Genomic DNA, 288,358 nt, shown 5'->3' on the forward strand with positions numbered 1-288,358 from the left:
TAGGAAAAAATCAGGTCTGAGGGTAGAAAGGATGGGGGAGTGAGTAACAAGCCGAAATCCCAGTTCCTCTGAGTAGAAACGTATCAGTTCACGAACAAGAATCATACTGCCTATTAGCATGAGGCACTGGCTTTTTTCTGAATACCTCAAGAGAAAGGGCAACGGGCTTCCCAAGTGAGCTCCTCTAGTCCACTAATATTTGCACATCTCACCTGGGCCTTTCCGTTACAAATCCACCTCCCTAAGGAACAGTGCGAAAAACAGGATCAATAATAATAAAAAATCCTTCCAGCTATGTATCAGCCACGTGGAGCTACTGCGGCGGCGGCGGCGGCGGCGGCAGCCCTGACTTCCTGGTTTGCTTCCTGCAAGCCTGTCGGCGGGGTCTCGGGCAGCGGGTGTCAGGAGGGGACTTGCAGACGGGAGCCGCGGCATCCTGGAGGGCACAGGCCTTAAAGACAGAGCGGCGGTCCATAATTACCATAAAAGTTTGGGAATCGAGAAGCTTTAAGGAGCTGAGCTGCAGGGCAAATGCTTAAGTGTTAAGTTAGTTACAAGCTAACAGGGACCTCGAAGGGGGATCGTGGGGTCGGCGGCGGAGAGAGGGGAATGCAGATCACGAAGGGGCAGGGGGAGCGCGGAAGCTCGCGCGGCGAGGCGTCCGGTGGGCCGGGGCTCTGAGGAGGCCGCCGGACTGGAAGGGGGCAGCGGGCCGGGGAGGGGCGCAGGAAGAGCCCGGGGAGGTAGAGCGAGGGGAGTTCCGGGGCTGGAGCGGGAGAAGCAGGCAGCGGAGAGGGCGGCAGCTGGAGCGGCAGGGGTGGGGGAGAGGGAGAGGAGGTGGAGGAGGTGGAGGAGGAGGAGGAGGAGAGCCGGAGGGGGAAGGAGGGAGGGGAGAGCCGTGGCGGCGGCTGCGCCGGGCTGTGTGTCTCTCGCCGCCGGAGGAAGATGAGGCTGAAGATTGGGTTCATCTTACGCAGTTTGCTGGTGGTGGGAAGCTTCCTGGGGCTCGTGGTCCTCTGGTCTTCCCTCTCCGCACGGCAGGACGACCCGAGCCCGCTGAGCAGGATGAGGGTGAGTGACCCGCCCGGCCCCCTCCGGTGGCGGCGCCCGGCAACTTGTTTTGTTTGCGCGCGCGTGTGGCGGGAGCGGGGGGCGGCGGGGTCGTGGCGCGGCGTGGGCGCCGCAGCTCCGCAGGTGGTGCTGGCGCGGCGCTGGCCGACCGGGGGCGCCGAGCCCCGCAAACCCAGTCCGCCCTGCCCGCCGCCGGCCCGCCCCCCCGGCCGCCCCTTCCTTCCGCGCTTCCCCGCCCCAGGCTCCGCGGCGGCGGCGGCGGCGGCGGCTCTGGCGGACGCTCGCACGCACGGAAAGCGAGGGGCGCGGGCTCGGGGGCCGTGGCTGTTCCTCAGCGTCAGGCTCTGCGGGGCTGCGAGCACAGCGGGCGCGGCTGGGGGCCGCGGGGTGGGTCCAGGCTGCGGCCTGTGGCGCGCGCAGGCCTGAAGGAAGCTAGATGCCGCCCTTACCGCCGCTGTTCGGTGGGCCTGGCTCGGGGTCCAGCCTCCCCTCCTGCCCGCCCGGGGTGCTCGCAGCCCGGGCTCCCCCGTCCGCCCGCCCGCCGGCCGGCCGGGGTGTGAGAGGTAGACGGCGCCCCGCCCCCGGCTCCTTCGGCCCAAGCGCGCGCACCGCCTCCCCCTCCGCTTTGGTGGAGCTCGGTGCGAGGTGCGGCGAGGCCTCGCCCCGACCGGCTGTTCGCTCGCTTCCGCCGGCCAGGGAGGGGCGCCCGCCTCCACCCCTGCGCCCGGAAAGCCCCTCTCCGCCGGCGGCTCGCGGTGCTGCCTCGGGGACCCGGCCGGTTCATCTCCCGGGCCGCGGCGGTCGGAGAACTAACTTGTGCCTGCCCGCTCAGCCCGACTCCGAGAGCGCCCGGGCGCGGAGCTCCGCTGGGACGCATTTGTCTGCTGCCGAGGCGCGAGTGTTAGCTGTGACACTGCCTGGCTTTGGAGGGTTTAGTCGGGCGCCTCGCAACATTAGTTACCGCTAGCCGCGACTGCTACGGCTGCACCGGCTGCACGGACCCCGCAGTTGGCGGGGCGAACCAGCCTCGTCCCCTGGCCAGAGCCGCTGACCCTGGGATGGATCCCTCCTTATTCCTGAGCCTGGACCCCCACCCCTCAAGGGTGGCTGCGAGTGGAGGAGGTGTGAGGAGCTCAGTGTCCTGGAGAGGTTGAGAAGCCCCCGGAGGAGTCTGTAGTAAAGTGCCTTTTGCATATATGATCAGCATTGCATACATGTGATCTTCTTTATTAACTTTTCTCCCGGAAAGTTAACATCAGGAAGTTGGATGAAGAGGGTTGTGGCATCTTTTCAACTGTAACAATCCTAGGAGGAGGTCCTCTGAAGAGTTCTTGGCGGTGTCACAAGTTGACCTGTACATTTGAGTATTTAAAAATCTACTGTAATGGAGTCCATTTGTAATATCTACAATGGATTTCCATTTAAGTCAACTAAATTGATGCCAAAAAAAGGTCAAATTTTCCTTTTCAGTGTGTTTGCAGTTTTAAACATCTCAGTCCTCAATGGAATGATGATGACCTTTAATAACTTTATTCTCGAAATAATTTATTGACAGGGAAATGGAATATCGCAGTTGTCTGAAGATGCTTGGTTTTAGACATCAGATGGTCTTTTACATAGTGGTAAAGATGTTAGCCCCCATTTTCTGGGAGAGGAATTGAAAATCATAAAACTAGCCCCGTTCAGGATATCCAGTGGTGCTGTTGTTGTTTTTTTGTTTTGTTTTGTTTTGTTTTTGAGACAGTGTCTCACTATGTAGTTTAGGCTGGCCATGAACTTGCTATGTAGCTCAGGCGGGCCTTGAAATCACAACAATCCTCCTGCCTCAGCCTCCTGAGTGCTGGGATTACAGGTGTACACTACCATGCCTGGCTCTGATAGGTTTTAAAGAGGTGGTGGAATATCGTGTCACTTCAAGACACTTGAAATATTTTGTTAGTGCTGATTTGTAATAAGCTTTATAGCCTTAACTGTGAGGTAGTGATGTCTTATTTTGGTTAAACTTACTTGATAAAGTTTGTCAGCAGTATAATTTCTGTCATTTGCCAAAGACAAACCTTTAAGATTTACCAACATGGCTAACTTTGAAAGAATGCGTAGGTATCAGGAGAGCAAAGGCCTTTTTGTAAGGTTTCTAGGCAAATAGTAATCCAAGCAATTTAAAGTGGAGCGTGTAAATCCTAAGTGTAAATAAGGGACTGTTTCCTTCCTTTAATAAACGCTAACCTAAGAGATTCTGAGATCCAGCTCTAGAATTTCATCTCCTTTAGGAAAGATTCTGACCAAATACTCAGATGACTAACTCCTGAGTTTCCCCTCTATCATGTGGTTCATTTACTTTGGTTTTGATTGCACACACTTTCATCCATTGTGAAAATCCTGCTTCTCTCTGTTTTTTTTGGTACCGGGGATTGAACTCAGGAACCACTGAGCTAAATCCCTGGGACCCTGCTTTTCTTTAATGCTGATCCACACATAAACTTCCTAGGATCCCTTTAAATGGCCTGAGATAGACTCGAACAATCCAAATGCAGGTTCTGCCTCTAGTTTGAAGAATTTTCAGGAGGCTTGAAATTAGGGCTCTATCTGTGCCACTTTTTGTTTTGTACCCAGTATTCTAGATACTAAAGTCTTACACCATGGTCCTTTTTTTTTTTTCCCATCCTGGGGATTGAACTCGGGACCTTGCACTTGCAAGGCAGGCGGTGGAACCACTGAGCTAAATCCCCAGGCCCCCTGGTCCTTCTATACTGGACTATTTGTTTTAGATCTGCCCATGTGTGAAATCAAGACAATAGAAACTTGTTTCTTGTCACACATCTGTGTCTGAATCTCTTTGCCTTTTCTTGAGGTGAATGATGGGGAAAATAACCTTACTGTTCCAATGGTGTTCTGTTGTGTGACTTTATTCAGTAACTTATCCGAACACTTTTGAATGCCTGTTGTGTGTCAGGTATGGTGCTAATTGTTAAGGAAACACTCTTTGTCCTGAACCTACTGGATCTTGCAGCCTAGTGAGAGAAATACACCTTATCAAAGTTACACAAATACATAAATAAAAATTGTGCTGTGTGCTGTGAAGGGAAACCATGGGAGGGGGGCAAGAAAACGGAGGTATGTACTTGATCAGAAAGAATCTCACCTGAAGACGTGACTTTTGAGTTGAAATCTGAAAATCAGAAGAGTAGTTGTTGTTCTGGAAGTGGGAGGAGTAGTGTGTGCACAGATCCTGAGGCTGGAGGACTGAGGGAAAGGAGAAGTGAGGGGCTGGAAGAAGACCAATGCAGTTGGAACATAGAGAAGAAGGGAAGTGGAATGAGTCTTGTAGATAGCTAAGGATTTAGATCTTAAGCACAATGGGGAGCCATTGAAGGATTTTTAGTAGAGGCATGATCATGTTTGTGTTTTGAAAAGGTCACTCGAGCTGCCTGCAAAAAGTATGTATTAACTGTGTGAGGTGGTAATATCTTGAAGCTTTTTGGAATCTAGATAGTAGGAGTCTTTCGGAGATTATACTAGTTCTAATATGGTACGATAGTTTTAATCGTTTGGGTGACACTTGCCATTGCTTGGTTCCGCCTGGTGGAAAATAAACTGATTCGAATTAACTAAAGATTCAAAGGTGATTGAATGTGGGATGTCTAGAAGATTATTTGTTACATTATGAAAAGTTATGAAAACAACATTTATACATCCTTTTGTAATTATGGTTAATGAAAAGGCTTTTTAGAGGCTTTAGCCTCTGAATGTCTTAAGGTCACTATTTTTAAAGACCATCTGTTTAGACTTACAAAGTGCAGACAATCCTTAAATTATGTGTGTTTCAGACTGAACACCATTTTCCCCAGGTTTTATTCCTGTGAGAGGGTTTAAAGTTCAGTTCTAAGCTCTGAAAATAAAGGTTTGTAATGGAAATGTAGATGAATCTTTGCTGCAGTGGTCCTATTAAAACATCCTGTACTGGTGAGATCTATAGGCCAGTGATCCTCTGTATGCACACATGTTACTTTGGCCAAAGCATGAATGCCATGTAAATTCAGGGCATACCTGGTAGGACTAATTCAGCACCTACTCCTAGGCCAAGAAATTTTATGTGATAAGCAAGCTGCCAGGTTTGGAAGGAATATAGCTTTAATGAGGTATACTGGCCGGTTGACAGCACTCTCACAGGCAAGTTCCAGCTTCTCAGAATCATTTTATCTCAGTGATAAATTGGTTGTAACTTGACGCATTCTGTTCTTGACCATGAGAGTTTGTTTCAAATGGCAACTCTATTTGTAGGATTAGGGACAGAGCTGTCACTTAACAAAAGAGTGAAGTCTCAAGTGGTCCTCGTTCTCTAGTTCCCTAGGCTCTCTGCCTCTGTAGGATTTTGGTTTTCTTTGCCAGTTCCCAGCCTCCCACCGCAGCCGTATCATTAATCATCATCATCATCAAAAATCCCACATCACTAACTCTTAAGAAATTTGGTTTTATAGACCTCCTAAAATTAATGCAAACTGTTGAAGGCATGTACATTTTCTTCTGGGTTGAGAATCTGAAGCTTTCCTGTTTCCTAAATCAAACAAGGCTTTGACCATCATCTGGGCCCTTTGGAGGCAGAGTTCACATGTCCTCCTCATAGAGTATCTCTTCTCTCTTTGGTGCTGTGTTTGCAGAAGGTACATACTAAATTTTTTGTCAAACATAAGGAACATCTGTTTATGTCCACCCCCCATCAATCTAGACACGGATAATGTTTGGTAGATTACTAAGAATTGCTGTATTTGTTCATTCTGTGGGTAGGTATCCTATCCAGTGGCCTAAGTAAGGTTGGTTATGGGCTGTTCCCTCATATCTCCCCTCAGTAAGACCCCTTAGAGAATACTGAGAATATCTGATATAAAAGTCCCTGCTCTCAGGCCGGGGATTTAGCTCAGTGGTTCCGCCGCCTGCCTGGCAAGCACAAGGTCCCTAGTTTCATCACCGGTGCCCCCCCCCCGAAAATGTCGCTGCTTTCAAGGGCTCACTTTCTACTTGGGGGGAGGTGCTATTCTTTTAACCAGTAGCAATATAAAGAAATAATATGAGAGGGCTGGAGGTTTAGCTCAGTGGCGCCAGCACCTGCCTTTCAAGCACAAGGTCCTGAGTTCCATCCCCACTTCTGCAAAAAAAAAAAAAAAAAAAGAATATGAGAACCATCACAAGGATATGTTTCATACCGAAACCAATAGGTGAAGAAAGTTCAAAATAGCCATTCTGGGAGAGCACAGTTGTTAGTAAAGAGGATGTGAAAAATTATTGAACAGGAGTTGAATTTGGATCATTATTTTGTGACTTATTTGGCTGTGTGGAATTGGAAAAAAGATGAGGCATACAGTTTGGCTCTCGGTGTAAGTTGCATTAGGTCCATCAGTAGTAAATTGGAGAAAGAGAAAGGAATGCTTCATGAATGAAAAGTAAAATTCTGACTATGAACCATTTGTAAACAAAATATTTGTAAATTCTAACATCATAGTTATAAAGAAGTTGATCAAGATTTGAGTACCTATTGAGTGCAGGAAAATGATCATGGTTATTCAGATTCAAACTGTGTAACTGCCTTTGTTCATATTTTGAATTCAGATTCTCATTTCTGAAGATTGAATTTATGAGCTCATAGGAGAAAAAATAGCTAAGAATTTAGAGTTCCTAGAGTACAGCTGACAAAGGCTATGAAAGGAAAAAGATTTTGTAATTGTTTTATATAATGTGAGAGAAGGGGAAGAATGAGAAGATGGAATTCATTTTAATGTGGATGGAGTTTTTTTGGTAAGAATTGGAAGTTATATTTACATTATAAGCATGGCACTTGTTCACTCAACAGGTATTTCAAAATGTTTTGAGTGTTTACTAAGTGCCATCCATTGCTGTAGGTATTAGAGACACCTAGAGTATCTCTAACGGCTACTCTGTAGAGTGGAGGAGGTAGGAAGTTTTGTTGTATTAAAGGTGTCACTCAAGTCTTGAGCTTAGAGCCACACAGCAGGTGTCCATAATAATAACAATCTTACATTGCTCAGCCTTTTCACACCTCCCAACCCCCAAACTTACATTTGCTCAAAATAATGTGTTGAAGGCTTTCTTCTGTGAGGCCCTGGGCTACAAAAATATCTCAGGCAGACTCTGGTCCCTTCTCTTAAGGGAGAAGTTAAGGGAATAAATTATAGTCATAAGGAGTTTCTTCTAGAGCTGTAGGAGATGGATGCTCAGAGGAAAAAGAGGAAAAGAGGGTAGCATTTGGCTTGACCTGGAATGTCAATAGGACTTGGCTGGGTACAGATACAAGGAAGAACATTCTAAACTAGAGGAATGTGGTAAAACCAGAAGTCCAGTTTTACAGATGAAAAGTGACGGAATAAGATTGGAAAAGTAAGTTTGGGTTGCCTTTTGAATGGAGTTAAATGGTAGGCTAAGGAACTGGGTTGTGGTTTTAATTCAGTAGTGAGAGTAGTTTTTTGGAGGCTTTTGAAGTGGGGTTGAGGGAATAGTGATATTCATTTACTTAAATCTTTTTCAGTCATCCACTCAAATCTTTCAAATATTTATTATCTCCTAAGTGCTCTCCATTGCACTAGCTGTTAGAGATTCTATAGTGTAGTAAATAATAAGAACAATAATAACATATGTATTAAATCCTTACTTTGGGCCAGGTAAATGTTTTACATGTATCTTGTTGTTTGATTGTAACCCCAACCCTCTAATGCAAGTCTTGAGGCTCCTGAGGTTTGCCAAGGTAAAATCTGTCCAGGGTCATTCATTCAGTAAGGAGTAGAGCAAGGATTCAGTCTCAGGTGATCTAACTTTAGAACTATGCTCTTTGACCTTGCACTCCAGATTTTAATATAGACAAATTCATAGTACATTAAAGGAGGCATGTATTCAGTAGCAGGATAATTTCAGATAAATGCTATGGAGACAACAGAGGATAATGCAAAAGAAAGGAGCAGAGAAGATTACTCAGGAAAAGTCAGAGAGTGATGACTGAGCCTCAGGAATGAGTATAATAAGTCTGTTCTGTAAATCTGAGGGAAGAGGATTCCAGGCAGAGGGAACAGGAAATGCAAAATCCTTAAGGTTAGAATGAGGCTGGAATGTTTCAGAAGTAAGGAGGCCAGTGTGGCTGGAGTGTGGTCAGTATGTAGGGAGGGTAGTACTTAATGAGCTGAAAGATGTAGTTAGGAATCAGATGATGGAAAGTGTAGGTCCCGTGGTCTTTTATGAGGGTGATTATTTGTTTTGGTATATATTCATTAGCCCATAGATACAATTATCCTTTCACGCTCAAAAGTGTCCTGAGTTGTACGATAATTTGTATGGCCACCTCACGTGCTATACATGGCCCTAGATAAATGAGTAAGAATCTTTTATTTCTTTCTCTTCCTTTTTTGGTTTTTTTGAGACAAGGTCTCTCTATGTAGTTCAGGCTGGGCTTGAACTCAACTACGTAGTCCAGGTTGGCTTCGAACTCATGGTGATCCTCCTGCCTCAGCCTCCCCAGTGCTGGGAATATAGGTGTGTGCCACCACACCCAGCTAGTAAGAATCTTTTTTGGCCATAGGTGTGTGGGTCAGATGTGTAGGTAAGCAATTGCAGTAGGTAAGACAGAATTGTATTAGCTAAATCCACAGGGAACGGTGGGATCATAGAGAAAGCAGCATCTGGTTTAATGGGACTGGGTGCCTCGGAGAGCTTAGCTTAGAAAAAGACATGTTGGAGATACGAGGACAGAGGATCAGTATATACAAAAAATGTGAAAGACCATGGCCAATCCTGGAAATTCTGTGACTGAATAGAATCGGGGAAGGGAGAAGTGAAAGACAGGACCCTAGAAAGACAAGTAGAATTGAACCATGAAAATCTTTATATTCAATGAATGGTCAGAGGTTCATTTTAAAGAAAAATCTAGAAGGAGAGTGCAGGGCAGATTTCAGTGAAGAGAGAGTTCTAATTGTAGAGGGACCAGAAACTGAATACAGTACAAGGAGAGAGATTATGGAAACAGAATTGCCCAATGTAGTTGGTGAGGGCAGGACTAATGCTTGATGATATAAGAAAGGAAGGATGTTGATGGCTTTACGAAGATTACAACTGAATCTTACCCTAGAGAAATATGAGGAAAAAAAACAAATTAAGGGCAGGGACATGGACAAACTGAAATGCCATAACAATCAAGGTGTAGTTTAACCCATTTTTGGTTATATCTGTGCTACCATAATCACGTGCCTTTCCATGTCTTCCTACACACCACTGTGAATGTGTATAGACAACACATGTATACCATGTAGTTGTGATAACATACTACTACATACGTTGGATACTATTAGAATGCATATTAGACATTTTTGGTACTCTCAGTCTGAAACCCAGTGACTTGTAAAGTTGAAACTAAAAAAATCAGTCATATTTGAAATTTCAAAATAATTTATCCTGTGAATATTAGGCAGTTTTTAAGTTTTTAACAATTAATTTGGTTGATATATGTTTAAAGAAGAAGCATGATAGCAAAACTGTATGCTCAACATTTCAGTTCACTTAGTTTTTAACCATGAAGTACATTTTAAAATTCTAGTTCAGTGCTGTGATCCTAAGGGCAATATTGAGATAATTTGAACCACAACTGCCCAGAACTTACATCTTTTTGGAGAAGGAAGAACTTTCAGTTACTTCATTTGCTAAGAATCTTTAATATTTAAAAAATGGGAAATGTTCTCATATCTGCTCCATTGTGAATCCCTTCTGGGCTCCCCAGACTTCGTAGCATTTTCAGGTGTTGCTCCTGAGAAGCACTTAAACATGCCAACAGGGAGACCTGATTCAGTTCACTGAGTACAAGAACTGGTACACTGAAACTTGAGAAAAAATTAACTTTGCATTGTCTAATTATGTTTATAGGATTGCTGTAGAGCAGCTTGGTTTCCCAAATCTTGAAGGTATAATTAACTGCAGTATTATATCGATACCAACTAGTCTGCTAATAGGCTTCTAAGCAAAGCAATTGGAATTTGTTTTTACCAAGAATATTTTAAACTGGATAAATTAAAATTAAATCACATAGTATTGGGAACCATTCTGTATGAAATAGATGACCTAATCATTTTTTTCATCTGTAATTTTTATTGATTCTCTGGGTTTAGGAATACAGTTGAGCTTCAAGAGGTACAGTACTCTCTTCAAAAGCAAACTCACATCCTTAATGATTATTTAGTTTATTTGTAATTTTGGCATTTGTAGATCTTTTATGAATTATGTTATAATATGCTGTAGTGCTTGAAAACTACATATTCACTGATAATGGTATTAATTAAATCGATATTAACTGAAGAACTGCCTAAACTGTGTGTGTGTGTGTGTGTGTGTGTGTGTGTGTGTGTGTGTGTTTCCTTTGGTTATTCATACAAGAAGGTAGGTATGCAGTCTATCTACATATTTAACTGTTTCTATTCTTCTTTGACTTCTGATTTTCCTTTTAATAAAAACACCAAAACAAAACACTATGGTATTCTCTTTATGTGAGCAAAGTTTGCCAGTAGGTTTTACAACTCAAATGCCTACCTTTTTCCTCACTTGGACCTCTTGATTTAACTTGAACCCACTCTTATTATTATTATTTTGGTACTGAGGATCGAACTCGGGTCCTTGCGCTTGAGTAGCAGCCGTTGAAACCACTGAGCTAAATCCCCGGCCCCCCACTCTTATTATTGATGTGAAACAGTAGTCTCAGCTTCTTAATGTACTTTAGAGACACTTGTGAGCAATTATTTTCAGAATTTTAAGAATTAACATTGTAGAGAAGTGATATGACAACCTCAGTGCAATATCTGTATACTTCTGTGAGGATTTCTAGTGTTTCTAATATTCCTTAAGAAGGCTTAATAAAGAACAGTAAGGTACAGTTGTACATTGAATAATTGGGTCCTAAGTGATGATGTTTAAAGTGCTATAAAATTTCTTTACTTGTTAGCATTCACTACTGTACTTTAAACTTTTTATTCTGCTGAATTTGAAGTAGATACTTCACATGCATTTTTATTAATATCTTTGCAAAAATAATGCAGCCTTACATCTCTGGCATAAAATAAAGCTATCGGCACTCTTAAGTAAATCATGCAGGTGTCATCTTGTCAGAATATACCAAAGATATCTTGGTAGAGATTTCCACGTATAATAAAGCAAGGAATATGATAAGAAGATCCTAATTCTATTAAGATCTATAGTTTACTGTTGCGTAAATGTTTTAAATGACTGGGGAACAACCTAGTGATGTTAAGTCAGGTAGAAATTTTATTTGCTTGGTTGTATAATGCTGCTATGAAAAATATGCATTCATGAGGGAAACTTGACTAGAAAAACTCACTCTACAATATATTGTGGTATACTGGAGTTCTTTATCAAGAGCAGTCCCTGTATCTATGAGGTCAAAAGTATACTTAGTATAGCCATTTTAAAACTTGCCTTAGGCATTTTCTAAAGTATTTGTCTTATTAGGTATAAGGTTTAATTGTGCTTATTCGGGACCCCTCACTTGGCAAATTTTTCTTCCGACAATTTAGTATTTTGCTATGCAACTCTTTTTTTTTGGTACCGGGGATTGAACTCGGGACCTTGCACTAAGCAGGTGGCAGAACCACTGAGCTAAATCCCCGGTCCTTGCTATGCAATTCTTATTAGACAATTTGATTATTGTACTTCTTAGAATTTAACTAATCCTGCAGAATTAATCTTTTTATCTCGAATACAGCAAGGTGTGTCATGTAAGTCTTAATGTTCATTTCCTTTATAATCTGTTTGTAAGGTTTTATATCTTTTCTTTTGAAAGAAAGCCCCTTGTTCAAGGGCCTGCTAATTCTTGCCAGGATGATTTAAAATGAATAAAAATCCATTAGATTTTTGGCAAATATGTTCCCAATTATGGTGCAGAATAAATGACTACAAAGTGCTTCTTAAAGTAATGGAATAGAAATGACTGAAATCTTTTTACATTATACATGCAGGTATTTCTACCAGGGTAGATGTTTAGTTTTTTAAACTAAAAGATCATAGTCCAGATTGGAAATTCCGATCACTTGAAATATATAATTGCATTTTAACATTTAAGCAAAAGCTGCTAGAATAAGGAAATACAGGCATGCAGTTTCATTAACTGTTACTCCCTGTATGATGGCCTCAGAGGAAATTCTAAGTCGAATATCTGTCAAAAAAGGCTGGAGGAGAATATTTCTGTTGTGGTAGACAATTAAAATAAGTATGCTGATAGTCCAGGGAGATCATAGTGTAAAGAAAAATACTTTTAGCAAATAATTTTCTAAAATTTTCTATTCCAAAAATGTGCTGAGGATGATTTCCAGATGTCCTAGTATTCTTATTTTAAGGAAAAACATTTTCTGTATTGTGTTACTTTTCTCATTGCTGAGACAAAATACCCCATACCCAAAGTTAAAGGGGAAAGGGTTTATTTAGCTCACAGTTTGTAGAGGTTTCAGTCCATAATCAGCTGGCTCCAAGGCAGAGTGGCACAGGGCAGAGGGGCATCGAAAAGGAGAAACAGTTTATCACCCCCAGATGGTACCAAAAGCAAAAAGGAACCTAAACAGTCTTTTTAGCCCTTTTATCTTATTCAGACTATGGGGATTAGGGTGGTGCCAAACCAATCAGTGTACTGGTTTAGTAATCACTCACCCTTAATCCCAGCATCACACACTCTAGATTCAGCCACCTCTGAAAAAGCCACCTTTGGCCACATGAGGCTTTGGAGGGACATCTAGACCCAAACTATAACATGTATGATTTAAGATAACTCATATTCTTCTTGTAGCTAACATTTAGACTGTAAACCATGGCACATATAGCACATATCTTAAAATAAATGTAGGGTATGCTAAAGCACAGTAAAAATTTGAAGAGTAATATCAACCTGAAAACAGAGCCAAAAATACTATGCCTTTTCCCAAGTCCTGCTGTGTTTTTTAGCTTAAGAGAACAATTGCTGGTATCATGTGAAGTATTGGTCAAACTACATGTATACTACATGAATCTTCTCAGATATTTTTCCCAGTGTCATATTTGGAAATCGAAGAGGTTTTAATGAACATGGCTTCATTTTATTTTCTGTTTATTACTGTCATAGGAGTGATGCCACCCACCCTTGTTTGATATGCCTATACCTATAACCAAATTGAGGAAATTCTCAGTTTAATGAACAGTTTCACTGTGGTATCATCATAGCTTATGAGACAGTTATCATCCTTGACCTCTGCCCAACTAACTGGTAACACTAAACAAATAGTGAATGTTTTCAGACAGGGTTTTGCTAAATTGCCAAATTGCCCAGGCTGGGCTTTGGCAATTTAGCAAAACCCTGTCTCAAAGTAATCAATCAATCAGTCAGTCAGTCAATCAGGGCTAGGGCTATAGCTAAATGTAAAGGCCCCAGGCTAAATCCCTAGCTATCCCCCCCCTCAAATGAAACCCCCTCACCAAAGTAAATAGTATATTCTGTTGACCTCAAGGCAAATATCAAATCCAAACATGCCATTTAGGTACAGAGCATGCTACCTCTGAGTGAGGATTCCAGCAGTTACTTATAATTCTTAAAACACACACATAGAAAAGTTGCATTTTTCTCAATATACTGATTCATTTTAAAAAAGTTCTGTTTAATTAAAGATAACCGAACCTTGTAACTCTTGTGATGAGCCAGTGCTAATGAGAAAATGAAATTTCATTTCTGAAATTAGAGATAATGAACCTTTTAAAAAAGTTTTTGCAGTGTGTAGCCTCTGCATCCCCTCCCCCCAACTCCCCTCACATGCCTCACAACAAAAGCAAAACAAAGCAAAACCAGTTTTCAGAGGCTGTATCATCCTGTAAAATACCACGGATTTTGAGAGGGATGAATAATGAAAGTTAAAGGCTCTGATTGACCAGAAAGGAAGAGATTAGAGATGTGACTTTTTTGCACAAGGCTCCTCTGTCAAAGGACTGCAAATTTTCTTGGGTTTTCAGGGATTTAATTTAAAACTTCCTTATATATGCAGTGATGAAAATCAAATTTAAATTACTAAGTAGAACATCTTCCTTATAGTGTTTTAAAAAGTAATTTATGATAGTGTTGCCGATACTTTGAAATATTAGTTTTCTGAAAGTTGAGTGCTGAAGTTTTAATATACTTCTGTCTAACACACTACCTCTTGTCAACTGACTGACGGTAAGCTTTGGTCCATGATAACTTTTTAAGTGATGGTGAAGAACAGAAAATCTACAGTGCCTATTAAAACAGGTTCCTGATTTATTTCTAGTGCTTCATATAGGGATCTACTTATTTTATTTCCAGTAATGATATTCATACCTGTCATTATTTAGAATATCACACATGTATATTTAAGAATATATTGGTAATAGATAACTGATACCCGAAAAACTACTGTGCTTTAATCTGTGGTGAAGCGAAACACTGGAGAAGTTTGCTGTTTCATTCAGTTTGCTTATTAGCAGTGGAAGTCACAATTGCCTTGCCCACAGCAAACTTCAGTTGGGTTAATTCTCTTCTTTGCTCGGTGAAAGTGTAACAACAAGCAGAACACTCTTTAAATATGTGTACAGAGTAAATGACGAACCAAGTGGCACCTTGCCACTGAGTTAAACACTCAGATGTTTAACTTAGAGTGAAGATCAGTGCCTGGGGGAAAAAGTGGAAAAATTCAGTTTGGTAACTAGAAGCCAGGATAATTTAAGGTTTTGGTTATTGTAGTTCCTCCATTATGAGAAACCCTTGGTCTTATTAAGAATACAGGTACTCTATTTTTATGATTTTGTACTACTCCTTAAATACTTCTGTCCCAGGCAGAACAGTGAATTAAAATGTATTGAATATTCACCAAAGGGACTTAGGGCTCAAGAATACTAAATTTAGAATTTAGTATTTTAAACTAGTTAGGTACTCAGAAGTAGTAGAGGTTAAATCTGTGGTGTGGGCAAAGTTTATCTTCGTGTAGGAGCCTTAAAGACCACCCATCTTTTGTTGGGATGTGAACTGTGGCCGTTTCTCTTGCTGAGTGAGCTGTGTGCTAGTCAGATGAGAGGTACAGGCTTTGTTGAAGTTCAAAGGATCCAGCCGTCTCATGGTTTGGAGATAACATGATATCCTCCTGGTGTTTTCTTGTCACTGCCTGACTGGGATTTTGAAAAACTGAACATGCCCATAATTAATTCAGAAGATTCCTAGGAAGTTATGTTCAACTTGATTGCAGCATTCCTCAATAACACTTGGAGTAGGCAGGGAGGATGGGCTTTCAGGTGCTGGAAGAAGTGTATGCTTCCTGAAAAAGCTTTGCTGTATAGTGCAGAATCATGGTTAAGGCTAATCATTTTTATTGAAATTAGGAAGTAGGAAAGGTGAGGGCTATAAACTACATTTTTAAAGAACAGCTGGGTCGATAACCACAAATATTAATCCCTGTGAATATTAAATATTCCAGAAAAGTTATATTTATGTTTAATTTTCCTTAGTGTGTAATATATAGCTCCCCAAGGACAACCTGGCAGCTGGCGGATTAAAAATACAGATTAACATCATTCTGTAGTTACACATGGACTCTGATATGGGTTAAATCCTAGTGCAATCACTGTTAAGAGCTTTGTGAGCTTGGCCTAGTGCCTCACCTCCTCCCAACTTCCTGTTCTTCATCTGTAAAGACATAAAATCTACTTAATAGCAATATTCTTGTGCCTCCATTAGGCAAGTTTATTGAGCATCTAGGATGGGATTTAACATGCAGCTTTATATAGGCTGTTTTCCCTTTCTTCTTTTCCTTGTTTTTTGAATAAGGTTAGTAATTTGTACATAGCTTCAAGAATGTTTAAAAGACAGAAAATATTTCAGTTGTGCAAATGTATTATAAAGTCATTATCTTAAATTATAAGTGAAAAGGAGCTGAGTATGATCTTTTCTCCTAGACTTGAAGACTTCTGCCCAGAACGTTGTGCCCTAAATTATTTATTATTTACTTTTAAAATACACTTTATGTGATTTTAAAATGAACTTTATTTTCAAAATATTTTATTTGCTTTTAAAATATATTTTTCTTTAAGTTATATTATGGGAAGTATAAAAAAGGGAAAGAACACAAGAAACTAAAATCACTTATGATCCATCCTACTCAAAGATAATTATCATTAATGACTTTGTGTATTCCTTGCCCAAATTTAAATTTAATACATAATGGGCATACTATTTTGTGTATTGCCTTTTTTATTTCATTGTAGAAATGTTTTTAGGTTATACATTCTTTTGTAAACTATTCTTTTTTTAGTATACGATTATTTTAGCACTGAGAAGTTTTAAGGGAAGAAGACATTATGAGTGAGAGAGAGAGAGAGAGAGAGAGAGAGACACCTGGGCACTGGGAATCACTTATCCTAAATTATCGCAAACACTTCAGTTGCAAAGTTATTTTTACTTGTCCCTTTAAAAAACTTAGGCATGATTCTAAGGTTTATCAGATAGGTTATAAGACTAGCTGTTTGAACTTAGGATGCCTCCTAAGCCAACAACCAAATTAAAGAAAAAAAAACCCCAAACCAGAAGTGACCCGAGGGAGACTTGAACTGGAACAGCAACTATATTACAGAAGTGACTTATTTTACTATCTCTTCCTTATTCTTTACCTCATCATAGTCTACAACTTAATTTTGAGTTGTGGTTCCTTGACATTACAGCTTTGAAAGGTGTGCTTAATGAATTAATATTAAGGAATCTAGGGCATTGTCATGGATGGGGTGAATTATGAGGTTGAGTAAATGCTTGCTTTCTTAATTTTATTAGTCTTATTTCAGTTATCTCTGTTGTGAAGAATGAGTTTTCTTTTCTTTCTACTGACTCACCTCACCCATTTTAGGATTTTCTCAAATATGCTGTATTATAAATATTTAAAGTGAAAATGATTTCTTTTAGTTATTGAGTGGCTTGGCTGAGCCTATTCCACTGTGCAGTGATAGGGCTCTTCTAAGTCTTTGAGTCTTATTTTAAATAATACATCCACACACTTTTATATTTATTTATTTAAAATATTTTTATTTCAGTGTAATACAAGTAGATATTAATAAAGAAAAAATATTTTAAAAACACACCTCTATGAAAAAATAAGGCAAAAATTTTATAACAAATTAATTAAGAATAACAATAGTTAATACACTGGGTACTATAATCTTAAAAGAATGGCAAAATGTTAGAGTACAAGTCATAGACAAAAAAGACTCTTACAAAAAAGAAATAAATAGATAATAACACAAAACTTTCTTTTCAATAAACTAAAAGGACCTAGCAGTATAAGTGGAACAAATTAGTATATATGTATATGGAAATATTTTTGAAACCAGGGAATATATAATTTGGGGAATTATTAGCACTTCTCCCTACTTCCTATTTCTCTATCTTCTTTTTTTTTATGTTTTCTTTAACATTTAATGGAAACTATGTGCAATAAATTTTTACTGTATTATTACATAAGATAGCCACTGCAGAAATTTATATAGATTAGAAGGAGGATAGATGGTTAAGGAGGACCCAGTCCTGTGGGATATTTTCTCAGAGCATAAAAGTCAGAGTTCAGTTGGGGAAAAGGGTTCAGACTGCCAGACTAAGTGGATGCTAAAAAAAGCTAAAATGCAAGCCTTTATAACCAGACGTTGCGACCACCAATATTTCAAAAGCACCTTTCTTAAACCTAGCCCCAATCTAGTCATCTTTGTGGATTCTTGCCCATGACTTAGGAGATGCCATTCCAAAGGTGTCTTTCCCATTAGGCAAAGTCTCAATCCTGGACATAGAGATGACCTCTCCTACTTGTCCAGAATAGGAAGAAACCACATACTTTTATATTTATGCATAATAAAATGACAGGTGTGCACAGTTACTCCCCACTCAGCATGGGGAGCCAAATTCTAGGCTAAAAATTGATTGATGAGCATCAAATACTAAAAATTTAATTTTGAATTTTTTTTAAATATAGAATAGGAAATTTGTGGTTTTAACAAGTTAAGTGCTGTGCTCAAGGTCACTTGATCTCCTAGGTATATCCTGAAGTTCAAACAGGCAGGATTCAGTCCCCTGACCACTTCCAGAGCTGTAGTCTGCAAACCAACATGTATTAGAGGCATTGCTTTAAAAGAGGGTTGTTGAGCCAATAAAGTTGAGAAATGTTGCATATTGCATCATCCCACCAGAGCTTCACTGTGTGCACTGCCATGGTATAGGCTCTGGAAAGTCCTACAGAAAAGAAACTTTAGTATTTTAGCTCACAAACTCATCTGATCACTGATCCACTTTCTAAAGAATATCTAGTTTTTTAGTGTTCTGAGAGAACAGTTTGCTAATGCCTGAGTTATCCGGATGATATTATTGTTCAGTGTACCATCTCCAGAGGAAGAGCCTAGCGGTCTTAGCTTGCTGAATTTAGCTTTTAGAACTTTCTTACATGTTTATATGTGCTGTATCATCCAGCTGTCTAAATCTTGGTACCCTTCAAAATCATTTCAGGTTCCACCTCTCCTCTGAAACTCCCTGATCACTGAAGTCCACACTGATTGATATATATTCTCAGAAAGATACCTTATTGTACTCCCTATAATACTCTCTAGTGCATGACTATTTCCTTACTTGGTCTCTAAACTCCTTGAGGGTAGGGAGACCCTATCTATCCTGTTGGTCCTCTGTCTACTAGTCTCTGGTCTTACTGCTCTAGAGAGAAATCTGAGCGTTCTAGTGGCTTTTTTTCATTTAACAAATGTTCATTGTCTCCCTGGACGTGACCTTCCAGTGAGACCTGCAGTTCATTCTTAAACTCCAGGAACTCATATAATCCTCTTACACTGATATCAGCAGTTATACTTCTGATATTATTTTCCATGTGGATATAACTCCCTGATTTTGTCCTATTATTTTTGAAAAATGATTTCAGTTATGAATTCCCTTATATAGAATATATTTTGCTATTAGAGAAATATCCAACTGGTCAGTTGAGTGATATATATATATATTTTTTTTCTGTTTTTCTTTTTTTTGGTACCAGGGATCGAACTCTGGTCCTTGTGCCTGCGAAGCAGGCGGCGAAACCACTGAGCTAAATCCCCAGCCCCTCCAACTGATCAGTTAAATGAAGTTTCTTAGAACAATCCTTGATGTCACTTCCCGTATTGATCAGCTTTCTTGTTGCTGGGGCACAATTTAAAGAAAGAGAGGTTTAATTTGCTTCATGGTTTCAGAGGTTTCAGTCCATGGGAAGTTGGCTTCAAGGCAGAAACATGCCAGAAGGGCGTGGTGAAGCAAAGCTACTTAGTTCATGATGGCAAGGAAGCAGAGCAGAAGTATGCCAGACAGAAAATGAACCCCCACGTAACACCACAACCTACCTAGATATAACCCAGAGGTGTGCTCCACCAGTCCCCTGGGTGGATCCCACAATCAGTCAATTTGATGTTGCACCCTAGTCACCACAGTATCTTTAGAAATTTCTTTTATACAAGGAACCCTAACCTAAGTAGTTCTTGGCCTTTGGTGGAGGTCAGATGGTTTTAAGTGTAACTCAGATTCCCGTTAATGTGGAGATAAATAAATGTCCATTATGATGTTTTAGTTACTGAACTTCATTGCATATCATGAGAATATTAAAATAAAACCCAATAAAAGCATTTTACAAACATGTAAAACCAAAGCTACATTATATGTATATGTGTACCACGTGGATATGGTTTTATGCATAGGTAAGATTGAATGAAGAATCTTAAAATATGAGCCTAATAAAGTTTGCTCTGAAAGCACAACTTTTTCATTTGGAAACTCCTTGAAGTAATCATGGATATTCTTTCCTTGTTCTAAGGAGCTTTTGTCTACAAAATTAACATCATCTGTCTAGTATGTTTTATTCCCTATTCCATGTACATGTATACTAATGCAAATCTTTAAAAATACTTCTTGATGGAAAACATTATTGTTACCACCTTCCTAACTTTTCCTGTGGAAGTATTTAAAGGGCAAACCAGAGATTGAGTTATCAGTTGGCTCTGTTAACTCTTGTCAATATTAAGGACCAGTAACTAGACATTTGAGGTTTATAGTCATTGACTAGAATATAGGTGTGCCTACCATAACAATTCAAAAAATTAGAGTTTTTTTCTTAATACTCAAATCAGCAACTCTTCATAATACTATATGATGTCATTAAGGATCCATGTTCCTTTTCTCATTACTCTCTCTTTCCTAGAGTTGCATCTAAAATACACAGTCTGGGATTTCCCTACCTTGTTCACATTCCAGCAGTTTGAAAGAAGGAAGCAGGAAAGGAGAGTTTGCTTCTTTGTTTGTACATACCATCTTCACCCATAGCTCAGGGCCCAATTGCAGTCACTCAGATAAGCTGGAAATGTATCTTTATTCTGGGAAGCCATGAGCATAACTAAAAACTAGAGATTAGAGGGTAGATAATTAGTGATATAGAAGGAAGTAAGTGATATTGGGAGGAATAGTAGTTGTTGCCACAAGAAAACAGCATAAAATTTTTTAATGATTAGATTATAGTAAAAACAAGTGTCAAAATTCACCTGTTCCTCAACTTTTAATTCTGCTCAACTTCTTTCTTCTTGCCTAGAAAGGTTAACTTGGTCTTGCTATCTCATGTAGATTTAGTCTTCTGACCCACACATAAATAATATGTCACTTTTTATATAGCTTGATTAATTATTGATTCCAAGTCTCTTTCAGATACACCAACAGGATCAGATTTTAAGTTTTTCTTGTGCACTCCTGATCACCAAGCAGTACTTTTATTTTTGTTTGTTTGTTTGTTTTTGAGACAGGGTTATACTATGTAGTACAGACTAGGGACAAACTTAAAATATCCAGCCTCAGCTTCCCAGTTGCTAGGATTATAGCTATGTGCCACCTAGCCAGGCAAACAATACTTTTTAACATATAACAATACTTTGTATTACATAGATTTATGGTTTATTAAAATTCTATGCTTTTATTTATTTGATTGTTAATAAATGAAAAGATTTCTTGTCTTTTTTCTGCCAACTGGGACAATCCCTATTGCCTGCATCTACTTTACCATCAGATATATAGAGGAAGTGGGCTGGGGATCTAGCTCAGTGGTTCCTCCACCTGCCTTGCAAGTGCAAGGACCAGAGTTCGATCCCTGGTACCAAAAAGAAAAAAGAAATACAGAGAAAGTACAGAATCGGCAAATGTGTTACCACAAAGCCACTATCAGGCCTCTTTGGTGTGGGCAGGCAGGGGACCATGGAAAGGGTTACAGGTTATTGGAGGTATACACAAGTCTGTAGGTTTGCACAGCAATATTAGGAGTAGGGTTTACAGTGGGCAAGGTGTGCTGGAGGACTGAAAAAACAAAATGGAAATATTGTAGAAACAGTGATGCCAAAAAGACTACCATCGTAGAGCTGGGAGAATAGGGAAAGTAAGTTGGGATTATAAAAGTTTCGGTGCTCACTGGAGGGCTAAGTTGGGCTTCAGGTCTCTGGGGATAGGATAGGACGCTAGCTGGCTGCCTGTTGTGTATCTAGCTAACAGTGAGGCTGGTTTAGTGGGGGTGAGAGTGTGGTTTAATAAATGCTGGAGATTGGGACCATGCCAAATGCTATAGTGAGTTGCCCTTAGCACAAGGAAAGGAATGAATCTCTTCTGCCAGTTTTCCTGCCTTTCCTTCTCTAGAGTCCCCTGTGGGAAAATCTAATAAGGAGACAGCTGACAGGAAATGGTTGCAAAGTTCCAGAAACAGTTTCACAAATTGGAGTATAAAGGGGTAGGTCTGAAGCTGAAATATAATAATTTAATAACTGGCACAGTTCTGGGTATTTGAGCCAGGTGTGGAGGCACAAGCCTATAATGCCGGCACTCAGGGAGGCCAAGGCAGGAATATCAAAAGTTTAATCTTAGCCTGGACAACTTGACTACTTAGCAACTTAGCAAGATTCTAGCTAAAAAAGATAAAAGGCTTATTGTGAAGCCCTAGATTCAATCCTTAGAATGGCCAAAAAAAGAAGTCTTACTCAGGCAAGTTCATGCTAGAAGATTTGGGTCCAAACGGTACTGTGAGGGAAATCAGAGAGGTGGACCAGAACTGGACATGACATGAATGTGGGAGACTTTTTGGTATAGACAAAAATGACTCCTTTTCCAAGTGTCACTTATTTGCATGCTGATAAAATATCGTTTGGCTCTGCTGTCCTATACCCCTTCCAAAGCCATGCAGGAAAGAATACCTTTCATTTTTTTTATCCTCAAAGCCTGGAGTAACCTGTCTTTCCTTTAGAAATTCATTATGAAACTATTATAAATTTACATGAGCCTTTATTGAATTTGTTTATTTTTAGTGTTGGTGACTCATTAGAAAACTATTTTGTAAATTTTTTTTAGCTCTCGTGTTGTGTTTGGGGATTGAGGATACAAAGATGACTAAGATGACCTCAGGGAAGTCACAACCTCATTTGTGACTAGGAACATGAAGACAGTAATAATACATGTTAAATATTAAAATAGACTGAATTAAACCTGGGAAATGGAAAAAGAAAGTTCTGTGGAGAATTAACTTTTGAGCTCATTGTCTTAGTTAACTTTCTCATGGCTGGGACAAAATACCCAGTACTCAAAAGTAAGGAGACAAGGTTTATTTCAGCTCACAGTTTGTAGAGGTTTCAGTCCATAGACAGCAGGTTTCAAGGCAGGGTAGTATGGCAGAGAGGCATCATAGGGGAGAAACAGTTTATGATATAGCGGGCAGAAGGTGATAGCAGAAGCAGAGAAGCAACCCTGCCCCTTTTTTGTCCCTTTATATTCTGTCCAGGCCACCCACTCCTAGGGTGGTGCTTCTGTCTTCAGTAAATCCATTCAGCCATGCCCAGAACTATGCTAATTCCAATCAGTGGACTAATTTAGTGCCACACATACCTTAGATCCAGCCAGCTCCCAAAAGCCTCACCTATGAGCACATGAGGCTGTGAGGAGGACATCCTCATCTTTCACAGTAGAGCTTTGGTGTTAAGGACAGCAAGTAGAAACTCTAAATTAGGGGGACAGGAGAAATAATTATAAGATGGCACATGCCAAATACAATGATATCTCAATTTTCAAATGGCTCTAAGCTGGAACATTCCATTACTGAAATGGCAAAATTAAAAAAAAAATTGGCTTGATGTTTGTAGCTTTGGTCGATAGTCAGTCTGAAAATCTAACTTGAAAAAAGCCTGTATGGGTGGAGAGTGAGTCATGCATCACATCTCTCCACGGACGCAGAGGGGTGTTGCTTCAGTCTAAGCAGTGGTCTCACTCAGACAACATACAGTGCTTGTGTTAGTGCATTAAAACATTCATCATTGTGTGCTTTTTTTGCACTTTGTGTAAAACATTGTAACCATGGCTTCAAAGAGAGTTAGTGGTATTGGCAGGAAAGCTAAGAGGAAAACTATGAGAACCATGATAGAGTTAAAGAAATCATTGTGAAATTTGTTAAAGTCCTGGAAAAATGAATTTATAAGTGTACTTTTTGGGCCTTGGAACCAGTTATTTTGTTTTCCATTATTTCTTATGAGAAAAACATGTTCAGTTCTTGAACTTTTTGATATTTGAACACAAATTTGGGTTGAATTGAGTTCAACAACAACTGAGGTATCACTGTATTTGCCAGTTGCTGTATGACAGCATTATTCTGTTGTCTTGAAAAACTAACTTGTTTTGGCTTCAGGGGGTTTTCCTTGTTTTGGAATTTTGAATTTGATGCACACTTTTCCCCTCTCCATTGATTTTCTGTCCTTTGGCCAAACTCTTGCTGAAATATTTACTTCTATAAGCAAAAGTCCTCGTCTTAGTCACTTTCTCAGGACTGAGATGTAATACTTTGACACCCACAACTTAGAGGAGGAGAGACTTATTTTGGCTAATTATTTGGCTCATTATACTTGATAGCTAGCTCCAAGGCAAAAAAGGCATGGCAGAGGGCCATAATGGAGGAAAGCTGCTCACATCATGGTGGCCAGGAAGCAGAGAGAGAAAGAAGGACCTAGGGAGGGAGATACGCCCTTCAAGGTCATGTACCCAGTGACCTGCCTCCTCTGACCAGGCCCCACCTCCTAACAGCAAGTCAGCTATAGCACCCCCATGGTCCAGACCTGTCCCAAAGCTCTGCCTATGAGCACATGAGGCCTTTGGGGGGACATTCTCAATAAAAACCATAACAGTCCTGTTGTATTTTACTTTCTCTTCAAATTGAACCTGACTTATTTTTTGTTTGTATGTTAATGGCCCCTCATAGAACAATGTCTGTTTCCTGTATGTGGGGCCTTCCTACTGCTGAAAGGTTGTGTTGAGAGGAATCTGGATCACAACCAATGAAAGACTTCTTAGCTGCCATTCCACTAGAAGGGACATATAATGTTACTTTTACATAATCTTTTTTTTTTTTTTGCAGTACCAGGCATCAAACTCAGGACCTTGTGCTTGCGAGGCAGGCAGCAGTGCCACTGAGCTAAATCCCCGGCCCTTACATAATCTTTTATAATCTTGTAATTGTCATTATAGTTTGAAAGGCTGCAAAATTAAATTGTAGGAAAGAATCAAAATGTACCTGTCTGAACCTTTACTTCTTCCTCACTCTTTGTGTTTATCCAGTGATAAATTTTGTCTTCTACATAACATTTGAATGCAACAGGTTCTTGTAACACAGATGGTTCTTTCATCTTAATCTGTATCCTGTTCTCAGTTCTCTGTCCCTCCCTATCTGTGACTGAGAAGGGGCAGCTTTGTTGATTGGAATGGGAGTACCCAAAGTAGATGAGTTATATTCTTTATCCTGGAATTTTTGAGTCATATGGCCTTGCCCACCTGAGATGGTATACAGTTGATGTGTGTACGTGGCACCAACCTCAAAATCACACGCAGAGCATTTATGGGAGAGGAAAACCTTAAAGTCTTGCCGAGGAATCCGCCTTCAGAGAAAGGAATGCAATAAGCCTTTTGTGGTTTTTTTTTTTTTTTTTTAAAAGAAACAGATGAAATATGATTGGGAAAGGGATTGACAGACAAAAAAGACCACCTCCACCTGAGGATCTGCTGCTTCACGGAAGGCTAAGTGCTATGAAATTTGCCTAAGTCCTTAGAATAAATAAATTTACTGAAGCTAGCCTCAATGAGGTTTTGTAACATGTTCACAAATCATTCTAGAGGAACATACCCCTTACTGAAATAATCTCCTATTTTGACCTAAAAGATTTTATTATTATGGAAATTTCATATAAGCTAGAAAGACTTTTGAACAGAATCCTCAAAAAATAGACATAAAGATGGTTTCTCTTATCTCTTCCCTCAGTTCCAGCTTTATTTTGGGAGTGTAGCAGACAAGGAAGATTCAGTTTTACTGTTTTTCTGTCATTTTTTTTTAATCATCTGACTTTTTGGCAATAAAGAATCTTTAGTCATGATATATATAGTAAAAAATTTATAGAGATTTCTGTGGAAATGAATGCTAAAACAATATAGAAGAAAGGAATTACTAATCTCCCAAATTGTAGTGAATGAAATCTGCCCTTGCTTTAATCAAAAATCCCAAAATGTGAAAGTTTTTTTCAATTTAAAGGCAAGTATCATTTTTACTACCTTTGTAAAGAATATGAATTTAATGAGGGCCAGGGATTTATCTCAATGGTGCTGCCGCCTGCCTCGCAAGCGAAAGGTCCTGAGTTCGATCCCCGGTACCAAAAAAAAAAAAAGAATATGAATTTAATGAATAGGAAACAAATCTTTTAATTACTACCAAGGATCTGAATGTCTTATAAAAGAAATGATTTTACCCAAACTGTAGACTATTACAGAAAGGAGATTATGTTATTCTGTAAGTGTACCCATTGACAGCACTGATAATTTATTGCTTTATTTGCTGTTTTAGTTAATGCAAATTTTGTTCATATACTGTAAGTATAAATTTACTGCAGAGAAGCCAGAGAACTAACCCAAGCATTTGAGTATTGCTATAGTGAAAGTAATTAGACTTTAGTTTTCAACTATCCTATTTGTAAATGTATTTAAAGTTCTTTTATTAGGAACTAATTAAATATTTCTTTAATGGTTCAACTAATTGCTTCATGAGCATTATTTTACTATGTTTGTTTAGGATATAGAGAGTTAAAAGCATTAACAGATAATAGAACCTTAAGGGGACTAATGATGTAAACTAATTGGGGTTCTTATTTTCAGATTTAATACATGTTAATATGCAGCATTTAGGCACAGGGCATGTTTTGTTTTAAACATGCCTTGGGATGTTTAAAAGGTCAATTTAAATTTGCACATACTCATCAACTTGGAAAGTCTTACCACTTAAGGGACAATATATACCATATTTAAAACTTTTAAAAAAGTGTTTAGAAAGCTGTTCGGAACTTTTAGGTCAACATTTCCACATTTGCAGAAATAGTCTATGGGTTTGAATGTAAATTGAGGAACTTACTGTGTTTATAAATAAGGGTGAGATTATGTTTACTGATGATAAAAGAAAACTAATACCAGTTTTGACTAAGCATTTGTTTTGGGAGATGTTTTCATGTGTGAATCTCTGATTAGAATTTCTTTTTCTTTTTTTTTTTTTTTGATACTGGGGATTGAACTTGGAACCTTGTGCTTGCGAGGCAGGCTCTGGAACCACTGAGCTAAATCCCCAGCCTAGGATTTCATTTTATAGAGGGCTACAGATGCATTCAGACTGAATCTTGAAAATGTCTTCTCTACTTTGTTGCTAAGAAGAGATCAGTGAAGGGTTTGGTAAACCTGAAAATTTAAAGCTTATTTTTCCATAGCTAAATGTTCACCTGGAATCAATGAGTAAGAGACAGATGTTGATTTTCAGTACTAGATTAATAACTGTATCTGCTCATAAGATTTGATTTTGCATGCACAAATACTTATAATGCCATTTATGTCTTTAATTTCAAGACCAAAATCAAAGTCTGCCTTTGGGATTTGGAATTTGTATTGAGTTTGGGGCTTGAAGTGTTCTTTATTATTTGTCATAACTTTTTTTTTTTTGGTACTGGGGATCGAATTCGGGACCTTGTGCTTTCGAGGCAGGTGGCGGCACCACTGAGCTAAATCCCCGGCCCCTTGTCATAACTCTTACACTTTGTTTTTTACCCCTTCATCCTCTAAGTATTTATGACTACTTCCCTTGTCACTAAATTTACTTATGTTTTAAAAGATATTAAAATGATCTATAAGACTGTGCAGTACACTCTTCCAAAGATTGAAGGAGGCCCGAGTGACTGCTCTAGTTGAAGGTTACCTTCGAAGTACATTTCACATTTGTAACAGGTTCTCTGAATACAACACCTGTCTATCTAAGGATACCTTTAAATGCTCGATTTGGTTTTGTAGTCTCTGGAGTAAATTTTAATTTCTTCACAATCTTTAATATTGTGTTTTAAAATTTTTTTAATTTATCTTTTAAAAATAATTAATTAATTAATTTGAGACAGGGTCTCGGTATGTAGTTCAGGCTGGCTTTGAACTTACTATGTATCCTAGTCTGGTCTTGAGCTCATAGCAGTCTTCCTGCCTCAGCTTCTCAAGTGCTGGGATTACAGGCCTGCACTACCACACTCTGCTGTTAGAGTCATTCTGCACAGGAACAAAGGTGACATGAAAACCACCTCTACTTCCTCATTCCTTCAATACCTGTAACCCAGCTATGTATTTTCTTGCCTTGGAACACTAAATCCTGAAGGTAAATAATCTGTCAATGTAGGGACAGAGTTGTCCTCACCCTTGCTGATCCATCTGGACAATCTGTAATTGCAGTTAAGATTTTCTGTTGCATTCCATGCTCATAATGAATGTTGTTCCTCTTATACAGCTATGGACAGGAGGATGAGACAGGCACAGTCTACTCAAATAAGATGTGCTGATCTCTTTATGAAGACACACGTGATAGGCATAAAATTCAGAGACACTTTCAAAATATCATGTGAGATTTAATAATGAAGAAAAACAGTGCACACATCGTGGTATGGCTTCCACTGACATTTTGATTTAAACATTAAAGCAAAAATACATCTCTTATTAATGTTATACAGTGAAAAGACTAGGTGCCTTTAAGTTAAGGTGGACACAGTAATGACCCCAACTGCTGACTTTACTTCCTTTCAGATGAGGATGAGATACTTACAATGTTTTGATAGTTCTCTAGTAAATAGGGAAAAAAATCTAACCATTGAACTATGTAAAATTATAGTTGTTTCCTGGTTCATTTTTTAATAGCGAGAGGAGTCTTATGTTGGAGTGTATTTAAATTGTTCAAAATGGAACCATTATGTGTTCCACAGGACCTTCTAAAAAGAAATTGGAATTTGGAGCAGGGATAAAGGCACTATTACTTGGTATAGTGATATGAAGGCTGTTGTTGTTTGGTTGTCATGAACACAAATTAGTTTGGTGATAATGATGCAATAATGTAATAAGGGCCTAACCTCAGAGCCGCTTTCATTTTGCTTTGTTTCATTCTGCTTTGTTTCCTGAATGTTATCGTTATTAACTCCTGTTGTTTAAAATAGCATGTTTATACATATCTTTGCACACATATCCAGAATTACATCTGAAAGTTACATGTGTATCAGTGAAGGTAAATTCTTAGTTTTTTTTTCTTCAAGGAAATGGAAGGAACCGTATCACTTAGGGCTGTTAGAATGTAGACAGTAGAAACCTGATTCATGAATGGCTTCTCTATGAAAGTAACTCCAGAGTTTCAGACTTATCACTAAATTATATTCCTTTCTTAAGCAAAATATTACTGCTCTGCAGGATTCTGTAAACTAAGTTTCTTAAAATAAATTTATATTACATTAAGATAGTATCTAGGGTGCATTAATTATAGTGTAACAAAATTTCATGTATATGAAGGGAGAAAAGGGATAGGAGTAAGTTTGATAAACCTTGGACCAGACTTTTCTGATGGAAATACATTGTAACTCAGCAATGGAGAAAAAGACCTTTCTCTTTTTCAAATCTTACATAATGAAATGATAAAAAAATGGTTGTACTGTATTACTAGTAATTAAAAGTGGTCCTACTTTGTTTTGATGCTTAGATTCCATAGCCCCTTATGTTATTAAATATTAAGAAAAGCTTGCTGTACCTATAGTCTGAGGATTGTGCAAACTGTAATTTAGGCACATGTAGGGGAGAGGGAGATGTGCTGTCCTTGACTTCTGCCCCAGCTTGACCAGCCACCCCCTCCTCAGGCTTTTCCTGATGCCCAGAACTGTGATGTCCATGCTGTGGTTGAGAAAAATGAGAGATGAAGATGCAGAGTGGGCAGTAGTGGGAGAAGGATGAGCTTTGGAGCCAGCCATTCCCGGACTTGAACCCTGATCTATCCTTTAAGAGCCGGGGTGAATTGGGGCATTTTACTTCATTGTTCAGAGCCTCACCCCTCTCCTCCGTAGAATGGACACTGTGCACCCTCACAGGCTTTCCAAGGAAAGGCCAGGAGCACCGTGAAGCCATGTTTGTGCCACCTTGATCCTCATGGCAATTGGTGTGGTGCTACAACTTGACTTTGCCTTGTTGGAACCCATTACTTTAGCAAAGACTGGGGAGAAGTGACCGGGCTCTCATATTGCTCATACATCTGTCTGTGGCCCTTGCCAGAATCAGAGGCCTTCCTATAAGGAGAGACATTAAAATGCAGAAAAATTCCCCTGACCAGGTAAAGTTTGGCAGAGCTGTTTGTTATACTCTTAAAGATTCATGAGCCTAAGAAGTCTTGATGAAATTTATTTAACTTTCTCCAACCCAATCACAAACTTACACAAAAACAGAATCTTTATTTGGCGTGATAACCTACAAACTATTTATTTATTGAAATAAAAAACGATGTTTCAAAACTTGTTACATGCCTTAAACACTGCCATAGGCTACCACAGGGAAATCTGAGGGAGGAAGAGAGATGAGTAAAGAGATTGCAATGAAGATTTCATATAATCATATAACAAAGAACATTTTGAACTTAGTAAATCAGTGTATGCCCTTTGGGTGAGAGTGAAAGCTATTTCAGGTCAGGTAGTCAGAAAAAGCCTTTCAAAAAGGTGATATTTGGCTGAATTCTGGATTAGGGAAGTGAACTGGCCTTTCAAAAATTTTGGAGGGTAAAACCTGGTAGGCAGAAAGAAAAACAACAAAGGAATTAGTGTTCTGTGGAATGCCCTTTGAGAAAAGACGTTATAATAAGGGCAAAGAGTATATGTGCAGGCGGGAATATTTCCTAGTCAAATTCTAGTATACATAATATAAAATAAGTCTCTACTGAGCATTGTGTGCTGGAATGCAAGCAGCATGTTGTCATGCTTGAGGCTAAGTCAGATTGCCTAAATTCAAATCCCAGATCTGCCACTTACTTGTTCTTAACCTTGGGCAAGTCATTTAACTTTCATGTCTGAACACTAGGCACATTAATAGTGCCTCTTTCACTGGATTGTTCATACATATATGCAACCTTCTTAGAACAGTACCAGGAACTCAGGGCATTGTTAAAATAGATGATGATGGTAAAGATGGTGATAGTGGGAGTGGTGATGATCCTGTCATAGTTGTTGTCAATATTATGGTTGTCTTCACTGCAATCTTATAGTTAGTGCCATGGTCCAGACTGGTTGCCTGAATATCCTTCTGCCCTCTCCTAATATGGTCCAGGCTTGCCAAGAAGAGTCCTTTGTGTAGGCCCTATCTTTACTCAAAAAAAAGAAATTAAAATTTACTTCAACTATTTTCGGCCCATTAACTTTATTCAATCCCCCCTTCTCCTCCAAAAAAAGTTTCTTGAGGATTTCTGTTTGTCTTCTAGTTTGGGTGCGTGGGTAGCAGAAATAATAGAGTCGAGAATAGGGTGGAACAAAACAGAATCTGCAATGCATCACTTGCTGGAAAGATTAGATTAGATGGAAGCCATGGATATGTAATAATGTTAGTGTATGGAACCAGTGACCCTAAGGCACTTAAAAATTACTGTGTTCTGGGCCAGGGATTTAGCTCAGTGGTTTCACTGCCTGCTGAGCAAGCGCAAGGACCCAAGTTCAATCCCTGGTACCAAAAAAAAAAAAAAATTACTGTGTTCTTTCTGAACTAACGAAAGTTAAAATTTACCTGGAACAGTTTTAACAGTTTTGACTTCTAGTTCTTAGAAAATTGTTAATCCATATAGAGAATAGGAAAAGTCTCAGTTGCTGCAAATGTTCATAACCTGAAGAACCCATTCCCTAACCATTTTAAATAAATGACAGATTTTATAAAATTAAAGAAATTACTAAAATTGTTTGTGCATAGAAGAAACCATTTAGTGAACCAATTATACAGCTAGCTTCTGTGGCAGCCCTTTGGAATTAATCTAATTGTATTCTGTTGAAAATCATTCACCTTTTGCACTTGACAGTTTTATGCCAAGAGAAGGAAAATGTCAGGTCTTTTTATTATAGAGAACTCTTTTATCCTCATGACTGTTTAAAGCAGAAAGAAAACTACTTGGATTAATTTGTTTAGAACTATTTTCAGTTATCTGGATATGTCATGTTCTGCCATGTTCTAAGACCCCTTTTAGCTTAGATGTTGTATATTCTGCTTTTCAAAAGTAGAAAAAATAGGGGCCGGGGATTTAGCTCAGTGGTTCCCCTGCCTGCCTTGTAAGCTCAAGGTCCCGAGTTCTATCCCCAGTACCAAAAAAACCCCCCAAAAAGTAGAAAAAAATGAATATCTCATTTGACATGCTATTTTATTCTAAGGAAGCCTAATTAGCACACTGACACCTAACATGTAGAAAGGCTGGCAACCTTCTATATATTATTTTAAGATACCATGTGCAAAACCATGTTATTTTGGTTATTTGAATAGCACATATTTTACACAGCTTGCCTAATAGCAGTTTTATTTGTCTTTTTAAAAAAAATGCCCTTTTTTTTCTTTAGGATATGCTAAAGAGTGGGCATGAATGAGTTCTTGTAATGAATGTTCCGGCAAATGTATTTTGTGGGATGCAGTTTTTTTTTCCATTTTTTAGTACAAAGATTCTATAATCCTGAAATTCTATATTATAGATTGTTATGTATTGCTTTTTGAGTGAGACAAAATAAATATTCTGCATTAAAAAAGGATTAAAGTAGCATTTCTCAAATACCATTTTTGGACCTCAGCTTAAAATAGATTTATCACAGAAAAGCTCAAGAGAAAGGAAAGAACATTTATGGAACAGATACTATGTTCTAGGGATTATATATTAGGTGTTTTCATAAAGGTATTTAATTCTCTCAAGTCTTCAGGATTTGTCATATTATCCATCACATGTAAATTTGTTCATACTAAATTATAATGTTGCCTAATGATTTTGTAAATGATTGTTTTCTGATTTAAACATTGTGAAGTTCAGAGCCAGTGTTCTTACCTACATTTTGCAATTATATGGGACCTTTTACAGTGGATTTTGTGATTTTTTTTCCTAATTTTTCTTCCTTCATTTTCTTTTCAGGCTGGAATTTAAAAATTTGTATTTTGACCATATTTTTTTAGGTATGCTCCCACATAGCTTTTTAAATATAATGTGGAGTTATTAAATTAATTAAATAAAGCTTGACCAAAGACTCACAGGTAGGAAACAGAAGAACCAGATATAAACCTAAACGCAGATAAAATGAATTTCCGAGTACTGGTTGTGCATGGCCATTGTACCTTGCTGACTTATGAAATAAAGATGAAAATAAAGAAATTTAATTGTTTTGAAAGGGTTCACATATAGTCTATTTTGAGCAAAGAGAACTAGGTTATATGCTATTTCTAGATTGAGCCAAACCAGTAAGTCATTTTTGGTCTATAGAATTCAATTCAAAATTGTATTAGCATTAGTTGAAGATACCAACTCATTTAGAGCAGATGTCCAACAGGTGACATCACAGAGGACTTCTTAGAAAAAGCATCATTTTTCTGGTAATTGTTGATAGTGTTCTCTAATCTTAAGTGCCTTGATTGTGCTTTATAACCAGGTTACCTAGAACCCACAAACATCTTTTTATTAACCCTCATCAGGATGCCATTTTGTGGCCTTTCTTTCATGGAAAGGTAGAGAATGTTTGTATCTCTTAGTACTTTTTGAAGTTGGAGAAAAGTGACAGTCATTGTAAATGGATGCCTGGCTCTTATATTTCTGATTAAAGAAATCTTTCCAAAAGAAAACACAGAAGATCTTATCTTTATGAATTATTAGGAAGTATGAATTCTCTTTAAGAAACTTTTTATTAGTACGTTTGTGATACATAATGATTACATTCATCATAGGGAGTTGGTACATGCACATTTCAAATCTTAAACCTTTTTACTTCTCCTTCCCCTTCCTTCCCTCCCTTCCCTCCCTTCTCCCTCCATTTCTAGATCCCGTCCCATCTGTAAAAGGCCTATCTCCTGTTTGGTCTGTCTTTCATTTTGCTCTTTAAATTATTTATACTTTGGGTTTCTCATAAAAGGAGGGTGGAGGGAAGGGGGGAAAGAATTGAGATGTTTTATGTCATGTACCAATTCTCTACAATGAATGTAATCATTATGTACTGTAAACATGTACAAATAAAAGTTCAAAATTTAAAAAAATAATACACCACAAAAGAAGAAACATATATTGTTTAACCCCTGTGTCTCAATTATTTCACTTAGCAATATGTTCTCAAGGTGCATCCATTTTCCTACAAATGACTCAAATTTATCCTTCTTTATGACTAGGTAGTACTTGATGGTGTATATATGCCACATTTTCTTTATTAATTCTTCTGTGGATGGGTATATATAGGTCATTTTGAAGATTTAGCTGTTGTGAATTCTGATGCTATAAATATGGTCATGCATGTATTGCTGCATATGATGTCTTTCAGTTCTTGTGGGAAAATATCCAAAAAGGGTATAGATGGATCAAATGGTTTTTTTGTTTTTGGTACCAGGGATTGAACTCGGGTCCTTGTGCTTGTGCAGCAGGCGGCAAAACCACTGAGCTAAATCCCCAGCCCTCAAATGGAATTTTTAATTTTAGTATTTTGAGGAATCTTCATACTGATTTCCATATTGGTTATACTAGTTTACATTCCCACCAACAATGTACAAGGGTTCTCTTTTTCCATGGCCTTACCAGCATTTTTTGTTTTTTGAGTTCTTGATTATAGCTATTCTTTCTGGAGTAAGATGGAATCTCAGTATTGGTTTGATTTGCATTTCTTTAATGGCTGCAGGTGCTGAACATTTTGTCATGTACTCACTGGCCATTTGTATTATTTCTTAGAAATGTCTGTTCATTCCTGTTGCCCATTTTTTGATTGTGTCTTTTATGTTTGAGAGTTTAATTATTTTTTATTTCTTCATATATTCTAGATATTCTGTCTGAGGAGTAGCTAGCAATTTTTTTCTCATTCTTTAGGTTATCTCTTCTGTTGCTTCCTTTGCAGTGAAGAAATTTTAAAATTTAATGTAATCCATTTATTGAATCTGCATGTTATATTTCTTATGCAGTCAGGGTTCGATTCAAAGTGTTGTTCCCTTCTGTAACATCAAGAGTTTTACCCGTTTTATCTTGTAGCACGTTAAGTGTTTCTGTTTTAATATCTAGATCTTTGATCCATTTTGAGTTTATTTCAGTACAAGATGAGAAGTATGGGTCTAGATTCAATCTTATGCATATGGATAACCAATTTTCTTAGCACTGTTTGCTAAAAGAGTCATGCTTTTCTCCAGTGCATGTATTTGGCCCCTTTGTCAAAAATCAGGTGGCCAAATGTGCCTGAGGTTGTTTCTGCATCCTGTATTTTGTTCCATCAAGTCTCATGTCTTGTTTTTTGAGCCAGTATGATTTTTTAAAATCACTGTAGCTTTGTAATATAATTTGAAATCCAGAAATTGTTATGCCTCTTACTTTGCGCTTGTTGCCCAGGGTTGCTTTTGTTATTCTGGGTCTTTTCAGGTCCTGTATGAATTTAGAATTGTTTTCTTTCTGTTGTTGGTATTTTTATTGGAATTGCATTGATTCTATTTAGCAGCTTTGATAATATGGCCATTTGGACAATATTGGTTCTGCCTATCAAGGAACAGGGGATGTCCTCTTTGATTTCTTTTTCAAAATACTATAGTTTTTGTTGCAGAGGTCTTTCACATGGTTTGTTAAATTAATTTTTAAGTGTTTACTTTTTTGAGGCTATTTTGTTTTTTTTAAAGAATTTTATTGGTACATTTTAGGTATACAATATAGTGTCATTCATCATTGCAAATTTGCACGTTTACATAATCTCTCTTGGTTCTTATTTTTCCCCCGTTCCCCTGCCCTCCCTTCAACCCCTGCATTCCTCCCTATTTACAAAGACTTTGTTTCCATTTTTTGGTTTTTTCATATTAATTCCATTCCCTTCTTTCCTTTCCTCTCCCCCTCCTTTTCCCCTTCCCCTTTGGCCCTTTTCTTCCTATTTCACATTATCTATTATACCTTTTGGTCCTTATTTACACTTTCAGTTTCTCACACTAGAGAAACTATTTGGTATTTACACATGTGTGTCCTATTTATTTGACTTAAGAGTATCTCCTCAATGTGCATCTATTTAGCTATAAATGCCTCTAATTTCTCATTTTTTACAGCAGAGTAGTACTCCATTTTATTAAAAAATCATTATAGAAAAAAATCATTATAGAAAAAAATTTTTTTCTTTCTCCAGTCTCCAGGTGATGGGCAATTGGGTTGGTTCCAAGTTTTTTTTTTTCCAAGTTTTAATTATTACGAATTGTGCTGCTGTGAACATGAGTGCACATCTATCACTGTGGTATGATTCTTTTAATTCTTTGGAGAAGATACCCAGCTGGGGAATACCTGGGTCAAATGGGACCTCTAGTCCTAGTGCTTTGAGGTATCTCCATACTGATTTCCATAGTGGTTGCACCAGTCTACACTCCCACCAGCAGTGGAGCAGGGTTCCTCTTTCCCCACAGCCCTGCCAGCATTTGTTATTGGTTGATTTCTTGATAGCAGCCATTCTTTCTGGGGTGAGGTGGAATCTCAGCATTGTTTTCATTTGCATCTCTTGAATGACCAGTGATGTTGAACATATTTTCATGTTTATTTGCTATTTCTACTACTTTGTGTAAGAAATGTCTGTTCATTTCAGATGCCCATTTTTGGATAGGGTCTTTAAATTTGGGAGGTCTGATTTTTTTAAGTTCTTTATAGATTCAAGATAGTAGACCTTTGTTTGAGGAAGAGCAGGTGAAGATTTTTTCCCACATTGTGGGTTGTCTCTTCACACTGCTGGTGGTTTCTCTTGCTGTGCAGAAGCTTTTTTAGTAATGAGGATCAAACTCGTAAACTTGCACTTGCGAAGCAGGTGCCAGAACCACTGAGCTAAATCCCTGGCCCAGAAGCTTTTTAATAAGAAGAGATCCCACTTGTTGATTGTTTGTGCTCCTTCATGGGCAACTGAGGTTTTGTTAATAAAATCTTTTCCTGCACCAGTGTCTTCAAGAGTTCTACCTAACCTCTGTTCCAGCCAGTTCAGCATTTCTGTTTTAATATTTAGATCTTTAATCCACTTTGATTTTAGTTGAGTGCATGGTGACAGATATAGGTGTAGGTTTAATCTTTGGCAAGTTGAAACCCAATTTTTCCAGCACCATTTATTAAAGAGGCTTTCCTCCAGTGAGGGTGTTTGGCTCCTTTGTCGAAGATGAGGTGACTGAGTGTGACTAGAGTTGTTTCTGCATCTTCTAATCTGTTCCACTGGTCCACAGGTCTGTTTCTTTGCCAGTACCATGCTGTTTTTATCACAGTAGCTTTGTAGTATAGTCTCAAGTTGGGGATTGTGATACACCCTGCCATGTCTCTGTTGCCTAGGACTGCTTTTGCTATTCTAGGTCTCTTTTTGTTCCAAATGAATTTTTGGATTGTTTTCTCAAGGTCCGTGAAGTACGCTACTGGAATTTCAATTGGGATTGCATTGAATCTATATAGCAGTTTTGGAAGTATGGCCATTTTCACTATGTTAATCCTTCCTACCCAGAAGCAAGGGATGTCTTTTTATTTTCTGATATCATCTTCAATCTCTCTTTTCAGAGTGCTATAGTTTTTAAAGAAGAGGTCTTTGATTTCTTTTGTTCAGTTGATTCCTAGGTATTTCAGGTTTTTGGATGCTATTGTGAAAGGAATTGTTTGCCCTATTTCTCTCTCAGTGAGTTTGTTGTTCGTGTACAGAAAAGCTATTGATTTTTGTGTGTTGACCTTGTATCCAGCTACTTGACTGAGTTTGGTTATTAAGTCTAGAAGACTTTTGGTGGAGTTCTTGGGGTCTTCTATATAGGTCATCCTGCCATTTGCAAATAATGACAATTTGACTTCTTCATTTCTTATCTTTAATCCTTTTATTTCTTTCTCTTGTCTAATTGCCGTGGCTAATGTTTCCAAAACTGTATTGAACAAGAATGGTGATAGTGGACATCCTTGTCTTGTTCTTGATTTTGGTGTGAAGGATTCCAGTTTTTGACCATTTAGTATGATATTGGCTGTTGGTTTTTCATAGATGACTTTTATCAGATTGAGATAGAGACCATCTATTCCAATTTTTTGTTGGGTTTTTATCATAAACGCGTGTTGGATTTTGTCAAATGCTTTTTCTGCATCTCTGGAGATAATCATATGGATTTTGTCCTTAGGCCTATTGATATAGTGTATTACTTTGATTGATTGGTGTATGTTGAACCATCTCTGGATCCCTGGGATGAATCCCAGTTGGTCAGGGTGTATGATATTCTTGATGATCTTCTGCATTCTATTTGCCAGTATCTTATTAAGGAGTTTTGCATCTATGTTCATTAGTGAGATTGGCCTATAGTTCTCTTTTTCAGTAGGCTCTTTCTTTGCTTTAGGGTCAAGGTGATACTTGCTTCCAGGAATGAATTCAGAAGTATTGCTTCCCTTTCAATTTCTTTGAAGAGTTTAAACAGTAGTGGCAGTAGTTCCTCTCTAAATGTCTTGTAGAATTCAGCAGTGAAGCCATCAGGACCTGGGCTTGTCTTAGTTGGGAAGTTTTTAATTAAGTGTTCAATTTCATTGATTGATATTGGGTTGTTTAGAATTTTTAGATCTTCTTCATTCAACTTTGGCAATTCATATGTATCTAGGAATCTGTCTATTTCTTCTGTGTTTTCCATCTTATTGGCATATAGGTTCTCAAAGTAGGTATTGATGATCCTCTGAATTTCTGCTGGACCTCTTGTAATTTCATCCTTTTCCTTCCTAATTGTATGGATTTGGGCCCTTTCTTTCCTTTTTCTGATAAGGTTGGCTAAAGGTTTGTCAATTTTGTTTATTCTTTCAACAAACCATCTCTTGGCTTCATTGATTTTTTGTATCTTTCTCTTAGTTTCCATTGCATTGATTTCTCCTCTGATCTTTATAATTTCCTCCCTCATATGAGCTTTGAGTTTGTCCTGCTCTTCTTTTTCTAGAAGCTTGAGGTTCAGCATCACGTTTAATTGGGCTCACTCTGTTTACCTAATATGAATATTTACTGCTATGAATTTCCCTTGTAAGACTGCTTTCATTGTGTCCCATAGATTCCGATGTGTTGTATTGTCATTGTCATTTAATTGTAGGAACTGTCTGATTTCTTCTTTTATTTCCTCTGTGACCCATTGGTTCTTCAGAAGTTTGTTGTTCAATTTCCATGTGTTTATGAAATTCTTGTGGTTTCTTTTGCTATTGATCTCTAGTTTCATCGCACTATTGTCTGATAATATACAGGGGATAACTTGAACTCCTTTGCACTTACTTATACATGTTCTATGAGTGACTATGTGGTCTGTTTTGGAGAACGACCCATGTGTGGCTCCAAAAAATGTGTATTCTGATTTTGTGGGGTTTAACACTCTGTAAACACCTGTTAATGTTCAAGAGTTTGATTGAGTTCTATTATTTCATTACTTATTTTTTGTCTAGTTGATCTATCTGTGACAGTGGAGTATTGAAGTGCCCCGCTACTAATGTCTTAGTGCTTCTTTGATTTTTCATGTCCGTTAGTATTTGTTTTATATAGTTGGGCGCACAAGTGTTTGGTGCATATATATTTATGATTGTCATCTCTTCCTGTTGGATTGTTCCCTTTACAAGGATGTAATGTCCTTTTTTGTCTTTCTTAGTCAGTGTTGGTTTGAAATCCACTTGATCTGCAAAAAGGACAGCTACTCCTGCTTTTTTTCAGGTTCCTTTCTCATGGAGTATTATTTTCCACCCTTTAACTTTCAGTCTATGAGTTTCTTTTTGAATTAAGTGTGTTTCTTGTATGCAGCATATTGTTGGATCTTGCTTCTTGACCCATTCTGCCAGTCTTTTTCTTTTGATTGGTGAATTGAGACCATTAACATTGATGGTTATAACTGATACGTATTGACTTATCCTTGTCATGACTTTTTCTTTTTATTGGATTCTCCCTCTTTACATTTAACTTCTTGTTGTGCTCGATGGATTCATTCTGATGGGCTTCTTGGGGTTGTGATCCTCATCTTTTCTTAGGATATTGTCTAAAGTTTGGTATTTGGCAGGTTTGGTATTCATGAAGTTCCTAAGGTGCTCTTTGTCATGAAAGTATCTTATTTCTTCATCAATTTTGAAAGATAGTTTTGCAGGGTACATCAATCTGGGTTGGAGGCTTTCTTCCTTTAGGGCTTGAAATATGTCACTCCAAGCTCTTCTTGCCTTGAGGGTTTGTGTTGAGAAGTCTGCTGTGATTCTGATGGGCTTTCCTTTGTATGTGATTTGTTTCTTTTCTCTGGCTGCTTGTAGAATTTGTTCTTCTGTTGGGTTTCTGGAATCTTAACTATTATATGCCTAGGTGTAGATTTTTTTTTGATCAAGGCTAGCTGGAGTCCTATATGTCTCCCTTATCTGTATGTCAAGTTCTTTTCCCCTCCTTGGGAAGTTTTCTGCCATCACTTCTGTGAAGAGTTTTTTTATGTCATCTGCACGCTCTCCTATTTCTGCATTGACTCCGATCAGTCTTACGTTATTCTTCTTTGCACTGTCTAGCAGCTGTTGGATTGACTTATCATGGTCCCTTAGTATTTTAAAGAATTTTTTTTTTTCCTGGTCACTCTTTCTACTCTTCTATATCTGAAATTCTGTCCTCACATTGGCTCATTCTGCTGTTTAAACTTTCAGTGGAGTTTTTAATCTCCTGGAAAACTGTTTGCATCTGTTTTATGGATTCCATTTGTTTCCTATGTTGGGATTCCATCATGTTCCTCAGATCCTCTATTTTTTTATCTGTGTCCTCTCTAGTTTTCTTATTCATGTATTGCATTATGAGCACAGTCTCTGCTGTTATCTGAGAAATTATTTCTGATTTCCTTTTTTCCATATCCTCTTTTGTTGCCAGTTCAGGGAATCCAGGTGGTTGAGTATCAGAGTGTTCCATCTCATTTCCCTTTGGGGTTGCTTTAGGTGATCTGGAAATCTGGTTTTGAGATTTGTTTATATGTCTTCTCATTTCAACAGGGGTGGGCGGGGGTGCTGCTGGCTCCCATGTGGCTTACCTCCTGGGCATTGGGGGTGGTGGTATGGCGCCCCAGAAGCTTTTTGAAGGTATTTTGAATGAGATTTCGTGTTATTTCTTGTTGGGTTCATTGTTGGTGTATAGGAATGCTATGATTTTGTGCATTAATTTTATATCTTGCTACATGCTGAATTTCTATATTAGTTCTAGGAGTCTTTTGGTATAGTTTTTTTTTTTTCTTTTTGGTCTGCTATGTAAAGGATCATGTCATCTGTGAATAAGGATACTAAGACTTCTTCCTTTCCTTTTTTATTTCTTTCTTTTGCATGATTGGTCTGGCTAAAGTTTTTAGCACTGTATTAAATGGGAGAGGTCAGAGTAAGATACTGTTGTTGTTTTTTCCTGATTTTAGAGGAAAAGCTTGTAGTTTTCCCCCAGTGTGGTGCTGGCAGTGGATTTCTCATAAATGGCTTTTATCAGTTTAAGATAAGTTCCTTCTATAAGTGGTTTATTTATTTATGTATGTATTTATTTAGGTTTTTTTGAGGCAGGGTCTCCCTCTGTAGTTCAGGCTGGGCCTGAACTCACTATGTAGCCCATGCTGGCCTCGAACTCTGGGTGATTCTCCTGCTTCAGCCTCCCAAGTGCTGGGATCACAGTCATGCAACATCAAGCCTGGCTCCTTCTATAACTGCTTTTATCAGGGTTTGAAAATCATGAATTGATATTAGATTTTTATCAAAGGCATTTTCTGCATCCATTGAGATGAACATGTGGTTTTTGTTCTTGGGTTCTGTTTATGTGATGAATTATTTATTGATTTACATACATTGAACCATGCTTGCATCCCAGGATGAAGCAAACTTGGTCATGATGTATGATCTTTTTAATGATTTGTTGCCTTCTATTTGCTGGTGCTGATATCTTGTTGAGGAAGTTTTGCATCTTTACTCATTAAAGAGGTTGACCTGTAGTTTTCTTTTTTGTTAAGTCTTTGTACAGTGTTGGTATAAGGGTAATGCTACCTTTCAGGAATTAGTTTGGCAGTACGCCTTCCTTTTTAATTTCATTGAAGTTTGAGAAGTATTTGCATTAGATCTTCCCTGAAGTTCTGGTAAAATTTTGTGGAGAATTCATTGCGTCCTGGGCTTTTCTTTGTTGGTAAAGGTTTTTATTACTACCTCTATTTCATTGCCTGTTTTTGGTCCATTTGGAGTATTTTATCTTGGTTCAATTTTGGTAATTCATATGTGTCTAAGGATTTGTCCATGTCTTCTGGGTTCTCCAATTTATTGGAATATTAAGTTTTCAAAGTAGTTCCCTATAATCCTCTGGATTTGGGGAGTGTTGGTTGTGATTTCACCCTTTTTATTTGTAATGGCATTTATATGTGTTTTTTCTTTCCTTTTTTTGGTAAGATTGACTAATGGTTTATCAGTCTTGTTTATCCTTTCAAAATTCAACACTTGGATGCATTGATCCTTTTAATTTTTTTTTCGGTCTCAAGTTCAATAATTTCTGTTTTCATCTTTAGAAATTCTTTCATTCAGAGTGAAATTCCACATTGTATTTAGAGTTTACAATAGCTGTGAGCTTTTCTTGTGGCTAGTGCTGCTGGCCCAATTTGTTGTTTCTCCCCTGGGGCTGCACACCGTCTCTGGGTTTACCTGGTGTTTGCAGAGACACATCACACTCTCTAAGAGCCAGTGTTAGCATTCCATTTTGCTTTACCTTCAGTTTTTTCCATTACTTTCAGTTTTTTCCATTGCTATGCGATTTCTAGTTTTCCTGTTGGCTCTTCTTTTGATTCCTGAAGCTCTTCTTCTTCTTTTTTTCTCTTTGCAAAGTTGCTATATTCCGAGTGTCTCAATTCGAGATTCTGGGGATGCTCTGGTGTGCTGCTAGCCATTACTCTACCATCTTGAAATTCTGAATTTTCTTAGGGAAGTGACAGTAACTTAGAAAGTTCATAATACTTAGTGATATTATTATTATTTCGTAGGAATTTTGATATTGTATAAGTTGCTTTATTTTGCCAAAGAGTGATACTTCTGTGTTTTTGGAAACTGGGGATCAAACAGTATTTAACATGCTTTTTTTGTTTTTGTTCATCTCCAGTGTCTGGCTTATGTAATGATCCTAAACAAGCCTTCTCAGATATCCAAAGTGAATAAAAATTCTCCCAAAGAGGAGTGTATGTGGGTCCTGCTCTGTTCTCAACATTATCAAAGGCAGAAACCAATACTGAGAACTTCTTCCTAAGCTTGGAAAACACTGGAGGAAGGAGAGGCTATGAAGTTGTCATACAGCTGAGAAATCACTCAAAGGATGGGCGGTAGACTCACCTTCCTAATTTTGGTCATGCTGTTACTTTTTCTTGGATTTTTTTCTTTTTTCTTTTTTTTCTTTTCTATTACCTTTTCCTTATGTAGTCATCAATTTCAGCTGAAAATTTATTTTTTCTTTTCCTGATTATTTCCAGTATTTGTTTCACCATATAATCTGGTTCCTAAATTGGACCTTTCTTTAGCCATTTATAACATTTTTGTGATTATATGATCTGACCCTTAATATTTCCTGGTGTTTCCAAATAAAAGCTAGAAATTTGTTTAGTAAGATTATATGCTTATTTTCATTTCACAGAAGTCCCACAAGGTATATATATATGATCACTGACCCAAATTTATATTTTAGTCTCTCTCTCTTCAAATGTTAATGTTTGCTTTATTTATTTAGGTGTTCTGATGTTGGATACATATATATTTATTATCATATCCTCTTGATTAACTGACAACTGTATTAATGACCTTTGTCTCTTTTACAGTTTTTTACTTATAGTCTGTTTTGTCTGATATAAGTATACATACATTACTTTATTTTTTTATTTTTATTTATTTATTTAGTTTTTTGGTACCAGGGATCGAACTCCAGTCCTTGCGCTTGTACAGCATACATTACTTTATTTTGTTTTCCATTTCTATGGTCTGTCATTCCCCATCCTTTCACTTTTCAGTCTGTATATGTCCTTAAAGTTCAAATGAGTCTCTTATAGGTAGCATATTGATGGGCTTTATTTTATTATCCATTCAACCACTGAATGTCTTTTGATAGGAAGGTTTATTCCATTTATATTTATGGTAATTGATAGATAAGGACTTGGGTACTGGCCTTTTGTTAATTATTTTTATGGTTTTATAAATCCTGTGTTCCTTTCTTCCTCTTTTATGGTTTTCCTTTGTGACTAGGTGATTTTCTCTAGTGGTATGATTTTATGGTTTAGATCTAAAATGTCCCCTGAAAGCCTAATGTGTTTAGAAGTGGAACTTTTGGAACGTGGTTGCATTGTGGGGCAGTACACTCATCACTGGATTAATCCACTGATTGCTGAATGTGCTGTTAAGAAGTAGGGCCTGGTTGGAAGAAATGAGCCCCTGGGAGCATGCCTTTGGCAGGTATATCTCTCTTTCTGGCTCTTCTCTTCTCTTTCTTTCCCAGCTGCTGTGGACTAAGCAACTTTCCTCTAGCAGGCAGGCCCTTCCACCATGCTGTTTTTGCCTTAGAGCCAGCCTACTGTGGAATGATCCTTTGAAACTATGAGCCAGATAAACTGTTCTTTTAAATTGCTTGTGTCAGGTATTTAGGCCCAGGATTGGGAAAGCTGACTAATACATATGCTTTGAATCTTTTCAAATTTTATGTATCTTGGCTACTGTAAGTTTTTTATTTATAGTTATCATTAGCTTACATAATGTATTTTATAGCTGATATATTTTAAGCTGATAACTTAATTTTGCATTAATGAACTCAACACTCTTTCTTCACCTAACTTTCCTTTCCCATTTTATATTTTTGATGTCAAAAACTGAATTTTTAGTTTTTTCTATTTTGTTTTCCTTAAAAAATTATTATAGCCATTATTATTTTTAACATTTTTGTCTTGTTATTAAAGATATAATATATACTGCTAGTCTGAATTTGACTGTGTGCTTACTTTTACTAGTGAGTTTTGTACCATACTTTCATGTTGTTGTATTACTCTTTAGTATCTTTTTCTTTCAGCTTGAAGAACTAACTCTCTTTAGAATTTCTTGTAAGTCAGATATGGTGTAAATGAACTCACTCAGCTTTTGTCTGTCTGGAAAAGTCTATCTTTCATTTCTGAAAAACAACTTTATGGGGTACAACATTCTTGCTTGACAGCTTTTGCCTTTAGCACTTCGAAAATATGTTTCTCCTGGTCTTTAAGATTTCTGCTGAGAAATCCACTACTAGACTTATTGGAATTCCTATATGTTGCTTACTTCTTTTTTCTTGCTGCTTTCAGGATCCTGTGTTCGGTTTTTGACAATTTGATTATAATATGTCTTATTGAGTCTCCTTTGGATTGAATTTAGTCTTCTTGTACCTGGGTAGGTGTGTCTTTTCCTAGATTTAGAAACTTTTCTGCTGTTATTTACTTAAATAACTTTCTGGTTGTTTGATTCTGTCTTTTCCTTCTTAAACTCCTGTAACTTGAATATTTTATGCTGTTCCATAAGCTTTGTTCCCACCCTTTTGTGTTTCATATATTTCAAGTAATCTGTTTTAGATTTTATAGATTCTGTCTTCTGCTTGAACAAGTCTACTGTTGTTTGTTTGTATTGCATTTTTCATTTAATTTTTCTGCTCTAGAATTCCTGTTTGCATTTTTAAAGTATAATTTTTACTTTTTTGTAAATTTTTAAAATTTTGGACATTTATTGTTTACCTGATTTTGCTAAGTTGTTTCTTTGTATTTTCTTGAAGTTTGCAAAGCTTCTTTAAAACAATCAAATGTGTCACTTAATGATGGATATGGTCTGAGAAATGTGTCATTATGTGAATATCTTCTTTAATGAATAACAAATAACAAATAACATCTTTCTTCGTTATGTGAACATCAAAGAGTACTTACACAAACCTAGATGATGTAGCCTACTGCATACTTTAGGGCTGTGTGGTGTAGCCCTTTGCTCCTAGGCTACAAACCTATATAGCAAGTTACTGTAATGAATAGGTAAGCAATTGTAACACAATGGTAATGATTTATGGATCTAAATCAGACCAATATCTAAACATAGAAAAGATACAGTAAAAATGTTATATGAGATTTAAAAAATGGTATACCTATATATAATATTTACCATGAATATAGCTTGCAGGACAGGAAGTTGCTATGGGCAAATCAGTGAATGAATGTGAATAAATGTAAATGCCTGTACACTACTGTAGACTTTAAAAACACTGTACACTTAACTACTCTAAATTTATAAATGAAGTTTTCTTCAGTAATAAATTAATCTTGGATTACTGTAATTTTTTCTTTATGAACTTTTAAAATCTTTTCTACTCTTTTATAATAATGCTTAGCGTATTGTAGAGCTATATAAAATGTCTATTGTTTATATATCATTATTCTATTATCCTTTTCTATATTTAAATTTTAAGTATTTTTTATTTTAAAACTAAGACACAAGCACACATACTAGCCTAGATCAATACTATCTTCCTATCTTGTCCTACCTGAAGGTCTTCAGGGACATTAGCCCACACAGAGCTTTCTTCTCCTGAGGTAACAGTACTATCTGGAATTCCTCCTGACAAACCTAACTGAGGCTCTTTTTGAAGAAGTGTCATTCATTTCAGAAAATGTCTATGTTTCATCACAAATGTCCTTGGAAACAGATGATGAACACCATGAACATTCTTCTTTATTAATGAAAATCAGTGTTGGGTTCCTTTATTTTCAAACTTTTAAAAGAGTTTATTGAGTTCTGCTAAACTCCTCCCTGTAAATTTTCTTGGAGATTTTTTTTCTTCTCGTATAGTTTCCTTTTCTCTTGTCTCATCTTCAGCTATGCATTTACTAGGCGATAGGAATTTTTCATCTCCATTTTTGTATTAGGGATCTCTAGAAGAACAAAATCAATAGGAAATATGTGTATAATTGTGCAAGGGAATTTACTACTTGGGCTTATGGGATCAGAGGCAGAATCAGGGGCAGAAGAATCCACAGTGACCATCTGTGTATTGCAGAGCTGGATCAGTGAGTAACTGCTCAGCCCAAGAAGATGGAATCCACAAAACAGGAGGGATCAAGTATGCAGGAGAGTCCTGGATGCTCACTGGGGACTCACCAGTGTGAGTCTGCATTGGTAGGCGGAGGAAGCGAGACCAGTGAATAAAGGCAATGGTGAAGACTGGAGCTCTTTAAAAATGGGCACACTTCTTCCTTACTCCTCTATATATTTCATCCCAGCTACAAACCTATTGTAACCCACAAGCAGAGAGGTCCTGCCCTCTCAGTTTGCTGTTCTATACATCAGTGATGCAAAAACACACCTAAAACTGGGCTTAACTAATCTCCTGGGTGTTTCTTAATTAATACAAGTTGACACATCATGATTAATGGTCAATATTTTAATCCCGTGGTACCACTTTTGTATATGCATTTCATTGCTGACTAAAATGTTGTCTTGTGGTGCATGTTTGCATTTTGAATTCTTTGTTATGCTATTCGTGAACAGTGTCTTTATATCTTTGGGATCAACTCAAGAGATTATTGTGTTCTTTTAGTAGTATTATAATTTCTTATTTTTTCAATGTTTCTTTTTGCCTTATGTTGATGTTTGTGCATTTGAAGAAATAGGGGGTTTCATTTAAGTGAATTTCCCAAAGATGAAAGGTCAGTGTGCCTAGCCTGCTATCTCAAACTGAATATTGCAGCAACTTTGGAGGTACAGGGTTTTATTATTTTATGTAATTAAACCTACAGATGATTCTTTTTTATTTTTGTTGCCATTTTTTTTGGTACCGGGGCTCGAACTCAGGACCTTGTGCTTTTGAGGCAGGCACCGTGCCACTGAACTAAGTCGCCGGCCCTTTTGTTGCCATATTTAGAAAGTTCTCCAACTTAAGGTTTTATTTTCTTTAGTTCTTCTATGAATTCTTCATTACATTTAAATCTTCATTAATTTCCAGAATTTATTTTGGTACATAGAATAGTTTGGAGATCTAACTTTTATTCAAATAGCCAACTTCCCTGTATAATTTATTAAATAATAAAATGTTTTGAAAATCACTTTTGATTAAATACTAAATTTTTACATACATTTGTGTCTGTTTCATTAATCCATCTCTTTCCTGAACTGATGCCAGACTTAAATTATTGCAACTTCAGAATTCATTTTAATATCTAGAGGTCAGGTCTCCATCTTCCCACATCAGTTTTTCTTTTAAAAAATATTCTTAGCTGATGTTGTGTTCTCTTTTCCATGCTACAAGCATAGTTTGCTGTAGTGTACAGTACAAGTTTGAATGAGGCTGCTTGGGTTAATCCATCTCTTAGGACTTCGTTAGTACTTTTTTCCCAACTAGGTGAAACTTCTGTTATACTAATTCCCTGTTCCACCCAGCTTTTATTCTGACTTGCTTTGAGGTCTAGTATTGAAAAATACACTATGTGTCAACAACATTAGTCCTCTCATATCTGTGAACATATACCTTCATAGATATTTGTGTGTAGTTACTTGGAGTCAAAAGGAAGCTAGTTACTTAGCCAGATTTCGCTCTCAGTAATATTGGTGTGTTTCTCCTGCCTAGGCTCTTAGTCACCCAATCCGATCTCCCCATATCTGGCAGTCTGACTCAGCCCCCATCACGGCCTTTCTCTGGAATGTTTAGATGATCTTCAGTCCAGTTCATCTCCCTCTTTCCAACCTCATTTCCAAACCCATCTATGGTCTTCTCTGCCAAGGAAGAGAAATTCTGTGTAAACATAGAAAGTTCCTGACCTCAAGTGCTGCTGGCTCAGGCAGAGTTACGCACCTAGTAATTCAAGAAATACTTACTTAATTATGCTTTTGTAAAAACATTGCTGCATAAATATGAGTGGCTTGAGCCCGAAGAGTGAGTACTTGTTTTCTGGCTGGAAGGATGCCAAGAAACCAATGCTTTGGAGTCTTTATGGGCATGGAGCCGGTATTTGAGGTAGATAGAATTTCAGCTGTTGGAAACTCACACCTTCATTGACTATTTTATAAATATACTTACAGCTAAATGAAAAATGGTCACCTTTGCACAAATCTCTGTCAGAAGCCAAGGAGAGCAGAATATCAATATCACTTTTACTTCTTTTTCTTACCACATTTGCTGTATTAGACCCATCCTTCTTTTTGATTCTTAAACAGAAATTTAAAATGTTAAATATTAAATAGCTTCTGTAGAAAGTACTTTATTGAAATTCTTTTCTGGTGCTATCCAATAGAAAAGTAAATACAAATAACGTAATTTTAAGTTTTCTGTTAGCCACATTAAAAACAGTTTTAAAGACCTAGGTGAAATAAATTTTAACATTTTATTTAACTCGTTATAATCAAACTAATCAAGCTAATATTTCAAAATGGAAATGTATTATATTTTTTTCTTTTTAAAATTTGAAACCTGGTATGTATTTTATATTTACATCACATATTAGTTTGGACCAGCCCCATTTCAAGTTCTGAATAGCTACATGTGAGGTCACTGTATTTCTACATTCTGATTATTCTTTAGGTTGTTAGAAAATTAAATGTAAAATACCATGCCAGCATGTGCACACAAGCCCACCCACACATTGCCTAAATAATCTTACTGAGTTTTCATTATAATGAGCATGGCTGTGTAGATTTTATATCTCTGTCCGTGCTTTTCATACCTCTGAGACCCACCTGATAGATCAGTGCTTTTAAAGATCTGTATCAAAATAACAATTAAGGGTTATTATTATTTTAATATATCAATGAACATCATGACCTGTATCAAAGTTCCTCACTCTGTAACTCTGGACTTTCCAGTTAAAATTTCACATCCTCAAAGCAATGACTAAAACTGCTAGGTTTCAGCAGCCAGTATGGTTCACTACTGTGCCTTTCTTTTTCTTTCATATAGAGCTGACAAGGGCAGCATGCTTTCAGTTACACTGAAAGATAATAAATCTCAGAAAGGTCTTGCAAAGGTAATTGAAGGGTTATGTTAGAAGAATTGAAGATAGAGAGAAAAATGTTTGCTTTTTAACACTAATTTTGTGTGAAGTGACTAACCATAAATGATTATCCAGTTTTATTCAAGGCAAATGCATTTAACCATTAAATATTTTCATAGTTAATTAATCCATATCGGTTTATTCAAAAATCACTTAACTTTACAGAAATCTCAAGTAATTAACAAAGTGTTAAATATGACATCCACAGTACCCTACAGATAGCTACTAGACTAGCCTTTTTAAAAGTCTAAAATTGTAGATATCCAAATTGTTCAGATTTTTACCTATAATCAAGATTCTTGTATGGTTCCTACTCCAAAGAAGTCTTTGGTTTAGAATTTAAATAATCTAGATTAGCTCTGTTTTTGTAATTGAAATATTCACATTGAGATCCACTCCAAAGAGACCAAAGATAAGTCTTGATCATACAGATTTCTTCCAGTGCTGATCTGCCACTGTCTTCTGATTCCTTTCACTAACTTTTCTATTTCATCAGCTATGGTGACTTGGTTTTGAAATAGGACGTTAAGGTGTAGTGATGTGTTATAACAAAATGATTAACACATTTCAACAGATAGCTATTGGATTTATCAGTACAGTACAACAGACAATAACATGGCTTCGGTGTTTCAAAGTTGTTTTTGTTTCTCTCTGTTTACAACACATGATTAAATATAGAATGATCATTTCTTCAAAAATACATTTCTTAGGGCTGAGAATAAGAGCCAACTTTTAAAAATACCTCTTAGAGAAAATACTCAAACTTGGGACCATGACCCTCTTTCTCACTTTTGTTTTGTTTTGTTTTTTTGATACCGGGCATGGAACTCGGCACGTTCCGCTTGAGAGGTAGGCGCCAGAACCACTGAGCTAAATCCCCCGCCCCTCTTTCTCACTTTTAATACACTTGCTCACTAAAGGAAAAAAAATTCACTTAGGGTAAGTAGATATAATAGTATATATAATATACACTGGGAAGAACAGGTTGACTGACTTCTAACATATTAGATCCCTATGAAAAAATGCCTATTTTTAGTAATTTTAAGTTGATCAGATGATAAATATAAGACCTCTTACTTGGAGTACTCTAATGTATTCTTAGTTTTCAAGATCCTTAATCTAAACAAGAAAAAAAATCTCATATTACATACTCCTTTTATTTGTTTTTCTTCTCATATGAGATAATCTTTCTATTGTAGAATTAAAACTGATAAATCTGATCCTCAACTCAGCTTGCTGTTCAGGTTATTCCAGAGAGAAATGGCTGCCCCTAAACCTGGGAGTTTATTAGAAGCTACCTTGTTCAGGCTATTATTAGGCTTAAGCAATTGTCATTCAGCAGAGTTGAGGAGAATTAGGCTGGGAGCTGACAAGAAAAAAAGAGTTATTTCTTTGCCAGTATTTGTGGAATTGGTCAGGTAATGAGATAGTAATCTTTAATACATTTGAGCTGTGATGGAAAAATATGAATCATGTATTATTTTATAAGAGTTCTGGATTGATATTTTTATTAGGCATTGTACTTTGCAATCAAAGGAGCCTGTTTGTGTATATCCTGAAAACTATAATTTGACAACTATATAGTGACTATTTCCCAGTAATTTTGGTCTACCAGCCAAAAAACCTGCAATAAAATTCAGTCTTATGAAATCAAAGATTAAATTACAAAAATACAACTCTTTAGGTAAGTATTGAAGCACTGACACATACAATACATCAGGTCTATTTGCTAACCATTATGTTTCTACCAATTTTAGTTTTTTATTATATATATTAATTGGTACATTTTAGGTATACAATACAATAAATGTAAATTTATCATTGGGTGTTTGTACCTGAACATGATGTATCTTAGTTATCATTTTCTTCCCCATTACCTGTGCCCCCTTCACCCCCACCTCCCTTCTACCAATTTTAGTTTAAATAGTCTTGTTGTTTTCTTCTTGAGTGAATTGCAAAAACATCCTTTCCTATTACTACCAAAAAGTTTCCTTGTATTTTTTATAGCATCTTTGATTTTAGATTGAAGCATTTTAGATAAACTTAAATGGATTCTTCCACTCTGTGTGTCTGAAATGTTGATCCGTATACTTTATAGTATATTTCACTTTATAAAGTTAATATTCTTTTTCAGGACCAGGGATTTAGCTCAGGGGTTTTGCCGCCTTGCTGCGCAAGCACAAGGACCCAAGTTTGATCCCCGGTACCAAAACATTAAAAAATAAAAATAATATACTTTTCTATTGCTCCAGACAAATTTGCTAAACCTCAAGAAAACTGTATTTGGCAGAAAAAGGTCAAGATGCTTCTCAATATAACACAAGACCCAGTGTTGTTTGTATGTTTGTTTATTTATGCAAGTCATAACTAGAGATATGATCATTAGACTGTGTGTCCTTTAATCTCAGTTTTTAATAGAAGTTCAAATGTTACTCCTTTTAAACAATTAACTTCAGTTCAAAAGACAGAATAAATACAAAGCTCTTAAAAAGCTCACAAGAGTCTGTATTGTGGTATTTCAGCCTTATCAGATTTCCATATCTTCAGAAGCTTTATTTTGAGAAGTCATTAACTTGAAATTTGGCCCAGATCATTACATAAGGCCATAGTAGCTTCAGCCTCTTATCTCTAACTAGCCTGTGCCCTGGGACACAAAGTGTGTTTCAAAAGAAGGAGCAGGCTTACAGTATAATTGAACCAAGTCTCTAGGGACCTAAGAAAATACTAGACTTGGGCTGGAGATTTAGCTCAGTGGTTGTGCCGCCTGCCTTGCAAGTGAAAGGACTGGAGGTTCGATCCTTGGTACCAAAAAAAAAATACTAGACTTGAAGAAGTCTTCTTACAGGAAAGGGACTGACAAACTCAAATGAGTCCTGAGATAAAGTGAAGTGTCTGGTGCATGCATACACTATGGGTACTCCCCATGGAACTGTTCCAATCACTGCTTCAAATGCAGGTTCACAAATCTAGTGGAGAGTCATATTACTGGCACTTTGCAGGGGGAATTTGTAGAATGCTTTGATGCAGTCAAGCTGTGACCCATTACCCTTGTCTTCCTTTTGCTTCTAAACTTAAGAACTTTATGGATTTCTTTTTATTTTTCTTTCCTTTAAAAAAAATTAACTTTTTTCAGCTCTAGTGGGTGGATACCATTTTCCAAAATGTTATTCAACACTGCTCAGATACCTGAGTCTGTTCGATCACTTTATGGCAGCTAACCCATGGTTATATTTCAGGTATACACTGATTGCCTCAGGGATGACCAAATGCTAGTTCTTGTAGCCAAGTTGTGGTTCAGGCACATGGACGCAGCCCCTTTGATAACCGTATCATAATTGCCTGCCTCTTTCTTTCTCTTCCTCCAGAATCTAAGCTTCCAGAACTAGGTAAGTGGTATAGCTTTTATCTCTTGTCACTCCAGAGCCAGGTCTGCTAGAAACATGGTAGGTACATATTTATTTGAAGGAGCAAATCCAGTCATCCAAAAGGTTCTGAATGAACTCATCCACCCCCTGCTTCTCTACTTTAAAATTTTCAAGTCCTAGGGAAACTGGACTCTAAGGATCGGAGCTGCCTGATGCTGACCCCAAAACTGAGAAAGTCAGGATATAGAACCTTCTCAGACTCAAGAAATCCTTTCAAGAAGTACTTGACAACAGAAACATAGAAGCTGTAATTCTTCTTTTTTTTTGGTACCAGGGATCAAACTTGGGACCTTGCGCTTGTGAGGCAAGCAGAGGAACCACTGAGATAAATCCCCAGCCCTGTAATTCTTCTATTTTATAAATATGTGAGGGGTGTGTTCCCTAGAGGGGTTTGGTTGAGAGGGATCCTGAATTGAGGTTACAGTGTCTCATGCTTTGGTTTTGGTAATGGAGCTTTTTTCATACTGTTTTAGTATATATTTATATATAATTTACAAAGTTTGACCTGTAGAAAATCTGGTTCTCACTTTTGGCCACATTTTTAGTTCTATTAATATGATGGAGGACCTTAAAAGGAATACAAGCCCAATTAGCCCAGTTAACCAATAAATTTTGCCACTGGGGGGAAAATGCATAAATGTGTGGTTGGCACCCTCAAATGGATTAGTTTGTTAGCTCCATGGTCATAGATCAAACCCAGAGTTGTTGCCTTTTTTATATATGACCCTTGCTCATAGTGGGGACAAATTTGTCAGGGAGGATAGCTTGCCTATAGATTATTACTACCGTGGTAAATAATAGATTATTTAGGGAATAATAGATTATTACCATGAGAAAAAATTGCGGAGTATGGAATTATGCCTCCTAATTTAGTCATGAAATACAATTTTCTTTTCAAATTGCGAGACTCAATAATTTATCCTATTAATATCTAGTAGACTTTTTACATCTCCTGGAACATAAGGTTAATGTCAAAAGCATGTTTTAATTTGTACATTTTAAAATAATTTTCTACAAAAAATCCTCCAACCAAATTACCTTGAATAATCTTATTTAAATTGGACTTAGTGTCAGTTGCCCAGCAATCTAAGAGTAAGAGCCTTCTCCTTTCTTTGTGTAAGTGATAAGGAGTGATTTTGCTATTTATCTTTTTTCTTAAACTTTCATACCCATGTTCATCCAGGGGCACCTCAAGACACACAGTGAGGATGAAATTTATTTTTTAAATTTCTCCCCCCTGTATATGTTTGTGATACATAATATACATTCATCATGAGGAATCGGTACATATACTTACTGCATCTTGATCCTTTTTACTTCCCCCTCCCTTCCCCCATTTCTAGATCCCATGCCCATCTCTACGGTCTTCTCTCCCAGTTTCCTATCGTCTATCTTTTACTTTTAAATTAGAGTTTGGGTTTTTTTTTTTTTTTAATACCAGGGATCAAACTCAGGACCTTGCGCTTGGGAGGCAGGCACAGCGCCACTGAGCTAAATCCCCAGCCCATAAAGTTTGGGTTTCTTATATAAGAGAAACCATGTGATACTTGACTTCTGTGTGTGATTTATTTCACTTAGCATTATGGTCTCAAAGTGTACCCATTTACCTACAAGTGACCAAAGTTTATTCACCTTTATGGCTGAGGGTACTCAATTGTTATATATGACACATTTTTTTATCTGTTCATCTATTGATGAACATATAGGCTGCTTCCAAGATTTAGTTATTATGAGTTGTGCTACTATAAATATGGGTGTACATGTATCACTATAATATGATAGTTTTAACTCTTTTGAGAAAGATTCACAGGAGAGATACAGTTGGGTCAAACAGAATCTCTATTTTTAGTTTTCTGAGGATTTTTTGGTGCAGATTTGATGAGACAAAGATATTTTTGTAGTCTGCCTTCACTTTGCCAGTTATTAAGGAATGTACAGCTTGATAAACTTATATTTGATTGTGCCTATAATAAAGTATTACTCAGCCACAAGGAAGAATGAAATTCTGTTATTTGCAAAGAAAATGGATGGGTCTGAAGACCGAGAGAAGTAATCCAGTGCCAGAAAGATTTACTTTGCACATTCTCTGTAATATGTGGAATAAAAAAGAAAGACTATTAGACAAGAGGAAGGGAATAAGAGGGAGGGAGAAGAGTGTAAGGGCAGGTAGTGGGGGCAGGGTTGGATATGAGCAAAATATATTGTACAGAAATATATTGTACATATCACCCCCCAAATGTGAAATGGGGCAGGGCAATAATGATGACAGGGTCCGGTGAAAACGATCGAAGTATATTACGATTGAAGCATGTATGAATTTGGCAAAATGAGACCCACTAATCTATATAACAAATTTAAAAAATTAAGCCTAGAAAATACCAAAAATCTCAAGCGACCATGTACATCGTAGATGACAAACCAAGCCCCACATACTCTACAGACGAATGTTACTGTCTTCAAGAAATAACTGTAATGCTAAAAAAAAAAAGAAAATTATATCCATTATAAGATACTCCCTGTTTTAAAAACTATGCTAAGGGTGCTGGTAATTGTTTTTAAAATATAGTCATAAATTCATTGGCTCCAGGGAGTTCTCTGGTTAAATTTCATAATAACTCTTAATTTTTCTGACCAAATCATTGCATTAAATTTCCTCTTGACTTCTGGAGACAGGGTAGAAAGATTAAATTCCAATATCTTATCTTATCCATTCATTGGATGGATTTAGCAGAGTTTCTTAAAAAGTTTAAATGATAGTAAAGATTGATTAAAAACTGGCTTATCCTCAAATCTTAGCATAGATGTTTTCTGTAGATTAGAAGTCATTTCATTTGTGAATAAAATACTGCTTCGGATATTTAAAAAAGTGAATCTTATTCATGCTCCTCTATGCTTAGAAGACATTATTGGAATTTGAGGGTTGGATGAGAGGTTTTATCCTAACTATTACTTTGATTGAGTAAAAATGAGGTTTTCTGAAAAGCTAAAAAGCTCTTAAAGTAAATTTGAGAGGTTTTTTTTTTTTCTATTATGGAAAACAAGATAGTATCACACTTACCTGAAAATTTCTCTCATTTTGTTTCTTTTGCTATAGAAACAACATCTTAACATTGGCTACTGAAAAGGGTGTGTGTTTTAATGAAGGGTTGTTTGAAGGGAAATCTATCCATGTACTCTTAAAAGAACAACTTGGGCAAGTTTCTCAAACACTCAGATTTTGGGTTTCTTTCTAATTTGAGCATTGACTATAGAAGAATTGGTAATGTCTAGTACAAATAGCAACAGTAAAATAAAATTTTGGTTTAAGTTAATTATAGAGTAAATATTTAAATATCTTAAAAAGAGAATAACAAACATATATTTTAAATTTTGGTAATTGCTCAATTCTTCTAATCATTCGTTCACTTACTTATTCAATGAGCGCTTATTGAACCCCTACTGTTTCTAGTACCCTCTGTCCTTCACTAGGTACTCTTATGATAATAAATGAGTCATGGTCCTTTCCTTCAAGCATCCACCAGCTACCATTTTAGTTATATATTTTATTTCTTTTCAGCAGTATTCTGTTTGTCAGGAGATTTGTTAGGTGTTGGGGATATAGCAGAAAAAACAAAAAACAGAAAGAGTCTCTGTCTGCATGCATTTATTCTCCGGCCCAGGATTAAAAGTCAATGTGGATAATGTAAAGAAGCAAACAGTACTGAGCTGAATTTTTTAAGTAGAGTACACATATTAATCATATCTATATAGAGATATAATTCTTCAGTGAGAAGCTAATTAATAAATAAAATTAAAGAGTTATATGTAAGAAACTAAAGTTGTAGAACCACCAATAGTTAGAATAAAAATTCATTCTAAATCATAGTTCTAGACTCAGGAATTTAGTATGTATCTGTGTGTGTGTGTGTGTGTGTGTGTGTGTGTGTACACACATGTGTGCTAGGGCTAGAACCGTAGGTATTGTCCATACTAAACATGTGCTGTGACACCGAGTTATGCTTTGACCCCAATTCTTAGAAGCTTCTTTAAGATAACTTAGCATTTGATTTGTTGAGAACTTTAATATTTCAATAAAATAAAATAGTCACTAAATTATTTTAACTTTCTTCGAAAAAGTTAAAAGGCAGATATTGCCACTTTGCAAGTCCAGCTGTGACTCAAATGTTGGTAAATTCTGTTGTCATATCCAGACTATATTATACAGGCAAAGATTTAAATTAATTACAGTTAGCTCAGTGGTACATAATTCAGATTTATTCACTCTGCCCACTTTTTAATTCCTACTGTTCGGAGAGACTGATCTAGTGAGAGATGTAGTTAAATTTTAGCATGACTCATAGAAGGAAGCAGAAACTTTTCTCATAATTCTGTGCTCTGCAGTAGGTGCTCCTTAAGCTGTCTGCAGTGAAGGACCATATTTGTTCTTTTGGGTTTTTTTCCCCTTTAGTCACAAACCAGTACTTCTGTGTAATGCAACAAAGGTGAATTCATAGAAAAATGAAAAATTTTAAAGCCTACAAAATTTACCTGGGTTATCTAGATAATTAGTGGAAGACTGATGAAACTAGGATTTGTGACTCCTTTCTTAGAGCTGAGGTCAATCCTTATTGTTGACCTTCTTTGTTTTCAATAAAATTGCTAGTAAGTTCGCAGATATCCTTTGTTACTGGTGAAAATCAGCTAGTTTCTGCCTTTGAAACTTTTTGGGCAGTAGTAGTACACTTTTTCTTTCCACTGTGAGTACCATTCTTTAAAAAGTCCCAACCTAGTCTGAGCATGTCTAAATGACTCCAAGAGCCATGTAGGTGGAGCTTCCTAAGGATATCTAGTTGTTTTATTTTAACAAAAGATGAGCTTTCCAAAAATTGTCTAATATATGAGTTTAGTTAAAAGTCGTCTAATACATGAGTTTGAGAATTAAAACCATTCAAAAAGTCAATTCATACCGTTAGTATATTCTGCATAAGGTTCCATTCAGTGGTTTTAAATGGAATAGACTTCCTCACCCCCATCCTTTCTAATACGATATCGTACCTTTCTCTGATACTTATTGAATGTTCAGTAAATTTGGTGAGTAAATTAAGTAGTAGAGTTACTTAAGTTAGTAAGTCAAGATCTGTTAAGCTTGAGTTATATCTGTTTCATTTTGATGTAAGTGACATATAGCAGCTTATAATACCTCTCGTAAAATAATTCTTAATCATAGAATAATTATTCATTAATAAAAATGTTATTCAATTTAAAAGAATTGGATAATGAACCTTGTTATGTTTTTTTGAAAGGAATTTCTTTACTTTACTTTTGGAATAAATGTAATTCTCTCCCATAAATGAAACCCTGCCCCATCCAAAATTTGACAAACACAAGGTGTTCGGGACGCGGGGCGCGCGGCCGCTGTCTTCGATCCCTTGCGGCTGTCACAGCTGGTGCCTTCCCGGGCTGGGGACGGGGCGCACGCCCGAGAGTGTGTGTGAAGGGCTCGGGACAGACGTGTGCCCTCACTGCCTTTTTTTTTCTTTGAACTTTTATCTGCTCTCCGTCCTCACTGGGGAGCGAGGTTGCTGGGGGAGTGCTTCGTGTTTTTCTTCTGAAGCGTTTTTTCTTTTGGCTTGGGGCCGCCAGGATTGGCTCCTGGAGGTCCCCAGTAACTGCCCTCGCCCTCGGCCTTCCCTGCCCTGATCCCTGCCGCCCCTGCTGTCCCGCACCTGCCTCGCTATTAACGGGCTCAGCCACCCTCCTGTTTTCATAAAAGACATTAAGCCAGGACAGAAAAACTAAAATGTCGTCTTTATTGTGCTGGAGATAGGATGGGTGACCAAAACCAAAGACGGCCATGAAGTGAGATCGTGTACAGTGGCAGATAAAACGGGCAGCATTTTCTGTGTGGATGAGATCGGAGGTCTTATACAGCCTGGGGATATTATTCGGTTGACCAGAGGGTATGCGTCCATGTGGAAAGGGTGCCTGACACTTTATACTGGAAGGGGTGGTGAACTTCAGAAAATTGGGGAATTCTGTATGGTTTATTCAGAAGTGCCAAATTTCAGTGAGCCCAACCCAGATTATTGAGGACAGCCGAACAAAGGGGCCCACAGTGAACAGAAGACAAATCCCATGAATAGTAATACTGGTACAGGTACCTTTGGACCAGTGGGCAATGGTGTTCAAACTGGCCCTGAATCAAGGAGATACCAGGTTTCCTATGCTGGTAGAAGCAGTGGCCAAGGACCTGTCAGTCCACAACTCCCAACAGCAGCTAATAATCAAACAGTCATGACCACAGTAAGTAGTGGCAGGGACCCTCAAAGAGCCTTTAAGAGATGACCTATGCCAAATAGTCACATGTAGTTTTTAAACTATGTGCCCTACTTGAACACTTATTGCACTTTAATTTATGTTAACTGTGAAAAAAAATATGTTCTTTATTGGTTTCCTTTTACATTTTTGTTCAAGAGTGGTTGGTTTTTATAGCAAAAATGTTAAGCTGCTCGGTCTCCTAGTGAAGAATGGGAACACTCTGAAAAGTAGGGGCATTTATTTTTTGAGCAAAATGTTATTGAATATCCTCTCTAAAAATCCTGCACCCATTTCAAGGTGAGTTACTTAAGACATCAGCTTTATAGCCTCTATGATGAGTCTGTCTTCTCTATAAATTTTGTAGTATTTGACATTAAACTTAGTGGAGATGTTATGTTTTAAATCTAGATGTTACCAACTAAAGCAATAACCAGCAAAAATAGAAACAACTAAAAACCAGTAAGATTTTCCAAGGACTGAATCATCCTAAATTCTCGCTTATGACCGGAAAACAGATTCTTTCTTTTTTTTTTGGTACTGGGGATCGAACTTGGGTCCTTGCACTTGTGCAGCAGGCGGCAAAACCACTGAGCTAAATCCCCGGTCCCTAGATTCTTGTTATTACCAGAAAACAGATTCTTTATCAGAATAATGGAATAGAATGTGATCTGTACTGTAATAATTTTTAGAAGAAAGCTACAGTTGTTTTAATATTCATTAACATAGATTACATTGAAGAGAAATTACAAACTAACACCTTGAATATTTTTGAGACTACCATATATAATTGTATAATTTGAGAACATCATAAAGTCAGAATAAACATTGACCTAATTCTAAAAAATAACTATGGTAGACAAACATAGTGAAGGTGATTCAAATTGAATTCATGTAATAATTAATATTCAGTCTCAAGTTACAAACCCTAAGTACTTAGAGATACTCAGCCTGAAGTGAAAAATCCTTGGCACCTCCTTTATTTAAGAGGGACACGTGTGTGCTGTCAATTTCTGAACACAATTCGATAGCCTTATTAGCAAAAGTTAAATGACTCTCAAGTCATTATAGCTTTATTCAGAAATGTTAAGTTGGAATTTATGTGTCATAAATGTTATCCACTTCTGCTCTTTAAGGTAGGGTGGATAACTTTTAAACTTTGTTAGAATTCACCTCTTTTTAAATATCTCTTGAATAAAACTTGCGTTCATGTTAACAGAAGAAAAAAAATTGACAAGCACAATGATCATCAGATTTTTTTTTCTGGTGCTGGAGATTGAATCCAGGGCCTATCACTGAGCTACATACCTAGCCCATATTTGATATGTTTTGTTGTGTTTTGTTTCGATATAGTTTTGCTAAGATGCACAGGTTTGCCTCCAACTTGAAGTTTTTCTACCTCAGCCTCCCAAATATCTGGGATTACAGGCATGTACCAATCACGCCTGGCTCAGAATCACTTAAAATTTTTTAATGTTATTTTTTCTCAAGCTTTTTATAATGAAAATTTTCTTCAGATACACAGAAAGCTGAAAGACCAGTACAGTGAACATTCAGGTACATACCTTTTAGATTGAACAGTTGTTAATATTTTGACAAATTTGTTTTCTCTGTATCCCTTTCTCTCCTTGTCTGTGTATGTATGTAGATCTGTCACCAGACTGGGTCTAAGGAGGTCCCCAAAGCTGAAATAAGGAACCTAAGCCACCCTTACAGAATAACTTTGCAGATTTGCTGACCCCTGTCGCAGAAAAAGAATTTTCAGGACTACTCAGCAAGAGGCACAGGAAGGGTTTTGTTAGGCAGAAATTAAAAGATACACACTCAAAAAATAGAGTACAGTCAACAGAGAAGGGCATAATTTCCTGGAATAGGGAACATTCATGTTTGTCTTGAAGGAGTGAGAACCCCAGGAAAAGGCAGCCCACTCCTCAAGAAATTCATTCTATGGGTATGGGCCCAGTTTTGTTTTAAACACTGTTGGAGTCTCTCAGCCTGTTCCTTTATCTTAGGATCAGGTTCCTGCTCTTTGTCAATTAAGTGAACTTACAGACTTTCAGTATTCTAGAGGAATTTTGAATATGATGGATCTGGAAGGAAAGGAGCCAAAATTTAACCAAGGAATGCTGATATGGATCACCTTCAGTAACTTTGGCTGGGTCCTGGAAGTTGCAGTCTTCTTAAAAGTACAATTTTTAGTTAGGATTTCCTTGTCTCCTTTCTGCCTTTTATTTTTTCTGTCCTGCCTTAAACCTATTTATATAAGTCTTGGCTTGATATGAGTACTTCATATTATATCAGTGTTACAGTTTATGTCTAGATGACCCCCCACCAAAGCCTTATGCACTCATAGGTGGGGCTTTGGGGAGGTGATTGGGTCATGGGTGTGTGATTAGTCCATTGATACATTTGTAGGTAAATGTGATGTTGGGAAGTGAAGCCTGGTTAGAGGAGGTGGGTCACTGGGAGTGTGGCCTGGAAGGATACATCTCCCCTCTTTCCTTGATTTCCCTCTCTGCTTCAGGCTGTTATGTCATGAGCTGTTTCTCCTCTGCCATGCCTTTCTGCCATGCTGCCCTGCCTTGCAGCCAGTCAACTATTGACTGAAACCTGTACAAACTGTGAGCCAAAGTAAACCTTGCTTCCCGTTACTTGTGGGTGTAAGGTATTGGGTCTCAGCTAAGAGAAAAGTAACTAAGACAATCACCAGGGAGGTCAGATTGTTCATTATTAAATTATTTGTTTATGGTGGTAACTTCCAGATCTCCATAAGTAACAAATGTGAGTGGCTGATACTTTGGCACCATGTAAATATCTTGTTCCTCAACGTTTTACCTAAAGATCACAACATCCTTTACTCTTTGCTGGATCTATTGTGCTGGCATTCTTGGGTAAAGGATTAACTATGGATGAATTACAGTCACTTCTAAAAACTCAAGGTAAATGCTTAATGCTGCTTCTTTATTACCACCTTATCACCAGCCAGGGTCCTTGGAGGTTCCTGAACCCACCCTACGTATAGAATTACCTTGGAGAAATAGAGTTATGAAAAAAAGAATTTTCAGGATGCATCAGTAAGAGACATAAGGGATTTATTAGTCAGAAATTAAATAAATCAGACACCAAACTTAAATATCTTAAGGTTTCTCTTATATGAGGAAACCCAAAATATAAATAAAGAACAAGATAAACGATAAATAATAGGAAATAGGGAAATAGATTTTCTTGCAAAAGGGAAAGGGACCAAGAGATGGGGAGAGGAGCAGAGGAAGGGAGGGGAAGGGGGTGAAGGAAGAATTGGGGTGTGTTACGTGCATGCACCAACTCCCATGAGGAATGCGATCATATGAACTACAAACATGCACTAATAAAAAATTGAAAAGAGAGAAACTATTGCTGCAATGTGAGCATTTCAAGAAGGGAAGTAACAACTGAGTTAGTTAACAGAAAGAAATAGAGTGCTGAGCCTCAAGAGAAACAGGCACGCTACTTTGGAGCTGGGGAATATTTATGTTTCTGGCAGTGGAAATCTGTTCAATTTGTCAATCTGAGTCTTGGTCTTGGTTTTTTGTGGGGAGATTTAGCTCACTCTCAGAAAGATAATGGTTCATTCACAAGGGAAAGCCTCTCTTTACAGGTGAAAAATACCATTTGCAACTAAAAGGGAATGGCCGAACCATTTGCAGGTAAAAAGAAATTGCTCACCCTTATTGGGTCTTGGGAGAAGAGTAAAAATATTTTAGAAATCCAAAGTATAAATAAATGAAAAATCAAAATAAAAGATGTAAAATGGGAAACAGGGAGATAGATCCTTTGCAAATGGGAAGGGAACAAAGAGGTGGAGGGAGGAGAGAGGGAAGAAAGAAGAAAAGGACATAAAAAGAATTAAGATGTATTACATACGTGTATCAACTCCCTATGATGAATGTAATCATTATGTACTGCAAACATGTACTAATACAAATAAAAGCTAAAAAAAAAAAAAGAAAAAACTCAGCTTGACCAACTTTTGTGTCCTGAAGCTGCAGTATTTTTAGAAGTACAATTTTAAAATCCCGATTTCCTTGTCTCTTTTGTTTCTATCTTTGTTTCTTCTATCCTACCTCAACCTTTGAGTAGATCTCATGAAATAAAGTTTTTCTCATGATTTTTTTAGTGCTACTTTTCTTTATGGCATAACCAAACTTGATCACCTCATAATTTTCTGCCTTGGACCTACACTTTCTCCAAGGAGTCCCAGTCCCATGTAGTGGGAGACAGTACTCAGAAATCATGACCAGGTGTTATCATGCCTATTCTGTTTGTATCATTGCTTCCAGGCTCTGTCATTGTACAAAACAAGGAAATATTTTTATTTCTCTAATCGTAAATTCATATGGATATTTATAATTTAAACATAATATTGTTTTATCATATTTGTATCTCTGAAAATCTTAATTCTTGATATATTTGCTTCATATCTACTTTTACATTATAATAGTGACATTACTAAAAATCAAACTGAAAATATTTAAGATTTCTTTGCTGTTCTTTTTTATATGTACATGGGTACTTTTAAAAAATACAAATATATGTACCCACTTCCCTCAGAACTTTTGAATAAGAATATTGGGGAAAGAGTAGTATTAGCTTATAGGTTTATATTTTTATAACAAGTCCATTGTACATGTTTCCAGCACTCTGGGGAGCTGGGGCATGAGGATCACAAGTTCAAGCCCAACTTAGCGACTTAGGGAGACCCTGTCTGAAAATAAAAAAATTAAAAAGGGCCCAGCTACAACTCAGTGTGAAGTACCTGGGTTCGATTCCCAGCAATGGGGGAAAAATTCATCATCTCGTGCTCTCCTTATTCTCAGGACTGCTGAAATATGAAAGATCTTCCTCATAAAACATTTTTATATTTTTCTTATAATTGTTGAATAACTGATCCAAGGAGAAAAGCGTAAGGAAATGAGAAAAGGGTTGACTGGGAAGCAAAAAGAAAAATAAAAAATTTGCAGGTAGGTAGTATAGGGACTGCCATGAACAATAACTTCATATGTTCAGAGTCCTGTCATCCACAGCATCTTCCTTACAGTTCTTCAGAGGATTTTAAACAGTAATCCTGTTTTGAATAACATTTAGGATTGATTTAATAATGGCCCAACTTTTATTGCATATTGAGCATTGCTAGGCACTCAAAACATTTTTGTATTTTGCCTTATATAGTCCTGGTGTATAACCTTACTGTGCATACATATTCAATTTTACAAAGGAAGAAACTGACTTAAATATATGTGCTCTGGTTACTAACCCTTGCCTTTCAAGAAGAATACAAGTTTTATCTTCTGCCACAAGTTGGACCCCCACCAATCAGACCTAGATGGAGATGTGGTTGCATGATTCCATCAGAGTGTATTTTGGGAATCCACACTCCCCAAAGGGAGAGGGGCTGGTGATTTAGCTCAGTGGCCCTGCACCTGTCTCCCAAGTGCAAGGTCCTGAGTTCAATCCCTGGTACCAAAAACATAAAATAAAAAATTTAAAAAAGGAGAGAGCACAATCGAAATTGCTGGGAGAGCTGAGGTGTGAAGTATTTCTCTTTTGTCAACTCCACAGAGCGCTCTGGCGCTAGGATAGTCCCTAAAGTTTCCTCCTATTTGGGGCAGGCCGGCTGGGCCTTTTTACCACTGCTGTGAGCATCTGTGTACAGACTGGGGGGTACTTTCTCAGAGGCAGTCCCCAGCAAGGGCTGGCAGCACGGACCTTTCTGCCAGTATTCTCAGTAAACAGGGAGAAATAATAGGATAGTGAGAGCATCACCACAGAGTGCACCATATCTCTAAAATTTGCTAAAATTTCCCCCAAACAAATTATTCTTGATGAAAGCTTTCACCACCACCCCCATTGGGTATCCTTTTCTTATTTTTCTTGTTGGAGAATATATATTTAAAGAACACACATATGGTATTCATTCACCTTAAACCTAAAGTCATCCTTTTAACCTAGTTTTATCAGCTTTTAGCTCCTTGTCTTATGTTGTTTTGGCTGTGGCAAAATGTTACATACAGACAACATTTTTAAACATCAGATATTTTAGTGACTCGACTCTAGTCCTCAAAATTGTACTCCTTTTTCTTTTATAACCATGCATGAAAGGTTCTCAAAGAGGTCAAAGTGAAAGTCCTTGTTTAGCCCCTTCCTAGGACCTCCCTGATTACATCTCCTTCTTTATTAAAGTACCTTTTTTGATACTCAGCATCCATTCTTCATCCCATGACTTTCTGGTGGAGAAAGTCAGTTGGTCTCACAGCCTGCTGCCCATTTGTCCAGTAGTCTCCCATCTCTAACTTGGAGGCAGAAGCACTACATGCTGTTGCCGCTTGATTCAGAAAGCACCAGTTTCACCTCCTCCTTTAGACCAGGGGCTGCAAAGGCTGAAACCTGGAGCCTCATGTTCTACATACCTCTTGCCTAGTGTAACTTATCCCATGTATATGGGATTATGTGCTGTCAGAAAAAGAAATGCTGGAATTTTTACATTTGAATTAGGGCAAGCTTGTGTTTTTATAAATGTGCTGTTTAATATATATTCTTGCTTTAGGTTATATCTGCTCTACATTTTTATTAGAGAATCCTGAAATACTTTCAGTGTCTGGTCTGAAGTTTTTAAAAATAAGTCATTTTTGAGTATATTGAAATTCAGCACTTAGTGTAATTTCTTTGCTGTACAATATTTTCTAAACTATAAATGAAATGCTTTAAAATCATGCATAAGTCAAGTATGCATTAATGTGTGGCAAAAAATTAATGCAAAAAATAGCCTGAAATTAATGCTGAAATCCAACCAATCCTTGTAATTCCTTTTTTCTAATTTACCATCTACTGCTTTAAAAAGAAATCAAGATAAAGACTCTTAATTCAACTCTTTTAATTTTTAAATTTAACTCTCTTAATGAATATCTTAAGAAAAACTGAACCATGAGCAGATGTAAGTAGGAGCAATCAGTAAAGAGCAGACAGTAATGTGAAGAATTTATTTTCTTCTTTTTAAAAAAGATATATCTGTCTTTGCATAAAACACTGCTGTGTAGGATGTAAGCTTCTATCTCATGAATATCTCATTTTAGAATATCATATAATTTAATTCTCTTGTAAGTGATAATTGATGTTTGCTTCATAGTTGACTTTACTGCATTTTCTGTTTTTAATAGGTTTTAAGCAATTGCTTAACATTTTATTGTGCTTTTTTGTGTGTGTGCTAAATTTGGTTGTGTTCTTGAAAAAAAAGTATTCCAGGGCTGGGGATTTAGCTCAGTGGTGCTGCTGTCTGCGTCGCAAGCGCAAGGTCCTGAGTTCGATCACTGGTACCAGAAAAAAGTATTCCTAGCTAAGGCCTGTGTGTGAACTTTTAGCCACATCTTTTTGTTGTCCTAAGTATCATTGCTCAACCGTTTGTGGTGGTATTTTTTGTTTAATCCTTAAATTAAGTAAAGTGACTTATTTGACAATCAACAAATGCTGTAGTTTACCATGTTGAAGAGATTACTTATTGGGGGGAGAAAGCCCTCAACTTATATAAACTTTCCTAACAGATCAACTTTTTCTAAATAAATAACTTTTAAAACAAACTTATCAGGAAGCTTAACAGTTTTTAAAAAACTTATACAAACATTGCTCAGAATTTGTAATGAAGAAAACTGGGCAGGGCATGGTGGCATACACTCATAGTCTTAGCATTGACTAGCCTGAGGCAGGAGGATCATTGTGAGTTCAAGGCTGGCCTGGAATACATAGCGAGACCTTGTCTCAAAAAACAAAACAAACCCCCTCCCAAAATATAAGAAAATAATCAAATAAAATCTCACCACTAGAGACTACTTTTAACTTTCTTTATTCTAATATTATTGTTATTATTATTATTTCTTGCATAGGTATTTGGGGACATATGGTATAAGCATATATAACCAATGTATATAGCCTCCTCTTCAAAAACTAACATAAGGATTTACAAAATACTTTATTTAAATTTTTTATAGTTATATACTATTCAGTTAAATGTACCATAAATGTCTTGACTCTTCTCTACTTATAGAAATTGTTAGTTTCTAGTACATTTGCTGGTATGTGCTGCAGTGAACATTTATGCATAAATGTCTTTTCTGTAATTAGAATTATTTCTTTAGAATATATTCTAAAGTCTGAAATGTAGTCAGGAAGAATGAATGCTTTTAGGGATTTTTTGGTACCTAAAGCCAGATGGCTCTTCGAAGAATTCTACCATTATACTGTGTTTGTATTTTTTTTTTCTATTATTCTCTAGAGATTGTCCAAGATCTTTGTACTTCTAAAAAAGGTTAGGAGTCACCAATATATGTTTATAAAGAGATTTTCTGCTTCATGTGGCCATAACCGTCTTTCACTATCTTTTTAGAAGCCTAGCATCAAGCTTCACTATCTGTCTGGAAGCTTAGCAGCAAGCATTGTAAGAAGTGGAAGTATAAGGAATTTGTTAAAAATATGATCTCAGTGGGACCTACATGAGACCAAAACTGAAGATGCCTTTCAGGAATACTAATATGATTTAGGGAGTGGAAATGGTAGAAACTTCCTGGGTGTCAGTTTGAATAACCTTTTTATTTACTTTCGTATTTGTCAGTGGCAAACAGTAGATCTTTGAAAATCATTTTGTTTCAGGGAGATGAGAATAACCAAGCATAACAGCTCAGTTTAATGGCCCTCTGTGTCAAAGCAACTAAAAATAATTTATTTCTTCTTTTCCTCTCTAAAAACATAATCACATGAAACAAGTGTATTATTCTCAGTATACATTTTTCTAAGTCTTGGTAATCACCTAAGCTAGTGGGCATCATAGTAAGTTATTCATACTTTTGAAATACTAATTGGATTTCCAAAAGTTTTCTTCTATTAAAATAGTCCTTTCTGAACTATTTTACTACTAATTCTAGTTAATAGTATTATATTGATTTGAAAATAAAAGAAATTGTTATTGAAATGAACAGAGTGAAGTCCATGATTTTAAAGAATATATTTAGATTTAGGCACTTTAAAAACATCTTAAAGATAGATGTTGATTTGTTTATAAGTTCTCAAAAAATTCTAGTTTGAAAAACTAAAGTAACTTGGGGATACCTTCCTCCAATGAAGAAAGAACATGAGCTGTGGACCCAAAGACCTTGAATTTGAATTCCACTTTTACTGCCTCCTGAGTATATGGTTTTCAACAAGTTATTTAAACTGTCTACTTCATATTTTTCATCTGCAAAATGGGAAAATAATTGTATCTACTTCAGTGGGCCATTGCAAAAATTAAAACAGACAGGTGCGATGCTCTTGAAATAGTGCTTGTGACATTAAGAGTTCTGCCTAGCTTCCCCCTGTTGTTACTGTCTTTGTACTAGTCATGATGGAAATCCGTATTCTATCAAACGCTTTCACTGAGAAGTTGATTTACCACTTTTTAAAAACCTCTTCCATTCTTCCTGTTAAGCCTTTGGAGGTTCTTTTGGCAGTGCGTTTGATTGACACATTGGCAGGCTGTCTTCAGTGTATGCTACAGCAACAGCAAATTTTCCCATTTATTCATAGATATCAAGATAAATGTGCTCGTTGCCTTTACTGTACATATGAAAGAAGTAAATCTTTTTAATAGAAAACAAACCTATATGACTTGGGAGCATTAGATTATGGAAAAAGAAAAGTGAAGTATTTGGTTAAACTTGGCTATTCCAATTATTATACCTATTTTTTGCTAGAATTTCACCTTTGGTTGCAAAAGGATATCAGATTTCACTTGTACCATTCTGGCTGTTGTGATTGGAGTGTGTTAGGTAGCTGAACTGAGGCATTTGTGATTGACTGGCTTCTCTCAGCTAACTGGTAAAATTACTTCCTATTGCTCAATAGCTACTGTGTTTCCTCCATTTAAAGTGTCAACGATTTTCTTGAAATTGTTTATAAATTATTCTAGAAGGAATGTAAATATTGTGAACATTGCTTTAAGATTGGAATATTGCTTTCTAAAAGGTGGTGGTTTGGAAGAGTAAGAAATGAAAATAGAAAGAAATGGAAAATTAAAATTAACTGTATCATATATTTAATGTTCTAATATAAGTAGAATCTCTTTCCTACATGATAAGACAGAGATTAAATTAGAAAAGCAAAAATTATTCTGTATAAAAGCAATGTCTTGATGGGTTACTCCTAATTCCTTCAGTTCCAATTTCTTTGGATTCTTGGTGACCTTCTTCATGTGTCCTAAGAGCAGACTATTAGTTACACCTGTGGGTAAGTTGTTTCTGTGGGTAAATGTGAAGTGCTTCTATTCCATTTTCTGATTAACACCTGTTATACTATGGGAGGAAAAATAAATGAAACTCTGGTCTGTGTGTAGTTAGCATGTCCTGGGAAACATAGTTCCCTTGTCATGATTTAATATTTGGCTGTTCACGGAACCAACTGTTTGGTATGTTTTTGTTTAGAGTAGAATAGCAATGAAGCCATAGTCATGGGCTTGATCTTGAATAATTTGGTTTTATTCCATAGGCACAGCAATCTTTTTGGTCATAAAAGATAAGAATATTCTTTAACAGTGGTTTGAACAGCACAAAATTCACAGCAGTATGTTAGAACAGTCAGCTTGACATAGGACAAAAAACAACTTTACTCTTTGCTTTTGAGAGAGACTGATTTAATTCCTTGTGTAAAATTGTTTAAAATGCTTTCCCCCTTATTTTACACACTGTCAAGAGAAATTATAACCCACCTAACACATTAGAAGAGGAGAAAAAAAAAAAAACCTTGACAAGGCAAATCCATTATGTAAAGTGTCAGAATTGGCTATTTCTTTGATGTTAAGTGGTTGCCAAAGACTGACTTTGTAACATGATTAAAAAACAGAATAGAGATATATTAAATTGTATATTAACTGAACATTTTAAAGGGCATTAAAATTAATTGCTTAATTAATTAATCACTAAAATCAAATTTTTTGATTCCTAGAAAGTAGAAATCATCATCAGTCTTTTGGAAATGGTTTAGCATTGTGACTATAAATGTTTAGGATTGGTAGCCACATAGACCAAATCCTAGTTCAGTCAGTCACTTACTGTTATTGGAATGATATTAAGTATTTTTAATCTTTAGCTTCTTCAGCTATAAAGTGTGAGAATAAAATTACAAGACCTATCTCACTGATTTCACTGGACAGTTGTGAGAAACGGAGTATATAACATACTTAATAGTGTCTGGTTATTTTATTTGTTTAAATAAAATTTTGTATTGCTGCCCCCCCCATTTCACCTAAAAAACTTGATCGATTAAGATATATGGAGGCCAGGAAACATCACATTTTCTACTGAATAGGTGTTATTATTTTGTATATCGGAGGGTGAATAAAGAAAATAGAAATGACAGAATTTAGAAGATACATAATAGAAACTTGCTGTACAAAAGGAACAGAAGACTGTTAAGACTTCTCAAATTGCTTTTAATCTGGTTGGGGAAGAAAAACTAACGTATAGGAGGAGTTAGAGAATTAGAAAAGCATTGAATAGAAACTCACAAAAGGAAAAACATCACTGGAACTAGAGCAGATGGTGGGGACTGAGCTATGTAAATGGAATTGGAACTGAACCTGGAAAGAAAGGAGTAAACAAGACAGGGTTGTAAGCTAAGGCTGGTAACATGAGCCAAGCCCTGGGGGGAGGCTGAAAATAATTTTTTAAAAAAATGCTGCCTTCACTGGGGCATGACTAATAAGTGAAGGGACGGCTTGAGTCAGTGTGTAGAATAAATGGGGGAGGCTGATAGAGTAATTCAGAAAACAGGGTTTGAGGGCTCCTGCCGGTATCTATTGCCTTTTCTATTAGAGCAGAGGGTTGGCCTCCTCATCAGCTTATTTCCATACTACTTTGGCTTCACGTTCTCGGGAACTTTGTACTCACAATTACTCCTTTTTCATGTGTGCTTTAATGTCTCTCCCTTGCTTTAACTTTCAAAAATGCTCAAGTCTTCACCATTAAAAACAAAATAGGGCCGGGGATTTAGCTCAGCCGTTCCGCCGCCTGCCCCATAAGCACAAGGACCGGAGTTTGATCCCCGGTACCCCCCCCCCCCCCAAAAGCCAAGATCCCTCACTCCACATTTTCTCCAACTACCTGTCCATCTCTCCTCTGCCCTTAACAGGTAGACTTTTCACACATACTGTTCACTCTTTTTTGAATTAACTTTATTGGTACATTTGAGGTATACATTAAGGGCACAGTCACCATTGGGAATTTGTACCTCTTTACTCTTGATTGAACCATTTCCTGGCCTACCTCCCAGCTCACTATCCCCTCCCCTCGGCCTCTTGACTCCATGGTAACCACCAAAAGAACTCTAACTAAATTTGTCATTCAAATTTATATTACCAAATGCAATCCTTGCCTTACTTGGTTTCTAAGCAGCATTTGACTATATTGACCATTCCCTGTGTCCTGAAAGTACCATTTTGGTTTTTGGTTTTCTTCAGTATTGCACCAATCAATCCTCTATCTCCATGGTAGATCTTTTAAAAGATTCCTCGAGGTGGGGCCCAAGATCTTCTCCTTTTCTCAATTTGTAATCTCTCCATCATATGTTACCAGTCCAGACCTCTTCCCTGTGCTATAAATCTGTTTCCATTCCCTCATGAATGTCTCGTAAGCCTTTCACTGTGCATATCTAAAAAGGAACTTTTCTTCATTGTCAGTCTTTTTTAGTGTCTCCCTTCACAGGAATAGGCATCTATTTGTGCAAGGTAGAAAATCTTAACGTCATCCTTGATATGCCCTTCTCCTACACTACCCATATCATCATGAAGCTTGGCATTTTGCTTCTGAGTGAACCTGTGAATCTGTCTATTTTACTTTCTCTATCGCTAAGATACTCATCCTGGTACTACAGCCTGTCTTCATCCACTCTGGCATCTTTACAGTTTGTTCTCTTCAGCCAGAGGGATCTTTTCAAAATGCTCTTACCCCTTCTGTGGTACATTAAAACTTGACACGCTTTGCACTGCTCTTGGAATAAGACCAAACTTGTTTCTGTAGACACCAGAACCATCCTGGTCTCTCTTCTACCTATCTTCAGCTTCATTTGGTGCTAAGGCCCCTGATTCTTTCTACTGTAGCCACTTAGTCCTTCTTACCTACCACAGGCCTCCCTGCTACAGGGACTCTGCTCAACATGTTCTCTACCAGGGGTACTCTTCCCTCCTGTCCCTAGTAACTTATCTTCATTTTTCAACTCTCCGCTCACTGATGCATTCCTTCTCAAGTAAGCCTTTCCTAAATTCCTAGATTAGTCCAGCCCTCCTTACAGGCTCTTAAAGCACCATGTCCATATAATTACTGAGTAACACTCATGATAAACTACAGCATACTGCGTAGACATTCCTACTTGAGATCAGGCCTGTTAAGGGTTGAAAAGTAAAATGTCAAAAAATTTGTTGTATTAATCCTTGATCTACATTCAGATATTTTTCTGTTTCATGTAATTATAATACTTTGTCACACCATCCTTAAAAGGATTTCTAGTGATGACATGGTAGTAAAATGTTTGTGTTAAAATGATTTATCTGCCCTGAAAACTGAGGCATTTTCTTACTTGGGGTGATTTTTTTTTTTCAGATTTGCAAGAGATTATCTTATAGCAATCAAAATATGTGTTGTAAAGTCCCACACTGCAATACTTTTTTATGAGCTGTTATGAAAGCCAGGCTTCAGGGCAAAAGCAGGAAACACTAGAGGAAAAGCTGTTTTATGCATTTCCAGCTGCAAAACGTAGTAACACTTTGTGTGGGAGTGTTGTATGCATTCTTGAATTTCTCCCCTGGAGGGATGATAGGACGTTGGTCTTTTGGCTTTCAGGAGGGTATTAAACATTCTCTTCCAACGCAAATGCCACATTTGACTTCATTCTGCTCTCACTCAGTAGTGTATTCGTTAATCTCAGAAGACTTATCGACGATTCTGTTGGTGACATAATTTCCTAAAAGGTTTTCAGGAAGATTGAAAATCATTATGTGGTTTCACTGGATTTGCCAGATGTGAAAGAGGATTAAGAATTGAACTGTCTGCTTAGTTTTGGTGGACACTAAATTATAAAATGCATTGTTATGTTGGAAACAAGATCACAGGACAGGACTAAATGAGCACCTCCCTGGATTAAAAAAAAAAAGTTAACAGTATGGCCCTCAGGGATTGAAGTTGGGAATACTCTTGAGATATTTTAAAGCTGATGTGGAAAAGAGAGTAAAGAAAGCTCTTTTAGGTAAGAAAACTTGATTCTGCTTAGTTTTGGTGGACACTAAATTATAAAATGCATTGTTATGTTGGAAACAAGATCACAGGACAGGACTAAATGAGCACCTCCCTGGATTAAAAAAAAAAAGTTAACAGTATGGCCCTCAGGGATTGATGTTGGGAATACTCTTGAGATATTTTAAAGCTGATGTGGAAAAGAGAGTAAAGAAAGCTCTTTTAGGTAAGAAAACTTGATTGGCATAAACTAAAATGGAGTTCCAAAATATTATGTAAGTGGAGCAGATGTGACCTCATTTTCAATCAATTCAGCTTTTAAATAGTTTCTCCTTTTTCTACCTGATGAAATGCTGTGATTGTTCTTTTGAAGGTTCTATTCAGCAGGGTTAATTTCTTACTTTGTAGCCTTTCAAGCCATTTGGTTTTCAAATGTATATTTCCTCTCTCCATGTGCATACATAATGTATAATCATACATAAATTATTCATGTGTTTTAAAATCTTCACAGATTTTATTTTACAATCTTTATCTCATTTCTTTGCTTTCTTTCCTTTTTTCTTAATTCTTTCCTACTACTTTTTTTAGACAGCATTTTGTAGGAATCATTTGGTAAGATTTAGTCTAAGGTGTTGACAGTTTTATTAAACTATGTTATGTATCTTATTGAATGTTATCTATAAAATGAAAATTCTGCTTAGCTTTCTTTTTAAAATTCAGGAATTGCTTAGTTGTCAAAATTGGAAAGTTAAAAATCTATCCATTTAGACTTTATGATTTCTAAGGAGTATAATAATCTGTCTTTTACTACTTGAGGGAATAAGGTTTTTAAATGCCAATGGTATGACCTATATTAATAACCCTGTCTTAACAATATGTATCTTGGCATTGAAATTATAGCATGAACTTTGACAAATATAACTTTATATCACCTTTGAAATGTACTACTAAATAATTTATCGATCACCTGTTTAGTACTTATGTTTGACTCTTAAAATTCAGTTCAAAATAGCTGAAGAGTTAATATTAAATATTCACAATAAGAAAGATTATTAGGACTGGTCATTTAGCTCAGTGGTTCTGCCGTCTGCCCTGCAAGTGCAAGGACCAGAGTTTGATCCCCAGTACCAAAAAAAAAAAAAGATTATTAAAATTTGTGTGTTCATAATTTAGCTCATGTGCTACAGCATGAATTTTCATAAAGCCTCTGAAAGATAAAAATTATTTGGATTTCAGAAATATTGTAAATTTTCACGTGTTTCATATACTTCTTGATTAGCAGTCTATGATAATAACTTTGATCTGGGTCAATTAAACAGTCTTATGAATAAGGTTTATTTGTAAAAGAAAAATCAATTATCATTTGTTATTTTCTTACTGTAAAGATTAACCTGTATTTTGGTCCTTTAATTGCCTGTTTCTTCTATTAATTTATTATTCTTTGAGTATCACCTGATATTTTTCTGATCTGGTTTAGAATCTCTATTGTATTACTTACTGTTTAAAAGCACCAAATTTAGCAGAAACCATTAGGAAGATAAATTGACCTAAGGAACTAAGACTAACATCAGCAGATTTACTTTGTCATGTTTAAATAAAGTACTCATTTCCCAGGAAGCACAAAATTTCACTTGGAGAAATGATTTATCCACATCCGAAGGAGAAACTTAAAAAAGGATTATTCAGATTTTAAATATGTAGGGAAGTAATGTTTTCCGTTACCTCATTTGCATTTCTGAAATATTAGCTTAAACCAAGCCAAGTATAAACTCTTAAGTCACTTTATATTCCAGCAAGGTAATAACAGATGATCCTCAGCTAGAGGTTCTCCACTTAGTGCATGAACAAACAAGCCCTGAGTACCTACTGTCTTACTAGGTGCTTGAACACAGATAAATAATACACTGTACACTGTCCTCAAGACAGCCTGCAGTCTGGCTAGGGAGAAACATGTAAACATACTAAGGCAAGGTAGGAAGAGGATGTCAGAAATATTCACAGGGCTGTGGGAAGAGGAGAGAGGTTTCTGGTAGCTAATTCCTGAGTTTAAATTGCTGGTTTGAACTGAATGGGAATTTCACATTTACAGAATAGAACATTGGAGATAGCCTGGCAAGTGTGAGGCCCTGAGTTCGATTTCCAGTACAAAAAAAAAAGAACATTAGAGATAATGGAGTTAATATAAAGATGAATTTTTTGTGAAATCTCCCTTTTTTGATATAATTTCATTTATATATTAAAAATGGAATGTTTTGTTACTAAGAAATCTGCAATTTACCTTGATACCTTTAAAATATACAGTGTATTGACTTGGTTTTGAAAGAGTAAATTTTAATCAATTTGATCACCTCCTTTAGTTTGGATGAACTAAATTTTATCCATAATTATACCGTATATTTCTAAATAACTATAAAGGATTTATTATTATCTGTGCTTAGTAATATCAGTTCCTAAAACCACTTTTAAACTATACGTAACAACCAGAATAATCTAATGTTTCAAAAGATCAAACCTAAAAAATTGTAATCTTTAAAATAATGTTTAAAATAATTTTTAAAAATTGGAATATTTAAAAGATTTCCCAAAATCTTTTGTTGTTGTTGTTGTTGTTGTTGTTGTTTGAGACAGGGTCTTGCTATGTATTTCGGGCTGGTCTTGAACTCTCTGTGTACCTTGGGCTGGCCTCGAACTCCTCGCAGCAATCCACCTGCCTCAGCCTTCCAAGTGCTACGATTTACAGGCATGCACCACCACGCCTGGCCCCAAATCTTATTTTTAATATAACCTCTTGCCTCTGAAACACTTTGAGCAAATGTATATACTCTAAGGAAATTCATACTTGTAAAATAAAGGAGATCATTCTTGCCAATTGAAGAATTATTTGCCTAAAGCATGCAAAAAATTTGTATTCACTAATAAGTTCCATGAGGGAGATTAAATGTCAAAAATGTACTAAGATATCTACTTCAAGTAGAGATGACCATGGGAATTGGATACTGGCTAGTTTAAAACTGGGAATACAACCAGTGCATAATTATTATCCAAAGACACAATATATGAATCTGAAATGTCAATAATTTTTACAGACTAAAGTGGTGGGAAGAAACTTGTTTGATTTCTTGGATATTTTTAAATGCTTAGACAAGATCAAAGTTTTCCAGTTCCTGTCATTTACCAGTGTTTGAAGCAGACTTGTGTGAATCAGAAATGCCTAATATAATTGTACATAACTTTGTTTTCTCCTTAAAAAGGGGAATTCATTTTCTAGGCAAAGGAGTCTGGAAAAGTTTTTTTACCAGACATCAGAAAATGTGTAGTTTTAGATAACCTTTATGAGTTTATCATTAATAACTAAAATAGTTGATTATTTTCTAATAAGTATATAGTATTTTAAAATATATTAGTTTTTCCATTTAGTCAAGTGAGTAACAAAATTAAATCATTCTAGTGATAAGAAGAAATTGTTTTAAAACTGGAGGAAAGATCCAAAGACTTAAAGTTTGTCATCTGTAGATACTGTGTAGTTGACCATGATTATTCACAACATCTTCAGAAAATTATTGTGTCAATGCAAATGGATACCTCTTTTAAGAATAGCAGTGGTATGCATGCAAATTCAAGGATGGTTTGACTGGTTATTCAACAATAAGATTTCTCTTATGGGAGGCTCTTATATAATAACAAATAAAATGAAAGCTTGCTTTTCTTGAGATGACTAAATGGTCAAAACTGTGATATAGCCAACTTTTTAGGAAGACATATTAATTTCTTTATTTATATAGCACAGCATAGTTTTTTTTTTTTAAGAGTAGAAAAAATTTATTGAGAGAAAGAAAGCTTCTGTCTGAGAGACACAAATGGAGGTCCAGAAAGTGGGTTGCCCGCCCACCCCACTTTTCAAAGATGTTTTATACACCAAAGCCATGTGGTAAGGTGGGTACAAAGTGGGACAAAACTAGAAGACCCAATGGAAATTTATAAGGTGGGCATGAGGTGGGACAAAACCATGACCAACCAATAAGATTACAAGTACAGCCACCCAGGTAATATTGATTAAATGAGGATCAAATGGGAAGGCAAGTCACATACAAGGAATTTCCCATTTAGAATATCAATCACTGCTGTCTGTCTCTAGGGGAAGTGATATTTCTTTTCCTTTTTATAATGCTAACCAGTGAATGTGTCTCAATTGTTCTCCATGTTGGTTCCTTGCTATGTTGGCTCCTGGAGGCCTGGTCCCCTCTAATTGTACCCAAGATATCTCATTAACTTACCTATGTGCAATATTCCCCCCTCTAAAGAAGTACCCCTAACTGCTGTGAGCGGGCAAAGGGCAAAGGGCAAAGACCATCCTGGCTGCTTCCAGCTGAAGAAGGTCGTAGTTGTGATGAGCAGTTAGAGTTACTCTACAGAGTCTATCTAAAAGGCCCTCAATAGGTGCCAGACATTGTCATCTTGGTAACCATATAGCTTTGAGTCTGGAGGAGACAAAGCCAAAGGAACAGTTAATACATGGGCCAAATTATAAGGTCAGCAGGATTGCTTTGTATATAGCCAACCAGGGTCTCCACCAGGAGGAACTAGTAATAGCCTCCCACACAGAGAGGATAAGGAGAAGGTCCAGGGGACTTCAGAATCCAACATAGAAGTCATATTGTATAGTTTAGCATTTATGAGTTGTTTACAAGGTCGATCTGGTGAATCCCAGTAAAAGAAATGTAACGTATTTGTCATTGGTTCCATTTGTATGACTGCTTGGAGTTTGCCAGCCTCTAGGCAAGAATAAACAAAACTTAAGAAATTAGAGCATAATCTAAGCATGAGCACATAGAATGAAAGGGCAGGTTGGGGAGAAAGTCACACTTAGAAAGTGAAATAGTGATTGTACCCTGCTGACTCTTAGATTCTTCTGTTGATAAGAGGTTATCTATAAGCCTGATACTTTGTCATAAGTCTCTCTAGTTTCAGCTGTAAGAAGATAAGAGACAATTTGAAGAATAAATTTCATGAAGAAATGTAAAACTCTAGCAAAGCTCATATAGATTTTACCATAGTTTTTTTCTAATGTTCCATAATCATGGTCACCTACTGGTAGAGCTGGAAACTGCCAGAAGGGGTCAGTGACTGGAGCCCCTTTTTATATCTAGCTTTATTACTATGGCATTATTTTATACCTCTCTTGGTTATTCTTTTCTGCTGGGTGTTTCAGACCAAGTTAAAGTGAGACCTGTCAATCAGTATGAACCTCTTGCTATCTATCTAGGTCAGTTAAGTCTCCTCAGGCATTACTTTGGAACCATGCATAGAGCCTCTCAGCTCCTGTGTCAGTGTCAGCCATGAGGATGGGTCACAGCCTTGCTTGACCATGTTGCTTTCAGTGAAAACATGGGAGATTTTTTTCCCTCTTGGTGACCCTTCTTTGGCACATGGTACATTTATCCTCTGGTGTCCAGCAATCTCCTTGCTCAGGAGATCGAGTGACTTGCCAAAGATATAGGATCCTGTAGAAAATGTTCCCTCATGTCCTGGATTCTTTGTTGACCTTGAGGGGCCAGCGCCAAAATATTGACTGTTATTACTCAGTTACCTTTCTCGTTTTGGTCTGCAAACTTTAGTGGTTGAGCACCCAAAAGAGAAGATCAGTGAGATAAGTATTTCAGTAGGAGCAGTGAGCTTAACTATTACAATAGTTAAGACATCAAGTACTTTTAAAAGATAAAGCACAGTTAGAGGGCTGTTATTTTTTACCAACCATGGTTGTTTTAGTAGTTGAGTCCCTGTAGAATGTTAACAGACAACAGTTATATATTATAGAGAAACTTAAGATCAAGAGCCACACATAGTATTTTGGCATGACAATCATGATGACACTCTCTTTGTAACACTTGCATGTCTACCTTAGTATGGAATAGTCTTTCAGTCAGACACCTTCATCTGATCACGAGACATTAAATGACATAAAGAAAACTCTTATTTGTTATCCTTTAGTAGAATGCCATCTAAAGAGAACATACATATTGGCCTATAAATGTACCTTAGGAGTTCATAATGTCTAGCCTCTGATTTTAGTGTGACATTGTTTCAAATGTTTGGTGACTGAGCATACCTAAGTGTGGTGACACATATAACATTCATCACATAAGTTTTTAAGATAACTATTATTTGACTGGTTTTCTCATGCTGGCTTGACATGTACCTCTTATCACAAGTAGCTGGAGTATAAGAGAAAGGCAGATACCTGAGTCAAAAAACATCGTCACCATAAACAATATCTTAGAAGACCTGTACACCCAGAAGGCATGAATGATATTTAGTATACCATGAAATAACAATGAATATCAGTTACATGAAATCCCTTGTCATTTAATTTTGTTTTGTACCAAGAACATTTTAAATAAAACCTTATTGTTTTTTCACAGAAAACTTAGCCCATGACTAATGTATACCTATCACAGTGATATGTTTAGTGATGTATTTCCCACAAGGCTATGGAAATTATTGGGGCCTCCTTTGTGAACAAAGGCTGGAATAAATTTTTTCCAAGCAGCTGCTCCTTTATTTACCAAGGGGAGTCCTGTTGCATAGCTTTCCTAAGCCCAAGAGTCTTTATTATTATCTTAACAAATTTTTAGATGACCTGTGAGAGCCAGATCATAGCAATTAACACATTATTTTGACCAATGAAAGATTCCCAAGTTATACATATACAACAATATGTACTGTATTTGCAAAAGCAGTTGACACTATTTGGATCATCTGGCAACCTGGGGGAACCATGTCTCTAATTGCATTTATCTATAAGCCAACTTGAGTTACAGGCAAACGTCTTAAAATATCCAAAATGCCAAAAGAAAAAAGCTCGAACATAACAGCTATACATGTTGCAACAAATTGAACAGACAGACAGACACACACATAAGATAACTTGTTTGTAAACCAGAGTGCACTCAGATGTATTTGGCCAAGTTGAATTATAATAACTTAGAGTTTTTAGGTTTACAACTATAAATAAGACTAGTCAGAACTCTGTAGATCAATTAACAGAGATCTCTTGTAATAAGAATGAAAAGAAATAAAAGTCTAATACACCTGTGAAAATAAAGGCCATTTTAAGATGGGCCCTAAGCTGACAGTTTATCTGACTGGAATACCCAGCTACACAGGCTTCACATGATAACCATAGTTGTTCCATAGCCACATGTAATTGTTCCCTCTAAAGGGACAGACTATTAAAGGTAATTTTAACTATCTCCACTGGGAGTCTACTCAGGCCAGGTTGGCATGTAGAAGAGACTAGGTGACACTCTTTGGAGCTAAGTGTGAATTTCAAACAGTGAGGGAAGAAGGCCTGCCAAGGCTCCAATCTGCTGTGCTGCAGATGTCTACCTATGACAGTTTTTCCCATTTTGAAAAGAAAGGAAAAGAAGGCATCCCTGTCTGTCTCTCTTGTTCTGTGCCCAATCTAAGGTGGCCCTTAGACTTTATCTCATCCAGTGCCAGTGGCGGCTGACTAGAGGTGCAAGGAAGTGGCCAGAGCCAGGTTAGCTGTTCTTACCATTTTCTAATTTGGTCTGAGGGCTGAAAGACAGATAAATCTGAACTAAACCTTTTACATTTATCTTTTGAGAGTTTCAGGATTAAACCTAGACCAGTTTTCTATATGGCTCAGTGATAAATGAAGGTCAGCTTTACTCTGGAAGGATTCCAGGGAGAGGAAACTCACCATTCTGGAAGCTTTGTCTTGAAACCCAGCAGCCACAGAAAAGGGAAGTACTTTGAATCAAACTGCATTATTTCTCAGGAGCAGGGCAGTGGAGAAGGGAGAGAAGAGCATCTTTAAGTATGGCAGAAGATTCCGGCACCTGCCTCACAAGTACAAGGTCCCGAGTTTGATCCCCTGTACCAAAAAAACAAAAAAGTATGGCAGAAGAACTAAATCTTAACGATCTCAGGCGTAGAAGGACAATTAAGATCAGCAGCTTTTCCAGAGTGGATCTGTGATCCTTAGCAAAACATGTCTCCAGAGTCAAAAGCTATGGTTGACTCCCACTGCATTGCCAAGCAGAAAAATCAAACCAATAAGCAAAGAACCCAAATGGCTGCCTTTTGCCTCTTGAAAGAGAATGAAAGTGATCTAACTATATTGTTTAGGGCTTAGCCTTTTAATGAATTACTCTGAATCTATAATATCTAATTTATGACTTAAATACCCTACAGGCTGTTGAGCAGCTCCCTGATGTAGAAATACTCCCAAAGCCATCTCTCACCTTTTATTAACATACAAACTGAAGCAGTGTCCTGTGGCAGGCACTTAGAAGTCCTTGTTTGATCTTCTGGAATGAGGTCTGGGAACCAGGTTCCTAGGTTAAAATATGGGTATCTGTCTTTTGGGTTTCTCTATAAGCTGATAGAGGGGTCACACAATCTCACTATATCCTGCTACCTTAAGGTGACAAAAGCCTATAATTTCTAGGAATCTCCTTAGCTCTTTTAGAGACTTGGGCTATGGAAAGGAAAGAATTGGTTTAATTCTTTCTTCCCCCAGTCTTTGGGTTCCCTTAGATATAATAAGGCTTAAATATTTCACCTCAAGGCTGCAAAGCTGTGCCTTAGATCTGGAAATATTATAACCCCTGTCTGTTAGAAAATTCAGCAGAGCAGATGTCTTGGCTAGAAAGCTCTTCTGAGGGGGCACATAGCAGCATACCACCTACATATTGCAAGACTGTGACTTGGGAAAAACTATAGTATTTCCTTTTATCAAATCAGGATGTAGGGATGTCCTATTTTTCCTGATAAATAGTTGACAATTTAAAATAATTGAGGGACTTAGTTTTCATGTTTCTTAGACCTTCAAGAATACATGCCTGAAAATGTCTTCTATTTAGTCTCCTATCTGATTGGCAGGTCAGTGAGGGTCTTATATAGGTACTACTTGTGTTCTAGTAGTTGTTCCCCTGGCTGCCTCTCTTTTTGAGCTTCCAAAATTAAAATATCTGTCTCTATATGTAGTAGCAGCTTGTAATACTACTTATCTCCCATTAGAAATCAATGTTTGATTTAAGAGCAACATTACATCTTTTTAATCTAGTCCATAGGTCTGAGTAAGTCCTCTAAAGACCTCAATGTACATATCAGGGTCATCTGAAAACTTTCTTAGGTCTCATTTAATCTGTCTTAGATCACTGAGAGAAAAAGACACCTGAACACAGGTAGTCCCATGTTTTCCATTTACTTCCTGCAAGAGATGTTGTCTTTGAGGGACATGAACAACTTAGCTAAGGATGGATATAGCCTCATAGAGATGAATTATGGCTGGCTTAGAGATTCCACCTTCAGCACCTGGTGGCCAGGTCTTAAAGTTGTCTTGAAAACTTTATTCTCAGGTTCTAAAGCGCAAGGAGTAGCCTTAGGCTTAGAGGTTCTGAATGTCTTAAGGGTTAGGTGTCTCTCATTTTTCTATGTCCCACATTTACATTTGAACACAAATGTAAAGAAAATCTCAACATAAGATGATTTCGACCATTTTCTCTCTTTTACAGTATAATTCTTATTGTGAGATAACATCATAGTACTTTCCCATGTGTACTTGGCTTCAGGAGATGGGCACACCCCGGGTGTAGAGAAATACTAAATTGCTCCTTAATATATTCCAAAGAAGTAAGAGGTTCAGATATGGAGTTCCTAATCTGAAACAAGAGAAACAAATATGGTGTCCCATAGGTCTCTGCTTGATTCCTGTGCCACCTAGGGCATCCCCAGGGCGTCCCCCAAGGTTTATACCACTCCAGGGTAGGTAGCTACTGTTTGGAGAGAGAACCAGAAAATAAAACTGGGCTGGACTATCTACTCTTTACCAGCATGTGATATTATTTTCCTCAGGCAACCCATATTCTTAACTCCAGTAGGTACTCTTAAAGCGCAAGTTACAATTGACTTCAGCCATAACATTCATGTTTAGAGAAGGAAGTATCGCTAGCAAACCAAGAGATTTAAACCACTGCTATTTAGTTCCTTGAAAGAGAGAGAGGAAAATAAGTCAACAGTCAAATTAGGGCACTTTTCCTGCAAAAGAGATCACCTCCAGAAATGGTAAGTCAGAGATTCTGCCCTAGGTCAGAGAAAGCTCTGAGAAATTTCTGTTGTCTGTCCAGTCATTTAGGCAACTTCTATTAGCAGCAATACAAGGCTACTCCTTTAAGATCCATTTTAAATTCAGTAAGTATTTGAAACTCCTAGGTCCTTCTAGCAGCCACAATCTACACAGTAAAGGCACTCTTATCGACTTCCTATGCATGTAGGAATGAAGAGAAAGGCTGGCTAAGATAGTCCCATATTATAGTTAATGAGTAAAAACACAAATGCAAGTTACAGATTGCCATTTTCCCTAGACAAAACAGTTGTTGTGAGTTGCCTTCCTCTGACTTTCTGGAAGGAGGAGTGGTCTGACTACCAGGGATTTTCAAATGAACTCCCAACAAGTTGGAGAAAAGTTTTAAGTGGAGTTTTTAACTCACTAGCAGAGAGGAAAAAGCCCAAATAAAGCTCAAGCTGGTTAAACATCTCCAAAAATTACCATACAGCATTTTATAAGTCCACAGTCAACGTCCCAAAGTCCATAACCTATTAGAAGAGGCATTTTTCTCCCCTACACAAATAAATGAAGACCATGCCTAGGTGGGAGAAAAGGTTCAGGTATTTTTACTCAATCAAAGATTTGTTTTGTACATTTGTCTAGAGGTCTTACTAGTGGTAGAGAAAGCAGTCCAAACCTGTAGCTCAAATCTTAATGGAGGCTTAAGAAAGGACTCTGATGGCATCATTTCAGATCACTCTGAGGCAGAGGATATCTGATGATCACTGACAGAGTTCCCCTTTCACTTCACTGAGGAGTCCACATAGGGACAAGATGTGGAGATTTTCTGCTGATTACCCAGACAGGCTGTCGGGAGCTAGTTTCTTCTGAGGGACCTTTGGGTATCTGCCAGAGGGTAGCCCTGGCCTTGACCCCTCAGTTGTCACCTCAGTTTCCACACAATCAGAGATCTGTCTCCAAAAGGAACCCAACTAGCTATCTGGTCAACATTCCACCCACCATTGGTGTCAATGGGCATGGGGATTCACCAGAGGGCAACTGGAGAAACCTGTCCTCTGCTTTGAGAGTGGCAGCTGCCCTAAAAGCAATTACTAGCTGGCAAAGTAACCACTGTTTGGCATTCTATAGAGGCCAGATAAAAGCCTGAACTGTCTTTATCTGAGCCAATTTTATAAGAGACCCATTTTACAACATTTTTAAGCAACTAAGTCCAAATGCAACACATACAAAACAAGAATAAAATGTAATTTTAACAAAAGACAATGCATAAGAAAAACAAGAAATTTGCAAACATTTAAAACACACAACTTAAAATTAAGACACTTTTGAAACAAAAGCCAAAAGAAAGGCCAGAATTTATGAAACAGAAACCAGAATCTATGAAACAAATAGCTAGAGCCTATGAAACAGAAAGTTACCTTCTATGAAGCAGAAAGACCAAAGTTAGAACCTATGGAACAAAAGCAAACTCTTACCTCTGACCAGTAATTTCGGTGGAAGACCTCCAAAATGATACAGGGGTAGAGATGTAACTCCCAAACCTAGTAGATATCCGAAACGGGAGTTCGTGTTCTCTAAAATCGAAGAATGAATTCTAGGAACAATGGAGGTTAAGAGTAGGAAAATTTATTGAGAGAAAGAAAGCTTCTGCCTAAGAGACACAGAATGGGGACTGGAAAGTGGGTTGCCCCAGATCTCTTATTATATATCGTGTTTTATAGTTTGCTTATGTGGCTAAAGAGGAGTGGCATGTAATTAGTCCAAAATGCCCTGGTAGAAACCTGGTAAAATCTTTCCTGTGGGTTGTTAAACCAGCAGCATTAGCTCACTTGTAACTATGGTTACTATGGTGTATCAGAAATCTTGAGAGAAAAAGTAAAAAGAGTAATGATTAGTTATTATATAGTAGGCAGCTCCCTGTAGTAAAAGTCTTAATGTCTCAGTCCTGAGGATTTGGTCCCAAATGGCTTAACTGAGTAGTATTCAACCTGGTTATTCGGTCAGAGTCTAATGTATAGTGATAGAGTTGCTAACCTGGATTTCTTTGTGTGGACTAGTCACTCTGATGTCACCTGTTCTCTTTTGTCTACTTTGTTAACACTTGGTTTATATATCTTGACCTGGGAGTTAATCCTCCCGAGTCTGTTTCTTTCAGCAGATAATTTTTCTTATCAGAGGAATGTCATACTTATAAATCCACATCCAGAGTTTAATGGAATTTTTATATTTACATAAGTTTACCTGCCTAAGAACACACTTTTTACATTTTTCAATTCTGCTCTAGTTACTAACAGAGGCATTGCTGCTGGAAAGAAGCTAAAGATCTCCTCGTACTTTAAGAGTCTTAAAAATATATTTTTGGAAATTGTATCCTTACCTGTAAGGGATAATACTGTAGATATTCATGGACTGGTAAGGTCTCTGTTTAATCTCAGGTTTATCCATTGTAAGCCCTGATTAAGTACAAATTTCTTGGCCCCTGCGCTCCCAGCATGCCCAGCAGGGCCACTGGGGCTGTCAGCTTTCACTCAGTGCTCTAAAAGGAGCAAGACTTGAAGGTTTTCAGTCAGCACAAAATGTTACATGGAGTAGTTTAGAATCCAGAGATAGCTAAGTGGAGAGAAGAAAGGGTACTGAGGCCTGAGCACCCCACATTCCCACCCACATCCCACTACAGTTGGTGAGAGCCTGAGGAGTGCTTCCCTAGTGCACACCTTATTTCCCCTGGACTTCTGGTGTCTGCTTTATTTTAACAACTTCCCTTTCTGCTTTTCTTTCTTCATCTCCTAGGTACAGCCAGAAAAAGGATAGGCTATGAATTTTCTTACTAAAAGTGTCTTTGATCAGAAAGGTTTTAAATCATAGAATGAAATTTATCTTGTTGTACCTTTAAATTCTGTGACACATGAAGAATGATAACCAAGTAGTTGTAGCCATTCCCAAGTTGTAATTTCTCAAGAGATCATGTGACTAGGTAAGCTCATCATTATGAATGTAGTTTTCTAGGGTCCCCGGACTCCAAATCCCAATATGCCTGTATCACTACCATTTGCACTAAAGATAGTTTTTCCTTTTCTTTTTTTCTTTTTTGGTACCGGGGATCGAACTCATGACCTTGCACTTGTGAGGCAGGCACAGTGCCACTGAGCTAAATCCCCGCCCCTAAAGATAATTTTTCTAAATTCTTCTGGATTCATATAATTTCTGCCAAAGCATGAACATCTTGGAAAAATAGTGCACATAAGTAGGATTTGGAAGTATGGGGTAGAGAGTACTCTGTAAGTGGTAAGGCGGATAGTTACTAGCCTGACCTTATTTCTGATATTTTCTATTACCATCTGATGATATGTGATTATGTTTTCAGTGTATTTCTTCTTTTATGAACATAATGATCTTGGAAAGTTCCCTACTGATTCTCTTTTCCATTTCTAGTCAACAGTGATTCACTGATTTCGGCTGTACAGTAAATCAGCTGCTGCTTATGAAAGTATCATAGTGCCAGTGAGTCACAAAGGCATTTACTAATTCTCATGTACTCTCAGGAAGAAGGAGTTTGAAGTTTTCCTTCTCAGGGAAATTAAGTATTATACTTTTTAGCCATTCTTTGAATCATATAATACTAAGATTTGACATGATTATTCTTAACTGACTTGGAGTTAGGCAGACAGTTCTAGTATTTGATTCTGCTTTCCGATTTAATGGCATACAGGCTTAGAGAAGTAAGAAAATTCAGTTTTTCTGGCGCTGTTATATGTCATTGTTTCAAGTAAAATACCATGCAGAGAATACTTATGTTCCTGGTGAATTCTTAGGTATTCCCAATAAATATCTGATATAAGTCCCTCTCTCCCATTTCATATTCTCTGTTCTCTTTTCTTCTCATAGTCTTTTACCTCCAAGCAGAGATGTTAGACTCATTCATATATTTAGTAAATATTTACTGAGGAATTACCTGCCAGGATAAGCATTGGGATTGCAGTGGTGCCTATGGTCTAGTGCAGGGGATGAAGGCCAAATCCACCTGTCTTTGTATATAAAGTTTTATTGAAAGCAGCCATATTTGTTCATTTATATATTGTCTATGGCTGTTTTCCAACTACAGTGGCAAATAAATAATTTTAGCAGAGAACTTGAGGTCTGCAAAGCCAAAAATGTTTAATACTTACCCCTTTTCAAATTAGTTGACCCCTGCCCTCTTGATTCACATGGGGACATTACAGAAATTCCAGCTGGAGCCTGGAAAGCCTGATGCATCCTGTAAGGAACAAACTCTCCTGAAGACAGTGGGCCATTGTTGGAATGTTATAACCAGGGAAAGTTAACATGCTTATATTTTAATTTTGGACAATCCCTACAGATGTAGAAAAATGAAGAAAAAGTATATATATTAGGATAAGAAGCACTAAGGTATAGTGATTAAGGGGAGGGATGCTTGAGCCACCTATCTGGATTCAAATTTTGGCTCTATTATATAGACATTCTGACCTCAGGTAACTTCTCTGTCAGATTTTCTCAGGTAATTTCTCTGTCAGATTTTCTATCTGTATAATAATCACAGAACCTAACTTATGGGATGAAATAAGTTAATATATGTGAAGCATTTGGGACATAGGGTTTACAGTCATCACTATTATGACTATTGTAGTAATCCTGTTTAGAGGTAAGAGTAGCCCAAATTCAAGCAGTGGCAGTGACAGTAATGGAAGTGGTCAAATTCAGGCACTGGCCAGGAGACAGAACTGATAGAAATTCATGATGAATTGAATGTCAGTGGGGTAGGCAGAACAAGAAGTTGAAGATGAATATAGGATTTGGACTTGATCAGTTGGGTGGATGATGGTTCCTGTCTCTGAAGTAGGGAAGACAGTAAATAAAATAGATGATGTAGGGTGAATGAATGATAGGTTCAGTTTCAAGTATGCTACATTTAGGTGCCAGAGAGATGTAAATAGAAATGTTCAGGAAGCCGTTGACTTGACTGTGAGGTCCAGGGATCAGAAATGTGGTATGGATTGTTAAATGGATGTGAGCAACCAGTCACTGGGCTTTGAAGAAAATGCAGTAACCTAGAATGGGATGGAATAACAAATAGAATTCTCATAGAACCTGAGAACATCAACAGCTTAAGGTTGGACAAAGAATCATTAAGTCAGAAGAAAGACGCAATTTTAGTGGAGGATATGCATGTACTTTGTGTTCAATAAAACTTCTCTTATTGAAGTAAGTGAATTTGAGAAGTATTTAAATTTGCAATTTTTATATTAGCATAGGCCAACATAAAGGATAGCATGTATGGGTAGCTGATTTCATGTATTATTCTAGTATAGTTTTTCCCTGGTGGAACATTGGATAATTTAGTGGACGTTGATGTCTGATGCCCTGTTCAAACTACTGGTATGTATTCAGCGACAGTTCTTTGCCCCTCATTTTTTACCTCCCTGTTTACCAGTTCACTGGAGCCCGTAAAGTAAAAACCCATAGTTGGAGGAAATGTCTTTTCTTCTTTGTGTGCTATGCGTAGTTCAATATCAACAACTTGGGTCCAGTATCTTGATCTCTCTATTTTAATTCACTTACAACACTACCATAAGTAAGTCTGAGTTGGGGAAGAGCCAGGAGATAAATTGGAGAAACAGACACTTTCTGTCTTCAGACTCTCTGCAGTTTCGATGCTGAGCATATAGTTTTTTGAGGATTAGTTATTTCCTAAAAAAATCCTTAGTCCCTCGTGAATGTAAGATTTCTGGCAAGATAACTTTCTACTCTGACCTTAGCAGGGCTCACAGGTTAGGTTCATAATAAGCCCTTGCTTACTCAGGTGTGCAACAATAAGAAGCCTGATCCAGAAGCCTCACCTTCACGCATGTGGCTGAAGAAAGCCATCATGATTATACTGTTAGGCTGTGTTGTATCTTACAGTGTTATAGCATATGGGGGAAATTGCATAGAAATTTGAAATGTCCCCCAAAAAGACTGGGTATGTTATCTGACTCAACTTCCCAGGTTCTTGCACATTTTCATTATCTTTGGGCTATTTTATAATCCTGTAAATTATAGAAAACTGTTAGTAATGCAAAAGGAAATTGTATTTGATAAAATGATTTTATTATTACCCTACGAGTATTGACCAGTTCAACATCTGTTTGTAAATTAGTATTATGTTTGTTTGTCTGTAACTTGGATTTGTCTTTGAACCATTTGTACCATCTTATCAGTTTCCTTTTTAATAATTAATTTAAAAATCTAGTGCATGCATTTCATGGCCTTTGGATCTTTTGAATTTTGTGTTATATGCTTATATCTTTGGAATAAATATATAATTTTTCAGAATCCCTTTTTGAATTCTCTAAAATCAGTCCTTAGCCATTTCACACTCACTAAATTCTCTTCTGAAATAACTTTCAATAGAAACTTTTGTCTCTAAATAAACTGCCAGTATAACATTGTACTTAAAGCTTTAGTTCTGTGTTCTTGAAAAGTTTTTAAATTTTACTTTCCTAGGTAGTTACACCATGGTAGAAAAATGATGCTCAGATGGTGCTGACTCTATTAGTAACCTCTTAAGGAATCATATAATCTTAGTGTGGAGTGAGGAGCAGACTTGTTTTCCTATTTTTCAGTTCTTCTCCGCTTTCCTAACCTCTTCTCCAGCTGTAGATACTCCATAACTTCCATGTCTAATTATAGCTGGCAGCTCTCCCTTTAAGCTAGTAGTTCTCAGGCTTAGATGCCTACGATGACCTAGAGTACTTTTAAAAAATTCAAATGCCCAGACCAATTAAATCAGTGTCTGAGAAAAACACACAGAGACATCAATATGTTTAAAGATCCACTAAAGTGATACTAATATAGAAAAACATTGCTTTATGAAAAGAGTGGTACCGGTTTAGCAAAAAAATAAATGTCCTATATATCAAAAACAAAAGCGTTCAGGATTTTTGATGGAATATTCTCCAGAAGTAATGAAGAGGCTCCAGATTTAAAGAAGGCTGGGTACCCTTTACTGAATATCCATATATGAAGAATCTGGTTTTACCCATGCTGCCCTGGGATGGGGCAAACTAGGTATTAGATGTCATTTAAAAACCCAAGCTGACTGGTTACAGTTATTAGAGTTTGGCACAGTACTGAATTCAGCTAAATTCTCACCAAATGAAAACCCTGTGAATTGGGCCTGTTGAGTGCATATTCCCACCTTGTCCCTCTTCCACTTGGGGCACAAAACCCCTGAATGATGGTGATACCCATCCAATGTCACTGCCACTGTATGGCAGCATTGCTGACAAAAGGTTCTATTTGTCATACACCAGATGACTGTGTACAACATGAACTATTAAGTGTTTTGATCAAATATCCTAGAAGCTCATTGCTCTAACCCTTGATGATGTATATTATTGATCTTTGATAGAGAGTTACATTTATAAAGATAAGTTAAAAATGTATCCATTCAAGTATTTTGGAATAGTAAGATGAAGAACTCTAGAATACATCTTCTAATGAGAACTTCTGACTGATGACCTGCTTGTATTTCACGTTTTAAACTGTTTCATTTTTGCCTCAGCTTTTTAGAAAACATAAATATTTATATCATAAACTCTACTGTGGTGGTTTGCCTTTATGTACTTACTGTATATCCCCCTCCCTTTTGTATAGGAAGACAGAGATGTCAATAACCCCATACCTAACCGAGGAGGCAATGGACTAGCTCCTGGGGATGACAGATTCAAACCTGTGGTGCCATGGCCTCATGTGGAAGGAGTAGAAGTGGACTTAGAGTCTATTAGAAGAAAAAACAAGGCCAAAAATGAACAGGAGCACCATGCTGGAGGAGATTCCCAAAAAGACATAATGCAGAGGCAGTATCTCACATTTAAGCCACAGACATTCACCTACCGTGATCCTGTGCTACGCCCAGGGATCCTCGGTAACTTTGAACCTAAAGAACCTGAGCCTCAAGGAGTGGTTGGTGGCCCTGGAGAAGAAGCCAAGCCATTGATTTTGGGACCAGAATTCAAACATGCAGTTCAAGCCAGCATTAAAGAATTTGGATTTAACATGGTGGCAAGTGACATGATCTCACTGGACCGCAGCGTCAATGACTTACGTCAAGAAGAGTAAGCACACATCCTCTTCTTTCTAAAACTGGGGCAGCTAGTGTTTTAATAGATATTTAGATTTAATTGGATTGTTAAGAGTGGAGAAAATAATATGCCTTTATTTTGGTGAAATAGAAAGACCTTTGATCAGCAAATGGCCAGAAAAAGGAGGGCCCTCCATTTTTACCATCATATTGAAGGTACATTGTATAAAATTCTGGAGTTTTCTATATACATAGGTGCTACTCAAACAAAATGTGGTTCACAGACTGGCATTATAAGTCAATGAATTTTTTTTTTTTATGGTACCAGGGATGGAACTTGGGACCTTCTGCTTGCAAGGCAGGCGGCCCCAGTGAATTTTTTATTTCCAGGGCACAATGAGAAAATGAACTTCCACCAGGGTTAAAAAAAAACTACACTATTAAATACTTTATTAGTTTAAGTGACAGTTGTTTAAGAGAAAAACTTCTTGCTAGGTGTGGTGGTGGATGCCTGTAGTCCGAGCACTTGGGAGGCTGAGGTAGGAGGACCGTCAAGAGTTCAAGGCCAGCCTGGGCTACATGGTGAGTTCAGAGCCAGCCTGAACTACAAAGCAAGACCTTGCCTCAAAAAAACAAAACAAAAACAAGAGCAAAACTTCCTCAGTGTGTTGAATTTCATTCTGGAGCAAGCAAGTTCTTTATCTTGTTGTGGAACAATAGCAAGTACTGTAGTAAATAATGCTCTGGGTATTTCATACAATTAACTATACTTATATTTCCTTTAATTTTTTTTCCTTAGTAGTGAAACCAGAAATTGAAACACTTGAGTATGTTCAAAAAAACTGGTGGCTGGCACTTTCACATTCTTTTCATATGGTCTGATTTTAATGAAGGATTCACAAAATCTTAACCTTCCTAGACAGTGATTATTTTGTGAACTCAAAGCTTTTCTCTTTCAGTTTATTCAGTAACTGGTTCTACCTCTATAGGATCTAAATAGCTTTTTTTAATGTGGATGGGAATCTAATTCGCTACTATGAGAAAATTCTCAAAATGTATTCCCAGTAATGTATTGTTAGCATAATCTTTTTAAAAGCTTAGCACATTCCTCCTCCTGCCTCACAAGCACAAGGACCCGAGTTCAATTCCTGGTACCAAAAAAAAAAAAGCTTAATGCAGCAGGTGCACACACCCCCATACTCACCCATGCACACGCATGCATGCGCCAGCATTCTGTGTGACCACTAAGTAAAATTTCATGTCTGATACAGAACCACTCAATAGACTTTGGGCATTGTATGTTTATTGGTAGGAGTAAGAAGTGATGGCTGAAATATTCAGAGAGTAGGAGTGAAAGTGTAATATCATGATGGTGAGAGATGTAATGTCTTACACAGTGAAGAGTTAGCATCTCACAGGGCTATGAAGGAAGAATCCTGGAATAATTTATTCCTAGTAGAGACTTGCCTAGTCATAAAGTTGCCAGATTTAGCAAATAAAAACCCAGGTACCCAATTAAATTTGAACTTAAGATGGTAAAAAATTTAGTATAACTATGCCTCAAATATTGTGTGGGATACACTGCACTTACAAATTTTCTGTTTATGTGAAACCCAGACTTAATGAATGTTCTGTATTTTATCTGACAGCCCTTCTGGTCAGGAGGTGAGGTTATTACAGAATTAGAATTTATGTATTAAATATAACTTTCATGTGAGTACCCTTTAGGACTCAAACCAAAAGTGTATCCCCATTATGTTACATGTAACACAGCCATATACTCTGTCTGTACAGAGTACTCTGTATTCTGGTAGAGAGACACTTAAGAATTGATGGCTTGTCACTGTAATGAGAAGGAAAGAAAAGAGGAGGGAAAAAGGAGAGCGAGAATCTTACCATTTATTGACTACCTACTGTATTCTGGGACTTACTATAAGATACTGAATTCTCCCAGCAGAACTGTGAGAGAATCTTTACCTGTGTACACTAAGTTTGAATCTCAAAGTTGTGATTTCTTTCTATAGACCCGCAAAGTAGCAAAGCTGCAATTCACCCCTAGGTAGTTTGTGTGAAAAACCTTCTTTCTTTCCTCTACATCACATCTAAGGTGTGTCTCTTCCTAGACAGTGTACCTCAGAGCACGTGTTACAACAAGAGGAGCTTAGCAGTGTACACATGGAGATTTTAGCCTGTGAACTACTTATCAAAATATACATCATTTAAAATGATGTGATAAATACAGCTAACTTTGCATTATAAGAAATATACTATGAAAATCAAATGATGTACAACTCTTAGAGCTGCACAAAAGATTCCGAGACACCCCCGTCACTGTCATATCCAGTGTTATCAGCAAGGCATCTGGTTTCTGCCACCAAAATACAGCTCAGATCTTTTCTGAGGTCCATTCCCTTTGTCTCCCCTGCCATCCCCTCTTTCCATGTGACCACTGGAACCCTGCAAATGTCTCTTCTTTCCTGATCTTCCCATTTACTGCCCTTACCTCTTACTTCCTATTACATATTCATACAGAAAATAGAGTGGTCTTTCAGAAACCCTAATGGGGTCTATCTAAAACCATTCCATGCTTCCCAATGCACTTAAAGCCCAAGCCCCAAACCTGCAGCAGTCCCTGTAGATTTCCCTGTAGACCTCCCCGTACTACCGTACTCCTTGTCCATGGGATCCTAGCTATGGTGGTCTGTCTTGGGTCCTTTACAAGTCCTCTTCCCTCTTCTATGAATATTTTTTCCTATTTCTACTACTGATTCTTTCCCATCCTTTCAGTCTCAGTTGGATTTCTCTAACCATGTTCACTTAGTAATGCTCCACTTTATTCTGTTACTACTCTGGCCATTTTGTTCATAGCATAAAATTTTATAATGAAATACTGGTTTGTTTAGTTGTTTATTGACTGCTTTTTTCACTAGAGGATAAACTCTTAAAATTAAGGATTATGACTGTTTTCCTCACTAGGCACTCCCAGTAACTGACACATGGGAGCTCAGTAGTACTGTGTTGATGAATGAATGAATGAATGAATGAACGGAGGCTGCCAGTGTTCAACCTTTGGCTCCTTTACCTGATAGGAGATCTTTAATCTGGTATTTATGTTCTGTAGCCTTAGCTACCTGGTCCTTAAACTAGAAACTAACAATACCATACACTAAGATTAACATTAGAACTAAGTGACATGATAGACCAAGCCTTTTGCATAGGCCTGTTGGTTAGCAACTCAAATATTACTGGCTCCTTTCAGTTCTTTCTTGTCAGTATTTAAATGTCTTCAATTACTATTCAACTTTGATATGCTGTGTTGCTTTTTGAAAGACTTAAATGTAGCACTTTGCCTCATCTATTCATCTTGCTTCTACTTATAGCTTCTGTGATGGAAAAACCTTCATGTCCTTCTTCAAACTTTTAGATAACTGCCATCCGAACCTCCCATCTTTGAGACCTTCTAGCTGTCCTGCAGTTTCTCCCCTGCCTACTTCCTATCCTTCCTTGTGTTCCCTTCCCCACCTCGTTTCATTTCTTCCTTCTTTTTTCTTTTCTCTTTTGGCCCTCCCTCCCCTCTTTTATACCTTCCATAGGTCAACTGTTTCTCCTGTGCTTTTCTGTGGTGCAAATGGCACATTAGCTAGAAACAGAAGTTGTGTATTTGTGTGTAATTCTGTAAGTATCATATCTCCAAGTAAATAAAAGCACCCCAAACTAACAAATGTTCCTACACCTTTTTTTGAAATCCTATACTAGTGATAAAACTCTATCTTTTAAAAAGTGATTCAAGCAGGGGCCAGGGATTTAGCTCAATGGTTCTGCTGCCTGCCTCGCAAGTGCAAGGTCCCGAGTTCTATCCCCAGTACTCCCCAAAAAATGATTCAGGTGTTGAAGGTGTAGCTCAGTGGTAGAGTACATACAAGCTTGAGGCCCTGGGTTTGATCTCCAGCATAGAAAAAGAGAAAGAAAAATTTCGTAAAGTACTCAAAAATACTGGAAAAGCTGGAATGTTTTTCACACTTAAAAAAATGAAGTAGGCTTTATTCCCTTTGAATACTTAAGAAAGTCAATGTAAGCCAGTCATAGTGGTCTCAATCTATAATCTTAGCTACTCGAGAGCCTAAGGCAGGAGAATTATGGGTTCAGGACCAACCTGGGGAACTTCGTAAGACCTTGTCTCAAAAAAGTAAAATAAAATAACAAAAATTCAATGTAGAGCATAACAAATAATGTTTTGGTTTGTTTTTGTATGTGTGACATAGGGGAATGAACGCAGAGCCTTCTCACTAAACTACAAACCCAGCTTATTTTTTTTTAGACAGGGTCTCACTAAGTTGCGTAATTGCCCAGGGTGCACTTGAACTTGGTATGCTCCTGTCTCAGCATCCCAGAATGCTGGGATTGTAGTGTGCACCACTGCCCCCAGCGTAACAAATAATTTTTAAGTAGAGTTAGTCATTAATTAGAATGAGGGCAGTCTTACACATTTTCTCTAAAATTACAAAAATGAACAACCCTCCAGGTTTTCTGCTTTTACTGACCACATGTCAAAAGCATACCATACATTCGTATTTTGTACATACAGCTTCCTTCACACCTCATGCAGATTGTACTGCGGAGACTGGCTTGGTCTCAGCTTTAGAATATAGGTCTGAACAGCTTGGTTCTCTTGTCTCAGTCACATGAATGAGCCACCTGCAAGGCTTAGTAACCAAACTTTGGGCTGTTGGTCCAGCTGTGACATCTGGACAACTGTGGTTAGCGTGTCTGTTCTTGTAGCTATTCTGTTTTCTTTTGAGATGAATGTTCTCTACCCTAGAAGGAGGAAAGAACTACCCAGCTGCCAGAATGACTCATACTTATGTATGAAATAGCTTTGAGTTACATTCACTGGCTAAGTAATTTACTGGTTGTTGATTGCTTATTAAAAGAATGAATAACAGGACCGGGAATTTTAGCTCAGTGGTTCCGCCACTTACCTCGCAAGCGGAAGGTTCTGAGTTCGATCCCCAGTACCAAAAAAAGAAAAAGGAGGAGTAACAGTGTTTTGAGTGACCTGGAAGCCTACTTTATTAAAAACTTGATCTAAAAACGTTATCTGCTTTCACACATTTTTTTTTTTAAAGGTATGTGCTTTTCTTCATAGATTAACAGTTGAGTATTTCCAAATACTCAATCAACAACTGAGTATTTCCAATTTGCACAAGGCACTGTGCTAGCCTGGCAGGAGATGTAACAATAAGAAAATACAATCCCTGCCTTCAGGAGGCTTACCATCTACTCCCAGGGAGAATGGAAAGAATGTCATAATATGAGAGATAGGAAAGTTTGAGCAAAATGATATGGTTCAGAAGAATGAGAGTTCATTATCAGGGGTCAGAGAAGGATTCGGGAGGGAATACTGGGGAAGACCTTAGAAGAATGAGTAGAGTCTTTCTAGGAAGAGGATACACAGGCAGAAGACACAAACAGGTGGGATGATGTACTTGGATCAGGAAGTATGCATGGAAGGACAAAGGTGGTAATGCCATTCATAAACTCTACACTGAATGTAGTAGTCAGATCCACTGGAGACTGATAAAGAGACTTTATGACTATGAGACCAGTAGAGGTATCTGTCTCATGTGGGTTGGGATGGAGACCTGTTAGAGGGTTAGTGGTATTGGAGTGGAGGTTACAGAACCAGAATAAAAGGAAACTCAATATAAGAAAACAGAACAGTTAAAACCATCAGGCTTTGGCAGGTTATTGAGTAGAAAGAGGAATCAAAGATAAACCCAAAGCTTTGGAGCCCTGTACCACAAAGAAGAATGGTACCATTAACTCAACAAGCTATTCTGCCCAAAGCTCATTTACCAGTTTGCTTCCTGACTCCAGATAGATTCATACAGAGACAGTCAGGGTGAAAAGCCTGTCTGCATGGAGAGGTGGAAAGTTCTATTTGTGGATATGTTAAATTTTCTTCTCATAAAGTTTGAGATTTTATTTCCTTTACTATTAACTCCTGATGCAAACAAATGGAGATTATTTTTATCCTTTGTCTGGCCAAGAAGGGAGATGATCAGAAATATATAATTGAAGCTGTTTTGTTTCAAATGAATTAAATGTTTTGACTTGTTGAGCAAATTCATCTACTTCTAATATTTAACCTTTCCTCCCACTTACATACCTTTTACATTCTGGTTTTATAAAAGCTATCTTAGTTGCCTCTGCAAAGTGAAATAATAGATGCAAAAGTGCTTTGAAAATTCTAAGAGCTATGCAAATGTTAATATAATAAATTGTTAATAACTTTCTTAAACTTGTCTATGGGAAATAGAGGTTTTTAAAAAAATTTACCTTTATATTCATACCTTACGCACCAGATAATTCTCTTCTTATCTGATTCTGAAATACTGATTTTTATGCTCTAATTTTATTTAAAGTAAATTGTGATTTTTCTCATTTTCTATCCATGTCTCTAGCCATAGGTTTTCTTTGATACGTGCCAGGTTATTTAGAATATAGTATTATAATTTATGGAGTGCTTGCCATTTAAAAATGTTGATTAGTTGAAGTGCATTAGCTTTCCTTTTTTTTTTGGTTTTTTTTTTTTTGGTTTTTTGGTACTGGGGATTGAACTCGGGTCTTTGCGCTTGCGAGGCAGGCGGGGGAACCACTGAGCTAAGTCCCCGGCCCTGCATTAGCTTTCCTTTTAATTTCAGTTTGTACATATCATGACCTTTTAGTTTCAGTTAGAGGTAGCTAAAACTTTAGAAGCACTCATAAGAGAGTAAAACTAGTAATTAGGATACTATATAAATCATATAGACACATATAAAATTGTTTTATATAGATGGTATATACATATGACTCATATATATGCATATGTATTTCAGTACTTTGTACCAGTTTTTATTATCAGAATATATGGTGGGTCTGTATGAACATCAGAACCACATTGACAGTTTTTAAACATAATCCTTTTCTGTCACAGATTGCCTAAAATATGTCTCATTTTCAAACTACAGTTTGGCAACCTTAGATGGAATATGCAATGAGCACATTTGAAAATGTTTTCAGATGATCCCTGAGGGGCCTGTTGCTTCCTGAGGTCTAAAAGGTACCTTCTAACTGGTGTGAAAATTTTTACTCTGGGAAACTTTTTGTGAGTTTAGGGATTATCCAAATTAACTTTAAAAATAAATCATGTTTTGATGCCTAGTTTATTTTCCTCATTCTCTTATAGACACATACAAAGACAGACATACAAATACACATTACACATTGAATTTTCTCAATTAAGACAGCAGAGCTGCTTTTGGTTTAAGGTCCTGGCTAACTACAGGAGATGAATTTAGGGAAACTGAAATTATGATGGAGGTCCAGGGGTAACTTACGTCACCTCCATTTCCACAGTAGCTTAGAGGAGTACCACATTCATAGAAAGTGACTACAAAAACTGGAAACAGACAATCTGGTGCTCTGAGCCATCAGCAGAGTAGCAGCAATCATAACCCCCACCACCCTCAGCTCCTCCTTTCCCTCAACAGTATTCTGGGATAGCTCACTTCCCTTGTGCAGACCTTCTTCACCTGCCCAGACCTTCTTTGGTTGGTGAGATCCTTCTCTCTGCTGTTAGCCAAGTTGCTCACTAAGCTTCATTTACCCTCCCTCCCTCCCCCAGCTCCTGCCACCAGTGTTACAAATATCAAGTATGTCTGGTAAAAATTCACAAACTCTCATTGCTTTCATTGCCTTTTCACATCCCTCCCTCCCCAACTAGCAATTTAGAGTAAGTTCCCTGGTGGAGTTAGAAAAATATTTATGGTGGCATCACTAGATATCCCAGTTGAAGAAAAGGAAGATCCCCTACCTCTTTATCTATTTTAGAAACACAACAGCTATTCAAAAAAAAATAAACAACTCTCAGTGAGCAAGAACTAACATTGGCCACATGCCCAGGAAAAACATGGGCCAGTTTGAAGCCAGGACTGACTATTGCCATGGTAAGTTGGAAAAGCCCAAGGTGACAACCTCTCCTCTTACACATGCACATGTGGGTCTTTACTTCTGGAACATCTGGTAAAAAGACCAGTCTTGGAGAGAAGATAATTTTCAAAGGTAGTTAAATCAGATCAGTGCCAATTAGAGGAACCTTCCTTCCTCCCCGAGTTTTAAGCTGACATCCGTTCCTCAGTCCATGAGGGGTCATTGGTGGTAACTACCCAGTGGGAAAGGCAAGTTGTTGGAGAAAGTAGGAGCATAAGCACTTTGTTTCTTTACCTGGGATTGTGGAGATATACATGCAGTATTATATAAATTATATATATTGCACAGCTTCTTGAATGTAATTATAAATTTAATTATCTTTGCTTATTATAAGCTAAATATGTAAAAAGATGCACTCGGTATATCATCAGCAGAACTGCTGCTTCATCATTCTTGCAGTATATAAGATGAATGTGCTAAAAAGTAAAAAAGGCATAGCACCAAAGCCAAGCTAATTACATGATTTAAAGTTATATAAATAATACAGTTTAATTACATTCCATAGTAATTTTAATGTATCTTTTAATGTATCACTGGGAAGTGGCCCATAGTTTTGCTTTTCTCTTCACTGAATCCTAGGAGAGATTCCACTCTTCAAAGTGTAGCTAATGTGTGGGAGGAAAATCATATTTTTAATAACCTAGCAACTTATTTTAGAATGAGCACTGCCATTTTAATCAAATGAAAAATATCTGCACATTCTCCAGAATAGTAAGTGAGCAGATCAAAAACAGGATAAAGGGCTCTGGAGGAAGATTTGAGAATCTTAAGTACACATTCTTAAGACCCTGGAGATACACAACTGTCAGTTTAAAGGAAAGAGTTGTACTGTCTTCACTAAGAGAATGGGATGGCGCACTGTGCCGCATGTGTTTGTGAGGCAGGAGTTCCCCTCAGAGCCCATTCACACCAAGCTACAGGTCTTCTGGCCTGGGTCCACGTTCGAGGGAGACTTAATGCAGAGTTCTCTGAATTTGAGAAAGTAAGTTAAGGAGGGCATTGAAGGAAATACAAAAAAAAAGTTCTTAAAAGCTTCTGGCAAAAATCTGTGAACCACACCTATTTGTTGTGCATTGGGTGTTCTTATTTATTTTATCTTATTTATTGACTTTTAATTTTTTTGACACAGGGTCTTGCTGTGTGACCCAGGCTGGCCGGAACTTGTGATCCTCCTGTCTTAGCTTCCTGAGTAGCTAGGATTACAGGTGCACACTACCATGCCTGGCCTAAATGTGCATCTACACTTCTTTATTTTTTTTTAGAATGTATCTTAGTCACTTGAAATGAGGTCGAAGCTATGTCATCCACCTCTGTGTATATGCTGTTAACATGCTCCTTTCCCTTGTTTTTTTGCTACAGCAACTAATGAAGACAGTGAGTCCTTATTAAATGACAAGAAGATCAATAGCATCATTGTTCATTTATTGATCATCTACTATATGTCTATCAGTATGCTAAGTTTTAAATACACTATGTCTAATCTTTATTACCAGACTGAAATGGTATTATTTTTATTTTCACTATATTTTTAGGTGATAAAAATGAGGGTCAGAGAAGTAGATAGCTTGAAAGTTACATAAGTAGAAGATGGAGATAGCAGGTTTGAAATTCTGGTTTATACACCACATAGACTAATAGCTGAGGATATGGTATACTATGCTGTCAAACATTAACTCTTTAAGGAGAAAAACAGAGGAAGTTAGACAAAGATAAAAAGGAAAGGTTTTGTATTTCATTATTGCACATTTTTTTCCTGCCTCTTAAGACAGTGTTTTGCAATCTCAGCACTTGACATTTGGCCCTGATAATTCTTTGTTATAGATGCTGTTCTATTTACATAGTAGGATGTTTAGAATCATCTCTGACATCTGTCTGCTGGATGGTAGGAGCACACACACATACCCAACACCTTCCCTACATTCCTAATTAGGACTTTGCCACATAGTCTCTGGAGCACAGAATTGCCCGACTAAGAATCGCTGTTCTAATGGGTCATGCAAGGTAGTGTGGGAGAAGGAGAGCCACACGATGAAAAGATAGAGATGGAAATTATAACACTGAGGCCAAGCATAGGGACAGAAAGATGGAATGGAACAAATAAATATGAAGACTTTGTCCTGAGTAAAGTGAAGTTAGTTATTAGAAGTGGAAAGTTTTACGAAAGCTATATCATAGAGATGATCTAACTATTACCAGTGGCAATTCAATAACCATTTATGAATACGTGGATGTCTTTTTCTCTTTTGTTTTTAGATTAACAAATACTAGAGGTGAGGTGAAGGGAGCCACATTTATGTCCATGTATTAGTTAGCTTTCCTGTTGCTGGGATACAATATCTAACACAACTTAAAGGAGAGATTGATTTACTTTGGTTATGGTTTCAGGGGATTCAGTGCATGGTTGACTAGCTTCAAGGCAGAAACACCATGGCAGAAGGGCATAGCAGAGCAAAGCTGCTTAGTTCATAAAAGCTGCCAAGCAGAACTGTGGAACAGTGCCAGAGAGGACAGGGCCAGAGACTCAAGGTCATCCCTCCATGACACACCCAGGCACACCCAGAAATGTGCCTCACCAATCCCCTGGGCAACTCCCAAGCCAATCAGATTAATCCAGTCAAACTAACCATCACAACGCACTGTAAAAAAAAAAAGATTTAACCAAAATTTTCCTTTTTATTTAGTTCCATATTTTACTCAGTGTGGTAACTGATTAGCTTTTGGTGTGTATTTGTCAAAACTTTTTAAGAAAATCTTAATTCACACATGATAATAGTAAATACTTGTGGTATATAATGATATTTCAGTACATGTATTCAGTGCAAAGTGATCAGATCTGGGTAATTGGCATATCCATCACCTCAAACATTTGTTATTTGTGTTGTGAGCATTCACATTCTTCTCTATAAGCTATTTTGAAATACACATTTAATTGCTGTCAACCATAGCTCTTCTACTGTGCGATAGAACATTAGAAGTTATTGCTCCTATCCAGCTGCATTCCTGTACTCATTAACTGTTCTCCATTTCCCCCTCCTTCTTTTCTTCGCAGGCACTGGTAACCACTATCTTCTTTACTTCTATGAGATTGAACTTATTAAGTTTCATATATAAGTGAGAACATGAGATATTTGTCTTTTGTAAAATATTGGTTTATTGAATAATGCATATCTTCCAAATACTATTTTATTATATAATGATAACAACTCATTTGTTAGTATCACCATCAATCTCATCAGAAAAATTTTTAACACCCCTGAGAGATGTCATGTTTCTAAAATTCTAAGATTTTCTTGGGCAACAAATGACATCAGTTGTTTTCCTTGAAGTGACAGACCCCCTTCATTCATGCTCAGAAACATGCCAGAAAACCCAGTCTGAATGACCACAATTTGTCCATTGGTTCTTTGAGATACAAATGGCGTTCTATGAAAAGTCAGCTTGTCACTCAGTCTTATCAGGGCTTTTCCTTGAGAGGACCATCATTCTGTAATATGTAGAAGTCCTTTATGCGTACTTCCCATTTTATCTTAGAATAGCAAAAAGGCCTATACTCAAGGGCAAGATTTAATAAAATTAATGTTCTCATATAAGAAAACTTACTACTTAATTAAAGGCATGTAAGGCAGCGGTATTTGTTTTACTTTTTGTATGTGTCAGTGAGCACTACCAGAAACACAAGTGCCATCTGTTGCCATTGCCCTGATTTGTGCCAAAGCAGCAGCAGTTTTACCCACCTTTGCTTTTGTACCAGCAGAGTAAATGTTACTATAGTGAAAAAGGTAATAAGGTCTTTATATTTATCATGAAAATAATTCTGACATAACAAAGCTGCTGAAAGGGTCTTGGAGGGCCCAAAGATCATTTGATCACACCTTGAGAACCACTACTGTATATTTTAGAATGAACTAGATGAGCAATGGTGACAATAGTGAAACTTGAGGGAAAAAAATTGTAATCTTCAGCCGTCTACTTTGATCACTGACAAATACAGTGTATTTTTATAAAGTTAGATCTGATCACTGGTAATTGCACCCAATTCCATGGTTGGCATGATTTAGATAAGATAACTGAAATGCTTACTTAATCCAAAATTGCATTGATCTCTACTTTAATTAACTGATAAAGAAGAACTTGATTTTATATTATAAAAGTGCTAGAACATCTGTAAAAGAATAGATGACCTGATAGCACAAAATCCTATCTCTACAGTTGTTTCACAGGAGTAAAGGATAAAATACTGGTAATAATTGTCAGGCTTTAATATTGTTGGCACAGAAATTATTTTAAATGATATAATGCAAACAACCTCCAAACTGAAGAAAGAAGTTAGTTTGTTGTTGTCATAAAAATTAAAAGAATTAATTCATGGGAGCAAATAGAATCCAAACACTAGTATTCAAAGTTCAGCAGTCTGTTAGTTGGATACTTTAAGTGATGGCTTTTGGAATTTCAGCTATTCATAACAGGATACTCAAAAGATATCTGTATTTCCTGAAGTCTAGAGGTGGTGCTAGGATACACTTTATATAAACACATCATAAAGTAAAGTCAATAAATATTTATGTGACGAAAACCTTATGTTAGGCATTATTCTAATGACCTGAGTTCTAAACTGCTAGCAATGAGCACTGCCACACACTAAAAGTAAAACAAATGTCGCTGCTTCATATGTCTTTAATGAAGCAGGACAGTTGCAAAGCTAATCCATGTAGGGCCTTCCCTTTTAGCAAAGTACTAGACAGAAGGGCGTTTTACCTTAAGTAGTGCTTATATAAACACTATATTACTTTTGAAGTTAGTCTTAGTACCAAATTTTCAATAGCAGATATAGCAACTTGCCAGCATACTTTGATTTTTCTACCCCAACTTCCATATTTAAAAGAAAAATATCTGGTGTGTGATACTGAATAGTCAAAAGGGGCATATTATTTCTTTTTTAATGCTTGTAAAACTTTACATAATTGAATCAGAAGAATTCTTCCAAAGTCAGAGTAACTAAGATGTGAGCAGTTACGATGCCAGACAGTATCATGAGACAAAGTTAATCTTACAAGACAATGAAGTAAGTCTTATTTCCCCATCTCAGCGTCCATCATAAAGTAAAATGTGTGTATATACTACCTTCTGGTATTGATTCTTGATTATCTATTCTTAAGTGATGTGAGTTCTTTGTACACATGACAGTATCAAGTGAAGTGTTGTTCCCCCATATTCTTCTTTTTTTTTTTTTCTGGTACCAGGGATTGAACTCAGGAACTTGCATTTGTGAGGCAGGTATGGTGCCACTGAGCTAAATTCTTGGGCCACCCCCATATTCTTCTGTTAGTCTTGGTCCTCTTATTTGTAAAAAGAGGCGATTGTTGGGATTTTTAACTTGTGTTAGCCACAGAATCTTCTTTTAAAATGACTTCCTAGGCAGCTCTTTTTTTAGTACCAGGGATTCAACTGAGGACCTTGCGTTTGTGAGGCAGGTGGCGGAACCACTGAGCTAAATTGCCGGCCCCCCTAGACAACTCTATACTTTCATTCTTGGTACTTTCATAAAACTCCTGGTCTTCAGATCAAGCTGGAAAGCTTTTGGCCTGTGTGCCTTCCAAGATCTCTCCCACCTTAAAATTATTTTTTCCCTGTATTTACATTCTCCCTTAGATGTTCTACCATATTTCCCTAGATACAAAAGCTGAATAGAGCCAGCCAGCAAACAGCTGGTGTGCAGCTGTGATCACTCGAGCTTAGCAGAGTGCTTTTTGTCTTGGTATATTGCCTCTTCCTACATCCTTGAAGGTCTGAGGGTGCCTGGCAACTTCTGGGGCACTGCCAGGTGCGACAGCAACAGATACGGCATCTATTAACTTGACTACACATTAACCATGCACAAGCAAGCACTGCTTTGATTCCAGCACTTTAGCAATTTGCACTTGTTTGGCAAAACTTGCACTTGGTGTTCAGCCACTCAACACTATGCCCAGCCTGGCAGAGAGAACATCAGTCTGGCAGCCAACATACCAGGATTACCCTTCTTTGGTTTCCCTAGAAGCAGACTTGGAACCAGGATGGCTTAGCTAAGGAGACAGCCAGCCATTTTCCACTGGCAAGCTCAACCTTGTTAACATTTCCAGGATAGAACCATGTTATGAGAATGTCTCCTCTTAACCTTTGTATGTGCCAGCTCCTACCACAGAGGAAAACCCATTTTCCATGCAGACCAAGATATGAATGTCCCTCTTTCCCTTTCTCGGGCCAACTAATGTTTGGTGAATATTTGTCATGTTTTTTTCCCATGCATCTATGTATACTCATGAATTTAAATGCATAACACCTTATTCTGTATTCTAAAAACTCATCATATCCCATGCTTCCTTATGCTTCAGCCTCTATAGCCTTCTACATCATTTCAAGCTATGACGTGGTTAGCATTCTGCCTGCCTGCTACATCAAAAGCACCAAGTACATGCTAGCTATTTATAGCAGAGATGGAGATGTATTTGTTTTTCTCTGTCTCTGTCTCTAGCTCTGTCTCTCTCCCCTTTTCTCCTTCTCTCAAGCAATATAAGATTGTCTTGAATTCCTTCCATACTCTATGAATTCCTTTCACACACCATGGGTTTTTGCATTTTCCATCTTCCTCTGAATCCAAATCTTCCCGTTAATCCCACTCCTCAAATAGCCCAGATAAACCGCTGATCAGAATGAATGGGAGGCCTGTGGATAAAATTGTACTTTTCAGAGTCACATGGTAGTTTTTTAAAGGAAATAGCTTGTACACTTCAAGAAACTTGCGTATGATATATTAAATTTGTCATAGATTTATAGAATTTTAGAGCTGATGTTGGCCAGAGAGATCCGTTGGTACTCTTCCTTCATCTCTGGACAGTTTCCAGTCCATAGTAAGGGGCCATTAAAGTTTAAGTGGCTGCTAGGAAGTCTTCTAGGACCTTTCATCGTACCAAACAAAGTATTGGGGAAGTCTTTTATCAAAGATGTAGTTTTAATATATTCTTTGTGGCACATTCATGAAACATATTTATAGTAATAGAAATTTTTACTTCAGAGTAAAATAAATGTTAGAAATCATAAAGTGACTCTCTTTACTTGTAGGCACACAAAATCTCAACTGTATGTAAAAGGGCCTTTTAAATCTAAGTTGGAACAAGTCACCCTAAAAAAAGGACAGAAAGGTACTTCAGTAGGTACCTTGGGTCTAAGAGTAGAGGATTGGTCGATAGAATGGGCACATTTTACCACTGTAGCATGCCAGTCACCCATACCATCCTCCAGCCTGGTTCTGAAACTCATACCTGAAAATGAGAGAGATTCCATGAAAGGGATTTTAATTCAAATGTCTATAAAACTCTGGGATGACAAATTTTCACACTTGAGAGCATGTTGAAGCTTATGAGCAGATCATCAACCAGTGGGTTCTGCAGTGACAGGAAACCATAGCCTTGGCACGGAACTGCATCCTCCACAGTGGCCTTGCCTTAGCACAGGTGCAGCAGAGAGCAGGGCCCCTTTGCAGCAGAGTTCCATCTCAGCAAGCCTCAGCTGGAGGAAACGTGGGGTGCTATGTGACACCCATGCTGCTGAGCTCCCAAGCCCATGGGAGCACATCTTGAACCCCATACAGAGCTGGACAGAGTTATAAGCATGGCAGCTGCCATTTTAAGAGCTTTCATTTCCTCTTCTGGAAAATATGAGTGATACTACTTGACTCATAAAGTTATTGTGTGGAAGCAATGTGATAAAGAGGATAAAAGGCATCTCACATAGTGGTAACAGGAGCACCATTGGTTGGAGGTCATGATGTTTAGAGGCAGTCTTTGGCCTACATAGCTTAGGGAAACCCGAGGAAGCTCTTCTGAATAGGTTTCTCATCAAGCTTGGTGTGTGGTATTCAACCTTGTCTTCAGAGTGTACTCGTTGTCATCTTGCCTTCCTAATATATAAGAGCAGCAAGAGTCCTAAAGAAAGCGAGAAAATACAGAGCCCTTAATATCCACATAATATAAAAGAATGCTGTATCTATTGTATGTACTGGTCAATTGAATCTCTAATTTGCATCAAGAGAAATGAAAAAATACACCATGGGGTTAGGGTTTAGTATTTAAATAATACTACGTATATACTTCATAATAATGAATAGCATTGTCATTTCTGAGAATGTAAATATGTTCTCCAACTTAACCCTGTGATTGTTCTGTCTCTAAGCATCTTTGTTACCTAAACTGTCATCTAATCAAGAGACCACATTGTCCTATTAAGGATAGGTATATCATAAATGCTTGCTACTATTGCTAAGAGGTGAAGGCCAATCTCCCCCCCCCTTTTGATACCTCCCCACTTTTTGATACTTAAGTACTTATTTTTATAAATAACATCCTTGAATATTTTATATAATGTTCCTGACTTACTCTGACTTTTTTTTTAAATATTATTTTATTGGTACACTTTAGGTATACAATATAATGACATTCATCATTGGAAATATGCACCTTTACATAATCTGTCTTGGTTCTTATTTTCCCCTTCCCCTGCCCTCCCTTCAACCCCTCCATTCCTCCCTATTTACAAAGACTTTGTTTCCATTTTTTCATTTTCTCATATTAATTCTGTTCCCTTCTTTCCTTTCCCCTCCCCCTCCCATGTCCCCTTCCCCTTCCCCTTCTTACCTTTTCTTCCTATTTCACATTATCTGTTATACCTTTTAGTCCTTATTTACACTTTCAATTTACCACACTAGGAAACTATTCGGTATTTACTAGTCTGACTTTTTTTTTTTTTCTTTTGGTACCGGGGATTGAACTCGGGTCCTTGCTCTTGCGCAGCAGGCGGCAAAACCACTGAGCTAAATCCCCAGCCCTACTCTGACTTTTTAAATGTCCCTATTGATTAAAGTCTTTTCTCTGGCATAATAATTTTTTTCAAAGCATACATTTAATTTTAATTGAGAGAATGTGACTTAGTCCCTTTCTTTTACATCTTGTACATTATTCTGGAAGGCAGAAGTGTTTGCCTAATAAGGAATGGAAGTCTGAGCTGGGGGCAGTGGTGCATGCCTGTAGTCACAGCTACTTGGGAGACTGAGGCAGGGCCAGCCTGAGCAACTTAGTGAGACCCTGTCTCAAAATAAAAATTAAAAGAGCTGGTGTACTCAGTAGTAGAACATTTCCCTAGCATACATGAGGTCTTATGTTTAACACCCATCCCTAGGATCACAAAACAAACAAAAAACCCATGAAAATAAAACCAGAATAGAAAGCCACCTACCTAGCATAACTTCCTCTTTACCGTGGATAGTCTAAAAGAATGGCAAACATTATAGTTGACTTTTAGTTTAGTTTTTTTTTTTGAGACAGAGTCTTGCTATATAGTTCAGGGTGGCCTCAAACTTGTGATCCTCCTGGCTTAGCCTCCTGAATGCTAGAATTAAAGACATGCACCACCATGCCTGGCTGTTTTTGTCTTTTCTTAATCAGTACATGTTTATGATACTTAATGACTACTTTCATTGTGGGTATTTGTACATGTACATGTACATGGCATGACTTAATTTTTTTTAAGTTTCCTCCCCCTAACCCTTCATTCTCCCTTCCCTTCATCTCTCAGTCTTTTTAAAATGTTTTTTCCCCCAGTGCTGAGAATTGAACCCATATAGCTGGCTTTTTAGAACTATCTTTATTAATGAAATGTTAATTTCTATGCATCTTGATATATAGTCAGTTTTCATTGTTCTTGACAGTTAATGTTCTATAAATCTACTGTGAATGCTGTGTGAGGAATACTGAACTATTAATTGTTCATAGGGGAAATACAGGGTTAGGTTCCTGCAAGCCTTTCATCACAACATTTACATCAGTAGATCAGTACATGGTTATGTTGCACGTGCATTTGTGTTCTGAGACACCTTATCTTATGTGTACTGTTGATTAATGAACATGCAGTTCAGGGCCAACAGCACTATAGCTCCTGCCTGAACAAAGCTTATGTAATATGGACTTTCTCGTTTTGTTTTGTTTTTTGTTTTTGATACTGGGGATCAAACTCAGGACCTTGTGCTTGCGAGGCAGGTGGTGGAACCACTGAGCTAAATCCCCAGCCCCATAATATGGATTTTCTCCATGAGGATTTTTCCTGAGCTTCCTTGTGCTCAGGAATGCTGGATCACAATCCCTTTGGCATTGTGCTTTGGGCCATTTTAAACAGCAAAATCACCAACAAAAAGGAGAAAAATGTAGCATTAAATACAGAGTCCACACTTCACCAGTTTACCATACTAATAAATGTCTGGAAGCTAATGGCCACCACTGTGAGCACCTCTTGTAATTGCACAGGCCAAAGGTAATTTGTATTAATCTCATGATGTCACAGTAAATTTAGTATTAAAATATTTATACAGGTTTTTCTTTTTCTGATGTGTACATTTTTTGGTTGGACTCTGTAGCCTACGGAAAGGACATGGATATCCTGTATGAGAGCAAAACCAGAAGCAGAGCACCAGCTTGTACAGGCCCTTTAGGCAACGCATTTTGATCCATACAAAGGCTATGAATAGTAAAAATCCACTAACAGGACAAATACTTTTTTACCTATGAATTCATGCCAAAAATAAAGTCTAATAATGGCTTTCAGAAATGTTAAGAACAAAAGGAATAGAATGTTGTTTCTCCATTCAAGGAACAAAAATCGCCTAGTTATTATTAAATGTACCCCTATAATTCATCTTTTTTCTCCTTCCCACCCCTCTTTTCCTGCTTTGGCCTCCACCTCCTTTTACAGGTGTCTCCCTGCTAAAATGGGCTGGGAAGGAAGTTGGAGGCAGGCCAAGATGCGCTCCGCAGAGGCTACTGCAGTCAGTGGCATGAGCTATGGAACACAGGAGGTTTTCTGCACTGTTTGGAATATTTATTAGATATAGTGCTGAAATAGTCTCTGTTGATTAGAGACCTAATCTGAGTTTCACAGGTGCTGATGACCCATGTAAATGCGATAGTATCAGACTCTGAGGCCCCAAGGGTATCACCTTTCCTGAATGGGTGAATGTTGCATTGAATCTGTTTAATTTCCTGGTAACTGGCCTTGACTTATCTGGAATACTTATTTTAGATTTTTATCTCCTCTCCTCCTCAAGAGAAATAATTTAAATTCTTTCCAGCAGGCACATAAAAGAACATTCCAGCTATTTCCTACGTCAATCTTGATCTCAAAGAAACATACAACAAAGTCCCATGCCATGAAGTCTAATTGTAATAATGCAGGAAAAGAAATGTATGATTTCTGAGTACCAACGTTGCAGGCATGACACTTGGTACTGTCATACATACCAGGGATCCAGTAAAACTAGGGACACACTACCACTCCTACCCTCGATGATTATGGGGAGGTTGTTTATAAAAGTCCTGTGGGTTTGTGCTATCGATAATTTCATGGAGAAGTCTTTGAAATTAAGGAAGGAATAATTTGAAAGTCAATACAGGGCAGACTTTGCTTCTCTTTAAACTATGACAGACTATGACAGTAGCCCTTAAAAATTTCCTATGCACCTCAGAATAAAGATTTAACAGTTTGGCATCAACTTCAGTAAATGATACATTAGGTAGCCAAGGGATTCAATCAAATTCCTTCTGTGAGGTCTTCAGTTTAAAAGATTGAAAAAGATGCCTTTCTTTTGTGTGTGTGACAAGTGTTTGAGGGGAATATTTTAGGGAAAGAAGAATTGGTGCCTGCATTCTAATGTGTGGGGTAATAAGAAAGCCTCAGAAACAGCTTCCTTCTTTCCTGAAGGCACAAGTGTAAGAGGGCCACCACAGAGCAGTGGCGCTTTGTGGGTGGGCAGTGTGACCAGAGCAAGCTGTCCAGTGATGGCCTGATTTGTCAGTGGCATGCTCAGACAGCAGAGCGCTGAGAAGTCAGCTCAGTGCACTGAAGTACCACAAAGTAATATCTACTTAAAGCTTTTCAAAAGAATTTCAGACTTTTACTCTTGAGATACATAATTGAGCCCATCTCCACTGCTTCAGAATACTAAGGCTTTTTATAGACTCTCTTCCACCACATTAACTCTATTTCTAAAATGGTGATAATTAAATATATTTACTTAATAATATTTAAAACATTGTACTGGAACTCAGAAGAGCTGGCTTTCCTATTTAGATTTATAAACCATCAAAAGTTGGCACTGGCCTTTGGAAAAAATTTCTTCCAACAGAGCTCTCCTATCTTTGTTTGTGTTTCTCTTTCCCACTTAAGGACATTTATCTTTCTTCTAGCTGCTGCAGCCCTCCAAGAAACAGTAGTCTTCTTGGTGGCTCTAATTTGTGCAAGCTCCTGTTCCATCAGTACAGCTATCGGGAGAGGCCATCTAATTAGCTGGAATTAGGTGGAACAGCCAGCAGGTATGGGGGAAAGGGGTCACTGGCAGAACGGAAGTATAGAAGTACCTTAAGCAGCATTTGCAAACCTTTCAGATATCCTACTATTGACTCGAAATGAGAATGGGTATAAACAGTACTGTTTCTTAAAATGTGAGTAGATGTATTCCAGCAAAACCATCTATAGATTAATATGGATATTTGGTCCAATGTCAGTTGTAAGGTGGCACTCCTGTTCAGGGGAAAGCCTTAGTGTCATAGCTTTTATGAGAAAAGAGGTATCAAGGAAGGTCTTTTGCCCAGGATTTGGTGATGATAAAACTGCCAGAGTAATACTCTGTTCACTTGCAGTTTGTCCTAAGTAACAATTTCATTTTAAAACATTTTGAAAGAAGAAAAGAATTACCTATATTTAATAGACAATTAAAAAAAAATAAAAATCACCTATAATCTTACCACCCAGATTGTACTTTTTAAAGACGAAATCATATGGTACATAATGTGGTGATCAAGGGCCCAGGGATTTAGCTCAGTGGCACTGTGCCTGCCTCGCAAGCACAGGGTCCTGAATTTGATCCCTGGCACTGGAGGAAAAAAAACCCACAAAACATAAAGTGATGATCAAAATATAAAGTTAATGTTTAAAGTTTAAAAAAAAATATTACTACAGTAAAAAACATTGCCATTAATTCCCATCAGAATACCACCTCTCACTTTGAACACACTTATCCCATTGTTCTTGCCACCTTCTGAAGTCCTTTTTCCTGAGTGGCTTTTGAAGTGTGCTCAGAAATACGATGAATGCTGCTGCCAAGTGCCATCCAGTGGAAAGGCAGGCTGGTAAAACATGGTGTGTCTCCACCCTCCTTATTCACCAGATCTGGCACCGTGCAACTGTGGCTCTTTTTCACAGTCAAAATGAAATCTTTTAAATCAATTCAGGACATTGAGGCAGCACAATTAGAGACACTCATGAAAGAGGACTTCTAGATCTGCTTCATAAAGTGGCAAGAAGGAGATAAGTGTGTTCAAAGTGAGAGGAGTATTTTGAGGGGTGATTAATGACAATGCATCTTTTACTGTAATAATTTTTTTAAAAACTGGAACATTCACTGTATTTTTCTGTCATATCTCATATTATTTCACAAATAGCATTTTTTAAATTTTTTTAAAAATTTTTTGCACAGGGCCGGGGATTTAGCTCAGTGGTTCTACCACCTGCCTCGCAGGAGCAAGCACCCAAGTTCAATCCCCAGTACCAAAAAAAAAAAAAAAAATTTTGTACACATTTTTATGTGTTCTTAAATGTTTTTCTCACAGTACCAGTGTACTGGCCTTATGATAGATGTTCTACTGCATAAATGACCACAATTTATTTTGCCAGTTCTTTATTTTGAGATATTTGGAACTATTTCTAGTTTCTTACTATTAGAAATGTCTGTAATGAACAAACTTGTGGTTCAGTTATGTGCCAATCATTAATTATTTCAATTGGATAAATTCCTAGTGGAATTTCTAATGGATTTCTAGTAATCTTAATTCAGAAGATTACTAACCTTTCCTTTTACTTGGTAGTATTTTTTTAACGTGGAGTCTCCCTTCTACTCTCCATCACATCCCTGCTTTGTTTTGCTTTTGCCCTGTATATAGCAGGGTTCTTTTTTTGCCCTTTTCCTCCTCCCCGCTCTCTTTCCCTGTCCCTCTCTGTAATAGTCCCTCCTTGTATGTATACAGGTTTATCTATAGACCTGTTAGATAACCGGAGACTCCGAGGAGGCAATGTAACAAACGGATGATGCATTTTTTCGAGATGACAACTGGCAGTAGCTCACTTGTTCACATGTGGTAAAGTCCTTGAGTTCCCTGCCAGGTTTTAAGTGAACTCAGATGTTTTCCAAAATTTTGATTTGAAACTTTTTGGCATCTACCTTTTTCAGGTCAATCATTAACATACCCTATTACTTCTTATTTTATAATTTCTTGGATAGGATAAACCTTTTGGTACTAACTTCATTTTAATCATGATGACTCATTAGCCCCAGAAGGATGTTACTTTTCTGGAAAAATATAATGAAGCAAAGATGTAAGAGAGAAACAAAGATAATTCAATGCTGGTAAAGAAGTAGACTATTTCAGTGATTTCCTTTTTCTTCTTTTGGTACTAGGGATTGAACTTGGGACCTTGCGCTTGCGAGGCAGGCGGTGGCACCACTGAGCTAAATCCCCGGCCCCTTCAGTGATTTCTTAAAGTAATTCTCTATATTTATTAAACATCTCATATGTATCAATTATATTACATGCTAAACTGAACTCGACTGTGGCTCATACTTTTTTTTTTCCAGTACCAGATGCAGTGACACTGAGCTAAATCCCCAGCCCTCTGTAGCTAATACTTTTAACAAGATAAATTGCTAAATGTGGTAAATATATTCTTATGAGCCAAGAAGTTGCCTGTTCTGTGAATCAACAAATGCTAACTATTGTACATTATGTACTCTTTTCCCCATTTGTAATCAGAATTTTACAGTGGAGTCTTCAAGAAATGATCTAGTGCAGTTGTGATGAACCTATGGTGTGCGTGTTATTGTGTTTTTCTTTGAAGACAAAAGATGTTAATGTAGAGTTGTTTTTTCTAAACTAAAACTTCAGTATTCAGGTTTAATTGCAGTGTTGGCACTTTGCGATAAATGAGTGGGTTTGGGTTGCAGTTTGGCACTGGTCTCTAAAAGGTTTACCATCACTGATCTAGTGCATCTCCGCATTTTGCTGTAGAGACATTAGTATCGATTGCTGTTTAAGACTTTCATTAGTAAATATTATGCAGCCTAGCTTGATAACTCCTGCAGTATCTAGCCATCTCTTCTTGGGAAACCATTCACTAACTCTAACCTGAAGTTACCATGCCACTACTGTAAGCTTATACCTCTTCTTCAGTCATTAACAGTGTTGCAGTTTGCTTTTGGAAATGTAAGTCCTCCATATGGTTGATGATTTCCTTACTGTAATTAGGGTACATTGAGAAGGCATATAATCATGCACTGAGTGATGAAATGTGGACTAGAAAATGACTCCATAAACATTTTAAGGAATGTTTGGAAAGTGTGACTTTCAAATCTGTGTTGAATTTAAACCCCAACTTTTCTCCACACAACTATTTTTAATGACTTGCACTTTGCTTAAATGCCATGGGTCTTCATTGAAGCCTTCATGAAAAACAGCCCAGGGAAACGCATTACTGTATTTACCATAAGGGAGAGGCCTTGTTTAAGGAAAAAAAGGCCTACCTGGACTTTAACGCAGAGAATATTGCGCTTTTTTCTCAACAGCTGATTTGTGAAATGTAGACCTAACCAGGTTTTCCTGCTAGAAAAATCAAGCCCAACTATAGCTAACCCATAAGAAGTACGGCCACCTTGTTGCATAATTCATGGCGGTGCCATTCACAGTATAGTATATTCTTTGTGAACTGCGCCTCACAATTGTGCACATAGGAGTCAGCAGCCCTCTGCTATGTACTTTTAAGACCTTATTCTTGATTTGTTAATTCTCCCCCTACCCAATTTTTTATCCATTTTCCCTTTCTATTTTTAATTTTTTTTTTTTTTTGGTACCGGGGAATCGAACTCAGGTCCTTGCACTTGCGCAGCAGGCGGCGAAACCACTGAGCTAAATCCCCGGCCCTCTATTTTTAATTTTTGTAATAAGCTGCATGAAGGCTTTCATAGAACAAGATGCAATATAAATCAACTGAGTCAAAGATGTAAACCTTTATTTGCTCATGCTATTAATGTCTTTACATTCATGGCTGACACCCCATGTTCATCCTTACTCCTGTTGGTGGCTGTTGTTTTAGCTCAGATATATTGGTGTTTGATAAGCTGGCACTTCTATAAAATTAGAATATGGCATGGAAGCACATATTTGAAATGAGAGTCCAATATAGCTATAAACATATGGCTCACACTGTGAAATGTTCTTTTTTTTTTTTTTTCTTTCCCAGGGAATTTTGAAAAAATATACAAGAACATATGTTCTACCCTACAAGTCCTTGCCAGACTTTTTCCTAAATTATGGCTTCAGATTTCAGATCATTAACTGGACACATTTGCCTGAGAATGTTTTCTTTTCAAGAAAAGAAGATGTGAAGACAACTACTCAAAATCTATAGTGCAACAGTCTTAGTTTTCCTTAACATATTCAGTATCCTAAACCTTTAAAATCAGGCAAAAATCCTCCAAGGTGTGCATAGTCATTTTTGTTAGTGGTCATGTATTCCTGGGTATGAGTAAAAATAATTCATTTCTCTGTTTGTTTTTTAAGCATACATTTATAAGTAATCTTAGTAAATCTGTGGTTTAGGGGAAAGAACCTGACAGTTAAAAGATTCACTTTTAAATCTCACCTCTGTTACTAATTGTGACTTTGAACAAATTGTATAACCTAACAGAGCCTCAATTTTCTTAAGTATAAAATGAATAATGCTGCTTCCTTCCCTCACAGGGTTATTGTGTGAAACTTAAATAAGAAGCTTTGAATACTCTAAGAGGTATTAGAACTGCATTTCCCCAGTCTAGGATCCAATGAGATCACAACACCTAATAGCATAAATACCATTATTTGGCTCAACTATTATCCTCTCTGCATGAATTTCCCCACAGCTGACTGGCTGGGTGCCACTGGGGATGTGGACACATGCTTAGGAATGAGTGCTGTCTGATTCCTTACAGGTACTCATGTTCCTTCTGTGGGGCTCTGTGCAGTGGTCTGTCCACTACTGCTCATGGAGCCAGTGCTCACTTCCTTAGCCTGAGTCTCCAGTGCCGGTAATGTCCACACCAAAGGGACGTATAGTCAATCCCGTATAATCACTCTTGACACCATCGACTCTGAGTTCTTTCCTGTGTCTTCTCCTATAGTACCTAAAAACTGAGGACAAACCTTTTTCTCTCACTGGCCTCATTAGGACACCAATGCAAGAGGAGCATCAGCAGGATGGCTGGGATGAAAATGTTTTCCAAAGTCATATTTAAAGGTCTCTCTGCCCTAGGGTTTGTGCACAGTGTATAAGGTATAACCTTAGTGAACCAAAGATGATGTACCTTTTAGCTCATCTGGCTGTTTGGGAGCTGTGAAGTCTAACCACACTGTAACTGTATTTGAGGATCATTGGCAGCTAGGTAGGGAACTGAGAGGAAAGGAAGGTGACATCATGGCTAACAACTGGGCAGCTGTGTCTCACTATGGGGTGACAGGAATCTGGCTCCCTCAGAGATGGTTAGAGAAAAATGGAAATAAACACAACCATTTCAGTGAGCTCTGGGTCAGAGGAAGACAGAGTAGGGTGGACAGGTAGTAGTGCTGTTCTTTGTTATATAAGCTATATACAGCAGTAGCTTTTACTAGCTCTTCTTATACCTTTGAGCCTTAAGATTCAGCCATGGTAAGCTAGAGAGTTTCTGGTTCTAGTCATGCTGCTCTGCTGAAATCCACTGATTGTTTAGGATGGGGTAAACCTGTGCATCTCAATTCTCAGACATGAAACCTGACCTGGAAGTTTGGATACAGCAACCTAGTTGGATCAGGGGTATGTGTGATAAAGGCTTGCATACATGACTATTTTATTTAGATTGAGCAGACTGGGGAGTAGACCAGATAGAGATTATGGGTCCTGTGAGCTACAGCCACCTTTTGCTCCTACCTTCATACATGGTTTCCTGTCTTTTAGCTGTGGCTTCATATAGTACATTCCAAAGCAAGGATTGTACTTAACAGCCTTCCTTTCTCAACTGCTTTGTTTCATTCTAACAGGTGATAAGCTTGAAAACTTTTGCAGGCCCAACCATCAATTCTGTGTTCATTCATTTGACTTTCAATCCCAAATAGAGCAGAAATTAAAGATTTATTATTTTCCATTAATTCATTAATGAAGAAAATGAGTGGTGTTCTGTGACATAACAACATTGAAAAAGGAGCATTCCCAGGAAAACTTTTGAAATCAGATCAATAAATAATACATTGAGTATTGACATAGTGCATGATAATACAGTTTTGAATAAGAGCAGAACTTTGGATGATTAGCTTGCTGCCATTTTCATCTTGCAGATAAGGAAGAATGAGTCATGTGATTACAGACTTAATTTTTTTTTCCCATTAAGTTTATTGGTACATTTTCGGTATAAAATACAGTTACATTCATCATTGGGATCTTGTACCATTACTTGAGTATCTTGGTTCTTATTTTTTTCCCCTTCCCTTGCCTTCCCTTCACCCCCTCCACCCTTCCCTTTTTGCAAAGACCTTGTTTCCATTTTTTTCCTTTTCTCATATTTTTTCTTTTCCCTTTTTTCCCTTCCCCTACCCCTCCCAATTCCCCTGCTCTTTTAGACCTTTTCTTCCTGTTACACAATATCAGTTATACATTTTTTAAATTACAGTATTACGATCTAGGAGACATTACCACAGATTTTACAGAATTTAAAAGGATATAGAAAGCATATTACAAAAATCCTTTTTGAAATTTGACAACTTCTAAGAAGTAACCTGGAAGACCAATTAATGAAACTAACTCTGGAGGAAATATAAAATTTGAATACTTTCTTTAATAGATGCTATTCAAATTTTATATTTCCTACAGACTTAATTTTGACCTTCAAGGAAGGACTGACTGATAAGAAGAACAGTAGGGAAAAGTAATTTGGTCATCTTAGGTTTTCTAGTAGTCAAGGAAAAGAATACAAGCTCTTCAAGGAATGAAAAGTAGAGTTTGAGACAATGATTAGATAGAGAGCAAAGTGTAACCTTGATTTTATTGTGCCTAGTCAAAGAAAGCATATAGGAAATGATCTACAAGGGGGTAAGAATAAGGGAACCAAAGAAAAACTATGATTGTTGTACCTTAGTTGTTCATCAGAATTGGGAATCTCAGCCATTCTGAATTTAGTTTCTTTAGCAAATCCTATTGTGGAGGAGGCTGTGTGGAGCTTTCAAAACTGTAAGGCACCAACCATTAAAACAGATTCTGTGCTGGCCAAATAACCTGATTGTAACCAGTATTTGCAGGCAGAGTTTCTAGTGATGACTAGGTTACTTGAAAATTTCAGGGTTTTTTAAACCAAATTAATATTTTATACATCAGTTTCCTACATGAATAGCATAGGTAATTATTCATAAGAAATGTTCATCTATAAAATTATTTTTAGGACCTACCAACTAATAACATCTGGTGGGCCGGGGATTTATCTCAGTGGTTCCACCGCCTGCCTCACAAGCTAAGGACCCGAGTTCAATCCCCGGTACCAAAAAAACCCCCAAAAAACCTAATAACATCTGGAGAGGCCATCTGTAGCTCATTTGTCTGTAATTTCAACAATGATCATAGAGAAAAATAGATTATTGAAAAGCTAGTGAAAATCAGTAAATTTAATTCTGTAAACATATAGGGATAACGATCTGAAGTGTAGAAAAATGTCTAGAGTAGCATGTTGTGATTATTTGCCTAGAAACAAATCTGTTTAGGAGGGTGCTAATTGAAAGAGTATCAGAGTATCTCAGAACCCAAAGTCTGGAAGTGCTTGTGATGGCTGTGGAAGACTAGGAAACAGATGGAGAGTTGAGAAGTGAAGGTATTTGCTCTTCCTCTCTTTAAAGTTAATGGATTTTCATCCTCACTTCTCTTGCTCCTCTTCTCTCACTCGTCTTCTTCTCTCCATATCCAGGCTTTTGTTGACTCTGTATTAACCTAATAGAGAGCTAATCTGGAAGCTCAAAGTCCAGAAAGAGGAACTCTGGTCTAGCTAGGGCAAGTGTTCCCTGCTAGTCATTCCATTGGCCCAGGGTTGACGTGGTCCCTACTAACAAGGAACTGCTGTTTAAGGAGTCTTAGAGAAGGGGACTTCAATAGGCCTGTGTGATAGGGCAGTTTTCGGAAAAGTAGGCGACGTTTATACCAAGATTTACACACACACAATTACAATTGGAGTAAAATAACGAAAAAGCAAAGAATAGGCAGATTGTTAGGGTATATGATATTATTTTAACATATGAATAAAAAGACATACAATACTCTTTTGCTACCTTCCTAGCAGGAGTGATCTCCATATCAAAAGTTTTGTAACCTGACATCTTCAGAGTGCATTCAATCTGTTGAGGCTCAAAAGCCTCACACAACACCAGACATTGAGGGACTTGCCAGATGAGTTAAAAGGAAGTGCTACCAGTTATCCAAACGTATTAGGGAAAGAAGAGAGACCTGAGGAAATAGGAGATAGGAAAATATCATCTCATTTTCCAGAGGGAGGAAAGTTTGGTTTTGGAAACTTGACATTGATGCACAGTAAATCCTAAGGGAGATCACCTAGGCATGCTTAAAAAGTAACCATCATGAGATAGCAGCATGGATCTGTGAAAAGTAGTCAGACTGAACTCATACCTGTCTCTGAAAGAAGACACTGCTTACCCTAGTGTACCAGGAGACCATGTGATACCTAATGCATCTTGACTTTGCAGGATATTTTAATAGTCTTCAGATCCCCATGGACAAGATAAAGAAACTGAATAGTGGCACAGTTAGCTGATGGAGATGGAGTGATACCAACCTTTCAGGGATGACACAAAGCTCTAAAGCACAATAATTGATCTTCTCATCTTCATATAAACAGTAGGTGAAGAGATAGAAATTGTGCTCATCCAATTTTCAACAGAGAAAATGGGGAGGGATAATTATATTCAACAAATGACAGATCCTTAAAATTAAGACATCAGAGCCTGCTGCAGCAAGCTAAACCAACAATGCAAAGTGCAGTAAGTATAAGCATTGTATTTTATATTGTTTTATTGTAAAAATACAGAATGGGAAACACTGGGCATCAACAGTAATTTGAGGAGAACAGTTCTGGGGATTTATGAGAATATGAATGGTCACAAAAAAAAATTCAGTGGTAATGTAGTTCTAGAGTATGTTTACAAAGGAATTATATCCAAACTCAAGTTATAACTTTGGCCCTATGTTGGCTAGTCCACATCTGAGTTATTGTGGCAGCCTTTTCTGGAAAATACACTGATAAAATGGGGTATATCCAGAGAGTGATGAGGAGGACATTTAGTTTATAAATTTCTTTTGATGCATAGATTATTTTGCTATGCATAATGTGCTGTAAGGAATGATATCTACCATAGTATGTCAGATGCTGGGTGTCAACTACGCAGTGTCAAGGCACAAACGTTTTATCATTCCAACCAAGGTACAAACTGAACATTTGAGTAAAATCTGCCTACTCCAGTCTATTAAATTTGAGCAATTGGATGTAATAATTCTCCTTTTATTGAAAATGGGTAGTAATTTCTGAAGGCTAAGTTAAATTTTATATCTGCATTACTAATTTACTCAGCCATTGGGTATCAAGACTGTTTCATGTAAATTATAAACATTTTCCACTTCCTTTTATCTTATAAAAAAGCAAAAGAGATTTTGGAGGGAGACAGGAAGAGTTCTCTGTTTAAAAATAAAAGTAGATAATTTAAAGATTAGTGTTTTGGAAAGTAAAAATTTGTTTCCTATGCCTAAAGAATCTTCCCTATTAGATTTAGAATGGTTGCAGGAGTAGGGGAAGAAAATCCAAAATGACTCTTTATTGAGATTCTCGGGAATAATCTAGGAGTAAGATGCAGCATTTAAAAGCAGTAACTTTCACACATAAATACATGAGTGCAGGTACACACATGTTATTATATATGAATGATATTATATGTAGATTGCAAGGACTTGCATCCCAAAAATGTTGTTTTTCATAGTGTGTTGACTTTGATATCACTTATTAATAAAGTTTAAATAGAGCAAGACTATATCAAACTACAGATGTTAAAAACATAGCTGATACAGAAAGACTAGAAGTAAATTACAGTTATTTCATTTTTGGTTTTGAAATTGACTTTTTTTAAGTTATGAAAATTCGTTCTCCTCTTCTAATACCAAGCACCTGTTCTAGATAGCCACCATAAAAAATATTCTGTAAGATTATGCCAAGAATAATCCTATCGCTTTAATCATTGCAAGCCTAATAGTGAATGTGTTTGTGTTCAGAGCGGTTCTGCAGTGTAGCTAAATCACTACTGTCCTTGATGTTAGAAGATTTAAATGCTCTCTTGGGAAATGAGATGCTGGAAAGGAGAAATCAGTCAAAATGTGTAACATACCCATCCATTTGATTATGGCATTCTTGCTTCACTTAGTATTCTTTTCTATTAGAACTTAGTAGCATCCCGCCAACCATGTATATATAACAAGATCCCCAGTAGATGTCCAGTTCTATATGTACTATGTTTTTCCCTAATATATACTGTATTCTTGTGATTAACATATATTCTGAACTTTAATTTATAAATCAGGCATAGTGATAGACTAATAACCATAACTATTAACAGAGAATATAATAATATACTATAACAGTTATAAGAATGTGTTCTCTCAGTATTTTATACAGTACTGTATTTTTGGAACATGTTTGACCTCAAGTAACTACAACCTTGGAAAGTAAAACCACGGATAAAAGGAGTATAGGAGCCGGGGATTTAGCTCAGTGGTTCTGCTGCCTGCCTCGCAAGCGCAAGGACCCGAGTTCGATCCCAGGTACCAAAAAAAGGCAGGGGGTTATTGCAAAAGTTCTACCCATAAGACGAAAGATTATGCAAAATAGGGGCTTTACCTCAGTGCCATGGCTGCTTCTTTGATTACCAAATCTTCATATCAGGGCTTTATGTATGGCAAATGTTCCACCTCCCGAGGACAGTGAAGCTGCCCCTAATGGACTCCTCCTGCCTTCACCCTACCTCCTACAGCCCCTTCAGTCTCTTTGTGTTTAACTCCTTCCATCTCCAGTGTACAGTTCCTGTCTTGCCTTTTCCCCCAAGTTGTCATCTCCTGCCTTAGAAATCAACAAGCCCCAAATCTCCCTCCATGTTTTAAATATTTTCACCAATTCTGGTGTCTGTTGTAAATCAAAATTTCTGTCCTTCACAACCAGTTCTGCTGCTTTAAGACCAGTGATTAGAGTCAGAGGAAGAAAAATGTTGCTTGAGCCTCCATCTGTTTTACCGTTTGTTTTGGAAGATTATTATCCCTACCTGTCTAAAATTATGCATGCCTTGCTCTGCCTAGGTAGTTCCAGAAACACCACATCTCCTGGTAAGGTTTGCATTTCTCTACCACTATTATTTTTTTACCACCACTATATTTTTAACTCATTGTCCTGAAGGAGCATTTGGCTCCTCCTATCTTTGGATTATAATTGAAAGCACTCTTTCAGAATTGTGCTCACCGAGCCTTCCCATGAGTCTTCAAGTCTTTCCTTGAGTCTTCCTTAGGCCAGTCTTGTTTGGAGTCTCCTCCAGTTAGAAAAAGGCTTCCAACAACTTTATTCCTACTGTATTTATTGCAAATGGTTTTGTGGTGCATAGATAAAGAACCTTTTCAGCCAATCTAATAGCTCTAAATAATATTAGGACTTAATTTATTCATTCAACAATATATTTTTAATGCTTTCTAAATGTGTCCATCAGCGTGTTCATTTTTTTCTGAATATTTTAGCCATACTAGAACAGGACAGCTTTCAAGCATAGTGATTTCTTTACAGCAAGTGAAATAAATCTCTTACATCAAAGCTCAGGTTTCGGAGAGTAAAATAACCACCATAGAAAATGGCAACACCCACAGAATGTATGTAGATGAGAGTATTGCACATGCATTTGATGTGTTATTATATTATTAATAGAATAATATCCTCATATATTGAAAATATAGATGCAAATGACAAAACTGTTAAATTAATGGTATGTTACTCATTTATTTCAGTTACATAATATGCCTTTGAAATAAAGAGATAATGGAGTCATGATAGAAAAGAAAAAAGAAAAGAACAACTTAATAGCTATAAATAATATTTTAGGCATCCTCAGCATCAGTTTAAAAATTAATTCTTTATAATACATATGTATTGGCTATGAAGTAGCTTTATCTAGGAATAACTGTCTCATGGCGACTTCTCTCTTCTATCTCATATTTCTGCTAACATACAAAGACTGAATTTCATTCACTTTCCTTAATTAAGTCATAATATTCCAGTCAGAAAATGCAATCATAGTAAGTTTGCAGTCAAGAATTATTGATTGTCCCTAACTAAACATAATGAATTTTCTTCCTGCAGATGCAAGTATTGGCATTATGATGAAAATCTGCTCACTTCGAGTGTTGTCATTGTCTTCCACAATGAAGGATGGTCAACCCTCATGAGAACAGTCCACAGTGTAATCAAAAGAACTCCGAGGAAATATTTAGCAGAAATTGTGTTAATTGATGATTTCAGTAATAAAGGTAATTGCTGTGGAACTGACATTTTGTTGATAAAATAAGTTAAATGTATAAGTACTTACAAATATGTGATTTTAGAATATTTTTTAAAATCAAGAGTTAGTGTGTTTTGATAGTATCTACTACAAACAAGTTAACACTGTTCTAAGAGTTGTATATGAATTGTTTTGTTTAATCCCAGTAATAGTAATCTTTAGAATAGATATTGCTATTATCTCCATTTTATACAGGCGGTTCAGAGATGTGAAGTCACTTGCCAGCAGTCACAGAGAAAGTAATTAACAGCTAAATCAAAATCCATAGGCTCGTAAGTTTGTGTCATCAGCCATTGTCCTACACTGCACTAATTCTTCGAGGCTTGAATTTTGTAAAATTTAATCATAGAAGTGACTTATTGAAACCCTGAAAATAGGTAATTGTGTAGGTATTGCAATGCCAGTGTTTTTTATTCAGCATGTTAAATAAAAGGAAGTTGCTTTTTATTCTTTTCAAGGAGGCAGCTATTATAGTATTTAGGAAGGCATTGGTTAGTTTTGGTTCAACTTGGCAAAAGAGTAACTGAGCAGTGATTTTCCAGATAAGTGATTTTTAAACTTAATTTCATTTTCCTTAAATACATGACTGTAAGTTAAATAAGTATCTGTAATGACTTAAATATGAATAGATAATGATGTAGTTCAAATCCTAAGTTAGCATGTATCTTAATCACTTTCCTCATCCCTGAGACACCATATTCAACCCTCACAACTTAGGAGAGAAAGTTTATTTTGGCTCAGGTTTTCAGTCCATAGTCCAGTGGTTCCAAGGCAGGACAGCATGGCAGAGAGACATAGCAGAGGCAAAGCTTCTCACGTCATGGTGACCACGATGCAGAGGGACAAAAGAAAGGAGCCAGTGAGGGAGATGCACCGTTCTGGATCCTCCCCACAGTGACCACCTCTTCTGACCAGGCCCCACCTCCTAACAACAAGTCAGCTATAATGCCTCTCCGTAATCCAGTCATCTTCCAACACACGAGGCTTTGGGGGCCATTTTCAATCTCTAGCATAACAGCATGTAAATGAAAATGGAAATTTGCTGCAGTGACCCGATCTGGATATTTATTTATTCCTCTTTACTTGTCACAAAACAGAACTGAAAGAGAATTGACCACAAGAGCTCAGATTACTTAATAACAACAGGATGTTTGCACTTTGGAAAATAAGTTTTGTAGAAATACTTTTTGTGTAAGGAGTGATGCTATGAATGTAATGTTAGAAGTGGAGACAGAATATGGACAGCATGAAAATACATTTCCAAATGCTTTTATAAAAGGTTCCTTCTTCTGAAACAAGCTTTGCAGTTTGAATAGACTCTTGCTGTTTTTACAAGGACAGAATCTTGTCCTGCATTACCTACATTGGCATTAAAAGAAATAGAAATGTGACTTACTTTCTTTTTTCTTATCTTTGTGCTAGTCCCTGTTTCCAACTAATCATTTTTATTTACAGAAGAGAATGTATAGTTTTAAAGTTTTTAGTCATATTGAATGCATTTAGGTTAGACATCTTACCTTACAGTTTTGTATGACAGGAATGTTTGCATCAAAAATATTTTTCCTGTCCCAAGAAAAATATTGGAAAACATGTTCTAAGATAATATTGCTGGTACCAGCAATATTTTAGGTTTAGAAAAATCTAAGGCTACAAAACAACTTGGAGAAATCTATCTGTATGATTTTTAAAATCCTCTATATTACTTATATACGTAAAATTTTAACATATCCAGAAAAGGAGAACAGAATTTTGGGCTTAAATATTTGTGCGTTTTACTTTCAACTTTTTGTGATCATTGCTTCTGTTTGTTCAGATCTAATAGTCTCATACTCTGGTTTCTCTTCAGATCATATAAATCTTTTGCCTTTTACAGTCTTATATACCATATTTTAAAGTAGCCATTCAGGGCCTCCGTAACTTAAAATTTGCAGAGCCTTTTAGGATCTTTTATTAATTTACCCAATTTCAAAACAACTTTAATATCTTTTAGTCCTAACTTCAGCAAAGTTGTACAGTATTTGGGTAATCAAGCTTGGGTGAAAATTTGGTTTGTATTTTCCCAACATATTCAAAAAGGAAACTTGGAAGCTATAATTTTTCTTTTAGAGACAAAATACTAATATAAAAACCTCACAAAGAACTTACATGCTCACAGTGACACTTAGGTTTCTGGAAATTATAACATCCTCTCTAAACAAGATTTAGAGCCTTCCAGTGGAGCAAATTCCTCCACACACATACGCAGCAACCAACTGAGGAAAGTTGGATGAAGGTAAAACATGACTCCACGCTCTCAGTGATTTGCAACAGTGGAGGATTTTCTGCCATTCATTCATACGTTTCCTGCAGGTCAGCACTATCTCTGTGCTCCACCTTCTTTCCTGCTAGATGTACATTTGCCAAGCTACCTCAGCTGGAACACTGCCGATATGGGGGGAGGGGAAGAAGAGACCTAGAAAAACATAAGCGGCCTCATTTTCTTTTTTGTTACGGGGGGTCGGGTAAGGATCGGACTCAGGACCTTGAGCTTGCGAGACAGGTGCAGTGCCACTGAGCTAAAGCCCTGGCCCCTTAATACTTCTGCTCACAAGTCACCCAGGACATTTCCACCTACATCTCATTGAACATAGTAAATCACACCCCTAGCCTGACATCAGTGTGTTGGAGGAGGATTGAATTCCCCCAGCATTTGGCAATAAAGTTTTTGAGCCCAAATACGGTCTACCACAGGGTGAGATCCCAAAGAAGCAAGAAGCCATTGGATTCACTATTTCCCATTTTGGGCCATCTTAACCAAGAATCTAAATGGGAAGAATAGGTCACCAACTCATTTCTGTCCATAAAAATGTATCTAAGATGGGTTTAGGCTGCATATACATATCACCTAATAGAATTCAGAAAGGCTTAAAAAATTCAGGACTATAGAGTGGGGGAGATTTTTCTTTTAAAGTAAACTGAAGGAAACATTATTCATTTTTGGGGGGTAAAATATAATTAAGCATGAGAATTTTATATATATATATATATATATATATATAAATATTTTTTTTTCTTTCTTTCTTTTTTGGTACTAGGGATCAAACTCAGGACCTTGTACTGCGAGGCAGCTGCAGTACCACTGAGCTAAATTCCTGGCCCGAGAATTTTATTTATAATACTCATTAAAATTGGGTGTCAGGGGCTGGGGATTTACAGTGGCGTCGCCACCTGCCTCGCAAGCGCAAGGTCCTGAATTCGATCCCCAGTACTGCAAAAAAAAAAAAAAAAAAAAAAATTCGGTGTCAGAATGGAAGAAAAAAGTTTTTCTCAATTCTGAATCTGCATGTGTGGGGTTATCTTGCTAATAGTTTCCCTAAAATGAGTGAAATACTGTGTGTGGTCTAATATGCCCATTAACCCATGAGTTTTCATCTCTACTGCAATTTCTTGTGATTTTTATATTCATGGCCCAAGTTTTTAAAGTTTTGAAACAATATTTGTCATCAAGAAGCATTTTTAAAGCATCCAGGAGGTGTAGTGAGCCAATTTCATGGGCTGCGAGTGATACAAACAAAAGCTGTTCTCTTACAATGGGAAGCCAAGCTGGAATTTTTGTCTGCACTTGTTTTTGGTTTTCCTAGTACTGGGGATTGAACCCAGGGAGTGCTAAACTACATCCCTATCCCTTCTTATTATTTTTATTTTGAGACAGAATTTCATGAAGTTGCCTACGCTGCTCTGAACTTGCAATTCTCCTGCTATAGCCTCCTAAATAGGTAGGATTGCAGGTTTGGGCAAGTGTGCTTAGCTGTGTCTGGATTTATATCCCAGAATTTCCCCTACAAAATTAGAAATAAAAAAATATATATATATAATATTTATAATTAATTATACACACTTGTGATACTAAGATACAGAGAAAATGATATCTTTTCACAATTATTTGTCAACTTGGTGGGAACCATATTCATCGCAGCAAGACCACAGCCTTCATCCAATACCTATTTGGAGAAAGATAGCTCAGAAATAAAATGTTAAACAACATGTGCCACAGGCAGATTCCAGTGAAGCTGCATGTTGTTAGTAGATATTGCATTTCAGAAACCTTCGACTTGCTTCTGGGTAGAAAAATTGTGCCTGAAAGCTTTAAATCTGACATCATATGAACTAACTGAAAAACAAAATATATCTTAAGTCTCACCTGCCATTGGCGCAATCGGCATTTATTTAATGTTTAGATAAATCTCAAGCTAACCAGTTCTCTTCAGACATATCAAGCTTAAAATTTCATTTAAGTAATACATTTCACCTTCCATCTTTTTTTTTGGGGGGGGGGAGTCAAATCCAGGTCCTCATAAATGCTAAGCTACATCTCCAGCCTTCACCTTCCATCTTAATAAGTAAGACATTCAATGTGGCCTGTATAAAAGTATCAACTGCTTGGTACAATTGTAACCTATCTCTGTTTCTTGAGAAAAATAACAATTTTTAGATAAAAGGTCTAGTTCATACTGTTAATTGAACTTTTTATTCATAGAACACTTAAAAGAGAAACTGGATGAATATATTAAGCTGTGGAATGGCCTGGTAAAGGTATTTCGAAACGAGAGAAGAGAAGGTTTAATTCAAGCACGAAGTATTGGTGCTCAAAAGGCTAAACTTGGACAGGTAGGAAGCATTTGCTATTTACAATGTCAGTATTTTGGATTTGATAACTAAAAGATCATATATATTTTTAATCACCCTTCAGTTTTTTGTAATTGAAATGAGAATGCTGGCTTGAACATATAATTTGTATGTCAGAATCGACTATTATGCTAATTTTTATTAGCATCTAATTTTAGATTGTGTGTGATATATGGTGTACCGTATGTGAGGAGTATTCTTTCACCTTGCCTCTTTTTTTTAAGGTTTTGATATACCTTGATGCCCACTGTGAAGTGGCAGTTAACTGGTATGCACCACTTGTAGCTCCCATATCTAAGGACAGGTAACATTACCTTGCTTTTTTTTTTCTTTCCTAGTTGCAAAGTAAACCTTGTCCTAAAAGGACAAATAATATTCTCATTCTTTGATTACAGTTGCAGTTAGTATATCAAGTATTGTATTTTAAGTGTTATCCTTGAAACAGTTGTTTCCTTGAGTAGGGCTAGACTGATCCTTTGGGCTGATTCAAGTGTAGGCAGTCTAGCATTTGGAAGAATCCAAGGTGTACCCCTCAAGAGTCATCTTCAAATTCTGTCACTGAGATTTCCTATGACCTCAACAACTTTCTCTGAGTAATACTTACTGAGTGCTCCCTCTAAACTGGAGTAAGAGATATAAAAACTTGCTTTGAAATTATTATACCTATTAGATTTTTAAGCCCATTTTAATTAATACTTTAGACAGTAAGAGAGGACCAATGCTTTGGGTTCCTATAGAAACTTGCTATTTAGAAACAGACAGCTATTCCATGGAAATGTGGTGAAACACCAGAAGGTAGTATTAAGTGTCCTAGTTCCAAAAGCCTTCCTTGGTTCTGGTCCAGAATTCTGACTATTTCAGAAGCTGGGAGAATGAGACATCCTTGTGGCGAAAGGTGTGAGGTGGAGGAAGAACTCTGGAAGACTTTCTCGTCAGAGGATTTCATGTGAAGGCCTGTCGAGAACATTGTTCAGGGCTATCTGGCTTAACCCTCACAGCAGGCCTACAAGACACAGTTGATTAGTGCCATTTTACAGAAGAAGACATAAAGGGTTAAAGAGATTAAGTAATTTCCCCCAAATCAGATAGTTAATAAGCTTGTCAAACTGACGTTTCTGGGCCAGTTTACATTGCACCATTTATTTAGAAATGTGAAAAGCAAGAGGAGTAAAAAAAGATACCTAACCGCACAGCAGCTACTCTCTCCAGGGGAAGGCTCACAGCCCTCTGGGCAGTTAAGGAAGTGTTTTCCCAAAGGTTCCAGTGACAACCCCACATATCTGACCCACAGTGACCTTCCAGAGCAAGTTCAAGCTTTGGAGAAAGTAATGCCCTCTTTTAGAGTCTAATTCTCCCAAATCAAGGTTCAAAGCCTCATAGATTTTTTTTTTCTCTTTCTCTTGGTTTCTATGCCCATTTTTTTTTTGGTACTGGGGATTGAACTCGGGACTTGTGCTTGCAAGGCAGGCAGCAGAACCACTGAGCTAAATCTGCAGCCCACCTTTGGTTTCTAAAAAGCACTACGACTTGGTTATGAAAAGCTAACATCTCGTTTTAGGAAATGCATTTTAAAAGCCTTTCTGATGAGATGAGTATCAAAATAAGCAGGGTGCCAGATTATTTTTGTAACGTCAACCCTACATCCAATTGGGTTTATAGTTACTTGCATTTTTTTAGGAAGTCCAAATATAAGGGGTTTGTTTTTTCTTTTGTACTCCAAATTCTCAGATTGCTTCTATTGTTCTTCTGTACATTTTGAGGGGTTTTTTGGCTTTAAAAAAAAAAAAGCAACAGTACAATAGAGAAGTTTTTTGTTTTGGGGGGTTTTTTTGCAATGAAAGAAGTAGAGAAGGAGATTAAGTAAAAGCACAGAAGCACATTTTCATAATAACTACTTTCAAAGAAATATAAAGCAACGAAGAGTTAGGACTGCTAAGATGTGACAGGTGTTGGCAGTGCTTGTACTCCATGCACACACACATGTTTCAAGGGGGGCAGGGAGTAGAAACAACAAGCAGAAAAATCTTGTAAATAATACAAAATTACCAAGAGAAAATTACCAGTAGAGCTAGAATAAAAGAGAGAAAACACTATTAGGCTCAATGGCATGACTCTGACTTTTGTCTGTAAGCCTAGGGGAATGTCTCCTCTATCCTGCCCTTACACTAACAGACTCCTTGGTTTTATGGGACATTCATTTACTCTGTTTCTCCATTGGATATTCAAGCTCCCTGATGTAAAAAGCAAAACAACTACAGTAAGAGACAATGCAGTTAGGCATGCTAAACTAGTCAGTTTTGGGTTCTTAAATGTTTTTTCATTTTCTGTAAATGTTTCAGAACTACATGTACTGTGCCTCTAATAGATTACATAGATGGGAATGATTATTCCATTGAACCACAGCAAGGTGGGGATGAAGATGGTTTTGCCAGAGGGGCCTGGGATTGGAGTTTACTATGGAAACGTATTCCTCTAAGCCTCAAGGAAAAAGCCAAAAGAAAACATAAAACTGAACCTTATCGGTAAAGATTATTGCTTTATTTTTTTAATGTTGAATGTTTATCTAAGTACTTCTTTTTTTCCTTCCCCACAACCTCGTATAAACATGTGGGTCCATACACACGTTTCCATTTGATCTGTGCTACATCATCAACACAATACAGAACCATTTGCACTGTGCCGCTTATAGATGTCATAAATGGCAACACATACCAAATTGTACCCCAAGGGGGTGGTGATGAAGATGGGTATGCCCGAGGAGCATGGGACTGGAGTATGCTCTGGAAACGGGTGCCTCTGACCCCTCGAGAGAAGAGACTGAGAAAGACAAAAACTGAACCGTATCGGTAATCACTAAATCACTTACATATTCTTCTTTTCTCCAGTTGCTGCTAACCTATTAACCTGTTACCACGCTAAAATTTTGTTGTTAGAACTGTAGATGCTATCTCAGACTCTGAAAGAGCTTCTTCCTTTAAACTTTTTTAGAGCTACAAATTCACCCTTGCTTCTTTATAAACTGCTTCTACCCTAAATGCAAGCTCCTCTGTTGAGAATCACACTCTTTCATTGGGAGAAAACTTAATGTAAAAAGCATTATTAGTTCCAAGTATAAGTAAAAAAAAGAAAACTTTTACTATCCTATCCTTGTAGACTAGTTAACAAATTTTATTCTTTTGACGATCATATCATTCTACAAATTTAAAATGCATAATTTATTTATAATCCAAGACTTTGATGCTTTTGGTGTATGTTAATGATGAAAGATACTAGCAAGAGATTTGGGGGGTTTTCCCCCTTTTACTTAATATGCTAATTTTTAAATCCTAATTAATTTTGTACTAAATCTGATGAATAAAAATACACAACTTTAGAAAATGTGACATAGAATTCTTTTTTGCTTCTCAGAAGAGTACTTGATTAAAAGAAAACTCTATTCCAAAATCAGCTTTTGTCCCTTCTTGTGGTTCTTCAAGTAGAATAACTTATTTTACTCTCCCCTTTTGATCTTTTAATTGGAACATTTTATTCTCTTTGAAAAAAGTAACCCCAAATGAAATGTTTGCTCAAATGTTAGTGTAGCACTCTCCACAATGTGTCTGATTTTTTTATTATTATTATTATTATTATTAGTAGTAGTAGTAGTAGTAGTAGTAGTAGTATTTGATCCTCTGGGTTTGCTTCTGGTCTCCTCCTGCTGTTACACTGCTGATAATGTTCGAACTCTATTTTGGGAAGGTGCCTCAGTGTCATTTGGGCGTATCGTGATAGCAATATACTGATTGGCAAACATAAGGAAATTATAGAATTGTAAGCCTTGTTGGACATTTTCCAAATTTTCATTTGAAGATTTCTTATTCAAAGTGGTCTAGGAATCTGCTGCTTACCTGCTTTACCTAACAGTTCTGGGAGAAAAAAAATAAAGGGCACTGAGTGCATTTATATTACTGCTAATTCTGTGGGCTAAAGTGAGCTAAGAAAATTAAAGGAAGGTTTGCCTATAACCAACTAGTTTCCATATTAGGGTGCATTTTCAATTTTATACTGAGATAAATGGGAATATATGTAAAGATAAGAAAGAGACACATTTATAATGGAGGTTTTTTAAATGATGGTTAAATAAATGCAATATGAAATATAAGTGTAATAATGCTATTTAGTGAGTTAGGTAGCATTTTAAGGAGGAAAGGAGTCTGCTGTGCTGTATGCAGTCAGATTTGGATAAGGCAGAGTGGAATAAAGGACACAAGTTTGTTACAGAATTGAGGTAGTATTGGCTTGGTCTAGGGTGGTGGCAGTGAAGTTGCAGAAAGATTCAAAATGTATTTTCAAGGTAGAATCAGTACAATTCAGTGATACGTAGACTATCAGGTATGATGATGAGTGAGATACTCTAGCAGTATTAAGTTCCTAAAACTTAAGAATCATGATGTATTAATAATTAATTGTTGAGCTAGAATGGAGAGGCATACAGAGCCAGATGAAAATTATTCCACTGTCATTTCTCCCAAGTTGTGAGAGTGATGTGTTCTTAATCAAAATTTTTTTTCTTGCCCCTAAAAAGTACCCAATTTAAAATCCATTCAAGAAGGGCCACAGATCACCCTTTTGCAGTCCATCCCAGCATAGTAAATAGCAATGCCAAATTTTCCTGTGTCATTCTTAAGCTACATTTGCAAACTCTGAATGAACTGGGCCTCTTCGGCTGTGATTTACACCCTTATTTGACCCCAGCCCCTGAGCTATAAAATTAAAAAATGACAGACTTCTTCCATGGTGTATGGCTTCGTTCCTCCCAGAATGACTCATAAATCATTGCAAGAGCAGTTATCAGACCACGGCTGTATGGCTCAATGTTTAGGAGTGAAAGAGAAAATTTCTATTTTAACTAAAATGAAAGCTTAATTTTTAAATCAACAAAGGAACCAAGGCGCCCTCTACTGGTGAGATGACTCAATGCTCTTAATTTGTAATAAACTAGTTTCAGAATAAGGATTATGAATAAATTGTTTTTTGAAGAATCTGTAATTTTCTTAAAGTTTGGCCATCAGTTTTGTCTTTTCTATGCATATTTAGGCTGTATTTGAAAAGGCTTGTTATTCTTCTACTAAAGGTGTATTGGGGGGTTGTTTTAAATGGTTATTACAATGTTGTTTTTGTTTTTGTTTTTTTCCCTTAGGTCCCCAGCCATGGCTGGTGGATTATTTGCCATTGAGCGAGAGTTCTTCTTTGAACTGGGTCTATATGATCCAGGTCTCCAGATTTGGGGTGGGGAAAACTTTGAGATTTCCTACAAGGTAACATTTCATTTAAATTAAACAAATGCAGTTTTCTATGTCATTACTGACTTTTGTAGTTTTCAGATAAGGTAGTTTCTTTTGAAAAAAATCTATATAGTGGACTCTCCAAATCCTAAGAAGTGATTTAAAAGTGATTACCTTTTGGGAAAAATAAAGCAAATTCAAGCTCTGAATTTACATGTTTTTTAGGGCTCAGCTCAGTTATGGCCGGGAACCTTCAGAAATTGAAACATCCTCCCTCCCCCATTCCCAGACTTCCTGTATACTCCAGCCTTGTATTATATTATTCTGCTGGAGAAATCTGCATATATTGGGGCCACACTTGATCATCCACTGACACAGTCACCCTTTATCACTGTAAGACATGATGATTCAAGACAGAAGCAGATCCCCACAGTGCCTGCATCCTCAGACTGACCCTGCAGCTGTCCCTCTACAGCACCTCCCCTCTTGTTGAGGCTGTCCTTGAGCAATAATAACTTCTGTGCTCCAACCCCACCTAACCCCCTCTCCTACCCCCATTTTCCAAAAGAGAGAGAACTATATCAGAGTTTGAGCTAAATGGGCATTCATTACCTCTTGTCTTCAGTGTCCTGTGAGGAACCTAGGCCTGGATCTCAAGGAATTTATAGTTGCTAAGAGATTAGAATTATAAGTAATACAAGAAGAAGACATAAAATGGCATAAACAACACAGTTTGGGAAGTAGAATTTGAGGCAGAACTAGCATGATGTCAATAAGCAACAGATAAAGGGAGGGGAGTGGAACTTCTAAGAAAGTAGAATGGGAGAAGGTACAAAGGTGTGTAAACATAAAGAGTGCATTCGGGAAGGAAGGACGAGCAGTTTGGCAGAATCAGGCAGCATGAATAAGGAAGATATATCTAAGAAGATAAAGTGGACTGGTATAGTAGGACCATATGAAAGAGTATTTAATGCTGAGTTGATGAGACTTTTACCTAATTTGGTAAGCAATGAAGAAATATCAAAGATAGTAAGTAAGGGAATAACATGAACCAAAGCTTCCCTTCAGCTACAATAAACTCTCACCATAAATAAGGCTAGAGTTAAGTGGATGCAAGCTGAAGATGAAGCCAGTAGGAGGATAATTATCACCCAGGTAGGAAATACATTAGCATTGGAAATGTTGAATGTTGTCAGGAATGAAGAATCTGCATTTCTCTACAAGGTTATATTGAGAAAAGGTTGCTAGTGACTACAAGTAGCAACTTATTATTACATTCTCATTGCCTTCCTTGTATGAGTTTTTTAAATAATTATGATTTTACTTTATGAATTACATAAACATTTATCTAATTGGGATTTAAGATTTACATTTATGAAACAAATTTTACAGATATAATTTGTCTTGTATTTGAAACAACTTTCACAACATGTGTTTCTCCTTGATAGATATGGCAGTGTGGTGGGAAATTATTATTTGTTCCTTGTTCTCGTGTTGGACATATATACCGTCTTGAGGGCTGGCAAGGAAATCCTCCACCCCTGTACGTTGGGTCTTCTCCAACTCTAAAGGTGAGTTTGGGTTAAAGGGGAAAAAGGATAGGAAACTAGAATTTGTATATCACATGCTATAGTAGCAATTTAACAAATGATAGTAGTGTTCATATGTATAACATAGTGTTATTAATTATAGTAACCATGGTGACAATAGATCTTTTCAACCTATCCCTCCCATCTAATTGAAATTTGTGTCTTTTACTCAACATCTCACTGATTCCCCCTCCCTGCCCCCCTCCCCATCCTCTGCTAACCACCATTTCACTCTCAATTTCTGAGTTTAACTTTTTTACCCACCACATTGGAGTGAGATCACACAATATTTATCTTTCTGTGCCTGGCTTATTAGACATCACATAATGCATAACATACATCATGTCCCTCCATAGTGTTGGAAATTATAGAATTTCTTCATCTGTTCAGATCCTTTGGCCATTTTTAAATCAGATTTTTTTTCCCCTTACTGTGGAGTTGTTTGAATTCCTTGTATATTTTGGACATTAATGCCTTATGAGATGCATAAGTTGCAAATATATTCTCCCATTCTGTAGTGCATCTCTTCACCCTGTTGTTTGTTTCCTAGCTGTGCAGGAGCTTTTTGGTTTGTTCTAATCTTACTTGTCTATTTTTGCTTTTATAGCCTTTGTCATGGAAACCCCCACCCCCATGTTTTTGACAACTTCCCTTCATGCTTTCTTACTACCACAGCAGAGTTGACTAGTTGCTGCATAGATTGAATGGTCCATATAGCCAAAGATATTTACTATCTGACTTTTTATAGAGAAAATTTGCTGATGGTAATGATCTTTATAGATCAAGAGGCTTAATTGAATAAATGCTGTTTTAATCACATATATTCATGCAATCATTCATACATTCTGTAAAACCTTAGAAGTTAGCTTTTTTTCAGTTACCATAATGTCAACTTATTGCTGTATAGCTGCTTTTCCTTAATATGAACAAACTAAGGGAAGTATCCAGTTAATCTGAGGTTATAGTAAAATGGTTCTATCAAAGTTGTAAAAAAATTGACAGTTACCTGAAAAACTGACTTCTATCAAACAGAGCCATTGTCTTTCCTGATAGTTTCTGAAATGAAATTTTCCCCTACATACACCAGTAGTATGATTATAATAAAGAGATTTTTTTCTGGGAAAAGGAACCCATGTATTAGGTCTCAGAAACCTTCTCCAGGTTTGAATTTCTTCCTCTATTACCAGGATAAAATACATTATCTTAAAATATATCAGTGATGGTGAACCTTTTAGAGACTGAGTGCCCAACCTGCTCATGAAGTCATTGTCTGGCACCAACACTCCTTTCTGAGCGTGTGCATGGCCCTTGTGTGTGCTATTATCCTGTGCTCAGCTGCTGAGGAGCTGTTCAGGTGACTTGGCCGGCGTGCCAACCAAGAGGTCTTGGTGCCATATTTGCCACCCCTGGAATTTATGATCTGCCAGCTCAAGATCAAATTCTGTGTATGTCACTTTTTAGTTGAACACACATGACATTTTTATGCTTGGCAAATGACATATTAGAGTCATTAGCTTACTTGCATTTGTTGTTTAATTAAATACCAAGTTGTATAGAAATGAGTTTCTTGTATCATGGTCATATTTTATGTATCTAAGATAGGCTACTTATGTCATTGAAGTTATTTCTGTTTTTCAAAATGATATTAATTTTCTTTTTTCAGAATTATGTTAGAGTTGTAGAGGTTTGGTGGGATGAATATAAAGACTACTTCTATGCTAGTCGTCCTGAATCAAAGGCATTACTCTATGGTGATATATCTGAGCTGAAAAAATTCCGAGAAGATCATAACTGTAAAAGTTTCAAGTGGTTCATGGATGAAATAGCTTATGATATCACCTCACACTACCCTCTGCCCCCGAAGAATGTTGACTGGGGAGAAGTAAGTATCAGCTGATACCCACATTTCAATGTATTTGTGTTTGGGAGAAGGCAGAGATAGAAGGAAATGTGTAAGGGAAAGAATTTTTGAGACTTTTAGGTAAAACATCTACCACCCTTCCCCTAAACAACTACCACTGCCCTGAACACCCAGCCATTTTGCTGTCTACCCTGGTCCTCTTTGAATCTTCTCTTTCTCTCATACTTCATATTCCAGCTCCAAAGCCTGACCCTTTCTTACCTGGTCTAAGCCAAGACTAATTTTTTGGCCTTCCTCCACCCTGTACTAAACACAACAAGCAGTCGGAGTGATCTTTGTAAAATGCAATTCAAGCCACCCCGCTCACTCAGGTGAAGATAAAGTCCCTTCTAGGGCCTCCCAGGTCTGCATTATCTGGCCTGCTCTCTGGCCTCACTTTCCCCTGTTAGCAGCTTTCCTGCCCATTGTCTTTGCTGGTTCCTCCAGACGTGCTCCTACCTTGGCCGTTCCCTCTCCCCACAGTGCTTCCTTTCACACATCTGCACTCGGTTCTAATCCTTCCTCTTCCTTTGAGGTTGTTTACCTGTCCCCTTCGCGGTGAGATCTGCCCTGCAACACACTTAACTCCCCAGCCCCTCCTCGCATAACTTCCTGTCTTTTCCTCATGGCACTTACCACTTTCTAACACAGTAGATGATTTATTTGTGTTAAATACATAATTTGTATACTGTCTTTCCTAGAAATGTGAGATCACTGGCGTCTCAGAGCCAAAACATGCCTGACACATAGTAGGGACTTAGTATTTGATGGATGAGTAAATGATGCATGAATGAATGAATGGGTAAATAGAATTCTCTCCTCCTTGTACTCTACCATATATGAATACATCTTCAGTTTAATGCTTCCCCATTCTGACACCTTCATTTCTCAGCATTCCCTGACCCATGTCTGTTTGCTATCTTCTGGGTGGTCTTCAGAGCTCTTCCAGGCTGGTGGGAGGCTGCTTCCTCTGCATCCTCCCTCCTGAATGGCACTTACCCCTCCTCCCATAGGCTGTGACGGTTGTCAGGACCATGATGTGTTCATCTTTGTATCTTCAAAAGCTCTTACATAAGAGTGTGCTGTTGATATTTGCTGAATGAATGAATGAATGAAACATTTTATCCAAATACTATGGTGATTTATAATTGAGATAAATATATATTATTTTTAAAAAGTTATTTTGATAGAAAATTAACATTTCAAAGATAAAAACCTGCATTACCTTTTCACCTACATTATCCATCATCAAAGAAAAATCCCCCTGCCTGCCTTATGTACCAGGATCTTTGTCCCCAGACCTCTTAATGCAGCTACCAAAGTACTTTGTAGCTATCAGAGAGAAGTACCTACAGATCTGATTCTGTTCTAGATGTCTCAGGCTAGTAACTGTTACCACTGTGGTTAAGTAACTTTGATTCTCATTATTATGAATTGTTATGATTCTGAAATTATACTTAATGATATCTTTTTATTTTTTCTTCTGTAGTATTTTATGGCAAAACTTAGGCCAGTGCCCTTAGAATGAGCTCATTTCATTGTTGACTTCATGACCACAAAGAGATGAGTGGTATTCTCAAAAATATGAAAAGACAATATTAATCTGCCATTACACATGCCCAGATTTCCCTGTGAACTGTAATATTTGATATGAAACTTTTTTTTTTCTTATTTTGGTACCAGGGATCGAACTCAGGACCTTGCGCTTGCAAGGCAGGTGCACTGCCACTGAGCTAAATTCCTGGCCTTAATATCAACTTTTACTCTGATGCAAAAGTTTGATACAGATAAAACGTTCTTGCTTTTTGGTTGTTTGTTCATATTTTTAGATCAGAGGTTTTGAAACTGCTTACTGCATTGACAGCATGGGAAAAACAAATGGAGGCTTTGTTGAACTGGGACCTTGCCACAGGATGGGAGGGAATCAGGTATGTCACTTTCTTTTGTGTTCAAGCTGGTTGTATTGAGATGCTGACCATGGGGCTTAGTTTGGTTTTTAATTTGATATATATATATATCAAAATTTTAAATGATATATCAAAAATTATATATGTAAATATATATTAATTTTTTTCTCTCAGTATTAGGGATTGAATCCAGGGCCTAGGCACTGAGCTACGTTCTAAGCCCTTTTTAAAAAATTTTTTTATTCTTGCTAAGTTACCTAGGCTAGGCTTGAACTTGACCTCCTGCCTTAGCCTCCCAAAGTTCTGGAATTATAGGTGTGATCCACCATGCCCGACAGTCATTTTATTTTGATAAAGTAGAACACTGTATAAATCACTGACAGTACTAAAGCATTTACTTAATTAAGCAGGATAATAGCTATATTGGTTTTCACATAAGCAATCAGAATCTGGAGTTCATGTCTTTAAATAAGAAATTATGATATATTCTTTTTTTTTTTTTGGTACTGGGGATCGTACTCAGGACCTTGCACTTGTGAGGCAGGCGCTGGAACCACTGAGCTAAATCCCTGGCCCCATGAAATTATGATATATTCTTATGGGAGTATATATTTGTTACCACTGAGTAGGCCTAACTCTGTAGCAGTGTTTTTGCAAATATGCTTCAGTAATGTGTATTTTACTAATATATTTTCCTATTTATGTGGATATTTTTCTCATATATAATTTAGATTGTGAAATATATCAAGATTGTTTGCAATTTTCATTTTCTTACATTATTGGTACATAATAAATAACGTGTTAATGACCTATTCTGTATTTTAGAGGCTAAAGAACATAATCATTTAAGTGTTAATAGGAATCCTCACTGACTTCAGAATATTTGCATTTCTTACCTAGGGACTAAGTTTCAAACACAGAAAATTTGTAGAACTATAAGTTAGTTATTCAATTCAATTATATAAGAGTTAAGTTGCTTTTTTGTATTTGTAAAGTGTATATCAGCAGGGAAGTTGGCTCCATTATTTTTTTTCTTTTTTTTTTCTTAATAGCTTTTCCGAATCAATGAAGCAAATCAGCTCATGCAATATGATCAGTGTTTGACAAAAGGGCCTGACGGATCAAAAGTCATGATTACGCACTGTAATCTAAATGAATTTAAGGAATGGCAATACTTTAAGGTACTCTTGTGTTTCAACTCCTGAAATAATATATGTTGTTTCATTTTCAGTAACACCTAGCACATGGAATTTAGGTGAATAAATCTGAAACCTGCATGTAAATCGACTTGCATTTTCCTCTCATTTAGTCATTTGTATAGGTTTTCCTGGCACTGGTTGAATTTGAGGTATCACTTCTGTTCTCTGGTACAATATTGTCATGTGAATGAGGTCACAGTGAGGTCTGTAAAGACCCACTGTTAATTTCGGTAACTCAGGAAAAATCAGTATTCTATGAAACAATCACTACCATTGTTCTAGGATCAAAATCTGATTTTCAGAATCTCAATGGCATATTTATGGCATTAAAAATATGTGGTTAATATTTCATGTTATCCAGTAGGTGGAGGCAGAGACAAACAAATAAAACCTAGAGCTCTAGACCTTCACTACTTCCTTCTCATTGTTTGCTAAATACAACAGGATAAAGACAGCCAGTTGCTTTAAGGGTCAAGTTTATTCATGTGGCAATGTGCTGGGCCAATTTCTCTATTTCATCTCTGTGTATTTAAAGCTCTGTGTCAAGTTGAGAACTCAAGCATATTAATGGATTTATGTATAGTTTTCAAAGTCTAGATTTTGGCTAAAATCAATTTATTATGAAACAGAATATTGAGAAAGCTTTTCTAAACTGAAAGAAGCTGGTAACCCTCAAGTTTACTTATTTAATATTTTTATAATACCCCACCTATCAGGTAAACACTTGTTTGCTATGTAATAATGATATTATGACCCAGCTTAATATTCCCAGTTACATCTTTCCTGGATCATCACCAAGAAGTGGAAAATATGTATCAATTGCTGATTTCTTCATATAACAACTTAGAAAAAAGGTTAATAAACCCTAAAGAATAGCATTTATTTTCCCTAACAAAAATGAATAATAGCAGTAAGTGGTTGAGATCCATGAGAAAAAGAGTAAAATAGAAATAGAAAGCCAGGACACCAGAAACCGCCATCAAAAAGTAGTGGATAGTGGTACAGTGAGACCTGGAGTTCAACGCCCAGCACGCGCACGTCCGCGCACGCGCGCGCACACACACACACACACACACACACGCACACACACACACACACAAAGTAGTAATGGATAAAAAATGGATTATACATGTTTAAAAGTACACAGCACTGCATTTATATTTGTACATCAGACATTACTATTCACATGTCTAGTTATGTAATGGCAGAGAAGAAAAAATAAATAAAATGCCATTAAAAAGCAAAAGAGATTAACAGAAGTAGTTATTGCATAGATATGTCATATAGTGAGTATCATTGTACCAAGTCTGAATTATAAAAAGACTTTCTGTGAAAAATAAATGAGAGAACCAGATAAGCAAATGTATAGCATGAAAATGTGTAGAAAATTCTGAAAATTACATTTGATTTGGTATCCCTAAGATGTACTCTGTATGAAAGAATGTCGAATTTTATTTTGTAAGTTTTGGGGAGTGATTGACAGTATTTGAGGATGGTTGTGATAAGAAACTTTTAGGAAAATAGTTCTGAAAACATTTTGAAGTATGTGCTGATGAAGTAAGGACATCAGCTTGGGTAGTAGTTGTCACACTTTCTGGTCTCTGGATTCCCTTTATGTTCTTCAGAAATATGTTTTGCTTTGTTTTGGTTTTGAGACAGGGTCTCACTGTGTAGTTCATGCTGGTCTTCAAATCACTATGTAGCCCAGGCTAGCCTCAAACTTGCAGTTATCCTCCTGCCTCAGCCTCCGAGCACTGAGATTATAGGTGTGCACCACCATGCCTGGCTACATTCTTCAAAATTATTAAAACTCTCCCCAGACAGGTTTTGTTTATATAGGTTATTACTAACATTATTTCTGGAATTAGAAATTAAATCTGAGAAATTTATAAAACTTTGGTTTTAAGTCATATAAAAATAACAATAATAACTTCAAGATATGTTAATGTAATTAACATTTTAGTGAAAAATAACTATTTTTCTAAAATAGTTATTTTAAAAAAATAAAAATAGAAAAACAGCATCATTCTATAATTTTATAAATCCTTTTAATATCTGATTTATAGAAGGCAGCTGGAGTTATACTGATCCTGCATCGAATCTGATATACTTTGTTGTTTTGGTTGGTATATATAAAAAATCTAGCCCCAAACAAACTTCCAGTTAGAAGAGAAAGTAATTTAATAGCTTTTTCAGAAAATTGTGACTATCCTTTGAAATTACACCACAATTCAGTAAGTGGTACTTTCTTAAAAGTTATTTGTGGTGTAGAATCTGAAACTGTATCAGTGAACATTTTGTCCTGTTTAGACAATAAAACATATTGGTCTCTTATACTTTGATTGAAGCTTTAATTCATATGAGTTTTTACACCATACCTTGCTCATTCAGAAAATATTGTTCACTAAAGTATACAGATCTTCCAAATATTGACACATCTCATTGTACAATGAGAAAATATCACAAATATAACCACTCATTTTATCAGAAAAGTCTAAATGTGAAACTATCACAATGGTAGAAATGCATTTTCCAAAACTCTGATTTTTACTTGAAAACTCAAATTTTATCAATGGCAAAAACAATCAGGTTTTTTTGCTTTGTTTCTTAAAGTACCAGGATCACTTCATTTTCAAGAAAATTTCTACTCGTTACTGAAGTTTGAATAATCATATTTGTTGATTTTTCTTTGAAGTAAAAATGACATTTCATGAAAAAGCAGCTAGTTCATCCCTCAGTGCAATTATACTAGTGCTTTTTCTCAAGATAACATTGTACTGTATTGTATAGAACTACTTGATACACCCTTCCCATTTCATCTCAGAAATTTTTTTTTAGAACACATATTTAGGTCAAATTTTAATAAAATTAATAATCTTTAGCTGCTTCAAGAAGGACATCACTAAGTGGTAATGGAGATTGAATTAAGAGCCTGCGAACTGAGCTACATCTCTAGCCCTTTTTTATTTTTTTATTTTTTAAAAATTTTATTTATTTATTTATTTTGGTATGGGGATCGAACTCGGTTCCTTCCTTTTTTATTTTTTGAGACAAAGTTTCACTAAGTTGTTAAATTGCCTGGGCTGGGCTTGAATTTGCCATTCTCCTGCCTAAGCCTCTCAGAGTGCAGATATTATAGGCGAGCACCGCCACACCTTGCCAATATTTGCTTTTTGAACTATGAGCTATGTGGCAGTGAAGAATATGACTACAAGCACAGTTTGGTGTCACTGCTAGATTCATGGTAAGGCTTTGTCGGTTTTACCAACCATTGCTTTCATTCCATCAGCATAACTGTCAATCCAGTAAAAAAGTAAATGAATTCTTGGTATTCTGAAAACTGTATTGCCCTTATAGACCCAATCTTGCATAGTCTGAGGACCATGCTTTGAGGAATCCTGAGCCTATACTGAAGAAATATCATGAGAACTAGGGTATCTTAAGTGGAGATGGGAAGGAAGGAATATAAACTGGAGACATTGTAAATATCAGCCCTCAATACCTGGTGTAATATGAATGAGTAAGGAAAAGTACATTATTTCCTGAGGACTGGAAAGCTGGCCTTGTCATTAGCCACCATAGGAACCAGAGAAGTATGTTTGGAGGGGAAGAAGATGAACTTAGGTTTTTATACATCCAATTTGATGTAGCAGCAGTATATTAGGACTTAGCAGTAAAAGAACTGGGAAGACTGTCAATCTGAGGTATGAGCTGATATGAGCTTATTCAATTTCCTTGAACTATCTTTTGAAAGCCATGCAGTGACTTCTAATGTCAGTGATGTCAAAAGAGTCCAAACTATAACTTATTTTTCCTTACTGTTTTCTAGAACCTGCACAGATTTACTCACATTCCTTCAGGGAAGTGCTTAGATCGCTCAGAGGTCCTACATCAAGTGTTCATCTCCAATTGCGACTCCGGTAAAATGACTCAAAAGTGGGAAATGAATAACATCCACAGTGTTTAGAAAGAAACCAATAATCTACCTACTGACCAGTAAATTTATACAGGACTGAAAACCGCCTGAAACCTGCTGCAACAATTATTATTAACTCTGTACAGCTCCCAACCTGGAACCTCCTGATCAGTTTGAAGGACATTGATAAACTGTGATTTTACAATAACATTATCATATGCAGTTACTGTTTACAAAACTGCTTTTACCTTAAACTTTGTAGATGTTTACATCTTTTTTGTTTTGTTTAAAGATGATGTTGGTAATTTGTGCCTTTAACTCTGTTTTGTTAGAACAGAATTAAAAGCATGTTGTCTTCTTTGGGATTACACTCAGGGGTCTGAAAGGCAGTTTGATTTTTTTTTTAACACACTTGAAAAAAGGTTGGAGCAACCAGACTTTAATATATATCTTGGTGATGATCAACCTGTTGTGTCTTTATTTAACTTTACATCTTTTTGAAGCACTGCCACAGGTTATTAGCCAAGGTGGCCTTCCTTCACAGTCATGCTGCTTTTTTGAAAGGTGAATTTCAACAACACATTTAGTGCCTCTTTCATTTCTTGGTATATTTTTCAAGAGCTTTTGATGAAATTTTTAGGCTGATAATGATGAAATGAATTGTCACCTGTGTGGGAAGTACTTATAGCACTCAGAAATGAATTTATGTGCTGCCATTTGGTATGAAATTGAGTATTGTATAACTTGAACAAAAAATGACAATATGGAACATCTCAAGGCTATTGCATAGGGTTTGAAGATTGTGTGGCATTAACTCCCTTACCTACTGGTGTTCTCAATCCCATCTGCCATACTAGCTCTTAGAATAGCAAGAGTCTTCCAGCTAGAGAAAAAAATTGTCCACGTACATTTGGAATTTACTTTTCCCTCGTACCTGTCACTCTTAAAAAAAAAACAAAACCTATAAATAATTCTGTATTGAAACTTCAAAGGGAGGCTAATAAAAGCAACACAACACCACTGTAAACACATCAAAGATTTGTCCTAAGAATTTCCAAGCCCTTGTTAAATTAAGCCTTACAAAACTCTTGTGCATTGCAGCGTAAGATGTGCAACCTATGAAAGAGTGAACTGCTGTGTCATTTTATTATCTTCATCCAAATGCAATTCCATGCACATTACTTAAAGTTAAAAAGTTGACTATTTAATAATATAGCTCATTAACAAATGTGAACTATTTTGTTAGATTGAATATTAGTTCTCTAGTTTTTCTTAATTTCTTTTTAGCAAACATATTCTTAGTAGTATTTTTCCAATGAAAATATTTGTTTGCATTCAAACATTTAGATACAGTACCTACTATAGGAGAACCAAATATTGCAAATGGTCAATTTGATTTTAATTTCTTTTATTAGGCCAAATATTGAAATGCCTAAGTTGAGTGCTTAAAAAATGTAATGAGGTAGGGAATGGTAATTAAGCATCTTTATCTTGTAATCATGGTGTCATTACAATGAAAACTCACAAACTACTGCCAGAGGAAAATGTTTTTATTAATGCTTAAAAAAGAAAAGGCAAAACCTACATTTGTTTGAAAGAAAAGCCTTCAATTTCTTTCTTCCAAACTTAGTTCTTAAATTTGGAGAGTAAAAATTAAACATCCTCAGCAGTTTTATTTATAATTTTGAATTGTCAATTTGTATTTTGCTACTAATCTGTGATCATCCATTTTAACGTTCACTCATCTTTAGGGATATTTAAAAAGAAATACATTTATATGCTTATATAATTTCAAAATAAATCAGCTGTAAAAAAAAGAAACAATTGGTACTTTAATTACTTGTGTGTTTTGCAGATAGGTACCATTTTCCATGTTGAATGGATTATAACCTTGTTATCTATGCATAGGCCTAAGAAAGGTGGCACATGAACTGTGCATGTAGTTTTATGGGTAAATTAAGTGGGTTTTTTGTGTGTGCAGTTCGTTAAAAGAAGATATTCTGTGAACATGATTCTATATATTGAAATCAGAAACCTTACCAAACATGAAAAACATCAGAAGCTGCTGCCATAATGACTATTTTCTACTGTAGGCTGCTTTGGAAATAATTCCCATATCCTTGCTTTGTAAGTTGATAATATCACTATGCATTTCTACACATTTTATAAATTTGATTTATGCAGATTTTGATACACTGTATGTTTCTGTAGAAATTGTATAAATATTCAAAATTTTATTAGGGTAAATTTGAGAAGCTTATGTATATCTTAATTCTGGGTTGCTTGTTTTTTAGGTGAGAAAAAATAAAATATTGTATTTTAATTCATGGGGGTTTTTTAGTACTTGTACTCATTTGCAAATCTTAACTGTACATTTAAAAATTTTATTTTTTATTTACAAGATTCACTATGAGTAACTCAAAATATTACAAACCATAGATATTAGTTGAGTATGTGCTTGAGTGTTGGTTAGAATTCTGCTGTACTTAGAATACTCAGAACTTGTCTGTAGGAAGGAAACATAAAGGTTTCTTCTTACGGTACTTTTGGTTGCCTATGTATAACAATTTTTTAAAGCTACCTATACAGTTATAAACATAATCCCAGTAACATACATCTTTCTTGTCAGTATAGTCTATATAATTGCCTAACAAAAGCAAAAATATCTTTAAATCAGAATTCTTTACAACCCAACAGATCAAGTGAGTAGAGCCAAGCAAAGAAAAAGGAAGTCTCCCAAAATGGAAGTAGAAGCAGTCCATAGGACCTGGTTGTACAAAACATGCCATCCCAAGAAAAGATATGGCTGCTCACAGATTCAAGTAAATGGCTGTGTTGACTTGAAAACCTTGTAACTGTAGTGGCAGGCTAAGAAATTTGAAAAGTGACGTTAACACCAGACTGGAATTATCACTTATTACCTAAGATGGTTGCTCACAGAGATTTTTTTTTCTTTTTTTTTTTTTTGTGAGACAGGGTCTCACTATGTACTTCATCCTGGCCTTCAACTCACTATGCAGTCCAGACACCTCAAACTCATGGCAATCTTCCTGCCTTAGCCTCCCACGTGTGGGATTATAGACATGTGCCACCATGCCTGGTGACTCACAGAAATCTTAAAATATATTTCTAGACATAATGCAATTGAAAAAAAAAAATCCACATGTAATTCAGTGGAAAGTTTAACAGAGAACTGACAAGGGCCAGATACCTAGTAGGGTGATAGTTAAGACATGTGAAAATTATTCCATGTGAAACCACTTCAAACAAAATTGAGCACTATGAAAGCATTCATTAGAAACAATCTATTGTAAGAAAATGGACAAATGTTTGAATTGTTCTGGGGACAATAGTCCCCAGAGATGAAGGACTAAGATTTAATAATTGCTTTGCAATCCTCATTTTTAAGGTTTTTGAAATGCCCATAATTTAGGTGGATGTTTCAGTTTTTCTGACTGAATTAGACCTAGGGGTTCTATATCTGAGCAGAGGTGCAACACAAGTCTTAATTTTTATAATGGAATCTTAGTTTGCTCATCTGAAGCAGTAGAATAATGTGATGGACTCCAAAGTATTTGTATTCCAATTCCTGTTCCACTGCAAGTGCCAGGAGACCTTGGATGAGTTGTTTAACCTCTGTACCAGTTTGCTCAGTAGTAAAATGGGGGAAATAACAGTGCCTATTTTATAGGGTTATTATTAGGATTAAATGCGTTAACATAAAGTGCTTACATAAAGTTCCTGGCACACAGTCAAGGTAATATAAATGTTAACTATTATTATCTGGTTTCAAAGTCTTAAAATCTGACTTTAATCAGAAGAGTGAGTCGGCTACACTTCAAGGCTCTATAAAGGTTGTGTTTGCATGTGTTTCATATATCAGTTATCATTACCCCTACTTGACAAGAAATGAAGCTTAGAAGTTAAAGAAACTAGAGGTGAAATGATAACCCTAAGAGAAACTGTTATTTCTGCCTCATGCCATTCACAAAACATGTAGAATGTAGTTTACAGTGGTTTAATTCAACTCTTGTGAGGAACTATAGTGTAGAATGTAGTTTTCAGTGACCTAATGCAACCCTTGGATAGAACGAAGTGCCATCATGAAGGATGTCTAAGATAGTGTACCCTTTATCTTTAAGTAAAATTTCACTTGGCCTTGAATATAGGTAAAAAAGCTCTAAAAGTTTTGGCAGAAAGTGTCTGGCTGTTACAGTAACTGGTATTGGGGTTATGCTGCTGTCCTCAACAATTTAATGGACAGAATAGATGGGGCAAGTGTTTTCAGGAATTAGGTAACAGGCACAGCAGACTGTACTAACAAGAAAGGAAATACAGAAGGTAAACCTGACGTTCACCATGTCTGTTTACTCAGGAGAACTTTCTTAACCATGTTGCAACAATTGGTTGCAAACTGTTGATACTGCAAAGCTAAATAAACAAAGTGGGAGCTTGGGACTGCTGAGTTGCAGGTAAGGGTGAGCTCACTTGACTATCAGGAGACCTACACAGAATTTTTATAGCACTGTGATGTGCAATAGCAAAAAAACAAGAACAATCTAAATGCTCATCAACAGGGGAATGAACTGTGATATAATCACACAATGAAATGTTACTCAGTGATGAACACAAATGAATAACTTAAAGCAAGTCTTAATAATAGTTGAGTGAAAAAGGCAATTCCTAAAGAACTTTTTATAAATACAAAAAATGCACAGTATGTTTCATATTTTATTAACTTGTCCACGTTCACAGCTTTCATATTGGAAGACATAACTCTTATACTTGATATCCCAAGATCCCATGGGAGATAGGTTCTATTTGGTGCTAGGAAAAACTCCCTAAAGAACATGTGTTTTCCATGTATTTTTTCTATCCACTTTGTTCAAGAATCTCAACTGAAATCTGAGATGATTTCAGTGTCTGTGTACACACACACATACAGGGGCATATATAGTTTTATTTACTATTTACTGAGCATGTCCTATTTCTTGCTATTAGGATGTCTTAAATGTATTACCTGGTTTTTAAAAATCTAATTTTACTGATGAGGAAACAGAAGTTAACATGACTTGTCTGATATTACCAAACCGGTAAGAAACAGCAAGCTCACCTCACTCTTCTTTCATAATCTTTTCCATGTTTATATTTTAATGTTTTCCTTCCTAGAAGCTATCTAATCTTTCTTTTGGAAAATGTGGAAAATTGAAGAATGCATAAATATGGATAAAATTATAGTGGCTTACTATCTCTAACCTGACCTAGGGACACTGTCCAAAGTGATTTGTCTTATCTTAGTTTCTTTCTTTATCCCCCAGTACAGGAGGTCAAACTCAGGACCTTTCCCTTGCAAGGCAGGCCTGGTGCCACTCAGTTAAATCCCTGCCCCATGACTATCGTATCTTAGTGAAGAGACTAGGCCAGATAACTTAAGAGCCATTTCCAGTTTAAATTTTGATGCTAGATGTGCTTATTCTCCTGCCCTCTTAATGTGAAAGTCTGTGTTCCTGAGACAATATGCTATGGATGTGGTTAATACCAAGGCTGAGGCCTGCTAACAGGTAAGCCCCAGGAGCACTGAAGGTCTACTGAAGCCTCAGAAATGGTATTTTTATCTTCACTGCAGCATATAAAATTAAGAACACTATTTATAGAAGCGGTTAACTGGTGAATGTTACCTACACATAATTTGACCCCCAAATTTGAATTCATTGCCATTATTTAAAATTCAGGGGCCGGGGATTTAGCTCAGTGGTGCCACCACCTGACTCACAAGCACAAGGATCAGAGTTCGATTACCGGTACCAAAAAAATAAAATGAAAATAAAATTCAGACTTCACATTTTCTAAAATCTGGATTTCTGGTTCCACTTGAAAATTTGGGAGACATATTGCACATCTCTGTCCAACAGGACTGAACTAAATAATGGCCCTCCCTTTTGTCCCATTTAAATGCTTACAAACTATACATGTAAGTTTCTGATACCAGGCTACAGCACTATGCAAAAATAAATTTCACTGCAGTGAAATTTCTTGTATGCTCATTTCACCACATTCAACAGTTTTCTGTTTCGCTTCTATCGGTCTTTGCATTTCCTGTCAGTAAATCTTACCTTATCTGAACAAGTCTGCAGTGAGTGCTTTTGAAATATATGGAACCTTAGAATATTCTAACCTAGCAGTTTTTATAAATTAAAAAGACTAATAGTGACTGACATTGTGAAACCTGAGTTTTTGCCTCCCTCACTCCCTGCACCAAAATAAATCTCAGGAGGATCAAATATTCAATTAAAAACTAAAGGAAACAATTGTTGAGCTGGGGATTTAGCTCAGTGGCACACCTGCCTCACAAGCACAAGGTCAAGTTCGATCCCCAGTACCAAAAAAAAATTGTTTTTAAAACCTTTGAGTAGGAAAGACCTCTCAAAGCCTTGAAAAAACTGATACATTTGCCTACCTAAAAATGAGAAATCTGCACGAAGTGCCATAAAGAAAATCAAAAGACAAATGAGAGAAAAACACTTATGTGTCACCAAGCATCATTTTCCTTAATATATAAGGTCCCCAAACTATTAATAAAAAGACCAATGTCACAAGACCACAGAAAGAAAACTCAAATGGCTCTTCACTGTAAAATACTAATAGAAGCCATTTTTTAATGTATCAGAATAATAAAGACTAAGAAGCTTGAGAACAATTACTATCTTTTGATGAGGAAATAGGTACTGCAAAAAATTCATTGCTGTAGGGTATATATAGTACAGCTCCCACTGAACAATTTTAGCAGGCGTGTAAAGAGCAGTTTCTAGCATAAAGTAAAGGCTTTAGCTAACAGTAAATTTTAATATACACAGCCTTGGGCCGGGGATTTGGCTCAGTGGTTTCACTGCCTGCTGCGGAAGCGCAAGGACCCGAGTTCGATCCCCAGTACCCCCCCCCCAAAATATACATGCCCTTTGGCACAGCCACTTCTTGTAGGACTTCTTCCACATGTAAAATCTTACACAAGGTTTAGTCACAGAAATAACTGTTCTTAAAGCAAAAAAATAAAAACAGCTGGGGATTTAGCTCAGTGGTGCTCGCAACCGCAAGGTCCTGAGTTCAAGCTCTGATACCAAAAAAAAAATTAAAAATAAATAAACAATTATCTGAGCCAGGGATTTAGCTCAGTGCTTCTGCCTGTCTTGAAAGCACAAGGACCTAAGTTCAATCCCCAGTACCAAAAAAAAAACAAACAACTATCTTTAGGGAGCTGGTTAAACTATGATCTATTCATTGATACTATGCAAATAGCTATTTAAAATATGGCTTCTGTTGTACTAACAGAAATGAGATTAAAACGTTAACTTACAATTATGCTTACATCTTTCTACAAAGGATAAATCACTGTATTCCTGGGGCAATAAGTCTGGAAGAACAAGGTAGTTTGTGTACCTTAAGAAATGAACTATTTTTAAAAGAATTTTTCATAAACATCCCCAAGTAGTGGCTGATCTGGGATAGAACCATTTACAATTGTGTCACTGCTTTCCAATGTATCTATATGCATTGATGTCACCTAGTCCTGACTGTTGACAACTTGCTAATTTAGTTTTTTCAGAGGGACTTGGAAACCTTACATAAAACATGAACAAGGCAGGACCCATCTCAAATCCTAAAGAGCAGCACTTGATTTCAAAGTGGGTGTTCTTAGCTTAGCAACTTAAAATACATTACAGAATGAAACTCAAGACCAACTGCTAAAAAGACTGACAAGGAACCCAACAGGACTACCTCATGGGCCTAAATTATAAATTTTTAAGATCTCACTTTTAGCAACTTTTTTTAACATTTCATCTATCCATTAGGTACTATTTAAAGTACATTATCCCGCCACCTGCCTCGCAAGCACAAGGTCCTGAGTTCGATCCCTGGTACCAAAAATAAATAAAAGTACATTATCGCACTTTCATTTAAATCATTAAAACACTGTAAGGTAGGTAATTGACCTCATATTAGAAATTGAAATAAGCAGTTTATACAGCTAAAACACATTACCCCAAGTATGTTAAGTATCTAAAACACATTACCCCACATATTTCAGCCTCTTCAGTCACCTAACAGGAAACAATGGAAACTAGTTTTTATGCTCAGTGAAAACCCTAAATCTGATGTATAACCAGTAGGATAATAATTAGGAGGGCAATCATTGAAATGTTAAGACCTTGATGTATTTTGTTCTTGGTGCCTGTACTAACACCTAATTTATTTAAACAAAATAATCTTTTCCAATATGGCACAGGACAACCAAGGATCTTGTTAGGTAAGAATCTTGACTTCCACCTTAAAATTTGATAAGCCACCAAGATGGTGACATTTAACTATAAAATTGTCAAGATTTCTTCTGAAAGCATTTAGTTTATAGATCACCTTCACGAGTAACCTTTAATAATTCAACAGTTATAATTTACAAGTTAACTGCTTCATCAAGCATTCCTAAAATGCCATCCTAGTGAAATGTAGCTAAATTAGATCATGGGATATCACAATCATCTCAAATACTTTCTTAGACTAGTTACCCAGCATTCTAAAAAAAGAAATAATTCAAATCTATTTTGAACTAGTTCAACTTTCAAACACAAAATTTAACGTTATTACTGATTTTTACATTTTTCAACATACATATATGCTTTTATGACTTACCATCCTTAAAGTAAAAGGAAATTAGATGAGCAAGTTAATAAATAAACAGAAATGTCAAGGACAAAACTTAAAAATCATTGTGCAAAAATTTTTAAAGTTAAGTTCTGGATCTGGTTTTTAGAAAAGAATATGGATATGTTTGGTTTTCTTTTTTCCCTCAAAACACTACTAAACCAACTGAGCCTTAAGAGCTACTAGGCAAAAATGTTTAAAAAGCTGACAAAGCCCCTTCTCTTGTGTTTTAAGGGAAAGCTAGTTCAGCATATTAAAACAAAGACAATAGAAATAATATACATAATTTTATTACAAATTTTCTTTAAAAAAACACAAAATGCAACATCCTAAAAAAACCCAAAACTTACTATTGGTACTAGTTCCTGCAAATTTGCTGTGCTACCACACACATGAAAGAAACCATTAAATATTTAGGAACATTCAACATCAAAAAGCTTTAAAATCTAACTGTATGTAGTAGCTCCTCAAAAAGCTACAACCTGAATTTTTAAAAAAAGTATTTTTTCTACAAAGAATTTTATCAGCTATACAAAAATCTGTACAGTTTTTATACTGAAGCTAATGTTGAGCTGCACTTGAATTCACATTCTTAGCAAAACAATTGCCTGAGCACACATATACTCCACATGCCATTACAGGACAGCCATTTATTCTTCATCTTCATCCTCCTCCTCCTCCTCCTCTTCCTCTTCTTCCTCTTCCTCCTCCTCCTCATCTTCTGGTTCATTCTTCTTCTTTGAGCCTGTTGGCCTACCGGGACCCTTCTTTCCTGCTTCACTTTTGCCCTTGGCACGGTATGCAGCAATATCCTGAAATATTATCAAAAATAATAAAATCAGCATCCGGTGTCCTCACTCAACTGTGAAAACCACTTAGCTGTAAACAACCTACAACTATTGACCAATAACCCAGACAGCTGTCTAAAAAGGTATTCAGGATCTTCCTCAGTTTTGAGAGCATTTTAGGCTTTAGAAAGCTAGTGTGGGTAAAATGAGAGCTACATTAGATCAACACCAGTATTTTCACTGCCAGTAGTCATTTATTTACTTCACACACATCTCACATTTCTAATACGTGTAGTAAAATATATTTGCCCCCTTATTTTTTTTAAGTTTTAGATTTGCATCTTCTTGTAATATCTTTCAGGAAGTATCAATCTGATTTTAGCCCAATTTTAAGAAGGTAAACATATACCTTTTCGTATTTCTCCTTTAGCTTAGCTGCTTTTTGCTCATATGGTTGTTTATCTTTGGCTGACTGCTCAGACCACATTTCCCCCAATTTTTTTGCAGTATCTCCAATGGACAGCCCTGGGTGTTCACTTTTGATCTTTGGGCGATGTTCAGAGCAAAACAGGAAGAAGGCAGACCTGAAAGGAAGCAACGGAGTTAATAAACCAAAAGGGGGAAAATAAAAATCCAAGGGGGGCAGTTCAGTTAATCTTTAAAATAAACTTACGGTGGTCTTTTAGGTGCATTGGGATCTTTCTTCTTTCCTTTCTTATCCCCACCCTTGGGAGGAACGTAATTTTTCATCTCCCTGTCATAGCGAGCCTTATCACTCTTGGCCATATCTTCAAACTTCGACTTTTCCTTCGCTGACATGGTCTATGAGCACAGAATGGGTTAAAAGACACGGCAGAACGAGCCGCAGCCGCCCGGCAAAGGTGAGCTCGTCGGGAGGGCTCACACCGCCTCAGCGCAGGGCGGGCGTTCGCAGACCCGAGCAGCCCAGCTTCACCCTGCCCCCGCAGAGGGCCGGCTGGGGCCCTCACCTTCCATCTCTCCGAGCACTTCTTGGAGAACTCGGCGAAGTTGACCGAGGAGTCGGGGTGCTTCTTCTTGTGCTCCTCGCGGCAGGTCTGCACGAAGAAGGCGTAGGAGGACATCTTGCCCCGCGGCTTGTTGGGGTCTCCCTTGCCCATGGCGGCGCGGCCTGCGGAGAGGGGCGGTCTGCGCGAGAGCGGCCGCGGCCCCCAGCGCCCGCCAATGTCGCCCCCGCCGCCCCGCGCTCGCTCCGAGCCCCGCTGCCCCTGGCGCCCTCGACCCTTTCCTCAAGGTCCGAGAAGCACCGCGGCCCGGGCCGGCTCCTGGCCAACGCAGCGCCGGCCTCACCGCCCGCACCCCAAATCCCGCCCGTCAGGTCGAACCCCTGAAGCCGTGACGCCGAAACCCCACAAACGGCTGTGGGCTGCGGGGGAAGGGAGAGGAGCTCACAAACCCGAGGGAGTCTGCGGAGATTCTTGCCTCGTGCGAGCTTTTCCTCAGTCCCGCAGAGCAGCCGAGTCCTAGTGCGACGCTTCCTTCCTAGGGCTCCGGCGTGAACTGGTTTACCGCTAACGCAACCCTCAGCCTCTTGTTTTGCAGAGTTCTCCGCGCCACCGCAACTTGACAGACCCGGCCACAGGCCACACCCCTGCCTCTTTGATTGGCTCTTACGATTATTCAAACCCGGAGACACCCCGCCCCCTTTCCTTATCGGCTTTCGATTGGTCAGTGTCTGGCTAGATCCGCCCACCCAGCCTCAGCCTAGCAGGTTCGGTGGGTCTCCCAGGTCGTTAACTCCCAGACCCGTTAGAACCGGTCAGGAGAGGAATGTACTGCTCGATTCTGATTGGCGGCGGGAAGAGGTTTTGAAAAATGGCGGGCCTGATGCTGATTGGTTCGAGTCGTAAATGAGGGGCGTGGTCATCCCAAAAGGGAAAGCCCCGCCAGATTTAAAAATACGAAGCGGGACACCGGTGAGTTGTTCTGCAGGGGGTGGCGGCGGCCCAAATTGCTGGCGCTAAGGTAACGGAAGAAGCCTATCCTGTCCCTCCTCCAGTCACCGTTTAGGTCCTGTCTTAATGTTCCAGCCTGGCTCCAGGCGCTGTCTCCTGGGAACTGTAGTCCCACGCCTGTGCGGCCCTGCGGAAGCTTCCCTACGCCCTTCGAAGAAGAATAAGTGGGGAGAGACAGGCGTTTCTCTGCGGACCAGTGCCCCGTTCCTCCTGTGGTGGGCGCAGCGCCCCGAGTGAGACGAGGCGGGGACCCTAGGAAAGGGTGTGTGTGAAGAGGCTGCTCCTGCCTCTCCGGAGCCAGGCGCTTCCCGCCCAGGGAGCCCCCCGCCCCCTTTGTCCGGGGGTCAGACGTGGGAGGCGGAGGGGCCGCCAGCCGCCCCCTGGCCACACCCTCCCGCAGTCGGACCCGGGTGGAAGCCGCCGCGGCCCAGTCGGACACCTTGCGGTGCTGCGTCCGAGCCCTGTGCTGGGGTACGGAACCCTGGGCTGCCAGCTACCGGCGAACCCGGCCTATGTTCCGCGTATTCCCTGTCTCGGCGTCCGGAAGCGTGGAGATTAAGAGGAGCCGGGGAAAGCAATGAATGCACCGCACCCCACTCCCCAAGTGCCCCTAGTCCTCTAAGTGCCCAGAGCAACTTTTTGCAGCTCCTTCCAAGCCCGAGTTAAGAACCTCCGTGTTAGGGTCTGAGGAGAGCGCGCCAAAGCTACCTAACCTCACTGCTTCCCAGAGAGCGCCCCGAGCTGCTTTCCCAAGGTAGGCGACTTTGGTTGACATCTCAGCGTGCTCTTTCTGTGTTGTATGTAGTTTCCAAGGGTTTTCCTCCCGCCTATTGGCCTGAATGTTGTCCTGAGGTGTTCGAAACGGATTTTAAATATTTGTGCAGTAAGTGGGCTTGCTTATGTGAAATTCCTGTGTGGTTTATATATGACAGTCATACTCGATAGTACATCGGGATTACTAGGTACTAATAAAAACTAGATTTTTAAAATGGAAACGGATAGTGGTTGCCCAACATTGTAAATTAATGCCAGTGAATTGTACACTTAAAATCGTTAAAAATGACAATTATTATGTATGTTTTACAATAAAAAGTGGCAGTTTTTCAAAAAGAAAACTTGTATGTTTTTGTTTTAAGGGTTCTAAAATTTAATCATAATCCTTAATTTATGACATTCTGTGTCTGCCCGAAGCTTCTACTACAAAATCACGGTTGCAGATGCCATATAAAAGCACAGAAAATCCAAATTAACAAAAGTAAATCCTGCTACCTTCAAATAACAGTAAAAGTGAGGTCACTGATATATTACACTTTTAAAGTACATTTTAAAATTTTATATTTTTGAAACATTCTTTGGAAAACAACTATAGCTTAAAATAAAATGTGCTTATTTTTAAATTGGGCATATAGCCACGAACTGTTTATGGCATCTTTCATGTATTGGGCTTAGCAGGAGAAATATAAAGATAAAAATCATGGTCTTTGCTTTCAGAGAATTTACAGTGCAAAGGGAGACATATAGGAATGAACGGTATAACAATTATTAAAATTGTTCAATAATAAGAACATAAGGCAAAATCACCATCAGTGTATGAGGAAGTAGGGAAAACCCTCTATGAAGGTAGCATTTGAGTCAAGTTAGAGTGGGAGTATTAAGGGAGGGGGACCCAGAAAGGTCTTTGAGAGAGCCTGGTTTATTTGAGAAACAGAAGTTCAGTAGTATAAGTTTACAAACATACTGTCAAACTTGCTGTATACAAACTTACACTGTGAAAGTTTGGCAGTTTACAAAGAAAGTTAGTCTTCATCTTATAGGGATAGACAAAGGAACCACTGAAAAGTGTGAGGGACAGTGAAGTAATCAGATTTCCATGTTAAGTGACAATGTCTGAGGCATGGTGTAAATGAGGTCAAACTATTCATTGTGTTTGTTCTTTTCTATGGTTCCAAAGTTGTAGTCCATGGGGGATAGTAATAGATGTGATAGTCCCTTATGTACATACATATTCTCACTACAAACTTTTGATATTCATTAAGTTTTACTTCACTTGGGGAATTATGCTTTTATATAACTTAACAAACTGGTTTCACAAGCTACTTTTGGGGTCATTATAATGCAAATAGTGGATGTCTTCACATGCCAATGCCAAATCAAAGCTACTAACTGAAATCCATATCATAGCACTTCTAGGGTACAAGAATCATGATTTTAGACATCTTTCTATTCTGTCACTAGTACTAGCAATTGTTTGCATTTGCTATGTATGCTATTTTCAAAGGATTATTTATTTGTGGTACTGGGGATTAGACCTAGAACATTCACAATGAGCTACATCCCAACCCTATCTGTCTGTCTGTCTGTCTATCTATCTATCTATCTATCTGAGGGTCTCAGTTGTTAGGTTGCCTAGGCTGTTTGAATTTGCCATCCTCCTGCCTCAGCCTCCCAGAGTGTTGGGATTAAAGGTGTGTGTTTTAATCACTTCCCAACTGATATATTCAGGAGCGACAAAGGACCATAGAGCAAGTTGACAGTAGATGTTAGGCTCATTTATGTGTTACACGTTGAATTTTGACATATATGCCCTCCTCCTCTGCCCAAACTTCATATTTTGAAATCCTAATACCTAACACCTTGCTAGGTGAGCTCTACCTCTAGGCTACATCCCCTGCCTTTTTAATTTTTTTAAATTTTGAGGCAGAGTCTCACTAGGTTATTTAGGCTGGCCTCCAATTTATGATTCTCATGTCCCAGCAACCTCAGTAGCTGGGACTACAGATGTGTACCACCACACCCAGATGCAATGTGTCTTTCTAAGAAATGGTAAAGAGGAAAATGTTTATGTTCATAATTTTTAAAAATAAAAATTAAACCCAGCAAGGGATTGTCATTTAGAACAGGTCACCTAGCATTTCTAGGCCTTGGACAAGCTATAAATTGAAGTTAAGGAATAATCCCTAAAGTGGCTTTGGACTCTTAAATTGTATAATTGTATAGTTCTGGGAATATGTGAATATAATGTGGAAATATTTTAATGTCAATTGTTATGTAATCAGGTGACTATAATTAAATTTTCCTTGTGTCCTAGGAAACCCTTTGCCTGTAAGCATACCAATTATCTGAGCATAGTGGCACACACCTGTAATCCCAGCTACTCAGGAGGTTGAGGCAGGAGGATCACAAATTTGAGGCCAGCCTGGGAAACTTAGCAAGACTCTTATGATAAAATAAAAAGGGCTGGAAATGTAGCTCAGTGATAAAATGCCCCTGAATTCAATCCCCAGTACCACACACACACACATCTGCAAATTAGTTTAGAACAGTATTTGAGGAGTTGATAACTGCCCAAACATAATAAGCTATGTAAACCAAACTGAATTACACAATGTTTCTGTCATTTTACTTCTTTCATTAAAATGATCTTCACAGCTTTTCCCTCAAAATGGTATCGTTATATTACTTTATTTACCCAGCTTTGCCTGAGTTCAACATCTCATGAATCGTAAAACATGTTGTAGCAATAAACTAAGAGGGAAGCTGTTTCCAAAGCAGTCCCCAGTCCTATATGTCCTTACCTATAAATGACTATTCTATTGATAAACTTATCTATAGGCATTCAGTTTTGCAGAAGTGTTTGACAATGACATTGTTATGCTAATTATTGAGTTTCTATAATTTTTAGTCAGTTTTCCTAAAAATTTGGACTTTCCATAATCTGTAGTGATCAAACCACACTGGAAAATATAGATGGAAAAAGAATAACTTACACATTTTTGTAAGCTATTCTTCTGCCAAGCAAAAAAAAAATAAATTCTCATTATTTAATTTTTTATTAATTTATATGGTTAGTCAAAATCAAGTAGACTTTATATATAGTAGCATATAAAATATTTTCTTGATTTGTGAAACACTGAAAACCATTACTCTGCACAGTTTTTCAAAGATAAATCTTAGATTGCCACTTAACATTTTCAAGTTATTTTAAAGGCAATGAGAGCTGGACATGGTAGAACACATCTGTAGGACTCAGGAGGCTGAGGAACGAGAATCACAGTGTGTTTCAGGCAGCCTGGGGTATGCAGTGAGTTCAAAAGCAGCCTAAACTTCATAGCAAGAGCCTGTCTCAAAGAAACAAAATAAATAAAGGTAATGGAAGAGGACAGATAAGCATACTAAAAAATCATCAAATATATACATCCACTTGTGAGTAGATTGCTAATAGAGACTTAATTGTATACTCACTCCAGAAATCCATTTTAGTGATATAGTTCAACAATATATTTTTTTAAGAACTAGAAATGCAAGTTAAGAAAAAAATGAAACCAGGTATGGTGGCACACACCTGTAATCCCCACACTCGGGAAGCTGAGGCAAGAGGATTGCCATGAGTTCAAGGCCAGCTAGGCTACGAAGTCAGTGCAAGGCCAGCCTAATACACAGCAAGATCCTGTCTCAAAAGCAAAAACAAAGAAAAAAATGAAAATTTGGAATGGAGATATAGTTCAGTGGTAGAACACTTGCCTAGCATGCTCAGTGCCCTGGGTTCAGTCCTCAGTACTGAAAAAAAGAAAAAGTGAAAACTTGTTCTGCTAATATTTTCAATAAGAAAACAGTTATTTTGTTTGTCATTTAAAAGACTATGAACTATTTTGGTGAATCAAAATGAACCAAATGTCCCTTAGAAAGTTATTTTTGAAAGCCTCCACTGCTACGATTAGGGGGGAGAAAAGACAGATTGCACAAATCATCTGGAAATCTGTTGAAAAAATTGAAAAATAAGTCAAACTAAAATTCCAGAAGGGAAAAGTCCTTCCTAGGTGTGATTTCTAAAACATTTTGTGGATTTTAGGCATGGAACTAAGGATCAATCTGACTTTGCTGAGATAGAAAAACTTAGACTAAGAGAATCCAGCAAGCATTTGGCAGTAGTGTGGGATTAGTAAATTTAAAACTAGAGAATCTGTAAATATACATATTAACCTATTTTCTACCCAGATTGGCTGAATTTTGAGGTAAGAGTTGTGCCAGAAGCTTCTAAAAGAAAATGTGGAAGACAACGTGAAGTCTTTCTAAGTTTCAGATCTTGGTGGGCAAAAGTTTAGCATGAGGGAGGAGTCTGCCACCATTTCTTCTGAAGGCATCTGCCATATTTTGGAGCTGTGTGGGCAGGAATGTGACACACTCAAAACTCCTAGAGTAGAAATGAATTTTCTATAGTCTTTTAAGCTTAAGGAGTCAGAGACCACCAAGCCCTCAAGCAAGACTGAGTGAGAATGTCTGAGGAGCAGGAAGGAACCACAGGTGAACTAGGTCTTAACTAAAACTTTCAACCCACCCTGGAAATAGCTTAATCCTTCATTAGATTGTGAGAAGCAACCCCTATTGCACCTACGGGAGGGGTTGATTCTTAACAGCAAAAGTCAAACCCTCTGTAGTAGATTTTTTTTTGAGCACATCATAATACAAAATGTTAAAAATTAAAAGCAAGATCATAAAAAGAACCAGAAAAGATAGAAAATTCAATGAAGCAAAAAAGTCTGAAAGCTGATTCTTTTATAGAACTATGTGTGTTAGCTTTTCATTGCTATTAACAAGTACCTGGGAAAGTCAGCCTAAAGGAGGAAAGATTTATTTTGCCTTACAAATTTAGAGGTTTTAGTCTGGTTGGCTGGCTTCAGGGCAGAAACATAGCAGAATGGCTCAAAATTTTAAAGAAGGGCTGGGGATAAAGCTTGATGTGGAAGCTGTAAATTCAGTCCCTGGTTCAGAGAGAGAGAGAGAGAGAGAGAGAGGAAGGATGAAAGAGGAACGAATAAGTAAGGCAGGACACTAACTTTGAGTTTTATATTGAAAGGGAAAAAGGTTTCAAGAATTAAGGGAAAGAAAATAAAGATGTTTCCAAGATTCATTGCCAGCAGTCCTCTTAAGGAAAATGATCTTAAATCCTCAGGAAGACAAAAAGCACAAAAATTTTGTAAACTTTTAGATTACTACCTGATTCAAACAACAATAATAATTATGTCTTGTGGGTTTTTATAACATATGGAAGTAGAATGTATAACAATACTATCAAAAAGAGTAAGAGGGATTAGTGGAGTTTAAAGGTCATTGTTCATAAAGTAGTAAATGCAATAATTTTTATTAAATGGTAATAAGCCAAACATGCTATCCTCTGTTCAGGGTGCTAGTTACAGAGGTATGTGTATGTATACATTATATACATACGTATGTTATAGATATGTATATGTGCAAAAACTTATCACCTTGCACGTAGGACACCAGGACTTAATCTATGCTAAAAAGCCAATGACTAATAATACCATTAACATCAAGAAAATGCAAGGTAAAATCATGGTAGAGACCATTTCTCATAGGATGACTATAATGAAAAAGATATGTAATAGAAGTATTGTTGAAGATGTAGAAAAATTGAAACCATCATATGTTATTGGTGAGAATGTGAAATTGCATAGTCACTATGGAAAATAGTTTGGGCCAGGGATGTAGCTCAGTGGTGCAGTGCCTGCCTGGAAAATAGTTTGGCACTTTCTCAAAATTTAAACATTCCTAGCTATCTACCCAAGAAAAACAAAAACCAGCATCCACAAAAAGTCTTGTACGCAAATGTTTATAGTAACTTTATTTGTAATAGTATAAAACTGAAAATCCAAATGTCCAATAACTGGGGAATGAATAAACAAAAATATGGTATATACACACACTAGAATAGTGTTCATCGATAAAAAGAAACAGTGATAAAATCTATAACATGAGTAAATCATAAAAAAACTTTGTGTAAGTAAAAGAAGTAAGACATAAAAACCAACATACTATATGATTCCCTTTACATGACATTTCTAGAAAAAACACATGTAGTATACAAGCAGAAAGCAGAAGAGTAAGCTGGGTGTGGTGATGCATACCTGTAATCCCAGAACTCAGGAGGCTGAGGCAGGAGGATCAGTACAAGCTCAAGGCCAGCCTGGATTACATAGTAAGACTAACTCAGAAAACCAAAAAGAAAAGAAAAGTGGCTATATGTGGTAGTGAGCACTAACTGCAGAGAGGCAGAAATGGTCTAAAACTGAATTATGGTGATGGTTATAAAACTGTATGAAATTTTCTTTGAAGCAAAATGTTTATTGGTACATTTAAGATACACATAGTGATGACATTCATCATAGGGAATTGGTACCTGTCCATGATATATCTTGCTGCTTTTTTTCCCATTCCTCTCCCCCCTTCATCCCTTCTTCCCCTCTTTATTTACAAAAGCTTTTTTTCTATTTTTCCTTTCTATTCTTTTTTTCTTGTCCCTTCTTCCCCCCCCCCCCTTGAACACTTTCATCCCATATCCCAATGTCTATTTTACATTTTGGTCCTTATTTCCACTTTTGGTTTCTCACACCAGAGAAACAATGCAGTATTTAAACATGTGTATCCAATTTATCTCACTTAAATGAGTATGGTCTCAAGGTGCATCCCTTTAGCTAGAAATGTCTCAAGCTTATCCTTCTTTATGGAAGAGTGGTACTCTATTGTATAAAAACCCCACATCTTTATCCATTCATCAGTTGATGGGCATTTGGGCTGCTTCCCAAGATTTAACTATTACAAACTGTGCCACTGTAAACATGAGTGTTCATATATCGCTGTGGTATGATGCTTTTAATTCTTTTGGGAAGATACCAAGAAGGGGAATAGCTGGGTGGAATGGAACCTCTAGTTTAGTTTTTTGAGGACTCTCCAGACTGATTTCCACAGTGGTTGCACCAGTCTACACGTGTCCCCCTCTCAACAGCGGAGAAGAGTTCCTTTTTCCCCACAGCCCTGCCAGGGTTTTTACTGGTTGATTTCTTCCTGGAGTGAATAGAATCTGTGTTGTTTTAATTTGCATCTTGAATGACCAGTGATGTTGCACATTTTTTCTTAGATTTATTTGCCATTTCTACTTCTTCATTTAAAAGGTATCTATTCATTTCAGATGCCCATTTTTGGATTGTGGGGGTCTTTGAATTTGGAGAGGTCTGATTTTTTTTAGTTCTTTATATATTCTAGATATTAGTCCTTTGTCTGAGGAACAGCTGGCAAAAATTTTTTCCCACACTGTGGGTTGTCTCTTCACTCTGTAGGTGATTATTTTGCTGTACAAAAGCTTTACAATGAGATGAGATCCCGTTGTTGATTCTTTGTGGTATTTCCTATGCAATCTGGGTTTTGTTCATAAATTCTTTGTCTACGCCAATACAACTGTATAAATTTACCAAAAATCATTAAGCCATACACTTGCTGTGGGTGAAATAATTTATGATTTGTAAATTACATCCCAGTAAAGTTGTTTTTGAAAAAAAGACAGTCACTTGTCTTTCTACTTATAGAGTACTGCATTCAAACTAGGCAAGAACAATTTAGACTTTAACAATGAGAGCTGCAGAATACAATATAAAAATATGGAAATATTTTAAAGGAAGTGAATATAACTAGGAAAATTCCAGTGTCAGGAGCTCTTGTACTAGAATTGTTTAGTTGGGTTATATTCAGTTGAGTATCTTGTTTTCATGAAATAGAAGAATAATTCTTTTGTAAATACTTTTGAAAAAAACTTTGTCTACTTTTTGTGGGTATTTTCATTTAAAGTAAAATTGGGTGTATTGATACTATATTGATCTTATATCAAGCCAATTATAATTTTAAGTTCAATAATTCCTTAAAATTGCAAATTATAGTGTAAATATTCATAAAGGTGACATATTTAAAATTTTGTCTTCAATTTTGTTTTTATAGTTTAATTGTATTTAGAAACATACTCGCAAACTATGAAATTTCCAGATGTACTTTTCAAATTATCCTAGAATTCTAATTAGACTAAAATGCATTTATACATAGCTGAAGATTGAACTAATTAAAGAAAAAAGTATTCTATCTCTGATACAGCTGTAATTTTAAAGGATGATAAAAATTGAAAAAGTGATCTTTGTTGAAAACACTGTCATCTGAAGAATTCCTATAAGCAATTCTGTGATCCAAACCTTGAATAAACACAGCAGAAATCTGTCTATTCAATAGACTCTAGGCCTGTCTCATTCTCATGTTTGTTTATTTGGGGGATTTTTAATCTCAAAGATTTGTGGAATGGAGTAACTAATCCTTAAGCCTAAGACTGCTGAGTATGAGATAAAAAGCCTATTTTCAAAATCCCAAAACAGAAGCTAGTGAAATATTCCATATAAATTTAAAATAGTTTTAATGTGGACAAAATTTAACCAAAGAGATCTGTATTTCTCAAGACTTTCTCCCATCTGAGGTTTCCTGACATGTTTAAGATTCTGGATTCATCTTCAGGGTCCAACATAACCTACTGTCTTCCACTACCAATACATACCCTTCTCACAACTATAGCATCTCAAAATATATAACTTCATTAAAAGACTAAATCTACAAATCTCCAAAATATTCATGTTATGTCTAAACCAAATGAGATATTGCAAAGCTCATATGCTAATTTATGACAGAAGAGAGGAGCAACAGAGAAGATGAGTCCAAGAGGAGACAGGTAGAGAAATGATAGCGCTAAGCTGTAAAAACAGAGGTGATTCTGGGGACAAATTGCAAAAAAGTAATAAAGGTATGCAGAAAGACTTTAGATCTTATAAACGTTATGGTTCAGGCAATGTATATTTTAAAATAGAGTATGATACACAATCACCTATTTCACAAAAACAGTATTTGCTTTGTATGGTTTTATGTGCTCTAAATATATTAATTTATTTAATCCTCATAATAATACAAATGAGATAGGTATACTTGTATTTGTTTTATAGAAGAAACAGGCAAAAAGCAAGTTCTTGCCAAAGGCCAAGTTAGTGTTCAATCAGAAAAACAAAAATCACTGAATATTTCAGAGAGACTGCTATCACCTTTATTATTGAGGGAATCATTACAAAAGTACTAGAAGGGGTGAAGGAACAAAAGCAGAAAAGTATCATTATCCAGTGGTATTAATACTTCAGTTAATATTAATGTTGAGCAAGAAGTGGGGCTATCCTAGTACTAATAGGAGAATAAAGGGAGGTAGTGTCATCCCAATCCCATGAATGTGCTGATAGGCTTTTGGAATGTAACTATTACATTATTAGGACTATATCTCCTAGATGTTTTAAGAAGCCAGCAGCCTTCGCTCTGCCCCTGCCACTCCTGGAGCCACCCAGGGTAGAGCACCACAGTGTTGCTGGGGCAGCTGGAGCTAGAAGAAGGGGGAGAATGCCTTCAGTCCTCTACATGCCTTTTAATCTCATGTTAGTAGAAGTGAACTGAAAAACAATTGGCAGGTGAGTCTGAGAAATGCTCCTTAGGGTGCTAGTACTCTGTGATACAGTGGAGAGATTCAAAGCATGAGAATAGAATTGAGGGACAATAGACAAATAACTACCACAAATAACTGGCAAGCAGTAGTTTAAATTTCAAGCAGCCTGGCTCTTGAGTCCATGCTCTTAACTACTAATGATACTGTGACACTATGATATGCAGTAACAACAGAATTTCATAGATTTTTAAAAACTTATAGCTGATGACAAGTAATTTCTTTGGTAGCAAAGAAATTCTAAGGATTTGGTTTATTAAATACAGTATTCTACAAATGTTTTAAGTTCCTACTTTATGCTGGATACTATTCCATTAGATATAGAATGATGCGCAAACAAAGCAAAACACAAAAAGCAGAGAGCTTTTTCCTCCCTGTTTCAGATTATACAGAATTCCTTCAGAAGGATTCCAGCTGGCCTGACTTGAATCATGTGCCTCCCCATTGAACTAAGCATTTTAGAAAAAGGGGAAGATATTAGGGGAAATAACCCATGGAAATGCCCACTAAGAGCCTGAGACTAAAAGTACAGATAGTTTATCTTAGAGATGCAGAAAACAACAGTGGAAGGTGGGAAAACAGTCAATGAAGGGTACAAGATCAAGCCAGCTACCACTGCTAATGACTGGATCATAATAACAGGGGAAAACTCCAGGAAATGCTATGAAAGTATCTGAACTGAGGGCCAAGACACCTAGGGTATCTGCTACCCCTAGGCTGCTAGAGTGGGAGGTTGTTAATTCTTAGCCATTTCCAACTTGCCCTGACTACTCAGTCACAGAGGTTCTCTCTGTAGTTTAGGAGAAAGCAAAGTGACCATTCTCAGCCAAAGAAATAAACATGGAAGTACAGTAGTAAAGACTAGAGAGGCATGAGCGGAGATTAGCACTGACTGCTACTCTCATTTCTTCAACAAATAAGTATTTTCTCTGCCTAATGAGTAAAGTTATGAAGTTGAAAAGAATGCCTGTGAAGTAGCTCTATATAATAGGAAGTATAATGGCACCAATCATTATTTAGGAAGGGCCAGGGACTTAGCTCAGTGGCACCGCGCCTGCCACACAAGGTCCCAAGTTCGATCCCCAGTACCAAAAAGTCTTTTGAAGGCTGGAAATATGTATTATGTTTTTATATCTCTCAGGGCCTATCACCAGTATAACACAGGTGTCAAAGGCTCAAATATTTACTGATTGAATTTTTCAAAGTAATTAATACCAGAACATATTATTTTCTAGGATAAGCAGTAGAATTCTTTTTAAAGAGTAATTAAGAGCAATGACTTATTTCTGCTAAATTCTGAAAGATTTTTTCATCATTTTGAACAATTTTAAGTAGCATGGTCTTGTTCTATTCCATTGTTAAACATTCTCAAAATCCAGATCGTTGTAAGCTCCTGTGGTTGCATGTATCATCCCAGCATTCTCAGAGGCTGAGGCAGGAGGATCACAAATTCGGACCCACCCTGGGCAATTTAGAACTCTTGTGAGACCCTGTCTCAAAATAAAAAAGGCTAAGCATGCAGCTCAGTGGGAAGCCTTGCATTCATTCCCCTTTCCCACCCAGGAAAAAAATTCACATCTTTGTGGAGAACTGTAAATTACCTATCCAATAATCATTCTTCTTTCCTTCTTTAAAAAACATCTAGATAATAAACAAGGTATTGATAGATTGTAATGAGAACACTGCTGTCAGGATGAGGGAAAGGCAATAAAATCATAAATGCCAACCTTGACACTATTGAGTTACTATATGAATAAAAGTAGCCATCTTCTCAGCCTTATTATGGTAGAAAAAAATAATCTCATGAATGATACTGTGAGACAGGTATTCTGTTATGTGCAGCCAATGATCCATAACTGTTTAAACAGCATGTTTTCTTTTGCATATCAATCCCAAGGCCCATAATTTTACTTCTGGGGTACATTAAATAGTAACATCAAAAAAAAAATAAAACTGATGAGGAACAAGTGATTGCCCCCTAGTTTTAATCCTTCTGAATATTCTTCTCACTAAAGAAAAGATGGTTGCTTTCTCAGGTGGTGCACTAATGTCTGCAGCTTTCCCAGTTGGGCAATATATGCTGTTGATTCTTAAAGCTTTCTAGAGTCCTTGCTATTGCTCCACTCCTATGGATCCACTTGCATTGTTGTCCACAACCTCTACTGTAGGGCTCTGACTCTGTGGCAAACTTCTGTCTGGCCTCCTAGGCTTTCCTTTGGGATCTGCCATTTCCTTTGCAAACTGCCATTGTACTCTGCATACCTATAGAACCAGCACCAGGTGGATGCTACCAAGTTCTGCTGCTGGCAAGGACCAGTACCTGTACCTGCTTGAATCATGGCTGCAGCAGCTGCAGAGCACTTCACCAGAAAGCCAGAATCTCAAGGTGTCCCTCTGCAGTAAGCACATGGAGGAGCCCAGGGCCTTTCCCTGAAATTGTTCTGCCCTCAGAAGGCCTTTGAGCCTGTCCTAGTAGGAGAGGCAGCCTCCCGGATTTCTGAGATGCCCTCTGAGCCTCTTTCTCACCGTCTTGATCCAAAGTAGCTGGCTTCCTTTGATCCAGGCTGATCTTGCTTGCAAGCAGTAGCTCAGCTGTACAGTTATTTGGTCACTTTCTCCCTGTTAGACTGCAAATTTTCAAAATTTTTTTGCTCTATTTCCATTTGCTCCCAAGTCTCACTGTAAATCTGACTAAAAAAAGTAATACATATGCTGAAGACTGCTGTACAGCTTTAAAATTTTTTCCACCATCTTTCTTAAAGTAGGCTTTCCTTACAACTCTAGGGTGTGGGCACAATACAGCCTAGTTCTCTTCAACAGTATAGTGAGGATGACCTTTACTCCAGTTTTCAGTTGGATCTTTATTTCCATCTGAGACTAATTCTTTACTCTGGTCTTCTCAGTCCTCACCTGAGCCATCTGTGCTCCTCTTTTTACAGTACTCTAGTCTTTTTTCTAACCTGCTCCTCCAAACTCTTCCCATCTCTGCTTGTTATACAGTTCCAAAATAGCTTTCTATTTTCAAATATAGCAATGACCCAACTCCTCAGTTTACAATTTTCTGTATTAGCCCATTACTAATGAAATACCATAGTAAAATATCTGAGTCTGAGCGCTGAAGGCTCAGTGTATGGGGTCAACAGTGGCTCTTCTGTAGGGAGGACTCATGGCATTACAGTGGCAGGAGTGGACGTGAGAAGGAAGAGATAATATGGCAAGACAGGAAGCCAGAGTCTTCTTTTTAAATAACAACTCACTCTCTAGAGAACTAACTGGAGTCCCTTGAGCACTAAGTCATTCCTTTCCTAGGGCAACACCTCCCATGACTTCTCTAGGCTCTGGTTCTTTAAAGGTCCCATCACCTCTTGACATTACCACACTAGGGACCAACCTTCTAATGCATGAAGTCTTGAGACTCAAACCACAGCACCTAATATAATTTTTTTTTTGGTATCAGAGATCGAAGTCAGGACCTTGCACTTTTGAGGCAGGCACGGTGCCACTGAGCTAAATCCCCAGCCTATAATTTGTTTTTGTTCCATGTTTTCAAAAGAAATTTCTCTGAAAGTACTCCAGTTATTGGCTTCAGGTAATGAATAGAATGTTATGGTTTTCAGTAGCCTAATTAAGAGTCAAATAAATATTCATACCTACTTCTGTGACACCAAGATTTTGTCTAGAGGGTAATACCCCAAAGTAGCTTCTATAGAAAATTATTTGCAGCATTACAGTGTAGATATTTTAAAAAATTAAAATGGAAGAGCCTCAGTGAAAACATTTTGCTCTGGGGTATTAAAAAAGATTTATTAATCAAAATATTTCTTCTGGAATATGTATGGAAATGTTTGAGAGAATCTCATTCTAATGAAGCTGGATTATGGGCAAGGGGAAGGCTCTGGATTCTTAGTTTGATCCTGAAGATTTGTTTATTCTTGAAGATTAATACCATTCTGTCTTGGTAATAAGCACAAGTAATATTGTATCCAGACAAGCTCTAGTTTAACTGAGAACTTTATCTGCTTTTCAGTTACTTCACACTCTGATGAGAACAAAATCATGATAGAAACCACAGACAGATGCTGAGCAAAATGTCAGACCATACTATCAGAATGCAAATATTGTTTTAATATATCCAGTACTAGTATAGCCAAGCACTTTAAGATAGGAAGTAGAAGAAAATCTGAGTATTAATCAGTCACTTGGACGTAGTGTTGGAGTCCATATGTTAAGGGAGGTAACCATAGTTAAACACCTCTTGCCCTGGGATAAGATCCCAAGAATTATAGCCAAAAAAATGAGAATATAGACTAAAATATCATCTTGTCTCAGAAATACTCAAGCATTAGTTCAGAACTGTTGGCACCCGTGAGCACCTAATAGAAGGAAATGAAGCTCCTCTCCTGAGAACATTATCCAGTGGTTCAAATTATTTCTTTAATAAGGTTTTCAAATAAAATGAACACCAAACATCAAAGATAATGGATGCAAAAAAGAGTCAAGTGTGAGTCAGCACCAGCAGAAACAATAGACAAACAAAACAGACTATAAGAACCATAGTCTGAAAATACTATCCTCAGTATGTTCATGGAAGAAAAGGTCAAGCTTTTAAATTTTGTCAACTTGGAACTAAGTGACGTTTAGGATTTAAAAAAGAATGATGCAGGAATTATAAACTAAAAAATATAATAAAAGTTAAAAACTATAGATGAAGGCCGGGGATTTAGCTCAGTGGCACCCTGCTGGGTAAACACAGGTCCTAAGTTCGATTCCCCGTGCCAGAGGGGGACAAAACCCTGTAGATGAATTCTAGAGCCGACTAAGCACACCTAAAAGGAGAATGCATGATGGCAAGTTAAGCAATCCACAATGAAGAAAGGAGACACAAACTGAAGATCATGCAGGAAACATGAAGGATAGAGTGGGGGAGGGCTATGTTTACTGGAGTTACAGAAATGGAAAAGAGAATAAAGAAAGAAGTGATATGTAAAGACATCATAGCCTAAAATTCCTGAGAATTGATTAGATATTAATCTGTAATCTAAGAAGAACAATGAAGTGTAAGCAGGATTTTTTTAAAAAATAAAAGGTATTTACTTTTTGCCTATGTTTGAGTTGCAGTGTAGATGGCATTTTACATTTAGAAAAATCTATAATTTACTAAGAGATTTTTAAAACATCTATTGTCTGAAATATATTTTTCTCTAACCAGTGAGGTTGTTAAACAGGGTATATCTGCTGATAAATAATGAAGCTCAGTAACTAGCGGAAGGGTAGCCACTCCCATTCTATCCCGCCCTTCACACGCACGCGTGCACGCACGTACATACATGCTTACGCGACCACACACACGTACACGCGTGCACACACATCTGCAACACAGGCGCACATGCACCACGTATGGGCGTGTAGATGGCTCAAGAAATCCGACTTCTCTGTCCCCTCACGCTACCTAGAGCTAAAACTGCCAAGTCTCTGAGGAGTGGTCAAACGGACATGGTGTGGGTTGGGTCCCCCCCTTTAAATATACTAAACTCCGCCCTTCTCCAAATCCATTTGAAAATTGGAAAGGTTAGGAGTGCAGGCGAAAAACAGCCCTGTAATTGTCAACCAGTCAGTTGACATTGGTGAGGAGGACCTGTCAGGGTCCAGAAATCGGGATGGGCGCTTCCTGTATATTCCCAGCAGGCCCCCACTTAATTTGGTCCCTTAACAACTGTCAAGCCGAGATGGAGCTGCAGGACCTCAGGACCCGAAGAGCTCCAGGTCGCCTAATTTTCCTCGGTTCAGGTTTCCCACAAAAGCATGGTCACACCAAAAACTTTTTCCACAAATACAAAAAGGTTTCCAAAACTTTTTCCCACAGGCTCGCTTATCTCGCCCTCCCCGATCACAATTTATGCTTCTCAGGAGTGGGCTAACTTCGTCTGAACAGCAACTCTGCGAGATAGGAGCTAAGCAGTTTATTTTCCCCACAGTAAGAGAAGAGAAAACACCGTAAAACCCTAACCTCACTCTCCCGTTTGCCTAGCTCTTAAAAGGGAAGAAAAAAAAACAAAACAACTGTCGGCCGGTTGCCGCGCAAAACATGCTGGGATGAACAGTTCACTCCGGGCACGAAGCTTGAACGCAGCACCAGTTGGATCTCACAGAGGACTACGATTCCCGCCGTGCCTCGGGGCAGAGTGGAAGGGGCGGGGAGACAGACGGCAAGTCTTGTTTGCGCAGGTCCAGGAGACTGAGGGAGGCGGAGGCGCAGAGGTCCAAGTGCTGAAGTCTCCATGTGACAGTGAGCGGGATCCCCTCTCCGAGCACCGTTCGACTGTGGGTAGCGGCCACAAGAACCGTGCACTGTTTCAGCTCCGACCCAGACCACCAGGCCGAGGACACTCGGTGTTTGGCTGTGCCACCGCCGAACTTGGGGTGCAGACTGAGTCGCCGCCGCCGGGAAGGATTCCGGGGACCTGGCGGAGAGAGGCGGAGCGGCGCGCCGAGCGGGGATTTCTGTCAGCGCCGGCGCTCCTGAGGACCGAGGCATGAACGGCTTCACGCCGGAGGAGATGAGCCGCGGCGGGGACGCGGCCGCTGCTGTGGCCGCAGTGGTTGCAGCTGCGGCCGCTGCCGCCGCCTCGGCTGGAAACGGGAACGGGGCGGGCACCGGGGCCGAGACTCCGGGCGCCGGAGCGGTCTCGGCGGCGGGGCCCCCGGGACCGGCTGGGCCGGGCCCCGGGCAGCTGTGCTGTCTGCGGGAGGACGGGGAGCGGTGCAGCCGAGCAGCGGGCAACGCCAGCTTCAGCAAGAGAATCCAGAAGAGCATCTCCCAGAAGAAGGTGAAGATCGAGCTGGACAAGAGCGTAAGTGAGGGCGGGACTGCCCCTCCCTGCCCGCCCCCGCAGAGCTCCAGTGGCTGGGCATAGCCAGAGGTTGTTGGCGGGGCTCAGGAGTCCCCCAGCCCCGGTTGCAGTGCGGGCTCCTCGTGGGTCCTTTTAGTGGCATGCAAACAACAAAGTCGCTGCAACTCCTGTCGCCGCCCCCAGCGCTGGCACACGCCATGGTTCCAGTCTCCTCCGCCCCACCCCGACCCCGCTGCCCCGGTCTCTCCTGCACTGTCTTCCTTCTTCCTCCTTTGCTGTGATCTGGAAACGAAACAAAGGAGACCGCCCGCCGCACGGAGGGCCTGGGGTAGTTTTCTTGTAGCCCGACAGCCCCTTCTAGAATGGAGGCCCCTTTGTTTTGCTGCCCGAGCTGTTTATTGGCCCCTGGGAGTAGTAGATTCTCACGTCTGGTAAAAGTGGAGTCCTGCAGGATCTTACACCACAGTTAAGGGAGATCCTGTTCTTTTCAGTGGTTTGTCCCCGTCTTCCAAACAGAGAGAGGAAGCCGAGCTCACCGCCGCCTGGCCGGGCGCCGGGTCCTACAGTGTTTGCCTTGTCCGCTCTTAGGGCAGCTGCTGCTAGCCGTGGGGAGCGCTTAAGCCTCTGCGGTTTCGCGGTCCGCGTGGCAGCCATCGGGATTTCTTTTTCCGTCCTTTCGCACGTCCATTTGTTGTTGTTGTTGTTGTTTTTAATAATCTGTAGGGTTTTTAGAAAGAACCTTGCTCCTTTTTGGAGCTCTGGCTGGTAGCGAATGAATCAAGATACACAACCTAGCACAAGTCCTGCATTTAAAAAAAAAAAAAAAGCCTATTAAGTCAGCCTTTGTTTGTATTTTTAAAAGAAGTTAACTGTCAATATATGAAACTCAATATTTAATGTCAGTGAAGCTCTCGGGAGTATATTGAAAGGTTTTTAAAGTTTATTTGTGACACTTTGCTTGTTTAAGCAGTAGTTCTTCAGTGTTGCTCATGAGAAACTTTTCATGTGAACAAGAACAATTTCAGATTGCTTTAATTGGAAAAATGAATTATGGATACATTCACTTAGAACTCGGTAAAGTTAGTAACTGAAATTTAAATATAGTTGAAATATAAATTCAGTAGGTCATTTGTAAAAGGGCATAGTTTGTATCAGGGATATATTTGACTATTAAATTAGAGAGCGTACACTACTAAAATATGCTTTCTAAAACATTTCTTTAGAGAAGATGCTATGAAATAGCAAAATTGTGGGCCACATCTTTTTACTTGTCAGGTAAAAACCTAGCATGAACTAATTCAGGTCACCCTCACTGCAATTTGATTACAAAACCCAAAGGACTGGAATTTCTCTTTCTCCTCCTCTGCCTCCCTCCCCTAACAGGTACCACCCCTTCCTCTAAAGCCCCGCCCTCCCTGTCCTCCTAACTGTACTGCCAGACATCTCATGTTTTAACAGGGTGCAGGATTTGAGTAGAAAGAAGTATGCCATTGTATTAACAATGGCCTGCTTTGACTTTATTTTTAGTAATTCACTGTGACCTATGCACTTTACAGGTAAGTAGACACATTTCATAAGCAGCCTGTAAAATTTTTCTGTTCCAGGCGAGGCATCTTTACATTTGTGATTATCATAAAAACTTAATTCAGAGTGTTCGAAACAGAAGAAAGAGAAAAGGGAGTGATGACGATGGAGGTGACTCACCAGTTCAAGAGATTGATACTCCAGAGGTAGATGAAAGCTTTTGTATGTTAAATGTAAATCATAGGTTTTTCAATTTGAAACTGTTATAAAAACATGAACAGATTTTTTTTAATGTTGAAAGCAACTGAGAAATCTAAAAATGAAAGCAAATTTATATATAATCAGTTAATATCCATTTACACAAGTTCAATTGGTATATTCATTTATACGATTGGAATGCTACAATTTGGATTGTGATGCTGTGTGCCATGGCACAGGCCTGTAATCCCAGCACTCAGGAGGCAGAGACAGAAGGATCGCACACACACCCCCCCCCCCCAAATTTGAGGCCAGCCTGGGCTACATAGTGAGTTCAAGAGACCCTGTCTCAAAAAAAAAGAGAGAATCATGTACAATTTCAATTTTGAGAATTTGAATTCTTAGAGGTCTGTTGTCATATAACTTCCTTGTTTTTGCTTTCAGTTTATGATTGCCCACAAAAAATTAAAATGTTTTATAATTTATAGGTTTGATTATATAAGGCTTTTTAAACAATGAAATTAAATTTTTATTTTGCTGAAGTTGAACTGTTTGCTGTTATACATATTAGTGACAAACTTTCGACAAATTATGTGAACTAATTCATACATGTTAATTTTTTCTAGGTTGATTTATACCAATTACAAGTAAATACACTTAGAAGATACAAAAGACACTTCAAGCTACCAACCAGACCAGGACTTAATAAAGCACAACTTGTTGAGGTAAATATGAGTTTTAAGCTATTTACAATTTAAATGAACTTGTTCATACAAACAAGGGTTCATTAAATACTAATAAAATTATTTATTAGTCTATTATTAGTATTCTAACAGTACATTTTAGTGAGAAAAATAAAAGTGGCATATCCTGTAATTCCAGCCTTAGGGGAGGCTGAGGTAGGACAATCACAACTGTGAGCCCAGCCTGTACAGTAGGGACTTACTGAGACTGTTTCAAAACAAAGGCAGGGGATGTAGGCCCCATGGCTCAATCCCCAGTACACACACACCCACACACACACACACAAGAAAAGAAGGAAAGAAAGAGAAAGAAAAGAAAAAAGAAAAGAAAAAAATCTGTTGAAGAATCTAGTTGCCTAAAAACGTTTGTCTACCACTTAGGAAATTTCTTTATATACTGACTCCTTAATAGATTATATTTAGATTGTGTACAGCATCTTCTAAGAATGGTTTTCAAAATGTTGAAATTCCATTTAATCAATAAATATTTATTGAACACTTAATTGACATAATAAATTAGCTTTAACGTCTGTGTTAGGATTTTTAAAGTTTCTGCTAGAATAGGCCTATAAATGAGCCCCTAAAAATTATTTCCATATGCAAGGTTTTACTTCTATTCTGCTTTGATATAAGACTTGTAGTGCTTTGGTAAGTTTTGAAAACTTTACTTGTTATGTATATTTGTGTTCTTAGAACCAAAAAAATCTGTGTATGTTATTAGGATGTCTATAGATTTATGCATTTGTATTTTAATCAAATTTAAAATTTTAATATTTAACTACTATAACGAATAGAAAAGTGAATATATAAATCAGTGTTCTCATATTCTTCAAAAATGTGCATGTAAAATAAGATAAAAGATAGCTGGCAAGGTGGCACTTACCTGTGATCCCAGCACTCAGGAGACTGAGGCAGGAGGGTCACAAGTTTGATACCAGCTGGGGGTATATAGCAAGTTCAAGACTGACTTGAACTACATAGTGAGTCAAAAAACAAAAAAAAATCAAACATAAATAAGTTACAAATTTTTGGCAGAATGCCCCTTAAGATTGTTAAAACCCAGTATATTCTTCAACCAGAATTCCTATTCCATTTCTTGCCTGGGTAACAAAAATATAATTTTTTTAAAGTTTGATTTTGGTATTGTACACCATATGAATATATAGATATTGCCTACCATGATGAAATGTATCAGACACTACTCTAGTGAAATCACCTTTGCTCTCCAACAAATGAGAATCAAAGAACTGATTACTTTTTTGTTGTTGTTGTTTTGTTTTGTTTTGTTTTTGGTACCGGGGATCAAACTCGGGACCTTGTGCTTGCGAGACAGGCAACAGAACCACTGAGCTAAATCCCCGGCCCAGAACTGATTACTTTTAAATGTTACATAATCTGACTTTCTGAAAACCATTGTATTATTTTCAAGCCTTTTTTTTTCTTTTCGGTACTGGGGATTGAACCTCGAACCTTCACCCTGAGCTACATTCACAACCCTTTTTCATTTTTTTTTAAATTTTGAGACAAGGTCTCACTAAATCGCTGTTTCCAAATTTGCCATCTTCCTGCCTTCACAGAATGCTGGCCTTACAGGAGTGCACCACCTTGACCAGCTTCTGCAGCAGTTTTTTTCTTTTTTTCTTAAAAAATATAGACTACATATGCACATCAGCACCCCGGTTCACTCTTATTCTTCTGCTCATAAGTGGAGTGCACATGTTAAATGACAAGCACCTGGGCATGGTGATACACACTGATAATCCCTGCACTCGGAGTGTCCAGCCAAGCCTGGACAATCTAGCTACTTAACAAGACTGTCTCAGGGAAAGAAGAAAAAAAAAAAGGGGCTGAAATGTAGCTCAGGGGGAGGGCCCTAGGTTCAATGTGTAGTACAAAAAGAAAAAAAAGTTTAAAAAGACAAGCAATTAAATAGTCTCACAGTCATCAGTGAATTTTCCTGTCTTTCTCTTTTCATTTTCCATTCATAATTTTTCTGAAAAAATTTTGAGGAGCCTTTACAAAAAATACTGCCAAGGAATCAATGAATGGCTATAACTTGGAACAATGATACTTATATTTTGTGGTTTTTTCTTTAGTATCAAAATGTTTTCATCTTCATATTTATTCTTCCTAGTATTATGTGTGTGGACCCTTCTATTTTAGCTGATGGATATTTAAAGCGTAAAATGAAAACATTTGCTTTGTAATCTAGTTCCAATTGTAAATATAAAAGGACACATACATCTAATCAATGTATATTTGAGTGGGCAGAAGGATACTTTGAAATCAAACTGTCTTTTGTTCAAAACATCTTTTATTCTTATGTGTTTTTTCTCCTGTTGGTGTTTTGTTAATTTTGTTAATTAAATAAAATTTAATTTATAAAAAAATCTTTTATCATGTAGCACTTTTAATGAAACAGTATCTTTTACCTAGTTTATGAAGTCTGTTATATCTAAAATTTAATTTCCTCAATTTTTTTTTTCTTTATAGATAGTGGGTTGCCACTTTAGGTCTATTCCAGTGAATGAAAAAGACACCTTAACTTATTTCATCTACTCAGTGAAGAATGACAAGAGCAAATCAGATCTCAAGGTTGATAGTGGTGTTCACTAGGGCGTGATACTTGGATGTTCAGATGTTAAGACTGTTTCCTGGTTTTCACATGTAGAAATGTTCCTTGTGTATTTTTTCTAAGGAGAATTTTCTCTGGTTTTATTTTCTTTGTTTCTGACTAATAATTAGTTGGAAACTCATAAACAATGAGCTTCCTAGATTAAAAATATTTTAAATAAAGGTTATTACTATTATAGTTGCTTCAGTGTATTTATTTTGTGAAATTTGATATTTTCTTTTCAACTGACTTTTTAGGAATCAGTATTAACTGAGATTTTAATGTAAAGATCTTCGTTTTTTTAACCCAATTTTTAAAAATTAACAAGGAGAAATAACAAATGTGACATGTTTGTTTTCTTTGGTACAATCTGATTTGAAATTAAGGCTATCTTAAGTAACATTTTTTAAATGCTTTATAGTGTTAGATTTGAAAAATAGACTTCCACTGATGCAACTTTCTAAATTTCTCTTCATCATTGTTACTTGATGAAGTATCAGCAAGAATAGTTTGTATGCCCACCTCTTTCCAAAGAAGTTTTAATGTGCTAGCAAAGGTAAATGTTGAAAGTTGAAATAAGAACATAAATAGTTGTTTTTTAAGAATTTTGTCTTACTGAAAAGACCTTTTTTTCCCGGTACCAGGGATCAAACTCAGGACCTTGTGCTTGCAAGGCAAGCACGATGCCACTGAGCTACATCCCCAGGTAGAAAAGATATTTATGTGACATGAGAATAGAAAATAGCTCTGCAGTGCCTCTTTAATTTTTAGTCATGTTCTATGTTGTTTATATTACAAATAAAAACTGAACTTTGAGAGTGCTAGATAAGCTCTTCATTAAAATTTTGGTCATATGTATCTGACTTGATTTATATTTCTGTTTTCCTGCTTTTTCTTCTCTCTCTCTCTTTCAGTCTTGGGGATTGAACCCAGGGCCTTTGTACTGGGCTACATCCCCAGCCCCGTTTTGAATTGTTTATTTTGACATCTGACATCCAGCCTTGCTAAGTTTCCCAGGCTGTGCTCAAACATGTGATGCTCCTGCCTCAGCCTCCCAGAGTTCTGCTATACTTCTTTTTATGTTTCATTCTCTATGAGGTTTGTTTTTTGGGTTTTTTTTTTTAATCATTTTTGACTTCTACCTTTTCTGTGATTGTACTGCTTAACTAAATTCTTAAAATTATAAATCAGATTTATACCTTATGACATAAAAAAAATACAAAACAACAGCTCCAGTAAAATGTTTTGACTTTGGCTGTAAATATTAGGCTGGACATGGATGAGACCATTAATCTAGCTCAAGGTTTGTCAAGGATAACATTTGGACCTAGTAATTCTCTGTTGTGGGAAGCTTTGCTGTGTTGCAGAAACATCTAGGAAATATGGTGAACAGTAAAGCAGCTGGTCTGTTCTTGCTTGACCATTTAAAAATGTATGTTTTATTGATATGCAGAAAGCTGGGATAATTAGTGTTATAGAAACCTCGTTTCTGGTATTCTAGAAATCTCTGTGACAGGTTTTTTTCTTAACTACTTGAAAATGAACCACATGGCTACAAGATGTAGTGATTTATTTCAAGAAAGTTTTACTTACACTAGATAGAGTGCTCGCTCCCTTTGGCAGCACATACACTAAAATTGGAATGACACTAGGTAGATAGATAGATAGATAGATAGATAGATAGATAGATAGATAGAGTTACAGCCTTAGGCCATTTTTCATCTTTTTATTTTCTTGTGAGAAGATCTTGCTAAATTGCCAAAGTTGGGCTCAAACTTGATATCCGCCTGTCTCAACAACCTGAGTAACTGCAACTACAGTGCACCACCACATCTGGCCACATTTTGTATTTTTGCCTAATCCATAAAGACTTAATTTTTAATAAAAATTTATAGGCTTAATTTTTAATAAAAATTTGTAGGCTTATTTTGCATATAAAATGCTGTGGAGAAAGCTTGAAATTACTTGCATACATTAAACTATGTTCATCAGCATTACCTTTAACAACATTAGTTTCATATAATTATTTGCATAATAAAGCATGGTTATATAAAAACATAAGCTTCAGAAGGTGGTTATCCAATGAAATTAGCTAGAAACCTTTTTACTTACCTATATCAGAACAGAAAAATAAGTGAAAACTAATCTCTGTAAAGGCATAGGTTACTTTTAATGTTCAAGTATAAAGAGAACAATCCAAACTGGATTGCCACTGGAGTAGGAGGAAGAAAGTGTCCTGAATATTTAAAGGGGCTAAAAAAGATTAAATCGGTTATATGATAACTAATTTTAAAAGAACAATTAAGGAGAAGTTAAAAATAAATGGCTTAAATATATTTCTTTTAAAAAGTAAACTCATTTCTACATAAAACTTTTGAGAAGGAATCTACATAATACATAATCATTAAAGTGTATAATTTGGTGGTATTTAGTGTATTCACAATGTTGTGCACCATCAACTCGAATTTCAAAACTTTTTTCATTATCCTCCAAAACAATCATATGGTAACCTCTAATCTGCTCTTTGTTTCTATAGATTTGCCTATTATAAGCTATATAAATTACAGTATATGTATAATATATGTCCTTTTTGTGTCTAGCTCCTTTTGCTTAGCATAATATTTTCACAGTCAATCTAAGTTGCAACATATATCAGTACTTCCATTGTATCTATATATTCCCATAATTTGCTTATCCATTCTTTTACTGATGAACACTGAATTTCTACCTTTGATTATTATTAATAATGCTGCTATTAACATTTATGTTCAGTTTTGCTGTGAATATGTTTTCATTTGTCTTGGGTTTATATCTAGCAGTAGAATTGTCACATGATAATTCTGTATTTAACTTTTTGAGAAACTTCCAGACTTTTCCAAGTGGCTGAACTATTTTACATTCCCACCATCTATGTCTGAGGGCTACTCTTTCTCCAATTTGATTAGACTCATATTTCCTTTTTTAAAAATTAAGCCATTCTATTGGATATGAAGCAGTATCTCATTGTAGTCTTGATTTGTATATACATAACCATACTGTTGAACATCTTTTCCTGTGCTTGCTGGGCACTTGTATCGAGTACTTTATTTTTTAATTGGGTTGTCTTTTTGATCTTGAGTTGTAGGATGTCTTTATTCTGTATATTAAACCCTTATGAGAGATATGATTTGCAAGTATTTCATTCTGTTAGTTGCCTTTCACATTTTATAATGGTCCTTGATCGGCAAAAGTTTTTAATTTTTGTCTAGTCCAGTTTAACTAGTTTTTCTTTTGTTGCTCTACTTTTGGCATTAAAGCTAAGAATTCATTCCCAAATCCACCATCATGATTAATGCCTATGTTTTCTTCCAGATGTTTTATACTTTCCGTTGCTATACAGTGTTTAGATTGTTGACCGCTGAGCTATAATTTTCATGTTGGCTAGGAGTCTAGCTTCATCCCTTTGCATATAGTTAGCTAGATATCCCAGCATTACTTTTTGAAGATCTCATGCTTTCCTCACTGGATGGTCTTTTGAGCATAGGTGTTAGGGTCTATTTCTGTACTTTTGGTCTGATAGTCGTTTTTTTTTGTTGTTTTTTTTTGTTTTTTTCCCAATGGTGGAGATCAGACCCAGGGCATCAGTGCGTGCTAGGTAAGCACTATACCACTGAGCTATATCTCCAGACCTTTTTCTTCTATTTTGAGACAAGGTCTTACTAAGCTGTCCAGATTTGGACCCACAGCCCTCCTTCCTCAGCCTCCCCAGTACCTGGGATTACAGGTGTATAGTGCTCTACTTGTTAGTCCTGTTATAAGTTTTAAAATCAGGAACTCTTGAGTCCTACTTTGTTTTACTTTTCAATATTGTTTTGGCCATTCAGGGTTCCTTGCAGTTCCAGATGAACTTGAGGGTTGGTTTTTCCATTTTTGCCCCAAAAGTCATTAGAATTTTGATGGGATTGCACTGAATGTGTACACTGCTTTAAGACTGCCGTTTTAACAGTATTAAGCATTCCAATCCCTGACTATGGCATGTCCTTCCATTTATTTAGATCTTTAATTTGTTTCTTCAGTGTTTTGTAGTTTCCAGCGTACAAGTCTTTAATCTTTTTGGTTAAATTTATTCTTAGGTAGCTTGTTCATGTTGACACTACTGTAAATGGAATTTTCTTAATTTGTTTTCTGGATTTTTCATTAGTAGTGTAGAAACACATCTGATTTTGTACATTGACTCTGAAATTGTGCTGAATTTGTTTATTAGCTCTTGTAGTTTTTTGTGGATTCTGTGGGATTTTGCTATGTCTATAGAATTATGTTTTATGTAAATAAATATAGTTTTACTTCTTTCTTCCAAATCTGGATGACTTTTATTTATTTTTTATTGTCCAATTGCTATGGCTCGAACTATCACAATGTTGAATAGCAGTGGTGAAGACAAGTATTCTTGTTTTGTTCCCTTTAAAAGAATTATGCAAAGAACCCATGTGTACTTACTAGAATTATAAGGAATTTGTAAAATGATCCATTAATGTTCCTATCTTTCCATCCCTTGCACCAATAGTTTTTGCTCATTCTTTAGTTTTTCATGGTGCTTCCAACTCTCTAATAATCCTTAACCTAATCCCAGAAAAAAATATATTCAAGGAGTCTCTGTGGAGTATAAGTAAAGAGTTTTATTAAGAAGAGATGACCTATTGGTGTTACTGTCATTTTTGTGCTCAGCGACATGGGATTTATAGTACGAACAAGGACATAGAAAGTCAAAAATAAAAGTACAGAAATTGTTATTCAGAAAGTAGTACATATGAGCTATCTGAAAAGTATAATTTGTGTGTACTATTCAGAAATTGCTTTCTGACAGGAGAAATAGATTAGATTATGCTGTTAAACAGTGTAGTGATTAAGACTAGATGCTAGAGTAAGACTGGCTGTACTCAAAACCTAGCTCCACTACTTATTGATGGTAACACCTTAGACAAGCTACCTACTTTCTCTAAACTGTGGCATTTTTGCCTATAAGGCAAGGATATAGAGAGTATCTACTTAATCAGTTATTGCATGACAGTGCAATAATAGTAAATTTTTAATAAAAGCTTAGTTTGTCTTTTTTATAACTAAAATCTATCAGAAAAATAAAATATCTATTCTTTTATAGGGTTAAATTAAATTTTGATTTTAAAAGCCTATTGTCCTGGTCCCAAAAAGTTCCTTAAGGTAAATCAAGTTAACATTCATAGTTTTACATTTACTTGGCAATGTAGAGAAAGATGTGAACTTCTACAATACATTCCTTATACTCTGATTTCTCTTCAGATCGTATAAATCTTTTGCCTTGTACAATGCATTCCTTTCTAAGAGAATGTAATTGAATTTCATATTAAAGTTACATCCAGCTAGGAAAAAATATAATGAAGAATCTGTAGTCTACATAATTCATGTATTAAATATTTAGCTTTTTTCAAATAGTATTTTTATCAGGTTTTGATTGTAGCTGTATAGAAACACATTAAAAAGCTATCATTGTCTCACATGTGCCCTCATGCTAATGTGTCATTTATAAATAGTGGTATTGGATCATTAACATTTTTTCCCCCTCAGAGAGAGAAGAACATGAAACAGATTTACTGATGATTTTCTTTATATATTTATTTATTCTGTGCACTGTTCTTGAAAAGATGTAAGACTTTCCTTATTAGTTAATCTGATTTTATTACCAGTCACTTCAGTGAAAAAAGGCCAATCAAATCACATGCTTTCTTGATACTAGTAATTTGATTTTTTTTTTACAAATTCAATGTATTCATACATTTTGTAGGAGGTTACAGTATTTGAAAACACATTCTGTATTCGTCCAGACTTTAAGAGGAACTGAATTGTGATCACCTCAAAATTGTTTGGCCCAGCCTGGTAACACTTACTGAACACTGAATGGATACCAGATACTGTCCTGATTAGATCTTTGGAAACACATAGGGAACTTTCAAAGGGTACTTCAGTGAAATAGTGTCACTGACACTAAAATGGTATTTCCTGGATTGTCTACATGGTGTAGTACTGTTTCTCAAGTTTTTCCCACAATACTTCGTATGGTGCCCTATACCTCCTCATAGACAGCTTCACATTATAATTATTTGTTTATAAAAATTACAGCTTTGTTAAAACATAAGTTCTAAGAATACAAGTGCATCTTACTCATTACAAAATCCTAAAATCTTAATAATGGTTGGCACTTAACAAGCATGCAATATATCTTTATAACATAACAGACTTTCTGAAATTACTCTGATGGCTGCTATGAGTCAATACACGCTTAAGATGTGGAGACATAGTCTAAACCCATTTCTTCTAAAAATTAGAAACTATCTTTCAAGTTACATGCTTTATTTACTTTTTAAATTTATGTGACTTTTAAATTCTCAGCAATTATTTGTCTCAATGTAGAGCTATTCTCAAAAAAGTTGATACTTCTGGAATATGTATCATGGTTTTTAAGGACACAACTGTGTGTAATATATAAATTTGGAAAGAGGAACTCTTCACATTCTGCCTTGATTTTTAGCTAATCTCTTAAACTTGAGTTAGCACCTGAAAAATGCAGCTAAGAAATTGCTTCAAAGGCTTTTTTAAAAAATTAGTACATGTTTGTAAAACATAAGGTGTACATTCCTTGTGTGGAGTTGGTGTACGTGCATAACACATCTTAATTCCTTTTCTCATCCCTTTTGGATCCCCTTTTCCTCCCATCCCTCCATCTCTTGATCTTTTTCCATTTGAGATTCATCTTCTTGCTTCCTATTAGCTATCCTTTATTTTGGTCTTTATAACAGGTTTCTCATATAAGAGAATGCGATATTTAAGCTTATGTGTCTGATGTTTTTAACTTAACATTATGGCCTTAACATTATGATCTTAAGGTGCATCCATTTTCTTACAAATGACTCAAGTTTATCTTTCTTTATGGCAGAGTAGTGCTCCATTGTATATAAATACTACATTTTTTATATCCATTTATCTGTTAATGAACATATAGGCTGCTTCCAAGATTTAGCTAACAGCAAAATGAAAATTTATTTAAAGTACTTGGAATACATAATATACATTTAATTACTGGTTTGTCTTTTCTTACTAAAAAGCTTCCAGTTTTCCTTCCAAAAAATTTAATTTATACCTGATTTTTCCCATTAAGTATGTATAGACAAAAACTGTCCCCTAACAAAAAAAACATGTTCCAATATTTGAGACTGGATTGTGGCTGTCCATCTGAGGGGACAGAATTCTTTTACTGTGTGTAATGAATACCTCATAAATAAAAATTTTCTAGGCAGAACTTTTAACCAATGCTAATAATACCACAAAGAAAAATTAAAGTGAATTAACTTTTATTACTACTTGTTTAACACAGGTTTACTTGTTTAAGACAAGTAAGACTATGGAATCTGTGCTTTATTGCTCTGGATAGAAACTAGAAATGTAATAACACTGACATAATGTGTGGGAAATTAGGGATGGTTCTCTGGAATACATGAAGATCCTCAATGATTGTTGCAAGGGATCACAAAAGAGATCTTTGGTCCAAAGAACACGTCTCTGAAAGAAAGTAGAACGTCAGTTAAATTCAGCTTAAAGCTAAGATATATGTAAGTTTTTGAATATCAGCTAAAAATGGACAGTCATTCCCAGGATTTCAGATATGTATAACTATTCTTTTTAGGGGAATAAAGTACAAAGAAACGAGTGGGAAGACAAAGATCAAGAAGGTAATTGATTCTTCTACTTTCCCTCCAGTTGTCATTGATATACTGTCATTTGGCTCTTCAAAAAAAGGAAAGAAGGGTAATTTCAAAACTATAATTATATATAAAATTTCATTTTTCTGCTATCAGAATGGGTCATGGACTTTTAAATCCACAGGGAAGAAACATAAAATTAAACTGTTCTTAGAAAGTCATTAAATTTCTAGGTTTTATAGAGACAGAAAAATGTGAAAAAGTTACTTGATCCTAGTTATCTTCTAGTTATAAAGATCACATAAGGTAATGTATAAAAATGCATAGAATACTGTTATATAAATTGTACCTATGTGCAAGGTAGTGTTATGATTATGGCTTATTAGGAAAATACTTAGCAAAGTAATAAATCTCTTGCTACTGGAAAAATGGCATTTCAAAATCAAAGAGAAATTGCTTCTATATATCTACACTCCTGTTCAAATCCATGAACATAAATAATGACAAAATCAAATCATAAATCAAATACAAGTTCATTTCAGTAAATTGGTTTCAAGTAATACAATAAGAAAAAAGGAAGCACTATATTTTCATATTAGTTGACATTTCATTTATGTAGTACAGGAAAAGGTAAGTCATTTCATGGGATTAATTAACTCAAGTTGCTTGGTATAATTTAGTAAAATGATTTTCAAACTTTATTATGCATTGAAATCACCTGGAGGGTTTGTAAAAAACATATTTTCTGGATCCCACCTCCAGAATTTCTGGGGAGTATGGATGGGGGACCAAGGACAGATGTACATTTTTAAAGGAATTCAGGTAACGTTGAAGCTGATATTCTGGGAACCTCATTCTGAGAACCAACTGGCTTGGTAGAAAGAAATCTGGTTCAAGTTTGAATACCTGGGTTCGAGACTCAGTGTTGATGTTATCTAACTATGTGGGATAGTACTGTTCCTTTCAAGTCTCTCTACACCTTCCCTTGGTAAGGTAGTTATATCTGGCTTTCTTGCCTTACAGGTAGAAAATAAAATGGCACATATTGAAAGTAATTTGAAAAAGTTCATTTCAGTATGAAATATCCAAAATCATAATATTTGAAAGATTCCTCAATAACTAGAGGAAGATGATTTTAGAATGAAAAGCTAGATGTACTTACTGATTAATCTATCATTGTTTTATACTTAAGATATATCTACTTTCAAAAATATAATGTTTTAAATTTTTATTTAGTTCATTTCTGGCTAACTCATACATGGAACTAGGAAATTTTTCTTTGACCATCATTCAACATTTCTGTCTAGTTAATCACTTGATACAGTTCTCTAGGACTCTACCACCTGTCACATAAAACCTTAATTTTTAAATTGGTATAAGATGGCAACCTTGAGATTCATTTCTGCTACCAATAGATTTTTTTTTTTCTGGTACTGAACATTGAACTCAGGGGCTTCACATTTGAGCATTCTGACCACCCCACCCCCCTTTTTTTCTTTTAGCAGCTCTATTTTTTAAAATTCATTAATTCATTTTTTAAATTCATTAATTTTATTGGTACATTTTAGGTATACAATATGCTGATATTCATTATTGGCATACCTTTACATAATCTCTCTTGGTTCTTATTTTTCCCCCATTCCTCTGCCCTCCCTTCAACCCCTCCACCCCTCCCTATTTACAAAGACTGTTTCCATTTTTTCCTTTTCTCATATTTATTCCTTTCCCTTCTTTCCTTTTCCCTACCCCTCCCACTTCCCCTTCCCCTTTGGACATTTTCTTCCTATTTTACATCATCTATTATACATTTTGATCCTTATTTACACTTTCAGTTTCTTACACCAGAGAAACTATTCAATATTTACATGTGTGTCCTATTTATTTCACTTAAGAGTATCACCTCAGTGTGCATCCATTTAGCTATAAATGTCTGTAGTTTCTCATTCTTTACAGCTGAATAGTACTCCATTTTATTATTTTTTAAACATATTTTCTTTATCCAGTCTCCAGTTGATGGGTAATTGAGCTGTTTCCAAGTTTAAGCTATTACAAACTGTGCCATTATGAACATTTTTCAATTTTGACACGGAATTGCACTTAAGGTGCTCAGTCTGATTTTGAACTTGCAATCCTCCTGTCTCAGCCTCCTGGAGTGCTGGGATTACAGGCATATGCCAGCATACCCAGCTCCAATAGGTCTTTTAATAATAAATGGTGAAAATCAGATGAGAATTTGGAATTCAGTAGATTGATGTGTTAAATTTTTTCTGATTTTCATTTAGTTTTATTAAATTGCCAAGCTCCATTTCTTAAGCAAAAATATTCAAATCCTCACACAGTGGTGGTTCTAGAAAACAGCTGGGATTTGGACAGGATTTACTGAGAAAGATGGTTTCAGCAAACGAATTTTGAGGGGGATGTCTTTAAAAGACTTGTTCTGCATATATTTCTTAGCAACACATTTTATGATTTCATTTTCTTACCTTGGGCAACAGAGCAATTCACTGAAATTGCAGTAACAGATCATCTCACATGCCTTCCCTTCCCAGAAGTGATCCGGGACATTGACATCAACCTGTGTCAGGTCAGCCACTCCCTCTGGAAGGTTGTGACAGTTCCGATCTTTTAGGATTTTTCTGTAGCAAGACAGGCGATTTGAAGGCATGGCATGGACTCCTAGCAGCAAAGTTAGCCCAGCAGTGACAAGTATCATAAATTTCATTTTGGTTTTTGGCCCTGAGACAAAAGAAAAAGGAGAATGTGTCAATCCTTGTTTTGTAAAAGATGGAATTCACGTGCACATAAAATTCTATAACATTTCCCTAAACTCTTGGAAGTTGGTCTTTTCTGTGCTCCTCTCTGTGTTTCTCCAAGTATTGTTTTCTGACTATCTACAATAAAAATTACTTAGAATATTTGTTAAAAATCAAATACTTGAGAGTCCATAAAAAAATCAAATGAGAAATGCAGAGAGAGGAAAGGATAGTGATGAGAGAATCTGCATGTAATAAGGTACTCAGGGCCATTTTGTGAGTGTGTCTCTGTATATGTGTATGTGCATCTGTGTGTGTGCACACGCACACGTCTTCAGTAGAGAACAACTGCTTTTAAAACGTATACACTCAAGTAAATTAATAGAACAAATGACATCATCAGTACAGTGAATCTTGGGGCTCAGAGTATGGTAGAGCAATCACCTGGCATGTGTGGGAACCTGGGTTTGATTTCCAACACTGCAAAACAACAGACAAAAAAAGAAACAATGAATCTTCTTTACCTTGAATATCTTAATTCTTAACAATAACATTGTCAAAGAACCTAGCTCCCATCCCGACAGAAATGAAAAATTAATATTAATAGATGATACTCTATAGATATATATATACTTTGGATAAGTTTTTTAAATCTTCCAGAATTACTTTTAGGGCTTATTTGTGTTAAAAAATACTTATTAATGTTTTAGTTTTTATCTATATAGACTGTATCGTCTTAGCTACAGTTAAAAAACAGCAGCTTGAATTCCTCCTTCTAATCATACTAGTGATGGTGAACCTTTTAGAGCTTTCAATGATCCAAACAGCCCGCTGCAACACACGTACCATAGGCCCACCACCACTGATACTTGCTGACATGGAGTAGTCAATCCTGATTAAGTCAACATTCCACTGATATTTTGGTTATTATAAACTATTTTTCTGTAGCTTTTACCCATCAGTCCTAGTATGAACACTTGGGGTCATACTAAACAAGTCTAATTCCTCTTCTAGGAGATATTTAAGTATAGCTTTTGCATCTAACTACAGAATATCCATCTTCTATGTAATCAGCCTCCTCTGGCTTCTATATTAGACATCAAGAAAATGAAGGATATTTTAGCAAAGGAAGAATAGCAAAGAATCCAAAGCCATTCAGATTTCATCTTGTTGACAATGTATCTTTCCTAGCATGGAAAGAGCAAAGTGAAGATAAATGATACATGTCATTGTATATTGCACTTTGAAAGAAAGCACTGTTGAAAAAAAATTTTAGTATGGAATTTTTAGTGATTAGACATATATTAATGGTAAAGCATTTTAAGTAAGACGCTGGATTTTTTTATAAATACATTCACTATTTTCTCTAAGTTTAGAGAATAAAAATATTCTATTAAAATCCTGAGAATTTTAGCTTTTCTTCAACTTCACATTCTGAGCCAGTCATTTTTGCCTTGCTTAAATATTCATAGAATTATAAATAACCAATTTAATTTCTACCTCCAAATATTAGTGAGAAGACAAAAATGAGATTTGTTTCATTGTATATGTTTTTTTAATGGAGCAAGACATTACAGTATTATAGTGCATCGCAATCCAGCACACATACAGGCACACTTTTGGTAGGCTTTTGCAGAAAGTAGTTTAAATTTCATATTTTAAAATATAATTCCACCTTTTGATTACTTCAGATTAGGATCTTTCTTAATACCAATAAGATATACAATGTGAAAAAGCTGTATTTCTTGAGTTTTTTCAGTTTAATCTTCAAGGAGGGTAGTTAAAGCTACTATGTATTGAGTATTTACTGTATGGCAGGAATCACCACAACCATTAAACTTTAAAAAAATATTTTGGTATACAGCTAAACCCCACTATACAAGCAAAAATTTTACTAGCTTTATTAACATTGACGTACGATAAACTGCAGATACACAGTTTGAAAAGTTCTGATAGTAAACATACTTATCACCCCTAAAATTCCTCATACTCTTTTTGTAATATCACCCTCCCTGTCCCTCATCTTATATAGGCAATTACTGATCTGCTTTCTGAAGCCAAAGGCTAATTTTCATATTTTAGAATTTCACATAAGTGCAATCATAAAATATGTACTCTATGTGACTTATTACATTCATCTTACTAATCTTGAAATTCATATACATTGTATGTATCAAAAGCTGATTCCTTTTTATTGTTGAGACATGTTCTTATGTATACACTATAAATTGTCTTTCCATCCAACTGTCAGTGAACATTTGTTTTCAGTTTGGGGCTATCATACATAAAATTTTTGTTGACACTTGTGTATAAGTCTTTGAAGGATCATTACATTCATTACTCTTGAGTGAATACTTAAGTGAGGAATACAGGCATTCCTTATTTAATACTGAGCTATGTTCCTTTGACTAGGTCATTAATTGAATTGGTCGCTAAATGAGGAATTGTATATAGGATATTACAATATTCAGAACAAAGTAATAGTCAAAGGAAATTCCAATTTGATGACTTTGCTTTTATTTGCATAACTGTTACATGAACTGCTGTAATGTATAACAGAACATAGAACATTGTACTGTACTGTTTGGTACAACCAGCAAACATTACAGTACTATATAAACAAAGTATACTGTACAAACAAAGACATCAAGGTTCTATAAACAAGCTGTATAGAACTATATGAAAAAGACCATATTAATTAATTATTGTATATAGTGCATTATATGGTTTGAAGATCATTTTGGTTTTTTTCTATGTGTTTTCCAGTAATTTTAGCACCATATTAAAAAGACTGTTATTTGTACATTTAATACCTTTGCTTTTGTCAGACAACTGTTTTCAGTAGAGGTGTGGGTCTGCTATATTCTCCATTTTCCCCCACTGATCTAGTTGTCTATCTTTGTGCCAAAATTAGTTTCTAGATCATAATTATTAACACAAATTATTGTACAAATTAATGTTTCAATTTCATTCTTTTGCATTTGGACATCCAGTTTTCTTAGCATGATTTATTGATGAGACTGTCCCTTCCTTATTCCATAATCTTGGCAATTTTGCTGAATATATATATATATATAATATATATATATTAAACTGCCTTTCTATTCTATTCCATGAGTCTATTTGTCTGTCTTCATGCAAGTACCATATAGTTTTTAATTACCAAGGCTTAGTTATATTTTTGAAGTCAGAAATAGTGATGCCTCCAGTTTTGTTCTTTTCAATATTGTTTTGGTTATTTTCTTTTGTGGTTTTGTATGAATTTTAGAATTTTTCCTATTTTTATAAAAAAAAGTCATTGAGATTTTGATAGATTGTATTGAATCTGTGAAGCACTTTTAGTAGTATGTATATTTTAAAAATAGTAAGTGATCTAATCCATGAACACAAGATATCTTTGCATTTGTGTTTCTTTCATTTCTTTCATTAATGTTTTTAGTATTCATTTTGTTGGTCATTGACTTCCTTAGTATATTAAGTATTTTATCATTTTGATGCTATTATAAATGGGATTGCTGTCCTAATTTCCTTTTACAGATTTTTTTATTAGTGTATAGAAATACAACTTGTATCCTGCGAATGTACTTAATTCTATATTAGTCAATTTTCTCCTCTCTGGGATAAAATACTCAGCACTCACAACTTAAAGGAGGTATTGTTTCTTTGGGCTCATGATTTTTAGAGGTTTCAGTCCGTAGTCAGCTGGCTCCCGGGGCCTAGTGGAAGAGTCTGGGCAGAGGATAGCAGCCCATATCATGGTGACCAGGAAGCAGAGACAAAAGGGAGGAGCTGGGACGAAAGATACTCATTTCCAGGTCACGTCTCAGTGACCTACCTCTAGCTAGACCCCGCCTTCTGAGAGCAACTCAGCTATAGCGCTCCTGTGATTCAATCACCGTCCAAAAGCCTCATCTCTGATTACATGAGAGTTTTGGCATCATTCTTGACATAAACCATAAAAAATTAATGTATTAGTCCTAACAGGTATTTTTAGTTAGATCTTTAGGGTTTTTACATATAAGATCTGCAAAAATGTACAATTTTACTTTCTTTCCAATTTGAATGACTTATTTCTTTGTCTCATTTAATTTCTCTGGCTAGAATTTACAGTACTATGTTAAATAGAAATGAAGAGAGTAGGCATTTTCTTTAGTTTGTGATCATAGTAGGAAAGCATTCTTTTTTTTTTTTAGCATGAAATATGACATTAGCTGTAAGGTTGGTATTTATTATGCTCAGGTAAATTTTTCCTAGATCTACACTGTTGAGAGTTTTTATCAGGAAAGCATGTTCATTTTGTCAAATAATTTTTCTATTTTTAAATTTTTATTTTTATTAGTAATGACTGTAGTACATAGTAATTATATTCATTGTGGGGAGCTGTACATATACACAATATATCTTAATTATTTTTTCATTACCCCCTTTTGTTGGCCTCCTTCCCATTGAAAAGACCTCTTTCCCTGTTTCCTATTATCTTTTATTTTGCTCTTTAATTTATTTATACTTTGGTTTTTCTCATATAAAAGAAACCATGCATATTTAAGCTGTGTGTCTGATTTATTTCATTTAACATTATGGTGTCAAGGTGCATCCATTTTCCCACAAATGATTCTATTTTATCTTATTTCTGTCATTTCATTCTTCTGTTGTTGACTCTTATTATTTTCTTTTCTGTCATTACATTCTTTTTCTGTTGTTGGCTCCTTCATTTTCTTTTTGTTTAACTACTTGCCTTGATTGATGAATTGATTCCGCCTGACTTTTTCATTTTTTGGCTTTGTTGCCTCTGTCTATAGTACTCTTGAGTATTTTTTAAAGAGCTGGTTTGGTGTTTATGAATTTCCTAAGGTGTTCTTTGTCATGAAATGTCCTTATTTTTCCATCAGTTTTGAAAGATTTTTTTTTATTTTTTGAGACAGCGTCTCGCTTTGTAGCTCAGGCTGACCCTGAACTCACTATGTAGCCCAGGCTAGCCTTGAATTTGCTGCAATCCTCTTGCCTCTGACTCTGGAGTCCTGGGATTACAGGTGTGCACCACTACACCCAGTTTGAAAGATAGTTTTATAGGATATATTAGTCTGAGTTAGAAGTTGTTTTCTTTTAGGGCCTGAGGCACCTCACTCCAAGGTCTGCTAGCCTTTAAAGTTTGTGTTGAAAAGTCTACTGTAATCTTAATGGGTTTACTTTTATAACTGCAGTTTTGCTTTCTCTGACAGCTTTTAAGATTCTGTCCTTGTTTTGAACTTCTGGAATTTTTGACTATGATGTGTCATGAAAGCTTCCTTTTTTCTTTTCTTTGGTACCAGGGATCGAACTCGGGTCCTTGTGCTTGAGAGGCAGGTGGCAGAACCACTGTGCTAAATCCCCGGCCTTCTTTTTTCTTTTTCATCATAGTTATTTGTTACTCTGTAAGCCTCACTTACCTGTATGTAGAATTCTTTTTCCATATTTGGAAAGTTTTCTGCTATTATTTTTATAAAAAATTTTATGCCATTTGTACTGTCCTCCATTTTTCTCTAACTCTAGTTGGCTTTAGGTTAGCCTTCTTAGTGTCATATAATAGCTGTTGGATGAATTTTCCTTGCTCTCTTCTCATTTTTAAGATGTCTCTGAGTATATGAGTATATGTCTCACATATACTTTTTGCCTTCTGGTCTGATACTCTTTCCTCATTTTGGCCACTTCTGTTCAGGTATTCACTAGAACTCTTTCTCTGGGATTTCTGTTTGGCACCTTTTCTTGGAGCTTATTTCTTTGGTAAATTTGCCACTCATGTTTTGAATAGTTTTGGTCAGCTTTTCTAATTTTTTGTTTTTTTCTTCCATAACCACATTGGTCAGTTTGTTTGTTCCACTATCTTTTGGATTATGTTATCTTTGAGCTTGCCAAGTTTATTTTCTTCCTCTGCAATCATTTTGTCAGCTCAGTTCTTTGGTGTTTGATTTGTTTTCCATCAGTGCTCTGAGAAAGTTAGGAGTCTTTGGAGGCATTTTGTTGCCTTATTTTTTCATGTGCCTGTGTGTGTGTGTGTGTGTGTGTGTGTGTGTGTGCTGAGTGTTGAAGTCAAATAGAGTGAAGAGAATTCTTTTTCATATGAAGATCTCTTTAGATAGGTTTCTTTCCAATAATGTGTCCTTGGCTTTATTTGTCAAGAGGTATGATTTACCCCTCAACCTATTCAATTTAGTTGGGTTAAACCCTAATACTGTGTTGTAAGGAGGTAATTTTACTGGTTATAACAGCAGCAACTGATCTAACCATATGTCAATCATAAACATTAAAACTTGTTTTGATAATTGCACCCTTTTTTCAGTGTCCCTGACAGACTAGAATATTATATTGCTATTTGCAGTTTTTCTGGGATGTGGAAGGTGGGGAAAGGAGAAAAGGAAAGGGCTATGTCAGTGAGAAAAGAGGGAAGTAAAAAAAAATGTCTATAGTGAAAAGGAAAGGAAGTTGGACTATGTTGGAATTATTTTTATAGCTGGTGTAAAGGACTAGGGTTGAGCGGGTTTCAGAGAGGCAGGGGGAGGCATGCAGTTGGGTGGAAGTGCATTTAGAGATTGCAGGAGGCAGTGCGATTGTTGGAACCTGCGAATATATTTGGAGCAAGTTTTGTTTGGATCCTCTAAACCCAATTGTATTAAGAATTACACTAACATGCCTTGGAATGGTAGCTACTGTTTAAGTTATAGCACTGGTTAATTCTTATCCTCTAATGCATTATACAGCAAATGTATGTGCTACATGATAGGTAAAGAGGAAGAGAGGGAAGGCAAGAAGGTTAGAAAATGAGGAAGAGAGGGGAAAAATAATGGGAAGGCAAGTCAAAAAATAAGAGAAGTGCTAGAAGAGGGAGCAAAGGGCTGGGGATTTAGCTCAGTGGTTTTGCTTCCTGCTGTGCAAGTGCAAGGACCCGAGTTCGATCCCAGATACCAAAAAAAAAGGCAAAGTGGTTGCTGTTGCCCCCTAGGCAGCCACCTTCTTTTTCTCCTTCTACTGAGATAATCATGTGACTCACCCTTAATTGTATTGATTTGGTGTGCTACATTAATTGATTTACATATGTTGAACCACTCTTTTATTCCAGGAATAAATCCGTTTAGTCCTGGTTCTTCATGATTCTGTTAATGTGCTGGTGAATTCAGTTTGCTAATATTTTATTGAGAATTTTTACAGCCACTGTATGTTTATTAAGGATAATAGTCCTTAGTGCTTTTGTAGGGCTTTGGTATCAGGGTGATTCTTGCCCCATGAAATGAGTTTGGAAATGTTCCTTCTCCTTCAGTTTTTTGGAAGTTTGAGGATTGACACGGGCTCTTTAAATGTCTGGTAGAATTGGCTAGTGAGGCCATCTTTCCTGGTCTTTTCCTTGTTGGAAAGTTTTCGATTTCAATTTGCTGTGAACTTCTCCTTGATCTTGCCTCATCCAGTAAACTTTGTTATATTGTGTTTTTGTTTTTATCAGAATATTTTCTGACTTTTTTGCATTTCTTCTTGGATCTATTGGTAGTTCAGAATTGTGCCAATATATTTTATTTTTACATATTTGTGACTTTTCTAGGTTTTCTTTTCTTTTTGTGTTTGAGCTCTATGCTTGAGTGCTATGTTACCCAAGTTGGCTCAGACTCCTGGGACCAAGAAAACTATCTCCCTCAGCCTGCCTCAGACTTGTCTCAGGCAGCAGTGTCTACAGCCAGTTTTATTTCATTATTGACTTTATTTCACTGTGATTAGAAAAAATCATTGTTCCAGTTTCACTGTTTTTAAATTTAAGATTTTTTGTGACTTAACGTGTGATCTATCCTGGAAAATGTTCTATGTTTGCTTCTACTATATGTTCTGCTATTGGGTTAAATACTGTGTATGTCTGTTAGGTTCACTTGTTCTGTTTGGTTTGTTGATTTGTTGTTGTCGTTGTTCTTGGTCTGGTTATTCTATCCACTACTGAAAGTATGATTTTAAAGTCTTTTATTCTATTGCTATTTCTCCCTTCAATTCTGTCAATATTTGGTTTATATATTTAAATGCTTTAGTATTCAGTGCGTATATATCCATAATTGTTTTATCTTCTTAGTAGACTGAATGTTAATCATTATATACTGTCTTTTGTCTCTTACAAAAACAGTGTTCTACTTACAAATTATTCTGCTAGATATTAAGTAGAGCCCACTCTGCTCTCTTCTGTTTACCTTTGGCTTGCAGTATCTTTTACTGTCCCTTTACTTGCAGCCTATGCATTCTCTTAAATGTCAAGCGAGTCTCCGTGGACGTCAAATAGTTAGGTCTTGGAGTTCCTCCCTTCTATTCAGCCACTCTATCTTTTTATTGAAGAGTTTAATCTATATTTAAAGTAATTATTAATAGAGAAGGATTTACTATTGACACATTATTCATTGTTTTCTGTTTATTTTGTTCTTTTGTCATTTTTCCCTCTGTCATCTTATTCTGTGTTTTTTTAATTTGTGTGTTTTGATTCATTTCTCTTTATTTTGTTTATCTTCTATACAAAATATTATATTGATGGTTACTATGAGATTTATATATAATATTTTATAATTGTTATAACAGTCTATTTTTAAGATGATAATTCAACTTCAATCACATACTGAAACTACACTTTAAATTCTCCCCCTACTGCACTTTACGCTACTGATGTCACAATTTACATCTATTTGTATTGTGTGTCCATTACTAGATGTTTAATTTATAGTTTTGTGGGTTGTTTTTTTTTTTTTGAGTCAGGGTCATGCTATGTAGTTCAGGCTGGCCTTGAACTCACTGTGTAGCCCAGGCTCGCCTTGAACTTGAGATGATACTCCCACCTCAGCCTCCTGAGTACTGGGATTGCAGGTGTGTGCCACCATACCCAGCCTGTTATAGTTATTTTTAAAACTTTTGTCTTTTACCCTGTTGTGCTAGAATTAAAAGGAACTTACCCATCACAATTACAGCAATACATTATTCTGTATTTGTTTATATGTTTACCTTTAGCATACTTTCTTACGCTACCATTGACTTTTAGTAGCCTTTCATATAAACTTCCATTAGCATTTTTTGCAAGGCAGGTCTAGTGGTGATGAACTCTCTCAGCTTTTGCTTATCTAAGAAAGTCATTGTTACTTCTTCATTTTGAATGACAGTTTTAGTAGACATAGTAATTTTGCTTCCTAGCACTTTTGTTTTGCTTTCCTTTCATCACTTTGAACATCTTCACTAGTTTTTATTTATTTTTTCTTTCTCTGAAAGGATACTTTAAAAAAAACATGTCTTTTGAGCTCACTGATTATTTTTTCTACTCCTGTAGTCTGCTTTTGATCCCTTCTACTGAATTTGTGGTTCATTCTATTTGTGAGCTCCAATATTTTTGTTTGGTTCTTGTTTAAATTTTCTGTCTCTTTGGTAAAATTCTCACTTTGTTCATGCATTGTTATGAATTCAGTGAGAGTTTTTATTACTGTTATTTTTAATTTTCTATCAGTTAATTCATATATCTCTGTTTGATTATACTCCATTTCTGAACGCCTTGGGTTGGTAGTTTGTTTGTTTCTTAGACAGGATACTGCTATGTAGTTCAGGCTGGCCTCAAATTTACTATGTAGCCCAGGCTGGCCTTGTACTTGCTGCAATCCTTCTGCCTCACCTCCCAAATGCTGAGATGACAGGCATGTCCTACTATGACCAGCCAGTTTCTGGAGTTTCATTTTGTTCCTTTGTTTGGTTTGTGTTTCTGTTTCTTCTTTGTCTTTGCTTTGTATGTTTGTGTATTTGGTATATGCATATGATGGGTGGGGAGAACTACTGCTTTTCCCAGTCTTTATGGATTGGCTTTGTGTAAGAGAAGACTTTCACCTTTGGGCCTCTCAATCCTTTGTCCTGGTCCAAACCACTGTCTTTGTTCTTAGTTGTGTTCACGTGCTTAGAGTATTACCATCACTGCTCCAAGACAGGCAGAGGAGAAGCCAGTCCCTTGGGTAGCTCCTAGAGAAGGCAGAATGTTGAGTACATGGTCCAGCTCTCCCTCTCCAGGGAGAAACTGGGTGTTGTATTTCTTCACTGGCTTATTCTGTGTTGCAGCAGTGGTAAGTACCTACACTCTTAAAAATAGCACTTTTTTCTCTGTATCTTTAGTGTAGTATATGCCAGGCTTTGTTGGTACTCAAAAACAAATAAAACAGAACCAGTCTGGGAGATAGCACTAGGAAAAGTTGGAATGTTAGCCATGTGGTTTAACTCTTTCCTTTCCCAGAAAGATGTTTTCTGAGTTTTCTTCATGCTTATTCTCTGCTAAGGTTGGGGAAGTTGATAAATGAATTTATGGTAGTTCAAAGAGTTTCTTTGTTCTGTCCAGTCCACTAGGAGCTAATGTATCCTGGTTCTGTCTGTACTCTGCATGAAGCTAGATAGAAGCCAGACCTTAGAGGAGCACCTGGAGAAATTGAGACACTGGATATATCGTCCAACTCCCTCATTCCTCATGGAAATGTTGGGAGCTGAAGGGTTCCCTCTTGATTGCATAACATTCTGCCAAGAGGAGAGATTATGGTTGAGAGCTGGCTCCACTTTTTCTAGTTGTTTTAATGTACATGGTTTTACACTCACCCAGGGTGCAGGAGCCTCTTAACTGATTTCTGGATTTTTTCAAAAAGGTAAATTGATCTATGTATTGCTGTGGAGTTGATGTATCCATGGTGGGGGGGAGTCTAGGTCTTCCTATTTTTCCATCTTGTGCACATCACCCTCAAGTATGTTTCTTTTAAGTGGTATATGTTTTAGTCTTGGCTTTTAAATTTTTAAAAAATTTGTATTAGTACATGTTTACATTGCATTATGATTACATTCCCGGTGGAGCTTTGGTATGTGTACCTAATACATCTTAAACCTTTTTTGCATCCACTTTCCCTCCCCTCCTCCCCCCTTCCTCATCTCTTGGCCCATTTCCCATCTGAAAAAGATAGTGTTTAGATCATTTAGTCTTCACATGATTATTTGCAATGTTAAGTTTAAAATCTATCCTCTTTCAATTTGTTTTCTGTTTGCCCACCTGCTCTTTGTTCTCTTTCTCATCTTTCTGTGCTCTTTTGAATTAACTGACATCTTTTTGCGCTTTCAGATTACCTCTTTTGTTACCTTTTATACTGTAATTCTTTTTAAAATTTGTATTAGTATGTTTACAGTACATAATGATTACATTCATCATGGAGAATTGGTACAAGTACATAACACATCTTAATTCTCTTTACTTCCCCTTCCTCTCCTCTACCTCCCCCTCCCTCTAGACTAAAATTCTTCATTTTGTTATTTTAGTGGTTGCTTTAGGATTTGGGGTATACACTTTTACCTTATCAGTATCTCTCCCAAGTGACATTATGCCACTTTACATAGAGTATGAAAGCTTTACATCAGTGTTCTTCTATTTCTCACCTCTTAAACTTTATGCTATTTTTGTTATGTATTGTATATATGTGTTATAAGCCTCATAATATATTGTTACTACTTTTAACCAGAGTACTCAATTTTAGGAATTAAAATAAAAGAAAAAAACTTATACATCTATCCATGTAATAGATTCCATCTCAAGTACTTTTCAGTCTTCTGTGTAGATCCACAGTTCCATCTGGTGTCATTATTCTCTAGGCCTAAAAGCCATTCTCTAATATTTTTAGTGTATATTTTCTGGTGACTAGTTCTTTCAGTTTTTGTGCGTTCAAAAATATCTGTCCCTCACCTTTATTTTTGCCTTGTTAGGGCCTGATATGTTGGCAATTATTTTTTATTTCACTATCTTGAAGATGTATTAGTTTGAATATCTTGTCTGTTCATTCCAGTATTTGTATCAGATCTGAGTTGGTTTCAATTGATTATTCTCCTAACTACAAGTTATGCTTTCCTGCTTGTTTGAGTGCCTGGTAATCTTTGATTGGATGTCACATATTGAAAATTTTCTTATTGGATCTTATATATTTTTATGCTTCCTACTGGGACACAGCTAAATTACTTCCAAACAGTTTCACTCTTTCATGTCTTGTTTCTATGATAGGTAGTTCCAGAACAGTGTCCAATCTAGGGCTAATTATTCGTTACTACTAAGACCAAACCTTTCTGAGTATTCTCCCCATGCCCTGTGAAATAGTAGTTTTATTTGTTTGTTTTTTCAGTTTGGCTCTGGCTATTCCTAGCCTTGTGTGAGTAGCTAGGCATTCTGTTTTCTAATCCTTTTATCCCTCTGACCTTGAATATTTCCTCATTTGCATATGCTGATAATTTTTCCACTGAATATTTGAGTGGAGCCCTTTACAAACCTTCAGAGTTCTCCCTCTGTCTGTGTGCATCTATCTTTTCTCTGGTTCTGTGTTCTGTAAACTTTAGCTACTTGGTCTCCCTGCCTCTCAGCTGTATTTCTTCAAGTCAAGGAGTCTGCTGGACTCTGGCTGGATTCCCTTTCCCTGTATTGCAGCATGGAAATTCTCTTAAGGCAGTAGATTGGGTAAATTTTAGGGCTTTCCTCTTTTCTTTCTCATCTCTCAGGGATCTATAGACTTCAATTGTTGAAGTCCATTATCTGGACAAATGTTTCATATATCTTGTCTTTTTGTTGTTTCAAGGGAACAAGTAAATTTGGTTTCTGTTACTACATACTGGGCAGAAACAAAGCTTTCTAGTCATTTCTACTATGTGCAGCTATTTTTAGAGGAACACAAAAAATACCCCAATCTTACAAATCCTAAAAGTTATCTGTGTCCTATCCTGGTAATTTCAATGCTTAAGTTAATTTCTGAAAATTATGTTTCTTTTTTCTTCTATTCCCTTTCCTAAATTGAACTATGGCTTCTTTGGATCCCATCTTTGGATAAAGCTAGTGGCTACTGAGTCCCAAGTACAAGTGGAACCCATCATTGTTTGTCATTCAGGCCACCCTTCATACTTCTGATATAAACCTTGTTTATTTTCTTCTAGATAAAATGCTAAAATATAACCTAGAATCATTCTCTTACCTTTTGGCTCAAATCTTTATACACTTCTTCAGGTGATTCAGCCTCCTTCTTCCTATGCCAAAACCAAGTTGGCAAAGATATTCACAGGAAGTACAGTAAAATTGAGAATGTAAGGAAGTCAGGGAATAGAACTAGTATGAAACTCAAGTAGTTATGCCAAAGAGAGGAAAATATGAGCAAGCTAGTTTATGGTTCAACTTTAACATCTTTTTGTGTTGCCTTTGTGCGAGGGAATGTTCATACTAAATGAAATCAAGAAAAGAATAACCAAGGGCCGGGGATTTAGCTCAGTGATTCTGCCACCTGCCTTGCAAGCAGAAGGACTCAAGTTTGATCCCCGGTACCAAAAAGAGAAAAAAAAAAAAGAAGAAGAATAACCAATAAATAAATGTAGCCTCTTCCAGTAACTCCTGTTTCTTGGAGTAAAACCTAAAGCAATTACAATGGCTTTGATATGCAATGTAGCTAACTAAATTATTATAAAATATTCTTATTACATTTTCCCAACTTGACTATAAGCTCCAGAAAGGCAAGGATTTTGTATCTTTGTGTATCTCAAGCCCTAGAGTAGTGGCTAGCATGTTAATGAATGCATAATAATATATCCTAATTTCTAAGTTCTTAAAGTCAGGGAAGGCAGATTGCTAAATTTAGTATATAGTTGGAAGAAACTTTTTTTTTTTTGGTACCAGGGATCAAACTCAGGTCCTTGTGCTTGTGAGGCAAGCAGCAGAACCACTGAGCTAAATCCCCGGCCCTGCAGGAGACTATTTGTTACTTGAGGTTGGTAAGCTGTCAAATTTACTTGTCAGGAGGCACTATTATTTTAGGGGTTTTGTTTCTTTCTTTATTTTTGGTACCAGGGATCAAACTTAGTACCTTGGGCTTGCAAGGCAGGCGTGGTGCCACTGAGCTAAATCCCCGGCCCCCTGAAGGCACTATTATTTTAATAATTAGTTTGTAGTTAATAGTCTAACTTTTCAATGTGTTTCCCAATTCCTGTTATTTTCCTTTTTAAAAAAATCAAAATAGCATTTACTCTGGTTATTCTTGACTTAAAATACATATATTTGTATGTATGTGTACACTTATCACAATATTCAGCAAGTACTACTTGCCTTTAATCTCTTACTAGGTTCCCATCAAAAGGTAGAAGGGTGGTTAGGGAAGAAAACAATAAGCTCATTTTAAAGCTTTTTGCCTAATGTCTTGGAATAATTTTTCCATTATATTAAATCTTTGACATTTTCATATATTTTACAGCTTTGATCTTCCTAGTTTTTAAAAACTATGTAATCATATTCTTATTTCTAGCTTAATATTGTCTTATTTGTGTGGCTTTGGGATAAGGTTGTGTATTTAGCCAATTTGGCCTTTTACTACCCTTCTTACCTACATATAGATGGAATTGGTTCCTGAGCTCATTTCATGACTGTTAACTGTGTAAGCTTTCTTTGTTCTTAGACCCGTATGGTTGATTGCATTTTTAAAAAATCAAAAATGCATTTCCTTAAAAAAAAATCTAATACATACTCATTGTAGAGACATGAAAAATATAGAAAACCATAGATAGGATAAAACTCAAATAGAGTTCCAGTATAGAGAAGACCATTGTTAATATTTTGATGTATTTGTGATGTTTGTTTTATTTTGGTATGCATAGATGAAGGTGTTATAAAGAGAAAATGAGGTGGCCAGGGACAGAGTGCAAGGAAACCCAAACATTTATGGACTGTGTGGAAGATAAATTAGGGGAAGACATTATCAACCAATGATGGAGATCGAGGAGGGTAATATAGGGTTGTAAAGTAATTAGAATAAATGGAAAGGATGCGTGAATGGAAAGCTCAGAAAGCCATGTCAAATTTGATATTAACTGAGTTTTATTCCTCAGATCATGTCCATTACACTCTGCTACATAAAAGCAGATGAATTCAAAACCCATATACCACCACTCCCTGACTGGTCCTGTGTCTCTAAACATATGCGATATCTCCTCAGACAACAACATTAGCATTAGAGTGTAAGAATATCAGATGAAAGGTAAGATATTCATTTATATTTCAACTTCAAATAAATAATGAATACTTTTTACTATAACTATACCCCAAATAGTACATACTTTCCTACTCTTGAATTAATTTTGATAATTTATCTATTTTATTAGAAAATAGCTAATTTCACCAATCTTAAAGAAAAAATTACAATAAAGATCTATAGAGTATTTCCTTACAATTAAAAAGAAATCTTTCCTCTCTCATTATATTGACCTCTCTACCAGGAATGCTTTTGACTTGATTGGCTTCTCCTTGACTTTCAGGTCTCAGGTTTTTTTTGTTGTTTTGTTTTGAGGTCTCAGTTCTAATGTTATTCGTCAGAGCCTTCTCATCTGAGAAGTTCAACCTGACTCTTCCATCGTACCCTCCTCTTTTCTTTAATGTTATTTATCATAATTTAAAGGATGCACTTGTGAATTTACTCATTAGACTGAAAGCTGCGTGAGAGCAATTTATTTTGGTAATCACTGCCCACCCATTAGCTAGTATAATGATTGACTCACATTTGTTGCATTGAATGAATGATTCTCCAAAACCACTTTTATCCTGACAAAAGCCTGTAAGGCTTTGTGGTATGTAAGAGACTGAGTAAACTTTCTTAGGGCTACTCTTGAGACCTCTCTTCTACTTCTGTACACCTTTCATTCACTACTGTTACAGTACATAGGTAGACCAGTCATCCTTTTTATCCTATACATGTGTCTTTAAATTGTTGTTCTCCTTTGCCTCTTTTTTCCTTATATATTAATTCTTGACCAAAGTACCCACCAAAGATATATCTCAAACTCCTATCTTCTAAGAAGCCTCTCCTTATCCAGTCAATATCATTCTCATAGCTTCTTTGCTCTGTTTCTGTAGCACTTATATATATCTATACTACAAGAATCTGTACTGTGAATTTGACTAAATAATGCCTTTTCATTGTCAGTGTGATACATAAGTCTCCTAATCATATGGAGTATGTGGCTACAAGTGGACATGGAGAAAAGTGGAAATTCACCAAGAGCCAAATAACTTTGTGAATTTGTCATTTTGAGACTTGATTATATAGTCAGGAAGAAGATCTCAAACAACCATGGAAGGTCCTATAGGGAATGTTAAGTTTTATTGAGTGTATTGAGAAACCACTGGAAGATTTAGACAAGATAATCATGATATAAATTATGTTTTTAAGAAAAAGATTTATGTTGTGGTGGGCAAGATCCTAGAAGTAGAAAATAAGGAGTTTTTTGTGAGATTGATGAAAAATATGAGACAAGAGGGAAACTATGAAGTATGACTCTTAGGTTTTTGCCCTGAATGGTATTGCTATTTAGTGAACTGAGAAAGAATTGGAAGTAGCCAATTTGGGGGAAATTTAAGAGTAGTTTTGGGAACAGTTAAGTTTGAGATGCCTATTAGAGACCCAGGTGAAGATGTTGAGTAACTCAGCAGTTAAATATGAGTAACCTGAAGACCAGGGCTAGAAATACAACTTTGAGAATAAGCAAGATATTTCCTGACAGGATCTATAGCTTTGGGCCTGTCATGGCAGTGAGTGTTGATCAAGAGGAGACAAGACAAAGGACTGTGGCACGGGGAGGTGAATACTCAGAGGATTGGTAGAGATGCCAGCATCATGAAGGCATGATACTGCCTTGTCCATGTGTAGCCATATCCTCCATATGGTTAGGTGACTTACCTGCCATAATGACAATGAAAAGGCATTATTTAGTCAAATGCATAATTCTTATAGCACAGATTATACATAAGTGCTATGCAAGCAGAGGAAAGGAGCTATGAGAGTCACATCATGAAGGCAAGTGTTGTAACTTTTTAATTTTAATCTCTCAGCACCTGCTTCAATGCTGGGCCCACAGTAAGTATTCAGAAACATTAACTGAAATAATGAACAAATAAATTGCTGGAAAAGCAAATATGTTGCTGTACCGTCTATCTCAGGTCCATGCCAGAGGACAAAGTAGAGTTTCTGCCACAGTCTTAGTCACATTGAGTGATGGAAAGTTCCACACCTGGCAAGCACTTATGGTAGGTTTTTTTTCTAAACATTTTATAAATGACATGTTTTAACTGAAACCTTTTCTTCTTCCTTACATGTAGATAAATAGCTTTGACACTTATTTAGCAAATGGAAAAATGTCTGAGCCAGTATGTTCCTGGGATGCATTGGGTTTTATTATTTTTTTGTTTTATTTTTATTTTTTTCACTAAAAGACACCAACCTTAATCCTTGGCAATCCATAAAAGCCATATATTTTCAAGTGCCAACCAGAGTGAAAGGACTGGCCAATTTGAAGCAAATTGCTCTATTTTTTTTTCCCCTCTTTCAACTGAGGTATGTACACTTAAAATTCTTCCTGGACTACAGCCAAATTACAAAAGAAAATAAAGTTAAAAATTGAAGATTTGACTCAATATGCAAGAGAGCCTGAATCGATTATGCATTAGTTTCTTAATTCAATTTTTGTAATTAACATTCCTAATATATGATACCATTCATATCCCGGTATTGGCATAATTTTTTTAAAAAATTAATGCAAGAGATCAGATCAGAATTATGAGCAAGACATTACCAATTAAGCAGTGAATCATTACCACCATCAGGTAGTATGGAATTCCATATTTAGATTCTGTGAGGGTAGTTTGCACCAGCAAGCTTTTGAGTGATTGGAATTAAATGGAAATTTAAAAAGGAAAATTATCTCATCAAATGGCCAAAACTAACAGAACTATGTACTTTAAATATTCAGACATCTATGCTGCAGTGCTCAAGCAGGCAGCTGATGTCAGTTCTGGGAAATGGTATTCAGCAGAGTGGAATGAAACAGTTGATTAATTAGAAAGTGCAGTCCACTTTCAGATTTCTCTGAATAACAGCAATAGAAAAGCAAAGCTACAAATACACATGAAAACTCCAACCCCACACTTGACATTTGAAACATCAAAATGATAGTTGGGAAAGATTAAAATTGCTGCCCAGGCTGTGATAGTTACCATTCACATTATTCCCATTTTTGGGGATGATGAAAATCACAGTTTCAAAATTCTGTTTTTCTCATTAACCATCTTAGAAGAGATTTGGGCTAAAATGACCAAGTCCTGTAGTGAAATTTCTCAGTAGAGAAAGAGAAGTGGTATTAGAAAGTGGATAAGCCTTTCAAAGATCCTTAGAGCAGACATGGTGTCTAAATACTCCAGATACCTACATCTAAGGAAAAATTAAGTCTACATTCTCCGTGAAGGTGATCTGGCTTCATGCCTCTCAGAGCATGCTAGAAGATGACATCAATATTTAGCCTTAAATCATCTTAATTGTCTTCTTAGCTTCAGTAAATCATCATCAGAGGAGAAAGGATCAAAATTGGGGAGGATTTTTTACAGCCTGTGTAACTGAGTAAAGGAATTTTAAAGAGGACTATTTCTAAGCCCCACAGGGAAAAAGTATTCTCTTTATCTTAGCAGTACAGACACTGTGTTGTGTTCCATGTTAGTAACACCAAGGATGAATTCAATGAATTCATTCTTTGTATCATATATTTTACCAGTTTCTTTTTAGGAATCAGGATTTTAAAAGCAAAAATGTTTGCTTTCTGAGACATTGCAATTAACTTCGTTTAGATTAGGTAATTGAGAGATATAGCCTTGCATTTGAAACAATCTGATACATATCATCATCCACATGTAATTCTGAGGGGTAGGCTAAATCTTGTGTGGGACTAGATTCAGACTGGATTTGTATATTAAACAAATAACAGTGAGGAATCTACTTCTTCTTAAACTTATGATTAAACAACTTTCCTAGTCAAGGAATATACATTTTCTATCCTCTTCTGATTCTTTTCCTTTATCCCAAGAAACGTCATCTTTTGCCAAGTGCATGTACCTTTTCCTTAGAGTATCTCTTCATTTTTCCCTTTTAATTCAACACATACATATATCTGTGCCCTAATCTATAGCAGCACTTTGGAGCACAAAACATGACGTGAAATTTTTTTACAGAAAAAAAATTACATACCCTTTTCTTCTTTCCTTTTGGTCTTGTTGGCAGAAGAATCTTCTTAAATGCTCCAACTGACTGGATGAATTTGGGCAAACAGAGACTAGAGGAGGTGCTGGAAGGAGGTCCTTTACAAATGAACCTTTGTCTGCCTTGTCTCTTGCCTGGATTGACAGACTCGCTGCTCCAGCCAGGACTAGAAGGAGGAGGGGACTGGACAGAGACAGGGCTTCGAGAACTGCCTCCCTCGGGATCTTCCAAAGCAGGCAAGAATGAACGAAACAGCTTCTTTAACAGGGGAATAACTAGTCTATACAGGAACCAGGGAAGCAGACTCTTAGAGCAATAAAGTATGAAAGAACACAGAGCAATTTTAACCTTAAGAGAAATTTGTGTGTACATGGGGATAGGGAAGGGAAGAGAAGAGGAAGGGAATAGTTGACATTATTTAGGAAGATGACTGAGCACTTCTTCCCATTTCACACGCTTTTTTTGTTGTTTGTCAAGTTTTCCTCACCACCTAGATACCTTATAGCATAGAAGGGTAGAAGATATATCCCAATTCACATTGCATCCCTCCAGCTTCTCACCGAGAGAATCATTACCAATGGAAAGAAAAAACAAATGACTAAAAATGAAATCTATTCTGTGTCTCAGAAATAAAGGCTCAAAGGAATTTCACTCTATTTTGAACAAACAGTATGGGAGCTCTAGCATCTATTTAAATATCCTTTTGTTTCAGCTCTTTAACATTCAGTTAGGACTAGTGTTGTGGGAACTAGAAATAGTATACTAGAGGAGGAATTATCTAGATGGAAAATTCAGAAAAGGGCAAACTCAGGTTATATTAAGAAAAGTGTGAGGGTGAAAGAGAGGGCAACAACTTTGGTCTTTACAGGGAATTTCATATGGCTAGAGCCAGAGGTGCAGGAGATTAGATGAGTTAGAAGCAAGTGGATGAAGTACTTCATATGCCACACTAAGAATCTGAGATTTTATTCTTAAAGTGACTGAAAAAGAAGAAACTCCCAGGCCTCAGTGTGAAAGAAGGACGATGTGGGAGGAAGAGACCAGAAACAGGGGGAAGAGACCAGAAACAGGGAGAAGAGGGGCTTTGCATATGGGAAGAAAGTTAGAAGGTAAAACTGAAGGTGCTTGATGACCAGTTAGGCCAGTGGTGGTGAAGCTATGGCACATGTGCCCCAGTGGGCACGTAGAGCCTTCTCAGCACTTGGTCTGAGTCACCCCAGCAGCCGAGCATCAGATAACAGTTATTTTTTCTAAACTAAAACCTCAGTATTCAGGTTTAATTGCAGTGTTGGCACTTTGTGATAAGTAAGTGGGTTTGGGGTTGCAGTTTGGGCACTCGGTCTCTGAAAGGTTCGCCATCACTGAGTTAGGTCATGTTTTGGGTAGAGGTAGTTGGATGAGTAGGAGAGACTTTATCAACTTTCAGAGGCTTGAGCCCCTGGATAGATGGTACTGTTATTCATCTAGAGAAGGTATACAAAAGAAAGAGCTATTATTCAAAAAAGGAAAAATAATACAGAAGTTTTGGCTAGAGCAAGAACCAGAAGAGAGAATTTAGTTGATGAATGGTGAATTTAAGGAGAACTTGATGCAATTGAAAATATTTGGTAGGCAACTGGTTAAATGGAGCTGGAGCTCAGGGAAAAGTCTGGTCTAGGGAATTAAAGCTCATTAACTAATCAACTAAGTACCAAATAATGCCAACTAAATAACTAATAGAATTATTCAATTAACTGATGGCAGAACCTATCGCTATGCCTCTTAAAGTTACTGTGCTCTTATGGTTTGCCAGCCTCTTGATGTGTCTGAACTCATTTATTCCTCCTTATCGCCTTCTGAAATAGGTTCTATTACTCTACTTTATAAATGAGGAAACATCAAAGATATTGGGTAACCTGTTCAAGATCACATATACATCCAGAAAAAGGCAAGACTAGTGTAATTCTAGTGTCTTTACTTTTCACAATTATGCTGTACAACCTCTCAGGATACATTGCAGAGAAGAGACTAAGGTTGAAACAGAATCTTAGGGATCACCAATATTTAAGGGATGAATACAGAATTGGGAAGGAAAGTGACAAGGAGTAGCCAAAGAAGTAGTGGAAGGGCTAGAAGAGTGTTGTCATGGAAATCAAAAGAAGAATGGAGGTGAGGAGGAGGCCCTTGATGGCAGTTTTGGGGAAGCCATATGTGCCTACACTGATATGGAAGTAGGATGAGCAATGTGAAGTTCAGCAAAATCAGAAATGTTTACCAGCCCTGAGAGTGATCAAATCTCTGCCTGGTCTCCATTTTGTTGAAGCTGGAGCAAGTGGCATGGACTTCACAGGAAAAAAAAGATATGTGTGCAACTGACTGTGTACTTCCTTTGCACCTTAATAAACAAGTCTCCTGTGTTCCTTACCAAAATTGCATCACAGATGGGATTAACTTTTTAGTATGATTTAAATGTGCAGAAATATGTGGGTATGAGGACAATGAAAATTAGACTTCCTTCCATCTTAATAACTATGTATCTTGTTTACTTCACATAGATCTAAACTGGAAATATGATACTGAGCCAAACGGATATTCCCAATAGGTGGATCCTTTCTTTCCTCTTTGTTTTACTCTTATCTTCCCGTGCTTCTAATTCTTTTTTCATTGCCCACATTGGGTTCTTTATTTTGTCTCCTTTTTTCTGAATTTACGTTTTCATGTTTAGCTATCCCCGAATCCATACAATGTGCGTAGCATTGTGTTTCTTCAAGTGGTTCACAGCAGCCCTTGGTAATGGTCCTGTAGTCTCTGGATCATGTTCTAAGTCACTTAGGAAAGTGTTCCCTGAGAAAACACATTTGAACCCTGGCTTCCTGGTCCCTAATGATGTCAAACATTTATTTATTATTTATTACTAGCTAGACTTCCCATTTTTCCAGGGGAAAATTATTAAGCATTGTTAAATTTTTAAAAGCTTGCTGTTATTTATCATGATGTCCATTACACAGAGCTGTCCATTTTGAGAAGCAATAGAATTGGAACAGGAGAGGCCTGCAGTGAGAGTCTCTCCCAGGGACTTAATTTGTGGCTCAAATCTGAAACCACCATTTGTTGTCTTGTATACAGTTCTTTATGGCATTTTTGTTTTCTCTCCTAATGGGCTGTTACTCGGACCTCTTGTTGAACTTTGTTTTGTGTTGCTCTGGAGACTGCCTGTCTGTTCGAGACAGCCTTAGGAGCTTCCCAAAGTGAACATCTGAAGTGACATCAAACATATTTTAAATAAGGTAATCAAAATATATTATCTAGATTTTTAGAGAATATATCCAGCTGTATTTTTTATGTAATATGTTTCTGTCTGTTTTATTCATATAGATACATGTTATTATTTTTAGATCCAGCCAGGTTTGTTACAAATAGAAAACTCAAACCCTTTCATACCGTACTTAAACAGCTGTATCCAAAATTCTGGTATTAAATTTGAAAACTGATCTAATTAGTATTTCCTTAAAAAAAAAACCAAACCAGCAAAATCCTTCCAGCCAGATGAAATCTCAGGAGATATCTTAGATATAAACAATTTCAGACATCGGAAATCTTGAGCTTGTAAAAAAAATTGGGACACGCATAAACTCTTCTGTGATTTCCACCTGGGAGCTCATGCATATGCCCTGATTTGGAATCTGCTGCCTCTCTGCTCTATAATTGAACCCTTTCTCTCATTTCCCTCAGGCTTAAGTCCTTCTGGAATCACTGAGGCTGGAAGTGGAGGGAAAAGCAGCTGCTGCTTTCAGACTTCACAGTACAGATCCTCCCAGGAGGGGTTAGAAATTGGTTTACGTATCTGACAATCGAAATTTCAAAATAATTACACAAATTGAAAGCTAATCCACAATATGTTTGCTGAAATAATAATGAGCTACAGAAAAAAAATTACCTTTTAAAACTACCCTAAAATCTTTCATTAATGAAAAAGAATAAATTGTTGTTTTGACTTAATTATTTTTTAATTCTGTAAGCATTTTCTTTCTGATTAAAACTATTTAAACATTTCCCTTAAAGTTTCCACTGAGATTGGAACATTTTTGCTTAGAATGGCTTTGGCAACTGGGTTGAACAACATAACCTCTATTATCCAAACTTAGCTTTATGCCACTGAAGTCAAACTTATGAAAACAGACTTTACCGAGGAGTCTGCAGTGAGGCCCTTGAGGGAAAAGCGGAATTACCAAGTAACTGTAGAGCAAGATGTTGGGCTCATGTTGCTACAACTATGGGAAGAGAAATGTTTTCAGGGGGTGTTTGTATTGGAATGCAATTTCAATGATATGGTGTACTGGGGAACTGCCAGGCTTCTCAGGTGGGCAGGCCTGGCTATGACTGGGATAATAGGGAGAGGTTTCTTGGATCAAAGACTTTTAGTCAAAACAGGAAGCACAGAAGCAGGAACCATCTTTTACCTGACACCCCCTAGGAGTGATGGACTTCTTTGTGGAATTTAGACATAGAGGTCTTTAGCACCAGAGTAACGTGATCTTTAAGTACTGTGGAAACAAAGTCAGAAAAGTGAACATCAAGAGAGAAGTGTGCCAAAGAAAACTGTGAAGCTTCAGGAGCCCATGGAATATTTAGAATGAATGATAATATTAACATGGAAATAATATCAGCAGGAAAGGTGGCCAAGAAAGAAAAGCACTTGGAAATTACCTCATTAGTTTCCTGGCATGGCTATTTCTACTGTTAATCCTCTGTTTTCTCTTTATAAAATAAGGAATTTAATGAATGGTTTTTCGCAATTTCTGTAACTGATACTCATTATCTTTTTAAAAATAGACATTATTTTAGGATAGCTTTATGTTTATAGAAATATTGCTAACTAGTACATACTTCCTCTATGCCCTATATACAATTTCCTTTTAACTAAATTCTTAAATTATGTAGTACATTTGTTGTAATTAAAGTCACTATTGAATATTGTTACGATGAACCAACATCCACATTTTATTCATTTTTACTTACTTTTTAGCTAAGGTCTTTTTTTCTGTGCCAGGATCCCTTCCCAGAAACCACATTGGGCTGTCCTATCTCCTTAGGCTGCTCTTAGTGTTTACAGTTTCTCAAACTTTCCTTCTTTATGACCATGACAGTTTTGAAGAATACTGGTCAAATATTTTGAAGACTGTCTCAAAACTGAGACTTGTTTAATATTTGTTTTGTTTATTTGTTTGTTAATTGTTTTGGGTGCTGTGGACCTAATGCGGGGCCTTGCATATGCTAGACAAAGGTTCTACTATTGAGCTTCCAGCACTAATATTCGTTTTAAAACTAAACTTGGCTTATGTACTTTTGAAAAGAATGTCACAGAGTTTAAGTGTTGCAATTTCTATCATAACACATCGTACATGTACATTCATGTCAGGTATGTATTGTAAACAAGGCTTATCGTTGATTTGAATGAGGTATTTTTTGTCAGGTTTCTCCACTGTGCCTTTACTTTCTTTCTCCCCCTTTCCTTATTACATGTTTTCTAAGGAAGTCACTCTGCAGAGTGTACACCCAAGAACAGAGAGTTATGCTATACCTCCTTGAGGACACGGTAGCTATGTAAGCTTTTGCGCAATCCCTCTGCACAGGAGATTTGTCTATTCTCCCTCATTTATTTACTTGTATTGGTATGTACTTATGTGTATCTCTTGTTTACTTTGGGTTATAATCCAATGTTGCCCCCAAATTTGTTGTTATTCAATTTGTGTCAGCTTTGGCCACCTGGAGCCCTTTCTTTGCCTCCTGTGTCTCCTTGTCACACCCCCTAACAAAGTTGTGGGTTTTTGTTTCATTTTTGTTGTTGACCTTGAGCCCTGTGTTGCTTTTGTCACTATAAGGTACTCCAGCCTCATCTTGTGTATTTCCAGTTCCAATCCTAGAATCAGCCATTTCTCCAAGGAGCCTAGTTCCTCTCATTGGAGGATGGATTTGAAACCAAGATCTGGGAACAAGGTGTGCTCACTGGTACTGATTTGTCATAGCTTCTAGGCCCTCTCAGATGACAGAGCAAGGAAATATATAAGGGTATACTAAGCTGTGTACACACAAACATATATAAATATGTCTGTACATGGCCATCTGTATGTATATCAACCTAAACATGAGCTTATATTAATGTCTCGACTCTGATGCATTGCTGCATGAATCATTCTAGCCTTTCCCCTTGGCTTATCTTTAACCTCCCACTCTAGCAGTGAGAAGCCTGATCCCATCTTCTGCTATTTATTTAATTAATTTCAGCACACAGGTATTGCAATGTCAAGATTATTAGCCCATACCTCATGGTATACAGTTGTGTCAACTAGCGTAGCATGCTTATATACAGTGTCTTTTTCCTTCAGCTTTATAAATTTCACTTATTTCCCAAGTTACTTAGGTATGCACTTGAGCCCTTATTATAATTTTAAACAAGGTAGTTTCACACTGATTCTCTTGTTATGTTCTGTATTCTATCACCTCCACCTCCTAAATAATAGTTTTAAATTTGCATACATTAAAGCTCAGTCTTTGTGCTCAAAGTCTGTCGGTTTTTTAAAAAGACATAAAGTAATGTGCACACCATTATATTATGGGTACAGAATAGTCTCACTGCCTTAAAATTTCTCCTCTGCTTCACCTCTACAGCCTCTACTGCCCTCTGCCCTGACCTTCTGGCAAGCACTGATCCTTTTATATCTCTATAGTTTCACCTTTCCTAGCATGTCTTTGGTATCTGTCACCTAGGCTTATGCATTTAAGAATCATCTATGAATTTTCACAGATAATTTATTTCTTTTCATCACTGAAAGGTATTCTATTCATCACTGAAAGGTATTCTATTGTGTAGATACACCATGGTTTGTTTATACATTCACCTGTTAAGGAAATTCTGGTTGTCTACAGTTTGGGGCTAAGAATAGAGATGTTTGCTATAGTTTGGATCTGAAATACCTCCCAAAGGCCTATGTGTTAAAGGCCTGATACCCAGCCCATGGTATTATTGGAGGGGGTAGAACTTTTTAAGAAGTGGGGCCTGACTGAAAGAAGTTAGGTCACTGGAGGTGTGAAGGGGATGTTGGGACGCTGCCCCTTCCTTGTTCCCATTCATTCATATTCATTCTTCTCTCCCATTAAATTTTGAGATAGGGTCTCACTAAGTTTTCCAGTCTAGACTTCAACTTGCTATCCTCTTGGCTTAGTTCCTCAAGGAGCTGGGATCACAAGCCTATGCCACCACGCCCAACCTGTCCTCTCTTTGGCTTCCTGACTACCATGCAGTGAACAAGCCTCCTCTGCCATATTCCCCTGCCCTGATATATGCGCTGCCTGGGCCCAAAACAACAGGGCCAAATGAGCATGCACTTTCACCTCTAAACCAAGAACCAAAATAACTTTCTCCCTTTTTGTGTTGGTTTATCTCAAGTATTTGTTAAAGTAATGGAAAACTGATTAACACAATGCTATAAATATCTGTACGTAAGTTTTGTATGGATATAAGTATTCAAGTGAGTTGGTTAATATATTTTTAACATTTACTTTTCAGGTGGATTGAAATTATTGATTTGTAATCACCTAGTTTGATAGGGCTTCTCAAATATGGCTATTTAAAAATAATAAACACATTCATATAACAAATTTGTTCAAGATCAGACACCATTTTGTATAAAAGTATAAACAAAGACCCCATAACTATCTTATGGAATAAGAAAACTTTAAATATAGGGCAATTTAGCAGTATTTATATTTCATGTTCTTTGAAATATGAGCAGACCTGTCTAAAAAAACTGCATCTTTTACATTGCAAACAGGGAAAATTTCTGGTGTTAAATTAGCTGAAAAATTGAACACATTGCTTTCTCACTAATAAAACATTAAAATTACACATTTGATAACCCAAACAAAAGCATTTTCAAATTGAAATAACAAACACAACACCGTATTAGATAACCAAAACTAGCCCTCTTTATGTGCATACATATCAGAGAGGATACATGAAATGCCAAGAAGTAGTAAGGAATGGAGATATTTCCCCAGGATGTTTTATCTCTAGACACATGACATGTGCTGGATATAGTATAACACTATTAAAATATAACCTGTTTTTCCATAGGGTGTGGGTATGTGTTAAAGTGGAGAGTAAAAATATGTCCACTTGTTGAGGACCAGACTATGTGACTTGGGTCCCATAGGCTTTAGCTTAAAATAAAGCATTCAGGAGAGAGCTCCTGAGAGACTGTTCTCTTTGATACATTAGATACTCTTAAATATATCATGTCTCTTCCCTTTCTTTCTTTCTTTCCTTCCTTTCTTTCTTTTTCTTTCTTCTTTTCTCATTTTCTTTTCTTTTTTATGGTGGTGGAGATAAATCAGGCCCTTGTGTAGATGCCCTATTACCAAGCTCATTTCTAGCCCATCATGTCTCTTTTTAAATTATTTTATTTCACATTTTTATTAGTACATGCATGTGGTACATAATGTGAAGTTGGTACATGTACATGACATATCTCAATTTCTTTTTTCATCCCCTTTCACTCCCCTCCTCTCCCATCTCTTAATCTACTTCCTCTTTGAGAAAGATCTTTCTCCCTACTTCCTATATTATCTATCTTTTATATTGCTTTTTTACACTTGAGGTTTCTCATATAAGAGAAACCACGTGTTATTTAAGCTTGTGAGTCTGATTTACTTCACTTAACATTATGGTCTCAACATACATCCATTTTCCTACAAATAACTCAAGTTTATCTTTCTTCATGGCAGAGTAGTACTCCATTGTATATGAATACCACATTTTCTTTTTCCATTCATCTTTTGATGGACGTATAGGCTGCTTCCAAGATTTAGCTATTATGAATTGTGCTGCTATAAACATGGATGTGTATGGATCACCCTAATATGACATCCTTAACTCTTTTAGGTTGATGCCAAGAAGGAGAATGGCTGAGTCCAATGGAATTTCTAGTATATGATTTTTAAGGAATCTTTACACCACTTTCCATAAGGATTGTGCTAGTTTGTATTCCCGCCAACAGTGTAAAAGGGTTCTTTTGTCTCCCACAGTTTCTCCTGTATTTGTTATTATTTGATTTCTTTTCTTTTTTTTTTTTTTTTTTTGGTACCAGGGATCAAACTTGGGACCTTGTGCTTGCAGGGAAGGTGGCAGAACCACTGAGCTAAATCCCCAGCCCATTATTTGATTTCTTGATGATAGCCATTTTTTCCGGGGTAAGATGGAGTCTCAGTGTTGTTTTCATTTACATTTCCCTAATGGCCAGTGATGTTGAACATTCCTTCACGTTATTTATTGGCCATTTGTACTTCTTCTGTGAAATATCTATTCAATTTGTTTCCCCTAACAAAGCAGGAGGCATCACCATCCCAGATCTGAAGTTGTATTACAAAGTTACTGTTGGGGCCAGGGATTTAGCTCAGTGGCACCACACCCGCCTCACAAGTGCAAAGTCTTGAGTTCTATCCCTGGTACCAGAAAAAAAAAATGAAAAGAAATATAAAGTAACTGATAAAAACAACATGGTACTGGTACAAAAACAGACATGAGGATCAGTGAAACAGAATGAAAGATGAAGAAACAACCCCAAGTACATTCAACTACTTGATCTTTAATGGGGACCAAATACATACACTGGAGGAAAGATAGCCTCTCTAATAAATGGCACTGGGAAGAAAGACAAAATAGGTAAAACTTATGAAGTCATAGGCATAGGACTTTCTGAACAGAACCTCGGCTGCACAGCAAATAGTCCCAAGAATCAACAAATGGGATCATATCAAACTAAGAAGCTTCTGCACAGCAAAAGAAACAACCAACAGAGTGAAAAGACAACCTTCAGAATGGGAAAATTTTTTTTGCCTGTGATTCCTGACAGAGAACTTGATGTCCCTTTTAATTTACAAAATTATAACACAGAAAATCTCCCTTCTACATCTTTCATTGCTCCTTCCCCCATTAGTTGCCTCCAGTATCAGAGAATCTCTTTCTCTCCACCTCTCTCTCTTTCTCAAACACATGCTTCCACAGCCCTTTGGTAATGCTACATTCCATAGCCTTCCATATTTTATTTACCTCTCAAATAGGAAGAAATCTGATAAATAACCTGTGCCAAACCATAACCAATTATCTTAAAGTGTTTTAACTTCCCAGAAACATTTGGCAAGACTCTATCTTCTCTCCATTTGAGATTTGACTTAATTGGGACTTTCTGAAGGGCTGAGATGGTTCTGGCTGAGGTTCCCCAAAAAGAAAGCGGAAGTCTGGCTCAGTGACAGACTCCGTGCCAGGGCCTCGAGGTTTGTGGGGCACAGCTTGTTCTAGGTACTGCGTGTGGCTGTGGTCTGATACCCAATCATACGTGGGTACCTTGGCACAGCAGGCATGTTTAGGGAACAGTAGCTGATTGTGTTACTTAAGACAACAGTAAGCTGTCGTCTTGGGCATCTGTGCCACAGTTCCGCCCTGCTGCCTGCACCGGGTTCTACGGTAACAGGGACATCCTTGCAGGACAGAGACTCACTCGAGCCTTTCAAAATGAAATAGCGATGCCTTGTAGAAATTATTAAAACCAGAACCTGGGTGCTAGAGATGTAGCTCAGTGGTAGAGTACCTGCTTAGCATGCACGGTATCTTGGATTGAATCCACAGCACCATAAAAAAAATAAATAAATAAACACAACAATAACAAACCCCAGAATCTCTTACTGGACTGTTTATTTCTTTTCACCTGAGACATTGAAACCAGACTACTCTCTTTGGACAAAGTAAGTTCCTAGAATTCCTGGTCAATGTGGAGGACGGAGACTCCTTCACAAAAATGATACTGAATTACTGACAATATGGAGGAATGGAGGCTTGAGCAAGTGCAAAAATGAAGAGAGATGCTCAGATTTTGAGTCCAGGCAGATAATATGTAATATGCCAGTTCAGTTTAAAGCTCTAAGGGCTAGACTGGTTGTCAAATTTGTTTGACACAGAATTTTCTTTTCTTTTCTGGTGCTGGGGATTAAATCCAGGACCTCACACTGTACCACTGAGCTACACTCCCAGTCCCAGAACTTTTAAAAGAACCTAAATATCTAAAGGGATTGGATTCCAAGCAACACCTGGGAAATGACAGAATTCTAGGTGTTCAGTAACTGTTGAGTGAATAAATTTCTGGCGTTATCACTGTTTTGACAAAGTTATTAAAAAATCTAACAGTCATTGTTTTTTCTTTGTTTGTTTTGTTTTGTTTTTGTACCTTACACCTTTAGAGCAGAAAGTATGAGGAGAGTAATGAGTGGGAATTCTTGGCTAGGTCTGGTAAACCCATCCATAGAAGCAAATAGTAAACAGTATTTCATTTGTAAATCAAAGGAACCCCATTTTTTTTCCAAATCTAACCAACCAAGAATGGGGTGTAGTATGAATGGGCACCTCAAACCACATCAGCCGAATCACAGCCCCCCATTTTTATGCTGTCCAATCTGAAGATGATGTGCACCACATTCTTCAATTGTCGTGGCAGTATACATTTTGTAAATAAATGGAGTGTATTTCTATTAATATAGAAATAAAAATTTTAAACATTTCTGTTCTCTAAACCAAATTGAACTATATATGATAAAAGTACTTATAACTTATAAGGCAAAATGTGTATCAAATCATCACCATTTTTTATCATAATAATTTTTAAATCATTATTGGTTTTTAGAAGTTACTGATGGAGAAGCTAAGTCCCACACCTTCAGTCCATTTCCATCACTTACTTCGGTAGCTCATCAGACCCCCAGCAGCCAAAATGGTGCAGCAGATTGAAAGCAAAGAGGCTTTTCAGCACCTTGGCTGGTGCAGGGGATAAACTTGCAGTAGCTGATTTCTCAGCCAACTTTCATTCTTTCATTCCCTGTCTGAAAAATATTCCAACATGTTATTCCTTGAAGTAGATGTGGATGACTGTCAGGTCGTCGATGCAGACTGTGAAATCAAATCATGCCAAACTTCCAGTTTTTTTAAAAGAATAAAAAAGTGAGTGGGTTTTCTTGGGCTAATAAGGAAACACTTGAAGCCACCATTAATGAATCAGTCTAATTGTGTTTTCTGAAGAACATAACCAGCTATCAGCTGCTTAAAGCTTTTAAATTTTTTATTTATGAAAAGTAAAAAGTATGGAAATTACATACCCAACTTCATCTGACTATGAATGATAATAAAAGATTAATATTAATATTCTTTCTACCCTTAAAAAGTAGAAAGAAATTCTGGTGGAGTCTTTTGATAACTTTTCATTAAACTAAATTCTGATGGTCTCTAAGCTCCAATTTTATAATGGAAACTTTACCGAACACTTACAATGACCTCTCTGCCATTCTCGGTTATTAGGTCTGGGACTGAGCATTTGCTTCAGTAGGAGGTTACTGGATAGGCTGCCCCTCACGTCCTGGTTGCTAGCACCTGATCCTGGAGGGCTTCCACCCTCATCAACCACTCTGCCACCAGCACAGCTTGTTCCACTACTACTGCCTGCCCTGGGCCCTTCCTGAGCAACAGGCAGCACTGTGTTTGTTTCAGCTACCATCTTGGTCTGCCTGCCTCAAGGCCCAGTGTCCAGGTGCAAGCCTACCACACCTTACCAGCCACGCAGTAGTAACTGGATGATTTTGTTTGGTGACATGTGGTTGGGCTTAACCTATTTGCCAACCCTCAGTGTGGCGTTTCTGTATTCTAACCTGCAGGAATGTCTTTGCCAGTATGTACTGGCTGATACTGTCCATGTCTAAGCAGTTCAGAAAGTCTCGAAGTCATCTCCCACATGTAGTAGAACAGGCCACAAATGCTCGTTTCTTCCATCTTGTGGTTTCTACTATTTCTTCTTGTGTCTTTCACCTGCATAAAGTGGCTCTGATATTTATGTGTCGATTCCTGGAAGAAGCAGCTGTTTTTGCTTCACCTCTTAAGTTACTTTTAGTGCTCTTGCCCTTGTATTAGAATACACTGTTGCCTTGGTAGATATTCTGTCTTTGAGCTGAAGTTGGAGAAAATCCCCTCCATTGGTAGGAGAGGTCCATGTTTGCCAGCCAAAGCCACTTAATGTTTTTGTGACTTGCTTCTTATTACAAATCCAAGTCTCTGGGTGACTCTCTCAAAAAAAAGAAAAAAAATCCTCTTTCCTGTTGCCTCCCTTAGTTCACTGACATCTGGGTCAGTGCTGTTCATTTTGACCTTTTCTGCCTTGAGTAATTTTTTACCTCCAGTATCTTCAGGGCTTAAGAAGAGGTCTTTGGTTTCTAGTGGCTGAGGGGAAATTTTCTCAACATAACTGAACATCAGAAGCACCCAGTTGAGTGAGATCAAGGCATGAAGATTCAAATGGGTGAATTAGATTTGTATTCAGGGTTGGGAATCTTTAGCTTAGGGTCCTAAGCCATATTCAGTCTTCTTTCTGTTGGGCACACTGTTAGATCTATACAATGGGATTAACTTTTAAGAAATTCATATACAGCTTATGTTTTTACATTGGGTGGGACTCCTGCCATTCTGTGAACTGCTCCTATGACCATGGATGCACAATTTCCTTGAGGCTGATTCCATAAGTTGCATTTCAAAGAAAGAAAGAAAGAAAGAAAGAAAGAAAGAAAGAAAGAAAGAAAGAAAGAAAGAAAGAAAAGAAAGAAAGAAATAAAGAAAGAAAGAGCGAGCAAGCAAGCCTGACATCATAAGGAAATCACTTTTAGTTGCTCCATTTCCTGCAACCACAGCTGGCAAATTGCCTAGGACAAGATGTATTCAATTCAAGTCAAAGCAGAGTTGTTAGGAGAAGCAGATGGCCCACCTAAGGTGAAAAAATTACTTTCTTGTGGGGAAAGGCGGGTGGTTTGTTCACCTCTTCTCTGGGAAGGTTGGAATGTGTGGAGGCAAAATAAATAAAACACATTACAAATGCATTCCACAGATGAACAGAATAATTCTTGCTGAACACAGCTTCAGGAGGCATTGTCCTGCCCCAGGCCAGCTGGAGGAGCTTGTCACACATGTAGTAAAGTGCTCCCAGAGCTTGAAAATGATTCTATTGGAAGAACTAATAAGAACAAACACATGGTCGAGGAGATCAACCATCAAAAACCCTCCTTGAGTGTTGGTAACAAAGATCTGAAAAGATGAGAGTTCAAGAAAAATGAATTTGTAACAAAGCAATAAGAATTGTGAATAAGAATCTGAGGAAAACTGGGATTCTCATGGATAGAGGTTCAGGAGTTAGATAATCTGAATTTAGGAAGGGAGATTAGGCAGCAAGAATTTCTTGCTGATTATCTAACTCTTTCCCAATTAAAGAGATACTCTTCCTGGGCATGTTCAGATTACCTGGAAAGCACATTTCATTTAGAAAGCTTTTCCAGTCCCTGGATGACACATTCTTTAAATTTACCTAATTCTTTTGCTCTGAATCTTTGGTCATAGGCAATATTCTGCTCATGAATTTGGTCTCTCAGGTACCTCACTAATGCCAGGCTGTATCCTCACTTAAGGAAGCAAGTTTGAAGTTCACTGGAAAGGCTTATTCTTCACCTGTTACAAAGAAATAAATGTATATTGTGTTTCAATTTTTTTGAGTGTTTGGTTAGCATGAGTTAAATCCACAACCTAATTACCCAGGACCATAGACAAAACCCACTCTTTGGACCTGTCAAGCTGAATATCAGACACCAGGATACTGTAACTCTCCTTCACTTTGCCACCCTGTGAAGTGCCACCCAAGCAGCCCTAGACCTTCTCCCCTAGCTCCTGTGTCTCTCTCTAAATGCAGCAAAAATTACCCCAGGAAGTCCTCTCCTCTCTGGCTTCTTTAAAATCAGCAGAAGATAATTCTAAGTTATCTTCTCTGTAATGCATTCTGGTGTCTTATACCCCTGAACTTCAGGAAACAAGTTATATTTTATATATTGTTACCATATAGTTTCACCAAGTGGCAAAGTGACAGCCTTCTGCAGCAGTCTTTTCTGTCCTCTTCATCTTGAGAGGGTGTGCTGTGGGTAGGCCACACAATGATGTGCAGAGCACACTTGAGCAAGGAGTGGGAAAGGAAGGGCCATGCTACTGGCATAGTTCCTACCAGAGCCCCTTGTGCACCTTGATCATGTAGCATGAAAAAGGAATGATTTGGATTAAAGGAATAAAAATGGAAGGGTCCTCATCCACAAAAGCAGAACTAGAACTAGTAATGGTATTTTTCCCTTCAGCTGTGTTCATACTAGCTGTGGGTGAGTATACAGATTTGCCCGTTTTTTGACCATCACAAGAGAATGTGTGCTTCTATGGCTTGCCATGCTATCTGCATTCTTGATTCTTATAAAACAGGAACATGAAAATGTCAATATTCTTGCTTAGTTGTCATCTTCCTGGGAGTAAATGGCTAACACTGTGTACCCCTCAACAGATATTGTACACTTGTTCATTATGAGGCATTTGTCCATTGGTGGTGTGGCGACCTACAAGTAGTTTTTTAAAAAATGAAACCTGCAACAACTCAGTTACCAGCCTCGCATCCCAGAAATTGTCCTGTATTCCTTGAAAGTAATGTATTATCTTCACTTCACTTGCAAAATGGAAACATTAATATTGCATATTAATTTCTCCCTTCAATTTGGGGAGTTGGCAGAAGGACTAATAATGGGGACTATTATGTTCTCTTAAAGCAGTCACTTCATAAATAAAATAGTAGATGCATTCACTGCAACTGAGATTTATGAAGGTTTTGTGAGGTGGTAAAATGGAGTTTGCAATTCAGGATGTTTATTGCTCTCAAGGCTGTGGCTAATCTCTTGTGAAGCAAGGTTTCAGTTGGGTAGAGATTGAGTAATTAGAACAGAGAGGCATTGTGTAACTCCTTCCTCTTTATTTTTGTGGACCATTGAGTACCCTAAGTCTCAAGTTGTACACCAGCTTAATAGATTTCAAGAGGGCTCAGAATGTTTTGTCAAAACTGACCACAGATAATTATGGACATTACATCTGTCTCTGTACTAACGTTGAATTTCTTTGACAGATTGATACAAGGACATCCTACTGGCTTATTCCATAAAGGGAAATAGAACTGGCATTTACTGACTACTTACCGTGTTGCCACACTGCCTTCATTTCTCATAGCAAATTTGTGGGATGGACATTATGGATGAGATACGGTTTTAGAGAAATGAAATAACTTGTTCAAGGGAATAGAATCTTAGAAACCTAAAACAAATAGTTCTCTTCTGGCCAATTTTATATAGAAGCAAGATGGTAATTCTGTGGAGCTAGAATTTTAGGATTTAAATGCAGGCTTCTCTGAACCCAAATCATTGCTCCTTCCACAAGGCCATCTTGCCATGGTAACACAGAAGGGGATGAAGAAATGCCACAGGATTTTAAACCGCCACCAATGAAATCATGTGCAAGAAAAAAAGGTGACTTTGTGTGTGGGGGGGTGTTCAGGTCAGCTGAGCTTATCAGAGTCACAGCTGACTCTATAGTTAGACTGCAACCTCATAAAATGTAAACTAACCTCCCCAGGCTGGGTTGGAACTTGAGATCCTCCTGCCTCAGCCTCCCAGAGTGCCAGGACAGGCATGTGCCACCATGCCCAGCTAAATATTTGCTTTCTAAGCCACTGGGGCAAGATTGGCTGTCTTCTTGGAGAATCTCCATGCTCTCACAGCACGAAAGTCTCCAGGAGGCCCTTTCCTTCTCAGTGTGGGTAAACAGGGCAGAATTACAAACAGCAAGATGCTACTGCCACCAGAGGCATCCTCTGCTTTTCGTCAGCAACCTTGTTATCTTGGAGTTATCTTGCAGAGTGAACTGTCCTACTCAAACCCTCTTTATTTAAAGAGTTATGAAGTTCTAGAGATTGAATTGCTCCAACACTTACCACTTCTGTGCTCACTGTGCTACACCACAAGGGTAGGGTGGATTCAGGTCTTCTGGAAAAATCCCCTAAGCAATTTCTCCATTTTACACACTCTTAGCTCCCGCCGTCACATGGTTGCTAGAGACATTGTCGAAAAGTACGGCTCTGGTTACCTCATACCTCTGTTCAAAAAAGAGAGAAACTTCTAAATCTCAAAAGTCAAACCCTAGAAATTGGGGTGTTCCACCAGGCATACCCCCTTTCCTATGTGGGAGGTCCTAAAACAGAGTGCTCATTTTATGTTTTTGGATGCCATTTCCTGAAAGTAGTGGTTTCCGAGGAACTATGCAAGAGTTCCGCTTTATAACAATATTTAGTAAGAAAGCGAAAATAGCCCAGAACTCTCTGGGTTTCACCACCGAAAAAAGCCTTAGTCGTTTCCCATTAACTTGTTGTCTAGCGCCACCTGGTGTTAAAACGGAACAGCGACTCTAGAGAGAACCTACAATCAGTTTGATCCCCAAATGAGGATGTTTAGCCCTGAAAAGAAACTAAAGTTTCATATAGACAACTGTCTCACGTTATAGATTAGTAATTTTTGCAGGATGTGAGGTCAGAACTCAATCCGTATTTTTTTAATCCAAGGTCTCTCAATTTTCCAACATGTCCCCATTGTGTTCTAAGCCTCCAAAGGAGCTGGGGCAGAGAGGTGCCACCTTTGGAAGACAGACGATCTGATCTTTGTACATGTTCCTCTGTCACAGGTGGACAAAGTAAGATCCAGAGACCTGCAACGTATCACTTGCTTATCACTGCAACTACTTTTATGTCTGTGTTTATTCAAGGATCTGTTCTTTCTAGGTGTTTCTCGGTCTATGTGAATTGCCACATAAAGAATTTGGTGTAAATTGGCATAGATCTTTAAAACTGAAAAATAATGAGCAACTTAAGTTTATATTGTATTATTTGTTTGCAATTATTCATTTACACTTTGACTTTTCTGTAATTTTTTCTTTTGGAGGAATGGGTGGTGGAAGTGGGGGTGGAGTGTAACTGGGCCTTCTCACCAAGCCATATCCCAGCCCTTTTAAAAATTTTAAATTTTGATACAAGGTCTCACTAAATCACTAAATTGCTGGGGATGGGCTCAAATTTGTGATCCGACTGCCTCAACCTCCAAGAATGCTTGGATTACAGGCATGAACCACCATGGTCAGCTCTTGCTATATTTTTCTGTGTAGACGAAATATACTTTCTGGCCCCTATTGACTTTAGGTTGGCCACTCTGACTTTCTTTTTTTTTTCCCATTAAGTTTATTGGTACATTTTAGGTATACAATACAGTTACATTCATCATTGGGATCTTGTACCATTACATGAGTATCTTGGTTCTTATTTTTTCCCCATTCCCCTGTCCTCCCTTCACTCCCTCCAACCCTCCCTATTTACAAAGACTTTGTTTCCATTTTTTTCCTTTTCTTACATTTTTCCTTTTTCCTTCTTTCCTTTCCCCTACCCCTCCCACTTCCTCTACTCCTTTAGATCTTTTCTTCCTCTTACACAATATCAATTATACATTTTTTTTAAATTACAATATCGACATTTAGAGGACATTGCTACAGATTTTACAGAATTTAGAAGTATATAGAAAGCACATTACAAAAATCTTTTTTCAAATAAATTTGACAACTTCTATGAAGTATGTTGGAAGCAAATTCATGAAACTGACTCTGGAAGAAATATAAAATTTAAATAGCACCTATTAAAGAAATTATATTCCTAGCTTGAAAACCTACCTATATGACAACAGCAGGCTCATATACATTTTAACTGATAAATTATATTAAACATTTAAAGCAGAAAAAAGAAGGAAGACTTCTCCCCTCATTTTAGGAAGTCAACATTGTGCTAATCCTAAAACTGGATAAAGATAATAGATGAACATAGATAGAAATTTGTTTAACAAAACAAACTATTAGAAGTCAGTTCTGGCAGTATGTAGTAAGTGGTATTATTATGGGGATGGCAGTGTTGGCTCTGCATTGGAAGATCCACCCCCATAAGTCATCATTTTAACAGAGGAAAGGAAAAAGCCATATGATCCTGTCACTAGTTGGAGAAAAAGTATTGGACTAAACTCTACAGCTGTTCATGGTAAAAGCTATCAGGAGACTAGAAGTAGAACAGAATCTTCTCAACAGATCAAAGACATGTACTCCATACTTCCAGCAAAAATGCCTTATATGAATGGAGAAGATACAATGTTTTCTCCCTAAGGTGGGGAACAAGGGCAGATATGCCTACTCTCCATCTGTCCATTAAACTTTGAAACATAGGCCCAAACCAAAATAGACTAGCAATAAAAAGAAACAAATAGCACAGGATTGGCAAGGTAGAAGTAAAACCTTTATATGTAGATGAAATGATCATTTACAGAGAAAATACTAAGAAATCTCTAGGAGCCACTAGAACTTGTATTTGAATTTAGCAGGATTAGAAAACACAAGGTATATATAAGAATTCAGGTCTATGTGTACTTACTATAAATGAAGAATTGGTTATTAAAATTTAAAAGTTGTGTAGGAGTACAAAGGACCTGGAAAAGTAAAAAGAAAAAATAATAAAAGTGTTGGAAGACATTTATTACCTAATTTTAAGACTTCCTCTAAAGCTACAGTAATCATGGCAATGTTGGCATAAGGAAAGACATATAGATCAATGAAATAAAACAGAGAATCTAGAAATAGAACATATATGGTCCATTGATTTTTGAAAGATTATTTAACATTAACATTTTATAGAACATAAATTCAACTTAAGAGCAGAGGAAAAAATAATGTTTTCAACAAATGGTACTAGAACACCTGGTATCCGTATATAAACAATTATCCCCAACCCTTTATTTCCATACATAAAAATAACTTGAAAGGATCTATGAACCTAAATATGAAAGACTAAAGCTATAAAACTTTAAGAAGAAATTATAAGGGAAATGTTCATGAATTTAGGGTAGGCAAAAATTTCCTAGGATATAAAAAATATGATGTATAAAAGAAAAAAACTGATAAATGAGATTCCATCAAAATTTAGAACTTTATCTATTTTTTTTTTTTGGTACTGGGGATTGAATTCTCGTCCTTGCGCTTGTGCAGCAGGTGGTGAAACCACTGATCTAAATCCCCACCCCAAAATTTAGAACTTTAAAAGACATTGTTAAGAAAATGAAAAGTAGTCCCTAACCAGAACATATTTATAATACATATAACCTATGGCCAGAATATATTACAGCTCATTATATTACAGCTCATTAATAGACAATCCAATTAAAAAGTAGACACAAGAAGATAATGAATAGGAAAGGTGTGCAATACTAGGATCAGAAAAATACTAATCAGTACAATAACAAGATCGTATTATACACTCATCAGAGAGATTAAGTTAAAAGTTTTAAAAGAACAAATGTTAGCTTAGGTGTGAACCAGTTAGAACTTTCTCATCCTGCTAATGTGAATGTAAAATGATAAAACCATTTTGGAAAACAATATAGAAATTTCTTGTATTACTGTTAAGAACCAACAGTTCTATTCTTAAGTCTTTAAGAGGAATGAAAACACATGTTCACAATAGATTTGTACATACAGCTTGACTGTCTCTTATCTGAAATTCTTGGGACCAGAAGTGTTTCAGATTTTGGGTTGAAATCCACTTGATCTGGAAAGAGGATAGCTACTCCTACTTTTTTTCAGGTTCCTGTCATGTGGAGTATTGTCTTCCACCCTTTAACTTTCAGTCTATGACTTTCTTTTTAAATTAAGTGTGTTTCTTGCATGTAGCATATTGTTGGATCTTGCTTCTTGACCAATTCTGCCAGTCTATTTCTTTTGACTCCTGAATTGAGATCATTAACGTTGATGGTTGTAACTGATAAATATTGATTTATCATTGTCATGACTTTTTCTTTTTATTGGATCTCTCCCTTTGCATTTAATTTCTTGTCATGCCTGATGGATTCATTCTGCTGGGCTTCTTGGGGTTGTGATCCTCATTGTCTTTTCCTAGGATATTGTCTAAAATTTTTTGGAGTGCTGGTTTGGTGTTCATGAAGTTCCTAAGGTGCTCTTTGTCATGAAAGTATCTTATTTCTCCATCAATTTTGAAAGATAGTTTTGCAGGGTACATCAATCTGGGTTGGAGGCTGTTTTCCTTTAGGGCTTGGAATATGTCACTCCAAGCTCTTCTTGCCTTGAGGGTTTGCATTGAGAACTCTGCTGTGATTCTGATGGTCTTTCCTTTGTATGTGATTTGTTTCTTTTCTCTCCCTGCTTGTAGAATTTTGTTTTTCTCTTGGGTTTCTGGAATCTTAACAATTATATGCCTATGTGTGAATTTTTTTTTTTTATCACAGCTAGTTGGAGTCCTATATGCCTCCCTTAACTGTATGTCAAGTTCTTTTCCCCTGCTTGGGAAGTTTTCTGCCATCACTTCTGTGAACAGTTTTTTTATGTCATCTGCATGCTCTCCTGTTTCTTCATTGACTCTGATCAGTCTTATGTTATTCTTCTTTACATCGTCTAGCAGCTGCTGGATTGATTTTTTTCATGGTCCCTTACTATTTTAAAGCAATTTTTCTTTTCCTGGTCACTAATTGCAATCTTATCTTCTATATCTGAAATTCCATCCTCACATTGGCTCATTCTGCTGTGTTAGCTTTCAGTGGAGTTTTTAATCTCCTGGAAATCTGTTTGCATCATTTTATGGATTCCATCATGTTCCTCAGGTCCTCTATTTTTTTATTTGTGTCTGCTCTAGATTTATTAATTATGTCTTACACTATGGGCACAATCTCTGCCGTTATCTGAGAAATTATTTCTGATTTCATTTTTTCCAGATCCCCTTTTGTTGCCAGTTCAGGGAGTCCAGGTGGTTGAATATCAGATTGTTCCATCTCTTTTCCCTTTAGGGTTGTCTTAGGAGATCTGGAAGTCTGGTTTTGAGACTTGTTTATGTGTCTTCTCTTTTGAACAGATGCAGCCTGCTGTGCCTTTGTTGAGACAACATTTTGCTCACCCAGTGGTCTTCAATTCTAACCAAGCCACAGAGCTGCCTTTTCTCTGCTGCTCACCAGTACACTAATACCTTGGTTCAGAAAGGTGGCTTTCTGGATCTCTGAGCTGACCTGTTGTCTGGGGACAACAGGTGGACCTCTGGGCTTCTTGCTGGGGCCTGTGCACACTTGGGATGGTATTTAGGTGTGCCACTGGCTAGGGCCCTTATGTAGTTATTGTCTGGGAGGGCCTTTGGCTGGGGGCTGTGCACCCCAGTTCCTACTGTGTGAGAAAGCCTCTAGCTAGGGTCTCACGCACTTACTGATGGTATTGAGGTGAACCTCTGGTTGTTGCTTGTGTGGCTGTGCAGCTCTTTCCCAGGCAGGCCCTTTGCTTGGGCTGGTGTGCCCCAGCCTCTGGGGTTGGGGTGGAGCCCTGGCTGGGATCTGCTTCCAGCCATGCTGCTCTGGGCCACACTGCTGTTCTCCCAACTAAGGTGATCTGGTGTGCCTTTATTGCAGAGATTTTCTTCACTTTTCTGGTGGGCTTTAATTTTCATCAAGAGGCCTCAGAGAGGCCCTCTTTCTGTTGTTCACTTCTGCTCTATTTTCTCAAGCTCAGAACAATGTACTTTATGACCCCTGCAACTCTGTGGTGTGGATCCAAGTAATGGCTTGGCACAGCTGGGGGGAATAGGGGCGCTCCAGCCACTCTGACTTTCTTTGGTCAATCTGCCTTCCATAGTGGCACACGTGGGCAGAAGCTTTAAATTGAGTGGTCGAAATAGGCCTGCTTCAGCCTCAACCTCCTGCATGAGAAGAGCCTTAGAAAGTGATTGTTCCTTCAGCCCTGTCTCCTAGAATGAGATGACAAATGTCACTGAGCTGAATCTAGCTGAGCTGAACCCATCAGAGGCAGAGCTAACTTAGACTCAACCTGGGCCCTCATGAAACATGAGCAAGAAATAAATATTTGTTTTGTTTTAAAAGTTTTACAGCTATTTTTATTTTTTCAATATTTTGAAAATGTTAGTTGTGGTAAAATATTTCAAAAATCTACCATTTTAACCATTTTCAAGAATACAGTTCAGTGGCATTCAGTACATTCATATGTTGTGCAGCCATCACCACCATCCATTTCCAGAGTATTCATCTTGTGAAATTGAAGCCCTGTGTGCATCAAATAATATCCTGGGATTTCTCCCTTCCTCTAGCTCTTGGCTTTCTGTCCCTATGAATTTGACTATTCTACATATTTCATATAAATGCTATCATATAATATTTTTCTTCTTGTAATTGGCTTACTTCACTTAATATAATGTCCTCAAAGTTTGACTTCCCTTTTGAGGTAGAATAATATTCCATCATCTGTGCATACTACATTTTGCTGATGCATTTCTCTATCCATGAACACTGGGTTGCTTCCACCTATTATTGGCTATTCTGATTAATGTTGCTATGAAAAGTGTGCAAACATTTCTTCAAGTCCCTGCTTTCAATTCTTTGGCCTATATACTGGTGGTAGAGTGGCTGGATCAAATGGTATTTATATTTTAATTTTTTAAGGCATTGCCACAGTTTTCCATAATAGCTGTACCATTTTATGTTCCCATTGGCAGTGTGTGTAGGAGGTTTGGTTTTGCCACATCCTTACCAACAGTAGTTATTTTCTGTTTTTCTTAATAGCAGTTATCTCAATGGGTGTGAGGTGGTATCTCATTGTCATTTTCAATAAATATTTATTTTTTTAAGCCACTAAGAATTCAGGGTTGTTTGTTACTGATGCAAAAATTGACAATTAGGGTTTGAACATAAGTCAGACTGACTCCAAAACCTTTTTGAAACTATCTGTGAAAAGGAATACTGCTTCCAGGATCATGTCTCATTTAACTGATTTGAGAGCCTTCTAAGCGCTAGATCTAAAGTTGTTGAGATTCTCACCTTCTTCAAAATTGACTCAGTTCCATTTTCACTGCTCTCCATCCTTATCACTCTGTTTAATTCTGAAAACTGCTCCTCTGACACAATTTTCTCAAACTTTTGATTCCCTTTACCTTGATCTACTTTTTCTTTTTAAAAGCACTAAATACCTTTTAAAATACTATGTTTAACTTATTTATAAACATTATAAATATTAAATGTATCACCTGATGAATTTTAAGAGGGAAGAATTTTTTGTCTATCTTGTTTACTATCATCCTTTAATCAGTCCCTGGCACTAATAAGTGAGAAAGAGTATTTGTTGAATGAATGAAACATGAGAACATTTCTGAATGCTAGCTGTTGTATTTTAGTAGTATGACCGGTAGAGGTCAGAGATGAGTTCTTTAACTATGTTGGACCTGCAACTACTACTTTTATGTCTGTTTCTGTAGGGATCTGTTCGTTCTAGATGTCTCTTCATCAGTGTGGATTGTCATGTAAAAAGTTTAGTGGTGTCCACTGATACGGATGATGAAAAGTGTAACATGTTCACAATGCTGATGCCTCAGATTGGCTTCCCCTTTTTATATGACCTGGTCTTGGGAGCCAAAGAGAAAAAAAGCAAAATAGAAAATAGGAATTTTCTTTTTGCAAGGTGAACAGAAAGTGGTGGCTTTGAGGCTGTGCCTATTTATATAAATTGCTTGTAAATAAAAGCTAAGTTCAATCAGCCAGAGAAGACAATGAATGCTTACTTTCAATTACAAAGCTATTTGTCTAAATTAATACTACCTCCTCCCCAAAAAGTGTGTGTGTGCTTGTACAAATGAAGCCTGTTATTATTAGGACACCTGGTGAGTATTCCTTTCCCCTTTTACAACAACACACAATGATAAAACAAGTGTTACAGCTATGATTCTGCCTGGGTGTGGTTTATTCTTCCTCGCTTAATCACTTATGCTAAATGTCACGGACATAAAGGAACAGTGACACCCAATCAGAAGTGAATCATTTTCTTTTGAATACATACTGATTTTGATTGATTAGTTAAGGATAAACATTTGAGAAAAAAGGAAACTTACTTTTATTGATTGTTTCCCATACATCAGGCCCTGGGCTAAGTACTTTTACATATTACCTAACTCCCTGACGTGCACAATGTCAAAGATAGAATTTAGAACTTAGAAGAAGCTAAATAATTGTTGAATGTGTGAGTGAGGAGAGAGCTGTGAGGAAGAAGGATCTGAGCTGGGTATGGTGGCCCACATGTGTAATTTCAGCACTCTGGGAGGCTGAGGAAGGAAGACTGATAGTTTGAGTCCAGCCTACACAACTTAGTGACTTAGCCAGACCCTGTCTCAAAATAAAAACTGAAAACAAAAAAATAGGGGGCTGAGGACATGTGAAGGCCCATCATTCAATCTGCCATACCACAGACACACACACACACACACAAATCTATTTCTTTGTTTTGGTTTTAGGGGAATTGATTTGCTTTATTTCCTTGACAGAACTAAATCCAATGTAACCTCAGAATGTGGGTACATTTATTATGTTCGGTAATCTTTATTGGTTACACGTGCCCATTTCTTGGGCTCTGAAAAGTATACATACATAGACTGTCATCCCTCTCAGGAATACTGAAAGGTGAGTGTTGACAGACATCTAAGACATGAGCTATTAATTCTGGTTGTGCTGTTGCACGTGGTATTTCCCTTTGCTTCTATACAATGAAAATAAGAATACAGTGGATTCTTGACTTACAAACTCGATCAATTCTGAGGGGTGGTTGTAAGTCAAGTTGGCTGTAAGTCAATACAGTTGAGGCCTGGATGTTTACCTGGGTACATGCTGTAGATACAAGCAGCAAGTAAACCTTTTAACTCAACTTGTTCATATGTCAGGCCTGTCATAACTTGAGGGTCCACTGTAATTGCATAATTCCTATATTTACTGCTTCACAACATGTCATGAGATAAATATAAGATGCCATATTTGGAAAGTATTAAATATATTAAATGGGAAAGTTAGTCAGTAAGTGGATGTTTAATGAAAACTTTTCTCTGCTTGGGGAGGGAATCACAAATCACAGACTCCACCCAGTATCACTTATTGCTGTGGCTGGCTTTGTCTAAATGAGTGGACGAGTAAAACAGAGTAGTAATTTCAATATCATATATGACCTATACCTAATCTGCCTCTATGGATGGTGTGGGTTTCCAGAATGAAGAGCTCTACTGTATTAAAATGTCAGAGCTGATAGTTTGCTTGAGCTTAGTATTGTCAAAGAGTGAGATAACACTGCTTTTACTCCATTAAGAGACTTTGGTAGTGCTGGGAATGAACCCAGGCCTTGCATATGCTAGTCTATAATGAGCCAAATACAGGCAAAGATGGAGTCTCTGTGGGAAGTGTGAAAATTTTTCAAAAATATTTTTCATATGGGGCAGGCAAGGTAAGGGGGAAGGTCATCATTGCAAGAGTTCCCTATATAAGCTTATAGAAGTTCATTCATGCAATAACAGAAATGAAATAGAATTTCTTCCTTTTCCTCTTCTACCAGTACCTAGAGCTTTAGTTGGCTGTCAGACCCATAATATATAAATTGCAAACATAATCACCACACAGGATGTACAGATGCCAAGTGCACATGAACAAATTAGAGGTTCTTAGTCAAATCCAAACAAATATATATACCTGATAATGACTTTGGCTGAAACATATTTTTATATTTTATAGCATGTTCACATTTGCCAGTGGTTAGCAAAGATTAAGCTTGCCAAACTTTAATGTGGTACAAATGCCATGTTCAAGGCAAAGTAAGTAAACTGTTAGAGAATCTGGTAAATCAAAAGCATTATCAACAGCTGTGGCTTCAAATGCTGTGTGAGTCTTGAATAATAAAATTATGTGCATTTGAAGTGGGTGTTAATTCTACCATTTATTTTTTAACGTAATAATTGTTAGTAATCTCACATGGTGTTATAATCAACTTTTAATTAGATGTGATAATGGCCAGAAGGCATTAACTAATTAACTAATTAAGGATTTACTATTGAGTACTATATGCAGCGTCAAATAGTTGGTGGGAAGTGTAGCAAATCACTCCATATTGCTTCTTATCTATACATTTGCCAGAATTGGAAAAAGCATTTTTGCTTGAATTTCATCTATTTCCATTTATCAGTACTAGTGGACACATATGTAGAAATGAAAAGGTCAAAAGAAGGAGAATTGTCCATAGGGATATTGAAGAATAACATAATTCTATGAGAATCTGTTAAATAATTGATCTCTTGCAGTATAATTCAATACTGCAGTTCTGAATATGATATCAAAAAGCTTTTGAAAACTGACAGAAATTTAAAGTTTGTTTTATCTAATGACTTCAATCAATAAAATTTTTATCATAAATGTGACGAAATATGACATTAATTATTATTTATCAATATCTTGGCTTTCCAAGCCCACTTACTATAATTATAACCCTGAACAATCAACTTACACTTACCTCCTCAGTAAACCTGGGGGAAAAGGGGAAAAACCCCACCTACCAGGGATTATCCAAAGTCCAGATTTTAGGGTCAGAAGTTACTGTTTTATAAAAAGATGTCTCAGAGGAGGACCTTGGGCTTTGGTGCTGGTGTTGATTTCAGCTGCCCTCTCGAAACCTAAGCTATTCATGACTCATCTGATTTGCTGTGCAGAAATGCTGGGGAGAAATAGCCACGACCCTCAAATATTGATCTGGCTGGAAATTAAAAAAAAATCTGAATTATCAATGTATTAATTGTATACTTTTAAAGAAGTCACTCCACTGGTTTTAAATATTTTAATAACATACTTGATAGTATAAAGTTGCTTTATCACCAGCACCATTGTCTAGAAAAAGTCCTGTAAAGATGTTTTTAATGCAGAGATAAGACTTCATCCAAGATTTTAAAATCTAAGTTTCTACCTGGTCTGAATGTCCTTCTAAAAGCCAATAACTTAGTTGGGCTCCTCAGTGTTTTTTAAAATTGCAATGAAAAAATGTTCCAGCAGAAGTTCTTCAAGTTTTCAGCAATTTAATCAGTATTTGTTAATCAGTTTAGCCCATTAACTTGTACACTTGAAAAAGAGTTTGCTTAAAAAGTATTTAATTTTAAGTAATTGGGGAGAATTGTTCTAAATTTGAAATTTAGTTCCAATTGTTAATACTAAGAAAGCTTTATATTTGTACCTTCTTTGTTGTGAATAAAATATCTTCATATATTTTGATTCTCTTTTGGTAACATTTTCCTTGTGTTTTTGCTGTGACTATAATCTCTCTAAAGAAAATTTAACACACAATTAGTACATATTGGTGAAGGCTTCTAGGGGAAAACTTCAGGAGACTACAAAAATTTTAGACATTTGAGCACAAAATGAATGATCTATTTAGTTTTGCTCTGCAGTGTTTCATACTAGTAGCATGTAATGATTTGATTTAGTCTCAGTTCTTAACAAAATAAAAAGTGTATGTTTTTATCAAAAGGACACAATGATGTGATTTTACAGGGCAACAATTCACTCTATTATAAATAGACACCTGTATTTTGTGTCAACATATCACTATAAAACAGAAATATATTATTAGCTGCTTCTTCCATTAACCCACAGTAACCTCATTAAAAGCAAATGTTAACTATGGATACGTTGGGCCAGTAGGTGTCTAACTGGCACAAAGCATTGTCTAAAGAACAAATGTTACAGAGCTTTCTGAATCATCAATGTGCAAAGCCATTTTTCATATGAGCCTAGTGTGAAACCCATCACTTTGAATGATTTTACCAATCAAAGCAGACAAGATGTTACATAGAAATTGTCAGTCATCCTGTATTTCTGCTAATTTTCATAGTTTCTCTACCAATCATCAAGAAGAAAATTACATATACATTTTATGACTTTGCTGACAAGAATGTGCTGCTGTGAAAATACTTTAATAATTCTGTAATATCAGTTGAAAAATTGAAGTCTGAGCAACCCAAATGTAAAAGCACATTTTCAAAAGGGTGGGAGAAGAACAGAGTTACAATTTCATGACCACCATTTTGATTTTTCTCTTTGGGTTAGGACATTCTTTTCATTTTCCAAAATATTTTTATTACTAATTAGCAAGATTTAGCCATAAACTCAGAAGGCAAAACTGTTCGAAAGGAGCATCATATGCTTTTCTGGAGTTTGGTTAAAGGGCAAGAAATGTTTTAGTTGGTTTAATTGGTAGCTGGCTTTCCATCATTTTTCCAATGCAGTAATATTATGTCACTCCACTTAATTTAAAAGACATACACTTCTGCATCTCACACATCTACTGAATTTCTTCCTGTTTCCCATAAAGGGAAAGTATAGTGAGCTACTGTATTTCTAGGCCTATAGTCCTTTGTGCTGTTAGAGCACTATATTCTTTTATTACTTTGGCCTAGAGATCAGTGAGACTCTGATCACCAAGAGGGCTAGATCTTGAATATTTGGTCCTGAAATCAGCACGCCCTGTATAAACTGTGTCAGTGCCAGTCCACTCCTGGAATAATAATATAGCAGCCCTTTTTCTTTTATTCTTGGCTGCTTCCTTCCCATCTCCCCGGCCCCCATCTTCTCCAGGTACCTGAGCACTTATTATAAGCCAGACAACCCAAGAACTTAAAATGCAGAGCAAGAATGCTTCCTAAGGCCTAGCTGCCAACAGTCTTGCTGCTGCCTCTGAGCCATCACTGTCATGACGGAGAGTCCTGAAGTCCCAATCTAAAGGTTTTCCTAGAGTTGCCAGATTTAGCAAATGAAAGTACAGGAAGTCTGGTTAAATTTGAATTTCAGATAAATAAAGGAAAATATTTAGTGAATGTCCCACATAATACATGGGAGTTACTTATATTTAAAATTGTCTTTTATCTGAAATTCAAATTTAACTGGACTTTCTCTAGTTTACATGGCAACCCTACCCAGGAGTATCTGTGGAAATGAAATAAAAACATTTTCAGTTTCCCCCTTCTTTGTTTCCTGGCCTGTATGAGGTGAGACGCTTTTGTGTCCATGTGTTCCTGCTACGATATGCTGCCTCAAAGTGGTCCAAAAGCTAGAGGGGTCAACTGACCATGGACTGAGCCACTAAAATAGTGAGTCAAAATAAACCTTTTCCATTACTTGGTTCATTATCTCAGGAATTTGTTGTAGCAACAGAAAGCTAACACACTATGGTAACCATCAATTAAGCTATTTGCTTTTCCACATCCTGATTCAGATTCTAACACAAATGTTTTGGATTAGAGATAATGATTTCTTGCATGGTGTTACTGTAGCCTGTGGGATGCCTTAGTGTGAATTAGACAAAGAGGCACCTTTTGAAGATCAGACAGTGCAGCTCCATGGCACACAACTTGGTAGGAAAATTGCAGGTGAAACATCAGCTCCAACTCCGACTTGCCACTTGGCCAGCCACACTCATGGACTGAAAAGTTCGTCCTTCTGTAGATCATGGTCCCCTTTTTGGCTTATCTGGCCCCTGGAATAAACCACAGTGGCTGTTAAAAATTGAGACATCTAGGGCCGGGGATTTAGCTCAGTGGTTGCACCGCCTTCCTCACAAGCACAAGGACCCAAGTTCAATCCTCAGTACCAAAAAAATAAATAAAATAAAATAAATTGAGACATCTTTATTTCCTTCTTTCCCAGGTCCTTGTTTGTTTTTAACTACCTGTTCTCTAGTGGTCTGGTTACTTTTATTTCAACTTGAGCTGTTTTACCAACCACTGGATCCTGTTCTAGGAAAATTATTCTGTTTCCTTTCATTCCCATTAACAACCTCAACAAGACAGGCAAACACAAATTCTCTGTTTTTTCTTAAGGCCCTCTCACCTGTGTCTGGTTTTACCTTTCTAATTCCCACTGAATTCCAGGGGAAGGTAGCTAATACTCCTTGGTACCAGTGAAGATCTTGCCTTTCCCAGGTAGATGGTTCCACCTTCCTTTTAAATGTCATAACTCACTCTTCAGAGATCAGGAATGGTCTTCAGAAAGTTCTTCTGAAAATAGACAATATAAAAACATCTTGGCTGTAAAATTTTAGGTATACTCTGTAAACTCATGTACAATATGTGTATGTGTTTTCATACATGTTTAGAAGAAAAAAGCAGCAAAGTAAAGCACTATATAATGAGTTTAAAGGCAGTAGGACAAAATGGAAAGAACATGGGTGTTAGAACCTGAATTAAACTATAGACCTACCGCTTACTACTCCTGTAACTTTGGGCAAAGTCCTTAATCTTCTATTTCCTTGCTTATAAAAAGGGGAATGAGTCTTAAATTGTAGAGTTGTACATGAGTTTTTAGGGTGGCCATAACAAAGTACCACAAACTAAGTGGCTTAAACAACAGAAAATGTATTGTCTCACAGTGCTGGAAGCTGGAAGTTTGAAATCAAGGTATCAATTGGCTTGGTTCATTCTGAGGACTGGAGGGAGGATTAGCGAACAGAAAAGACTTTATGTTTGCATATGTGTTTGGGGGAGGGGAGAAGAGCAGGGATATGGGATAGGTGGCAAATGAAAGCGGTAGAATTTAATTATCCAGACTGACTGATTTTAATGAATACTCACTCCCTTTTACTTCTCTTTGAAAAGAAGTCAGGGAGAGACAGAGAATAAACCAAACAAAGTTTATCTCTAAATAACATAATGTGTGCCAGAAACATAATTGTTTTTTAGAGCAAAATGAGACATTGTAGCAATCAGCCATTTGATTTTGATGACAGAAAAGCTCAAACTGTAATTATTCAACAAACAACATCACTTGGAAAATGTTTACCAGAGTATAATTTTCCAAACATCTTGAGATTCAAAAGTGATACATTTCCTGTGGCACCTTTGACTTCAATGTGTTATTTGAAGAGAAACCTTCGATTCAAATAAAACTAGAAAGGAGAAAATTATATTTGTTGCTTCATGGAGAGTGATGTCTTGTTTGATCTTGAACTTTTCCCTTCAGGATATCCTCTATGGCTCTGGGTAACTAAGACAATGCAATGGAATGCATGGCTGAGAGGGTGAGTCTTCAAGAACATGAAGGGTTATTTGGAAGAATCTGGTCTCTATTAAGAATGGAACAAGAGGAAATATGTTTGAATTGCAGAAGGAAGAATTTAGGCTACATTCAAATATTCTCTGACTGTGCTGGTAATCAGTTAAAAATAGATGTCCAAGAGAGGCTAAGCAATCCCATTTCTAAAAAATCTGTAAAATAATGATAGACATTGCATTTATAACAGTTTTCAAAAATCATAACGCCTTTTGCATATCCTGACTAGCATATGAAATTTACATTATTCTACCTACTTTTTCAATATCACCTTTACACTTTTCTAAATTATACCTCTGATTACTATTTTCAACAATTTTTTAAAAAATGGATTGTTGAGTTTGAATAAGTTGATCAAATGTAAAGTTAATTTTGGTGTTGTAAAGATATGATCTTATAAGGTTCCCACTCAAAGATTCCTATTAAAGCCAAGTTAAAGAAAAACAGAAAATTGAAATAGTAAAGTCTAAAAAAGATCTTTATTTTCCCAGGGAAAGCCTAGGTTTCTTTGAGGATGAGGCTGACTGCCCCCCTCAAGCTGATTTCAAATAAAGAAGAATTCACAGTTTATTTCTTTTGGAAGAAGCAGAGAAAATTTTGGAATGGTGCAACGAAGGCTGATCACAGTGCTGACTGTTGATTGAAGGTGATTTGTAAGTGCTCAAATCTGTTCACTTTTCTCGAGGAGGTATTTTCAATATAAGTCTAGAATAAATGATCAAAAGTGACTATCAAAAAAGTCCCTTTTCATTTTAAGAGACAAGGTCTCACTGTGTTGCCCAGCCTAGCATGAAACTCTTGGGCTCAAGAGATATTATTGCCCCTAGCATGAAACTCTTGGGTTCAAGAGATATTATTGCCCCTGACTTGTGAGTATCTGGGACTATATTCATGCTACCAATTGCGACTCAGAAATGACTTCATTCTCCATGGAATCAAGATAGATAATAAGAACAGAAATGTTCAAAGTGAAATACACAAAAATATTAATGTAGGACTTTGATGTATAGCAATATTGTTGACTAAATAATTTGAAAATTCTCTTTCTACACATCACTTAGATATGGTAGATAAAAATATAACAAGCATGCCTTTAAATACTAATAAGTACGGGAAATGTCTTGAAAACTGATTTTGCGAGTGTGTGTGTGTGTGTGTGTGGTACTGGGGACAGAACCTAGGGCCTTGTGTGTGCTACAGAAGCACCGTACCACTGAGCTACAAACCCAGCACTTTTTATTTTACTTTGAAAATAGGGTTGCTATTTTGGCCAGGCAGGCCTTTAATTTGCAAAGCTCATGCCTCAGCCTCCAGAGTAGCTGACTTTACAGGAATAGGCCACCATGCTGGGGAAAAACTGACCTGTTGAATGCTCTGGATTTACTTTTGTGCCAGTCTGGTTAACAATGGGTTTGGGTTTTTTAAAAATTATTATTAAATTCTTTTATTGGTACATTGTAGGTGTACAACACAATTACATTTCTCACTGGGAATTGTACCTTTACATAATGCATCTTGGTTCTTATTTTTTCCCCATTCCTAGCCCTCCCTTCACGCCCTCCACCCTTCCCTATTTACAAAGACTTTATTTCCATTTTTTCCATTTCTCAGCATTTTTCCTTTCCCTTCTTTGCTTTCCCCTGCCTCTCCCACTACCCTTACCCCTTTGGACCTTTTCTTCCTATTTTGCATTATTGATTATTCATTCTAATCATTGGTACACTTTAGGTATACACTATAATGACATTCATCATTGGAAATTTGCACCTTTACATAGTCTCTCTTGGTTCTTATTTTTCACCCTTGTCCAGCCCTCCCTTCAACCCCTCCATTCCTCCCTATTTACAAAGATTTTGTTCTTATTTTTCCATTTTCTCATATTAATCCCATTCCCTTCTATCCTTTCCCCTAGCCCTCCCACTTCCTTCCCCTTTGCCCCTTTTCTTCCTATTTCACATTACTTATTATACATTTAGTCCTTATTTACACTTTCAGTTTCTCACACCAGAGAAACTATTCGGTATTTATTCATGTGTGTCCTATTTATGTCACTTAAGAGTATCGCCTCAATGTGCATCCACTTAGCTATAAATGTCTCTAATTTCCCATTTTTTATGGCTGAGTAGTACTCCATTTTATTAAAAAACCCCACATTTTCTTGATCCAGTCTCCAGTTGATGGGCATTTGGACTGTTTCCAAGTTTTAACTATTACAAACTGTGCTGCTATGAACATGGGTGCACATATATCACTGTGGTATGATACTTTTAATTCTTTGGGGAAGATCCCCAGCAGTGGAATAGCAGGGTAAAATGGGACTTTCAGTCCTAGTTCTTTGAGGTATCCCCATACTGATTTCCACAGTAGTTGCACCAGTCTACACTCCCACCAGCAGTGGAGAAGGGTTCCTCTTTCCCCACAGCCCTGCCAGCATTTGTTATTGGTTGATTTCATGATAGCAGCCATTCTTTCTGGAGTGAAGTGGAATCTCAGCGTTGTTTTCATTTGGATCTCTTGAATGACCAGTGATGTTGAACATTTTTTCATGTATTTATTTGCTATTTCTACTTCCTTGTCTGAGAAATGTCTGTTCATTTCAGATGCCCATTTTTGGATTGGGTCTTTAAATTTAGGAGGTCTGATCTTTTTAAGTTCTTTATAGATCTGAGATAGTAGACCTTTGTTTGAGGAAGAGCAGGTGAAGATTTTTTCCCACACTGTGGGTTGTCTCTTCACACTGCTGGTGGTTTCTCTTGCTGTGCAGAAGCCTTTTAATAAGAAGAGATCCCACTTGTTGATTGTTTGTGCTAGTTCATGGGCAACTGAGGTTTTGTTCATAAAATCTTTTCCTACACTGATGTCTTCAAGGGTTCTACCTAACCTCTGTTCCAACTGGTTCAGAGTTTCTATTTTAATATTTAGATCTTTAATCCATTTTGATTTTAGTTTAGTGCATGGTGAGAGATACAGGTCTAGTTTTAATCTTTGGCAAGTTGAAACCCAATTTTTCCAGCACCATTTCTTAAAGAGGCTATCTTTCCTCCAGTGAGGGTGTTTGGCTCCTTTATCAAAGATGAGATGGCTGAGTGTGTCTGGCATTGCTTCTGCATCTTCTAATCTGTTCCACTGGTCCTCAAATCTGTTTCTTTGCCAGTACCATTCTGTTTTTATCACAGTAGCTTTGTAGCAGAGTTGCAGGTTGGGGATTGTGATCCCCCCTGCCATGTCTCTGTTACCTAGAATTACTTTTGCTATTCTGGATCTCTTCCTGTTCCAAATGAATTTTTGGATTGTTTTCTCAAGGTTCATGAAGTATGCTGCTAGGATCTCAATTGGAATTGCATTAAATCTATATAGCAGTTTTGGAAGTATGGCCATTTTCACTATATTAATCCTTCCTACCCAGGAGCAGGGGATGTTTGTCCATTTTCTGATATCATCTTCAATCTCTCTTTTCAGAGTGCCATAGTTTTCAGAGAAGAGGCCTTTGATATCTTTTGTTAGGTTGATTCCTAGGTATTTCAGTTTTTTGGATGCTATTGTGAAAGGAATTATTTGCCCTATTTCTCTCTCAGTGAGTCTGTCATTGGTGTAGAGGAAAGCTATTGATTTTTATGTGTTGACCTTGTAAGCAGCTACTTGACTGAATTTGGTTATTAAGTCTAGAAGGCTTTTGGTGGAGTTCTTGGGGTCTTCTATATAGAGTACCATGTCATCTGCAAATAATGACATTTTGACTTCTTCATTACCTATCTTTATTCCTTTTATTTCTTTCTCTTGTCTAATTGCCATGGCTAATGTGTCCAGAACTATGTTGAACAAGAGTGGTGATAGTGGACATCCTTGTCTTGTTCCTGATTTTAGTGTGAAGGATTTCAGTTTTTGACCATTTAGTATGATATTGGCTGTTGGTTTTTCATAGATGGTGTTTATCAGTTTGAGGTAGAGACCATCTATTCCAATTTTTTGTTGGTTTTTTTAATCATAAATGCATGTGGGATTTTGTCAAATGCTTTTTCTGCATCTATGGAGATAATCATATGGTTTTTGTCCTTGGCTCTGTTGATATAGTGTATTACATTGATTGATTTGTTTATGTTGAACCATCCCTGCATCCCTGGGATGAATCCCATTTGGTTTGGTCAGGGTGTATGATCTTCTTGATGATCTTCTGCATTCTATTTGCCAGAATCTTATTAAGGATTTTTAATCTATGTTCATTAGTGAGATTGGGCTATATTTTTCTTTTTCGGTTGGGTCTTTCTCTCCTTTGGGGATCAAGGTGATGCTTGCTTCCAGGAATGAATTTGGGAGTATTACTTCCCTTTCAATTTCACTGAAGAGTTTACACAGTAGTGGCAGCAGTTCCTCTCTAAATGTCTTGTAGAATTCAGCAGTGAAGCCATCAGAGCCCGGGGTTTTCTAGTTGATAAGTTTTTAATTACATTTTCAATTTCAGTGGTTGATATTGGGTTGTTCAGAATTTTTAGGTCTTCTTCATTCAACTTTGGTAATTCATATGTATCTAGAAATCTGTCCATTTCTTCTGTGTTCTCCATCTTATTGGTGTATAGGTTCTGGAAGTAGGTATTGATGATCCTCTGGATTTCTGCTGGATCTGTTGTAATTTCACCCTTTTCATTCCTAATTGCATGGATTTGGGCCTTTTCTTTCCTTTTTCTGACAAGGTTGCCTAAAGGGTTGTCAATTTTGTTGATTCTTTTGAAGAACTAACTCTTGGCTTCATTGATTTTTTGTATCGTTCTCTTAGTCTCCATTGAATTGATTTCTCCTCTGATCTTTATAATTTCCTCCCTTGTATGAGCTTTGGGGTTGTCCTGCTCTTCTTTTTCTAGAAGCTTGAGGTTCAGCATCAGGTTGTTTAATTGGGCTCATTCTGTTTTCCTAATATGCATATTCACTGCTATGAATTTCCCTCGTAAGACTGTTTTCATTGTGTCAAATAGATTCCGATATGTTGTATTGTCATTGTCATTTAATTGAAGGAAACTGTCTGATTTCTTCTTTAATTTCCTCTGTGACCTATTGGTTATTCAGAAGTGTGTTGTTCAATTTCCATGTGTTTATGAAATTTTTTGAGTTTCTTTTGCTATGGATCTCCAATTTCATCACACTATGGTCTGATAATATACAGGGGATAAGTTCAATTCCTTTGCACTTACTTAAATATGTTCTATGTGTGAATATGTGGTCTATTTTGGAGAATGACCCATGTGCAGCTGAGAAGAATGTGTATTCTGATTTTGTGGGGTGGAAGACTCTGTAAACATCTGTTAAGTTCATTTGTTCAAGAGTTTGATTGAGTTCTAGTATTTCATTACTTATTTTTTGTCTAGTTGCTCCATCTATTTGTGACAGTGGGGTATTGAGGTCCCCCACTACAATTGTATTAGTGCATATATGACTTTTCATGTCTGTTGGTATTTGTTTTATACAGTTGGTCACACTAGTGTTTGGTGCATTGATATTTATGATTGTCATCTCTTCCTCTTGGATTTTTCCCTTTACAAGGATGTAGTGTCCCTCTTCATCTCTCTTAATAAGTGTTGGTTTGAAATCTACTTGATCTGCAAAGATGATAGCTACTCCTGCTTTTTTGGGGGTTCCTGTTGCATGGAGTGTTGTTTTCCACCCTTTAACTTTCAGTGTATGAGTTTCCTTTTGAATTAAGTGTGTTTCTTGTATGAAGCATATTGTTGGATTTTGCTTCTTGACCCATTCTGCCAGTCTATTTCTTTTGATTGATGAATTGAGACCATTAACGTTGATGGTTATAACTGAAACGTATTGACTTGTCAGCCATGACTTTTTCTTTTTGTTGGGTTCTCCCCCTTTACATTTCATTTCTTGTCATGCCAGATGGTTTCATTCTGCTTTGCTTCCTGGGGTTGTGATCCTCAATATCTGTTCCTAGGGTATTGTGTAAAATTCTTTGGAGTACTGGTTTGGTATTCACGAAGTTCCTAAGGTGCTCTTTGTCATGAAAATATCTTATTTCCCCATCAATTTTGAAAGATAGTTTTGGAGGGTACATCAATCTGGGTTGGAGGCTGTTTTCTTTTAGGGCTTGGAATATGTCACTCCAAGCTCTTCTTGCCTTGATGGTTTGTGTTGAGAAGTCTGCTGTGATTCTGATGGTCTTTCCTTTGTATATGATTTGGTTCTTTTCTCTAACTGCTTGTAGAACTTTGTTCTTCTGTTGTGTTTCTGGAATCTTAACAATTATATGCCTATGTGTAGATTTTTTTTGATCAAGGCTATTTGGAGTCCTATATGCCTCACTTATCTGTATGTCAAGTTCTTTTCCCCTGCTTGGGAAGTTTTCTGCCATTCTTTCTGTAAAGAGATTTTTTATGTCATCTGCATTCTCTCCTGTTTCTTCATTGAGCCCAATCAGTCTTAATGTTATTCTTCTTTGCATTGTGTAGCAGCTGCTGGATTGATTTCTCATGTTCCCTTATAATTTTGAAGCAATTTTTCTTTTCCTGGTCATTAATTGCAATCTTATCTTCTATATCTGAAATTCTGTCCTTACATTGGCTCATTCTGCTGTGTCGACTTTCAATGGAGTTTTTCATGTCCTGGAAATCTATTTGCATCTGTTTTATGGATTCCATTTGTTTCTTATGTTGGGATTCCATCATGTTCCTGAGCTCCTCTCTACATTTATTAATCATGTCTTGCACTAGGGACACAATTTCTCCTGTTATCTGAGAAATTATTTCTGATTTCATTTTTTTCCAGATCCCCTTTTGTTGCCAGTTCAGTGGGTCCAGGTGGTTGAGTATCAGAGTGTTCCATCTCATTTCCCTTTGGGGTTGCTGTAGGTGATCTGGAAGTCTGGTTTGGAGAGTTATTTACATGTTTTCTCATTTCGACTGGGTCGGGGGGCTGTTAGTGCCTGCATGGATTACCTCCTCTGAGCTGGGAGAGGTGGGACATGGGCCGGGAGCAGTGGTAGGGATGGTGACCCAAAAGCCCTTTCCTCTGGGCTGGGAGCAGCGGGAGGGATGGTGTCCAGGAAGCCCCTTCCTCTGGACCAGGAGCAGTGGGACAGTGGCTTGGAAGCCCCTACCTCTGGGCCAGGAGCAGCAGGACTCAGTACCTTGGTCTGGTGTTCTGGTGTCCTTTGAGTCTTTGTAGTGTGGAACCAGGTGGCTGCATGTCAGCAGTGGGGTGATTCGGCGTCTTCCACGTGACTCGGGACTCTGGTAGGGTGTGCACAGACCTGCCTGTCTGCAGCAGTCTGATTTGGCGTGTTCTGAGCCACTCGGGACCTCGGTAGGGCGTGGGCAGACCTGCCTGTCTGCAGCGGGGTGATTCGGCATCTTCCCCGTGACCTGGGTTTGGGTTTTAATGACCAGTTGACAGATCTTTGTATGCCAGATGGGCAGAAATTTGCATTTAAGAGGAGTGCAGACTGGTGCAACCACTGTGGAAATCAGTATGGAGATACCTCAAAGAACTAGGACTAGAGGTCCCATTTGACCCAGCTATTCCCCTGCTGGGTATCTTCCCCAAAGAATTAAAAGAATCATACCACGGTGATATATGTGGACACATGTTCATAGTGGCACAGTTTGTAATAGCTAAAGCTTGGAAACTGCCCAAGTGCCCATCAGCTGGAAACTGGATAAAGAAGATGTGGGGGTTTTTTGTATAATGGAGTACTACTCAACCATAAAGAATGAGAAACTACAGGCATTTATTGCTAAATGGATGCATATTGAGGCCATACTCTTAAGTGAAATAAATAGGACACACGTGTAAATACCAAATAGTTTGTCTGGTGTGAGAAACTGAAAGTGTAAATAAAGATAAAATGATTAAAACGAATAATTGATAATTTGAAATAGGAAGAAAAGGTCCAGAGTGGTAAGGGAAGTGGGAGGGGAAAAGGAAAGGAAAGAAGGGAAAGGAAAAATAATGAGACAAGAAAAAAAAAATGGAAACAAAGTCTTTGTAAATAGGGAAGGGTGTAGGGGGTGAAGGGTGCACAAGGAATGGGGAAAAAATAACCAAGATACATCATGTACAGGTACAAGCACCTAATGATAAATGTAAATGTACTGTGTACTTAAAATGTACCAATGAAAGAATTTAAGAAAAAAAAAGATTTTCAGCCCTTAAATGACAATAATATATAAGAGAACTGAAAACATTCATCCCCTCCAAAAGCAAACTTTTCATCTTGGCCTGATATACCAGGGAAAGGGGAAGGACAGGATAATATGAGAATATTAAAACTTGAGGACCTCAAGCTATCCTCACTCAGGTTTAGGGTTTGAAATTACACTGCCTACGGGTCCTAGATTCTTTAAGAAAATAACATAAAAAGCGGTTCAAGGCTGATAATGTTATATGCCCCCAAAAGAAATAATTCAAAGCCATCTCTAGAATGACATACAGTATTTTCAATCCCAGCTGCACAGGATCTGTATAGATAAAGCCTTACCAAACACGAGCTCACAATTCTAAATTGCAAAATACACAAAGAAGCGATCCAGAATCATCAGAAAAAATAGCCAATATAGATTTGTCTTCAGAAATATACTATAAAATCAATACATTTAGCATTGTTAAAGAGAAAAAAACTGCTGAAATATTTATTAGGAGTAATTTGGGGGGCCAAAAAAGGGTTGATTTGTGTATTGTCCCTGAGGTAGTTTTACTTATGAGATAAACCAGGATTAGAGTTCTGCCTATGGACAAGAGGGTAATCCAGGGTATTTCTAAATCACTTGTTCCTACATATGCCGGGGTTTAAGAGCAGAACTGAACATGGAATTTGGAAGAGGTGTTGCTGCCTTCAACTGTGGCCACTGAGCAAAGAAAGTTTAAATCTGTATTTCAACTGAAGTTGAGTTTGGAAAGCAGACTAATTAATTCCAAAAGGGTGGAGGGAAAAAGAATGAAATGAAAGAGAAGCAAGACAAAGTCAGTGGATTTAGAAGGTGGAAGTTATGGTGTTCTTTAAGGCAAAAGAATATAAATATAAGCGACTGTTTATATTGTATTTCCTTAGAGAAGACTGTGGTCAGGAGCTGACTTGGGCAATATCCAGACATACTGCTTTTTGCCTATGAAGTGAAGCCAGATTCAATGAAAGAAATCTAATTTCAGAAAGCAAATTCTGAATTCTGCTAGAGTGGACTCTTAATAGGTGATATTAATCCCTGGAAATATAGATATTTAACTGAGCTTGGTTTCTCCTGTTTCTGTCCCAGGAACTCTTGATCTTTGCTATGTGGGTATTGGAGACAAATTTTCCAAGTTTTTGTCTCAGCTGATTACCTTCCAAGTGAGTGGGGCAGAAAGGTTCTCAGCACTAGAATTAGACCTTGATGTTTTATCTTACTATGAATTTTAGAGTATTACATCAGGTCTGTAGGTAGCACATCGTGATGCAAAGAGGTAAGCCAAAGTCATGTGATGGTTACTTTCTCCTACATCCAACTGTTAGAAACTTTTTTATACCTATTTTGGGCAGGAAATGTTTTAGGGGTAGTCAAATTAATACATAAAATCAATTCAAGCTGCTTTTGCCTAAGAAAATTCCACATTTCCAGTGAGGAATCAGTTTTCTTCATGAACGAAATCCCATTCAGAGGTGTCTTAGCCAGTCTCTTGGCACTGAGACATGATACTCAACACTTGAAAATTAGAGGAGGAGAGGTTTATTTTGTCTAGTGGTCTCCGTCCACAGTCAGCCAGCTCCAAGGCTGGCAGAGGAGCATGGCAGATGAAAAGCTACTCATGTCCTGGTGGCCAGGGAACAGGAAAAGAAGGGAGAACCCTGGGAAGGAGATAGGTCACGTGTCCAGTGACCCACCTCTTATCAAACCCCACTTCCTAACAGCAAGTCAGCTATATCATTCCCATGATCTAGTCACCTTCCATACCCATGAGGCTTTTGAGGGACACCCCATATCTAAACCATAACAAGATGTAAAAATCAGATTAGCATTACTTGATGGGGGCATTTGTATTAAATGCACATTGTGGTGTTATAATAATGAAGCATTCCAATTAAATAGGAAGAATGTACAGCCAGTCTTCATGAGATCTGGTAAATTATTCAGCAGTTATTTTTTCCTCCTTCTTTTCCTCCTTTGCCTCCCTCTTTCTCTCCTTGCTGCACTCTGGCCTCCCCGATCAGATCATTCCTTTCTCCTTGGACTTTGGAGAGAACCTTTTCTACCCACCCACCTGCATCTGCCAAATGGTGGCCTCAGACTCTGTGTCTGTGCAGCTTTCCCGTTCAGCTCTCCAAGGCTGGCTACGCTGTGCTGTTTTAGTTCTCTGTGTTATATATATATAGTGTTCTGTGATATAATCAGGTGCCCTTCCAGTCTGAGGTAGGTGTGTATGTAGGTACAAGTGATCATGGTTCTAAAACTTATAGAAAGATAGGGAACACAGTTTCTCATTGTCTCCTGAAGATGGAATCACTCTGCTCTCTAGGATAATTTTCAAGCTCCTCTGTGTTGTAAGGCAGCTGGGCACTCCAGGCACCCTATGATGATGATCAGTACAGTTTTATGTAACACTGCCCCACTTCTCTTGGGTTTTGTGGATACTGGTGGTCTTTGTTGCAACTTCTGGTGAGTAATTCTTGTGGGGGTTGAGTGAGGATTTTTTCCCTAATAGTATGGCATAGGGCAGGCAAGTATCTCTCTTCTACAGATAACAGGAAGCATGAATGAGAAATAATTAGAAAACTTTGCAGATAGAATTCTAGTTTTCTTACTATTTATTTGATTTTATTTGGATATACTCTTTTCTTTCTGCCCAGATTTAGAAGCTAATAGATAAAAAAGCATTTTGGACTTACGTGGTACCTTTTTAGAAATTGCATATATAACACAATTTGCAAGTTCTAAGGAATATTATATCTAAAAAATTCACTGTAAAAACATCTTAGAAATAAAAAAATGTAAAGCAAGTTGGGTTTTTTCTCAGGACTTCTCAGATCCTTTAATATGCTAAGGAGCACTATGACAGTCCCAATGTGGATTAAAATATAATTTCCCACATTTATATGACCATCAAAAAACATAGTCCTGAAAACAAACATATTATCCTTATTCTTGCCAACACAACTGCCAATGCTTTCCTCAAGCAGGGGACTTTCTGACCTTGCACCTGATGAAGATACTGCCTCCCTTACCCTCCCTTGTGTACTCTGCTTTGAGTCGCAGGAGACAAGACTCTGGACCACAGTTTTCTTTGGCCAGTAGCTGCCTCTTATGATTCCTAGCTGGAGCCTGGGCAGCAGAAGGAGGGAACAGAGATTTTCCTTCTTCCTGTTTTGCTGGTCTCCCACAGGCACCAGTAGCCAGTCTCTGTCTTCTTCTCCCTTCTTCCCTCTCCAAACCTCATTGCAATCTGCCTTCAGCTAGTCCCCTACTGGGAGGTCAGTGCTCAGATCCAAGAGGCCGTCCTCCAAATTCCCAAGGCACCAGGGCTCAGAGTGCCCCTACCCTGACACCTGGTCCGAACTCCCTGTGGCCCTCGTCCATCAACTAGTTCCAGTAACTTCAGCCTGGTCCCTAAGCATGGTGGCTGCTTCCTACATATCTCTGTACTCATAGTGTCTCTTTTTGCTTTGTTAGCCTTCTAGCATCTAGAATAAATTTCCCAAATCATATTCCTTCTGTTTAAATACCTAGGGTGGTGTCTCTTCTTGACCAGGTCTCAGTGAAATGAGAATGTCTTTGAGAGCTTCTTTCTGTTTCCCAGGTGTGATGTGGAGTTGCAGGGAGGGCAGGAGAGTAGGGAGAGGAGACAGAGAGAGAAACACCCTGGATTCTTTCCTTGATTCCAAGGCAGTGTTTTTGCAACTTGAGAAATTTAAGTGAACCAAGAAAGATTTAATTCCAAAAATTTCACAACATCCCTTGAGATAATAGGTGACAATCTCAAGCATTATAAAAATGGAATTATGAATTTCTTTCTGACTTCAGGAGTTATGAATTCTTTATTGACTTAAATTACCTGGTAAACATAGTAAAAATGGAACGTGATGTATCCTTCTGAAGAGCTTTGTTGGCCACAACTACACACCATGTGTGAGTCATTTGAAGAAAGCAGGAAAGAGACAGGGTGACTTCATAAAATATTGGAATTGGGAGTAAAGTGCAGGTGATATGTCCTAAATGGAATCTCCAAAGATCCATATACCTGGGTGCCTGGGCTCCAAGAGGACACCCTGTCATGAGGATGCCAGAAGGCTGCAATGCCAAGTGACCCTTCCACTCACCAATGCAAGGCTTTTTTCAGGTTGTGAACTTTTGTGTGACTCTAAGATATAATGACTAGCACCTGACTTCTTTTTTTTCCCCTTAAATTCTTTTATTGGTACATTTTAGGTATACAACACATTTACATTGCTCATTGGGAACTTGTACCTTTACATGGTATATCTTGGTTCTTATTTTTTCCCCATTCCCAGGCCTCCCAGCCACCCTTCCCTATTTGCAAAGACGTTGTTTCCATTTTTTCCCATTTCTCATAATTTTTTCTTTCCCTTCTTTCCTTTCCCCTACCCCTCCCTCTTTCCCTACTCTTTAGGACCTTTTGTTCCTATTTAGCATTATTAATTATTCATTTTAATCATTGGTACATTTTAGGTATACAATATAATGATATTTATCATTGGAAATTTGCACCTTTACATAATTTCTCTTGGTTCTTATTTCTCCCCCTTCCCCTGCCCTCCCTTCAACCCCTTCACCCCTCCCTATTTACAAAGATTTTGTTTCCATTTTTCCATTTTCTTATATTAATTCCATTCCCTTCTTTCCTTTCCCCTACCCCTACCATGTCCCCTTCCCCTTTACCCCTTTTCTTCCTATTTCACATTATCTATTATACCTTTGAGTCCTTATTTATACTTTCAGTTTCAAACACCAGAGAAACTATTCGGTATTTACACGTGTGTCCTATTTATTTTACTTAAGAGTATAGCCTCAATGTGCATCCACTTAGCTATAAATGTCTCTAATTTCTCATTTTTTATGGGTGACTAGTACTCCATTTTATAAAAAAAAAACATTTTCTTGATCCAGTCTCCAATTGATGGACATTTGGGCTGTTTCCAAGTTTTAACTATTACAAACTGCACTGCTATGAAGTGGGTGCACATATATCACTGTGGTATGATTCTTTTAATTCTTTGGGGAAGATCCCCAGCAGTGGAATAGCAGGGTCAAATGGGACTTCCAGTCCTAGTTCTTTGAGGTATCTCCATACTGATTTCCACAGTGCTTGCACCAGTCTACAATCCCACCAGCAGTGAAGCAGAGTTCTCCTTTCCCCACAGCCCCACCAGCATTTGTTATTGGTTGATTTCATGATAGCAGCCATTCTTTGTGGAGTGAAGTGGAATCTCAACGTTGTTTTCATTTGCATCTCAAATGACCAGTAATGTTGAACATTTTTTCATGTATTTATTTGCTATTTCTACTTCTTTGTCTGAGAAATATCTGTCCATTTCAGATGCCCATTTTTGGATTGGGTCTTTAAATTTCAGAGGTCTGATCTTTTTTAAGTTCTTTATAGATTCGAGATAGTAGACCTTTGTCTGAGGAAGAGCAGGTGAAGAATTTTTCCCACATTGTGGGTTGTCTCTTCACACTGCTGGTGGTTTCTCTTGCTGTGCAGAAGCCTTTTAATAAGAAGAGATCCCATTTGTTGATTGTTTGTGCTAGTTCACGGACCACTGAGGTTTTGTTCATAAAATCTTTTCCTACACTGATGTCTTCAAGGGTTCTACCTAACCTCTGTTCCAACTGGTTCAGAGTTTCTATTTTAATATTTAGATCTTTAATCCATTTTGATTTTAGTTTAGTGCATGGTGAGAGATACAGGTCTAGTTTTAATCTTTGGCAAGTTGAAACCCAATTTTTCCAGCACCATTTCTTAAAGAGGCTATCTTTTCTCCAGTGAGAGTGTTTGGCTCCTTTGTTGAAGATGAGATGGCTGAGTGTGTCTGGCATTCCTTCTGCATCTTCTAATCTGTTCCACTGGTCCTCAAGTCTGTTTCTTTGCCAGTACCATGCTGTTTTTATCACAGTAGCTTTGTAGTAGAGTTGCAGGTTGGGGATTGTGATCCCCCCTGCCATGTCTCTGGTACCTAGAATTGCTTTTGCTATTCTGTGTCTCTTCTTGTTCCAAATGAATTTTTGGTTTGTTTTCTCAAGGTCTGTGAAGTATGCTGGTGGGATTTCAATTGGGATTGCATTAAACCTATATAACAGTTTTGGAAGTATGGCCATTTTCACTATATTAATCCTTCTTGCCCAGGAGCAGGGGATATCCATTTTCTGATATCATCTTCAATCTCTCTTTTCAGAGTGCTATAGTTTTCAGAGAAGAGGTCTTTGATTTCTTTCATTAGGTTGATTCCTAGGTATTTCAGTTTTTTGGATGCTATTGTGAAAGGAATTGTTTGCCCTTTTTCTGTCTCAGTGAGTCTGTTGTTCCTGCAGAGGAAAGCTATTGATTTTTTTTTTTTTCTGGTACTGGAGATTGAACTTGGGTCTTTCCGCTTGTGGGGCAGGCGGCAGAACCACTGAGCTAAATCCCTGGCCCAAAAGCTATTGATTTTTGTGTCTTGACTTTGTATCCAGCTACTCTACTGAATTTCGTTATTAAGTCTAGAAGATTTTTGGTGGAGTTCTTCGGGTGTTCTATATAGAGTTTCATATCATCTGCAAATAATGACAATTTGACTTCTTAATTTCCTATCTTTATTTCTTTTATTTCTTTCTCTTGTCTAATTGCCATGGCTAATGTTTCTAAAACTATATTGAACAAGAGTGGTGATAGTGGGCATCCTTGTCTTGTTCCTGATTTTAGTGTGAAGGATTTCAGTTTTTGACCATTTAGTATGATATTGTCTGTTGGTTTTTCATAGATGGTGTTTATCAGTTTGAGGTAGAGACCATCTATTCCAATTTTTTGTTGGTTTTTTTAATCATAAATGCATGTGGGATTTTGTCAAATGCTTTTTCTGCATCTATGGAGATAATCATATGGTTTTTGTCCTTGGCTCTGTTGATGTTGATATAGTGTATTACATTGATTGATTTGTTTATGTTGAACCATCCCTGCATCCCTGGGATGAATCCCATTTGGTTTGGTCAGGGTGTATGATCTTTTTGATGATCTTCTGCATTCTATTTGCCAGAATCTTATTAAGGATTTTTAGTCTATGTTCATTAGTGAGATTGGGCTATATTTTTCTTTTTTGGTTGGGTCTTTCTCTCCTTTGGGGATCAAGGTGATGCTTGCTTCCAGGAATGAATTTGGGAGTATTACTTCCCTTTCAATTTCACTGAAGAGTTTACACAGTAGTGGCAGCAGTTCCTCTCTAAATGTCTTGTAGAATTCAGCAGTGAAGCCATCAGGGCCCGGGCTTTTCTTAGTTGATAAGTTTTTAATTATGTTTTCAATTTCATTGGTTGATGTTGGGTTGTTTAGAATTTTTAGGTCTTCTTGATTCAACTTTGGTAATTCATATGTATCTAGGAATCTGTCCATATCTTCTGTGTTTTCCATCTTATTGGCGTATAGGTTCTTGAAGTAGGTATTGATGATCCTCTGGATTTCTGCTGGGTCTGTTGTAATTTCACCCTTTTCATTCCTAATTGCATGGATTTGGGCCTTTTCTTTCCTTTTTCTTATAAGGTTGGCTAAGGGTTTGTTAATTTTGTTTATTCTTTTGAAGAACAAATGCTTGGCTTCATTAATTTTTTGTATCGTTCTCTTAGTCTCCACTGAATTGATTTCTCCTCTGATCTTTATACTTTCCTCCCTTGTATGAGCTTTGGATTTGTCCTGCTCTTCTTTTTCTAGAAGCTTGAGGTTCAACATCAGGTTGTTTAATTGGGCTCCTTCTGTTTTCCTAATATGTGTATTCAATGCTATGAATTTCCCTCATAAGACTGCTTTCATTGTGTCCAATAGATTCCATTATGTTGTATTGGCATTATCATTTAATTGAAGGAAACTGTCTGATTTCTTCTTTAATATCCTCTGTGACCCATTGGTTATTCAGAAGTGTGTTGTTCAATTTCCACATGTTTGTGAAATTTTTCGAGTTTCTTTTGCTATGGATCTCCAATTTCATCACACTATGGTCTGATAATATACAGGGGATAACTTCAATTCCTTTGCACTTACTTAAATATGTTCTATGAGCGAGTATGTGGTCTATTTTGGAGAATGACCTGTGTGCATCTGAAAAGAATGTGTATTCTGATTTTGTGGGGTGGAACACTGTGTAAACACCTGTTAAGTTCATTTGTTCAAGAGTTTGATGGAGTTCTAGTATTTTGTTGCTTATTTTTTTCTAGTTGATCTATCTATTTGTGACAGTGGAGTATTGAAGTCCCCCACCACTATTGTATTAGTGCATATATGACTTTTCATGTCCGTTAATATTTGTTTTATATAGTTGGGTGCACTAGTGTTTGGTGCATAGGTATTTATGACTGTCATCTCTTCCTGTTGGATTGTTCCCTTTACAAGGATGTAGTGTCCTTCTTTGTCTCTCTTAATCAGTGTTGGTTTGAAATCCACTTGGTCTGGAAAGAGGGTTCCTGTTACATGGGTATTGTTTTCCACCCTTTAACTTTCAGTCTCTGAGTTTCTTTTTGAATTAAGTGTGTTTCTTGTATGCAGCATATTGTTGGATTTTGCTTCTTGACCCATTCTGCCCATCTATTTCTTTTGATTGGTGAATTGAGACCATTAACATTGATGGTTATAACTCATACATATTGACTCATTGTCATGACTTTTTCTTTTTGGTGGATTCTCCCCATTTACATTTAATTTCTTGTCACACCCTATGGGTTCATTCTGCTGTGCTTCCTGGGTTTGTGATCCTCATTATCTGTTCCTAGGATAATATCTAAAATTTTTTGGAGTGCTGGTTTGGTATTCATGAAGTTCCTAAGGTGCTCTTTGTCATGAAAATATCTTATTTCTCCATCAATTTTGAAAGATAGTTTTGCGGGGTATATCAATCTGGGTTGGAGGCTGTTTTCCTTTAGGGCTTGAAATACATCACTCCAAGCTCTTCTTGCCTTGAGAGTTTGCATTGAGAAGTCTGCTGTGATTCTGATAGCCTTTCCTTTGTATGTGATTTGTTTTTTTTCTCTAACTGCTTGTAAAACTTTATTCTTCTGTTGGGTTTCTGGAATTTTAACTATTATATGCCTATGTGTAGATTTTTTTTTGATCAAGGCTATTTGGAGTCCTATATGCCTCACTTATCTGTATGTCAAGTTCTTTTTTCCTACTTGGGAAGTTTTCTGTCATCACTTCTGTGAACAGTTTTTTAATGTCATCTGCACTCTCTCCTCTTTCTTCATTGACTCCAACCAGTCTTATGTTATTCTTCTTTGCATCATCTAGCAGCTGCTGGATTGATTTCTCATGGTCCCTTACAATTTTAAAGCAATTTTTCTTTTCCTGGTCACTAATTGCAATCTTATCTTCTATATCTGAAATTCTGTCCTCACATTGGCTCATTTTGCTGCATAGACTTTCAATGGAGTTTTTGATCTCCTGGAAATCTGCTTGTGTCTGTTTTATGGATTCCATTTGTTTCCTATGTTGGGGTTTAATCATGTTCCTCAGCTCCTCTCTAGATTTATAGTTCATGTCTTGCACTATGAGCACAATCTCTGCTGTTATCTAAGAAATTATTTCTGATTTCATTTTTCCCAGATCCTCTTTTGTTGCCAGTTCAAGGAGTCCAGGTGGTTGAGTGTCAGAGTATTCCACATCATTTCCCTTTTAGGTTGCTGTAAGAGATCTGGAAGTTTGGTTTTGAGATTTATTTACATGTCTTCTCACTTCAACAGGGGCAGGGGGCAGGGCAGCAGGGTGCTGTTGGCATCCACATGGCTCACCTCCTCTGAGCTGGGAGTGGTGGAATGGTGGCCTGGAAACCCCTACCTCTGGTCTGGGAGCCCTGGAAACTCACCTGACTTCTTAAAACAGCCAAATATGTCCAAGGATACTGCCAGGAGCTTCTCAAGTAAATGGAATAAAGGAAGGAACAAGGTAAGCAACAAGAAAGAGTCATGTTTAATGTTAACCAGAGTCAATTTTCTTGCTTTGTGACTTTGAAATGAAATTCAGAGCAAAGGGGAGCCTCAGCATTTTTTATACACCTCTTCTGAAGAAGGTGAAAAAAGTGTCTCTTGGGCAGTGCCTATGTGGGCCCCCTGGGGTCAGGCTTCTTCAGAAAATTGAGGAAACTAAGGACTCTGCTCACAACCAGGTGAAAAGTTGTGAAGAACAATAAGGATAATGTGAAGTTAAAAGTTTGACAAAGTAAATACATTTAGACTCTGTTATGATAGACAGAGGGAAGGCAAGGAAACTGAAGTGGTCCCAGGTCCCCAGACATGGTAGTAAGGGACCGGAAATGAACCAGAGACAGAGACTTAACTATATTTTTAAAAAATAAATTCAAAGAAATAAAATGAATTAATTCTTTTTAAAAGGCCATAAAAGCTACTTGTTTTCTAATTGATGCAGTTGGCCAAACACCCTGTGGAGTCTGGTTTGGGCAATATCTTGTGTTACTTAATGTTACTTAGTGTCCTGGATTTGATCAGGAAATTCACCAGGCGTGTGGCTTTTCAATAGTGGAATCTGTTGACACGAAAAATCCTCAGCACTTTGGGTGATTCAAGTGCACTTTCATAATTTGCTCTCATTTTACCCTCTTTGTTATTTCCACATTCCACAGGAATCCATCACTTCTCTCTGAATTATGTGCTGCTTGAGACTGATGCTCATACCACCCACTCAGTGAGGGCAACCTCAGCTCCTTGAACTCACAGAACCTATTGTTCTGTCCCTTTCTTACCCAGTTCTGTCACTGCAGCCCTATACCTCCAGCTGGGAGGGCAAGAAAATGACTCCCCAGAGAGCCATTGATCATGGTAATAAATGCTGTGTGTTTTACTAAGTTCCATCAAAGTTCACCTACACACCTAAGCAAAACAATCGTTCTCTGTGCATTCTTTTTTTTGTAAAACATATATACTGCCCATAAAAGTGCATAAGTCATTTGGGTTTGTGTGATGAGTAAACTTGGAGCTGTGTAGCATGTGTACACAAATTGTGTGTGTAAGTTGTAGTGGTGTGTTTGTCTATATTTCAGGAAACCTAAGCATTTGGTTGTATGCTGGGGCATCAGACACCTTGATTCCAGGCTGATCCCCAAATTTATATTCTTCCTGTAGCTGCTACAACCTGTACTAGGTTTGTATTTTCATTAACTTTCCTCTCCAGTTTTCTTCCCTGCCTCCCTGTGGCGCTGACTATATTTGTGTCCTTCATTTAAGCATCTTCCAAGACTACAAGAGATTACTTAACAGTCTCTTCCTGCACCTGGCTTTCCCCTACTCTAGTGACCCCTTATGTGGCTCACACATCTGAATTAACCGGAAACATTCATTGCTCAGTAATGAGGTTGGGATTCCTCTCTTTGGAGTCCAGGAAGATCTAAAAGCTAGCCTGCCTTTATGTTCACATCAATTCCTGCTTTCATCATCTTCATACTGTTATATGCTTTCTGCTGAATGACTTTAGAAAAGAAGCAAACATTGCCCCAGCTTCTCAGAGAATGAAGTGATGTTTTTGAGCAATCTTAATTTACTGTGTAAGGCATGTGCACACAGGCGCGCACACACACACACACACACACACACATGCATGAGTAGGTCAGAACAAAACAGTTCGGGTACCTGTTCCATGTTTTAAAGCTTTATTTACTCAATAGCATATTTAATAAAGCACATACTGCTTATTTTGTCTGGCTATATTTAATGCAATAACTTATGCATAAAGGAAAGCCCAAACACTTAGCCACAGATGTCGTCAAATAAGGGAAAGTTTATAATAATGGCCTGTAATTTAACATTTAGATTTTAAGAGATGCCTTGTTAAGGAAAACAAAAGGACTTAACTCATTTACCCTTCTTAATAACTCTATTTTTTATTTGACTGAGCATACACCCAATTAGAGTGATAATTTACTAGGGTCATAGGTTTGCTAAAAGAAAAAAGAAAAGCTATAGCAGAAGCTAAGAATTACCAAAGGCTTACCTTGTTTGTGTTAGTGTATGGTATCTTTTAAGCAGGCTGATGCCAATCTGCCCCTTTACATATTAAACATAAACAGCTTAGACACAGTCTCTGTGGCAATACATTAATCTTAACTGCAGGGAAAGGGAATGTAGAAACACAGATTTAAAAACAAAACAAAACACAGGTTATACCACCTTCATCAGGAAAGAAGTTCTAATCATCGTGTCCAACTTATCTTTTCTCACCTGATCCATAAAGCCTGCTATACCATATCCTTTCAAGAAACACTAAGACTTTGTGAGGTTTTGCTATGAATGCTATTGAAAAAGGTCAATTGGTTTAACCAAAATTGAGGTTGTGTAGACCCAGCCATTTTCGAGGTGAAAATAGGTAACCAAAAGCTGACAGCTAAGCTTTTTCCAGGGCAATCTGTAGTTTACCGCTAAATCTCACATTAAAGCAGTTATCATTTGTTGCATTATTTTAAACTCTAAACTTTGGAGATAAGATTTTTTAAATAAAATGAGGGAATTTGAGAAGTATGTCAATTAGTGCTTAGTGTTAATCACAAGCTTCTTAATTAATAACAAAGCATTCACAAGAATTGCTAGAAAAATACTACCTAAATGATGTATTGATGGATTTCTAAGTACTGCAGATTATTTTTACCACAGTTCACATTTTTAAAGAAATCTTTATTTTCTGGGTTAGTTTTTTTAATTTCAACTATTGCTTTTGGGATTTAATAGATTTGCATAACTCTGGCATGTCTTGCTCATGATATTTTGCTTCATTAATTTAAGCATTAAATTTTGAAAAGCCATTATGAATTGCAAAATAATTGTACAAACCATTGGCTGTTCAGTGAACCCAATTCCTCCTTTTCCTGAGCACACACATGATTTCTAAGGTACCATTGCAATTAGAAAGTGATTACAAGACTGTGTCCCAGGCAACGGAAGGTGTGTAAAAGTGATATAGACACTTCTGGGCATGTGGAAGCCCCCATGAGTGACTGTCTCTGCTCTTTTTTTCCTCTTCTGTCAGATTGGTGCACATAAGTTTTTGGAAACCATGTGCTAAAAATGGCATAATCACAAAATGGAAGCAACTAGGGTCCCAAAAATTACTGCATGAAAGAATACTTCACAGCAGTCTGGAATACCCCATCCATATGATCAACAAGTGAACTATTTTTAATTAAGTTATTTTAGATATTGTGACAGTTAATCTTGATTGTCAGCTTGGTTGGATTAAGAGATGCCTAGAAGGGGAGCCAGGGCCAGTGGTGTGTGCTTGTAACCCCAACTACTCAGAAGACTGAGGCAGAAGGATCACAAGTTTGAGGCCAGCATTACCAAATTAGCAAGACCCTGTCCCAAAGTGAATAAAAGGGTAGAGATGTAGCTCAGTGACAAAGTGCTTGCCTACTACTATGTTTGGGGGCCTGGGTTCAATCACCGATACCATTCTCCCCAATAAAAGGAGACACTCAAAGGACATCTAAAAATGAGATGCCTACAAGGGTACTAACCCTTGACGTTTATAGCTGAATAAGTTACCAGGAGGTGGGGCCTAGTTGAAGGAAGTAGGTCATAGGTGCATGCTTTGAAGAGTATATGCTTGGGTTCTTTCCCACTCTGTGCTTCTTGGCTGCCATGAAGTGGGCAACTTTCCTTGCAATGCCCTTTCACCATGATTTTTCTGCTTGAAATCAGCAACTATGGACAAAAAGCTCTAAAATCGTGAGCCAAAAATCTTTCCTCCTTTAAATTGATATGTCAGGTATTTTGTTCCAACAATTATATATACCAACATATATAATTACACACACACACACACACATGCAAGCAAGCATGAGAGAGAGAGAGACAGAGAGACAGAGACAGAGAGAGACAGAGAGAGACAGAGACAGAGAGACAAACACTGCCAAAAAAAGTATACACACTTAAGGAAAAGAAAATCTTGTATAAATGTTTTAATACTAAATTTATTGGGACATCATGAAATTAATACTAGCTACCTTTGGCCTCTACAATTACAAGAGGCTCTCAAAGTGGTGGCCATTCACTTCCAGACATTTATTATTTTTCTTTTCCTAAAGCATATATACATTTTTGGCGGATTCTGTATATACAATTACAAGAATATAGGAGGTTCTCCAGGATACAAAAGATTACTTCTTTGGAGCAAAGTAGAGACAGGTCCTCTTACCATTATAGCTAAGAGTGGATAGAAAGTCCTTGACCTTTCTTGGCAGGAAGAGGGTGGCATATGGCCCCAACTCAACCAGATGTTCCTGCCAAGTCCTTTGACACTTGAGGAAATAACATTTCTTCTTGTTTCTTTGTTTTGAACAAGGACATATGACATTGTCTTCTAAAATTATTTTCCCTAAATAGGACACACATGTATAAATATCAAATAGTTTTTCTGGTGTGAGAAACTGAAAGTGTAAATAAGGACTAAAATGTATAATAGGTAATGTGAAATAGGAAGAAAAGGGGCAAAGGAGAAGGAAGTGGGAGGGCTAGGGGAAAGGATAGAAGGGAATGGGATTAATATGAGAAAATGGAAAAATAAGAACAAAATCTTTGTAAATAGGGAGGAATGGAGGGGTTGAAGGGAGGGCTGGACAAGGGTGAAAAATAAGAACCAAGAGAGACTATGTAAAGGTGCAAATTTCCAATGATGAATGTCATTATATTGTATACCTAAAATGTACCAATGATTAGAATGAATAATCAATAATGCAAAGTAGGAAGAAAAGGTCCAAAGGGGTAGAGGTAGTGGGAGGGGCAGGGGAAAGCAAAGAAGGGAAAGGAAAAATGCTGAGAAATGGAAAAAATGGAAATAAAGTCTTTGTAAATAGGGAAGGGTGAAGGGGGTGAAGGGAGGGCTAGGAATGGGGAAAAAATAAGAATCAAGATGCATTATGTAAAGGTACAATTTCCAATGAGAAATGTAATTGTGTTGTATACCTACAATGAACCAATAAAAGAATTTAATAAAGTGCAAAAAAAAATTATTTTCCTGTTAGGTTCTAATATGGACATGTCTTTTGTGACCCTTAACCCAACTAGTCAACTTAGAAACATGTATAGATGAAGTTACAGAGGAATATTTGTGTGACGTTAGCAGCACTTCTGAAAAAATATTATGATATTTTATAGTACGTTTAAGCAAAATTCTCAGTTTCCACTTTTATTGCCTGGCAAATGGTAAACCCTACACTTTCAGGGTTTTTTCTTTTCTTCTCTCTTTTTAAAAAACATGGTAGCTTAGACCAGTCATTTACAACATGTTTACAATAAAGGATTCCATTTCTAATTTTTGCCTCTATGGGACACATGTAATTGGAAGATTTTTAGTCTATTAAAAGCTTTTATTAAGTAGCCACAAATTTAGTTTTCTGTATTTTGTTACTTCTTTCCTACTCTCCACCTTGGCATAAGTGCTGTAATCTAGGCAGCCCTACTTTATTCTTACCTGTGAAATATGCAAAGTCCATGTGCGAAATATATATAACATTGGGGCCGGGGATTTAGCTCAGTGGTTTCTCCGCCTACCTCTCAAGTGCAAGGTCCCGAGTTCTATCCCCAGTACCAAAAAAAAAAAAAAAAAAAAGATTATCTCTAAATATATATCACATTAACACTTTCTGCTTCAAGAATCTCTCTGTAATCCCAGCTCACCTGGCCTAGTTCCAAATGTGAACACGGAACACCTGCAGGCCTCTAATTTTTCTCTGGTTTGGAGTTGAGGGCTATTCTGACTCATAAAGAAGTATAAAAAGATCACAGCATTAGGCTTAGAGCTGACTTTATACAGTAAGTCAGTCATTCCTCGAACTTTTGGAATAGTAACCATGTGTAAACCTCTGTGCTAAGTGTGAAGAGATTAAGAAGATAAGTATAATATTAGTCCCATCCTCGAAAAGTCTTAGAGAAAGAAAACACAAGTAACACATGACACACCATAAAATTCTTGGGAAAAGAAATCACATCGACCTTGTTTACAGACCTATTCCCCACACATATTTCAACTTCTGGCACACAATAGTTACTCAAAAGTTAGTTGCTAAGTTGAATAAAAAGCTTTAAATATTATTGAACAGAAGGATTACTTCTTATCTTAAATGGCCTGAGAGCTGGACTCTGGTTCCAGGCCTGTCCGGGTCTTTAAAATGTATTTAATTCCTGAAGTTTTGATTCATCACCACTGACATTCAGCATTTCATCTTGAGATCTCTCCACGCTGCTTTATTTCTACCATGATTTCCATCAAGATTATAGGCTGAGGGCTGGGGATTTAGCTCAGTGGCGACATGCCTGCCTTACAAGTGCAAGGTCCTAAACTCAATCCCCGGTACTGTAAAAAAAAAAAAAAAAAAAATTATAGGCTGAGAGTGATGATGTGCAACTTTGTAGGAACAACCATGGCTCAGATGTGCCTCTTACAGATTCCTGCTAATTGAATAGCTTGAGAGTCATGGGCCAGAGACAACTGTGATTGGCAGTGAAACAGATGTTGGAGGACCTTTCCCTCTTTCCTTCCCTCCTTCCTCTTTCCTTCCTTCATTTGCTCCTTCTTTCCTTCCCTCCCACCTTTCTTTCTTTCTTTCTTTCTTTCTTTCTTTCTTTCTTTCTTTCTTTCTTTCTTTCTTTCTTTCTTCTTTCTTTCTTCCTCTTCTTCCTTTCCTTCTCTTTCTCTCTCTCCTTCCCTCCTTCCCTCCTTCCCTCCCTCCCTCTCCCTCTTCCTATTCCTCTCCCTCTGTGCTGGGGATCAAACTCAGTGTTTTCATATGATTAGCATGCACCCTACCACTGAGTTACCCCTCCAACCCCTGATATAGAATCTTTCTCTGTCATTCAAACTACTACAACTGCTTCACATCTAGTTCTCACTTCATGAAACTCATGAGAAAATGGAAGTCATTACCTCAACTTCAAACTCAGTGTTCTGAAGAGCCCTGTAGAGCAGATGGGATTGCAGTTTGCAGAATATTTTTCCATAGTCTCATAGCCATTTAATATTTATTTTTGCTGATAGATATGCCTCTATGCATAAGAGAGCACATTGAAGCATCAGCTTAGAAAAGTAGCCAAAAGTGGTAGTTTTGAGTCTAACAAGAAGTAGTCACATATTTCTTTCTAGTTAACAGAGGATTTCCTAATCTTTGTGTGTGTGTGTGTGTGTGTGTGTGGTATGGGGGATCGAACTCAAGACCTTGCGCTTGCAAGGCAGGGGCGGTGCCACTGAGCTAAATCTCTGGTCCTCCTAATTATTTTTTAATGTGAGTCCTCTTGGCTGGAATAAGCACATAGCAAAGGCTCAGTAAATAGTCATTAGTTGGGTCATCTATGAAATCTACATAATGGTGGCTGTGGCCTGGATTGCTAAGATTGAAATGTCATTCAGCTAAAGAGAAGCTGAGAATTATCAGTTTGTTTAGGATAATTCAGATTTCCTGAATAACCCAAAACTTGGTCTCCTATTCGATTTGACCTGGTTGCCATCTTGGTTACTTGGGACTTTCTTTCTTTCTTTCTTTCTTTCTTTCTTTCTTTCTTTCTTTCTTTCTTTCTTTCTTTCTTTCTTTCTTTCTTTCTTTCTTTGCCCTAGAACTCCTGCATCCTGGAAATTCCCTCATCTCCAAACAAATCAGAATGTTTGGCCACCCTACCTTACAGGGACCAAACTTATCACAATGTTATTTCTCTTCACTTTAGTGTGGCCTGCTCCTCTAGCCAAGCTTACCTGCCGGAGGCCAGTGAAGCTGGATAGAAGGATCTGTCGGCTCCACCATCTGCTATGGATGAAGAAACCAGGACAAAAGGATTAGCTGCACAGACACAGCACCCTAAACCTATAACCTGGCTGTAATTTTCTCAGGAAAGTCTTGGAATCTTGATTTACCCACCTACTTCTTTTTAAGAACAATTGCTTTTTAAGGTGCATCACCACTTCTGTTTTACACTGTTGTTAATAGAAAGACAAAGCAGTGAGCCTGAAATAACCCTCCTGAGAATGAGAGTTTATGCTGCTGTAAAAGTTGAATCCCTCAAAAAGAAATTATAGTTTTAACATTAGCAAAACGATGATCTATTTATATTTATTTTTGCACTCAGAGAGGAATGACGATTTCATCCATGTCCTTAGACACTCCTCGGTTTGTGGATTCTTTCTTATTTTACTCTCTTAATTGGATGAAAGTATACAGCTGATGATTTATGACTCTCCAGTTGTGCCAGGCATCATTTTAAATGTGCACAGCTGCTCTGCAGTAGTTTAACTTGGCAGATAGTATTAAGCCAATGGATTGTGTCATTTATTTGTATATGCATACAATAGCCTCCTTGTGCAGGTTCTTCAAAAATTGTTGCAGGAATAGTTTGGAACCAGGCATTTAAGAAGTTTCAGAGAGTGATTTATTCTTTTGGAAGATTTTCAGAGTTTCCAGAATTAAGAGTGAGATAGCAATTTGTGCCATTGATAAGACCCCAAGGGAATCACAGAGACAGGCTAAAGTGGAACAAGGTTAAGAGAGTGATAGGTCCAATGCTCATGTTTAGGAATGCCAATTCCTATGGTCAAGTAGGCAATGTAGGACATGTTCCTGCTGACAACAGTCTCACTTTCATTATGACATGCCTCAGAGAAGCAGCGAAAAGAGAAGGGTGATCTAATAATAAAAGTCTTTGCAGGCATAAATAACTTGAGAAGCCCTGTTGACAATAAAAAATCTGGCATGCACAGTAGTTGACAATGCTATCTTCAAATTCAAAGGGCCCTGAGATTTGTCACTGTTGTCCTTTGTAGCCAGGGATGATACTGTTGACACTGTGGTTATCCTTGTACGCAAGTGTGGCTGAAAATACCAGAATGTGACAGATGATAAGGCCTTTCTGCTGAGTGTACTCAGAAAATCTTTTTTTGGTTTGTATCTGTCAGCCTCCCAGGGTACACTATGCCTTTCACAAAGTCATCGTGTCTCTGCCGCAGACCTTGATACAGTGTTCTACAACTGTCTCCATGACTTGAAAGTCTTTTCCCTGAGCGCCAGTGAGGATTACACTTTTTACCTGGTCTGCTTACTGTCTCCTGTGCCAAAGCCAGCGAGGGAACCTAGGGCCTGGCCTCCTTCCAGTCCTGTGGCTGCGAGAGAAGCACTTTGAGATAGGCACCTGTGTTCCACATTGGCTTTGATAGTGTGGGTTTTATTATACTCCCTGAAATGTTTGAGTGTTTTCAACTGGAAATATCTGAGGTGCTGAAATGGCCCCTCCTCCTTTCTCAGTTTTGCTTGTCTTAGAATAAGAAAGAGCAGAAGAAACCCTTTTGCCCCGGTATGTGTCTCCTGTAGGCAGATAAGTCAAACATTACACAATTTGTTAGTGTTTCCACACCAGCGTATTCCTTCCCAAATGTTTTTGAAGACTGAAGTATCCCAAAAGGTCATCTGGGAAGCCTGCTGATGGGATGTTCCCAAGCTACTGTAAAGATCTCAGCAGACTTTTCTGTGCTGGCTGCTCTGGTCACAGATTTGGAGCAGTAATTAGTGAGGTCAAGGTGCAGCACTGTGATCTCAGGCCAACAGCCAGCAATGTTTGGCAGTTGATCACTTTGCCTCTTTGGCAAATAAAAATCATTTTACACACATGTTCAGGACAGGGCTTAGGAAGACAGTAAAGAGCTCCTTGGTGGTGCCTTAGCTTTACCATCTCCTGCAAGAAGAGCTGCAGAGTCTCTCGGATGGGACAACTCCAAAACCCTTCTTAACCTCTATGTAAGTCACCTTATCAGTTCTTCTTTAAGCTTTGAACTAACAGTGGCTTCATATGTAAGAAAGTTGTGCTGAAGACTGTTGAGGGATTAGAGGATTAAGACCTGAGACCTGAGACCCAGCCTAGCCCTGTAGGTATCTTCAGAGGAGAAAGGTCTGACCCAGAACACCCATGAGCAGCAAAGGGATAATGAGTGTCCAAGAAAGGACGTTCTCTCAGGATGAAAAGGAGTGGGGAGGAACTGAAAACATGCTTTGCCCATTTCACAATTTTGCCTTTCTTTGATATGGTTCCATCTGGAACAATATTTGAAGTTGTTTCTTCAAGGAATGTTTAAGAATCAGATTTAAGCTCTCTTTGGTCCTCTAAGGACACAAGAAGTGAGGCACAGACTCCTGGACTCTAGTGTGTATGTCAGCAGTCTCTGATCTTCTAGTTAACCTTCCTTATTTTAGAGGAAAAGGATTAAGGATAAGCAAACAACTAGTATGAGGAGAGTGTTACTATTCCCATTTTATAAGCAAGGAAACTCAAATTTGTTTTTTGGACCAGGAATATGCAAGAGCTGCTAAGGAGCAAAAATGAAACAGAAGCTGAGACTCATCTGCCAAGGTGAGCAAATTCACAAGTCAGCTAAACTTTAGGGTTTTCCTCCAAAGTTTTGACTAAGAACTTCACTAAGGAAATAGCATGTTTTTCTTATAAAGTTTTAAAGACCAGTGAATGAAGAATGAGTCTCAGCTGTATCCCTAGTGGCCTGTAAAATAGTAAATAGTAATATTACTACAATGGTTGACAATCAAAATTCCTCCTCAGTCCTTTGGTTATTTTAACGTAAAGTCTGTTATTCCAAGACAAATACTGAAGTTGTTTTAATAAATCATATTTGGTTTTTTTTGTATCAAAATAATGTCTTTAAAGTCCTCTATGTGTCTGGACAAGAGTTCAGAAAGAAATAGTTGCCCTGAGGTAAATCTCAGGAGAAGATCTTAATAAATTTGGTTCAATAGACATTCAAAAAGTTACTAACTATAAGGACTGAAATGCCTATAAAATTACTGTATACTCAATAAGTTTATTCCATGTGGGTTCCTTCCCTTTCTGTTGGTGCTGTGTCAGGTATCATCTTCATGATGTGAGACCCTTTTAATTTATAAAGCTCTTCCTCATGAATTGTTTCATGAAACTTGAGGCAAATCTAGGGAGAGATTCAAAGCCTGAGTTATCTTTCCTTTTCAATCAGATGAAGAAATTGAAACAAAAAAGCACATGCTTTCCTGAATAATAGAATACAGGACTACAGTACTCTTAACATTGTCCCATCTTATTCCCTTCTCCATATTGTACAAAAAGTTTATTAAGAATCATACTTTTGCATACAGCAGCCTCATCAGCAGCAATGATCATTTGAAACTGAGGTTTCAGATAGTGGAGCTGATGGGTTATTAGCATCTGTTGCTTTAGTTTGGGATTGGTCCTTAGGATTTAAGTCATGGTTGGGGATTGAAAACAATCTGGGGTACAAGAGGAAGGACGCCAAGAATCAAAGCCTGACTTTTGGCAGTGCCCATATACCACGGTTTGAATGTGTATGTCTCTCCAAAATTCATATGTTGGAACCTCAGTGTGATAGTATTAAGAGGTGAGGAACGTTTTGAGAAAGCAGCTGGACCTTGAAGGTAAGGGAGAACATAGACCAAGAAAGAGAATATACTTATACTTGTGCTGGTAGGCATGGAGATAGGAAGATGAAGCTGCATTTGAAAACCTCCTGCTATGGTTTAGATCCAGAATGTCCATCAAAATTCTCATGTGCTCTAAGGAGAGACTTCATAGGTGAATCAATCATGAGGGTGTTATACTTGCCAGTGGATTCATCTACTAATGAGGTCAGCAGCTGCGTATTCTGTTAAGAGGTTTGGTGTGGTTAGAGGTAGGTGAGTGGGAGTGAGACCTGGAAGGGAATACCTCCTTCCTGGTTTCTCCCTTCTCTCTGCTTCCGGCTACCGTAATGTGCGCAGCTTTTTCCCAGGCCTTTCTGTGATTCTGTTTCTGCCTCAGAAGCAGCAATCAGGGACTGAAACCTCTAAAAACCACTAGCCAAAATAAACCTGTCCTCCTTTTAGTTGTGGGTGTTGGGTACTATGTCTCAGCAACGTGACTAAAATACCTACAAAGGGCCAAAGTGGTTGAAGGGAAAGTTTATTAAGAAAGCTGTGGGAGATTGGAACTGGCCTCTAGAGAGCCCAGAAAGCCTAAGGAACTTTCTCACAATAATGAGAAGGGATGGCTACAGTGCTTCTGGGGAACATGGTGGAGGATGGGCCAGAGTGGAGAACACTAGAGGCAAGGCAACTATACTAAGAGGTTATTGCAATGGTCTAGGTATGAAGTGTGGAATACTTGACTTTTTTCCATTTAGCAGGAAAACACACCTGTGTGTACTCGATTTTCATCTCTACTATAGAGCACAAAGGCAAACTTTCTAGGTAATTTTCTAGGTAGTTTTGTCTGTTTGAGGATTGATGTATAGCATCATTAATATATCTATTGCCATAAGTGTACTTTCATAGACTTTGTCATTTAAAAGGGTGGCATCCAAGTGTTCTGTCATGCATCTTGAGATCAGACCCTCTCCTGAAAGTGTTAGGGATTAAATCTGAAGGATGTTAGAGAATCCCTCCTGACCAGGGTAAGGAAGAGCTTTGATGTGTGGACGGGTGCGCAGAAGCGGCAGCTGTTTTATATGGGAGACCAGCTACAGTAAATATCAGTTCTCAAAGTGAAGACTAGTATTAAGCAAACATGGAGGAGTAGGCTTGAACAGGAGTCCTTGATAAATAAATGGCTCTGTCATGACTGAAGATTGAAATTCTGTGCTCTAGGGTAGTTTCTCATTTTTCTTCTGTATTATTCTTGGCTCTTTGACCTTATGGTAAGAAATGTAGGCAAATCTCACACCTGCCTTTCCCCAAATGAATGAAATGACATCTTAAATATTTCCCAGTCTTGCATTATTCTCAGGGGTCTCCACAATCCTGGGTCCTCAAGATTTTCACACTGAGGCCCCTCAAACATCACTGAAAGTCTGCTTTGGCAAATCACTGTGTAAGCAAACTCCTAAATATTTTTAACAGATCCCAAGGCTGACAGGAGTCAAATTATATATACTAGGACAGTATTGAAAACATTATTATTTCTAATAATTTATTATGTACACGCTCATAAACACATTACACTTGTCATAGAACGTATATGTGCTGCAGGCCTTCCAGGGAGGAATAAATAACACTTACCTAATGAGGAGGTTGGTGTTGTTTTGCAGATTTGACACACACACCAAGGTTCCAGCATGAAAAGAAGTTACAGTTGTAATCTCTTTTAACTGGAAGTCCCCTGACCATTGGCCACATAGAATATGTGGGCCAAAGGCTGAGAACCATTATACTGAGTGGAGGAACAATCATTAGATTGTCTTACTCAGCCCAGTCATTAGGAAGCCTGAAGGATTTCCCAGTGACCACCATAAAGCTTTAGGGAGAACTGGAGTAGAGAACTGGAGTGAACATCAGGCACTCGTATTGACAAAAGCCATCTTTCATAAGTGAACAAGCAATTTCAGTCCACTGACAGAAAATTACCACACCCGACGCATTATGTTCTTTAAGAACATAAACCAAAAAATTGGTACATTCATAGGAGGGATCTACTCACGCCCAGTTGTTAATAGAATATGAAACCATGTCACATGGGGAGGAGGTGAAGAAACAGGATGCATGTGGAAACAAGACTTGGAGGACATGAAAGCTGTCCTCAACTACTTTGAGGGTTTTCAGGAGGAAGGTTTTCCCAGGGGAAAAGAGGCAGAAATCAGTGATAAAAGGTGGAGGTCATAAATGCTGTCCTATGACGATGATGATAATGTTGACGCTTAGTAATAAAAATGATTTTTTTCTTTCATTTCTGAAGATTCAGTGAGTGAACCAATTCCTTATATTTCTTTGTTGTCATACGAAGAAGGAAAATTTTTAAAATTTTTGTTTGTCTTAAATTTGAAAGAATACTTAAGCAGCCGGGATTTAGCTCAGTGGTTTTGCCGCCTACTGTGCAAGCGCAAGGACCCGAGTTCGATCCCGGGTACCAAAAAAAAAAAGCATACTTAATGGGTGGGGGCTAGCTGTTCTGCAGTCTCCCCATCCATTTACAAGTAAGGTATTTGTCCTTCCTGATGTGGGCTTGCAGGGCTTGCACTCGGTGACTGTGAGTTCACCTTGAAACTTGAATGAGAAATTCTTTCTTAACTCTGCTTTTAACCCAGGTTTTAGCTATACAACTTTGTCATTTGTAGTATTTTAGGCAAAAAAAAAAAAAGTAAAAGGAGATACAGAATAAACATTTGTTGTTAGGCTGTCTGAATTTTTAGCAAAGATGAATTTTCCCTTTTCCTTGACAGGTGGTACACTGCCCTGAGGAAGGCATGTGTATTGACCCTGGGGTGTAGAGATGGCGCTGAGGGCCTTTCCCAGCCTCTGGGAGACTGAGGCAGGAGGATTGCAAGTTTCAGACCAGCTCCAGTAACTTAGGAAGACCCTGTCTCAAAAAAAAAAAAAAAAAACCTAAACAAACAAGCAAATGAAAAAAAATCACAGTAAAAAGGTCTGGGGATGTAGCTCAATGCAAAAGCCCTAGGTTCAGTCCCCCATACTGGAAAAAATAAAGAAGAAAGTCAGACAACAGAGAGTCTGTGGTCAGGTGAATTGACCTTCTCTTTGGGATCTTTTTCAGTGAAGGGGTGGGAGTGTTAAGGCTTGGGCCTTTAAAATGATTTGTAAGTATAGCAAACCGTTCTTCCATTTAGAGTGCATCTAAACTCATAGAGTAAAGTAGAAATTGAAATGTCAAAGTTGCATATACAATGAAATGAAAATCAGTTTGATCTCAACCACCTCGATATTTTGTCAAAAACATTTGACGATGTCCAGTTCTTGTTCATCACAAGAAGTAAAATAAGCTTTAATGAACAGAGTCATAGGTTGTGTTTATCACTAAAATAGGACTAGAAGGTGGGGGTTTCAGGAAGATTGGTTGATGGATTAAGTTAGAAGAATGATTAATGAACAAAAACACTACCAGATTAACCACAACTTGTGGTCATGAGGAAACAATACTATCGTTCTTCCTCCAAAGTATTGTTTTCCAAATGGTAAAAATACATGGGTGAATACGCAATACTTAGGATGCTCTTTTTTCTGTCATGTACACTTTTGTGTTTGCAGTACATATTGTTGACATTCATCTTAGAGAGTAAGTAATGTGCTTAACATATCTTAATTCTTTTTATACCCCTTTCCCTCTCCCCTTCCTCCATCTCTAGTTCCCCTTCACATTTGTAAAAGATCCAGCTCCCTCTCTCTTATTGTCTTTTATTTTTAAAAAATTATTTATACTTTGAGTTTCCCTATAATAGAAGTTATGTGATATTTAAGCTGCTGTGTCTGATTTCACTTAACATCATGGTCTCATGGTGGATGATCTTTTTTTTTTTTTTTAAAATAAGTGTTGGTGAGGATGTGGAAAAATTAGAAACCTAATGGATTGCTGGTAGGAATGTAAAATGACGCAGCAGCTGTGGAAGACAGTTTGGTAGTTCTTCAAAAACTTAGATATAGACTCACTGTATCATCTAGCAGTTCTTTTCCTAGGTAGATGGACAAAAGAACTGAAAGTGGGGTCTGAAAGAGATGTTTGTACATGAGTGTTCATAGCAGCATCTTTCACAATAGCCAAGAGAGAAACCATCCAAATATCCATTGACAGATGAATGGGTAAGCAAAACACACTATATAACTTGCACATAAAATGAAATATTTAGCTACAGGAAGGTAATTATGACAATGCTTCAATGTGGGTGAATCTTGGAGCTGGTTATAGTCAGTTTAAAAAGCCTTAACCAAAGGACAAATCATGTATAATTCCACTTGTATGAAGTACCTAGAATAGTCAAATTCAAAAGGACAGAAAATTGAATGGTGGTTGCCAGGAGCTGGGAGGGGAGTTATTATTTAATGGGTTTATAGTTTCAGTTTGATAAAATGAAAAAGTTCTGGAAATGGATAATTATGAAGGTTGTCCAATAATGTGAATGTATTTAATGCTTCTAAATTGTACCATCAAAAATGGTCAAAATGCAAAAGTTTTATATATATGTACTATAATATATATTACACCGTGATTTGTGGGTGCATGTGTGCATATGCGTGTGTGTGAGCACATAGGGTCCTGCTCTTACCTTTTTTTTCTCTTTCAATACCAGGGATCAAACTCAGGACCTTGAGCTTGTGAGACAGGCGCAGCACCACTGAGCTAAATCCCCGGCCCTCTGCTCTTACCTTTTGATGCATGAGCAATGAGTCTGTTCTCTTAGGTGTGAAGAGTGTCATTATATTTTCCTCCAAGCCTTCCTTTCAACACAGAGGAAAATTACTAGCAATAGAAGAGACCTGGCACCAGCTTAAATCCAAGCCCACTTCCCTCTGGTTCAAAGAATTTTATGGCTGAAATGGTCAATCTGTATTTTAAAAGAGAATGAAAGGGGGAGAGACAGATTTAAAAAGAAGAAAAATATTGTGAAACTTCAAAGTGCTTACACTTGTGGTCAAATTGAACAAGTTTCTTTTTCTTTTCTTTTCTTTCTTTCTTTTTTTAATTAGGTACATAAACTTGTCATAAGCAAAGCACTCGAAGGGAAAATTCCCAAGCAGCAGTGCTGGGTTTAGGGTCATTTGTCAAATTAATCATGATGTATTTTCTTGCCTTGAATGCGTCAGCTGGAATATGTTACATTCCATCCTAAGACGAGAATCCAAGTGAACAATTCCCAACAAACAATTTTTCACTCTATATGAGTGAAAACCTTCAAGTCTTTTCATTTCTGTTCACTTGATTTTTCTACGGTCCTTCAGCTGGAGTGATGCAGTCAAATCAAAGAAGGATTGGAATCTTATACAGAGTTCTGAAACCAACATAGTGTTGGCTTTGACAAAGATTCTAATCAGAAGGCAATGCTGGGTTTGGTACAAGAAAACTACTTAGGGAGAATGGAAAAAAATAAGTCAGCCCTCGTAAATATTTGACACAGACTTGAAGAAAGAATCCAAATGCTTATTTCAGTCTCTTTTCCTAGTACTGCATCTTGAATAAGTGGATGAGATGTTAGCTTTCTGTCATATCATATAATATTTTATAAAGTAATGCATTTAATACCCAAAGCTGGTAAGTTTAGTGAATTTTGAAATTGTGTATCAATTTGAAGATTACATCATTCTTTTTTTTTCTTGGTACCAGGGATAGAACTCAGGACCTTGTGATTTCCAGGCAGGCGCGGTGCCACTGAGCTAAATCCCTCACCCTCATTACATCATTCTTAAAATGTAAAATTTTATAATTCTAAAATGTTATGCTCATTTATTTCACTTGAAATAAAACATGCTGGTATTCTATTTGACTCGATAAACAATATAGTCACCTTACCCATGTATGTCCACAGGAGGAAGTGAATGTGGCTATAAATTTATTTCTTTAATTTCTAATTTTTTTTTTTTGGTACAGTACTGGGGGTTGAACTCAGGTCCTTGTGCTTGCGCAGCAGGCAGCGAAACCACTGAGCTAAATCCCCGTCCCCCAATTAATTTCTAAATGTTATCAGCTATTTGTTCTTCTTCCAAATTTGGGCTTAACATTAATGGGATAGGGGACAGATGTTTCTAAACTTGAAAAATAGGAAGCTAGAATGTTTTTTCTTTCTTTCTTTCTTTTTGTGGTTCTAGAAATTAAATCCAGGGCTTTCTTACAGAACTACATCTCCAGCTTTTTTTTTATTTTTAATTTTTATACAGGGTCTTGCTAAGTTAGTAATTTGCAGTCCTCCTGCCTCCGCCTCTCAGAGCGCTGGAATTACAGGCACATACCACCATGCCCCACTAGGAATTTTCCAGATTGTTTAGATTAATACATATTCCATATACAATATACAACCAACTCAGACAATAATTTTTTCACAAAACATATTTTTCTTAATTTATCATGTTAATTTTTTCTATTCTTCCCTTCTTTGAATATGAGGCAGCAGTCTATTGAGAAAAAGTATTTTCCTATTGCGGGAAAGAATCACATCATCTAAGTTTCTGGCATTGGCCTAGAATCTAGACATCCCTTACATTCTGCAAATAGAATTACTAGAATTTTCAGGAACACGGCAAGGATGTCTACGCTTGCCACGCTTATCCACTATATTTCTTGAAATTGTAGCTACAGTAATTAGGCAAGAGTAAAATAAAAGGGATACAAATAGGAAAGGATGAAATCAAATGACCTTTGCAGATAATATGAGTCTGTATTTAAAAGACCCTAAAGACTCTACCAAAAGACTTCTAGAACTGGTAAAGGAATTCAGCAGTACAGCAGGATATAAAATCAACATTTTAAAAAATCAATAGCTTTACTGTACACTAATAATGGACAAGCTGAGAAAAAAATCAGGAAAACAACATAATAGCTTCAAATAAAATAAAATACCTAGGGATTAATCTAATCTAGGAAGTAAAAGACCTCTACAATGAAAATTTCAGAACACTGAAGAAAGAAATTGAAGAAGACACCAGAAGATGGAAAGACCTCCCATGTTCATGGGTTAGCAGAACTAATATTGTCAAAAGACCATATTACCAAAAATTATCTGCAGATTTGATGCACTTCCCATTATGATACCAATGACATTCTTCACAGAACTAGGAAAAAAACCTTAGAATTCATATAGAAGCAGAAAAGACCCAGAATAGCTAAAGCAATCCTAAGCAAAAAGAGCAAAGCTGGAGGCATTAAAATAACTGATGTCAAATTATACTACAAAGCCATAATTATACTACAAAGCCATGGGAGTGCACAAAAACAGACATTTAGAACAATGGAACAGAATAAAGGACACAGAAAGAAAACCACACAACTATACTGTCTAATTCTAGACAAAGGAGCCAAAAATATATGTTGGAGAGAAAAACAAACTCACAAATGATTCTAGAAAAATTGGATGTTCACTTGTAGAAGATTGAAACTAGATCCCTCTCTCTCACCCTGTCCAAAAACCAATACAAAATGGATCAAAGAGAGGTATAAGAGTTGAAACTTTGAAACCCAAAACTCCAATAGCATAGGAAATAAGAGCAAAAGTCAACAACTGGGACTATATTAAATTAAAAAGTTTCTGCACATCAAGGGAAACAACTAAGAGAATGATGAGATAGCCTATAGAATGGGAGAAAATCTTTACCAGGTACTTTCTGACATAGAATGAATATCTAGAATATAAAAAAAACTAAAAAAAAATTAAACAGCCCAATCAATAAATGGACAAATAAATATATTGAGCAGACACTTCTCAAAAGAAGTATAAATAGCCACTAAGTTTATGAAAAAATGTTTAACATCTTTAGCCATTAGGGAGACAAAACTCAAAACTACACTGAAATTCCATCTCACCCCAGTCAAATGGGCATCGTCAACAACACAAAAGATAATAAATTCTGATACAGATACAGAGGGAAAGGAATCCTTCTACACTCCTAGTGGAAATGTAAATTAGTATGGAAATCAGTATAGAGATTCTTTTAAAAGCTAAAAATAGAGTTACCATTTGATCTAGCTATTACACTCCTTGGTGTATACTGAAAGCATTTAATGTCAGCATACCACAGAGATAACACAAACCACATAGCCAAGACATAGAATCAAGATACAGGTACTCATCAACAGATGAATCAATAAAGAAATGTGGTATGTATATCCAATCCAGTATTATTCAGCCATAAGAAAGAATAAAATTCTATCATTTTCAGGAAAAATGGATGGATCTGGAGACCATCATGTTGAGCAAAATAAGCCATACTCAGATGAATGCCACATATTCTCCCTAATAGTTTGAAGCTAAAAAAGATGACAAGAAAGTAGAATGGAGACTTATTAGATAAGAGGAAAAGAATAAAAGAGAGGGGAATGGAGTGTAAGAGCAGGTATGGGGGAATGGATATGTGAAAAATATATGCATTAAAACCCTCTCCAAAATGGGAAAATGGGGGGAGGGGAGGGCATGGTGGTAGTGGGGTGAAAATGATCAATATATGCATGTACTAATCTGCCACAATAAAGCCCATTAATCTGTATAACCCATTTTAAAAAGAGTGGGGAAAAAGAATTAGTAGAACTTAATCTAAGTAACTACTTGATGTACTAGATTAAAACCAAATGAATTCACCCAGGAGACAAGTAATCACAGGGGCAAAACATTGATCCTGACATGTTAACTGTTGCCCTTTTGGGTTCATAGGAGGATGAGGAGGGCAGAAAAGATTGAACTTGTTGACAAAAATCACTAGTCACTCAAGACCAGATTTTTGTCTTGGATTGTTTTGGAAGAACTTTGCCAAACAATTTAGTAAAGATGATAACTTGGACATTTGCCTATAACTCTCAACTCCTCCCAGCTGGAGCTAAATATCAGCCCTGGAACACTTATGTTAAATGGTCCTCTGAGGTTTAGTATCTCTGCTTGAGTGAATCTGCTTCAACCCCCTTTCACCTGAATTCTGAAGGCTCCATGTGCTCTGATGTTTTAGTTATGTTAAATCACATTGAGTCATACAAGATAGACAGGTTTGGGACTCAGAGGAATGTTTTGAAATAATCTAAAAAAGAATATGTTTTTTAAAAAATTATAAGAGCATGGAGAAAAAGGAGATTTTCAAAAAGTAATTGGACCAAAAGGGAAATAAGATCTGGAAAAATAGAACTATTGGAAAATATTGGTAGAATGATGTCTAGATATTAAGTCAAATAGTGGTTTCTTACATATTTTAGCCCAATTAAGTCTACAAAATACAATGGTCCATCCATTCATTGGTGAAATCTTTTCTGAATGTTCACTATGTACCAAGCATGTAGGAAGATACTAGACAACACTGATGTGTACGGGAAATGAAGAAAGAGTATCATCTGCCCTTCTAGGAGTTCTGTTCTCATAGATGGCCCAAACAGCATGTTCCAGGCTAGTCTCTCTCTCACATATTCTTACAAGGAGGAGACTGTGATTCAGGATGTTTTTGAAGTATTTCATTGCACTGTCCTTTTTGCAACTGATGCATTAGAATCACCTTGCACAATGCAGTCATGCACACTAATGACACAATGAGTGGCATATAATGACTCATTCCTCTTTTTAAATCCACTGATAAAAGCAAACTTTTGGACTCTAGAGACACAGTGACATTATGGTGTAAGAGCCTGTTCCAGCAAAGACCATTAAATATGGAACCGAGACTTACTTAGCCTCCTTTGTATTTGCAGCACCCTGCTTTGCTCAGCCTCAAGAACTCATGTTTCATCCAAGCCTTCTGCATGGGGGCATGGGAAGTTCTCAGAAGTAGCCCACAGAGGGGCTCAGAAGTCTTCCCAGAGCAGTGATCCATGTTGCTCAAAGTAAACTTTGCCACCGTGTATAAACACAAACTGGCTAAGACATTTTCATTTTATTTAGTTTGGAAGTTATTCAAGGCAGAGATCAGAATTAAGAAACTGGATACTATCTCGGATATTGGTGATGGGCCATGAAAAATAAATTAAGTCCTTTAATAGTAAGTAATAAAAAACTCAGGAATTGTCCAGAGGAAAAAAGGACAAAGCAAATTTTTCTAATACATTTTTTGTACTTAATTGAATATTTTAAGAACTCAGTCAATAGACTCATAATTTTGTCCAAAAGTAAAACTGTAATATAAAGTAAAAGTAGAATAATTGTTATGAATTTGTTTTTTAAAAAAAGATACTACAATTTATACCTTCCAGTTGTATAAAGTATTAAAATGACATATGCTATTTAAAAATTATTAGGAATCCATTAAATTGGCAAGATATGAGATTTGATATATTCAGGAATTTGCTTTGGTAGGAAGCAAATTCCATAAACTCCCTAATGGAATTAGGAGTTTGGGGAATTAGGTAACTTGAGGATATGAACAATAGTTTTCTTCTAACTGGAGGGGAAATGTTGTCTGAAGAATTTTTATTACCTGAGATCTTCCCTTAGCATAAGATACCAACAAAACAACCTTCGAGAACTAAGAAGAAACCATCTTCCCACTTATGGATTCTCTGGAAAGGATGATTTAGGTAAACTAGAGGGAAAAATTGCTCTCTAGCTCCTTCAGAATTTGTGACTATATCAGGGGAGTGTTAGTATGGTGGCTTGTCTGGCCAAGACCACTGGTTCCACTATTAGAGGCACATACTGCCACATACCTTTGCTACCCAGACCCCAGACTTCTCTCTCACCAGAGAGAGGAGCCCACTTGGACTGGAGATGCTCCAGGCCCTCTCCCTTCTGGTGGGAACCAGAACATCTCTAGTCCAGGTAGAAAACCCAGACAGAAATAGGTGTTGCCTGGGCTGGGGATTTAGCGCCTGCCTGGCAAGCACAAGATCCTGAGTTTGATTCCTGGTACAAAAAGAAGAAGAAGAGGAGGAGGAGGAGGAGGAGGAGGAGGAGGGGGAGGAGGAGGAGGAGGAGGAGGAGGAGGAGGAGGAAAGGAAGGAAGGAAGGAAGGAAGGAAGGAAGGAAGAAAGAAAGAAAGAAAGAAAGAAAGAAAGAAAGAAAGAAAGAAAGAAAGAAAAATGAAATAAGTGTAGACAGGGCACAGTTCACAGCAGTGATCTGCCTGCTTCCTGTCTTTTTTTAAATTGTCATTCTCTGGTTACATCCAATAGCCACATGATTCTCACAATTGCTTTTTTCCGGACTTGGATCAAATATCAGTGACATTATTTCTAATCAAATTCTTTAAAAATTATGTCTTCTCGGGCCGGGGATTTAGCTCAGTGGTTTCGCCACCTTCTGCGCATGCACAAGGACCTGAGTTCAATCCCCGGTACAAAAAAAAAAAACAAAACATTATGTCTTCCCAACCCTTGACACTCTCTTTTTCCCTTCCCTGATATTTCTCTTCATAGTCTCTTTTTTTCTCTCTCTGAGTGTTTGGGTTTGTTTATTTGTTTTCAGATGCCATTGGTAAGCATCTTAATATATATTTACTAGATAGTATAAGATGTTAAATGAACAGAAGGTAACAAGGTTTGTAAATGGTACAGAAACTTACACTGGGCACCTGTTATATGAGAGTCAGATGGGGAGATGTAAGATTAAGGAGGCATCATCTCTCCCTCTTGCAGCTTAGAGTCTAAATAGCTGAGATCAGCACGCAGGTAACTTGTGTTTCAGTCATATGGATTTGTTCGTTCTTCATTGCTGAGCTTGGCATCATAATGACTGTGAAAAAACAAATTATCCTCCCATCAAAGCAAACTGAATAACAAAGACTCAAATTGGATTTACCATTTTCTATTTTAAATGTACTTCATAAGGACATTTGTTTATTAAACTAAGTTTTTGTTTTATACAGCATTTAAAAAGCCAAATTACCCTTCTCTTTATTTCTTTTTAATATAGTTATAGTTCAATGAAATTATCTGAGTTAAAGACCTTGATTTGTTATTTTTTAGCCTTGTAGGAATTTTTAAAAGTACAATCTCCTATTACAATAGAATAGAATTTTATTTAATAGTTTTTAGAAATCAGATATGTCCACAGTTCAGTATCAAGAGGTGGCTAAAATTAACAAGTCTCATGAAATATCAGTAGTTTCTGGGAAACATTTTAAAAAATGTTCTGTGAATGAAAGACTTTAAATACATTTTCCCAGTGATCAAAGGGTATGAGTTAAGATGAAATAAGAGAGTTTCATTAATTTTTAACCTCTAAAATTAAATATTTAGAAAGAAATATAAACTGAAAGTATAATTTCTTAATAAAAAGAAACATGATAATTCTCCTGGGATAAAAAAAATATTAAGTATGTCCCCCCAATTTTTTAAATCCATCACTCCTAGATACTTAGATTGCTTACCAACCTTCCCACCTCCTCCAATATCATCTTTAAATGTGCATTTAATTCAATAAGAAATAAAAATTCAAATATAACCATTTCAGAGTAAAAAAACATGTTCAGGGAAACCTGCGTTTAGATGAATTTCCTGGTCAGTACAACCAGTTGAGCACCTTGGTGGCCTGTGAGCAGACCCAGCCCATGAGAGAGGACTAAGTCCTGAAGAAAGATAGATGAGAAATGAGTTTTGAAAGCAAGAATCACGCTGACCTCTTACCACCTGGACGCCTTCCTTTTCTTACCATTTCTCCCTTAATTGATGCACAAAACTGTAAGGTGATATTCAGTGTCTAAATCATGGGAGAGTCTTTGTTTTACAAAGAAAAATAAAGTTTAATACCTAACACATGGCTACAGAGTAAAAACTAATCATAGACAGGTTGTATTTTTGTATATTTTACTTTATCATAAATTATTTCCTTCACTCAGCCATATCATCAGTACCTTAACTTTAGAAGGATTGCTTTTACAAGTATGTGAAGCTTTGTGATACTTCATGGTTGAACTTAACAAAATTAGATTTCCTTTTGCCAGGTGATTTAGTTAGGGTTTTCTGGAGAAACAGAACCAATATAGAGAGGGATTTATTATTAGGAATTGGCCCATGCGATTAGATCCTCAGTCAGGAGAGCAGATGTTCTAGTCTGAGTTTCAAAGCCTGAGAAACAGGAGAGTTGACAATCCTGTTTCATTCAGTTCACAAGACGGCAGGCCCAAGACCAAAAAGAGCAGATGTTTCAGTTTGAGTGAAGGAGACCAAATATTCCAGCTCTAAAGCAGACAAACAGGAGAATTACCTCTTACTGGAGGGAGGCTCAGGGCTTTTGTTTTGGCCAGGCCCTCAGTTGACTGGCTGAGGCCCACCTGCAATCTTTGCTCATTCTACCAATTCAGTGTGAACTCCTCTGGAAACACCCTCACTAGCACATCCAGAATGATGTTAGACCAAATGTTGGGGAACCCTGTGGCCAGTCAAGTGGACACATTTCAATTAACCATCACACCAGTTAAGATTCAATTATATGATTAAATGCTGATAAATTAACATGCAAAGAATTACGTTTCTACTATAAATCCAAGTATTGTGGCTATAGAACATTTGAGGGCAAGTGCTATGGTTTAAACATGTCACCTAAAAGTTTATGTGTTGGGAACTCAATCCCCAAATGTACATGTTAGGATTAGGAGATACGGCCTTCGGGGGACAATGCAGATAATTAGGGTTAGATGGGGTCAGCTGGGTGGGGTCCTATGATGGGATCAGTGGTTTTACAAGAAGAGGAAGAGAAACTGAGTTGGCCTCCTACCTTGTTCTCTCACCATGTGATGCCTTCTCCCAGGTTATGATGTAGCAAAACAGTCTTTACCTTTTAGACTGTCTACCAACTGTTCAGAGAGGCATAATTGCCATTTTTCTAACCAATCAGAAGGTACCTTTTGTTTTTATCTTTTTCTCTTATGAGAAAATTATTGTAAAGCCAGGCATGGTGGTGCACACCTGTAACCCTAGCATTTGGGAGGCTGAAGCAGAAGGACTGCTATGAGTTTAAGACCAGCCTGGGCTGCATAGTGAGTTCAAGGCCAGCCTGAACTACAGAGTGAAATTACAGAGTGAAACAAACAAACAAATTAATCTAAGCACTATTTATTTAGTCACCACTCCTCAGGAATTGAAGCAGTGTGTAAATCTAGAGGTTCGTGGATGAGGAGGCAGATTCATAGGGATTACATCATGGTGAGAAAGTAGCCAGGTCACTCCCTTCTAAGCCCTTAATCATTTAGGAAAGTACATGATTTGAACACCAGAGTCTTATAAAAAGAGAAAAAACACACAAATATAAAAGAAGTGGGAAAAGAGTCAGAAATGTACACTTTTGGAGAATGTGGCTCCTCCAAATTGTATATGAACTCTTGTGATTATTAAATCATTACTATCTATAATTACACTGCTTTAAAAAGATGACACTTTATGATCATTTAACTGAACTTTGTGTTTCCCATTGGAGTTATCTTAAGTCATGAGAAGTCAAGAGCTGTGACAACAGCAAGAGAAACCACCAGCAGTGTGAAGAGACAACCCACAACGTGGGAAAAAATCTTCACCTGCTCTTCCTCAGACAAAGGTCTACTATCTCGAATCTATAAAGAACTTAAAAAGATCAGACCTCCCAAATTTAAAGACCTAATCCAAAAATGGGCATCTAAAATGAACAGACATTTCTCAGACAAAGAAGTAGAACTAGCAAATAAATACAGGAAAATATGTTCAACATCACTGGTCATTCAAGAGATGCAAATGAAAACAATGCTGAGATTCCACCTCACTCCAGAAAGAATGGTTGCTATCATGAAATCAACCAATAACAAATGCTGGCAGGGCTGTGGGGAAAGAGGAACCCTGCTCCACTGCTGGTGGGAGTGTAGACTGGTGCAAGCACTGTGGAAATCAGTATGGAGATACCTCAGAGAACTAGGACTGGAAGTCGCATTTGGCCCAGCTATTTTCCTGCTGGGTATCTTCCCCAAAGAATTAAAAGAACCATACCACAGTGATATATGTGCGCCCATGTTCATAGCAGCACAGTTTGTGATAGCTAAAACTTGGAAACAGCCCAAATGCCCATCAATTGGAGACAGGATAAAGAAAATGTGGTGGTTTTTTTTATAAAATGGAGTACTACTCAGCCATAAAAAATGAGAAATTAAGAGACATTTATAGCTAAGTGGATGCACATTGAGGCCATACTCTTAAGTGAAATAAATAGGACACACATGTGTAAATACCGAATAGTTTCTCTGGTGTGAGAAACTGAAAGTGTAAATAAGGACTAAAATGTATAATAGGTAATGTGAAATAGGAAGAAAAGGGCAAAGGGGAAGGAAGTGGGAGGGCTAGGGGAAAGGATAGAAGGGAATGGGATTAATATGAGAAAATGGGAAAAGTAGGAACAAAATCTTTGTAAATAGGGAGGAATGGAGGGGTTGAAGGGAGGGCTGGGCAAGGGTGAAAAATAAGAACCAAGAGAGGCTATGTAAAGGTGCAAATTTCCAATGATGAATGTCATTATATTGTATACCTAAAATGTACCAATGATTAGAATGAATGATCAATAATGCAAAATAGGAAGAAAATGTCCAAAGAGGTAGGGGTAGTGGGAGGGGCAGGGGAAAGGAAAGAAAGGAAAGGAAAAATGCTGAGAAATGGAAAAAATGGAAATAAAGTCTTTGTAAATAGGGAAGGGTGGAGGGTGTGAAGGGAGGGCTAGGAATGGGGAAAAAATAAGAACCAAGATGCATTATGTAAAGGCACAATTCCCAATGAGAAATGTAATTGTGTTGTATACCTACAATGTACCAATAAAAGAATTTAACAACAGCAAAAAAAAGAGCTGTGACAAGTGGTAGTTAGTAAAGGACATGTTACTAGCTTAGTATAATATTCCAGGCAGGACTTACATTCAGCACTGCATTTATTTCATTAACATATTCCATATGTTTTTTTGAAGGATGTGTTTCAAACTCCAGGTGTTTTTAGAAAATCTAAATTTTTCTGAAAAGAAAATAAGGATCACAAAACACTTGGTTAATATATTTAAAATTCTAGAAAGTGAAAACAATCTGTAGTGAGAAAAAGCAGATTAGTTACCTACTGTTTGGAGGTAGAAGCAGGGATGGACCAGAAAGGGGCCCTTTTTGGCAGGAAACTTTAGTGAGGAAAATGTTTGTTATATTGCTGGTGGTGATAGTTTCACGCTTGTGTGTGTGTGTGTGTGTGTGTGTGTGTGTATAAAATAAAAGTCACCAAGTTGTACTTTAAAGAAAAATACATGGTTTCTCAAGTCAACAAAGTAAAAAAGAAAAATCCTTGTGTGATAATTTCTCTCCCCTCCTCTCCTCTGTTCTCCTCCCTCCACCTGGTCCCCTACTGTCCTCTTGAATCTATTTAACTAGGTCATTCCCCGTATAGTGATTCAAAAAAGGGATGTGACAACAGGTGAGAGAAAATAACATATTCTTCTATAATTTGGGGTTTATAAAGATTTTCTTCTAGAATTTTGAGGTTATAGAGACAAAACCTTAAAGCATCAGAACAGATTCGGGGCACAGACAGGTTGGGCCGAGATCTAACGAGGCAGCTTGTTTCCACCCCTTAGGAGACCTATAAAAATGTGTGAGGAAGGTGAGGTGTTTGTCACAACAGCCAGGAAATATTATCCCAACACCTAGATAGTGGTTGGTGCTAGGGATGCTAAACTTCTACAAAGGGGCCGGGGATTTAGCTCAGTGGTTTTGCTGCCTGCTGCGCAAGTACAAGGACCCCAGTTTGATCCCAGGTACCAAAAAAAAAAAAAAAAAAGTAAACTTCTACAAAGACTGAGACAGTCTTGCACAACAACAAAGTGGTAATCCCACATGTCAAATGTTAAAATTCACTGGTGAGCAATGATACATAAGAAATGGAATCTTTGTGCATTTCTGGTAAGAATGAAAGATAGAAATCTGTGAAAAGCAGTACAGCAATTGTAGTTTGGATCTGGAATGTCCCCCAAATGTTCATGTGTTGAAGGCTTCCTCCCCAGTTGGTGGTGCTATTGGGAAATAGTGGAAATTTCAGGAGGTAGGGCCTAGTTGGAGGGAGCAGGTGAATGGAGGCATGACTTTGAAGGGTATATTTTGTCTTAGTTTCTTCTCTCAGTCCTCCCCCATTTCCCTCCCTCCTTTCTTCTCCTGGCAGCTATGAGGTAAGCAGCTTTCCTCTGCCATGATGTTCTGCCTTCCTATAGACCCAAAAAATACCAGGCTGTGTGACCATGGACTGAAACATCTAAAACCATGAGCCAAAACAAACTTTTCTTCCTTTAAGTTGATTCTCTCATAATGATGAAACACTAGCACAGCAAATAAGCATACCATTACCATAGGATCCACCAATTGTACTACTGGGAATAGATTCAACAGAATTGAAGGTAGGAACTTGAACATGACCCATGTTCACAGCAGCATCATTCACAATAGCCAAAATGTATGAACAATCTAAGTACCATAGAGGCAGGAATGGACAGACAAAATATAGTATGTTTAGACAATGGATTTTTGTTGTTGTTCTTGTTTGTTTTTTTTGAGACAGGGTCTTGCTATGCAATTCAGGCTGGCTTGAACTCATTATGTAGCTTAGGTTGGCCTTAAACTCACGGTGATCTTCCTGCCTCAGCTTCCAAGTGCTAGGATTACAGGACTGCATCACTATGCCTGGCTAGACAATGGAATATTACTCAGCCTTAGATAAGAAGAAAGCTCTGATACACGTTTCAATATGGATGAGTCTTTTTCTTTTTTTTTTTTTTGGTACCTGGGATCGAACTCAGGACCTTGTGGTTTTGAGGCAGGCAGAAGAACCACTGAGCTAAATCCCTGGCCAGTAACTAGAATAGTCAAACTCATAGAGACTGAAAGTAGAATGATGGTTGCCAGCACCTGGTGGGAGAAGAGAATTGAGAGTTACTGTTTAATAATTGCAGAGTCTCAGTTTGGGAAAAAGGATAAAATTCTGGAGAAGCATGGTGGTGATGGTTGCAAAGCAGTGTGAATATACTTCATGCCTGTATTGGTCAGCTTCTGGTTGCTGGGACCAAATGCCTGACATGCACAACTTACAGGGGAAGAATTTATGTTTGCTCATGGTTTCAGAGGTTTCACTCCATGGTAAGTTGGCTCCAAGGCAGGAACATTGATCAGAAGGGCATGGTGGACCAAAGCTGCTTACTTCATGGCAGCCTGGAAGCAGAGCACAGGGGAAGAGCACCAGGGAAAGGTGCACCCTCCAAAGGCAGGTCCCCAGTGACCCACCTCCAACTCGGCCCCACCTCCTAACAGCACATTCAGCTATGAACATCAGCAGATTCATCCACTGATAAGTGCACCATTCCCATGATCTAAGCTCTTCTCCAGGAGTCTCTGAATCGAGCCAAACTGACAATTAAGATGAATTGGTACAACGGTC

General features: G+C 37.3%; 4 protein-coding genes and 2 pseudogenes across 9 annotated transcripts; 4 read left to right on the forward strand and 2 right to left on the reverse strand.

The window, feature by feature from the left end:
* Positions 1–864: 864 nt before the first annotated feature.
* Galnt7 (polypeptide N-acetylgalactosaminyltransferase 7) lies at positions 865–152,079 on the forward strand. Of its 3 annotated transcripts, none has more exons than XM_004852934.4 (12): positions 865–1,071; positions 91,474–91,934; positions 124,497–124,663; positions 129,212–129,342; positions 129,585–129,664; positions 131,700–131,882; positions 134,540–134,657; positions 136,073–136,195; positions 137,877–138,095; positions 139,943–140,041; positions 141,073–141,201; positions 145,049–152,079. In XM_004852934.4, the coding sequence occupies exons 1-12, from the start codon at positions 946–948 to the stop codon at positions 145,184–145,186; spliced, it is 1,974 nt and encodes a 657-aa protein (XP_004852991.2). In that variant the 5' UTR covers positions 865–945; the 3' UTR covers positions 145,187–152,079. The 3 variants fall into 3 exon arrangements, with proteins under 3 accessions (XP_004852991.2, XP_004852990.2, XP_021120596.2); XM_004852933.4 differs by lacking the exon at positions 131,700–131,882 and adding an exon at positions 132,024–132,206; XM_021264937.2 differs by lacking the exon at positions 865–1,071 and adding an exon at positions 1,365–2,247.
* On the forward strand, positions 2,254–68,272 carry LOC147826725 (SOSS complex subunit B2 pseudogene; annotated as a pseudogene). The gene has a single exon (XR_015453423.1). The product of XR_015453423.1 is annotated as an SOSS complex subunit B2 pseudogene (transcript).
* A 2,024-nt stretch (positions 152,080–154,103) lies between the features above and the next one.
* On the reverse strand, positions 154,104–156,220 carry Hmgb2 (high mobility group box 2). 2 transcript variants are annotated; one of them, XM_004852936.4, is made up of 5 exons: positions 156,079–156,220; positions 155,607–155,767; positions 155,291–155,439; positions 155,027–155,201; positions 154,104–154,641 (listed from the first exon to the last, which is right to left on the reverse strand). In XM_004852936.4, exons 2-5 carry the CDS (start codon positions 155,754–155,756, stop codon positions 154,480–154,482), a joined length of 636 nt encoding a protein of 211 aa, XP_004852993.1. In that variant the 5' UTR covers positions 155,757–155,767; positions 156,079–156,220; the 3' UTR covers positions 154,104–154,479. The 2 variants fall into 2 exon arrangements, with proteins under 2 accessions (XP_004852993.1, XP_004852992.1); XM_004852935.4 differs by having other exon boundaries at positions 156,053–156,207.
* Positions 156,221–173,012: 16,792 nt separating this feature from the next.
* Sap30 (Sin3A associated protein 30) lies at positions 173,013–179,097 on the forward strand. Its single transcript, XM_004852940.4, has 4 exons — positions 173,013–173,822; positions 175,427–175,552; positions 176,171–176,269; positions 178,781–179,097. The coding sequence occupies exons 1-4, from the start codon at positions 173,505–173,507 to the stop codon at positions 178,901–178,903; spliced, it is 666 nt and encodes a 221-aa protein (XP_004852997.1). The 5' UTR covers positions 173,013–173,504; the 3' UTR covers positions 178,904–179,097.
* A 7,148-nt stretch (positions 179,098–186,245) lies between these two features.
* On the reverse strand, positions 186,246–208,568 carry Scrg1 (stimulator of chondrogenesis 1). Its single transcript, XM_004852938.4, has 4 exons — positions 208,434–208,568; positions 189,808–189,843; positions 189,094–189,346; positions 186,246–186,470 (listed from the first exon to the last, which is right to left on the reverse strand). Exons 2-4 carry the CDS (start codon positions 189,812–189,814, stop codon positions 186,416–186,418), a joined length of 315 nt encoding a protein of 104 aa, XP_004852995.1. The 5' UTR covers positions 189,815–189,843; positions 208,434–208,568; the 3' UTR covers positions 186,246–186,415.
* Positions 208,569–208,754: 186 nt separating this feature from the next.
* Positions 208,755–240,279, forward strand: LOC147826726 (thioredoxin pseudogene; annotated as a pseudogene). Its single transcript, XR_015453424.1, has 2 exons — positions 208,755–211,711; positions 212,157–240,279. The product of XR_015453424.1 is annotated as a thioredoxin pseudogene (transcript).
* The last annotated feature ends 48,079 nt before the right edge of the window (positions 240,280–288,358 follow it).

Source organism: Heterocephalus glaber, unplaced genomic scaffold, assembly GCF_053883595.1.
Source record: "Heterocephalus glaber isolate CG9 unplaced genomic scaffold, H.glaber_assembly_v1.0 deba00001461, whole genome shotgun sequence".
NCBI lineage: Eukaryota > Metazoa > Chordata > Mammalia > Rodentia > Bathyergidae > Heterocephalus > Heterocephalus glaber.

What these genes read in the sequence shown, in the direction of transcription:
- Galnt7 (XM_004852934.4), top strand. Translation starts at nt 946, where the DNA reads ATGAGGCTGAAGATTGGGTTCATCTTACGCAGTTTGCTGGTGGTGGGA. An exon ending in AAAAGGCTAAACTTGGACAG is followed by an intron (nt 129,343 to 129,584) that starts GTAGGAAGCATT and finishes CTTTTTTTTAAG; the next exon opens with GTTTTGATATACCTTGATGC. An exon ending in CATAAAACTGAACCTTATCG is followed by an intron (nt 131,883 to 134,539) that starts GTAAAGATTATT and finishes TTTTTCCCTTAG; the next exon opens with GTCCCCAGCCATGGCTGGTG.
- Hmgb2 (XM_004852936.4), bottom strand. Translation starts at nt 155,756, where the DNA reads ATGGGCAAGGGAGACCCCAACAAGCCGCGGGGCAAGATGTCCTCCTAC. An exon ending in AATGCACCTAAAAGACCACC is followed by an intron (nt 155,202 to 155,290) that starts GTAAGTTTATTT and finishes GCTTCCTTTCAG; the next exon opens with GTCTGCCTTCTTCCTGTTTT. An exon ending in TAAAGGAGAAATACGAAAAG is followed by an intron (nt 154,642 to 155,026) that starts GTATATGTTTAC and finishes ATAATATTTCAG; the next exon opens with GATATTGCTGCATACCGTGC.
- Sap30 (XM_004852940.4), top strand. Translation starts at nt 173,505, where the DNA reads ATGAACGGCTTCACGCCGGAGGAGATGAGCCGCGGCGGGGACGCGGCC. An exon ending in AAGAGATTGATACTCCAGAG is followed by an intron (nt 175,553 to 176,170) that starts GTAGATGAAAGC and finishes AATTTTTTCTAG; the next exon opens with GTTGATTTATACCAATTACA. An exon ending in ATAAAGCACAACTTGTTGAG is followed by an intron (nt 176,270 to 178,780) that starts GTAAATATGAGT and finishes TTTTCTTTATAG; the next exon opens with ATAGTGGGTTGCCACTTTAG.
- Scrg1 (XM_004852938.4), bottom strand. An exon ending in GAATTGCTCTGTTGCCCAAG is followed by an intron (nt 186,471 to 189,093) that starts GTAAGAAAATGA and finishes ACTTTCTTTCAG; the next exon opens with AGACGTGTTCTTTGGACCAA.